At 39.9% G+C, this 273273-nt stretch overlaps 4 protein-coding genes across 8 annotated transcripts; 2 read left to right on the top strand and 2 right to left on the bottom strand.

Annotated features, from left to right (window-relative positions):
* The first annotated feature begins 42268 nt into the window (after positions 1–42268).
* LOC148846351 (Polynucleotidyl transferase, ribonuclease H-like superfamily protein) lies at positions 42269–57721 on the top strand. Its single transcript, XM_088956268.1, has 2 exons — positions 42269–42758; positions 56345–57721. The coding sequence occupies exon 2, from the start codon at positions 56645–56647 to the stop codon at positions 57434–57436; it is 792 nt and encodes a 263-aa protein (XP_088812394.1). The 5' UTR covers positions 42269–42758; positions 56345–56644; the 3' UTR covers positions 57437–57721.
* Positions 57722–71879: 14158 nt separating this feature from the next.
* On the bottom strand, positions 71880–184616 carry LOC148846352 (protein ROOT HAIR DEFECTIVE 3 homolog 2-like). 2 transcript variants are annotated; one of them, XM_088953512.1, is made up of 22 exons: positions 184103–184616; positions 169017–169083; positions 168807–168909; positions 163031–163101; positions 162882–162945; positions 162716–162781; positions 162562–162609; positions 162409–162471; positions 154879–154935; positions 144399–144557; positions 144254–144322; positions 144078–144169; positions 139801–139879; positions 113878–114043; positions 95207–95331; positions 94812–95074; positions 94635–94731; positions 94339–94509; positions 94149–94253; positions 73480–73574; positions 73280–73376; positions 71880–72409 (listed from the first exon to the last, which is right to left on the bottom strand). In XM_088953512.1, exons 1-22 carry the CDS (start codon positions 184248–184250, stop codon positions 72116–72118), a joined length of 2499 nt encoding a protein of 832 aa, XP_088809638.1. In that variant the 5' UTR covers positions 184251–184616; the 3' UTR covers positions 71880–72115. The 2 variants fall into 2 exon arrangements, with proteins under 2 accessions (XP_088809638.1, XP_088809639.1); XM_088953513.1 differs by lacking the exon at positions 154879–154935 and having other exon boundaries at positions 184103–184559.
* An 18953-nt stretch (positions 184617–203569) lies between these two features.
* Positions 203570–216840, bottom strand: LOC148846353 (uncharacterized). Of its 4 annotated transcripts, XR_016101947.1 has the most exons (7): positions 216630–216840; positions 216423–216492; positions 212182–216202; positions 206665–208060; positions 205752–205808; positions 204917–204964; positions 203570–203848 (listed from the first exon to the last, which is right to left on the bottom strand). XR_016101947.1 is itself a non-coding variant. In XM_088953516.1 (6 exons), the coding sequence occupies exons 3-5, from the start codon at positions 216166–216168 to the stop codon at positions 205780–205782; spliced, it is 5412 nt and encodes a 1803-aa protein (XP_088809642.1). In that variant the 5' UTR covers positions 216169–216202; positions 216423–216492; positions 216630–216840; the 3' UTR covers positions 204884–204916; positions 205752–205779. The 4 variants fall into 4 exon arrangements, 3 of the variants coding, with proteins under 3 accessions (XP_088809642.1, XP_088809640.1, XP_088809641.1); XM_088953516.1 differs by lacking the exons at positions 203570–203848; positions 204917–204964 and adding an exon at positions 204884–204916; XM_088953514.1 differs by lacking the exons at positions 203570–203848; positions 204917–204964; positions 205752–205808 and having other exon boundaries at positions 206297–208060; positions 216630–216838.
* A 51453-nt stretch (positions 216841–268293) lies between these two features.
* Positions 268294–272246, top strand: LOC148846354 (phytoene synthase 2, chloroplastic-like). Its single transcript, XM_088956176.1, has 6 exons — positions 268294–268836; positions 269649–269699; positions 270816–270988; positions 271109–271344; positions 271514–271706; positions 271804–272246. The coding sequence occupies exons 1-6, from the start codon at positions 268482–268484 to the stop codon at positions 271981–271983; spliced, it is 1188 nt and encodes a 395-aa protein (XP_088812302.1). The 5' UTR covers positions 268294–268481; the 3' UTR covers positions 271984–272246.
* The last annotated feature ends 1027 nt before the right edge of the window (positions 272247–273273 follow it).

Genomic DNA, 273273 nt, shown 5'->3' on the forward strand with positions numbered 1-273273 from the left:
GGAGATTAACATGCATATGGAGAACATATTTGAAGGTTAGTACACAGATTGTATCGTTCAATCATTGAGCTATAAATTCATCACATTATCAAGGTATATGGATACATCAAGACTTTATCGCAAACAGAACTGTGAAGGAAACTTTATCGCAAGTTGCAAACTATTGATATGTGTACTCAGGATCTCATCACATTTATTCATAAGTAAAGTACAATTGTATAAGAAAGCATAGACATTGAGGCAGTTTTCTTGATACATTTACCTCTGCAGTTTTGAAATTACATAAATAAGGTTCTACTCAAAGTAAGTTTCAACTAGGAACCATTGATTGTTTCATCTTGTTCCTCTTTATTTACACTCTTTAATACATAATAGCTAGATGCATGAGCCTCTTTTATCACATACAACCCTTCCCATGTTGGGGCGAATTTTCCCGCAGACTTGCCTTGTTTGATGTTTATCGCCGTTTTGAGTACCTTGTCTCCTTCTTTAAAGTTCCTCGGTCTCAATAGTCTATTGAAATTTGTGGCTAGGACTTGTTTGTATTTGGTCTATCTTTGCACGGCCCTATCTCTGACATCATCTACATCTTCTAGCTTATCCGTGAGTAAGTGGTCCATATCTTCAGGTCTAACCTTCTTCCCCATTACAAAGGCTACTCAGGCAGACACAACCCATATTTTTGCTGGTAGTACTACTTCTTGGCCATGTACTAATGAGTAAGGTGTCACCTATGTGCTCTTCTTGATAGTGGTGCGATAAGCCCAGAGAGTTTCTAACAGCTTTTCTGTCCAATCCTGTTGATTGTCAGCCACTATTTTACTCAAGAACCTTAGTAGGGTCTTGTTTGTGGCTTCTGTTTGTCCATTTCCTTGTGGGGAATATGTTGTCAACATCCCTAGTTTTGCACCGTATTGCCCTAGAAGGTCACAGACTTCCTGATTTTTTATGGAAAGGCCACTGTTTGTCAGAATCCACACAAGGACTCCGAATCTGTGAACCATGTTCTGCCTGAGAAAGTTGGTTATGTTTTCTATACAAATTCTTCGCAAGGGTATGGCCTCTGCCCATTTGGTGAAGTAATTTATGGTTCACAGATTCGGAGTATGGAAGGACCAGGGTATGGTAATTGGGTGAAGGCTATTGGCGGCTTTGTGGATCCTCTCAGCATGGATTTGGCACTTGTAGCATTTGCGCACATGTTTTTGAGTATCCTCCATCATGGTTGGCCAATAGAAGCCTAAGTGCTGGATACTGTTGTAAAGTGCTAATTGTCCCTGGTGAGCAGCAGGTTCAAAGCTATGGGTTTCCTCTAGTATTTCTTCCATCTCAATGCTAGCTAGGCACCGCAAAGGATTCCCCGTGTATGACTTCCTGTATGGTATCCCTTCTTGGAGGTAAAACCGCCTAGCCGTAGATAGTAGCTTTCTTCTCAATGTTGGGTCAATGGGCAGCATACGATCTTCTATATAGTTTATATACTCCTCCAGTCTTCCTCACAAGCTACAAGGCACTCTCTTCTGTCCACCTGCAGGATGCACTTATCGCATTCACGCTGCACTTTGGCAGAGTTTGAATTCATCGCAGGCCAGTAGTATCTTAGCCTTTGCAATTTCCTGTATAGGGTGCTTGCAATATCCCCACAATGGGCTTTATGCATTTCATTTAGGACCACTTCAGCCTTGTCTTTTCCTAGGCATCTTGTTCTCACCTCGTCTGACTGTCTATGGTATAGTACCCCATTCACCAGTTGGAATTTTGCAAGCGACTTGATGTCTTATGTCCCTATGGTCTAACTATTTAATTTCTGTATTATCTCATGCCTCCAATCGTCCATTGATATTTATCCTCCCTTTCTACCCAATCTTTCAATGTGATGGCCGATTGCTTGTTGACTAATTGGATGGTGATCACTATTGGTTCTTTGTTGGACTGTATTTTAGATCCTAATGTGGCTAGTGTGTCGGCAAACTTGTTTTGTGCTCTATTTTGATGCTTGAAGTCTACCTCTAGGTTGCAAACTAGCCTCTGAATCAAAGTTCTGTATGGTAGAATAGTTAATTCCTTCACTGTCGTACTCCCACTAAGTTGGCCAATCACCATTTTTGAGTCACCAATCACTATGATTTTCTTTGCACCGGACTCTATTGCTTTAATCAAGCCTAGGACTATGGCTTCATACTCTGCTATTTTGTGGGAGCAAGGGAACTATAGCTTGAAAGAATAGGCGGATGTCTATCTGTCGGGCGATGTTAGGGTGACCCTGGTACCAACTAAGGTACTGGTGATACTTTCGTCGAAAGTTAGGACCCACTTATTACTTTTGACCATAGCAATCATTGGAATGTCACCAGGTATTTCTTCTAAGATGGGAAAATCACCACTTGAGGGAAAGTTAGCCAACAGGTCTGCTGCCACTTGGCAGGTATACTCTATCATATACTCACTAAGCTACATCATCTACTTGATGAGTTTTCCGGAGATGGGAGGTCTATCCATGAAGAACTTAATTGGGTCATTCCATGTGATGAAGCTGACTTTTTGTCCTAGGATGTAGTCTCCAAATTTCTATGTGGAAAAGATCAACGCTAAACATTGCTACTCCATATGAGAATAGTTCTTCTCAACTGGCTTAAGGGTCCTACTGGCATAATATATGGGAAATTCTACTCCATCCTCCTGGGCTAATAGGCATCCTATGACCTCTGATCCAATTACGATGCATATTTTGAATTCATGTCCTTCCTTGGGCGGTAACATGGTTGGGGCCCTAGCAAGTGCTGCTTTTAATTCCTCAAAGGTTTGTTGGTGCTCCTTGGTCCACTTGAACTCTATAGACTTCTTGACTAACATCATTAAAGGCAGCGCTGCATGTGCAAGGCCGGGGGTGAATCTCCTAAAATATGAGATTTTCCTAAAAAGGTTTTCAGTTGTGACTCATTAGCCGGAGGTGGGAGATCTAAGACAACTTTGACCTTGCTCTTATCCGGGTGTATACCTGTTTGGTCCACTCTGTAGCTTAGAAACTTGCCTGACTGCGAAATGCATACTTCAATGGATTAAGTCTTAGCTTGAAAGCCCTGCACTGGGTGAATACCTTCTTCAGAACCTTGGGGGTGGTCACCCTTCTTCTTTCACTTGACCACTATGTCATCCACATTACATTCAATTTCCTTGTGTATCATGTCATGGAAGATATTGTTCATCGCTCTCTAGTATGTGGCTCTGGCATTCTTCAAGCCAAAGGGCATCATCTTGTAGTAGAAGTTCCATATTGTTGTCCTAAAGGCTGTGTGATGTTCATCTATGGGATCCATGAAGATCTGGTTATATCCATTGTAGGCATCTAAGAAGGAGAAAAGCTCATTTCCTACGGTTGAGTTTATCAGAACCTCCATATTAGGCAAAGGGAACTCGTCCTTGGGGCAAGCCTTGTTTAGGTTTCTAAAGTCAACACAACACCTGCAACAAGGTGAGGTTAGTTTATGGGTGGAATACTAATGCTAAATGACTAAGCTAGAAACACTAACTGAGTTACCCATTCTTCTTCTTTATTGGTACTATGTTGGCCAGCCATTGGGGGTATGTTATAGGTTTGACGAATCCCACTTTCAAGAGTCGCTCTACTTCCTCTTTGATCTTCAGGGTTACTTCAAGTTTGAAAATCCTTTGTGGTTGCTTCACTAATATGAACTTAGGATCTATATAGAGTGAGTGTCTGACAAGATCTAGGTCTAGTCCCGGCATCTGGTCATATGACCAGGCGAAAACATCCTGGAATTCTGTGAAAATACACAGATTAGACTATTTTACAAGTATTAACGTTTTGCGAAAAGGAGAGGTCCTTACCTTTTAGTAGTGTGATAAGTTGTTCTTTGTCCTCTAGTCTGAACATAGGATCTATGAAGAGTGAGTGTCTGACAAGATCTAGGTCTAGTCCCGACATCTGGTTGTATGACTAGGCGAAAACATCATGGAATTCTGTGAAAATACATAGATTAGACTATTTTACAAGTATTAACGTTTTGCAATAATGAGAGTTCCTTACTCTTCAGTAGTGTGATAAGCTATTCTTTGTCCTCAAATCCTAATTTGGTTGATATGTATAGTGGACTCTTTTCTATTCCATCAGCCACTAGGCTGATTTCTTCTAAGGGTTCCTCTATCACATCGATGGAATCCGTCATGCACTTGGGAGGTGCTCTAACTTCATCGCAGTACTCTAAGACATCCTCCCTCAACTCCTATCATCATTTGTGTTATTTTATATTTGGATTTTGGGTTTTCTATTTGGTATAATTGTGATTCAATTCAATGTCATACCTTTGTTTCAAGCTCAAGATGTAGTTTATTATTGGGTGGCATTACTGCGGTGACATCAGTTTACAAAAATGATTTGACAAAATAATGTTGGTTGAAACATTACTTAGAGTTCTTTGTTAGAGGATTATGATCATTTTTTTAGCAGAAAAGAGACAGTATGTATGTGTATTTGTGAAGGGTTACATAAATATGTTTGGAAGGGAATTGTAGTTTCATCACGCACTTTCTTGAAGAACAAATTTGGTAAACAATCTTTAAGACAAAACAGTCAGGAATTGAAAACCTAATAAAGAAACTCATACCTCAGGGATGGCCTTTTTGTTTGTGAGTGGTTCGTCAACATCACAATCCAAGAAAATGGTGTAATACTCTTTTCCATCGGTCCTAGTCACCCATATGCTTTTGCTTCTCTTCTTTTGCTCGATAGTCTTCGTAGGCTTGCTCTTTGTGAGGTTTGGCAGCTTTGTCCCTTCAACCTTGTCTATTCTTGTTTCCCCTTCGTCCACCTACTTTATGTAGTAGATAGCATCCTATAGGTGTGTCTCTGACTTATCAAAGGAGGCCCTAGTGGCTAGGATCTTGATTGAGCATCCCCTATGTTTTGCTTTGATGCACTGGTGGTATGTTAAAGGGACGAGGGCCAGATCATGTATTAGGAGACATCCTATGAGGGCATGCTAAGAGGTCCTCCCCTAGATCACCCAGAACTCCTGGGAGATGGAAAATGGCTCAATCGTGACTTGCAACTCAATGGACCCCTCTGTGATAGATGCGTTCCCATTGAAATTTGTTACCTCCAATGGTAGTCCTTTGATATCTTCCTTCTACACTCTCATCAACTTCAATGTGTGAATGGAAATGAGGTTGACTGAGCTTCCTAGATCAACCATTGACCTTCTCATTTCGAAACCGCCTATCCATGCTAAGATATACAATGGTCTATTATGATGGGGGTCAACAGCTAACATGTCATCTGTTGTGAATTCTACACTACTGCGGTCGTGAGTGTAAGGTTGTAGCGGGTTCCTGAAGACTTTTGCTAGTGCTCTGATGGCCAGCTTTTGTGTTGTCGTGTTTGTCCCTTTCTTTCTGAAGAACTGTTGTAATTCTTGACTTTGTTCAAGCTTTTCTATCAGTGCATTGGACTGGTACTGGCTGGATGCACCTACCACATTGACACTACCTCCCTAGATATGGGCTGGGAAGGGGTCAGTTTCCACACACACGGGGTCCCTCTTGATGAATTCATCAAGTTTCACCTTTGTATGAACAACCTTCTCAGGGTGAAATAGTCCATCAGGTCATGATGCAGTGATTGGTGAAGTTGCACCACCTCCTGTCGTGTCTATCCTTCTTAGGGTCTACCCCTGCTGGTGGTGAGGGCAGGTTGATAACTCTGCCTTCGACTAATTGTTCATAATCGTGATTACCTCCTCCCTTGTGTTGGGGAAAGGGGGAGGGACTGGTAGGTCACTTCTTTTTTCTAGGGTGTTGTTGTGATGGTATGGTCCTTGTCTAGTCCTTACATTGTTTTTGGGCTTCCTATCAACTGCGTATGCCTCATTCCTACTATATGGGGAGGTGTCCTTGACTATGTGTGCCGTCCTTTTTGCACACCTCCACAGTTGGCTGAATGTCTCTAACTCCACATTCTTGATGCCAATCCTGTAGGTGGGGCGCATGCCTTGTACGGACTGTTTGACGAAACTCTTCTCTGTAGCATGCTCGTCAAAGACGGAGTGCGTTAGCTTCTGGAATCTCATGACATAGGCTAAGAGATCCTCTAGGGTGAACCACTTCGATTAAAATTTCTTGGGCAGTTCACCCCATGAATCAATGCTTCCGGCGATGAGGCTGACAAACCATGTATATGTCGGGCTGGTTAGAGACTTTGAGAATTTATGAATTTTAAGGTCCCCATCTAGGGCGATGGAACCAAAGGTGTCCTTGAACTTGCTGATGTGCTCTTGTGGGCTGCCCCTCTAGCCATCGTACTACGACCATTATTATGGAGGGGTGTACCCAACAGGGTAAGGCTTATACAGGATCGATCGGAATATGGATTCTATAGGACGACCAAATCTTGAGCTCGGCTACGACTTTCCACCACTAGTCCCTGAACGTATTCCCTTAGCTTGTTCCGGCTGAGCAGGGTTTCTGTCATTGGATTGGTGCGGGGGAAGGCTTGAGATTGGTTGATAGGTTGGTGGCCTGTCTAGGTTTGCATTGGCTCGGCCCTTTTAGACTGCTCTGGGATGGCGGGGATTGGGTTGGAAGTGTGGCAACTGGGATTAGGGACGCCAACAAGAGTGGTGGCGGGGGGGAATGGGGATTGTTCGGCTTGGGCCGAATGTTGGAGAAGGATTTAGAGAGCGCTCTTCATATCTTCTTGCATCTGCTCGATCTTTCAGAACTGAGTCTCAAAATGGGCCTTGAATGTGTACACCTTGTTTGAGAGGATTTTGATGTCAACTTGAATGCGTACACTTTGCTTATGGATGTAATGTTGATCCTTTGTGTGGCCATTCCATGTGATCGAAGATGAACCAGAGATTTTATTGTAGGTAGGGTAAGGCTATATTGGGGAATGGTCACTTTGAAAGACCAAGAAAGACCGAGGGTTGGAGCCAGATAAGATCTCAAGATAGGGTGCTCGGTTTGAGTGGTAGAATTGGGAGTCAAAGGCAAATGATGCTTGGTTGCTGAATGACTTTCAATATGAGGAGGATCTCTATTTATGGGGGAGATCCCGAGATCCTAAAAGGTAAGAGATAAAGATGCCCATCTCTTGTTAGGAAAGGGGATATTGTGTTTGTTGTCAATCATTAAGTGTGCCACTAGGGTTTTCCCACATGTCTTGTGGGAATCTTCTTGAGGATTGACTTTCCTTTCACTCAGAAGCCCTCATTACTCACGTGTGCTACCATCTCTTGTGTGCCTTGATTGACGTGTCGCTAGCGGCGTCACTGCCTGGCAGGCAACATCTTGTCAGCCCTACGTGGTGCCTTGCCCCTCTTTTCCCTTGGACATTACTCGCATCAGTGGTGTCGCGATGATTGAGGGTTTATCACAGGTCTTGACATGTGCAGGTTTCGCCACGGATTTGGCCCAGGTTTGCCTTGGCTTGGGCTACAAGTGGGCTCGTCAAGAGTGTGCAGTGAAATGCGGATTTATCGTCATTTTGCGATGCATGTTGTGGGTTCATCGCAGGCCTGTGGTGCATCACAGAAGGGAAGTTGACTGTGGGATGTTCGCATGCATCCATGTGGTATCAATACTGTGTTTAATGTTCTCTGAAGGTCTAGATGAACACTATATACCTACAATATGAAAATGAAACTTGCTCACTAGGACATGTAAGGGAGTGGAGTTAAAAATGAGAAACAACTTCTATGAAAAAGGGATTATGCATGATTTTGCATTTTTCTTGATCGAGAGTGTTGATGTATTTTTGTTGGGTGGTGCTAATTTGGTTGGATCATGATCTTCTGTTTGACTGGTAGTTTTTTCATCCTGCAAAAAATGTAAAGACTCCAAACTTGGGCATAAATCAGTAATAGGTCCTTGGCTGAACCGCTTCATACTTGAACAAAGAGAATCTTGCTTGATGTTTTGATGTAGCTGAAAGATGTGTTGCCCTAGATTTGGGCCTATGCCAGAGATGGGTTGAAGATTAGCCAAGCCCTTTGATTTGGCCAAGGATAAATGCGGGCTTAAGTCTAGTCCATGGTGTCTCAACTAAAATAGGTAATTGTGAGAAATTGTGTGGCCCTAAACTTGGGCCTTGATCAAAGATTAACTTGGGTGTCATCCATGGTGGATCAAGGGTTTTGAGAGGCATACCTTGTTGATGATCCAAGAGTTCTACCTTGATTCCGTGTTATTGGCATGATTTGAGTCGGTCCATCATAGGAAAAGCTTGATTTGCTTAATTTCATGCAGAAGATCTGGGGTCATTTCTTCTTCATCTGATTCATAAATGACCTCGAGATTGGGCTAATCCTAGTCTTGGCTAGCCCGTTTTATATCCTGATGGGTGTTGTGCTACATCTGTAGACTCGAGTTGATAGTAACCCCTAAGTTGAACCGAATAAGACCATAGTTAACTTGCTTTTGATGTTACTTGCCTTTTGGTTCTATGCCAATGATGGGGTTCAAATCAACCCAGTTTATGTCTTGTATGACAATCCTTGTGCCATGCCAGACTTCCAATTCAATGATGGGGTTGGGCTCTAGATTTATTTGTTGAGGTTCTTGTTTTACTTGACCTGTGTCATACCAATCTTCTGTGCCTGTATTTGAGATGGGCTCTAGGTCATCTTGCTTAGGCTCTAACTTTTCTTGTCATACACCATGCCAGTCTTCTGGTTTAGTGATGGGGTCTTGATCGACTCGGTTTGAGTCTTGCTCTAGTTGCCTTGTACCATGCCATATGTCTATGTCTTGCTTCATACCATGCCAATCTTCTATGTCAAATTTAGAGGTGGCTGGTTGAGGTTCTAGGGCAGAAGTTTATGCCCAGTCTAGATCTATATTAGGATTTTCTTGCCCCTATTTTGTGGGAATCACTTGAATTGAAATAGAACCAAGTTTTATGTCTAGTTGATTGGTTTGCACATTATACTCTTCTTTTTGAACTGGTTTATTGTTGTGTATTTGCTTTATGGGCTTGATGAACTAAGTTGCATCTAAAGGATGATCTTCTTCAATCTTCTGATGCATTATAGTGATAATGTGCATTACTATTTTAATGAGACTTGGTCCTTCTCACTAGGCCTCTTAAGGACTTGGGCTGCTTGTGCCCTCCACCTAGATATGAAGTCTGTGAATGATTCTTCTTATCCTTTTTTACCAATTTTACTTTATGCCTTGACAATAGGATGTCTATGTTATACGAATAGTGATTTACAAATGTGTCAACTAGACTTAGCCAAGTCTTCACTAAGCTAGGGTCAATGTTCATTAACCAAGTTGCATCAAGTCTAGTTAGGCTCCTTAAGAACGATTAAGCTAGAAGCTCATCAGTGAAGCCCATGGGCCTTTGTATTTGCTTATACATTCTAATGTGGGCCTTTGGGCACCCAGCCCCATCGTATTTGTTTATGTCGGGTCACTTAAACCCTGGAGGTAGCCTATGTCCAATAGTCAAGTCCAAGTCGTTGCCTTGCAACTTGCTAAACCTTTGCTCTATGTGGTTTAATTGTTGGTCCAACCTTGGGTCATTTGGGGTCACAAGTAAGAATGTTGCCCTTGACATAAAATTTTGGGCTGGTGGATGTGTTGGAGCAAAGGACTAGGGCGTTTGGGTTTGGATTGGTTGGGCTATTGTTGCCCCTTTAATAGGGACCTTAGCTTGTTTGATTTGAGCTTGGATTGATTGGACTAGCATTGGTATGGGTTGGATTAGGCAAGAATACCCTTGGAGGGGTTGCATTTGAATTGTGGCCCATGATACTTGGGCCTTCCCTAGATGGCCTTGAATGGGCTGAACTGGCATATATTGGGCTTGTGAAGGTTGAAATTGATTGTATTGCCCCTAGTTGGGCTAAGCTGGCATGGTTAAGGTCCATAAAGTTTGGACTTGGGTGTGTTGCCCTTGGTTTGGCTAAAGTGAGGTCCATGGTGTGTAAGCCTGTGTGTTTTGCCCCTAGTTAGGCTGAATTGGCATGGATGAGGTGTGTAATGATTGAGTCTAATTGTATTGCCCTTGGTTGGGCTGGACTGGTATAGATTTGGCCCATGATGGTTGAGACCTTGATTTGGCTGAATTAGCATAGATGAGGCCCATGAAGGTTGGACTTGAGTGATTTTCCCTTAGTTGGGCTGAATTGACAAGCATGGGGACCATGAAGTTTGGGCTTAGTTGTATTTCCCCTGGTTTGCCTAGATTGTCATAGATGTGGCCCATGATGGTTGGGCCTAAATGCTATTGGCCCTGGTTAGGCTAGGCTTGGTCATTGGGTCGGAGATATCTGACTTGACTCTTGAACATATTTATTTGATTTTGGAATTGGTGCATTTGGTTCTAGTACATTTGTTCGATAACCCTTATGTATTGGGAGAAGTCCATACTTGGGTTAGGTTGACCTTGGGTTGTAGCCATGGGCTTTGGTTGTGTAGGCTTTTATTTAAAAGAAAAGGAAGATTTGTACCTGAGTGGGCCCATAACTCCTATTCGCTTTCCAAAGCAAAGACAAAAATAAGAATACAAATGCAAACAAAAAGGACAGATCCAAGACACGAATACAAATGCAGTGAAAAGACGAATTTAAAAAGGTATCAATGCATTAAAATGCCTAGTTGGGACTCCTAAGGTTAATTGCTTGGGATCAACATGTAAGGCTTGGCTTTGTTTCTATAGGCTTCTAAGGGGTGTAAGGGAGCCTTAGTTGAATTAGGCTGCCCATATACCTCAGGTCAAGTCTTCGGTACATTGTTGAAGCCTCACCTCGTCTATCCAAAGTCACCAACCTTATTCATGTGGTGGTTGGATATACCAGAGGTAAGAAAGAAGGGCTCTCCCCTTTGTAGGGCGGTTATCCATATGCAATCATACTAGGGACCGCCTATAGTCGAGTCAAAAGGACAAAATGCAATGCAACATGAGTAATGATGAGGGACATTTTGGTCAACCCACACACTTGCAGGCACGTGGACGCTGTCAACAACACAATGCCCAACTCAGCAACGTAGCTCGCTAGTTCAGAATGTGGCAGTCTATGACAGGTGCGCGGCCGAGCTGAGGCAAGCTTAGCCCACCGGCAACAACAGCTCACCCCAAAACTGTTCCACGTGTTGTGCTCGCTCGAACACTATTACCGCAACTACAGGAACTCACCAAACCATGTGCCATAAGATCCACGGGCAATCTGTAACTGTCGCACGAATGTAGCAACTAACAGATGATTACATTTTGATTCATTAAGGGCATCAATTCAGGGGTATTTTTGGCTTTAGAATAGTCAAGATGTGCCCTTTTCCTAGTTAAATGCAATGTTGTGGCCTCTAAGGGTCTTTCTGCAAATTCTGGAGAAAACTGAGAAGTTTTCATGGTTGAAATGTAGATTTTGGGAAGTTGGTGTGAAGTCCAGCTGAGAGAGGGGGTGTTTTTGTGAAAATCTAAAAGCAGGAGGGCGCCTCCTAGCTACTAAACCTAGTTTGGCGCCCCTCCTATTGTATTAGCATACTCCCTACACCTTAGCAAACCCTAGGGCGCCTTTTAACCCATTCTTTTCACTCTTAACAAACCCTAGCCGCCCCTAACTGCTAAATCCTCACCTTCCATCCCTTCTAATCTCCACCATCCATTCTAGGGCACTCTCTTTTTAGCATTCTAACCCTAGGGAGCCACCTAACTTCTAATATTCATCATTTAACCTTTAGCCATTAAATCTCAGCCCTACATAATATTGAGTGCCCTCTCTTTCTCTTTTCAGCCTTAGGATCACTTTAGAACAATCCTAACCCTCTATTCTAAACCCTAGGGCACCCATATTTCTGCAAAAACCTAACTTCCGCCCCCTCTTTCTCTCTAATTCTAGTTATATCCACCATTCTCTATAAATAGGACCCTAGGGGCCCTAGAGAAGGAGTTAGTCAATTCATCCAGTTCACAAGACTAAAGTTTCTTGAGGAGTTTAAGGGTTGTAGAAGGGGAGGACGCCTAGTTCTTGTCAGGAGGGGTTCTTGCAAGCTGTTCAACCAATCTACAACTACCGCCACTAGATTTGATCAACCATTCTTTTTTTTTCTCTATTTTCTCTTTTGTTATTTTTATTTTTGCAATCTTTTAGATTTAATTCTTGTTCGTCTCTCTGTTTTGTAGATTTGAATTCATCCGGTTCAAAGCTAAGGTGTCTCGAGGGGTTCGAGGGTTGTAGAAAGGACAGACACCCGGTTCTTGTCAGGAGGGGTTTCTGCAAGCTGTCTGGCCGGTCTGCAGCTACCGCCACCGGATCTGGATTCTAGATCATTTTTTTTATTTATTTCTTTTACTTCCTTTGTTGATTCCCTTACTTTATTAAATTATGATTTTTATTTATTGTCTTGTTTAAATTCAAAACATTTAATTTCAGTAATAATAGATTTTATTTTCGTATTTTCTGCCATTCCCGATTGCATTCATTTGCCTAGATCTAAGTATATATTAATTTTTCACTTGCTTCCCTATGAATACGACCTGTTCTTAGCCATTTACTACGTTAGTAGTTGTTTGAGAAATGGTAAAAATTATAAATGTTTAAACTGGTGTTCCGGAGTGTTAAACGACACGCTTCCGGGCACACCCCCAAACTACGGAAATAGCTTTGCGAAAGACTCAAAGATGTTGCCTAATGGCACCTAAACATCAGATAGCTATACAAAGAACCCAAGATCACTCTGAAAGTTATGCGCACTGAAGCTCTTGAATTCTCTCAAAGATTCTCACTAAATCTCCTTACTGACTTAAGCATCAGAGTATTCTCCTGGATAAAACTTACCCAGGCACTATGACCCTTGTTTCTTCACAACATCTCTCAGCTCAGATGTAAAGTTCACAGCTTGACAATACAATTCGACATCACTAGGTTGGAACCCAATTCGAGCCACATCCCTAAGATATGAGGGAATGAGCGGATTTGTGCCACATCAATTGGTGCCATTTGTGGGAAATGCATAAAAAAGCTAGTGTTCCCTTTCATTCATCTTTTTACATTTCTCATTTTTCTCGAAGAAATCTTGCAATGGCATCTTCTGGCAACCCTTTAGACAACAATATCAATGGCCAAGTACCATCAATCATGACAGACCAAATCGACGTTCCTTTACTGCCCACTAGTGCATAGAAAAACATGAATATACCACTCCACCTCTAGTTGTGGATCCCATAGAACCTCCCATAGTGGTCGACATACTATAATTTTACGACTTGGTATGATGTGTGCACGACATGACTAAACATATGCAAACATGGGAAAATAGGTTCATCTTCATTTGTCAGGCTACAACAATTTTAGCAATAGTAGCGGTTCCGACAACAATAGGAATGGTTTCAACAGCAGTTTCAGCAGCAACAACAATTACAACAATAGTAGCAGTTTTAGCAGCAACCACAGCAGTAGCATCAACTTCGACAACAGTTCCAACAACAGTGTCTTATGGCGTCAGATCAACTACTTTCCCACAATAGGCAGCAGGAATTACAAGGCAGTCAGCTTCGCAATAGCCAACGACTCCCTCCACAAAATGATAACTTGAATCGAGAGAACGCACCTCACCCACAGATATGTAGTCGAGTCCAGGTTCTAGACCAGGAAGACGCAACAACCCAAAACAACAGGTACCAGCAGAAAGTCAAGCCGGAGTCCCTACCGAGACCAATGCAGCTAGCTCCATTGAATGCACCAAGAGGAAGAAACGTACACACAACACAGGGAGAAAAATACTAGTCGTCCACACGAACAATGGGGCCTAACCTGGAGAAAGCAACATGGCTACCAGTAGGATGGTTTCCCTTTCAGAACAACCTGGTTTAACCTGCGAAACCCCACTCGCACCAGAAATCCTCAAAGCACCTCACCCAAAAAACTTTTGAAAGCCTATTTTGGAGTCCTACTGTGGAAATACAGACCTAATAGAGCATGCAAACAACTTTTAGGCTCTTATGCTCCTTCATGGGGCAAATGACACAAGCATGTGCATTGCATTCCCCACCACACTGAGGAGGAAGCATAGCTTTGGTATTTGGGGTTAGCCCTAGGATCTATAAAAAATTGGGACCAGTTTGCCAGGCTCTTTATTAACCAATTTGCCACCAGCAAGCGACGCACTAAATCGGTGACCTATTTGTTCAACATCGTCTAGAGATCGAACAAGTCACTCAGGGACTATATTCAAAGGTTTAACATGGAACGACTTCAAATACCAAACTTGGACCCAATTGTATAGCTCATAGTGGCCAAAAATGTGTAAAGGATAAGAATATGAAATGGGAAATCGAGCTACATCCGCCAACCTCCATGGAAGACTTCCTTCAAGTAGGTCACTAGGAAAGAGGAAGCGAATAGACGCAGAGGCACGCATGAGCAGGACTAGGTGAAGAAGCAGTAGGGACGGAGTCTGAAGCAGTAGGAAAGAGGAAGCGAACAGACATAGAGGCATGCATGAGCAGGACTAGGAAAAGAAGTAGGTCACCCAAAAAGAGTAGATCCCCAAGGAGAAGGTGCAGCAACTAACCATGTCGCAAGAGTAGGTCACCGGCTAGAAGAACAAATCGATGATCAGCAACACCGATAGTATATACTAGGGTATTTACCCCACTGAATACCAGGAGAAAGGAGATCCTCATGCAAATTCAGTCTAATGACTATGTAAAATGGCTCCCAAGATAAGGAGGGATCCTAGCATTCAGAATGCAATCAAATATTGCATTTCCACAAAGATTTTTGGCACGACACTAAGCACTACTAGAACTTAAAGAACAAGATCGAAGACCTCATCAAGTGAGGTTACCTGAGACGCTTCATCAAGGATGAACAGCAGCCTAACACGGGAATCAGCAAGGAGGCACCTCAGAATAATAGGCAACAGGGGCAAACTACCCAGAATCAACAAACACAAGAAAGGCAAGTCCAAGGAACCATAAATGTAAACACTGGAGGTTTGATAATAGCAGGTTGCACCACATCAGCTAGCAAGAACGCGATGCAAGAACTGAAGCAAGAGGACAACTAGCTGAGCAAGCATCCTTGGAAAGAGGAAGTAATTTATTTTATGGAAGACGATATGTGCGGGGTTTAGTACCCCCATGATGATGCCCTAGCGGTAAAATTACTCATCAACGATTTCAAGGTAAAAAGGATCTTGGTAGATTTGGGAAGCTCAGTAGATGTTCTATTTGTAGAAGCATTTAATTAGATGTTCAACTGCAAAGTAGTTCGCCTGATTGGCAAGGTCAGGTTGCCAGTTGAGGCAGGCTCGCCACACCACTTGATGCATTTCGAGCATGATTTCCTAGTAATGGCTGCATCCTCACCTTGCAACGCAATTTTAGGGTGACCAATTGTATAGGCAATATGGGTTATGGTTTTAACCTATCACTTGACATTAAAATTCCTGACAGACACAGGGGTAGGAGTGTTACGAGGCGACCAACTGGAGTCCCAAAAATTTTATATGGCTTCGTTGAAGTTCAAAGGCAATATGACATTCGACATAGACTTAGAGCCACCACCAAAGAATACAGAGGAAAGTGATTGCCCAATCGAGGAAACAATTGCAATACAGGTCTCTGAAGTCAAGCCTAAGAAATCACTCCAAATAGGAGCTCACCTAAAGGAACCTTTGCAATCTAAACTGGTAAGCTTTTTATTAAATAATTTAGATGTTTTTGCCCGGTCAACTATTGAAATGCTTGGTATAGACCCTAGTTTGATAACTCATAAGTTTAATGTGGACCCTATAGTCAGACCAGTCTGACAGAGGAAGAGAAACCTTGCCCCGGAAAGGTGGAACATAGTGAACGAGGAGGTGGAGAAGCTATTAGCAACAGACTTCATAGAGGAAGTCTAATACCTGAGTTGGGTAGCAAACCCGGTCCTAGTAAAGAAAGCAAACGACAAATGGTGGATATGCATAGATTTTATAGACCTGAATCGAGCCTACCCAAAAGATAGCTTCCCCGTACCCAATATAGATCGCCTAGTGGATGTGACCTCAGGATATGAACTACTTAATTTTATGGATGCCTATTCAAGATACAATCAAATTCTAATGGACCCAAGAAACCGCAAGAAGACTGCCTTCACCACCAATACAGGCTTGTATTGCTACAAGGACATGCCGTTTGGTTTAAAAAATGCCAGGGTGACCTATAAATGCTTAGCAAACTTTGTTTTTTCTTAATTGATTGGCAAGAAAGTCGAATGTTATGTCAACGACATGGTTGTATAAACGCTTTTTTCAAAAGATCTATTTTCTTATTTAAATATTGTGTTAGATGTTTTGTGAAAACATAACTTAAAATTAAACCTGAACAAGTGCACTTTTGGGGTAACCTCTGGTAAGTTCTTGGGTTACATTGTCAGCCAACGCGGGATAAAGGCCAACCCTGAGAAGATCCAAGCTATCCTAGACATGAGACCACCTAGGTCAGTTAAAGAAACCTAGAGACTAACAGGACGAATAGCAGCCTTGAACTGGTTTATGTCTAAATTGGCTGGGAAGTGCCATCCCTTTTTCAAGGCCATAAAAGAAGAACCAAGCCTTTGAGTGGACCGAAGAGTGTCAGCTTGCTTTTGACGGCTGAAGCAATACCTCAGCTCACCACCCCTGTTGACCAAGCCAGAGGTGGGAGGGAGGTAGACAAAGTACAATGACCTGTGTATTATGTCAGCAAGGTTCTCCACACTATTGAAACAAAGTACCCCAACATAGAGAAGCTCACCTTCGCATTAGTTCTAGCTGCTCGAAAGTTAAGGCCCTATTTCCAAGCCTACACCATAGTGGTGCAAACTGACCAACCTCTGAAACAAGTCCTCCTAAAGCTAGAGGTCTCAGGAAGACTCACCAAATAGTCAATTGAGCTCAGTGGATATGATATCCAGTTCGAACCGCGTAGAAATAAAAGCGTAGGTCCTGGCATATTTCCTTGCCAAGTGTACCTTCATCTCACCATCGCCTAGACAGATAGAGCTGGAAGCGAGATCTTGATCCAGCGTGGTGCCCCCTCCTCTCGCGAGATAGCGAGTTGGGATACAAAGCCTTATTTACTTCACGTAGACAGCTCATCCAACCAGGGCGGGAGCGGAGCTGGGTTAATGTTATATGGACCCTACGAGACAAAGCTAGAATATGCGCTTCGGTTTCAATTCCGAGCATCGAATAACGACACTGAATACGAGGCCCTACTAGTAGGCTTAGCAGTAGCAAAAGAAGTGGGAGCTAGGCACATAGTTATATGTAGTGATTCACAGCTTGTTGTGAATCAGGTAAACATTGACTACTAAGCACGGGAACCCTCCATGGAAGCATACCTCACCAAAGTAAGAGAGCTCCTCCCCGGTTTTGACTCTTGGTATCCCCAATGAATTCCAAGATCGGAGAAAATAGAGGTTGATGCCCTTTCTAAACTTGCGAGCATGATTGACTTGACAAAACAGACTATCTACATAGAAGAACTACCTCACCCTTCGATAGAAATGGTGGGTAAAGAGATCACCAGCATCATAGACGCACAATCTGGTTGGATCGACCCGATATACAACTACCTAAGACACAGAACGTTATCGACAGAAAGGAATGCAGCTCGATGAATAGAGTGATAGACAGGCCGCTACGTGATAGTTGGCAAGTTTCTCTACAGGAGTTCCTTCACATTACCCTACCTGCGATGCCTAAGGCAAGCTGAAGGAAGTTAAGTTTTGCACGAGATCCATGAAGGCCTTTGCGGAGGACACCTGGGGGGCAAGGCCCTCACCTAGAAATCCCTATGACAAGAATACTACTAGCCCACCATGAAAGCAGACACAACCAGTTGGTCTAGCGATGCGACAAATGTCAATGACACACGAACATCCCACACCAACGCATTGCTGACCTAAAATACTTGACGAACCCATGGCCATTTTTATAGTGGGGCATAGATTTGTTGGGACCCTTTCCACCAGATAAAGGACAGAAGAAGTTTTTGGTAGTAGTCGTGAATTACTTCACCAAATGGGTGGAAGATGAACCTTTAGTAACAATAACAACTCGCAACATCCAGAACTTTTTCTGGCAGAACATAGTATGCAGATTTGGCCTACAAAGAGTACTAGTCTTCGACAATGGAAAGCAATTTGAAGACATTAAGTTTCAGGATTAGTGTGGCCAAATGGGAATTAGGCAAAAATTCACGTCGGTAGAACACCCCCAAGCAAATGGACAAGATGAAGTTACCAATAGAGCAATCCTACGAGTACTCAAGGCTCGGCTGTCTCGAGCCAAAGGTTTGTGGGTGGACGAGCTACCCAGCGTGCTATGGGCATATAGGATCACTGTCAAGATAGTGATTGGTGAAACACTATTCAACCTAACTTATGGAACCGAGGCTATGATACCAACAGAGATAGAGATTCCAACCTTGCGATCTGGGGTATATGTTGAAGACTCAAATGAGGAAGAGCTGCGATCTAACCTCAACCTAATAGAAGAAACTAGAGACCTCACCTATATTCAGACTGCAGCATACCAGCAACGTCTAGCATAGTACTACAACGCTAATGTTAGAAAACATAACTTCAGAGTTGGCAACCTAGTACTCAGGAAAATTATGATGCTCGAGCCCGAAGTAGGGAAGCTCGATCCGAACTGGAAAGGTCCCTATATAGTCTCTAAGATTTTTGGTGGGAATGCATACAAACTTGAGACACTTGAAGGCAAAATGGTCCCATGGGCATGGAACGTAGACAACCTGTGCTGGTATTATGTCTAAAAGAGGGATTCGAGTAGTTCACCAGCACCAGTTAGCAGCTCGCCTGCAGTAAGCATAAGGTAATAGATAAACCCAAAGCCACACAACGCAGCTAAGTTACGTTGAATAGATAAGCATAAAACATTGAAGGAAACAAACTTTTTATTGTTGGCAAAGGAAAAAGGGGACCCAGAACCCCCTACAAGAGGTAGGCCAAGTGGCCGCCTTAAAAAAATATGGTTCAACAAGTTCAGACAATACGTGGCATGCAGGCCCCAAGATCTTACAGGAGCGTAAAACACCCAGAATAGTTGAGACAATCACCAACACTATCACAAATTCCTCATCAGAGCTAAGAAGTAGGATACTCATCACCGTCAGCATCATCCTGAGCCTCCTCGCCATCTTCTCCTTTAAACCCCTCTTCATCGTCGTCCTCTTCCTCTTCCGGGGTCAGTGGTTCCTTGTCCACCTGTGTGAGCTCGGGCGGGACCTTCCATGAAGTAATGGAGCTGACATCGAGGTCGAGAAATAGAGACTTGAGGTAGCGGCGACACAACTTGAAACCCCTCTTCATCAAAGAGATACCGTCCAACGCCCACTACTTCTTATACGCGGGAGGCTCCAAGTAAGAGGCAACCGCCACATCCCTAACTTGCTCAGCCCTTAGGAACACCTTCTGGGAACACTTTGACCTCGCCTTGATCAGCTCACACTATAAGCGTTGATGCTCCACGCGTATCCCCTTCGAGTCCAAATTGAGTTTCTACACCTTGGCATTAAGCAAATCGATGTTAGTCTACAAACTAGCTCGCTCCTTCTGACTAGAGTAAGCATGATCCAGCAAGGCCTGGCCATAAGAGTTTGCCTACAAAAAGAAAAGCAAAAGTAAGAGAACTTGAAGAGAGAAAGGCAAAAAAACACCACAAAGAAAAAGCAATAAACTTGTATGATGCACTGGGTTATCTGGGCCCCAGCTTCCGCAAGATCCATCTCGCTGATTCGCTGCATATCCGCCAGAAGAAGAATGCCTCTACCGATTTAAAGTGCCACCCGAGTGTCACTCGATTGATCAATCACTTTTATATCAAGAATACAGGGGATAAAAGGAGGGACATCAAAGAGATAAGGGCCCGCCTCCTGTGTGGGTTGGTGACCAAAAGAGTCTTGCTCTATGAGCATCAGGTCCCCCTCTCCCTCTAGGTCGACAATGGGAGGAGTCTCAGAAGAAGAGAATCCACCCCTTGACAGCCTGCATTCAGCTCAGTGCTTCTTGTGGGAAGACCTCTGCTCTGCATCAGCAGACACCATGGAAGCCAAGTTCACCATACCTGCAGGAAACAAAGAATATCAGTTGTCGAGCTAATCAAAGGGAGACATAAATAGACAAGTAGCCTGAACTAAATGTGCAATAAGTGGCCAGACATTCGACCCACCTATCCAGCTCAGGTCCACCCACCCGAGCATCGAGTTGTCTAAAATATCCTCAATCCTAACACGTTCTTGGACGAGCCATTGAATAGCATCCCGCAGCTTGTCATCCTTGCACTCAACAACCTTTTGGGGACAGCTGTACCAGGCAGTATCACAGTCCTAGCCACGAGCCTTCTTAAGGAAGAAGAATCGCTGCCACCAATTCCTAACCTTGTTCAGGAAATTAAAAATTTTTCTTCCATTGTGGAAGAGAAGATAGAAACAGAAGGGACCTAAAACCCGCTTCATTTGCACCAAAGCCGAGAAAGCCTCGATGCTCAGAGGAAAGCTGCAATGATGGAACAAGTTGATCAACCCAATCAACGTCCTAACACCATTAGGGGTGAGCTGGCCCAAAGACACCCGATAATGCCTTAGGACTGTAACAATGAAAGGATGAAGGGGAAAGTGGAGACCAGCCACCAAGGACTCCTCATAGACACATAGCCCTTTGCGGCCATGCTCCCAAGGATAGTTACCAAGACTAGGCATGACCCACTGATACTCATCTGGGACCTCATACCTATGACACAACTCTACTATTTCTTCCCCTAACAATTGGGTCCCCCTGAATGAAACCGTTGTGGCCTCAACTTCTTCCTGCTTGCCTACTAAAGCCCCATCAAGAAAGGTCTCGAAAGATTCCTTGCCGGAGTAGCTAGATTCCTCCTCTAACCCACTGCAATGAACTCTATTCTCGGCAGAACTTTGAGACATGTTGAGAGAATGGAGGAAGTACTCACAAGGAAACGCTAAAAGGGACTCAAAATGATAGTCATCGAACTCAGCAAAGGAAGAAAGTACAGCTCGCCTTAGTAGTTTAGTGACAAAACCCCGAAAGCCTCGCCATACACCTTTCTCTAGAAAAGTCCAAAGAACAGTGACAGAGTGGGGACCTTGAGGGCCCCCATATCTAAAGCTCGCTGAGACAAAAATCAACAGCTTCAATTTGAAACCGATTTGACAAGAGCACGCCTCTTACTATTAAACGACGCTTGCACCTAACAGGCTATTGATAGTTGAAGACCTATGCGTGCGCCGGACATAACAGCATACTAGTCTCGGAAATTCAAAAAAGGGGGCACGCAATTTTGAAATTTGAAAATCTCACTACCTCATGCCAACAAATTGCACCAACCGCGCTAGAGCATTCTAAAAAGGAGGGGGCAATGTTGAACCAAATGAGCGATAATGCAAACCAGGCTGGCTGAAAGGGTGAACTAAACCTGTGATAAAAAAGAGTCAACCCAAAACTCAGGACTACAACAATGAAAGGATGAAGGGGAAAGCGGAGACCGGCCACCAAGGACTCCTCATAGACACAGCCCCTCGCGGCCATGCTCCCAAGGATAGTTACCAAGACCAGGTGCAATCCATCGATACTCATCTAGGACCTCATACCTATGACACAACTTTACTATTTCTTCCCGCTTGCCTACTAAAGCCCCATCAAAAAAGGTCTCGAAAGACTCCTCACCGGAGTAGATAGAATCCTCCTCTGACCCACTACAATGAACTATGTTCTCGACAGAACTTTGAGACATGTTGAGAGAATGGAGGAAGTACTCACCAGGAAACACGAAGATGAACTCGAAACGATAGTCACCGAACTTAGCAAAGGAAGAAAATACATCTCGCCTACGGAGAATAGAGCTTGCCTCAGCAGTTCAGCAACAAAACCCCAAAAGTCTCGCCATACACCTTTCTCCAGAAAAGTCCAAACAACAGTGACAGATTGGGGACTGAGGGCCCCCATATTTAAAGCTCATAGAGAGAAAAGTTAACCGCTTAGAATTGAAACCGATTTGACAAGAGCACGCCTCCTACGATCAAACGACACCTGCACTTGATGAGTTGTTGATAGTTGAAGACCTATGCGGGCGCTGAACCTATTGGCGTGCTAGTCTCAGAAATTCAAAAAGGGGGGCACACGATTTCAAATTTTGAAAATCTCACCGCCTCATGCCATCAAATTGCACCAATTGTGTCGGAACATTCTAAAAAAGGGGGGGGGCAATGCTGAATCGATAACGATAGCAAACCAGGTTGGCCAAAAGGGCGAATTAAACCTGTGATCAAAGTGAGTCAACCCAAAATGCCTCTAAAATTTCTACTCTCTTCGCCTATTAAGTAGTGTTTTGAGAGCGGGGGGCAATTGATGAGGGGAATTTTGGTCAATCCACACACTTGCAAACACATGGACGCTATCAGCAACATAGTGTCCAACTTAGCAAAGAAGCTTGTCAAATCGGCACATGGCAGTCTGCGACAGGTGTGCAGCCAAGCTAAGGCAAGCTCGGCCCATCGACAATAACTGCTCGCCCCGAAACTGTCCTGCACGCTGCGCCCGCTCGAACACCATTACCACGACTATAGGAACAACTCGCCGAACCATGCGGCACAAGACCCACAGGCAACTTGTAGTGACCATGCGAATATAGCAACTAACAGTCCAACACCCCCCCAAATTGGGGAAACAGATCTGCAAAAGACTCAAAGACGTTGCCTAATGGCACCTGAACATCAGATAGCTATAAAAATAACCCAAGATCACACTAAAAGGTATACACATTGAAGCTCTTGAATTCTCTTAAAGGTTCTCACTAAATCTCCTTACTGACTTAACCGTCGGAGTATTCTCCTGCGTAAAACCTACCTAGGCACTCTGACCCTTGTTTCTTCACAGCATCTCTCAACTTGGACATACAGTTCACAACTCGGCAATACAACTCGACATCGCCTGGTTGGAACCTAGTTCGAGCCACATCACTGAGACACAAGGGAGTGAACGGATTTGTGCCTCATCAAGTAATGTGTGCAAAATATGTTTAAGCCCAAAATTAATTAAATATCCTTAGAACTCATTTTTTGACTTTGGTCCTAGAAATTCCCCGATGGAGTTGCCATCTGTGGCTACCCGACCAAAATGGGGGACGGAAAGGTATGGAGTGGAGTCGCCACCTAAATTTTTGGGAAATGGAAATTAAGGAAAACTCGAGATTTTGCAAGAAAAAAAAAATCTTTTCTTGGTGACTCGTTTCCCGATAGGGATGAGATTCTTAGGGTTTAGGGACCAAGGTATAGTGTGGGAAGGTGTTAGGAACCCCACACACACCCAATTAAATTAGCCTCTACTTTACCAAAATTCCAAGGAACATTTAATAAAGTTTTTGGGCTTAGAAAGCAAATATACACCCAATTAAATTAGCCTCTACTTTACCAAAATTCCAAGGAACATTTAATAAAGTTTTTGGGCTTAGAAAGCAAATATCACACTATTTGATTAACAAGAAATAAACTATGTAAGCAATTACTATAAAAATTGATGAGTGAAAGATCGAAGAAATAGACTAAGAACTAGAAACTAAAGGAGCTCCGAGTGATAAGATTATGTACATGTGAAATAAGATGCAATGACATGAGTGGTAGCTTAAAGATGTATGCTGAAATGGTAAGAAAAGGGGCTGATTAATAATTACTAAAACATGTAAAAAAGGCTAAATGAGAATACTCCTAGGTACAAAACAGATTGGGTTATTTAAAGCTATACTGTACTAATGAAGGATAACTAATTAGAATCGATGGAACTATCTAAATATGCAAAGCTAGGAAATGCTAACACAATTCAGTGCTAATGAAATTTAAAATTAGTTGTAATCTACTTAAGACACTTGACTACACAAACACTGGGCTGACTTTAATTCTCTAAATAAAAAAAGACAATATCTATTCTTGTACACTTCCAAAAAATTCTAACGATTAAATTCTAATGGTTGCAATGCCAGTTATTAGACATGGAGTACTAATATGATTGATGTTAAATTCTAGTGGTTGCAATGTAAGGTATTAGGCCTAAAAGTGAAAACAATGAACTAAAATTCCAAAAAAAAAAAAACTAAAAAAATGCATGTAAGTGCTTGTTGGATTGAACAAAGAGCATTCTAAGGGTGAGACTTTCATCTTTACTTGATTACTTTGAAATAAATAAAAGTTTTCTAAGGCAATGGAAATATCAGACCTATACGAATAGAGAACGACATACCTTAATAGTTGGCTTTACAAAGTAGAAGTCACCTCTTCCATTTTATCATTATGTTGAGTAGCTTCTCTCAATGACTCCAACCTTGATAGCTGCCCTTGCTATGTCTTCCATCAGGTATTTGAAACCTTGAGAGGCTCCTTGGTTTCAAGATGATTTCAAGGTCATTAGGGAGGTCAAAGACATTGGAAATGTAGCCTAAGATATGAGAAAACCTTGCTGGATGACTATGATTTTTGTTGCACTGTTGTTGGCTTCAAGCATGCTTCGGACTGTTTTTCTTGAATGTATGCACGACTTCAAGGGGAATTCATGGTTCCAAACATGTACGGGGGACTCTAGAGATGTTGAAGATTGAGTGAGGAAGGTCTTGGGATGTGAAGAGGGGGTATTCTCTAGGCTAATGGGGTAAAATTCTCTCTCTAAGCTAGATTGTGTGTCTTTGTGTATGAGAAAGGGAAATATTTATAGATTTTTGAGAGGGGAATGAAGAGATGAGATAGAGAGACAAGGGAGATCAATGGATGAAGTTTAAAGGGTTTTTGGAGGGAGATTGATTGAGAGAATGGGCTGCCAAGACAGCTTTGGGAGAGGTCTTCTCCATCAATTAAGATTATGAGTGGAAGATTTCACCAATTTACCTAAATTGGACATTCTAAGTTTAGATGATTGGCTTGATTGATTGGAGGCTCCTAACTAGTCAAATCTTGGATTTTAAGATGGTTCTAGAGGCTGGGAGAAATGTTTGGTCGTGGGATGCCCTAGATTCAAAGTTGTAGTGAAGAGGATTTCAAACAGACGGATCAAGTTTAGCTTTAGATCTCAAGATGGAGGGGTTATCGGTGTCAAAATTGGACGATCGGAATCGATTCCGGCTTCAGGTGTTAAGATAAAGGGGTAAATGGTGTTGTGTTTGGGTGATCTTGGTGTCATTGAATTTGGATTTTTGGGCTCGATGTACCTATGGTATTGGATCCTTGAGGCTCCAACTTTCGTAAAATTCCAATAATGCTCCCAGGTTAGTTAAGAGGTTGGTTGAACCATGCTTGAAGCTTAAAGTGATGCAAAAAGACTAAGGGGCATAAAAATGGGGTGTCTACATACTTAACATGGTATGGTTAGCCACAATTCCATGTTTTTGTAGGGAGAAGGCAAAAGTTCTTGAATTTTGACTTACTTTGTTGTATCCTCCATAATATTCATTGCTTCTATTAGATCATATGCTTCTGATATTCTTATTAAGTTGACTTTCCATTTTTTCCTTAAAGATCTTAAATACATCCAATGCCTCTGAGTTCTCATGAATTAGATATACATAAACATATTTAGATGAACCTTCTACAAAGGTAATGAATTATTTGTGTCTTCCCATAGTGGAAACAGAGAATGACCCAAAAATATCTCTGCCTATTGTTTCTAGTAACTTTACACATCATGGAACCTTTCTTAGTGATTTTCGTAAATTTTCCTTTATGTAATCCACCATACCCATATCAAAATCAGAATAATCTAGTGAGTTGAAAACTTTATATTTTGTGAGACGTTCCATTCTATTTTAGGAATGTGGCTTTATCTTTTATACTACAAAATGGATGAATTTTTATTCACTCGACTTCTTTTATTTTTTTGATAATTCCCCATTAGTACCTTATACTTTGGGCCTAGTGCCACTTTGGTCCCCAAACTTTAAAACGTGACAATTCAGTACCCAAACTTTCAAAATGTGTCAATTTAGTACCTATCGTTAACCATCCAATCATTGATAAAAAATGAACAGTCCCATATCCTTGCCTCTTCTATTCAAGAAAGTTGGGAACACCAGAATGCCCACTAAGACGCCCCAACTTTCTTGAATAGAACAGGCAAGGATTTGGGATTGTTCATGTTTTGTCAATGTTTGGATGGTTGATGATGTGTTGCTCATTGTGACACTAGCAAGTGCACTAGCCGTTCAAGTAATAAAGTAGAGAGTGATGTATCGTTCCCACGAGGATTTATGAAACAATTACCAATACTAAATTGAGCACTTCTTATCTGATCAACAAATAAATCAAAATTCTAATGAAAGCTAAGAAATCCTAAATTAAAATCTATCTAAATCATTGGTCCAATTGCCTTCAAATCAGGTTAAAAGAGTAAGCAGTAAATGTCAATCTCAGAATTCAGCAATCTATCAATTTGGATCATTCGAATGAATCATGATTGAGCCTTGGTTTGGTGAAACCCCAAGGTCATGAACAGCCTCTCTCAAATGCATGTTCATCCTATGCATGAGTGACGGTTCTTCTATCTCTAGCAAGAATCTAATCCCCATGCATGCATTTCTTCAAACACTTCTAAGGCATCAATTCAAATCTGAATTGATCACCAACTGAATTGTGCAAGTTATCTCTAACTTTGCACTCAATTCAGTTCTTGAATAGTAGATCTGAATTCCTAGAGTCTCTCTCAAGCACTCTAGGAATTCCAAGCTGTAGATTAATTCACCCAATCTGAAAATTTCAGATCTGAATTTCTTTCAAGCAATTCAGATCTTGCAATCTTAGATCTGAGAATTCAGATCTGAGTTTTGAAGGTTAGTTGGCCGAATTAATCTACAATCACACCCTTATTCAAGAAATTTCAAGTACAATGCATGACCATTTGAATGAATCAAAAAGAATTAGATTGTTGAACTGAAATTTTACAAGCTGAAATACATCAAGGAAGAATGGAAACAAGGAGAAAGAAGAAAGAACATATAACTAAGAAACTGAATTCAAATCAAAAGAGAATGAAACTACAAATGATTTATTACAAAAGATCTTTGAATCACAAACCCTCAATTCGAACTCACCTTCTTCTTCTAGCTTGCTTGTCTTGAACTTCCTTCAGCCCTTCTTCTTTTTCTTCCTTGCGCCTAGCCTTCTTCTCTTCTCTTCTCTCAAGGTGGCCGAACCTCTAAGAGTGGGAGAGCCTTCCTCTCAAGCAATTGAACAACTTTCTCCCCTCCTAGAGGCCTCCTTATATAGTTTTTCAAGGGAGCTCTTGCCCCTTCTTGAAGCCTCTAGAATGGGGTGTATTACACCCCTCATGAACCCTCTAGAGTGCTCCCTCCTTCTCTTCAAGAAACTCCTAGAAATTGCCGCCCCTAGCTCCCTTTGGGCTGCTATTTGGGCTACAACTTAGCTTGCTTTTGAGCTCATGTGGGCTACACTCTAGGCTGTTATTTGGGCTAAAAATGGGCTGGGCCAAAATTTCCTTCTTGCTAGGCTTCTTCCCTTGGATTTTCCAAAGAGTTTCACTTGCTCTTCTTGCGCCGAATGAAATTCTCTTGCTCTCATGGCTGGGCCGGGCTGAACTTGATAAATTTTGGGTTTTCTTTTCTTGCTTTTGCCTTCTTTTTGTTGATTTAGCTCCCCCTGAAATCTTTCTTGCAATCAAGCTAAAATAGGGCAAAATTTAATTAAACCATCATAAAATTTCATGCAAAAACCTCATAAAATATAGATAAATTGTAGGTTCATCAGTTGATAAAGAGAATTAAATGATACTTGAAGGGAATTTGTGTCATTTCATGTTTTGTCAACATTTTGAAAGTTTAGGTACTGAATCGTCGTGTTTTAAATTTTGGGGACCAAGTGGCACTAGGCCCAAAGTATAGGGTACTAATCGGGAATTTTCCCTTTATTTTTTTAGTGAATGAGCCTACCATTTAGATTAGACCAAGTCGGATTGGATCGGGTTGGGTCAAATGAACTACCATTTTAAGTTAAATGGATTGGGTTGGGTCAAGTTTGATATCCATATGGATCAGACCCTCATGGAGCATCCTTCAAGGTTATCGATACGCTACTGCATATCGACATTATCGTATTAGTACTTAGAAACACATGAAACACTTTGTTTTTAGTTTTTTTTTTCAAATCTTGGTTTTTGGAAGGCTAAAAATAGGTTTTTTAATTAAAAAAAGGTGGGATTCCTGAAACGCCTATTACATAACTGGTGTTTTGGAAAGATACGATACGATACACCCGATACGGGGTGCATCGTATCGATACTTTGAACCTTGGTGTCCTTTGCCTGTTTTGGGTGCTATAGTGTTTGCTCAATAGAGTGAACAAAATAGCTTCAAGACCCTACCAAGGACCATTCTATGACATCCAAACAGTTCCCTAGTTGCTAGCAGTTACCTAGAGATCAAATTTTGGCAAGAAACCGTTGGGAAATGGATGGAGTACAACCAACAGAACAGGTCTGAAATTCTTATGTATTTAATGCCTAAATAGTGGAAAAAAATGGATGTTTCAAACCATATCAGATCGTAGGGACACTCTAATACGAATTAATAGCCCAAAACAAGGCTTTTGGGACTAAATAGAAGCATGGGATCATCCTAAACACCAAATTGGTTTGAAACATTAGGTTGAAATATATAAGCAATTAACCTTGAGCTATTGTAAAAAAACGCTATGTCCATGGCTTCCTTCAAATGCCTCTAAGCTTCAAAATTTCCTCTACAATCTCGTTTGCATCTTCTCATCCCTACTGTACCGCAAAACTGAATTGGAAGTCATTATCTCTAGTCACAGTTGCTCTCACCCAATGGATCAATGGTGTGTGTTTAGTCCACTAGTAAGTGTGCATGTGCTTTACACATGATGATTTTTTATGATGATAGTAAATAATATGTTTCCAAAATTTTCTATAATTTTATATATTTTATGTTTATAAAAATAATTCTTATTTGACATAATTATTTTTGTTTAATATAATTAAGATACCTAAATGTTTCTACAAATTTTCATTATAGTTTTTACACTCTAGTGTGTTGTCATATTTTTCAATTTTTATTATTATTTAATTATAACATATAGGGTTGACACATTTGAACCAAAAGGTTGAATTGTTGATTTGCCACTAAATTGGAAAACAACTCCATTTTTGGGTTGATTTTAAATTTGTATTTTATTTCTTTCAACAACACAAATAATTATGCTTTATTGTACTTATTTTCTTTAACACAATTAATTTATATAGGATTCAGTGAAGAATGAGAGTGCAAGGTGTCGACCAACTAGTTGTTAAGATCTCCTGCTAGTCATAGCAAAGACTTGGGATCGATCCTGTCTGCACTTGGGTTGGGGGATGGGCTACCCCCTTTGTATAGCCCATTAAAAGATATCAAAAGTAAAAAAAAAAAAAATAGAATGGGAGTTAATACCTTGAATATAAAACTTAAGGAAAAGGAATTGAATGAGGAGAAATGTAGTAGTTCAAATTACATTTTGTTCCCTCACAATTAGAAAATGGACCAAATTCAAAAATAGGGGTATTCTAGTAAATAATGGGATTCAATGAATTTTAAATGGGCATTAATGCCTTAAATATAAAACTTAATGAGAGGGATTTGAATGAGGAGTAAGTGGTTGTTTAAATTACATTTATGTCCTTATAATTAGAGAGGGACCAAAATTTTAAAAAATTGGTGTATTTTAGTTAAACAAAAGTTCCACACCATTAGACTTGGCAAAAAGTTGACCCAACCCAAGAAACAGGGTTAGGGTCTCATATCTAACTACCTTAATTTGAGAATGACCATGCCTAATTAGGACTATTTATGTATTGTTAGAAGTTTTCATTCTTTAATCTTTACTAGCTAGTCTTTACTATTTATTGTTTACTCTTTGAATTTTTGAGTTTTCAAGTTTCTTTTTTTAATTTTATGTTTGGAATTTTAAGGTTAATTCCTTTAATTTTGGCATTTCATGTATTTTTCTTTATTTTTAAAATTCTAGTAATTTTTAGGATTGACCCAAACCAACCCATGGTTCAACCCTAACCCGAACACTTAGGGTTAGGGTCTAGCATTTGCTGACCAACCTAAAATTCAACCTGGCCCAAAGTCAACCCGAAATGTCTTGACCCAACCTGACCCTAACCACTTAACCAAGGATTAATGTATTGGTGTCAAGTATCATATTGGATAATTTGGATACTGATACGGATACAGATATACTTTGGAAACACATGGATACAGACGAAAGATTTGGATATGCTAGGGAAACACATACAAATTCTTTAAATATATTAATGACAACAAATTTAAAATCAAATAACCACAAATAATGTATAAATATCTAGGAAATGTATATTTTAATAGTAGTATATATGAAAAGTATATTACAATTGAATTAATATGTCAAGATGCATAAATATCATACAATTTTATAGATATTGCATCAATCAAGAGTCTAAGAACATATAATATGCACATATTGTATTTTAATAAGTATATCAATTATTTTTTATTTTACTGTTTGTTACTTTTTTACATTAACAAAAAAGTTAACCAAATATTAAATTCTCAAATTTAGATTAAAATATCAATTAATAATTTATAAAAATATATACTTTCAATTTAAAATATATCAAATGTGTTAAAATTTCTAATATATATATAGCAATTAAAAATAAAAAATGATATTATATATATGTTGCATTTTTTTAATTGCTAATATAATTATTGCATTTTTAGTATTTTTGTTTCTATATTTTTTTTCTAGAATTAAAAACCATTTTTTGTATAAATTTTAATTGGTAGAGTTTATAGATTCTATTTAATATAATATTCCCAAATATTTGTAAATATTTAATATGTTGTTATTTAATGTGAGGTAATTTAGAATAATAACTAATAATTGATATATATATATATATATATATATATATATTATTTTTAAGTACTAAAATGATTATTCTATTATTAATATTTTTATTTGCATAAATTTCTTGAGATCAAAATAATTTTTTTATTTTAATGTGAATTTGATAGGTTATTTATTTGTTTATTCTATTAGTTTATATAATGACTATTTTGAATATTATTCTTTCAATTTTTAGTAGGAATTGTTAAACATAAATATTTGTTATTTAATTAGATTACACTTAGTATGTATATACAATATTTAATAAAAGTTATTTTATTTCATTAATTAACACAAGAATTAAGTTGAATTAGTGGTTTAGGGGTTGATTTAAAATACAAGCATGTGGCGTGGTGGGAGACTTAGGTTTGAATCTCCCCTTTGTAAAATCTATTTTTAACAAAAGGCACGGTTGCACGGCATATTAGTTCATATCACATTGTATTGGATAGATACACATCGATACGGACCAATACGATATGCCCCGTAATGGGTGTATCTTATCGATATTTAAATCCTTGCACTTAATCCAATTACAAGGTCTACACACCGCTATTCATACCTTTAATAGTAGTATAGATTCATAGAGCTTAAACTGCCTAGAGAGGGGTCATCTTTCATGGTTAAGGATTTGAAAAATCAAAAGTTCTATTGACCTTTGTTTTTCATTACCATTGGAAGAAAAGCATCAACTTCAACTGCCTCATGCATTCATTCTCTCAAAGGGAGTCTTAGCTTGGTTTAGGACTTATTTGCCACATTAGAAACTAGTCCTATTCACCAATTGGGTCTCACAATTCAGTTGAAGCCTTCTTAATGAGCTCTAAATGGATCATGCTCTAAAAATTTTTTCATATGTTCTTTCTATTATTACAAAATTTTGGGTAAAATACAAAAGCCTCCCCTAAAGTTTCTAACAATCATAAAAACCTCCCCTATAGTTTCATTTTAACAAATACTTATCCACACATAGACCCCGTATATATGTCCACCAATGTTGTGTGGGGCTCATCTTGAAAAATGTATATGGACCCCACATACATGTCTAGACATGGATCTCACATGCATGTTCACCAATGGTATGTCAGGCCCACCTTGGAAAATGTACATGGGTCTCACATACATGTCCACCAATGGTATGTGGGGCCTACCTTAGGAAATATATGTGGGTCCTACGTGTTAAATGAAAGGTTTATTGGCCCACACACAAGACATTCATATACATAACACTTATTTTCATCATATTAGCAAACAATCTTCTAGCTTTTATGGTCTTTCCTGATATCTATCAAAAATATTTCAACCAAACAGTCTTTGGTCTTCCAAGATCTATTCGCAAAAGCTCACCCTGTCTTTTAACTATCAGATCTTGTAACAAATCTTCTAAAAAAGACTTGCCAAAGAGGCACATAGTTTCATTGTACCTACATAACAACACCAAATAGACTGATTGCAATGCTGATTTTGTGCCCATTAGGAGGGCTTTCACACACCTTCTCCTAGCTTTGCATGGTGGGCCCATATAGAAAACTTAGAACTTTAGAAGCTTTGTTTGGTTAGAAAACCCATAATCCTAAATGTTCTTTCCTTCAACCAATAATAAATCTTTTTGGTAAAGCTGGTTTGTATAGATTTTTTAGAGTGGGTTAGTGAAAGCAACTCAATTAAAGTTGCTAAACCAACTTCATTAGAAAGTCATTTTATTGGCCGAATGAAAGCAGTTTCCTTTAGCCATGAAATCGTCTTTCCTGTAAAGTCATTTCTTCTTTTCGAGTTTCCAACAGATGATTTTGAACCATCATTGGCCCAGATGGTCAATCCATTCAGCCCAAAATATCCCAATCAACTAGTTCAATTTCACCCCTGATTGAAATTTTGTGAAAAACCATTGACTTGGTCAGCAACCCACTAATCTAGGAAATTGAACCATCAATTCGTTTGACCAAAAAATGATTTTTGGTTATTTTTATTTAATTATTTTTGTTTTTTAAAATTGTAATGGATCATACATTCAGATTAGATGGTTGAACTGCTGATTTGGAAACCGATGGATAAATTGGTTTTGATTCCGACCCAATTTTTAAAACATTAGTTTTTATGGCTTCTTCAAAGTGGATTAGTGAAAACAATTCCAATGAAAGCTACTAAACTTGAAACTTCACTGGAAAGTCATTTATTTTCCCAATGAAAGCGTTTTCAGGCTTTCCAGTTTTTTCACTAAACTTATAAGTTTTCCTTGTGGGGCCACTTTAAACTGGGGCTGCATTTGGATGCGATGTAAATCAAGAATCGATGTAAAAATTACATCGGTTGGGTTTTGTAGGCATTTGGAAAGAGGGTGTAATTATTATCAACGTAAAACTCCACTCCAAATAAATAACAAGTCATTTTTGCCATGACGTATGATGTTAACATGTATGCACTAGAAACTTAGAACAGAACCTGACCACCAGGCCATCATTGACTCATTGCTACTATAATTTGAAGGTCGAGGAGTCTCTCTCTGTCTCTCTTTCTCTCTCTGTTGTCGTTGCTAAAGTTTGAAGGTGGAGTCTCTCTTTCCCTCCCACTAGGGGTGATCATGGGCCAGGTCGGGCTTTGCACTTATGATAAGGGCTATAGCTTAGGCTCGGGCTCAGCCCGGCCTGGGGTTCTGGGCCTATAGCATAAGCCCTAGCCCAGGTCTACACGGGCCCGAGCCGGATCCGGCCTGATTTCAGGCTAATGTCTTTCATATATAAAGCATTACATAGCTATAATATTTCACAAGGCTAAGGTTTCTTGAGGAGTTCAAGGGTTGTAAAAGGGAAGGACGCCCATTTCTTGTCAGGAGGGGTTCCCGCAAGCAGTCCAACCAATTTGCAGCTACCGCCACTGGATATGATTATCCATCATTTTATTTTCTTTATTTTCTTTCATAGTATTTTTATTTTAGCAATCTTTTAGATTTAATTTCTGTTTGTTTGTGTGCTTTGTAGATCCGAAATCGTCTGGTTCAAGGCTAAGGTGTCTCAAAGGGTTTGAGGGCTGAAGAAGGAAAAGATGCCCAAATCTTGTCAGGAGGGGTTCTTGCAAGCTATCCAGCCAATCTACAACTACCGCCACTAGATCCGAATTTTGGAATCACTTTTATTTATTTCTTTTGTTGACTTCAATATTTTTTATTTCTGAATTTTGATTATTGTCTTATTTAATTCCAAACCTTTAATTTCAGCATTAATAAATTTATTTTCTTATTTTCTGCAATCCCCAGTTCCATTTTCTTCTTTTTATTTGTTCGAAACAAGAAAATAATAAAGTTTCCCTCGCTTCCTGTGGGTTCAACCCCTTCCTCACCACATACTACATTGTTTAAGGTTACGTGAGGATTGAAAAATTTTATAAATCTCTAAACTGATGTCTCGAAGTGGTTAACGACACACTTCCGGACACACCAGGGCATAGCCCTTGGGTAGCTTTGTTAGACAGTCTTGTATGCCCTTAGCTTCAATCAAAATTGATGTACTTTATGAGTTTATTGTAAATGAATAAAAGTGCATATTTGATTCATGTTCCCTTAAACTGGACACTTATTGAGACTCGTGTTAGTTTAGAATGTTCACAGCCAGTGGGTCGGTCTGGGGAGACCTATCCTGACAAGGCTGACACTGTGGTGCCACCAAGTCGGTTGGGGTGGCTTGTCTCAGCTACCGGGGTGAGACCCTAGGCACATACAGTGTGGGATTAATTGAATCTTTGAACTGGACCAAATTTCCAGTATTGCCCTGGACCTTGGAGATTGATGGGCAAAACTGGAAAGTTACACCCGACCCCTAGACTCGATTATGATACTGCACTAGGTGTCGGATCGGGCTGTCTTTGATGTACCAATCAGTGAGATCCTTAGCGGGGGTCAAAACCTGGGTATGTTGGGACAATCCGAGAATTCATCTGAGTGGGTGATCATAGTGGCAGGATCAGCCCCTTTGTCGGACAAAGGTAATGATTGGGGATGCACTCTCATTGTTGGAAACCAAGACTGCCGGCAGCCGATTTCAACCGTTGAGATTTGTTTTGCAAAGTATATTTTATATGAGATATAAAAGTATATACATTATGGTTTCTAAAATGTTCGCAAAGAGGTTTTAATTCCCGGGATCCATATAAGTGGAGAGTGCAATACTGTTCCTTGCAGCCGAGGGAAAGGTCCTCTCTTGTCGGGCAGTGTATGATCATTAAGGGCTAAGAGGTTAAGTGTAAGACCATTGAGGATAATACATGATGGGCTAATCTTGCATCTGCCCACAGTCCCTGGGTGTTACAAGGTGGCTTGGCCCATGGACCACTTAGGGTAAGTGTTGGGCCCATAGAGCCCATTCGATGGGTTTTCAAGGGGTTCACTGTCTTTAACAGTGTATTCGACCAGGCCTTGTAACAAAGACTGGGCCAAACCCATGTGGCTGATGTGTAGATCAATGCTTGGGTCCCACGCCATACAAGGAAGCCCAACTGGGTAGCAGTTAGGAAGGTTAAGTGAGCACATAAGCTTGATGGGCCTAAAGCCCATTTTGAGCTGGACTATTTATTTAGTTAATTAAAGGGGCGAACTCTGAGATGGATTAGCAGATAGGATAGGGTCTTAATCCTATCCACTCAGAGAGTTCAAATCTGAATGTGATTCAGTTCTAGAATCCTCCTAATGGGATTAGGATAAAGCTGATCTAATCTACAGATAAGATAAAGGTTTATCCTTATCACTAGAAGAGAAGGCTGATCCAAATATGATTTGGATAAGCACCTCCTAATGGGATTAGGAGCTGATCTTTTAAGTTAACAAAAACAAGGAGGGGGCGGCAGCCTTGTGAGAGAGAAAAAGAAAAAACACATTAGATCCTCTTTAGTGCTGAAATCAAGAAGAGAGAATTCTGCACCCTGCGAATACTCTCTTGCCGCCTCCCTGTTCTTGACGCCCTGTTTGCCAGTTCGATCTCCAGTTGTGGGAGAAGTCAAGATTGGATCTTGACATCAGTTCTTTGAGAAAGGATTGAGAAGGAAGCTGTGCTCACGTACCATTCTACTGATTCTTGTGAAGGATAGAGTTCTTGGGGAAGAACACTGCTGATTCTGCTCCATCCTGCACTACGCCATCTTCAGTGGGAGCAGTCTTTGGATCATTCCTTGGGCGTGAACACCTTCGTTGGGGGATATTAATTCTCCGTATCATGTATAATTTTCTCCTATTCCTTTTGGTTCAGAGTTCAATTCTCCTTTTTGTAGTAGCTTTATGGTTAGAAGCCCACGTACGTCAATGTCCATCTAGTAGACCCCTATATCATTAACAGAATAAGTCATTATTTGAGCAAATGCATTTCAACAAAATCATACAAGCATTAAGTTCAATAAATTCATACAAGCAAACCTGTTACTCCCTCACCCCTCTCTCCCCTCTCTATCTCTCTCCCTCTTCCACCTATGTATTTGATCAGGTTTCTGATTAGATCAGATTTCCCCTCCCCCCTCTCTCTCCCTTCCCCCATCAGATACAAAGGTGGGAGAGGGAGAGAGATAGAGAGATTGGAGAGAGAGAGAGAGAGAAAGAGGAGGAGGAGAGAAAGAGAGGAGAGGGAGGGAAAAGGAGAGAGAAGAGAAAGAGGGAGGGGGAGGGAAAATCTAGTTTGATTATATTTCTAATCAGTTGATAAGATTTTCCCTCCCCCCTCACTATACTCTATCTCTCCTCTCTCCTATCTCTCTTACTCTCCCTCTCCCTATATCTGACCAAATACAGAGGTGGGAGAGAGAGAGAAAGGGGAGGGGGAGGGGAAATCTGGTATGAACATTTCCCCTCCCCCTCTCTCTTCCCCTCCCTTTACTCTCTCTCCTCTCACTCTCCCTCTTCTATATTTGATCAGATACAGAGGGGGAGATAGAGAGGAGAGAGGAGAGAGAGGGAGGGGAGGGGAAATTTGGTCTAATCAGATTTTCCCTTCCCCTCTCTCTCTTCTCCCTCCCTTTACTCTATCTCTCCTCTCTCTCCCTCTCCCTCGTATTTAATCAGATACAGAAGTAGGAGAGAGGGGAGAGATAGAGAGGAGAGAGAGGGGAGAGGAGAGAGGGAGGGGGAGGGAAAATCAGGCTGCCCCTCTACTCTATCTCTCATCTCTCCTTTCCCCTCTCTTGTCTCTCCTCTCTCTCTCTCTCTCCCTCTCTCCCTCTTCTTATATCTAATCAGATATAGAGGTGGGAGAGAGGGGAGAGGAGAGAGAGAGGGAGGGGAGGGGAAATCTGGTTATCTCCCCCTTTCTCTCTTCCTCCTCTCTCTACTCTTTCTACTCTCTCTCTCCCTCTCCTCTCCCTATATCTGATTAGATACAGAGGTGAGAGGGGGGAGATAGAGAGGAGAGAAGAGAGAGAGAGAGGGGGGGAGGGGAAATCTGGTCTAATCAGATTTCTTATTAGTTGATTAGATTTCCCCTCCCCTCCCTCTCTCTCTCCTCTCTCCTATCTCCTCTTTCCCAGCTCTGTATCTCATCAGATACGGGGAGAGGCAGAGGGAGAGAGAGAGAGAGAGGAGAGATAGAGTAGAGGGAGGGGAAGACCAGATTTCCTCTCTCCCCACCCTCTCCTCTCCTCTCTCTCTCTCCCCCTTCCTCTACTCTATCTCTACTCTCTCCTTCCCCTTTCCCTTTCCTTGTATCTTATCAGATACAAAGGTGGGAGATAGAGAGGAGAGAGGGGAGAGTATCTGATCAGACCAGATTTCCCCTCCCCCTCCCTCTCTCTCCTCTTTATCTGATCAGATACAGAGGTGGGAGATAGAGAGGAGAGAGAAATAGAGGGAGGGGGAGGGAGAGAGGGGAAGGGAGGGAGGGGAAATCTAATCACACCAAGGTTAGTTAATGTCTATCTCCAAACTCTTGACTTAGAATTGGCATACAATTGTAATGAGAGTAAAGTAGAAACCATACAACCTGAGAATAAAAATCAACAACTATATTTGGCACTTAGGGTCATGGTAGTTGTAGATAACTAATCTGGTGAGGAATTTCAACACTTGATGTAGCACTATGAGATGATGGTCCACCCCTTTGGTTTGATGACCCACCTCTACATGTCGATGATCTACTCCTCGTATTGGTGGTTCTGCCTCGAGGTTGTCTTTGTGCCCTCAATGATGATGATGTTTATGATGGGCCTATATTTGATGTCTGACACCCACCCATTGCAGTACCACCTCTTATAACATCATCAACCCTATTCTCAGAATTTACCTGATGTCGGCCCCTGCAACCTCTGATGTTATGTCCTGTCTGCCCACATCTAGAACATGTCATAAACTTGCCCCTCTGTGTCACATTATGTCCACTTATCAACTCATTGGGCCCCTTCTTCCTTAATTTCCTTGGCCTTCTTGGTTGTGGCATGATGAGGGTGGAGTGACAGGTACTCGTTGATGTACAATGGGCCACTGAGACTCATTTGGGATCCGAACAATTGTTTTGCTATAGGCCTGTATACATCTTTTAGTGGTGTAAATGGGATCAATGTAATTGTATACACACTCCTTCTGCATCTTTATGCAAGAAATTGCATGTGCACATTGTATCCATGTGAGTGCCCACCACCAACATGAACAAGTTCTCCTCTCAAGATTTACAACTGCTCTCCTATCAAAATAGGTCATCTCAAATGTGGACATCCCAGCATATACATGAAAATAGTTCCAGGCATGTTCTTCAAACCACTATATCTTCTTTCTAACATTAGGGTAAACAAGTCCATTGTCATTTGTGAGTTGTTGATGTCTTGTCTAGACTAAAGTCATCAACTACCTCCTGATAGTTTCTACCAGTGTAATAATAGGCTTGTCATGAGCATCTAATATCCATTTGTTGAATGACTTCGAGAAGTTATTACAAATGTCACCACTACAGGCTCTTGGTCCAAAGGTTGACCTGGACCATAATGCCGGGGACACCCTTCTCAACCAATCATGAGCATCTTTGTTCAATTCTTTCATTTTATCCATGTACCAGTCAAACTCAGCAGATGTGTATGCATTAGCACCCCCTATAAGCAATCCCTTAGATCCTTTCCCTTGAAAAGAAGTTTAAAGTTGGCATACATACGCCTCACACAAAAGCGATGCTCAGTATTCAGCAACAACCTCTCAAAAGTTTCCACAGGTTCTTGCAACATAACACATAAACCCAAGTAAGAATGTTAATATATATGTATATATGCACATATAAAATGTAAAATAATAAATGTACTAGTATAACACCTTCTGCCTATCAGAAATAAAGATCCAACCATACTCCTCTAGTCCTCCAATTGCATCAAACAACAAAGTCAAAAACTAAGTCCATGACTCCCTACCCTCATATTCAACTACAGCATATGCAATTGGGATTATGCAGCTATCCCATCTAAATCAATGGCCGAGAGGATATGGTCGAAGTTAGGTGGCTTCATGTGGCAACCATCAAGCCCTATTAATGGGCGACAATCCTCAAAAAATTCAACTTTCATTGCATTGAAACAAATAAATATCCTCTCAAATTGTCTAGAGACCCCCTCCTTGAAACCAACCTTCACAATGCTACCTGGATTTGAATTCGAAAAGACATGATAGTAATCGGCCAAAAACTTGTACTATTCACTATGTATGCCCTCAATTTGGAAAATTGCCTTTCTCTTGGCTTTGTAATCCAGCCGCTTACTAATATCAACTCTAAAATCCGTTAGAGTCTCATTGCGTAAAGCAAGGGCTTTCCAGCCAGGATCATCAATAAACTTGTTCTTATATTTATTGGCTAGCCATGTCAATGACATTTTGTCATTCCTTTGTGCTCATGCACATCCACACTTGTCACTGAAAGATTTGACTTAGAAAGACTCCTGGTCTTGCATCCAAGATGCATTAATCCTCCAGCCACACTTTTGCTTGCAAACTGTTGTGACCTTCTCTTTATTATTCTTCACATAATCAAATTGTATGCCATGTATGATGGCAAAGTTAACTAGTGCTTCCTTAAATGTAGTTGGGTTGGCAAATCTCATCCCCACCAACAAATTGGGTGAATCCAACTGCCTCTCTAGTATAAATGACTCATATTGTGCACCTCTCTCATCATTCGAAGCATGTGGAATAAGCAATTCTTTCGATTGATGATAATCATTTAACAACTCTGGCCCAAGAACATTCGTTTCTTTAATAAAATGAGGATGTGGTTCGTTAATCTGATCATTTTGTGCTTCATTAAGACCACTAATAGTGGAATGGCCATCATGATAATTGTTGTATCCTCCATCACCACCAATATCTACTCCATCCAATGGGATGTTAATGTCATCATACTCATCTATCCTAGGCCTTGAAGAGCTGGCCTCATTACCCTCCTGAATGTTGTGTGCACCTCATTACCCTCATGACTATTGTGTGCTTCATGTATAACATAATGGTTTATATGAGCCACGGCTCCATGTGCTGCACACATGGACAACACATCTTTGTCGTTGTTAACCATGACCAGTCCATTATCAATGTCATATCCTATCTTTCTGTAACATACTTGATAATGACCGGTGTATCCCAAGTCCTTCAACATGCCAACTATCTCAATGTATGAAAGTAAATCACCATCAAGTTGTTACATACAGTAACATCACCCCCACAGTAGATTTGTGGTGGTAAATCAACGAATGTGCCACCGTGGTGGATGAAAATAGTATACATCTACAAATAAATATAATAAATGATATAATACACTATAAAATCCAATATAACATCCATGGTTAGACCATGGTTTTGAACCATTGGTTTAAACCACAGGTCTGAACCATTGTCTCAACCACAGTTCTGCCCAATGTTTCTGAACCATATAACTGAACCATGGTCTACACCATCGGTTTGAACCACAGGTCAGGGCTTGGGTGTCTCACTTGTCAAGGATTGGACAGCTAAGAACAAGTCAACAAAGTGGGGAGCCACTTTACATGTGTAGTAAGTACATTTACTTTTTGTCTATGAAGACAAATGCATGTCTAGCAGACAAGGTGGGGAACCACCATTAACAATGACCGATCATAAAAGGAAAGGGAAACATTCCCCGTGCGTAGCATTAAACCCTACTAAACATATGCCATTCATCCATCTCGGATGTATCAAACCATGTCTATAAGCCTTAAACCCTACTTCAACACATATGCCATTCATAGATCTTGGTCATATCTAGCCATGTGTCCACAACTAAGGGAATGAAAAACCCTAAAAAATCTTGCATTAAAATCAAGACGAAGTTGATGTAATATAAAATGATAGAAAACAATAGCAAAAAAACCATACCCTGGTTGTCTCTTTCAACGTTGACAACAAGAGTCGTCTTCTTCGGCAACAACTAAGTTAAAAAAAGGGGATGCAATTTCTTCCAATGACAACAACAAGAGTTGTCTTCTCTGGCAACGTCACTAGTTTATTCGATTTCAACTTTTCTGGCATCGCATTTGAGCGTCGATTTCAACTTTTCCAGTGACGCATTTGCTTGACATCACCTGCGCGAGGAGCTGGTTTTCAAAATCTCAGGTAACTGCAAGTGTGAACAATGTTCCCACTTGTAGAGAAAGGATTATAGTTGGGGTTGTTTTTGTCATTTCAAAAATGAATCCATGCATTACTTGAAATAATTGGTGGGTAATTATGTCTTGTTGTTTTTTGACTGATGGTGAGTTAACGTCGGTACTAAATCGTCGCAAAATGAAAGTTTGGATACTAGATTGTCCTGTTTTAAAGTTTGGGTACTAAATTGCCACTCGACCTAAAGTACAGGGTACCTATTGGAAAATTTCTCTAAATTGTATGGAAGAATGGCAAAAAAAAAAGAAAATAGAAAAAATTTAATGAAATATTTTGGTAATTTACAACCTTAGTCATCTAACTTAATGGATGAGGGGTCCTTGTCTAAGGGCGAAAGTTAAGGGAGTCTTTGTTGAAAAAGAAGTATTGGGGATTTTGTCACTGACCCCATTGTAATTACCCTTCTTTGCCCACGGAGCGGTGAAATTACTTTCTTTCGAGTGATTCATCAATAGGCCATAGGAAGTTGCTTCTTGGAATGCCGTCGTCTAGCTGGCAAGGCTTTCTTTTTTATGGGGCTACCCTCTAGAACCGGATTCCGTTCCTTGAAACAAACCAGACTGGCAAACGTCCCATCAGATGAATAAGAAAGTGGTCCAACGAATCCAGCTGAGCACAGATCTACTCTTCGAATAGCAAGCAACAATGGAATAGCGGCTAAACCCGATCCGTTCAAAACGGGTACGATATTCAAAGTATGAGAAATAGCGAAGCAGTGAAATTGTATAGATGGAGGGTATTCCGGGCTATAAAAAGCGTGAAACTCTCTGTTTTGGCACAAACACAAAAGAAATATCTTCCGCTTTAGTTGATGGAAATCTAGAATAAAACACGCTGTTTTCGAGCATCTAATGTCTCTTTCTTCCCAACTTTTCTTTTCATCAAACCTTGGCATAGAAGGAAGAGGCAGTAGCCGAGCCTCTGTGGCTCGAAGGGTACGCACCTCTCTCTCCTCTCTCATTCGCCTCTCTACCGCTCCTGCTCCACCGGCGAACTTAATAGCCAAACCAGCACCATTTGACTGTGCAGCCTTGTTAGTACCGGGGGAGAAGTTCAATCTTTGTTAAGAAGACCAACTTGCATTTTCCATGGTTATGTTCACTAAAACCCGGTTTAGCGGATGAGATTAGGTGCTTTGATTCCGAAGGAGGTATTGGTCTCATCAAGTTCGACTGCAACCCAATAATCTCTGTAAGTCCTCTCATTTCATTTTTTTGTACTTCTCTAGATATCTCTACTTTGATTTGGTCATGGCACTGGTTTGTAGTTTGGCTTACAACTTCTGTTTGTACTCCGGTGCTCTTTCCATTAGCAATTAAAGTTTCTAATTTTACTCTAGTGGTCCATTTGTTGTCTTTTTGAAGAACTGTAGCACAATAATTGGATTTGCTTATTTTTAAGTTTCCCATGCTACTTTATTTTAGGATTATGGGAGTGGGTTTGCTTTAGATTTTCTCCTTTCTTACTTATTCATATGCTTTTTCTAATTATTTGGGAATATGAAATTTCTGAATTTTTGGTTACTATGAGAAAGTATGGACTAAAATCTTTGGAATTTTTTTTTTTTTTTTTTTCCTTTGGAGCTTTGTTCCCACTAGTTTCTCTTTGTATTCGAACTCCACTCTGTTATTTCTAACGCGGCCTTTAGACATCCAGTAAACTTTTCTATTGATTTTTTTTTTCATTTTTAATACTTATTTAATTAATCCTTTATCCATCTGGATTTCTTACAACATGGTTCGTTCTACAAGCTAAATTGCAATCATCATAATAGGGAGGAAGAATATAAGAGATATTCTTCTTTTTGTTCTTAACTGATAAAATATTGGCATAATATAAATGGAGTTTATGCTAGATTTAGGACTTAGTAAACATAACTTTAGAGATAAGGAAAATTTGAAAAGAAAAATCCTGCACTATCATTCGTGGCATTATAAAATTAAAATCAAGCCTTTTTGGTACTTTTCCCTTTTTTTTTTTGTTTTTGACATTACCAATAATTATTAGTTTAACGATTACTTAAATGCTCCCTAATGGAATCTTTGTTATTGCAGTTTTTAAAAGAAATTGAACTAGAGAACATAGATAAGCTGATTGTGTACATAATTCCTATATGAACTGAAATTATAGAAACATAAGCACTAATACTGCCTAAAGAAAGACCACCATGTTTCAGAGTTTTCAGCCACTTCATGAGGGCGACCCCCTTATACCCCTGGACAAGGGAGGGATAGATGGCTAGGAAATGTTCTTCTTACAGGGTCTCCTTAAGGACAGAATAATGAATTTTATTAGAAAAGCCACTGGAAACTATTTTCTGTTACAATACAAACCTTATATTGGATTACTATACTGGAGTTATCTTTCTAATGGGTTTTCAAACAGGAAAACATAAAATAAAAAGAGTAACCTAAGTTGAGCTTAGGAATATCTAAAGATTTTAGTTTTGAAACTTACAATGACCATTTTAATGCCACAAAATAGCCATCGGGCAATGCTGATCCTCCAAAAAAAGGGGGTCAATGCATAGGCACAATATTCCCAAGGCGTGCCTTAACTTAAACAATCCATATATTTTCTATAAAGCTGCTTGTACCATCAACCGGTAGGCCGTTGGAAACCATCTTACCTCAATAAGGTAGAAAAGATTGCTAAATGGTAACTGATCATTTTGTAAGGATGACCAAGAAGGGGCATTTCTTTCCTCTATTACCATTAAGACATTTTTTTCCTCCACTTGTTTTTTGATCTTTTTTAACATTTATCATCATGGCCATGATGTTTTATGATGCTACCCTTTCCAAACCATTTTCCCTTGAATGAAAGAAATATTATTAGCCTTTGAAGTTTTCCAAATATGATTTTCTTAGAATAATGAGTCATTAAGTCTTTCCTCTTCATTTTGTGTCTGTGTGGGGTTGTAGGGCTGCAACTTATGCAGGATGGGCTGAACTTAGGACCAATACTAAGGTTGAGCTTGGGCTTGGGCCCTAAAATTGAGTCTAGTATTTTCCATTTTTTTTCTTGTTTTTTTTTTCTAAATTTTGTGTCATGGGGGAAATCTCATCATTTTGCATTTTTGATGTGGCTCTAATCATTTTAAATTGTTAAGTAGATTATTTATAGTTTTTTTTTTTCAAAGTTTCCAAGTCTTCAAGTCAATAGGTTGAAGTGAAAGAGTGTATACATCTGCTGTATAAATTGCATGATGTAGAAATGTAAGTAGAGAGGTTTGGAGCAAGATGGTAGAAGGAGAGTAGGAGTGGTTATTCCATTGTAAAGTCTTTTTACAAAGCATTGGCAAGAAATCGGGTTGAAAGATCGGATGTTAAATGTGTTTGGGGGAATCGAGTCCCTCCCAGGGTTGAGGCTTTTACATGGTCTGTTTCTTTGGATTGTATAATTTGTATCTTTACTCAAGATCATATCAGAAGTAGGGGTCTTCAACTAGTGGGGATTGTTCAAAATTGATATGTTGTCCCCAAGGTTGCCGAAAGAGATAGTTGGTCTATGGCCTGTTCTAAGTGGAAGTAGAAAGGCAAAGATAGCATGGAGTATGTTCCTTTTTTTGAAGAGTAATAATAAAAGTTTTATTAATAGTAAAAAAGATTACAAAAAGGAGGTGACAAGATGGCACCTTGACAAAACACAGCAACTACAACAGCAAGTGCCATATTAATGACTTACAATTCTGGATTTCAAGTACATTCCAAAAATTTGCCCCCCAAATCAGTCCTACTAGTCATTTCAAACTCAATAAGCACCAGAACCCAATAAATGCGTTTTGTAGGATCATTCACTGACTTGCATTGTACAACATTTTTAGGATATTTCAGCTTGCCATCATAGTTTTCAAGGCGTCTAGGCAATTCTGGGCAACACTGGGGTGCCTAGTTGCCTAGTCGCCTAGGCGATAAAAATTTTATAATATGAAAAACTGACATTTGGCTAGTTTCCTAGTTTTATATACAATTCAGCATGTATGTATAGCAATTCTCTTTATTAAGAATATTAACTTTCCTCTAAAAATGTGGCAAATCATCACATCTAAAAGATAAAAATCTTTTACATATATTAATTTCATTATTTTCAAAAATAATACTTCTATAATAAGTATTTAATAGAGCAAATTCATATTAATTAGCAGCTAAAGAAGGTTATTAACTTTATATGATAAATATTCAAGATGGAAAGTAAAATAGAAAATAAACAAGGATGGAGTTTCTGTTTTATTTAGTTAGAGAGAGAATAGAAAAAAAGAACTTTATCATTCTATTGTTTCTTTCCCCTTTCTTTTCTTTTCTTTTCTTTCTTTCTTTTTCTCTTCTCAAAACCCTTTGTTCTTTTAAATTTCAATAGTAAAACATTAAAACAAAATATAAGTGATATATATATCATATAATAAAATGTATTAACACGTACATTAATAAGATACATCAATATAAATGATATTATAAAAGGTGCCTGCCTTGTCATTTTTTGTTGCCTAGGTGGGCGCTTAATCGCCTACAAGAGTGCCTAGTCGCCTAGGCGACACCTTGACAACTATGCTTGCTGTCTAGAGTCTGGATGTTAGAGATTAAGAGCTGAAAACGTACATCAAGAATTGCGTTTTGTAGTTGTAGGGGCATTTCTTTAATTTTTCAGAAGAACTATCTTTTATTGAGCCATTAGTAGTTTTCCAATTGCACTAGGACTTGGTGATGATTAAAAGAATTGCACTAGGACTTGGTTTTCCAATCTTCAATAAATTTTGTTTTCTTACTTGGATTAGGGGACATGCTTCTAGAAATATGTTTTAATGATCAGTGACTACAGTTGTAGGGTGTTTGATGGTTGTTTGTGTCTGTCCTTTTCTCTCAGGTGATAACATGTCACCTTCCTTTGTATTCTTTCTTTTTTTGAATTAATTTTCTTTTTATTATAAAAAAATGACCGGTGACGATAGTGATGTGTTGTTGGAAAGTGTAAAATCCCTATTCGATTCTAGGTTAAAGTAGAGAAGAAGAAGAAGAGAAGAAGAAGAGGGAGGAGAAGGGTTCGGTCAGATTAGGAGAAAATCAGTTCACCTCTAGCCGACCCACTTGTATTTATCTCCAATGACATAGTTACAAGAAAGACCATATTGTCCCTCATAAGTAATGGGACACAACTTAAATAAAATAGACCTTTAACTCTCAAATAGATAAACCCAAATGACCAAAATACCCCTGATTTGTGCATTCTAACACTCCCCCTCAAGCTGGAGAGTATATGTCATATAGTCTGAGCTTGTCACAAATATAATCTACTCTGCCTCGAGACAATCCCTTTGTAAAGAATGCCCACTGATTTCCTGAGCTCACATGAGATGTGGTTATCACTCCACTTATCACTTTCTCTCTCACAAAGTGACAATCGACCTCAATATGCTTGGTTCTCTCATGGAAAACTGGGTTGGAAGATATGTAAACAGCAGCTTGGTTATCACATTAGTCTCATGGGTTTGTCAACCGAGAATCCCATCTCTTGTAGCAAGTTCTTCAACCATACTAGTTCGAGCCATAGCTTTGTACTCAGCTTCTGCACTACTCCTTGCCACCACTGTTTGTTTCTTGCTCTTCCAAGTTACAAGATTGCCACCAAGGAAGGTATAATACCCTGTAGTTGATCTCCTGTCTGATATAGAACTAGCCCAATCAGCATCTATATACTCTACTATTTCAAGAGTCCCTCCACCAAATTGGGTACGTATTTCGGCATAAAATTTTTGAAAAATAGAAAATAATCACTGCGATCTTTTATAAGATAAATCCATGTCATCCTTGAAAATTCATCAACAAAAATTACAAAATACTTATAACCATTGTATGACATCACTTTGATCGGACCCCAGACATCAGAATGAACTAAAGAAAAAGGACTCGAGACACGACTATCAACTCTTGGACTAAAAGAGACTCTATGATGTTTCCCAAGCTGACATGACTCACAATCCAAAGATGAAAGATGACTCAAGGAAGGAACCAACAACTTTAGAGCCTTGAGAGAAAGATGACCAAGTCTGCAGTGCCATTGTAGAGGAGTAAGAGACGACTGAAAAGCTACTGGAGGGCCACCACCATCAAGGTAATATAATCCACCTGCCTCATGCCCTCCACCAATCTTCATCCTTGTCTTGAGATCCTGAAACACACAAGAAGAGGGATAAAAGGTTATGGAACAATTAAGTGACTTGGTTAATCTACTAACAGACATAAGGTTAAAGGGGAACTTGGGAACATATAAAACAGATGATAAAGACAAGGAGGAGAGATCAACATCACCAACACCACAGATGGAAGATGTAGAACCATTAGCAAGAGTAACTGTTTGAGATGTGGAGGACCGAGAAAATGAAGAAAATACATTAGGAGTTCCAGACATATGGTCCGAGGCTCCGGAGTCAATGATCTAGTGTGAAGGCTTGGAAGCCAAGCAAGCCATATCTAAATGGGCAAAGGTAGCTGTGTTCTACTGAAATGTTTGAAGGAACTGCTCATATACCGCACGGGGTACACTCACCATCACCTTCCCAGAAGCACCAGTAGATGTGGAGGGAATCGGGTTAGTTTGCTGACTTTCAGTAATTGAACCACTACCCTTAGTCACAGCATGGTTAGCCCAAGTGTTGGGTGGACCATGTAAATCATAGCAGAAATTAACCGTGTGCCCCTCTAATCCACAGTGTGTACACTTCCTAGGGGCATTACTTCTTCCTTTACCACAACCTCCCCCTGAGTACCGACCTCCACTCCGGCCACCAGCACGGTTATGGGACCACCACGGTTACCTGGAAGTCCACGACCGCCACCACCACCTCTATTTCCACGGCCTCCCCCTCTAGTCACCACAAAACCAGATTTGTTTGAGAGAGAAGAATGCTCTATAGACTCAATAGATGTCCTCCTAAGACGGGCAAAAACTTCTTCAAGTGAGGGAAGAGCAGACCCCCCCAGTATTTGTGCTCGGACAGGCTCATATTCAGCCTTCAAACCCATCAGAAACCTTGTCACATCAAGTTGCTCATGCTGTTGTTGTTGAATCTGAACATCCTGTGTCAGAGGATGATACACATTGAGCTCATTTCGGATATTCCTCAGACTTGCATAGTATTCCTCCAAGCTTTGACTGCCTTGCTTCAGATTAAAGTACTCTTGGTACAACTGATACACCCTAGTTGTATTGTCTTGTCCGGAGTACAGTTTCTTAGCATGATCCCAGATTTCTTTAGCTGTATCTAGGAACATAAAGTTCACACTAATTTTTGGTTCCATGCTATTCCACAGCCATGTAATTATTTGTACATCTTCCTGTTCCCAGTCACTAAACCCCGGAGAATCAGAGGAGGGTTTCTCCTCTCTCACATGTTTTACTTTTTTCTTGGCCTTTAAAAACACCTCCACAGATTTTGCCCACGGCACATAATTTTCACCATTCAACTTAATAGATGTCATTTGAACATTTAGGTAATCTAGAGAAATCATGACGCCTGTTTTATTGTCATTCCCATCTCCAATCAATGCCATCTTAACTACTTCACCTTCAAATATTCAGCACAACCTCACGCACTTCCACAAAACTTATCTTACTTTCAGCACCACCAATTTCTTCAAATACACATTGCACATCAAATACAAAAGCTGAAATCACTCAGTCATTAAATCAAACACCTGTACTGCACACTACAGAACCATTCACACACCAAATACAAGGGCTGAAGTCACTCAGCCATTAAACCAAACACAGAAATCAGTATAAGCACCACCACACGACACAAGGTTTCACTTTCAACTATTCAGAATCATCCACACACCATTCAACACAGTACAACCACCACCACACCACTGCTGTCGTGAATTTCAGCAGTCGAAACACTCTACTTTCAGCACACATATGAGGTAAAAACAGAGAACAAGGCTGATATGCATACTAATCACTTCAAACCTCCACAAAAAAATATTTTGAACCAAAGCACAGCATTTATAGTCCACTATTTGGGCAAAAAATAGAACTGCTCATACCTGTCCACAAACAGCCCTCTTCGTATCACAGAATAGAGGGCATCTAGTACACAACCTCAACGACCACCACCCCAGTAATTGGAGGCATACTCACCTCCAAAACCACAAAACGACCACTCCTTTTTGGCCTCTTGTCGAGCTTCCACTCAGGCTAGAAGAAAATCGAAGAAAGCTGAAATGGTTGGCAGCGAACCCAGGAAGAAGACAAATAGTGAGGAAAGAAGAAAAAAAAAGGGAAAAGAGAACTAGGTTTTATTGCTCTGATACCATGTAAAATCCCTATTCGATTATAGGTTAAAGTAGAGAAGAAGAAGAAGAGAAGAAGAAGAAGGAGGAGAAGAAAGGTTCGGTCAGATTAGGAAAAAATCAGTCCACCTCTAGCCGACCCACTTGTATTTATCTCCAATAACATAGTTACAAGAAAGACCATATTGTCCCTCATAAGTGATGGGACACAACTTAAACTTAAATAAAATAGACCTTTCACTCTCAAATAGATAAACCCAAATGACCAAAATACCCCTGATTTGTGTATTCTAACAGAAAGAAAAACACTGGTGACAGCAGTGATGGCATAGATGGATTTCATTAGTGGGGGCACTGTTTGGAGAGGGAGTGAATTCTTGTTAGGAAGATTTATTGGTAGGGATGGTGGCCATGGAATGGCATAAGAGAATCTAGTTGTAAAGTGAGGTGGAGAAATAGGGTTTGTTGGCTGAGGTTGATCTATGGTAGGAATCCTGTGGGGAGTTTGAAACAGGAAGAAGCAAGGTCATTGAGCTTGTGATGAGTGTGACAAGGGGCAGAGACTTATGTGGACAAAGCCAAAAAACTAGAGTATGTGTTACTGGACCAACATAGTCCATTCTAATAAATGAATCAACTCATGGGTGGTTTCAATCAGACTTTCTTGATTTTGTTTCCTTAAAGGTTGTAAATGGTTTGAACATAAAATTTTGGGAAGATGATTGGGTGGAGATTGGAAAATTCTGTGATCTATGCCTGTCAAAATTACAATCTATTGAGGTGCAAGTGGATAGGAGGGATTTAAGCTGGTGGAATGAATTCAATAATGTAACTTCTCTGTTAGATCTTTCTACAAGGCTCTATTAAGGAATCAAGTGAAGAGATTGCAGGTGAAAGGAGTTTGGGTAAATTCTATTCCACCTTGGGTGGCATTTGCTTGGCTTGTAGCTTTGGACAGTGTTCTGATGTTGGATTGCATTCAAAGTATCCAGTTGGTTGCAAGATGTTACCTATGTGAAGTTGCTGTAGAGAATGTATTACACCTATGCTTTGCTTGTCACTTTTCTAAATTAATTTGGGGATTTTTTGTTTTTGACTCTTCAAAACTAAGTATGGTGGAACCAAGGACTTTGACAGACATTTTTGCTCGTTAGCCTATAATGAGAGGAAATATCAAGTCAAAGAGAGTGGCTAACGAGATGCAGTGACGGCAGAGTTGTATAGCCTTCTTCAGGGCCTTAAAGTTGCTTAGCAGTTTGGGTTTCTTAACTTGGAAGTGGAAGGGAATTCTCAAGTGGTTATCTCATGGACAAGGAATAGTACCCAAATCCCATGGATTTACAGGCATACAGTCTGAAATTGAATTCCTAGCAAGAGGGATGAATGCCACATTTAGATGGGTTAGAAGAGCAGCAAATGTGATGGTAGACAGATTGGCTAAACAAGGGACTACAAGACAACAATTTTTTTGGGCATAAATCTAAAGTTTCTTGTGGTGTTGAACTTTCCACCTTGATGTAATTCTTTCTTTTTGATGCTTAATAAAATTTATCTTCATTGATCAAAAAAAAAAAAAAGACCTTGGGAATTCAATGGGTGAGGAGGACAGCCAATGCTTTTTCTGATACTCTAGCTAAGAAAGGGGTTACTAGGCACAATTGTATTGGGCTATGTTGTAATTGTTTTTGCTTTTTTGTTGTTGAGAGGTCGCACTCGCACCTCGTGCCTCTCTATGGGAAGCCTGTATTGGTAATACCTATACTGTCATCATTTTACTTCTTCTCTTTATTTAATAAAGACAAGGCTCAAGGGAGAGATCAAATTGCTCATTTATGTGGGAAAAAGGATAACGGACTTGGTGCTTATTCTCCCAGAATTTGAAGGAGTTTCAAAGGAAGATCTTGGTACTCATTTATGGTCTCTTTTTGAGTTGGAGTCAAGTAGCTAGTTTTTCTGTGTTTTCTTTTTTGGTTGTATTTTCTTTTTTGACTTGTATGCAAGATGATTTTGTGGTGATTCCTCATAACCTGTGCTGATATACTCTTTTATTAATAAAATTCTCTTTCATATTTATTGCTCGAAAAATGAGTGGTTTCATAGCTCTAGAGGTATTAGGCAGGCAGATCTATCTTCTCTCCTTTTTATCTGTGTCAGAGAGGGTACTAATTGTGTCCTGATATCTCAGATTTTATATAAACCATTAGTTATGGTTTTTTTACATTTAACTGACTTATTTACAATCATATAAAACTTGTAATTATTGCTAGTAATATATTGTTTTCAGGATTTATTTGAATTTCCTAGCATTTTTATGTGTATCTTGATTTTTCATCCGCATCCATGCGTATCCAAAGCATATCCCTATACGTCTCTTAAAATTGTCTTTCTGATACATCTCGCATTTCTGATACTTGGCTCAATTGTAATTTTGCTGTCTTTGAGGCAGAAATTCATGCCTCTTTGTGGGAAACTTTATGCTGCATCTTTTTTTTTGATCAGCAAGAAAATTAAGAATTGTATTAAAATATGAATCTGGTTAATACAACAAAAGGGTGTATCCATCCATAAGGACCCATTCCAACCCCAACAAAGTTACAAAAATTATAATAGTGCCCAAAACAATTGTTGCTTATATACTTCTTGTTTTGCTAGAGTATTGGCCATCCTATTTGCTGTCCTAGTCCAATTGAAAGTAATGTTCAGCTCCTATGTGATGCTCTCTTTTTCCCTAAACTCATGTCTATAGATCCATGGCACAAGCTACTTATTCCTGGCCCAAGAAATGATTAGCTTTGAGTCTCCCTATACTTCAAAGTGCTGAAATGTTAATTGCTAGTAGCAATTCTTAATTCTTGCAGTAGTGCTATAGTAGAAAGCTTGCTGAATTAAAAAAATATGAAATAAACGGAATTTCTTGAAGAAAGAAGGAAGAGAGAAGGAGAAGAGAAGAAGAGAAGTTGAAAAGAAAGGAGAGCAATAATCTGGCTGCCCCCTTCACTTATTATTTATATTAAAAATAATAGAGAGTACAAAGACAACTATGCCCTTATAGGGCGGAAAGACATAAAACAGCATATATAAGACACAAAAACATAATAAAATTTGGACTCACATAACTATTGTGGTCCCCACCTCCTATCTAACAACTAACATAAAAATCTACTCATAAAAACATAATAAAATTGATTAATCTTCAACACTCCCCCTCAAGTTGGGAGTAAATGTCACACATTCCCAACTTGCGTAGATCATGTTCAAGCTTGTTCTTTGCCACCCCTTTAGTGAAAACATTAGCCAGCTGCAACTCTGAAGAGACATAAGGCAAACAAACTTCTCTAGTTGTTATCCTTTCTCTTATAAAGTGTCTATCAACTTCAATGTGTTTTGTCCTATCATGTTGAATTGGATTATGGGCAATATTAATTACAGCTTGATTGTCACAGTATAACATCATAGGTTTCTCTGCTTTCACCCTAATCTCACTCAAAAGAGATCTAACCCAAAGAAGTTCTGAGACACCATGAGCCATGGATCTATACTCAACCTCTGCACTTGACCTCGCCACAACTGCTTGCTTCTTACTCTTCCAAGAGATCAAGTTTCCACCTACAAATGTACACACTCCTAATGTTGACCTCCTGTCATCTAAGCATCTTGCCCAGTCTGCATCTGTATAGGACTCTAGCTTCAGATTCTCATGATTTGAGAAAAGAATGCCTCTGCCAGGGTGCTTTTTCAGGTATACAAGTATCCTCTCAATAGCTTCCTATTGCTGAACCCGAGGTGCATGTATGTACTGACACACAACACTGACAACATAATAAATATCTGGTCGTGTCATACACAAAAACAGCAGTCGGCCCACCATTCTTTGATATCACCCTACATCCTTTACCAACTCACCATCCACACCATTAACTCTGTGATTTAGATCAATAGGAGTGTCTGCTAGTTTGGTCCCCAGCTTCCTAGTCTCCCGCAATAGGTCAAGTACATACTTCCTCTGTGAAATAAAGACCCCATGCTTGGACCTTGCAACTTCAATCCCCATGAAGTATTTGACCTCTCCAAGATCTTTGATCTCAAATTCTTGTTGCAATGAATTTTTGAGATCATCAATCTCCTCCAAATTATTTCCTATCACCACTATATCATCTACATACACAATCAGAATTGACACTAGAGCATCTCTCCTCTTCACAAAGAGAGTATGATCAGACTGTGTCTGTGTGTATCCAAAACGGATGAGTGCCCCTCTGAACTTGTCAAACCAAGCCTTTGGTGACTGTTTCAGTCCATACAGAGATTTTCTGAGTCTGCACACCTTTCCCTTACCAACATTTTCATAAAAACCTGCTGGAATGTCCATATATACCTCCTCCTATAAATCACCATTGAGGAAGGTATTTTTGACATCAAGCTGGAACAAAAGCCATGAATAGGTGGCTGTTAGAGATAAAAGGATACGGATTGGACTCATCTTAGCTATTGGTGCAAAGGTTTCCAGATAATCAACAACGTAGGTCTGAGTATACCCTTTTGCTACCAACCTTGCCTTGTACCTCTCTATCTTGCCATCAGTCCTATACTTCACTGTGAATACCCATCTACATCCGGTTGTCTCCTTGTCTAGGGCAGTGATTTAAAAGGCGCGCCTAGGCGCTCAGGCGAGGTGCATTTTAGGGTAGGCGCCTCGCCCAGGTCCTAGGCGTAGCCTATTCAAAAGGCGCATGCGTAGTTCACCTAGGCGTGCGCCTGGTGCGCCTTAGCCCATGCATGTGCCTTTTGAAAATTTGCCGCTTTTTCCCTTTTTTTTGAGTCTAGCCGTTGGGTTGGGGGCATGTTTTATAATTTTTTGATTTTTTTGATTTTTTTTTTGCATTTTTTTCGATTTTTTTGCATTTTTCTAAAATTGTGCGCCTTGCCTCAAAAAGGCGCGTGCCTTGCCTTGCGCCTTGCGCCTCAGGCGCAAAATGGCCCTTGCGCCTTGCGCTTTTAAAACACTGGGTTACCTTGACTGCTCCCATCAAAATTCAGCTTGATGTATTCTTTGGGAGGTGGTACCCAAATCGAGGATGCCATCTTTTTAGAGGAGCATTTCCACCTCACCCCAGTTCCTCCATATATCATCAAAAGAGAATTGTAAAAAGATACCCAGTGTTTTAATCCAGTATGCCACTCTAGTCTTCACATATTCCTTCACTGCTTCCCTGCTTCTCTCCTTATCTAGAAAGATCTTGCATTCATTTCTTCCCAAATAGTCCAAATCAATGCAGCCCTTGTACATCTCCACAATTCTTCTCCTTCTCTTAGGCCAAACAAACATGGTCAGATCAAATAACCCATTCACCTTTGTTGGCAAGTTCCACCTGCATCCATACAAAGAGAGAAACCAATTCCAAATGCCTGCCACAAAGGACAGGAGATTAATAGGTAGTAACAACTCTCACTAGGAGAAAAACCAATTACATCTTTTTGCATTGCCACACTATCCATGCCATTTTGCCTTTTTTTTCCTCAAAGTTCTAAACATAAGCTGGTCTTTTTCTGATTGTTAAGGAGTTCTTAGAAGCTTGGTGAATAAAGGGTTTGAATCGGTAAGGTAAGCTTGCATGGGCAATGATCTAGATGGTGTGGACAGAGAGAAATTAGATGTATCTTTGAGAATAAAGGGTGCAGGAAGAAGCTCTGGTGAAGGGTGCTTTGGGTTGATGGGGGTGTTGATCTCTGTGAAAAGTGTTTCTAGGCAGACCCCGGTTCATATTTTCCTAGTTGAGCAGAACTGATTTGGAGGGCCTTGATTGTATATTCCGTGCTTGTATAGAAGACCCTAAAAAACACTATAATACCTAACGTTGCTAGTGTTACTGGTCAAAAAGAAAAGAAGACACTACAGTCTTGGTGCAAGGAACAGAAAATTATTGCAACTTGCTTCCCCACCCCAAAAATATATACACAGAAAAGATACCCAGAAAAAATGGTCAGATTGGGTTTCATCTGAATTTATTTCATTGCCTGATGTATTTTTTGATAGTAAATAAAGATATATGAAAAGAAAATAGAAGAGAGAATTTATAAAATAATAGAAGAGAAAGAAAAGATACAATCTCAGGTGATATGGCATCACTGATATGAACTCAAATAAATGATACCCCACATCACAATAACATGTTACCAATACAACACACTGCAAAACTCTCAACTCTAACCATAAAACCTTACCAAGAAGAACTCAGGAGTCAGGACAAAAACCATTAGTAAACCACCGTCCTTCCAAATCTAAGTCAAAAACATCCCAGAAAACCAAACACACTCTTTGATTAATTACAATCACCTAATGTGTGGGCAACCATCATCCCTTTTATTTATTTGAATCTATCTAATGGTAGGACTCTCACTGTTACAGCACTGTTCATGTCTAATTAGGATACAATACAATGTTCATGTGTAGTTGCCTTATCTAGAAGCTCACCCACCATCTTCCTGCAGGTACTGGCTCTTAATTATTAAGCTCATCAAGTGGTTTCTATTTGTGTATTGGGAACCAACTACCAATTTGTTCTGGCAGGGTTGATGTGTGCCTCTAAGTGAGCTCTGTATCCTAAAACTTTTTCTTGGGTTCCCCAAATGGGCTTTATGCTGGTCTTTGTTTTCTCTCTCTTTCTCCTAGTTTTATAGATAAAGGAAGCACAAGGTCGATTCATTGGGAAGTGAAATCAGAGGGAGTTCAACTGTATTAGAGTTGAAGCCAAAGGATCCAAAAGTGAAGAGGGAAGGGGTTCACATCTTATGTCCACTGTCATAGACAAGTTGTGTAAAATAATGAACAGTCTATTAAATGCCTTTTCTGTGCTTGCATTGGATGTTGAAGATGATAAAGAGGAGACGGACCTTGCTCCTGCTGCTAAAGGTGGAGAAAGTGCTTCAAGAATAGACAAGGGTAAGAACACAAGAACCAGTTCAGGAGATGTGAAACAAGTAAACAATAGTAATCAGGATCAGCAAGGACCAGGGGCTTCAGAAGAGTACAAGATGCCGCTTGTGTGGATTGACTTGGAAATGACTGGTTTAAATGTACAAGTAGATAGAATCCTGGAGATTGCTTGTGTGATCACGGATGGAAAATTGACTAAATCTGTGGAGGGTCCTGATTTGGTTATCCATCAGAGTAAGGAGTGTTTGGAGAATATGGGAGAATGGTGTCAACATCATCATGCAGCAAGTGGGTTGACAGAGAAAGTTCTTCAGAGTACACTCAGTGAGCGAGAAGCTGAAATGCAGGTTATAAAATTTGTGAAACAACATGTTGGCACATATACACCTCTTCTAGCTGGAAATTCAGTTTATGTGGATCTTATGTTTTTGAAGAAGTATATGCCAGAGTTGGCTAGTATATTCTCTCATGTACTTGTTGATGTTAGCAGTATAAAAGCTTTATGCATCCGCTGGTACCCAAGGGATAATAAAAAAGCTCCTTCCAAGGAAAACAAGCATAGAGCCATGGATGATATCAAAGAAAGCATTAAGGAGCTCAAATATTACAAGGAGAACATATTTAAAGTGTCCAAGTCTAAGAAGTGAGGCAAACATTATAGTGCAGATCATGGATAAGAGGATGGAGATGATTCTGGTTTCAAGCAATTGCCTCCCATCATCCTTGTCTACTTGCCAATGGTAGATCCTTTCTTATCTTCAAATGATTGGCTTTGAGAAGTCTACTTTTTTTTTAGCTGCAGCCTGTTAATGTTAGGTTCTTTAACCGCATGTCAGTATTAAGATACAATATTGGCTTGTCTTATATATACTGTCACACTCAAGGTCTTTGGTTGAACCCAAAATCCAATATCATCTTTTATCTTTGATGCATGCTTGTATTTATCACATTTTCATTGTGCATAAGAAATGGCTGAACATGTGGTACCGTAACACATTCTAATATCACTGTTAATTTTTTCTGTCCGAGTCGCCTGAGTTTTGTATTACCTAAATCCCTTCGGGTGTCGTGTTTATGTAGCAAATCCTAATTCTAGTTCAACGGTACAAAAGATTTGTTTGTGCATCAAATCTTGTGGGCTGACATGCGGTTCCAGCTAATTTGGGGCAGACTCCCACCGGATAAACCTTTTCGTCAAAAAACTTTGCCTTCTGAGCAATAGTGTGAGCCCTTAAAGTCCAAAACGAGGTTTGTACAAAAACTTTACAGAATTAAAACTACTAAGCTTTGATCAAGTAATGCAAAAAGGTCCAGAGATGGAGGATGCAAGTCTATTACAGCCTTCAACAACAGCATCTGACAACATAATTAAGTCGCGCCAATTTCTAGATCGAGCAAAAAGAAGAGCTGCTTCCAGTATAGCTCCAAATTCTGCCAGTTGGGTAATATCCCATTTTTAGTGTCAGCCCCAGTAGTTCGTTAAACTTTGTTTGGTTAGGTCCAAACGTTAATTGTATAGTTCTTTAAGGAATTGCAATGGGCGTATGCCCAGGATCCAGCCCAATTAGTGCTCTTTCAAGTTCAATAGTGTTGGTATTTTTAAAAGAGGAAAACGCTAACAAAAAAGAAGCAACAAAGGGTTCTATAAAGCAGATGGGCTGTCCCAACAAACAAAAGTATCAGCAGAAGTTTTAGCTAACCGAGCTAAATAGTGTGCAGCCCTATATTAAGAGTCTTAGGAATAAAATTAAATTTAACACATAAGAAGTGATGAGGGCGGATTTGGCCCTCCAATAACATTATGATACTTGGCACCTCGTGACAATTAGGTGCGGCCTCATGACAACTAGACATCTCGCCACTAGGCAGCTCGACACCTGGTAAGCCCGGCACCTCACAGGCAGCTCGGCACCTGGTCAGCCCAGCACCTCACAGGCAGCTCGACACCTAGTCAGCTCGACACCTCACAGGCAGCTCAGCACCTCATAGGCAGCTCGGCACCTCACAGGCAGTTTGACACCTGGTCAGCCCAGCACCTCACAGGCAGTTCGACACCTGGTCAGCCCGGTACCTCACAGGCAGCTCGGCACCTCACAGGTAGCTCGGCACCTCACAGGTAGCTCATCACCTGGTCAGCCCAGCACCTCAAAGGCAGCTTGACACCTGGTCAGCTCGGCACCTGGTCAGCCTGGCACCTCACAGGTAGCTCGACACCTGGTCAGCTCGGCACCTCACAGGCAGCTCAGCTCCTGGTCAGCCCAGCACCTCACAGGCAACTCGGCACCTCACAGGCAATTCGGCACCTGGTCAGCCCAACACTTTATAGGCAGCTCGCCACCACGCAGCACTTACAGGCAGCTCACCACCAGGCAGCTCACCACCATGCTGCACTTACAAGCAGCTCGCCACTAGGTAGCTCGCCATCATGTAGCCTGGCAACTTAGACAACTCAGCACTGCACAAGCAGCTTGCCACTAGGTAGCTCGCCACCAAGCAACTCGCCACCAGGCAGCTCGCCACCAGGCAGCTCACCACTAGGCAGCTCGCCACTAGGCAGCTCGCCACCAGGCAGCTCGCCAATTACGGGTAGCTCGCTTCCTAGTCGTACTGACCACCGCAAAACAACCCCGAGGAGCTCACCACCGTACCCCGCATTTTACGGGATTGTGACTTGGAACGGCTGTATTAGTTCACCCATTCCCCGATTTAGGTGAAACTGGGCAACCTTACCAGTTGGTGGCTTTATCAACACCTAACATGAAAGCAGGTCCCATCACAGCGGGAATCCAGGAACTGCTCCACCAAACCCATGAAGACTCTAGTATATAAAGGCCTCACCCCAGGGGCGAGAGGATGAGGTGGTAACCCTTGCTCTCTAGCTCTCTAATTCTCTAATATCATTCTCAGCTCACAACTAAGTGCTAACTTAGCCATCGGAGTGTCCCCGTCGGGTAAGCCACCCCGAGATCTCTGACTCCTCTCTTGCAGGCTACCCCAATTCTCGTCGTTGCTGGCAGCCAAATCGTCTCTAGCAGGGAGCAGCTAGATTATGCCACATCAATTGGCGCCGTCTGTGGGAACACGCTACAAAAAGCTAAATTCTCATCCTACAAAAAGCTAAGTTCTCCCAGAAAGCTAAGTCCTCACTTTTTAGAAATTGAAGCTCTCGCGTTGCGAGGTGGATGCAGCACAATCATAGCTTTAAGGCGCCCATCCGGCAGCCTGGCACGGATTGGCGACCTGGCAGCCCGGCACATGTGCCGACCTGTTGGCCCAGCCTGGGCACGAATTGACGAACTGAGAAAAGACTTCCTCATCACTTAAGATCCAATCACCTCTTCGGAATGGGTGGGCTAGTCCTAGTCGCCTCTTCGGCATGGGCACCTAGTCTCAATTGCCTCTTCGGCATGGGCAAGTTAAGATCCAGTTGCCTCTTCGGCATGGGCGAGCAAGTCCTAGTCGCCTCCTTAGCATGGACACTTAAGACCCAGTTGCCTCTTCGGCATGGGCGAGCTAGTCCCAATTGCCTCCTTGGCATGGACAAAATCAACGAAAGTGGACTATAATTTTCCCCAAGAGCCTAAGGGCTACAATACCGAACTGCCAGAGACCTCAGCACCTTACGGGCAGCTCGCTTCCAAGCAGCTCTCAGAGCCTAAGAAACTGAATCAGTGCTTACGAGCTTATCAAATTATGGGCCAAAAGGAGAAATCTACTCCCTTTGCCGAGTTTCTTTCAGCTTGGGAGTGGGGGGCAAATGATGAGGGTGGATTTGGCCCTCCAATAACATTATGCTACATTGCACCTCATCACAAATAGGTGGGGCCTCATGACAACTAGACAACTAGCCACTTACGGGCAGCTCACCACAGGTAGCTCGTCACAGACAACTCGCCACTAGGCAGCTCGACAACTGGTTAGCCCGGCACCTCATAGGCAGCTTGGCACCTAGTCAGCCAAGCACATCATAGGCAGCTCGACACCTGGTTAGCCTGGCACCTCATAGGCAGTTGGACACCTAGTTAGCCCAGCACCTCACAGGCAGCTCGGCACCTGGTCAGCTCGACACTTTACAGGCAGCTCGCCACCATGCAACACTTACATGCAGCTCGCCATCATGTAGCTTGGCAACTTAGACAACTTGACACTGCACAGGCAGCTCACCACCAAGTAGCTCGCCACTAGGCAGCTCACCACTAGGCAGCTCGCCACAGGCAGCTCGCCGCTTACGGGTAGCTCGTTTCCTAGTCAGACCGACCACCGCATGACAACCCCGAGGAGCTCACCACTGTACCCCGCATTTTATGGGATTGTGACTTGTAACGGCTATATTAGCTCTCCCACTCCCCAATTTAGGTGGAACTGGGCAACATTACCGGTTGGTGGCTTTATCCCCACCTAACACGAAAACAGGTCCCATCACAGCGAGAATCCAGGAATTGCTCCACCAAACCCACGAGGACTCTAGTATATAAAGGCCTCACCCAATTGCTGCCCAATTGGGCTTCTTTGTATGGCGTGGGACCCAAACATTGATCTACACATCAGCCACATGGGTTCAACCCAGCCTTTGTTACAAGGCCTAGCCGAATACACTGTTATAGACAGTGCACCCCCTGAGCCCATCACATGAGCTCCTAATGGGCCCAACACTTACACTAAGTGGTCCCTGGGCCAAGCCACCTTATAAAAGCCCAGGGACTGTGGGCAGATGCAAGATTAGCCCATCGGGTATTACCCTTGTGAGTCTTAGAAATCACCCACCGGGTTTTCCTCCACAACAAATTCAACCATGTCCTAAGAACCCTCAGCTTGAATATGCTAAAGCTGTTACAACCTTAAGGAGTGGGAGGATGTTAGAGGACCCGTGAGAGAAAAAGAAAGTTAATGAAGAAGAAAAGGAGCAGGAAGACCCTAAGTTGGGGGGAGAAGAAGAGGGAAAGGAAACTTCAGAAGAAGAACCTTTAGTGAACCAACTTGTAGTTCCCTTTCCAATTGCACTCACAGTCGGGCTAGTGCAAAAGAAGAAAGAGACTCGCAACAAGGAGAGCAGGGGAGTCCATATTAACTTCCCTCTCCTCGCGATCCAACACATCCTGGCCTATGCCAAGTTCTTAAAGAGATGTGTATTCAAATGATGGAGCCACAATCGGCCCCACAAAAAATGATGCTTTCGGCAAACTACACCTAGCTCTAGCTGTCCATCAGGAGCCAACTACACCACTTCCTTTGCACATACAGGTGGTTCATATGCAACTACAAGTCTTGCATCCAAGCCTTAGCAACCTCTCACTCTCTTTAGTATTCTAACCCTAGGGTGCCACCCACTCCCTTTAATCTGCACCTTTCAGCCCTAGGTGCCCAAATCTCCACCATTCAATCCTAGGAGCTTAAATCCCATCCCTCCATACTTATAGGCACCCTCTCTTTTTCACTCTAACCGTAGGATTCCTCTTGTTTAATCCTAACCCTCCATTCCTAAACCCTAAGGGCACCCATTTTTTGCATAAACCCACTAGCCACCCCTCTCTTTCTCTCTAATCTCAGTTTTGTCCACCCTTCTCTATAAAAAGGACCCCAAGGGCCCTAGAGAAAGGGTTGGTTAGCCCTGTTCACAAGGCCAAGGCTTCTTGAGGGGTTCAAGGGGTTACAGGAAGGAGGACACCTAGTTTTTGTCAGGAGGGGTTCTTGCAAGCAATTTGTCCAACCTGCAACTGTTGCCACTAGAGTTGATCCACCATTTTTATTTTGTTCTATTTTTCTTTCTTTTTGTTATTCAGTTTTTCTAGCAATTTAATTTCTGCAATTTTTTATTTTGGTTTGATTTAATTTCTGTTTTTCTTTGTCTTTTGCATATATGAATTCGTCCAGTTCAAGGCTAAGGTGTCTCAAGGGGTTCGAGGGCTGAAAGGAGGAGGAACGACTTGTAGTTTGTCTTCCTGGAAAGCTACTGCCACTGGATCCGAATTTCAGCATATTTTTATTTATTTTCTTTTTAATTTCAGTTTTATTTAATTTCTAAATTTAATTTCTTGTCTTTTTCAATTCTGAATATTTTATTTTAGCTTTAATAAATTAAATTTTCTTATTTTCTACAAAATCCCAAATTTGTTTTCTTTTTCTTATTTGTTTGAAACAAAATAATAATTTTTAACCTTGCTTTCCTAAGGATTCGACCCCTTCCTCACCACCAAACTACATTCTTTATCTAGTTTTGAGGATTGGAAAAATATAAATTATTAAACTGGTGTCTCGAGTGTTTGACGACGCATCCCAGGTGTACCACGTTTTTGACGCCGTTCCCGGAGAAGCAACAGATTGAAAATTTTTATTTCTTTGTTTTGGATCTGTTTACATTATTTTTTTATTTCATTAGTTTTCTGATCATTGGAAATAAAACTCTCATAATTCTTCTTTGTTTTCATAGGACATAGCAACCGAAGGTGGGGTGTCGGAACACTACCAAATTGTGCACAAAAAAAAAAGAAAATATTGGGTAGTGATTTAGGTGTGGTCATCCCAACTTATTTCTGATTTTTCTCTTTATTTTCAAATTTATCTTGGTAGATTAGTGTTTTTGAATCTTTGGTTATTTATTTTTATTTTTATTTCTTAATAGATTCGGCTATATTTTTTTATTTTGTTTCTCCTTTAGATCTAGTTAGTTATCTGTTTATTTCTGTATTCGCATGAGTTTTTTTTTTTTTTGTTCATTTCAAAATTAATTATTCTTGTATTTTTTTTTCATGTCTTTAATTTTTCTTGCTTGGTGCAATTTTAGTTTTAAGAATAGTGATTTCTGTTATTTTTATTTTTGATTTCAGCAGGTGCGATTTCATATTTAGGATTAATAGATGTGTTTTTTCGTTAATCCATTTAAGGGCAATCTAATTTAAATAAGATAAGGTGGGAATTTCATCACCCTTCCTTGGCCCAAAAACCACCACCCTTTCATGTGTGGTTCACCCTAAACCTTAATTTAAAATTTGGATAGCAAGATCCTTTATGAGGATCTATACATTTGGTTCAAAAGTGTGATGAATTTTAGGGAAGCTTGTAATTACTTTCCATAACCGGTGGTTGGTGTTTAAGGAAAGATGTTAACCGACTAAGCCTAAGTGGATTTTGTGGTTACTTAATTACGTCCTTGTGAGAGCAAGGGGAGCCTCCCACATTCCCACCTCTTACTTGGCTAACCAAAGGAAGTGGTGTAATTCTAAGTGAACTTAAAAGGATTCACATTGGTTGAACTACTAGTTTAGGAAACTTTAGTTTAACCCCTAGGTCATGTGTTTTACCTGTTTGTGCTTAATCAAAAATAAAATAAAATAAAATAAGATGAATTCAATGGCCGGAGTTTGTGGAATGAGAAACTGCTTCCAACCTAAGCCACTGATAGATTGGTGCCATGTGTCTCAACAATTGGATAAGATTAATGGGATGGCCCAAAGACTTGATCAAGTCCTTGCATTTCGTCAACAAATTGGCCCATACCCAACCTTGTCATCCTACCCAACATGTTCCATCTGTGCAAGCCCGACCCACCATGTTGATGATTGTCCAACGGTGGCCCAGTTTCCGCCGTTTATCCAAGAACAAGTTCAAGCAACCTAGAGTTTCTCGAGGCCTAATAATGACCCATTATCAAATACTTACAACCCTAGGTGGAGAAATCACCCTTAACTTTTCTTGGAAGGCACATCAACCTAACACACAGTCCAGCAATACCATCTATCTCTAACTCCATGGCCTAGCATTTTTAGAGGCTACAAGTACAAAGCCAATTCCAGTAGAGTTACCCTAGGAACCAGCCAATCCGACCTTATCAGGTTTACCCAGAACCTTCTTAGACCAGTATAGTTGATGACAAATTCATGCAACTTCAACAGTTGATTTTAACTCATTAGCTGTTCAACGCTAGATTAGAGAGCCAAGTAGGACAGCTAGCTGAAGCCAATGTGAGGAGAGAAGTAGGACAACTATCGAGTCAAACCGATTGCGAATCCTAGAAATCAGGCACCGGATTTTTCTCCACAGCAAGTTCAACCACCTCCAAAAAACCCTCAGTTTGAAAATGCCAAAGCTATTATGACCTTAAGGAGTGGGAGGATTTTAAAGGACCCGTATGAGAAAAAGAAATTTGAAAGCATCAATGAAGAAGAAAAGGAGTAAGAAGACCATAATTTTGGAGCGGAGAAAAAGGAAAGGAAAATTTAGAAGAACCTATAGTGAAACGACCTATAGTTCCCTTTCCAACCGCACTCACAGTCGGGCCATTGTGAAAGATGAAAGAGACTCGCAAAGAGGAGATCAAGGAGTTATTCAATCAAGTCCATATTAGCATCCCTCTCCTTGGCGCGATCCAACATGTCGCGACCTACGCCAAGTTTTTGAAAGAATTGTGTACTCAAAAGAGGGAGCCACGATCGGCCCCACAAAAAGTGATGCTCTCAGCAGATGTTAGTGTGGTTCTCCTAAACCAACTCCCCCAAAAAATGAAAGACCTAGTGCTCCTCTAATAAGTTGTGTCATCTTTGGAATCATTTTTAATCAGCCCCTATTGGACCTTGGGGCCAATGTAAATCTGTTCTCCTCTATTATTTATGAAAGGTTCAGAATCGGCAAGTTAAAACCTACCCCGGCAATTCTGCAACTCGTTAATCGGTTAGTCAAGACTCCTCGAGGTGTTATTGAAGACGTCATTGTCAGAGTAGAGGATTGTTACTTCCTATTGGATTTTATCATTCTAGACATGACCCCAACCGAGGAATTGAACCGTAACCCAATAATCTTAGGACGTCCATTTTTAGCAACTGGCAATGCAAACATCAACTATAAATTGGGAGAAATGGACATTTCATTTGGGGAGTAGAAAGTTCGATTAAATGTATTTAGTGCCACTAAGTATCCAAACCTAGGGGAAGATGAGTTCAAGGTAGATGTAGTGGACGACCTTATAGATGCCTTGTCTATCCTTTGGTTAGCCCAATCTGAGCTCTGTCTGTGTTTAGAAGAAAGTTAGTTTGGAAGTGTAGATATGAGAAGTGAGTGAATGCGTCTAGTTGAAGGCGTTAAACTTAGCATTGGTTGGGAGGCAATCCAACGGAGTTTTATTTTAGTTGTCTTATCAGAGTTTATCTTTTTTTTTTAATAAGTTTCAGAATTCAGTTGGCAAATCCTGAACCCTTGTTGAATCCTTACCTCTTGATTGTTCCCTTTGGCCCAAGTCCCTTTTGCATCATTCTAGTCATGCCATTGGGGGCAATGGCATTTAAGTTGAGGGGTAAGGAAAGAGAGAAAATTTTGAAAAATTGAGAAAAAAATTTAAATAAAAAAATTTGAGAAACTAAGCCTTTAAATATGTAGAATTAAAATTTTACTGAAATTTTTAATTTTTTTTCCATTAAAAGAGATTCCCAAATAGAAAAAGTTGAGGAAACCGATAAAAGAATATTGAATTTTGTAGAGATCGGTAGCAAGTGACAGGAGTTAAATTGGTCTTGTTTGAATGTTGTCGAAATTATTTAGAAGTTGAAAATACTTCCAAGTTTTCCCCTGTAAAGATAAGAAGAGAAATATTGAGAAATTAGAAGAAAAATTCTTCAGGTTAATAGAGATAGTGGACTATCCCGAACAGTGCTGAATTTTACACATAGCAAAAAAAAAAAAAAAAAAAAAAAAGAGAAAGAGAATAAAAGGTCAATGGACACCCTAGACTTAGTAACTAGGTCTCTTCACTTGAGTTAAGTGTCGAGATTCACGTCAAACGGGAAAGGGAATGCCAAAGACACTTACCTAACACTTAGTAACAGGGTCTCTTCACCTAAGTCAAGTGTCGAGATTCGCGTCAAATGGTAGAAGGTAGCAATAAAAATGTGTGTGCATATCAAGTTCAGAGGTAGAAATCCACTGGCAGAAATGATAAGAAGAATACTCGTTTGGTTTTAAAAATCAATCCTAGCTTATCGAGATAGTCTATAAATGGAAGGGTGTATAAGATTTTAAAGCCAAGTTTATGTAATGTTCAAAGCAGGACGGTTTTACCCCTTAAACCCAATACTGATTTATACAAAGTTTGAGAATTTTGGAATCATGATACTTGGCTAGTTTTGTCAGGGATGATCTTGCAATGGGAATGATCTCTTTAGTCAGTGTAATTTTAAGGCTACATTGCTAAGGGACTAGCAATGGTTAAGTTGGGGGGTGTGATGACTTTGTATTTTGACCTCTAAGGGCATCATTTTACGGGTCTTTTAGACCTTAGATTGACTAATTTGTACCACTTTCCAATTAAACTCAATGTTGTGACCTCTAAGGGTCCTTGTGTAAATTCTAGGTAAAAATTGGGAAATTTATAGAATTTTCCGCAGATTTTGGGAAGATTGTGAGAATTCTAACTGAGAGAAGGGATGTTTCTATGAAAAATTGAGCACAGGAGGGCGCCTCCTATCTGCTAAACCCAAAAAGGCACCCCTCCTACTATATTAGCATACTCCCATTTCCTTAACAAACCATAGGGCGCCTCTCCACTCATTCTTTTCACCACTAACAAACCCTAGCCGCTCCTAACTACTAAATCTTCACCTTCCACTCCTCCCTAACATCTAATCTCAACCATCAAAGTCTTAGCAACCACTCATACCCATAGATCTTCACCTTGCATTCTAACACTAGGGTGCCACCCACTCCTTTTAATCTCCACCTTTCAGCCCTAGGCACCCAAATCTCCACCATTCAATCCTAGGAGCTTAAATCCCAACCCTCCATAGGCATCCTCTCCTTTTCACTATAGCCATAGGATCGCTCTAGTTTAATCCTAACCCTCCATTCCTAAACCCTAGCGGCGCCCATTTTCTGCATAAATCCACTAGCCGCCCTTCTCTTTCTCTCTAGCCCTAGTTTTGTTCACCCTTCTCTATAAAAAGGACCCCAAGGACCCTAGAGAAGGGGTTGGTTAGCCATGTTCACAAGGCCAAGGCTTCTTAAGGGGTTCAAGGGTTACAAGAATGAGGACACCCAGTTCTTGTCAAGAGGGGCTCCTGCAAGCAGTTTGTCCAACCTTCAATTGTCGTCACTAGAGCTGATCCACTATTTTTATTTTTTTTATTTTTTTTTCTTTTTGTTATTCAGTTTTTCTAGTAATTTAATTTTTGCAATTTTCGATTTTGGTTTGATTTAATTTCTATTTTTCTTTGTCTTTTGTAGATCTGAATTCACCCAATTCAAGGCTATGGTGTCTCAAGGGGTTCGAGGGTTGAACGGAGGAGGAACGGCTTGCAGTTTGTCTTTTAGTAAAGCTACTGCCACTGGATCCGAATTTCAACATATTTTTATTTATTTTCTTATTAATTTTATTTTTATTTAATTTTTGAATTTTATTTCTTGTCTTTTTTCAATTCTAAGTATTTAATTTCAGCTTTAATAAATTTTATTTTCTTATTTTCTGCATATCCCAATTTAGTTTTCTTTTTCTTATTTGTCAGTAACAAAATAATAATTTTTAACCTTGCTTCCTTGAGGATTGACCCCTTCCTCACCACTAAACTACATTCTTTATTTAGTTTTGAGGATTGTAAAAATATAAATTATTAAACTGGTGTCCCAGGTTTGATGACGCATCTTGGGCGCACCAGCTATCAAGTGCCATCACTATTTCAACGACATGCCTTTTGAGTGCTAACAAGTGTACAGTGTCTTGGGTGGTGCTATACATGTATTTTGTATTGGGAGAATGCCAATGGCATAATTATAATTACTAGTACGAATGTTCAATACTTTGATGTATCCTTCTATCACTCCCCCAAAAGCTTAATTTACTCTTTGAGGGGAGGTAGGTAGTTGAGTGTTGCCAATACCATGTAAAGCTTAAGCACGAGGTCCCCTCAATACAAACTAGTGTACTTGCACTTGCCATCATTTAATACAATATAAAATGCCTCTTGACTAATTTGTATGCCATCTTATTGCCTTTTCTTGTATTGTTGCTTGTCTCATAGGCTTACTCAACGCACATCGAGTACTGCACAAGGCCTCATCAACATTCTTCATGACATTTGGTATTAGATCCAAGAACTCCTATACATATTGGACCCTGTCAACCAACCCTTATTGCACACACAATGAAGAGCCACCATGACATCACCGACGAGATCTCACATGGGTTGTCCCAAGCCCACAACCCAATGGGGCACCAATCGATGAACCCTCCAAAACACAAGCCCCAAAGGGCCACAAAACTAAAACTAGAAAGCGTGACAAATCACTTGGCCAACTAGCAAGCATGGACATGTGTATCCTATATTATGAGGTGAGTAGGTGAGACCTAAGGCTAGGTCAAGGAACTCCACCTCAACATGGAGACCATTGAGATTGCAGTGGTGGAGCTATAAGGACGATTCAATGGCGCCTTCAAAGAGATCCATTCCACCTTACAATGCTCGGATGCGGGGCCTTCCTAATACAACCTTTAGGGCATGATGGACCGATTCCAAGTGCAACTGGATGAGATGAGGGACAAGCTAACACTCGTAAAAAGGGCAATGGCCAACTTCACTGCCTCATCTACTATGACTCCTACTCGAGGGCCCATGATGCTCAGGAACTTAACAACTTATTGTGGCAACTTGAACAATATTTCTCCACTACTAGCATCCATGATAATGAAATTCAGGTATGTACGACAACAATGTAATTAAATGATATTGCAATGCTATGGTAGCGTAGGTGTTGTTAGGACATGGAATGCAACACACGTACCCTCAACACCTAGGCCGATTTCAAGTGAGAGATCAAGCAATAATTCTACCTTGAGAATGTAGAATACCTTGCATGAAGGAAAATGAAGAACTTAAATCACTAGGACTCGTTTCATGACTATATATATAGTTGGCTGGGAGAGTCTTTGAGACTTCTCAGTTTGACACTTCTTTCTCCTCTCTTCATCTTTCTCTCATTCTCTCTTTCTCTCTTCTCTATCGCTGAAATTGGTTCGACTGATCTATTTTCACAGTTGAAGTGACAAATTTGAAACAATGAGAGAAACTTGTGTTAATTTACTTCTCAACCTTGAAGTCTCTATGGCATGAAACTGATCACTTGGAGACAATTGAATGGGAAAGTCAGATGGATGTAGAAACATATAACAAATTGGTTAAAAAAATTGGGTTTTTGGATTTCTTTTAGGGCTGAATTCTGAATATGGTATAGTGAGACAACAACTTCTTACTAGGGAGAGTGTTTCCTTGTCTCAAGCATATTCTTTAGTGCATAGTGTGGAAAGAAGAAGGAAAGTTATGCTGCAAAACTCCCAAATTGAAATATCTTTAGTAGCTATGAAATCAAATCATTATGGTGACAAGGAGTGAGAGAGGTAAGGAAAGAAGAAGAAAGGGAGGTCATTTGTGACTATTGCAAGAAGCCTAGACACACTAAAGATACCTGTTGGAAATTTCATCCTCAGTTGACACCTTCAAGAATTAAGAATAAGAAGGGAAATGCAAATATTTCCACTGCTATATATGTTTCACCCTCTATTGGAGCAATATCTACCTCCTTGGATGCCTTGGCTACTATCAGGTCAGTCTTGACATAGTTGGAGAATGAAGTTGGCATTACTAGATCATCCTAGTCTACCTCGGGCCCTTCTACCTCTACTTCAACTTTTGCTCACTTAGGTGCAAGAGCTATTACTTATCATGCCTCAAGTCCAAGTAACACTGATCTTGTTTGGATAGTAGATTCGGGTGCCTCTGACCATATGACCAGTTTAGCCTCACCATTTTCTTTTTATCATTTGTCCTCTAGTAGAGATAAGGTCTCTATTGTTGATGGCACTCTTATTCCCATTTTTGGAAAGGGTGACATTAGAGTATCTGCTACACTTTCCTTATTATCAATTTTACGTGTGACCAAACTTAGTACTAACCCATTTTCTGTTAGTAGCATTATTGAAAATCAGAATTGTTTAGTGACCTTTTTCCTTGATCATTGTATTTTTTAATATCTGTTGACAAAGTAGGTGATTGGGACTGGCCATGAGGTGAATGTGATCTACTTGCTTGAGCATCCACCTAGAAGAAATAAAGGAATTGGAAAGTTTTTTGTTTATCAATTTATTAATAAAATTTTTTAATATATCTATTAATAAAATTATGTATATTGTATCATACTTATTTTTTAATATGACAAATATATAATAATAGAAGTGTCTATTTTTTTTTCAAATTTTTATATATATTTTATCTTTTTTGAATTTATAAATTTGTATTATTTATTTATGACATCATGAAATTATCCATTTGACCCAAATGGTTGAAGTACCCAACTAGATGGAAAACATGATTTCTTTTCTAGCTTTATTTTAAAAATATAAAATTTTATTCTATTAATAATTACTGTGTATGGATTTATTAGTGGAATTTAATCATGATAAACAAAACTATTTTTTATATTTTTAAATTTGTATTGTTTATTTATAATATCATGAAATTATCCATTTGACCCAAATGGTTGAACTACTTACCCACCACCTACATGAAAAATGTGATTTTATTTATATGTTTAATTTAAAAATATAAAATTTTATTCTATTAATACTTATTGTGTATGAATTTATTAGTGAAATTTAATGATGATAAACAAAAGTATAAATGTTGGATTCAATGAAAGAGAATGTGATTTATTTAATGACTTAAATTTTCCGGATTACCTTCCCACGAAAATTTTATCCCGGTGAATTGGGAATGTCTACTCACAACCTGTTATCCCCGTGAATTGGGAACATCTCCCCCTATATAATACTGTGTAGGAAGATGAAATGTTCTCCATGTGTGACTGCGATGTTAAGTGGGTAGACGTGGACAGAGTTTGTGTGAGCAAGAGATCCGGACTCACATATTTGTACTCTTGGAAGTTGGATCCAACCTCTTGGCAATCCCTAGTTGAACCACACGTTATTCTGGTGAAGTTAGTATGCTCATGAGTCATGATATAAACTGTTGTTTTCTGGAGTGCATGTTCTCGAGCATACAAGCCCATGAATGATGCAATGTCTCAGCACTCTTTGTTAAGAGCCTAAGAGGTAAACTAACATTAAAACAAAGCCTCTTTTCTTATATAATTAACATAACTGTATGCAAATTCGTAAGGAAATATATACCACCTAAGACATACATGCAAAGGCATGCAGTCTCCCAAAAAAGAATCCCTTTCAGATTTCACATTAAAGGTTTACATTCCGATCCTATTTCACGGACTTCTAAAATGGAGCGTTTACCATCTCCCTCCCTTGGCTGCAGTCTGCAGATCTAGCTTTTTCATAGCATTGATCATGAATTTGTTGCTTCCTCAGTGTTACCAACTCGCCTGTGTGTCATTTGTGAACTTGAGTATTCAAAACCACTCTCAGTTGATGAGACATTAGATGATACAGATGAGTCAGGTACTGTTTCTGTCAAAAGAGTTTGAGTCTGTGTTTGATTCCGGAAACTCTGAGAAACCGGAGCTGGGTATTGTCTGGGTGGTTCAGGGGTTGGACCCCCTTGGCCTGCTTCAGCTAGTGCTCTCAGAAGGTTCATAACAGTAGGGAAAAACCTTGATGAAATAGAAAGTAGACCTGGTAGCTGCAAGTACAACAAAATGGTGTTGAGAACCCAATCTGTCTGCTTGTGGGAAAAAACGGCAAAAAGAATAATAAATTTTAACTTCAAGAACACAACAATCTTGCGGTTTCAATGGAAAAAAGAAGGTTTACTCTAAAAAAATACTCCAGTGCCACAATGACTAACTAATATGAAAAAAAAAAAAACATTTGTAGTGAAATAGGTATTAAATCTTTTCCTTCACTTTGCTTTACATGTATTTCCAATGTTGCCTTCTAATTGATGCCAGAAAATAGGAGAACATCTCCTCCATCCCATAATTGTTTATCAGTTTATTGCATAAATCAATTCAATTTGATTTAAATATTTATGCTTTTATATACTTAAAATTCATATTGTATTTATTAGTTAAATTGGTTTGGTTCACTAAATGGTTATAGGTTCAAGTTTCAAATAAGTTATTTTCAATTCATTTTGTTCATGTTATACAATTTCTAGGTTATTTTTTAGTTTTTGAATTTAATTTATTAATGCTATTCAATATTTGATTGTTATCTGAATTTGTTACAAATAAGATACAAAATCCAATGGATAAAATTCAATTTGTACGAATCAAATTTGGATCTACCTATATACAATTTGATCCTATACATTTGTAGCCCCATAAACATTATGAGACTCGGAAAAACAACAAAGAGAATGGTTATTGTGGGACAGAGCTAATAAATTCAAATTTACACTGGTTCTTCGTGGAACAGCTAAAAGCATTATTAAGCATCAGCATGCAGTATGTGATTGTCAAAGAGAGTCCAAGTGATTGGTCCAACAAAGCAAGAGTTTCCATGTTGAAATTAGTATAAATTAAAATAAAAATGCTTTTTCTATACTTACAGCACCATTGCGGAATTCCCCTGCAATGTCAAGTTGTACCCAGAGAGCCTTGGCCAGTAAGCCAATGACAAAGAATGCCATGAGGTAAAAGGGATTCCTGTTTAATCAGCAGAAGAGCGAATCATGAAAGAAAGTTAAAAAATAGAATTGTCTTGTGTTAGATTGAAAATAAAAGACGACTATTTGGTTATGGTAATTACTTCAAAATCATTATGAATTCATTAAAACCAAGAATCAGTAGTGCAACAATTGCCCATGGAGGAGGTAACCACTTATTACTTTCCTTGAGAGCTTCCTGAAGAAAAGAAATGTTTATGCATATTAGGTGGCCAAATAAAAGTATTCAAGGTAATGCATGGAGATATTTACTCAATTTAAATTCTTTTACAGGTTTTCCAACAAGAGAGAAGAATAAAAATGACATAATGCATACAACATTACAAAACCATTTCTATAGACATAAAGATCATAGGGCAGAAAAAATGTGTAATGAGATTTTACTTGTGTTCTGTTTTGATTATTAAAAAATGGGAAGTAAATCAGCATTAAAAAGACAATAAAGAATTCCATGCAGATATTTAACTGTATTCAATGTTTTAGATGATAGATCTATTCTGCAAATGCTTTATGCTATAAAAAGAACTGCTTCTCTGAGAAATTGAGGTGAACTGCAGAACTACTTACATTTTTTTCTTTAAGCAATAGAAAATAGGGTTCAATTGAAGTAGAAAGAAAACATAAGGAAATATATACACAGGAACTGAAAGAGGTGGTGATCTACAGCAGAAACCTGACCACAGCCAACTGGAAAATAAAACAGGGAAAAAGTACTACAGGGGTTTCCTTACACCAAGAACACCCCAAAGTAAAGATTCCTTTGGAACCCCATTCCTTACTACAAGAGGTTTTAGAGAGATGTTATCTGTGGCAGGTCCAATGAAATATGCAGAACAATACATTCATGATTTCTTATCACTCGTCCAATCCCAGAAGCTCCAAGTTTTTCATTTTTTTTTGATAATAAAATATGAAAGAAATTTATTAGTAACTCAATTATATTTAATATCTCCCATTACTTGATTATAAACTTATGTATATATATTAAGTATAGGAAAATCTATGATGCTAGGAAGACATGATATTAGTAGACTTGTTCATAGGTTGGGCTCGGGCTTGGTTTTTCCCACTTTGTCTCCATATCCCTTGACTCCTAGGATCTTCGGGTGTGTATGCTTTGTTCAAAATCTTGGTCTTGGTCTAGACAAGTTGTATGCACGCTCCATTAAGTGTATCTTTCTTGGCTACTCTAGGACTCAGAAAGGGTATAAATGCTACAATCACATTACTCGGAAGTCATTTATCTGTCCTGATGTTACATTCTTTGAGACTATGTTGTACTTCTCAGGTCTTGATATTTCTTTCTCCCAAAGAGGTTCCTCTTCCTCTTCCAGTTGATAATCCTATTCCTGTTGTTCCCATTGTGATTTGAGTCTCCACCTCCTCCAATGAAGGATCATATTGAAAGGCCACCAATCAGTTAAGTGTATACTCACCAACAAAGACCAACACCTCCTCCAGCTTCTACTCTGTCTACAGATCTAGTTTCTTCCACACCCAAGTTGCTTTCTGACCTTGTCCTTCCACACCCAAGTCTCCACCTCCATGTATACTTCCACTCTGCACCCCATATCCAATTATGTTTCTATTCCTCACCTTTCTGTTTCCCATTGCCAATCTTCTTTTTCTACACCTAAGGATGTCTAGGAGGCTCTTACCTCACCAAGGTGGTGTAAAGCTATGGAAGAGGAACTCTTTGCCCTTAATCACAATCATATGTGGTAACTCACCAATCTTCCCCTAGGTAAACATGTTGTTGGTTGTAAATGGGTGTATACTGCTAAATATCTACCAAATGGGAGAGTGAAACAACTGAAAGCCCATTTAGTTGCCAAAGGATATCCTCAACTTTATGGTATAGATTATGTGGAAACCTTTTCCAATGTTGCTAAGATTGTTTTAGTACACATATTGATTTCCTTAGCAATCATGAATGATTGGCCTTTGTTTCAGCTCGATATTAAAAATGCCTTCCTCCGTGGTGATCTTCTAGAGGAAGTATACATGGAGCAACCACCAGGGTTTGTTGCTCACGGGGAGGATGGTAAGGTGTGTAAACTCAAGAAGGAAACCTATGGGCTCAAACAATCTCCCCATGCTTGGTTTGGAAAATTTAGTGAAGTAGTGAACGAGTTCGAGATAAGACAATGTCAAGTTGACATTCAGTGTTTAGCTATGACTTTGAAACTGGGAAGATCTTGCTAGTGGTTAAAGTGGACAAAGTCATCATTGGCAGTGATAGACTTGGGATTGATAGACTGAAGATTCTACAAGATCACTTTCAGACAAAAGATCTTGAGAAGTAAAGTATTTCTTGGGTATAGAAGTCGCTAGGTCGAAGTTAAGTATTTCGGGATGAGACAATGTCAAGTTGACATTTAGTGTTTAGCTATGGTTTTGAAGCCGGGAAGATCTTTCTAGTAGTTTACGTGGACGAAGCATCATTGGCAGTGATAGACTTGGGATTGGTAGACTCAAAGTTCTACAAGATCACTTTCAGATAAAAGATTTTGGGAAGTTAAGTATTTCTTGGGTATAAAAGTCGCTAGATTGAAGCAAGGCATAAAACTATGTTAGAGGAAATATGTTCTTGACCTATTGGAAGAAATATGACTATTAGGTGCTAAGCTAGCTGAAACTCCCATGGAACCAAATGTGAAGTTGGGTAGTGATATAGGTGAATTATTTGATGATCCTGGAAGGTATAGAAGGCTATGGGAAAACTGAATTACTTAATTGTTACTAGACCAAATATCTCATTTGCTATTAGTGTGGTAAGCCAATTTATGCAAAGCACTCCAGTTCTTCACTGGGATGTAGTTCTTAGAATTGTGAGGTATTTGAAGTGGGCTCCAGGTCGTGGGTTACTATACAATCCGGGAGGTAGTCTCGAAATAATTCGCCATACAGATGTAGATTGGGCAGGCTCAGTATCTGATAGGAGATCCACTACATGCTATTGCACCTTTCTTGGAGGAAATCTAGTGACATGGAAGAGAAAGAAGCAAACTGTTGTAGCAATGAGTAGCGCAGAAGTAGAATGCAAGGCCGTGGCACACACTACATGTGAACTAGTTTGGTTGAAAGATCTTTTGCAGGAAGTCAGGTTCTCAATAAGCAAACCCATGAAGCTATACTATGACGACCAAGCTGCAATTCACATCTCATCCAATCCAGTTTTTCAAAGAGGACTAAGCAGCACATAGAGGAAGATTGCCATTTTGTAAGGGAAAAAGTCATTAATGGTGTCATAAGTACAGAGCATGTGAGAATAGGTAATCAGTGGGTAGACCTGTTCACAAAAGGGTTGAGTTCGGGAAGAGTGAGCTATATATGTAATAAGCTGGGACTATATGATATACATTCTCCAGCTTAAGGGGGAGTGTTAGAGTTGACTAGGAAGGGTATTTCAGTGTTTTCATCATCTGCTTAAGTATTATGTTAGTTACATGTCCCATACTAAAGTAGGGGCATATTTGTTTTTGTACCTTGTTTTATATATATATACTAGGAGAGTCTTTGAGACTTCTCAGTTCGACACTTCTTTCTCCTCTCTTCTTCTTTCTCTTTTCTCTATCTCTGAAATTGGTTTGACTTGTCTATTTTCACAGTTGAAGCGACAAATCTGAAACAAGGAGAGAAACTTGTTTCGATTTACTTCTCAACCTTGAAGTCTCTATGGCATGAAATTGATCACTTGGAGACAATTGAATGGGAAAGTTAGAAGGATGCAGAAACATATAACAAATTAGTGGGAAAAAATAGGATTTTTGGATATATTTTAGGGATGAATTCTGAATATGATATAGTGAGACAACTCCCAAATCGAAACATCTTTAGCAGCAATGAATTTGAAGCATTATTGTGACAAGGAGAGAGAGAGAGGTAAGGAAAGAAGAAAAAAGGGAGATCATTTGTGACTATTGCAAGAAGCCTAGACACACTAAAGAGACCTGTTGGAAACTTCATCCTCAATTGGCACCTTCAAGAATTAAGAATAAGAAGGGAAATGCAAACGTTTCCACTGCTACAGATGTTTCACCCTTTACTGGTGCAAGATCTACCTCCTTGGATGCCTTGGCTGCTTTCAGGTCAGTCTTGACATAGTTGGAGAATGAAGTTGGCATTACTGGATCATCCCAGTCTACCTCGGGCCCTTCTACCTCTACTTCAACTTTTGTTCACTCAGGTACAAGAGCTACTGCTTATCATGCCTTAAGTCCAAGTAACACTGATCTTATTTGGATAGTAGATTCGGGTGCCTCTGACCATATGATCAGTTTAGGCTCACCGTTTTTTTCTTATCATTTGTCCTCTAGTATAGATAAGGTCTCTATAACACTGATCTTATTTGGATAGTAGATTCGGGTGCCTCTGACCATATGATCAGTTTAGCCTCACCGTTTTTTTCTTATCATTTGTCCTCTAGTATAGATAAGGTCTCTATTGTTGATGGCTCTCTTGCTTCCATTTTTGGAAAGGGTGACATTAGAGTATCTGCTGCACTTTCCTTATTATCAGCTTTGCATGTGACCAAACTTAGTAGTAACCCACTTTTTGTTAGTAGCATTACTGAAAATCAGAATTGTTCAGTGACCTTTTTTCTTTATCATTGTGTTTTCTAGGATCTGGTGACAAAGTAGGTGATTAGGATTGGCCATGAGGTGAATGGGATCTACTTGCTTGAGCATCCACCTGGAAGAAATAAAGGAGTTGGAAAGTCTTTTGTTTCTCACTTTGAGTTAGATTATGCTCTAGCATAACCGGTTAGGTCATTTGTCTTTTGGTTCTTTAAGGAGTCTTTTTCCTACTTTGTTTGAATCAGTCCAAGTGTCCAACTTAAAGTGTGAAAGTTGTGAGTTGGTAAAACATTGTAGATCAATCTATACTTTGAGTAATAAAAGAAGCATTGCTCCTTTCGAAATTGTGCACATTAATGTTTGGAGACTGTGCTGAATGTTGTATTGAAAGTAGAAGTAAAGAAGAAAACCACTGGCATGCTGGAAAATGTCGAATTGTACTGCTCAGTCGACCAGCAATGATTTATATTTGAATGAAGTACAATGGTACAAGAATTTACTGGAATGCCCCTGATTAGTGATGGGACACCCAGTTAACTTAAAAACATTAAACAGGCTTAGGCCCATTAACCCAAGCCCAGTTACAGGATAATTTAACTTATGTATGGGCTAATAAAACTCTTATCAACCGAAAACTCATACAAAGAGACTTCATTCTAACATTCTAACACTCCCCCTCAAGCTAAGCATGGATATCAACCATGTTTAACTTGCCATGTAGGTCTCTGAACTTTGTTGCTGTCAGTCCTTTAGTCAATACATTTGCAATTTGCATCTCAGATGGTGTATAGGATACACAGAGTTCTCCTGAAACAATTCTCTCTCTGACAAAGTGTCGGTCAATTTCATTATGTTTTGTCCGGTCATGCTGCACGGGATTGTTGGCAATGTTGATAGCTGCTTTATTATCACAATACAGCCTAAGAGGGCCCTTAGCCTTAATACCAAGCTCGTTAAGAAGAGTTCTGAACCAATAAGAGTTTAGCAACCCCGTGTGCCATAACCCGGTATTCTGCTTCTGCACTTGATCTAGCCACCACATTCTGCTTGTTACTGCGCCATGTGACCAGGTTCCCTCCTAAGAATGTACAGTAACCTGAGGTTGATTTCCTGTCTCCAATAGAACCAGCCCAATTTGCATCAGTGTAGGCTTCAATTTCAAGTTTGTTGCTTTTCCTGAATAGGATTCCTTTCCCTAGGCAAATCTTTAAGTACCTTAGAATTCTTTCCACTGCTATCATATGAGGGGTCTTTGGCGAGTGCATGAATTGACTGACAACATGCACTGCATAGGCAATGTCTGGCCGAGTAAGGGATAAGTATATCAGCTTTTCTATCAATTTTTTGTATCTCTCTTTATCATAGTATTCCTCACCCATTGATTCTTGTAGTCCATGGTTTGGTTCTATCGGGGTGTCTGCTGGCCTGCATCCTATCATGCCTGTTTCCTATAGGAGATCTAACACATATTTCCGCTGACATATGTAGATTCCTTCTCTTGATCTAGCAACTTCAATCCCAAGAAAATATCTCAGATTTCCCAGGTCTTTGATCTCAAATTCTGAAGCTAAGAACTCTTTCAGCCTCTTCATCTCTTCCAAGTCATTTCCGGTGATCACCAAGCCATCCACATAAACAATGAGTGTTGTAAGTTTGTCATCCTGTCTCATTGTAAACAATGTGTGGTCTGCACTACTTTGAGTGTACCCCACTTTCTTCATAGCCATACAAAGTCTCTCGAACCATGCCCGGGGAGACTGCTTCAAACCATATAATGCTTTCCTTAGTTTACATACCTTCTTTCCAACATCATAGCCTGGTGGGGGTTCCATGAATACCTCTTCACGAAGATCACCATTTAGGAAGGCATTCTTCACATCAAGCTGATGAAGTTCCCAAGATAAATTTGCTACTAGTGATAGTAGGACCCGGATGGTGTTGAGCTTTGCTACTGGGGCAAAGGTTTCTTTGTAGTCAATTCCTTCCTTTTGTGTAAATCCCTTTGCCATAAGTCCAGCCTTATACCTTTCGATTGACCCATCTTCCCTGTGCTTTACTGTGAATACCCACTTGCACCCAACAATGCCTTTACCCTCTGGCAAGTCAACCAATTCCCATGTTCTTGCTTTCACTAGGGCTTTCATCTCTTCATTCATGGCTTCTTTCCACCTTGGATCAGATGCTGCCTCTGAGTACCTGGAAGGGACACGAACAGAGGAAAGAGCAGACACAAAGGAGTGATAGGCAGGAGATAAGTGTGAGTAAGAAACAAAATCAGCTATGGGATGCCAGGTAGTACAAGAACGAGCAGGCTTACAATTAGCAATAGGAAGATCCAAATCTGAAGTGTGAGGGTCAGAATTACCTTGGATTGTAGAGACGGATTGATCTAAGTTCAATTGGTTGTAATAATGAGATTGAGGGCCCTACTTTCTTCTGTTGTATGTAAGTATCTCTTTCTCTTGCTTGCTGGAGCCTTCAAGAGCATTTGCTGTATCAAGAAATGTAACTGGCACAGTGGGAGCCTCACTAGATTGACCCGAAATGTCACAGTTAGGAATAGTGGAAGGTGATGAAAGGGGAGCAAAAAAGAAAGGAGGATGAGAATCCTCTTCCACCCCATTTGTCTCCCCCTGAAGAGGATTCTGAGAATACTAGAAATAGGGTTGAGACTAAAAAAAAACTACATCTCTAGTGACATATTTTCTCCTGGAGACAGGATCATAACACTTGTACCCCTTTTGTGTAGGAGAGTAACCCAGAAATATTCCCTTTGTAGCCTTGGGATCCAGCTTAGTTTTTTTTGGATCCTTCACATGTATGAAGCATGTACAACCAAAAACTCGTGGGGGGAGAGGAAATTCTGGAAGAGCGGGACACAAAACAGAGAAAGGGGTCTTCATACCCAATACCTTAGATGGCATCCGATTTATCAGGTATGATGCAGTGAGTATAGCTTGAGACCAATATTGCTTGGGCACTTTGCGTTGGAAGAGTAGAGCTCGAGCTGTCTCCAAGAGGTGCCTGTTCTTGTGCTTAGCAACCCCATTTTTCTGAGGGGTGTTAGCGCAAGAAGATTGGTGTAACATGCCTACATCTTCCATGAATGAGTTCAAAGATCTTTCAAAGTATTCAACCGCATTGTTTGACCGGAATTGCTTGATCTCCTTGTCAAATTGTGTTTCAATCATCTTGCAAAAGGCCATAGTTATCTGTGGCACTTCATCTTGTTCTTTTAACAAATAAATCCATGTACACTAAGAATAATGATCAATAAAATTGATAAAGTAACGGAAGCCATCAATGGAGACAATGGGTGAAGGACCCCAAACATCAAAATGCACTAAATCAAAAGGAGCACGAATTTCATTACTAGAAGTTGGATACACACTTCTACATTGTTTTGACATCTGACACACATCACAAATTAGACTCTGACTTGGAATTCCCTTAAACAATTCGGGTAACAAGATTGCTAAAGAAGAAAAGGACACATGACCTAGCCTAGCATGCCACAAGTGCAGCCTAGCTACTGACTCCACACTTTCTGGACTAGTAGTAGCAGAAGCTTGTAAGGCTGAGTTGATGTCTGCATCAAAATAGTAGAGGCCCCCATACTCACGACCACTCTCAATCGTTCTCCTCGTCAATCTATCCTGAAAGACACAATGAGAAGGAAAAAAGGTTATACTGCAGTTCAAACCTTTTGTAAGTTTTGAAACAGACAAAAGATTTGATGTAAGAGTAGGAACATGTAGGACAGATTTAAGAGAGAGGCCCTTGCTTAGGTCAACCACCCCCTTTCCAGAGATGGTGGAGAGAGACCCATCAGCCACTCTCAACTTATCCTGTCCAGACAACAAATGGTATGAAGAGAATAAGGAGGACATATGTGTCATATGGTCAGTTGCTCCGGAATCAATCACCCACGAGGAGGAATCAATGGAATTAGTTGCACTGAAAGCAGAGATTGTACCTGATTTGGCAAGAGAGGTGGAAGCTAAAGGGTTATTCTTCAGACAGGCTAATGCCCGACTGACAATCTCTACCTCACTAGCCAAGAAGCTCAAGGTGCTTGGTCCAGAGGAGTCGGTGACCTGCCCTGTGATGGAAGAGGACACTATTGGAGTATTCTGTGACTTGTCACTGCTGTTGTTGGTGGCAAGATTCCCACTTGCTGTATGCCCCCTATGTTGTCTTTTGTCCTTTTTCAAAGCAGCTGGCTTCAGATGAGGATACATGACCCAACATTTTTCCTTTGTGTTTCTCACTACCACAATGAGTACAATTGAGGGACTTCTTGTCTGGAAGTCTATTTCTCTTAGTGGAGACCAGGGCTGAATGTTCTCCAGATAGTTCTGTTGACTGTGTCTGGGAGTCAACTTGCATATTCTTTCTCCTTCTTCATTCCTCACTAGGTAGTAGGCATGGTGAATCTCGGGTAATTCATCTCTCCCTTGAATCTGTGACCTTATACCTTCATATACTGGGTCTAGTCTAGCTAGAAACTTGAAGGCCCTGCTCTCCTCAATCTGTTTGTCATGCCTTTCCTTATCCCTGGCATTTTCCTAGTCCAAAATCAAGTGATGGTCAAGCTCTTCCCAGAGGCCTTCCAGTGTTGCAAAGTATGTTGCTATGGACATATCTCCTTGCCTTAGGGCTGCAATGTCCTTTTTCAGCCTGTAGATTCTAGCATTGTTCTTTTTCTAGCCGTATGTCTTCTCTACTTTCTCTCAAATCTTAGCAGCTGTAGGGAAATGATGAACAGTTCTGGCCACCCGAGGAGTCATGGAGGCTAGCAACCAAGACATGACTGTGGCATTTTCCTTGTGCCACACGGTGTATTCAGGACTGCCAACATCTGGTTCTTTCTTGTCTCCATCCAAATAGCCTTTGAGGTCACGAGAGGTAATGAACAGCCTTGCTGAGACGGACCACTCTCTAAAGTTATATTCATCCAACAATACGTTAGTGATTTGCAAACTGTGCAGATTAGGGTTTTCCAGGTTGGGTGACCTTGCGACAGGTCTGATATCCCTGGAGGAAACTTCTCCGGATAGTGAAGACATGCTGACTTCAGTCTTAACTGGTCAAAGAGTTCAGTGCTGGGCAATCTAGAGCTGACAGCCCCCTAGGTTACTTCATTTAAGCTGAAGAAGCTCGGGTACAAAAGTCGTGAGGGGTTTCAGACTGATAACCAACCTGAACTTGGAGCTGTTTACCACTTTGCTGTGCTGGTTCTGCTGGGGCTTCGAAGCTGCTGTTGTAGGGAAGCTCTCCCCCTTTCGGCTAGGACTAGGACTGCAGAAATCAGTCCTCAACTAGGTTTGTCCTATACAAACCTCACTTAGTAGCCAAATACCTACTATCTTACAACCCTGTTTTTTTTCAGCAACCCAGAGAAGAAGAAGAAATGAGAAAAGAGCAGCAAAAGAAGAGAGAGTAGAAGCTTGTGTGCTGGCTGAAACCCTAGGTTCGAATCAGCTCTGATACCATGTGTGCTGAATGCTGTATTGAAAGTAGAGAAGTGAAGAAGAAAACCACTGGTATGCTAGAAAATGTCGAACTGTATTGCTCAATCGACCAGCAATGATTTATATTTGAATGAAGTACAATGGTACAAGAATTTACTGGAATGCCCCTGATTAGTGATCAGTCACCCAATTAACTTAAAAACATTAAACAGGCTTAGGCCCATTAACCCAGGCCCAATTACAGGATAATTTAACTTAAGTATAGGCTAATAAGACTCTTATCAGCCAAACACTCATACAAAGAGACTTCATTCTAACATTCTAACAGGGACCATATCATATCACTGCTATGGGAGGATACAAGTATTCTTGTTATTTGTTGGTGATTATTCTCGTTTCCCTTGGGTTTATCTTATGCGTTCCCGTGATGAGGTCCCCATTTTAACATGTGCCTTTCACCAAATGGTTTTCAATCAATTTGGGGTTAGAATCAAAGCTTTTAGATCTAATAATGCTAAGGAGTACTTCACTAAACCATTGAACTCATACTTCCTTGAATATGAGGCTATTCACTAGAGCACCTGTCCTCATACCCCTCAACAGAATAGGGTAGCTAAGAAAAAGAACAGACACATCTTTGAGGTTGCAAGAAGCATTATGCTAAATTCAAATATCTCTATACATTTTTTGGGGGGGGGATGCAATTCACACGGCTGTGTATCTTATTAACCGAGTTCCTTCTTGTGTCCTAGGTATGAAAGCTCTTTTCACCTTATTGTACCATGAGAAAGACTTGTTTACTGTAGAGAAGATGGGCCGAATGAGTCATAGGCTGTTACTATATGTTATCTTTATGTTCTTCTCTGTAATTGGCCTTATTCTGGGCCCATACTCTTTTATGTTCCTCTTTTTGTAATTTCTTGTCCAACTAAGGACCTCTCTTGTAATTACTAAAATATTAACTTAATAAAAGTGTATTAGAGAGTTAGAGGGAGGTTATGTTCGAATCTCTCATCCTCTAACTCTTCTTGCCGCAGCTCTCTCTTCTTCTCTAATCTTCTCTTGCTAGTTTTCTTTGTTTCAAACACAGTCCCTACTTCTAGGACTGTTTTTCAACTTGGTATCAGAGCAGGCCACTTCTTGGCGTGTCCCTCATGTGGTTCTAGTCCAGCCAACTACATGAGGAGGTTCTAGGGCTGAGAGTTTACAGTCATCCGCTTGATTCTTGGAGGTCATTGGAGGGTTCCCAAGCTTCTACACACTTGGAGAAGGGTTCGGTGACTAGGAAGAATTAGAGAACAAGTTGCTTTACCTGATTTAAAATCAGAGAAAAGGGTTTTTGAAGTTTCCTAGAGGACAAGTGTTCGGCCTGGTTTATTGTACAAACCAGAGACTCTCTTACTGTAAGTCTTTGCTCAGTTGTTTCTGGGTTAATTTTTCACTGTTCTGGACTGTTAAAAGGGCCGAAGTTTCCTTGGAAACAGTGCTGCTATTCGGCTATCCTCTGGTCTGACTTAATCCAGAGATTTCTGGGTTGGTTTTAACTCTTTTCTGGACTGTCAAGTAGCCGAAATACCCCTGGAATCACTGTTGCTGAGACTGCTTCATTCGGCCACTGTTGTTGGACTGCTCCTACCCAGAAATTTCTGGGTTGTTTTGGAGGTCCTATTCGGCTGATTATTGGGTTGGGAAGTTGCTGAGACTGTTAAAACTAAGTGGTACTAGTCTCATCTTCATTCCAGCCCTTTCTTGAAGGCTGAAACAGTAAACAGTGCCCTATACTTTGAAGGCTGAAACAGTAAACAGTGAGCTGTTAAGTATTGCACACTGAGTGTTCGACAGAAGGTCTCTCAAAGACTGTAATTTTTTTTTTCCTCTTTGGGACATCGGCTGTTAGAATCTGAAATATCTTGTGTTTGGAGGTTGCTGGGTGTCTTTTGGAGGCTGAAACAGAAAAGAAAAGAACTATCACCGAACGTTGCATGATGGGTTTCTCAAACTTTGAAAACAAGAATATTGCTGAATATGGGCAGATTTTGGGAACCCCAACCAATTCTATGCTAGCTGTAACTACAGTCAAGCTTGATGGGACCAATTACTTAGCTTGGTCACAATCAGTGAAAATCCATATTTGTAGCAAAGGAAAATGGGGTTTTATTTCTGGGAGCAAGAAAGCTCCTCCAGAGGATGATCCATCTTATGAGAGATGGGTACAAGAAAACTACACTGTGATTGAGTGGCTTGTGAACTCAATGCAGCCACATATCAGTCAACCTTATCTGTGGATGAATTTGGCTAAAGAGATCTGGGATAGTGTTGCAGAGACTTATTCCCAGAATTTGAATGTTGCTAGAGCTTACAAACTGAGAAGTGATGTGAAAAATCTAAGACAGGGGGAGAAGTCACTTGCAGCATACTTCTCAATCTTAAAATCTATATGCCAAGAGATTGATTTGATAGAGGCTATGACTTGGGATACCCCTAAGGATGCTGAAACATACAGGAAATTGGTTGAACGGAATAGGGTGTTTGAGTTCTTGACAGGGCTAAATTCTGAATATGACATTACAAAGCAAAACATCTTGTCCAAGGAAGATGTTTCATTGTCACAAGCATATACTCTGGTCAGCAGTGAAGAAAGTAGAAGGCAAGTGCAGGTTCAAGGAGTTGGTATTAATGATCATTTTGCAAATATGGGAATTAAACCCAAAGGGGTTACAGAAGCTTACAATGGCTCAGGAAGGAAAGAAGTGGTGTGTGAATATTGTAAGAAGCCGAAACATTCAAAGGACAAGTGCTGGAAGTTGCATCCCAATCTTGTACCTATCAGATTCCAGAAGAAGAATGATAGTAGAAAGACAGGAAATGCACATGCAGCCACAGGCATAGATACAGAGGTTGAATCTACCAATGCACAGTTGGCAGCCATGAAAGCTGAATATGAGAAGTTTGGAAAGATGATCAGTCAGCTTGAAGGTGCATCTTCATCATCCGTCCCTTCTGGAAGTTCAACCACCATTGCATTTGCTCACTTAGGTATAAGGGCTTCCGCTAACCATGCATCCACCTCAGGTAAACACAAAACCCCTTGGATCATAGACTTAGGTGCTTTTGATCACATGACCAACCTTTCCACTTTATTTGTTTCATATGATTTACTTCCTGGCCGTGACAAAATCACCTTAGCTGATGGTTCTCTTGCCCGTATTTCCGGCAAGGGAACTGTCAAGGCTACAAACTCCTTACTCTTATCTTCCACTCTTCATGTGCCTAAATTAAATACCAATTTGTTATCTGTAAGTAGCCTTACCAAATCATTGAATTGTTGTGTAACATTCTTCCCTTCTCACTGTGTGTTTCAGGACCTGAAGTCTCAGAAAGTGATTGGGAGTGGCCATGAAGCGAATGGAATATACTTGCTCGACACCCCTGGCCAATGCTTTGATCATCCCAAGAATGTTGCTTTTGGTTCTACTTTTTCAGAGTCTGTTAGTCAAATTATGTTGAGTCATTGTCGGTTGGGTCATTTACCTTTTTCTGCTTTAAGCCATTTGTTTCCAAAACTGTTTAAGTCGGTGTGTCCAGTCTCAATTGTGAGTTTTGTCAGTTGTCAAAGCATTGTAGAAAAAATTACCCTGTGAGCAATAAAAGATCCTCTTTTCTTTTTCATATTGTGCACTCTGATGTGTGGGGGCCATACCATTTATCCTCTATGGGGGGTTACAGATATTTTATCTTGTTCATTGATGACTTCACTAGATTCACCTGGATATACTTAATGAAATCCCGGGATGAAGTTCCAAGACTTGTGAGGCAATTTCATGAGCTTGTTCTAACTCAATTTGATACCAGAATTAAGGTTTTCAGATCTGACAATGCAAAAGAGTACTTTGAGAAGAGTTTATCCTTGTATCTTTCAGACATGGGGGTTATTCATCAAAGCTCCTGTGTTAGAACCCCTGAACAAAATGGAGTTGCTGAGAGGAAAAATAGGCATATTGTTGAAGTTGCAAGGAGTCTTTTGTTTGCCTCACATGTTCCCACAAGATTTTGGGGTGATGTTGTACTTACTGCTACCTATCTCATAAACCGTATGCCATCCAGGGTTCTAGGGTTTAAATCCCCCTTCAGTCTTCTTCATCCAGACAAGGATCTCTTCCCAATTCCTCTTCGTATGTTTGGATGTACCTGCTATGTTCACATTCCAAGTGTGCAAAGACACAAGTTTGAACCGAAAGCCCACAAATGTATCTTCCTTGGTTACTCCCCCACACAAAAGGGTTATTGCTGTTTTGATCCAAAGACTGGCACCCGACATGTTTCTATGGATGTTACCTTTAATGAACTTTCTCCTTTTTATAGTCCTCTCAGGATGGACTTTGTCCACAGGGGGAGTCTGTCTCAAGTTTTTGCTCTTCCTCTTCCTGTCCCAGTTGAGTTTCTTGACAAACCTGTATCCTCACCAAATGAGTCAAAGGAGGATCAATCACTTCATACCTCTTGTCCCAGGGACCCTATTTCTTTACCCCCTCGCCCTATCCATAATCCCAAAGTGTATCAAAGGCAGAGATCCAGGAATGAGCAAATGGCTTCCTTTACAACAGATGAAGCTCATACATTCCCAATCACAGATGAGATAATAGGTTCAACTCCTTTGGAATTATCTTTTCCAGACCTTGATGTCCCCATTGCTGTTAGGAAAGGGAAGCGGAAATGTACTACACTGCATTTTCAAACACCTTTCTTATGACCTGCTTTCTCCTTCATACTTTGCCTATCTCTCTTCTGTTGCTTCTAACCCCATTCCTAGGTCTGTCTCAGAAGCTCTTGGGATTCCAGAATGGAGAGATGCCATGGAAACCGAAATGGATGCTCTACATGCAAATGGTACTTGGGAGGTGGTGGATTTGCCTGAAGGGAAGGATCCGGTTGGGTGCAAGTCGGTTTTCACCATTAAATACAGGGCTGATGGAACTATTGAGAGGTACAAGGCTAGGCTTGTTGCAAAAGGGTATACACAGACATATGGGATTGACTACCTGGAGACTTTTGCCCCTGTTGCCAAGATGACATATGTGAGGGTTCTTTTATCTCTAGCAGCTCACTTTGATTGGCCTCTCTATCAGTTGGATGTAAAGAATGCATTCCTGAATGGTCACTTACATGAGGAAGTCTACATGTGCCTTCCCCCAGGGATGTATGGGAAAGATATGCAAGGAAAGGTATGCAGATTGAAGAAATCTCTTTATGGTCTCAAACAATCTCCTAGAACTTGGTTTGAGAGATTTAGAGCTGCACTTGTTAAATTCGGCTATGTTCAGACACAGTCGGATCATACTCTGTTTGTGAAGAAAAGTAGATCTTTGGCAGTGTATCTCATTGTGTATGTTGATGACATTATAGTGACTGGTGATGATGCCTCAGGCATTCTGGCTCTTAAGTCTTTCCTCCGTATAGAATTTGAGATTAAGGATCTAGGGGAGTTGAGATACTTCCTTGGCATAGAAGTTGTCAGATCCAAGGATGGGATCCTTATTTCCCAAAGGAAATATGTTCTTGATTTATTGTCTGAAACTGGAAAACTGGGTGCAAGACCAGCTTGAACTCCCATTGATATGAGTCACAAACTTTCAGCTACAGATGGAACTCTGTTGGAAGATAAAGGGGTTTTTCAGAGACTTCTTGGGAAGCTTTTGTACCTGTGCATGACTAGACCAGATATTGCGTATGCTGTCAGTTGCATTAGCCAATTGATGCATGCTCCTATAGATACTCATATGGTAGCAGCAGAACGGATTTTGTGCTATCTGAAAGGCTCTCCAGGGAAAGGAATCCTATTTACCAAGCATGACCACTTGAAACTTGAAGCCTATACTGATGCTGATTGGGCTGGAAATATGGATGACAGAAGATCTACTTCAGGATATTGCAGTCTGGTGGCTGGTAATGTTGTCTCTTGGAGAAGTAAGAAACAATCTGTTGTGGCTAGATCTTCTGCAGAAGCAGAGTATAGGGCCATGGCACATGGGTCTCGGAATTGTTGTGGCTAAGGTCCTTAATGGAAGAACTTGGGATTGATCATGACAGACCCATGATGTTGTACTGTGATAATCAGGCTGCCATCAACATTGCTCACAACCCGATACAACATGATCGAACCAAACATATTGAAGTTGATAGACATTTTATCCGAGAAAGAGTCTCCTCCGGAGAAGTGTGCCTTCCATTTGTTACCTCTGAATGACAATTGGTAGACTTTCTCACCAAAGGCATCTCCAAGGCAAGACTTCATCATGACACTGGCAAGCTGAGCATGAATGACATCTATGCTCAGCTTGAGGGGGAGTGTAGAGAAGATGGGCCGAATGGCCCATAGGCTGTTATTGTATGTTATCTTTATGTTCTTCTCTGTAATGGGCCTTATTCTGGGCCCATACTCTTTTATGTTCCTCTTTTTGTAATTTCTTGTCCAACTAAGGACCTCTCTTGTAATTACTAAAAGATTAACTTAATAAAAGTGTATTAGAAAGTTAGAGGGAGGTTATGTTCGAATCTCTCATCCTCTAACACTTCTTGCCGCAGCTCTCTCTTCTCTAATCTTCTCTTGCTAGTTTTCTTTGTTTCAAACACAATCCCTACTTCTAAGACTGTTTTTCAACTTTTACTATTTTTCTTAAGGTCTTTGGGTGCACATGTTTTGTTCAGATTTTGGGGCCTAATCATTTTAAATTTGATCATAAAGCTTCCACATGCATTTTTCTCCGTAATGCACAAAATCAAAAGGGATATTGCTGTTATGACCCAATTTCTTGCTCTTGATTTGTGTCTATGGACGTTACCTTTTTTGGGGATGTTCCTTATTATCCAGGAGTTTCATCTCAGGGGGAGAGAGAATTGAGGGGATGTGTCTGTTCTTGAAGTTCCCCTTCTTACCCCTGTTCTTGAAAAGGAATTGTGTCAGGAGGATCATTGTCAGAAATGTAAGGAGTTGAAGGTTTTTCATAGGAGGTGGAGACAAGTTGATTTTGGTGCTAATGATCAGCTTAGGCTAGTTCCAGTTTCCTCTGCGGCACCTGATCTAGATACTACAACTTCACCTTCCACTCCTAAGACTACCATCATGGAGCCATTGCCTTCTACTAATGATCTTGACCTTCCCATTGCAGTCCGTAAAGGGAAACAGAGATGTACCACATCCACTACTCATTGCATATCTCAATTTCTCTCATACAACCACCTTTCCCCATCCTATAAAACCTATTTGGCATCAATTTCTGCTATATCCATCCCTAAAACTGTGTAGGAAGCTCTCATTGTGCCTGAGTTAAAGGATGCAATGAAGAAGGAGATGAATACACTCACTAAAAATGAGACATGGTAGTTGGTGGATCAACCTGAAGGAAAGAAACTAGTTGGGTGCAGATGGGTTTTCATTGTGAAGCATAATATAGATGGATCAATTGAAAGATATAAGGCTCATCTTGTTGCAAAGGGTTACACACATACCTATGGCATTGATTACTCTGACACTTTTGCACCAGTTGCTAAGATGAATACTATCTATGTTCTGTTATCTTTGGCTGCAAATGTTCTTGGCCCATGTTCCAAATGGATGTCAAGAACGCTTTCCTCAATGGTGATTTGTAGGAAGTGTATATAGAGTTGCCTCCTAGTTTTTGTAAATACAAATGCATGCAAGAAGGTTTGCAAATTCAAGAAGTCATTGTATGGTTTAAAGCAATCTCCAAGGGCTTGGTTTGATAGGTTTAGATTGGCTTTGGAAAATTTGGGTATATGCAGGCTCACTTAAACCACACACTTTTCATCAAGAGGGGTGGTCCGTCCTTGACACTCCTTGCTATATATGTAGATGATATTGTGGTAACAAGCAATGATGTTGATGAGATTAATTCCCTTAAACAATTACTTCACAAAAGAGTTTGAGGTGAAAGATTTGGGCCATCTCCAATACTTTCTAGGAATTGAGGTGGATAGATCTAAACATGGTATTTTCATTTCTCAGAGGAAATATGTCCTTGACCTCTTGGAGGAAACAAGAAAATTGGGAGTTAAACCTATAGATACTCCCATTGAATTGAATCTGTAGAGAAGATGGGCCGAATGGCCCATAGGCTATTTATCCTTTCTTACTGTTTATGTTCCTTTCTGTAATGGGCCTTATTCTGGGCCCATCCTTTTTATGTTATGTTCTTTGTAATTTCTTGCCCAACTAAGGGTCTCCTTGTAATTATTCAAATTTAACTTAATAAAATAATGTTAGGGTGTTAAGAGAGAGAGTATGGTTCGAAACTCTCATACTCTAAACCCTTATTGTCACCATCTCTTTCTTCACCTTCTACTCCATAGAAGAAGTATTTTCTGTTGTTTTTCGATTTCTTTTGATTTCTGCATCTATTCTAACAGTCCCACACTCTCAAGGACTGCTTTTCTTCTTGGTATCAGAGCAGACCTGAACTTGGCTTGGGCTCTCATGTGGGTGTAGTCCAGCCGATTACATGAGAGTGTTCTAGGGATGGAAGCTTCAGCTTGTGTCACCTGATTCTTGGAGGTCATTGGAGGGTGCCCAAGACTCAAATCTCTTGGAGAGTGGTTCGGTGACCAGGAAGAATCAGAGAAAAAGAACAGTTCAGTTTCTGATTTGGAGCTTAAGTCAGAGATTGTAAGTTGTGCTCAGTTATTTCTGGATTATTTTTCTGTTTTTGGACTATTGAAGTGTCCAAAGTTTCTTTGAAAACTGTACAACTATTCGGTTGTTTTTAATCTGGTTTAACCAAGAGATTTCTGGGTTGTTTTCATTCATTTTCTGGATTGTCAAATTGCCGAAACATCTTTGGATTCAGTGCTGCGAGTTCTTGCTTCTGGGTATTGCAGCTTGGTGGCTGGTAAGTTGTTTCTTGGAGAAGCAAGAAACAATCGGTTGTTGCTCGATCTTCAGTAGAAGCAGAATACAGGGCCATGGCACATGGAGTTTCTGAACTATTGTGGATAAAATCATTGAGGGAGGAACTAGGGGTTGAGCATGACAAGCCAATGATGTTGTACTGTGATAATCAGGCGACATCAACATTGCTCACAACCTAGTGCAACATGATAGAACTAAGCATATTGAAGTCGATAGACACTTTATTCGAGAAAGGGTCTCTTCGGGTGAAGTATGTCTTCCTTTCATCACATCTGAAGGACAGTTAGCAGATTTTCTCACCACGGGCATTCCCAAGGCAAAACTTCAGCATGATACTGGCAAGCTTGGCATGATTGACATTTATGCTCAGCTTGAGGGGGAGTGTAGAGAAGATGGGCCGAATGGCCCATAGGCTGTTTATCCTTTCTTACTGTTTATGTTCCTTTCTGTAATGGGCCTTATTCTGGGCCCATCCTTTCTATGTTATGTTCTTTGTAATTTCTTGCCCAACTAAGGGTCTCCTTGTAATTATTCAAATTTAACTTAATAAAATAGTGTTAGGGTGTTAGAGAGAGAGTAAGGTTTGAAACTCTCATACTCTAAACCCTTATTGCCACCTCTCCTTCACCTTCTACTCCATAGAAGAAGTATTTTCTGCTGTTTTTCGACTTCTTTTGATTTATGCATCTATTCTAACAGTCCCACACTCTCAAGGACTGTTTTTCTTCTGAATCATAAGATCAGTGCAGAAGTTGAACCTCTTGATGACAAGACCATGTATCAACGGCTAGTTGGGAAACTTTTGTATCTTTGTCTAACTCGGTCTGACATTTCTTATTCTATCAGTGTTGTTAGTCAGTACATGCATTCTCCAAGAGCCACTCATTTGTTGGTTGTTGAGAAGATCCTAGCATACTTCAAGAGATGTCCAGGTCGTGGAATATGCCTCAGGGAAGGGAAAGAAAAAGGAAAAAAAAGGAAAGGAAAAGAAAGGGAGGGGAAAGAAAAATAAAGAGAAAAGGAAAGAAAAGAAGATCCTAGCATACCTCAAGAGATGTCCAGGGGATAAGCCTCTTGCACCTGAGGCATACGCCTCAGAGGTGTCAGTGCCCCTAGCATACACCTTAGGGCGTTTTGGGAGCGCCTCGCTTGGAGGCGCGCCTCTAGGTGTAAGCCTCCCATGCCTTTTAAAACACTGGTGACAATCAAGCTGCTACTAATGCTGCCCATAACCCAATACAGCATGACAGGACGAAACACATTAAGGCGGATCGACACTTTATTAGGGAGAGAGTTGCCTCTCAAGAAGTGTGCTTTCCATACATTGCCTCTGATATGCAGCTTGCTGATCACTTTACCAAGGCAATTACTAAAGTCAGGATGGAGATAAATTTATGCAAGTTGGGAATTCTCAATATCTATTCCCAACTTGAGGGGGCGTGTAGAGATGTTGACCAGCACACTTAGTTGTTTCCCCATCTTTATTTAACATTGTTTCAAGCTACTGTTTTGTGTTTTTTCTCTCTGTCACAGTCAACAGGGGTATTTTTGTCACTGTACCATTTTTTGTTAAGTCATATAAAAGCCAATGAGGGGGGCGGCAGAACTCATTTGACTCTGCACTCTCTTTCTTTCATTTCTTCTTTTCTTCTTCTTCTCTTGAACAGTTTTTGAACTAAACCTACGACTGCTACAGATGTATTCCAAGTTGATTAAAAAATGCAAATATAAAGAAAAGAAAAATTTTGGAGAACATATATTAAGAAATAGCTTACCTGTGCAGAGATGGCTTGAGTAACAGTATACTCAGTCTCTACTGTGAACTGTCTCCACAAGGACTTACATTGTACTGGAGTAATCAGTGTTCTATTTGGAGGAACCTGATCCACATGTACATTAATTATGAGCAAAATATGACACAAATTAAGTTTAACCATTGAAAGACACTAACTGAGTAACTGATACCTCTTCCCATGTGCTTGAAGCAAGTGGATCCACAGAAGTTCCCATGCTCCTATCATTGGATACAGGAAAACCAACAGTTGAATCCTTAAGACAAGAAAAAATAACATTTTCAATCTTATCTGGTTTGTCCTCCAAGCGAATGGCTGCCATAACAGATAAAAGCTTCAGCGCCTGCAACATGATGAAAGAATCTTAGTGCAATGTTTCTCAAGAAAAAAAGAGAATTCAGATATTAGATACTAGGTGAAATCCTTTCAAACATATTTTTGGTACAATATCCTTGAAATGCAAATTACCGAAGCACGGGCTTCTTTTGTAATTGCCCGAATATCTTCTTTTCCAGTCCAAACTCTTGGCATTGAATCCTTATCATGGCTGAAGATTGTTAAGAACCTGAAGATAATATGAAGGTGATTAGAAAGGAAGGATAATTAAACTTATGAAGTACTAAATGAAAGAACCCAAATGGCAACCTATCCTTCATGCGAATCAAGACTTTTCCAGCTTCTTCTTTTGCTTTTTTCTCCACGATACTTCTTGCAAAGTCACGCAGATTCTGTACCAGTTTATCAAATTCTGCTTGATCGAACTCAAAACCAGTAAGGACCGTTGAAAATTCTGATATAGCAGCTTCAGTCTCACGTCCAAGAAGTCTTCTTATCAGTGTCCAAGTGTCCTTTCCGGCAGCTTCAAATAAGGATTCAACAGGTTCAGTAAGTGTTTCAGTGAGTTGCTTCTGCATGTCAAATGTATTTCCAATTAGTGTCACTAGCTGACAGAAAGCTCCTCATATTTGTACAAAAGAGACCAAACAAATTATAATATTACAGTGGAGCATTATTGAACAACAATGTTATAAATACATTACCTCATACTTAGTTATCATTTCCAACAGCTTTGCATTACGAATAGATTCTACGTGTGCTTCAATGTCTCGACCAAACTTTTCCCTGACTTTTGAAACATCCCAATTTGCCTGCTGAATAGCAGCATCTGCAAAAATAAGAAAACAACTACCTGATTAGAGAGCGGAGAACCCATTCAGGAGTGAAAAATCAAATTCCAGTGAATGGACAGGTAGAACGTGCCAGTTTGAAATGGCCTTGTAATGCATATTTAAAGATCTATACAGGCATTATCTGAGAAGATGTAACACAGGTGCTGACAGAAATTCAAGTAATATGCTTTCTAGTTCTTAATTCTGAAGAGCCCTGTCACAACTATATTCATCAGCTGGTGGATGAATCCTGTTCTGTCATTCCACTCTACTCAGTACCACATCCTCAGAAAAAACACATAAATGCTACCATTTTTATAGTAAAAACAAAATTAATTAAAAGAAAAGGCATATATACTATTATTATGATTGCACAAATAAGACTACAATCTATCAGTCGGGTTGGAAATATTTATAAACTAACAGAAAAGTTACTTACCTCTAAAATGAAAAAAAAAGGTTAAGGGGAGCTATCTTCAACTTCAAGACAGATTCTAGATGCTGCTCACAGAAAAAAAGCTTATTGACTATCAAACTCAGAACAGGCCGGGCAGTTTAACGACCCATGATATGAAAAAGCCTCGTTCCATATCTATTGGATATAGTTTAATTGTGAGGAATTTTGAGAGAGCGACACTACTGTATCAAGACATACCATCCCAACTTCATCTTAATTAGTGAAACTTACAGACCTTTTAGAAGTTTAAGAAGTCAACAACAGGAGAAACCCTTTCTCCACTCTTCTTTGTGTTACCAAACTAACCTCCAAGTCCAATTCAGGTGCTTCATGAAGGCTTTGATGTGGGATATGGTCCAATAAATATCTTCATTTCTGTTAGATAGTGACATTTTTTTTATGGGCTTCAATTAAGGCAAGAATAAATGACACATATTAAGTGTATACTCTACATAAGCACACAGTTGGAGCTATGTAGAGATTAAAAATCAATATAAGCAATTTTTTTTTGCAAGGTTGACTAATTGAATGCTTTATGATGGGCTTTTTGGAAGACTGCATATCCTTGCATGAAACGTGAATTTACGTTGATTTGAAACGCTTGTAAATATGAGATGAGATGAAATATCTAAATGAATAGTAGCATGCTTTCATTAAAGGAAAACAAAATATATATATATATATATATATATATATATATATATATATATATATAACAGGTATGCAATTTGAAACTAGATGAAAAGAAGCAATAAACAGCACACAAAAAGAACCAACCCTGCCCTTACTAAACTACATAAATGCTGCAATATAAAAAGACCCCTATATCCAACCAAAATAAAGAAAAGGAAAAAATCATTTCCTCTTTTTTTCACTAGGCTGTAGGGCTGCAAATAAGTTGGATCAGATCTGATTTGAATCCGAATTTGATCTGGTGAGTGCTGGATTCAGATTACCTCCCTTGATCCTAACAAATTGGATCGAATCGGAAAAGTCGATCTATTTAGTTAATGGATTGAATTCAAATATACCCCAATCTGGTTCACCATTACCTGATCAGATCCGTTTGTTATGAAATATTATATATTATTATATTATTTATATTATTTATATAATATATTATCTATATGTATGATCAAGTATTTTTATTACAATTCAAATGGAATTGGATTCAAATCAGATGACTGTATTTGGATTTGGATTCAAATCATAATCTTGAAAATCCAATGGGTTCTTATTGGATTTGGATCAGTTGGATTTCTTATCAAATCAGATCGGATATACCCTTTACTGAATCTAATCTGATTCATTTGCATGCCTACTAGGCTGGTATGCTAGGAAGGAGAGGAGTGAAAGGATCTTTGAGCAGAAGAGGTCAACTGGAAGTAGGGGTGTCAATTGGGTCAGATTTGGTCCAGTCCGATGTGGTCCAATACGAACCCATTACAAATGGACCAGGTCCAATCCAAACCAATGAATACTTAGGACCATTTTGGACCAGTCCAATTCAATGTCTGGGCCATCCAATATGTTCAAATTGGTTTTAGTTTAAATTTGTTCCAATCCAAACCTAGTCTATTGACACCTGTATTCTTATTTTCTATTAATGGACTGAATATCGGTTAAGCCTTACCCAATCCAATATAAATCCACTACGAACGGACCAGGTCCAAACCGAAAAAATAAATACTTTGGATCATTAAGTCTGGACTGATCCAATTGAATATGTCTTATTGGTCCGTCCAATCCATCAAACTGATTTTGATTTGGACAATGTCCAACCCAAACTTGTCCATTGACACCCTAAATGGGAGTACTCTTCTTATTATTCAGGTTGAAATAACAAGGATTTCAAAGGTTTGGTAAGTAACATTCACGCCAGCATTGAAGTGAAACGCTTCTCTTCCTTTCCCTTCCCTTCCCTTCTCTTTTCTTTTTCTTATCTTTGTCTTTCTTTCTTCCTTTCCTTTCTCTTACCTTTTTTCCCTTTCTTTCTCTTTCTTTCTCTTTTCTTTCTCTTTTCTTTTCTTCTTTTCTTTTTCATGAGATGTGCATGAGGGTTTGATTTGTCTAGTATGGTTTGTTCATGTTTAAAGTTTTAGTCATTGAATAAGTAGTTTAAGAGTTATTAAGTCTTCTTTGAAATAAAATAGGAATATGGCAATTCTTTTTTCAGTCCTACTAGGATTCTTATGAGCCTACTACTGTCTGTAAATATGTATGGACGTTTTACCAAGGATAAATGAAGTTTATTTAATTTTTTGGAGCTAATGCTATTTATAGTTAGTGATTCCCATACCCTAGAGTGATTTACCACATGAGTGATTTTGGGTATTCTCTCTCCGTTTCCTTTCTTATTCCTTCAAGAAACCCTTACAATTATCAGCAGTCACAAATTTCTAATCAAAGGTTGATCATTCAACATTCTCATAGGACTGGAATTGAGCTGGTCCTACATCACAATCTTCCTTAGAGTTTGTCTATAGACCCAAGCACTTAAATTGTTACAGTTCATCCAAGAGATGACTAGCTTTGAGTTCCCCACTATTGCCAGAAGCAATTCGAAGAAGACAAAGACAGTTGAATGGTGTTTTAAGTGTTGTACACGCCCAAAGAATAACTTATATATTAATGAGGTACCAAAATGAGAAAGGAGAACTGTGCCCTTCTCTTACAAAGAAAAAAACAGATGTATTGTACAAGTATGATACACTATATAAGGTACATAAAATAACAATGGTCCCAAGGGGAATTAGTACTAGGATTCTCTACACCCAAGTAGAAATAGGATTTCCCTATTCAGGGTGTATAAGTATGCACTATGTTTGCTAACCCCTTAATTATATTCCCTAGAGGAAATACCCTTTGATTTTGATTTTACGTGAAAGATGTTGTGAAACTTATTTTGGTTTGCTGTTAGTATGCTGTCAGCCTAGTAAACCTAGGAGCTGTCAGCTAGTTCCTTTTTTATTTTTTGTTATTTGTTCATTATTATGATTTGCCACCAAGGGCATTCTTGTAATTACTGGCCTTATTATGTTAAGAGAATATAAATAAGAAGCTGGTAGCCGGGCAGCCCTTAAGTCTTTGGTTCTCAATCGAACCTCTCTTCTCTCTCTCTCTCTCTCTCTTCTTCTCTTCTCAATCGAACACATGGTACAGAGCAATAATTCTGGGGCTCGAAATATTTTTTTCACATCTGAATCTCAGTCCTCCTTTTTTCCTCTCTTTCTCTTGATCTCTTGGACGTGGAAGACCAAAAACTCTAATCAGATTGATCAAAGTTCTTGCGGCTGCTGTTCTTTGGGTTCCTCCATGGTCGTAACATCAAGGAAACCTTAATAGAAGGGGGGCAATGCTGGAATGACCCTCCTCTCTTAGTTCGCTGCTGTGGAAAGCATTGTCTGGATTTTCCGATGCTGTGAAAAATTTTTCTGGGTTCTTTATCTTGATCTTTTGCACCTTCGTACAAGTGCTGGACAGGGGTATGTGCCCCCTTTTTTCTCTGGTCTATGCTGTGAAGAGCTGTGAATGCCATGGTTTTGAGGTTTACATCTCCATGCTGGACGGGGGTATGTGTTTCCTTTTTTTATCATGTGCTGTTGTTGAACTGTTGGTAGGCCTTGTTAATGACTCCTTGTGGCCGAACTATTGCTGTTAATGGACTGTTTTCAGTAGCCTGTTGGTAGACTAGTTGTTGGACTGATTACTGGGCTATTCTAAGGGCCGACCTATTTCTGGACTGTTTCAGCAGTACTTTTCTCTCTTTCCGGAAAATTCTTGGGAGTTCAGCATTCTGTTTGCGTGGGATCTTCTGGTATATTGTGACCCTTTTCTTTTTCTTCTCAATGGAAAATTATGATTCAGCATCTTCTGGAGTTTCTGGAGTTACACCAACTCGTAGTACAGCTGGTATGGGGGGTGAAAACATGATGTTTCCCATGCCAATTACCCCTTTAAATGGCCTGAGCTACCTGGAGTGAGCTAAAAGTGTGAAACTTTATATAACAACAAGGGGAAAAGTTGGTTACATAAATGGCAGAGTGAAAGAACCCAAGTGTGAGACAACTGAACATGATAGGTGAGACCAAGAAAACAGTATGGTGATGTCTTGGCTCTTTGCAGCCATGGAACCCAAGGTGAAGAGGAATTTTATGTGGGCAGACACCGTTAGTGAGATTTGGGAACAGGCCAAAACCACCTATTCTGATCAAAGGCATTATGCCAAAATTTACCAGTTGCAAGCTGAATCCTCAACCTATAAACAGGGAAATTGTAGTTTGTCTGCCTATTATTCGGCCCTTATTTCCGTATGGAAAGAATTTGATCGCTATCAGGCTATAGAGTGGAAACATGATGATGATGCTAAGGCCTATAAGAAGTTGGTTTCTTAGTAGCGGGTGTTTGCTTTCTTGTTGGGACTGAACCCTACTTATGAACCCTTGAGAGTTCAGATCTTAGGAAGAAAAGAGTTGCCTTCGGTTCAAGAGGTATATGCCCTTGTTCAATCTGAAGAAAGTAGGCGGAGTGTGATGGTTACAACTCAGGGGGAGCAACAGGTAGCTTTGGCTGCAATGGGTAATAACAATATGGGGAAGAAAAGTGACTCCAAGAAGGCTGATGATAAAGACAAGTTGTTTTGTACCCATTGTCGGTGCTCACGACATACATGTGACACGTGTTGGGAAATTCACGGGAAGCCCAAGTGGGCAGTGAAGAACCAAGAACAGGGTAAAGTGCAAGATCAGAAGAAGCCGAATACAACACATAATGTAGCACATGTGGCAACCCAAGATACTCAAGTTGCTGGTACTACCCGGGACCACTTTACTAGTTTTGACCCCAAGGAAGGTATCATGAATTCCTTCAGAGATCACTTGGAGTCATATGATAGGGCTTTGCGACAGATGGATAGTTCAGTTACTGGTACTCCTACTTCATTTGCATTTACATCAAGTAATGTGGCTTTTGCATTCCATGTCACCACTACTATTGATTCCCCTTAGATCATTGACTCAGGGGCCTCTAACCACATGACCGGTAAACCAAATTTATTTCAGACTTATAGCCTTTTGTCAGGAAGGGATAAAGTGAGGCTTGCAAATGGATCATTCTCCTCCATTGCAGGCCAAGGATCAATATCCCTTCCCCATGGCCTTAACCTAAATAGTGTATTGCATGTTCCCCAACTTCCTATGAATTTGCTTTCAATCAGTAGCATCACAAACTCTTTAAACTATAGTTTGACCTTTTTTCCTGGTTCATGTGTTTTTCAGGATCTAACATATGGGAGGACGATTGGTAGAGGAAGCCTAGTGGATGGTCTCTATATTCTCGACGACAAAGCTGGTCTCTCGGTGTCGTCCTCGGAGTCATATAGTCAGTCAAATAAGAGTCAATTTTTTTTTTTGACATAGTCAGTTGGGTCGTGTTTCTTTTGAAATAGTGAAGTCTTTGTTTCCATTTTTATTTAAGTCATGTTTAGTGTCCGATTTCCAGTGTCAAACATGTCAGTTGAGCAAACAATGTAGAATAACCTTTCATTCAATTAATAAAAGATGCAGCTTTCCTTTTCATGTTGTGTATTTTGATGTATGGGGCCTACTACCATAATCTCTGAGGGCAGGTAAAAGTACTTTATCACCATGACCGATGATTTTTCTCGCTATGCATGGGTATTCTCGATGCATAGCAGAGATGAAGTTCCAAAGATCGTGCAAGACTTCCAACGGATGGTGTTTACACAGTTCCATGTGAAATACAAATCTTTCAATTAGATAATGCCAAGGAATACTTCCATGGTGAGCATAATGAGTTCTTTGCCTCCAATGGATCTATTCATAGGAGCTCATGCGCAAGAACATCACAACAAAAAGGTTTTGCCAAAAGAAAAAACAGACACCTTCTTGAGGTAGCTCGAGGGGTGATGTTACACATGAATGTTCCAAAAAAGTTTTGGATGGATGCTATACTTGCAGTCGCTTATGTCATCAATTGCATGCCCTCCAAAGTGCTGAACTACATGGCCCCTCATCAGTTGTTGTTCCCTCAGTCCCCTCTATTTTCCATTCCCATGAGAGTCTTTGGTTGTCGTGCTTTTGTCTATGATTTGTCTCCATTTCGATGAAAGTTAGACCCTCGGTCCATTCCTTGTATCTTTCTGGGGTATCCCTCCTCTCAAAAGAGGTATCGGTGCTTTGATCCCATTAGTCATAAATTTTGTCTCTGTGGATGTGTCCTTCTTTGAGTCTGAACCGTTCTTCCTTGCTTCTCCTAAGCGGGAGAGTAGTGTGGAAGAGAAGAAGCAGGTTCAAGTCTGCCAAATCTCTCTTCCTTCTGTTCCGGACCTGGCCCCCTTTCGTGTTCTTCCAACGTACACGCCGTAGGGATCAACAATGTGACAGAGATGTGGAACTACCAAACATTGAACATCCGACACCGTCAAACTCCCAGGAGGTAAGTCCAAACCCTGCTATACCTATTAACACCCTTGCTCCTACTGTGGATGACATTGACATTCCTATTGCTCAAAGAAAGGGAGTCAGGTCATGCACTACCAAACAAACCATCACCTAGTATGTCTCCTATGATCACATTTCCCCCTCATATCGAGCCTTCCTATCTGCAATTGATTGCATCCTTGTGCCCAAAAATGTTGTAGAAGCCTTAAAATACCCTGAATGGATAGATGCTATGAAGGAGGAGATTAATGCCCTCCATAAAAATCAAACTTGGGAATTAGTGGATCTTCCAAGGGGGAAAGACCCAGTGGGGTGTAAGTGGGTGTTTACAGTTAAGCACAAGGTGGATGGGACAGTTGAACGGTATAAAGCAAGATTAGTAGACAAAGGGTACACTCAAGTGTACGGAGTTGACTATGATGAGACATTTGCTCTAGTAGCTAAGATGAACTCAATTCGAGTTCTTCTATCATTAGCTACTAATCTTGATTGGGAATGGCATCAACTAGACATTAAGAATGCCTTTTTAAATGGTGGCCTAGAGGAGGAGGTGTACATGGTTCAACCCCCGAGATTTTGTGCCAAGGGAAGTTGGAATAAGGTGTTTAAGCCAAGAAAGTCTCTCTATGGTTTGAAACAATCTCCTAGGGCTTGGTTCAGTACATTTCATATGGTAGTTCAGCATTTAGGGTTCAAGCAATGTCAGTTCGATCACACACTCTTTGTGGAAAGATGTCAAGAACAGGTTGCTGTTTTGATAGTGTATGTGGATGATATCATCATCACAGGTAAACTCCATTCATCTCACAGCCAATCCTAATCACCTTCTTCGTATCTGTTGAGCAGGAGACCAAGAAGAAGAAGAAAAGGAGAAAAGAAGAAGAAAGAAGAAGAGGAAGAAGAATAAGAGGCAACTGAGTTAAGGCCTCAACAAAACTTAGCTTCAGTCGAGTGAAGCTATCTATTTATACTGTTCTGGCCGTACATAACAAAATGTATACAGAATTACGAAAATACCCCTGTGGGTACTAAGCCTGTGTATAGTACATATAATACACCTGTTAACACTCCCCCTCAAGTTGGGGCATAGATATCAGTCATGCCCAACTTGTCACAGAGACCTTGATGTCTGGAATAGTTTAACCCTTTTGTTAATAAGTCTGCAAGTTGGTCTTCAGAGCTGATGTATGGAGTGCATACTTCTCGCCTGTGATGATTTTCTCTCTGATAAAATGCTTGTCAACTTCAATGTGCTTTGTTCTATCATGTAGTACCGGGTTGGCAGCAATATTGATAGCTGCCTTGTTGTCACAGAGTAGAGTCATGGGTTTACCAACTGGAAAACCCAACTCTCCCAATAGATTCTTTATCCACATACCTTCGGCTACTCCGTGTGCCATTGCACGGTACTCAGCTTCAGCACTGGATCTAGCTACCACAGTTTGCTTCTTACTCCTCCAAGTAACCAGGTTCCCTCCTACAAAGGTGCAATAACCACTAGTAGACCTTCTGTCACTTTGAGATCTAGCCCAATCTGCATCTGTGTAAATTTCAACCCTCAAGTGTCCATGTTTCTGGAATAATAAACCAGCACCCGGGAACTTCTTAAGATACCGTAGTACTCTCTCTACTGCTTCAAGGTGGGTGGACCTAGGTGCATGCATGAACTGACTGAGGACACCAACAACATATGCTATGTCTAGACGAGTCATAGAGAGGTACAACAATCTCCCTACAAGCCTCTGAAATTGCTTCACATCCTTAAGTGGTTCACCTTGACTGTCACTTAACTTATGGTTGGGATCAATGGGAAAGTCGGCTGGTTTGACCCCAATCTTTCCAGTGTCCTTAAGCAAATCTAGGACATATTCCTTTGAGAGATGAAGATACCCCTTTTTGATCGGGCAACCTCAATCCCAAGGAAGTATTTGGCGGGACGGGACCTAGATCTTTCACCTCGAACTGAGTGGCAAGGAAGCCCTTCAAACTTTGAATTTCATCCTTCCAGTCACCAGTAACAATTATGTCATCCACGTATACTATTAGGGCAACCATTTTACCTTCTACTCTCTTTACAAACAGTGTGTGATCTGACTGACATTGCTTGTATCCCCTCTTCTGGATTGCAGTATGAAATCTGCTGAACCAAGCCCTTGGTGATTGCTTTAGCCCATATAAAGACTTCTTCAACTTGCACACCTTTTGTTCACTTCCTTGAGCCAAAAAACCGGGGGGTTGAACCATATAAACTTCCTCTTCAAGGTCACCATTCAAGAAGGCATTCTTGATGTCAAGCTGATATAGATCCCAATTCAGATTGGCAGCAAGAGAGAAGATGACTCTAATAGAGTTCATTTTGGCAACAGATGCAAAGGTTTCTGCATAATCAACCCCATATACTTGAGTGAAACCCTTTGCCATTAAACGAGCTTTATACCTCTCCACGGTTCCATCAGCCCCATGCTTAACAGTGAACACCCATTTACATCCAACTGGATCCTTTCCCTTAGGGAGATCAACAAGTTCCCATGTGCCATTCTTATGAAGAGCATCAATTTCTTCCTTCATGGCCTTCATCCATTCTGGTACTGAGAGAGCTTCTGCCACATTCTTGGGAATAGGGATACTATCAATGGAGGTAAGAAAAGCACGAAATGAAGGTGAGATGTTCTCATAGGAAACAAAGTTGGAAATGGGGTGTTTGGTGGTGCACGACCTAACACCTTTCTTGTGGGCAATGGGAAGGTCAAGATCATTAGCAACAGGGAGGTTGGGAGTCAAGTTACTTGAGTGAGTATGATCTTCCCCCAAGGAACCTGATGGCATTTGAGGTACTTCTGAATTCTCCTCAGCTTTTGAACCCGATTGGCCTTTACGACGACGAGAAAAAACACGAAAAGGTGGAGGATCAGAAGGAGGAAGGGGTGAAGGAGAAGGAGTAGGAAGAGGAGGAAGTTGAACCAGTTTCTCCTCATACCTACACTCCCCCTGAGGAGAAACAGGAAAGAAGGGCTCATCCTCAAAGAAGGTAACATCCATGGAGACATAGAATTTCCGTGAAATAGGATCAAAGCAACGATACCCTTTCTGAGAGAATGAGTAGCCAAGAAATATACATGGGATAGCACGAGAGTCCAATCTTCCCCGGGTGGGGGAAAGGTTTTGGACAAAACACCGACAACCAAAAACACGGGGAGGAATAGAAAGAAGAGGGGCCTTAGGAAAGAGAAGCTGATGTGGAGCTTTGTACTCTAACCAACGAGAGGGCATTCGGTTAATGAGGTATGTAGAACAAAGGACGGCCTCAAGCGAAAAACGTTTGGGAACATTCATGTGGAGTAGTAAACCCCGTGCCACTTCAAGAAGGTGACGGTTATTCCGTTCAGCCACACCATTTTGTTGTGGTGTGCGGGCACAAGAGCTCCGGTGAAGAGAGCCATGTGAAGCAAAGAACTCCGTGAGGTCACTATGAAAAAACTCTTTTGCATTGTCCGATTGAAATATTTGAATTTCGGTCTGAAATTGGGTGAAGACCATCCGCTGAAAATCTTGGACAATTTTTGGTACTTCCTCACGGGTTTGCATTGGATATACCCAAGTGTATCTGGAATATCGTCAATGAAGGTAATAAAGTACTTGTAGCCTCTCAGAAGGTAAAGTAACAGGGCCCCACACATCCGAATGCACAATGTGAAAAGGAAACTCAGATTTACTATTTCTTTGAGGAAATTGAGTTCTACAATGCTTGCTTAATTGACACGTTTGACAAGAAAAATTGGAAATAGACACGGGCTTACACACTTCTAGGAAAACAACTTTCAACGACTCAAAAGACAAGTGACCCAAACGACAATGCCATAAATACATTTCTCTTTTTGAACTGACTCATAGACTCTGTAACAAGAAGGCCAGCCGTATTCTCCAACATATAGAGTCCATCAACCATACGACCTCTACCAATCGTCCTCCCCGAGGCCAAATCCTGAATCACACAATAGGAAGGGAAAAAAGTCACGAAATAGTTTAAGGAATTTGTAACACTCTGACTGAAAACAAATTCATAGGAAATTTTGGAACATGAAGAACATTAGAAAGAGTAAGGCCAAGGGGAAGAGAGAGAGTTCCTTGACCAGCTATGGGAGAGTATGATCCATCAGCTAGTCTCATTTTATCTCTTCCGGAAAGAGGGTAATAAGTTTGGAAGAAAGAGGACATACCAGTCATGTGTTTTGACACTCCAGAATCAATGATTCATGAAGAGTCAAGGTCGTGAGAAGCAACATGGAAAGCTGTGGCAGGATTACCTGAAGTGGATGCAAAAGAGGTGGTAGGAGGATCATCCATCTGGCGAATTGTTCTACCATAAAGCTCCAAATGGTCAAGGAAGGAGTTGACAATATCCTCTCTTGGGTCGGATCCAGAGTAGTTATGTTGGTCATGAGGTGGTTGAGTCACAGTGGAGGTGGAGGGCTGATTCTCCCGAGTAACCATATTGGCCATGTGGTGTTTCTTGGTACCTTGCTGCCCGGGTCTTCTAATACCATCTAAACCTTGCTTCTTAGGTAAATCCTGAGCCCACTTCGGTTTCCCATGGTGATCCCAACAAGTATCTTTGGTGTGCCGAGGCTTCTGACAATTAGTGCACCACAATTTTTCCTTATCTTCTGCTTTCTTCTAGAGATCTCCTCTCTTGAAGGAAGGTCCACCACTAGTAGAGAGACCCCCCTTTGCTGCCAACACAATTGCATTCCCTCCGGTGCTGTTCATCAAATTCCTTCTACTCTCTTCAGACTGGACAAGAGCATAGACCTCCTGAATTGAAGGAAGATCCTTTGAACTTAGAATTTGTACTCTGATGGGTTCATAGATAGGATTGAGACCATGTAAAAAGGCAAACACCCTTTGCTGTGAGACAAGTTTCTTATACAATCTTGCATCTTCCTCACACTTCCACTCAATGCTCTGGTAATGGTCCAGCTCCTTCCAAATAGTTGTCAGATCAGAGTAATAAACTGATAAACTCCTCTCCCCCTATTTACAAGTAGATGAAGCTGCTTGTAGTTGATAAATTTTGGCATAGTGTCGAAGTTCAGAATATGTGAACTTTGCCTGATCCCGTATCTCATTTGCAGTTTCAGCCCACATGAAGTTCGTCCTTATTTGCGGTTGCATGGAGATCAAAAGCCATGACATAACCATACTATTCTCATGATCCCATTTATCATGTTCTGCATTTTCAGAAGGTGGTTCTTTGATTCTTCCATTTATGTAGCCTACTTTTCCCCTTGCAGCTATGTATAGTTTGATCCCCCTTGACCACTCTAGATAGTTTAACCCGTCAAGAGGAACAACAGCTATAGGGAAGGATAGATCACTGTTCCCACTCATTCCATTCAGCATTGTGGAGATTTCGGATGTAGCTGAATCTTCACTACTCATGATTCTTCAGTTTAGAAATACACAAAACCAAAGCACAGTCTTACAGAGCTGCAACAGTCCACAACAGGACACTTGCTGATTTTCGGCCCCACAGAGAACCAAGCACAAACACTGCAACTGCAGTACTAGGGTTTATCACCTACACTGTGTAGGAGTCCACAAAACACTATACGAACTGCACATGCAGTGTAACTAGGTCTGAAAGACCTACAGTTCACAACCTTGATACAGCTTCTCAGCCAAAAAAGTCACAGTAGGAGCAGCAATACGAGTGGTGATTCACCACACCTAATCGGCTAATATCCACTTTCCAGGGCAGCCGAACAGTCACTCAAGTTCTAGGGTTCATAAACAACCCCTTAGAGTGCAGACTAGGGCAACATACAATCGGAGGAAGGGGAACAGTCCCTACTCAGATTTTGGAACATTAACAGTCGTGCAAGAAGCCATTAACAGGAAGAGGAAAAAAAATCTCAATACCAGCAATAGGTAGCACAGTCATCAGTCATGAACTTGAATTTCCCTTCAGGTCAGAGCCGTCCTTCGAACATCTGGGATGGATTTCTATAGTCCTCTTAGCTGAAGCAACCCAGTTACCAGCAAAAAAACATGTAGCCGATCCTTTTTTCTATGCTAGGAAATTGAACAGTCAACATACTTGTAGCAGAGCCCTACTCGACAGTGGAGACTAACCGCAACACTAGGAAAGCTTCCTCTTCCTTGTCTTCGAGCATCAGTACTATAACTCCTTCGCAGTAGAGGAGAGAGACCTCAGCTAGTTTTCTAGGCATGGACGAACCTGCTCCGATACCATGTTGAGCAGGAGACCAAGAAGAAGAAGAAAAGAAGAAGGAGAAAAGAAGAAGAAAGAAGGAGAAGAGGAAGAAGAATAAGAGGCAACTGAGTTAAGGCCTCAACAAAACTTAGCTTCAGTCGAGTGAAGCTATCTATTTATACTGTTCTAGCCGTACATAACAAAATGTATACAGAATTACGAATACCCCTACAGGTACTAAGCCTGTGTACAGTACATATAATACACCCGTTAACAGTATCTAGATCCTGAAAAACACACCGATCAGGATAAAAGGTTACTGAACAGTTTTGATTTTTAGTAATACTACTAACTAAAAGCAAGTTAGCACTATGCTTGGGAACATGGAAAAGTGAGGATAGGGTGACGGCATCAAACAATCTGATGTCTCCCTTGCCAGAAATTGGCACAAGGGAACCATCAACAATAGGAACTCTGTCTCTCCTAGAGGATAAATGATAGGTGGTAAACAAAGTAGATAAGCTAGTCATATGGTCTGAAGCACTTGAATCTATTACCCAGAAAGGTCTAGTGTTACCTGGAACAGAAGCATGACATGTGGTAGCTCTTCTACCTGTATGAGCAAGGGCTGAAGTAGGATGAGCAGGTGTGGTAGCTAAAGACTGAGATGTAGATCTAGAAATACCAGCTTCGTTCTCTAGCTGTGTCAGTGCAGCCTGGACAGCTGCTAAAGCATCCAAGGATGTGGTCCTTGTGCTGGAAGAAGATGCACTGTCAGTAGTAGTTGCTACATTAGCACTCCCCTTCTTGTTTCTAAGTTTAGCTGGCATTAGGTGAGGATGCAACTTCCAACAGGTGTCCTTACTGTGTGTGGGCTTCTTGCAATGATCACAAAAAATATCTCTTTTGTCTTCCTTCTAAATTTCCCTTTCCCTAGTGAGAAGTTGCTGCCTTATAATATCAAATTCTGAGTTTAGACCGGCTAAGAACTCAAAAACTCTATTTGTTTCAATCAGTTTTCCATATGTTGCTGCATCCCTCTAGCTTTCCCATTCAATAGTTTCCAAGTGATCAATTTCATGCCAAAGGGATTTCAGAGTTGCAAAATACATTGAAATTGGCTTCTCCCCTTGCTTGAGGTTATTCACTTCACACTTCAGCTCATAAGCCCTAGCAACATTGAGTGGTGGGGAATAAGTCTCCTTCATATTTTCCCAAATCTCCTTGGCTGTTTTTTACCCAGAGAGTTTCGGCTGATATGGGGCTGCATAGAATTACATAGCCAAGTCATTACTAAGTAATTCTCTTGAACCCATTTTGGATGTGATTTATCTTCCTCTGCTGGCTCTTTGTATCCCCAGTCACAACCTAATTTACCTCTTCCTCCAATAGTCATCATTGCTGATTGGGCCAACTCCAAGTAATTGGTTCCATCAAATCTAACAATGGTAATCTGAAAAGAGTTTTCAGTCATGTTACCAGTCCCAAGAAGTCCTTCCCCTTGTGTTTTTAACTCACTTCCAAACTTCTCCATTCCAAGAGAGCACTAATAAGCTAAAAAATCCAAGAAGACGACCTAAAAAGGATATATATCTTTTTTCTGCAACACTAAAATTAGAGAAGACAACCCAGAATTTAATCTTAGCAAATAGATCCCTTCCAAGAGAGCAAACACAGTAAAAAAAGTCAACTCCCTAGTAGACAAACCTGGACTATAATCAGTCCAATAATCACAATCAGGTTTTTTAGCCGCACCCTCCAAAAGAAAGGTTCAAGGCAGATCTTTTCCAGCCGCACCCTCCAAGAAAAGCTCTCAGGCCAAAAACAGTTCATAGGGTAAAGAATAAACCCTAGAAAACTCAGTTTTTTTTCTCACAAGAAAAGATCTTAGTCCAAAAATAGTTCATAGGGTTAAAAATAAACCCTAGAAAATTTAGTTTTTTTTTTCAGCCGCACCTTCTAGATAAATCTAACTTATCTCTTACTGCTGCTGGCCTCAATAACTCTGATTCTTGATAAAACTCTGATTGCCACCTTCAATCTTGATTCCTTCAACCTTCTCTGATTCTTCCTGATTACCAAAGGACACTCTCCAATCTTCGGACAGCTGCTAAAGATCTCAGGTAACCTCCAAGAATCAGGCCAAAAAAAGCTACTTTCTAATCTTCCAGCCCTAGGTAATTTTCATGTGGTCGGCTGGGTTAGACTCACATGAGAAGCCCTAGATCGTGCTCTGATACCAACTTGAACAAAAACAAAAAGAATGCTGCAGTGGTTGATGTAATTTAAGAAAAGAAACACAGGTTTGATAGATAAGAAAGAGAGAAAAAAGAAGAGAGAAAGAAAGAAGGGGTTTGGTTGTGTAAATTACTGCCGCCCCATTAGTTGCTATTTATAAACACTAATCTCCTTACAAGGGTAGGAGTTACTCTAATACCCCTACTTAGACTAAAACACAAATTAAAAGAGATAAACAAAAAAGGCCTAGCCGGCCCAATTATAAAAGAAAATAAAAACATAATAAGACAAATAAGTGTGGGGTTGGAACCACAAATACTATTAACTTTCTCTACAGATAGGATCCACCGAACAAACAATGGTTCCCAAGTACTAGTCTCTTTTTTTCTCTGTTTTATCACATTCTTTTGTGGTGGATAGAATCCGCTATATATATATATATATATATATATATATATATATATATAAATTGAAATAAGATTTTGATTTCTAACAGAACTCTAGAGAGAGAGAAAGAAGAAAGATAAGGATTGAAAGTAGATAAAATTTAAAGGGATAGAAGACAAGAGAAAAAAGTAAGATATGTACCTGAGTATCCTTAACCACTTCAATTAGCAGAACTACAAGTTCCCTCCTCTATTTTCTCTCCTCCTTTTTTTTCTCTCTCTTTTATCTCCTTCTCTTCTCTCTTTTCTCTATCTGCCGCCCCTTTTTCCTCTCCTCTCTTCCTTATATAGAGGAGGCAGTTATGGGTAGGAAGGTTAGAGCAACCTCCCCACTCTCCATACGTGGGGTGGTTGCTTAACTCCCACCATAACCGGAATAATTTAAAATTTAAGTTTATGTGAAGTGGGCAGCTGTCAAATCTGGTCCCTAAAGCCTTATAAATAAATAAATATATATATATATATATATTTACATCATATATATTATATATTTTTAATCCTAAACACGGTGGTACAAGCATCAGCTTGTCAACTAAAAATTGGTGTCAAGCATGAGTTATAGCCTTGGTGAAGAAATCAACCAGCTGAAGTCCAGAAGAGATATATGGAAGAGTAATATTGCCCACAAGGTACTAATCCTTGATAAAGTGGCAATCAACCTTGACGTGTTTGGTGCGTTTATGAAATATTAGTAGATAAGAGGCTACCTTGAATGCATTGACATTGTTTGCACATATTGAAGAATGCATGGACATTCTTCTTCCTTGTTTTCGACTTAATCTCTTCAATTTTTCTTGCAAGTAATATCCACGGCATTATCATGTAGTTTCCCTGAACCCATTGAGCATGTTGAGGATTTGAGGAATCAAGTTCAGCTACCTCCCCTATAATACAATGTTCCTCTTCTAGCAATGCCAGTTCTCATCGATTGGCTCATTCAAAGTGATTGGAACCATCCCGCTTAACTATAATGATAATCCTAGTGTTTTGGGCTTCCTAGTGCCTCCAACAAAGTCCCAAACTCCAATGATTATTTTAACCACTTCCAATAGCTTCTTCCATTTCAAGCACATAAAAAACATTTCCATAGATGGAGGATTACACAAAACACAATCTCCTACTCAGGGTTGCAGGAACATTATACTTCTCAGCATTATCTAACCTTGGCACAATTGGGGCAAAGGCAAAACAAGGATTAATCTTTCTAGGGACTCCAGAACCTTTCCAAATAGAGATTGATCTCTTCTAAGATGAAAAAGAGACTAAGGAAACACCAAACGCCAGTCCTAATAGTTCCTAAATGACCTTAACTCACATCAGGTATGATATCTCCGACATTTTTCTGATTTTTGGACTGCACACTAGGAACACCTTCTAGGCAGCAGTTCGATTTTCTCCAAAAATCTCTAGAAGGCAGCAGACATGAAAGAAAGATGATTAGAACCTCAAACTAGGGGTGCAACTTGGGTGGACTCGGGTTGGTCTTCAGTCAAATTTTTAATGGGCCTAGCCCCAAGGCCTGAGACTGAAGCAGTGTAAAATGCTAACTTGGGCCATCCCGAGTTGCACCTCTACCTCAAACACCCATGTACTCTGTTGATCCATGGGATGGGAGAAATACCAACTTGTGATTTCAGCAACAAATAAATAAATAAATAAATCAACTGGAAAAGGAGAGTGAAAGAGAGGAATGAGGCAACGATAGGAAGAAGAGAAGAATAGAAGAAGAGAGGAAGCACTCAATCATGGATCCTAATGTGAGAACCCACTAACTTTTATATTAAGGCCAATAGTTGATAAGATACAAAGAAAATTCTGCTCTTTATAAGTTGTATAGGATAGATATAAACAAAAATAAAAGAAAGAATCAGGGCCATGACCCAAGCAAAACAAGCTACATCCCAACAGAATAAAAAAGCCTAACAAGAAATAGAAGATAATGATATCAATTTCCCAACATCTATGACAGGGTGGACTTGTCTGTCTTGGAAGAGATACTATTGGATGTAGTTTTGTGATAGATGGAAAAGGTGGTGGGTGCAGACAGACATGTATTACTGAGTAACATTTGATATGAAATATGTTAATAGTCTTGCAATATTAACTTTCGTTTATGTCAAGGTAGGAAATAAAAAAGAAATGTCATAAATATGTGTCTTCAAGAACCCATGGAGTGTCGAACTCTGACATGTGTTCAACACAGATATGTTGATTCTATGAGGGAGTTCATGCAACACTGCTCTCACCTTGGTGCAATATAACCTACAGATTACTGATCTCATCCCTACTACCACATGGATCACAAATGCATAATCAAGTCCATGACAATATTAGAGTAAAATGTTCCATACAACATTGTTCTGTTCCTCTTGGCAACAAGCAAAGATGGAAATTTTGATAAGTACCATCAATGTTTCTTTCGAAAACTACCTCTAAAACATCCTGCAATGCTTATGATATACACAATAGTGCTCAACAAATTCTTGCAAGAACTATAGCTTTTAAGCCAGATTTTCTGAGTAAGATTTTCCTATAAACCTCGTAATAAAATTCACAAGAGATGAAACATAAAAACTAACATTAATATTTTGGAATAAATTTACCACCAATCTAAATAACCAGAATGAATTCAGGAAACATGTATGGCTTTACAAAATACCATGTCCACTAAAAATGAGCAAAGGAATTTAAGTAAAGAAAAGGGGAAAAAGATAGTTCATACATACCTTCACAACCATGATCAAAGTCAAGTAAGGAAGACTGAGTACAGGTACGAACAGATGTGGCAAATCCTTCTCCTCTATTTATTAATCCTTCCAATCTGTTCTTGAAATTATCAAGGGACAGAGAACGCAGATGTCCTAGCATTGTTTGGTAAGCAGGATTCATTAACTGTGATATTATAAGAGAAATCTCATTAGATAAAGTTCCAACATACACAGGAAATAAAAGAAACATAATGAATAAACAAAGCTTCAGTTTTAGGGAATTAATCTGAAGAGTCAGAAGGAAACAATTTTGGTATTATAACTTCAACAGTACATTTGTACCTTCTCAGATATAAAATATATACAACCAATGCCTTTCTATTAATAATGTTTATCATCAGAAAAGTCCAGAGTCTTCAAGAAGCCTTAGTCTGGAATAAGTCCAATTTAACAATAATTAAACATTTACTTATGAGAAAAAGCACTTGACACAATCAAGCTATGCTAAATAGAGGAAGTTTGGTACAACTTGCTTCTATCAACACCACTCCTATCCAAACTTTCAGCCAATGAAATGGCCATTAGGGATGCTCACAAAAAACTGAAAAACTGAACTGAAAAATCTGGTTAATTGAACCGATCAGTTAGGTATTTTTAAAAAACTGAAGGTACTGGTTTGGTTTTGGTTAATCAATATGAAAAACTGGCGGTTAACCGAACTGATGGTATATATATGCATTATATATAAATATCTATATATTTATAATATTATATTATAGATTTGTTGTATTTATATTATATATTTATATATTTATTTATAATATATTTATAAATATAAAAAACCAAAAACCAAAGAAGTGAACAGGTCAACAGGTTAACCGATTGATAGGGTTCGATTTCAAACATGTGCCAATGGTTCAGTTAACCAAACCATGATCACCCCTAGACAACATTGCAATCCATCTGAGCAAGGTGTTTTCTATGGACACCAAGGCTGTAGGCTGTAGCCTAGTAAATCAGTAATGTGATGACAACAGAGACCAAGGATATGCCAAGCATCCACTTGACAATCACCTAAGAATCACCCTCAACTTCAAGTTTTTCAGATCTTAAATGGAATAGGAGCCTGAGGCCAATGAGAGATCTAGGTCTCTGCTCAAGAACAGTTTCCATTCCCTATAGGGCCCAAATATACCTTCAGCCTTGATCTTGAAATGCTCCATCAATCCCAAAAAGCCGTAGGTCCTCAAGTGAGCAATGATCAAATTAAAGCTTAATATGATTAAGCCTAAAAGATCCTTGAGAATGTAGGTGTAGTTTAGGTATCACAATAATTTCATAAACAGGGGGTAATTTTGCAATTTTCTCAGTTATAAAAAAGCTATATAAAGAGGCCTATCTAAATGGGAGCGATGCCCAGTATCACATCTGCTCCGCTGAATTGTTGTTAGTTCGTGAGAAAGTGAAGAGACAAGAACAAAGTCAATAGTCCAGATCTGTTAGGGTTGACCACTCTAATCGAACCAACCCAAAAAGAGAGTATTTATATTAAAGAAATATGAATGGACAAGTTTGTCCTTACAAAAGAATTAAAGAAGCTGTACACTAATGTACATGCCTACTAAAGTACAAGAAAGATACAATTACATAACTACCCTCCATCTTCTCTACACTTCCCCTCAAATTGATGTTGGGGGATAAGCATCAGTTTGTCCATAAGAAAATTATGTCAGGCTTTGGTGAAGAGGTCTGTAGGCTGTAGGCCCAAGGAGATATGTGGGAGAGAGATGCCCGTAAGGAGAAGATCATGAATGAAGTGGAAATCCACCTCAATATGTTTAGTGTGCTCATGAAATACTGGGTTGGATGCAATCTTGATCGCACTCATGTTGTCTGCAAATAGGGGGATGGCAAATGAGTGATCAATGTCCAAGTCATGAAGTAGAGCCTTGAACCAGACTATTTCACTGCACACTGAGGGCACTGCTCTATACTATGCTTCTGTAGATGACTTGGAAACGGTTTGTTATTTCTTGCATTTCCAAGAAATCAAAGGATCACTAAGAAATATACACCAGCCAGTGGTGGAACAACGAGTATCAGGACAAGTTGCCCAATCTGGCATCTACATAAGCTCAAAGCTGGGTGGATGATGAAGATGAGAAAAACAAGCCATGAGATAGAGTAGTGCCCTTAACATAATGGATGGTTCAAAGAACTGTAGAGTAGTAGGGTTGATGTGGAGAATATACAAATTGACTCACAAACTGGATTGCATAGGAAATGTCCGATCTAGTCATAGTTAGGTAGATAAGATTACCTACAAGCTGCTGATATAAAGTAGCATCAGGGAGAAGATCACCCTCATCCTTGCTTAGCTTAAGGTTAAGCTCCAGAGGTGTATCCATTTGTTTAGAATCAGCCAAGCGAGCAAGTGTCACCAAATTAGAGGCATATTCTTGTTGATTGACAAAATAATCTTGAGGACATCGTTGTATTCAAGCCCAAGAAAGAAAGGTGACAGGCCCAAGATCCTTCATTTTGAAGGAGTTGCTGAGAAGGAGCTTTAAATTGTTAATACCATTCACATCATCTCCGGTGATAAGTTATCATCAACATATACCAAGAGAAAAGTCAACCCCTATGCTCGCTTGAGAATGAAAAGAGAGTAATCTGAAGCAATTTGATGAAAAGCCAACCTCCAATACCATTGTATGGAAGCAGTTAAACCAAGCTCGTGGAGCTTGTTTAAAACCATATAAAGATTTCTTTAGTTTACACACCATAAGGGGATCGTCATAATAGCTGGGAGGTGGTTTCATGTAAACTATTTCTTATAAATGCCCATGGAGAAAGGCATTCTTGACATCCATCTAATGAACTGTCCATTGTCTAAGAGCTGTAATGGCCGAGAGTAAATGGACTATTGTCATTTTAGTCAATGGAGCAAAGGTCTCATCATAGTCAATTCCCTATTCTTGCTTGTATCCTTGAGCAACCAACTGGGCCTTATATCTGTCGAGAGTGTCGTTTGATTTAAGTTTAACTATGTAAATTGATCGGCTACCAATGATGGAGGCATCTAGGGGAGGAGTGACAAGCTCCTAAGTATCATTTTCTAATAAAGCCTGAACCTCTGAGTCTATAGCATCTCTCCAATGCTTAACTGCTATAGCCTGGTTACAAGACTTAGGAAAATCTGTGGACGACAGAACAATTGAGAAGGAGCTATGGCTAGAAAAGAAGCCATAGTGGTCCGGTGGACGAGAAACATGAGATGACCAACGCAAAGGAACAAATGAAGGCAAATCAATAGGATAGGAATAGGAACTTAAAATAGTGATGGATGGAGAGGAATGACCAGTCACTAGTGCTGGAGGTGGAGGCATAGGCAATGGGTGAGCTAGATGCTTCCTAAAATAAACCTGAGGTGGCAGAGATGTGGGAGGAGGATCACCTACAGAGCCAAAATATTGCAAAACAAAAAAGGATGGTGCAGACAATTTACTAATATGTTCAAAGAATGAAAGGTTCTCAAGAAAAATGGCATTACAAGAAATGCGCAGTCTTCAGATTTTGGGATCACAATAGAAAAATCCTCTGTGTTCCATACTATATCCCATGAAGGTGCACATAGCTGATTGAATTGTTAGCTTAGTGCATTTATGAGGAAATGGACAAAACAGACAACCAAAGACACAAAACATGGACAGATTAGGTGGATGATGAAACAAGGATTGATGGGGAGAAGGATTTTCAAGGATAGTAGTAGGAAGAATGTTGATGAGATGAACAACAATGCAGGTTGCCTCCACCTAGAAGGTAATGGGTACATGGGGAGTCTTGTAACAAGGATCTCACCATACTAGCAATGTGATGATTCTTGCACTCAGATACCCCATTCTGTTGAGGTGTACCTAGGCAAGATCTCTGGGACTGAATACCATGTTGTTTGAGGTAGGTATGAAACTCACCATTCTCATCATCAAAGTACTCTTCCCCTAAATCTGACCTCAAAATGTTTACAATGCTTTTAAATTGGGTCATAATCATAGCATGAAAGTTCTTAAAAAAGGGAAAGACCCCTTTGATTTCTTTTGAATGAAGTAAACCCATGTATACCGAATACAATCATCAATAAACAATACAAAATATTTATAACCCAAACGTGAAATAACTGGAGACGCCCACACATCACCGTGAATAAGGTAAAAAGGTGTACAAGCATGTTCGGTAGAAGATGGAAAAGGCAAAACATGGCTTTTACTATAACAACAAGTTAAACAAGATTTCTCAAGGGTTTTGCAGATTTCTGGTTTACCCAGTTTTTTTTATCGCCCTCCTCTCTAGGATTTTGCAGATTTCTCAAAAACCACTGGGAGATTAAGGGAAAGGTTGAAAAAGCGTAGTCGTTTTTCTCTGTAGGAGGCCTTCATGCCTCTGGTTTGTGGTGCAGTGGCTGTTTGTGGTGATTGGTAGGAAGCTCTCTATTCGATGGTATGAAGAGAGCAGGTTCGGGTGAACAGTGTTCAGCTGAGTACAAGTTGGTTCCGCAAAGTGCAGTGTAAGTGTTTGGTTTAATGGCTGAGTGATTTCAGCCCTTGTATTTTGTGTGTGAATGGTTCTGCAGTGTGCAGTATAGGTGTTTGATTTAATGACTAAGCGATTTCAACTCTTGTATTTGGGGTGTGAGTGGTTCTGCAGTGTGCAGTACAGGTGTTTGATTTAATGACTGAGTGATTTCAGCTTTTGTATTTGATGTGTAATGTGTATTTGAAGAAGTTGGTGGTGTTGAAAGTGAGATAAGTTTTGTGAAAGTGTGTGAGGTTGTGCTGAATATTTGAAGGTGAATACTCTACATATAGCAGTAATTTCTTTGTGAGGTAAGGTGAATTAGTTAAGATGGCATCGATTGGAGATGGGAATGACAATAAAACAGGTGTTATGATTTCTCCAGATTACCTAAATGTTTAAATGACATTTATTAAGTTGAATGGTGAGAATTATGTGCCATGGGCAAAATCTGTGTAGGTGTTTTCAAAAGCCAAGAAAAAAGTAAAATATGTGAGAGAGGATAAACCCTCCTCTGATTCTCTAGGGTTTAGTGACTAGGAACAGGAAGATGCACAAATAATGACATGGCTGTGGAATAGCATGGAACCAAAAATTAGCATGAACTTTATGTTCCTAGATACAACTAAAGAAATATGGGATCATACTAACAAACTGTATTCTGGGAAAGACAATCCAATTAGGGTGTACCAGTTGTACCAAGAGTACTTTAATCTGAAGCAAGGTAGTCAAAACTTGGAGGAATACTAGGCAAGTCTGAGGAATATCCGAAATGAGCTCAATGTGTATCATCCTCTAACACAGGATGTATAGATTCAACAACAACAACGTGAGCAACTTGATGTGACAAGGTCCTTGGAAGTGTTTGTTTTTTTCAAAACTTGGTGCTTGGTTTAGACAAGTTAGATGCATGAGCTACTAAGTGTATCTTCCTTGGCTACTCAAGGACTCAGAAAGGGTATAAGTACTATAACCCTAACATCCATAAGTCATTTGTGTGCTCCAATGTCACCTTCTTCGAATCGGTTCCTTTTTTTCTCGAATACTACGGTTTCTTCTCCTTCCCCCGTAGTTCCTCTTCCCGTCCCTGTTGCAGATCTCCTTCCCGTGGTTCCCATTCTAATTGTAGATTCACCTCCCATGCCAATTACTACTAAGAGGCCACCAATCAGACAAGTGTATACTCACAGAAGAGCACCGGCCCTTTCTCCATTTCAGCCCTTGTCGATAGATCCTGTAATTGCTTCTTCTCCCTTGGACCTTGATCTTCATATTGCCCTATGGAAAAGTAAACACACTTGTACTTCTCATCCTATTTCACACTATGTTTCAGCTACTCACCTTTTTGCTTCTCATCGCAACTTTATATCATTGCTATCATCTGTTTCCATTCCCAAGACTGTCCAGGAAGCCCTTACCTCCCCAGGGTGGCGGCAAGCCATGAAAGAGGAACTATCTGCTCTACAACACAATCACATGTGGGAACTCACTGCTCTTCCTCCTAGTAAGCATGTTGTTGGGTGTAAGTGGGTCTACACAATGAAGTATCTTCCAGATGGCAGTGTGGAGCGATTGAAGGCCAGGTTAGTGGCCAAGGGCTATTATCAACTGTATGGCGTAGAGTATATGGAGACATTTTCTCCTGTGGAAAAAATTGGTTCAGTTCGGGTGTTGATTTCATTAGCTGCTATGTATGATTGGCCCCTTGTGCAACTTGACATCAAAAATGCTTTCTTACATGGTGATCTCATGGAGGAAGTGCATATGGAGCAACCGCCAGGGTTTGTTGCTCAGGGGGAGGATGATAATGTTTGTAGACTCAAAAAGGCAATTTATGGACTGAAACAATCTCCACACGCATGGTTTGGCAGGTTCAATGAAGTAGTGAAAGACTTTGGGATGAAACAGTGTAATGTAGACCATTTTGTGTTCAGCCATGACTCAAAAGATGGGAAAATCTTGCTAGTGGTGTATGTGGATGATATTGTCATAACTGGGAGTGACAGTAATGGGATTGACAGGTTGAAGAAATTCCTACAGGACCACTTCAATACGAAGGATTTGGGTAAGCTGAAGTACTTCCTAGGAATAGAAGTTGCAAGGTCAAGGCATGGAATTAACTGATGTCAAAGAAAATATGTTCTTGACCTACTTGAAGAAACAGGACTGTTAGGTGCTAAACCAGCAGAGACTCCTATAGAACTTAATGTCAAGTTGAGTGTTTATGCAACATCCTCGGATTCCACATTGGGAAGCAGTGTTGATAGCAGTCTTGTTGGGACATGGAATACAAACATAATAAATAAAGCTAACATTCCAACACTCCCCCTCATGTTGGGACATGGATGTCAATCATGCCCAACTTGTCACACAAATTATTATGCTACACGTGTTGAAGGCCCTTGGTGAAGACGTCTACAAGTTGTTCCTCTGAACTAACATAAGGAGTGCACACTTTTCCGCTCACAAGTTTTTCTTTAATAAAATGCTTGTCCACTTCAATATGTTTTGTTCTATCATGGAGGACTAGGTTAGCAACAATGTTGATAGCAGTCTTGTTGTCATAGTAGAGTGACATAGGTTTGTTAACTGCAAAACCCAACTCTCTTAACAAATTTTTTATCCACATCATTTCAGCAACTCCATGAGACATGGCTCTGTATTCTACCTCAACACTGGATCAAGCCACCACACTTTGCTTCTTACTTCTCCAGGTGACTAGGTTTCCTTCCACAAAGGAACAATGCCCGCTGGTAGATTTTCTGTCATCGATTGCCCCTGCCCAATCAGCATCTATATACACCTCCACTTTCAAATGCCCATGTTTTTGGAAAAGCAAACCAGCTCCTAGGAAATTCTTGAGGTATCTAAGGATTCTTTCTGCAACTTCAAAGTGAGTTGTCTTAAGATTATGCATGAACTAAATAAGAACACCCATTGCATAGGCAATATCAGATCTGGTCATAGACAAATATAAGAATCCCCCTACAAGTCTCTAGAACTCCCCCTAACTGTCTCCTAGCTGATGGTTGGGTTCAATGGGTGAATCAATTGGTTTCACTGCCAACTTGCCTGTATCCTCCAATAGATCTAGTACATATTTTCTTTGGGAAATAAAGATGCCCCTTTTTAAGCGAGCAACTTCAATTCCAAGAAAATAACGTAAGGGGCCCAGATCGTTCACCTCAAATTGAGTGGCTAGGAATTTCTTCAGCTTTTGTATTTCAGTCCTCCAGTCACCTATGATTACTATGTCATCAACATAGACAATTAAAGCTACAATTTTCCCTTCACCTTTTTTCACAAATAAAGTATGATCTGACTAGCATTGTTTGAATCCCATCTTTTGCAGTGCTAAATGAAATCTACTAAACCAGGCCCGAGGTGATAGCTTCAACCCATATAAAGACTTTTTTAACTTGCACACCTTCTGCTCACTACCTTTGGCACAAAAACCTAGAGGTTGAGTAATGTAGACCTCTTCCTCTAGGTCACCATTCAAGAATGCATTCTTGATATCCAACTGATGAAGTTCCTAATCAAGGTTAGCTGACAGTGAGAGGAGGATTTTGATTGAATTCAACTTAGCTATTAGAGCAAAGGTCTCTGCATAGTCTACTCCATACACTTGTGTAAACCCTTCGGCCACCAATCTAGCTTTGTATCTTTCTACTGAATCATCAACTCTATGCTTTACTATGAATACCCACTTGCAACCCACTGGTTCCTTCCCTCCAGGAAGATCCACTAACTCCTAGGTGCCATTTTTGTGTAAGACATTAATTTCTTCTTTCATTGCATCTGCCCATTTAGGTTTTGATAAAGCTTTTGCCACATTCTTAGGAACAGAGACACTGTCAATAGAGGAAAGGAATGCACTAAAATATGATCATAGGACACAAAGTGAGAGATAGGATGATTAGTAGTAAAGACATAACACCCTTTCTCTTAGCAATAGGAACAACAAGATCAATAACAACAGGAGGATCAATGTTAAGAGATTCAGGCATATCAATGCGAACAAGTATACCTGGCTGATGAGGAGCATCTACCTCAGTGTTTTAAAAGCGTAAGGCGCAAGGGCCATTTTGCGCTTGAGGTGAGTAGAAGTTCAGGACTGTTATCAGTCTTGAACCCCAATGGATTTCAGGTTCGAAAATAAGAAGGTGAAGAGAAAAAGGAGGAAGAGGGAAGAGTAGTAGAACACAAGAGTTGAAAAGGAGGAGCAGAAGCTTCATGTTCTACTGCCGCCACTTTAATTAATATTTATAGGTTATGCTCATTACATGGAAAGGACAGATCTGCCCTTAGTCTTTACATAACAAATAGAGCAAAAATAAGACTGAAATAAATAACAAATAAAACAACTAAATGACCAATAGCTAACCCTAGGCAGACTAGAACACCTTCTACCCTACGAACACAGTGGGACCGTAGCTGTGGGGCCCACATCAGTGTTCTCTACACTCCCCCTCAAGTTGGGAATAAATGTTTATCATTCCAAACTTGGATAGATCTACCTCTAGCTTCTTCCGTGGTACAGCTTTGGTGAGGATATCTGCCAGCTGCATGTTGGATGTGATGTATGGGAGACACTTCTTGTGATGAGACCCTCTCTCGTACAAAGTGTCGATCAACTTCAATATGTTTAGTCTTGTCATGCTGCACTGTGTTGTGTGCTATACTAATAACCGCTTGATTATCACAATACAGCATCAGGGGCTTCTCATACTCAATACCCAACTCCTCAAGTAGTGATCTCAGCCAAAAAATTTCAGCCACTCCGTTAGCCATTGACCTGTACTCAGCTTCAGCACTAGATCTGGAGACAACACTCTGTTTCTTACTCCTCCAAAAGACTAGGTTACCTCCCACAAGAGGACAATATCCAGAGGTAGACCTCTTGTTATCAACACTCCCAGCCCAATCGGCATCCGTATAGACTTCCACCTTCATGTGGCCATTGTTCTTGAATAGTATACCTCTACCCGGGCATCTCTTTAAGTATGCTAGTATTCTTTCTACTGCTAGAAGGTGCGTGGTTCTAGGAGAATGCATGTACTAACTGACAACACTAACTGCATAATTGATATCTGGCCGAGTGAGGCATAGATATAGGAGCTTTCCCACTAACCGTTGGAACATAACTTTGTCTTCAAGCAGCTCCCCACTCTCTGCACTAATCCTGTGGTTTTGTTCAATGGGTGTATCTGCAGGTTTGACACCCAGAACCTCAATACCCAAAAAAATATCGTAGTGTACCCAGATCTTTCACCTCAAACTCTTGATGAAGGAGCTGTTTGAGGGACTCAATCTCATGGCTGCCATTTCCTGTCACCACAATATCATCAACATATACTGCAAGTAGTGTCAGTGAGGACTTCACCCTCTTGATGAACAGTGTATGATCTGAGTGGGCCTGTACATAACCGAACTTCCCAAGGGCTAGTCTGAATCTGTCGAACCAAGCTCTAGGTGACTGCTTCAAACCATACAATGCCTTATTGAGCCGACAGACCTTCTTTCCTGCCTCTGTGTCATAGAACCCAGGAGGCAACTGCATGTAAACCTCTTCCTGCAAGTCTCCATTCAGGAAGGCATTTTTAACATCCATTTGGTACAAAGGCCAAGTGTAGTTTGCTGCAAGAGATAATAGAACCCGAATGGTGGTCATCTTGGCTACCGGGGCAAATGTCTCCAAGTAATCTATACCATAAGTCTGAATGAATCCTTTTGCAACTAGCCGAGCTTTGTATCTCTCAATGGAACCATCCGCATTGAGCTTCACAGTAAATACCCATCTGCATCCAACTGGTTTCTTTCCTTTGGGCAAGTCAACTAGCTCCCAGGTATTATTTTTCAACAGGGCATCCATTTCAACTTGCATTGCACCTCTCCACTCCGAGACTGATAGGGCTTCTTGCACTGTTCTTGGAATAGGGACATTAGCAACGGAAGTGAGATAGGACCTGTAGGAGGGAGATAGGCGATCATAGGACAAAAACTGGGAGATGCAGTGGGCTGTAGATGTGGTGCAATGCTGTTTTCCTTTACGGATGGCAATAGGAAGGTCAAGGTCATCTGCAGGGGGTGAGAGAGCAACAATGGACGGAGTCTCTGTGGGCCCTGGGACTGTAATATCTGGACTTGGAGCCGTAGAAGAGGTTGGAGCTGGCCAGGACTGCTGATGACCGGGATCAACCTGCCTGCATCGCCTGTGATAGACTCTCAACTCCCGATCCCCTTGACCACCTTCGCTACTGCAGCCCTCATCACCCACTAGAATAGGTAAGGGAACAGCCCCAAAAGTATTAACCCTGCCCTCACTGCACTCCCCTGAAGAAAATGACCCAAATCTCCATGCTCACTACTAATATTAACCCTGCCCTCACTACACTCCCCCTGAAGAAAAGGACCCAAAACTCCACGCTCACTACTCTCCCCCTGAGGAGAGACCCGAGAATAGTAGGGTGTCTCCTCAAAGAAAGTGAAATCCATTGATACAAACTTCTTCCCTGAGATAGGATCATAGCAACAATAACCCTTTTGAGTTTGTGCATAACCAAGAAAGATGCATTTGGAGGCCTTGGGTTCGAACTTGGAGTCATGGGGACCGAGAAGCTGAAAAAAACAGGTACAACCAAATGTTTTGAGGGGAACAGTGAACAACTCCTCATCTGGGTATAGACGGGAAAAAGGAGATGACATATCAAGAACCCGGGAAGGAACCCGATTAATAAGATATACTGCCGTGAGGAAGCGAATAGGGACATTGGAGGTAAACATAATGCTTCTAGCCACCTCCAAGATGTGCCTATTCTTCCTTTCTGCAACCCCATTCTGTTGAGGTGTATGAGGGCAAGTGCTCTGGTGAATAACCCCATGAGCAAGAAGGTAAGAAGCCAATGGCTAAGCAAAGTATTCCTTTGCATTATCAGATCTAAGAACTTTGATCTTGGCATCAAACTGGGTTAGGATCATTTGGTGAAAGTTTTGGGTCAGGGTGGGAAACTCATCTCGTGAACGCATAAGATAAACCCAAGAAAATCAGGTATGGTCATCAACAAATAATAAAAAATATCTGTACCCACCCATGGAAGGAATGTGATATGGCCCCCAAACATCCGTATGCACAAGATCAAAAAGACGGTTGCTCCTTTTATTACTCAACGAATAAGAGTGTCTACAATGTTTAGCAAACTCACAGCTCTCACATTGCAACTGGGACAACTCAACAGACTCAAACAAATTAGGAAACAAACTCCTTAAGGACCGAAAAGACAAATGACCCAATCGGTTATGCCAAAAAATAACCGAACTCACACTCTAGAAAACAAGTGACTTCTTATCCCTTGACTCTTTTTGACGAGAACTCTCCCCGAGCAGATAGATCTCATTCGTCTCACGGCCAGTCCCAATCACCTTCTTCGTCTTCAAGTCCTGAAAAACACACCGGTTAGGGAAGAAGGTTATTGAGCAGTTCATGTGTTTGGTAGTATCAAGCTTAGGGACATGTAAGACAGAAGACAAGGAGATGGTATCCAATAGCTTGATGTCACCCTTGCAAAAAATGGGGACAAGAGAGCCATCAGCAATAGATACTTTATCCCTACCAGAAGATAAATGATAAGTGGTAAACAATGAAGGCAAGCTAGTCATATGGTCGGATGCACCTGAATCTATTACCCAACAGGGTTCAGTGGTACCTGGAGCTGAGGCATGGCAGGCTGAGGCTCGAGTACCTGAATTTGCGGAAGCATATGTGGCGGGGGCTAATGGTGACTGCGGTGGCTGAGCTGAGTTCCCAACTTCCCCTTCCAACTGTATAAGAGCAGCCCGAAATGCGGCTAAGGTCTCTAAGAATGTACCTCTTGTGCCAGACGAGGGTGCTGAATTAGTATGCACTGCCACATGAACGTTACCCTTCTTGCTTCTTAGCTTTGCCGGGACCAAATAAGGGTGTAGCTTCCAACATGTTTCTTTTGTATGTTTGGGTTTCTTACAATGCCCACATACCACATAACTGCTGTTCCTAATACTGCCTTCTGCCTGATTCTTAAGCTCCATTTCGGTCAAGAACCAGAAGTCTCAAAAATGGGATTACTACAGTCAAAACTAACACTTGGACTATCAACCACAATCACAAAATCAGTATAGAACCAATCTGTACTCACAGTAGATGTACATGAAACAGGTAGAAACTGATCTGAAATCAGTAACCACACACAACAGCCACAGTCCGAACTGTTTTCACCCCCTTAGAAGAGTTCAAAACCCCAAAAGAAAACTGAAAAACAGTTTGAAGAACAATCTGATATGCTGGAGCCGAATTGGGGTTTTAATCAGTCCTAAAAGCAAATTCTCAGCCGTAACTCCAGGCAGTACCATACGGATAAGGCTTGTAGTAGGGTTAATATGAAACCCTAAAACTGATCAATGCTGAGGAGAGAACTATTAGGGTTTGCTGCAGTATTAGATCACAAGGTTCAGTCTAGTACTAGGGTTTGCCGCAGGATTAAGACAAAACCCTAGAGTGGTTCGGCCACCCTTGCTAGATAGGTCCAACCTATCTTCTCTGATAGTACTTCTCTCAGAAAATAAAAAACTTTCAATAGGATGTTGTTCGCTGCCTTCCAATGTTACCCGAACCCTAGCCTTCGCTGATTCTTCCTGATCACCAACTCGCTGCAACTGTGGCAATTCTTCAAACAGTTGCTAATCCTCTGGAAATCTCCAAGAACCAGTCAAAGAACTCTACTTTCTCAGCTTCCAGCCTTAGATGGTTCTCATGTGGTCGGCTGGACTAGACTCACATGAGAAACCCTAGCTCTGATACCAAGTAGAAGTTCAGGACTGTTATCAGTCTTGAACCCTAATGGATTTCAGGTTCGAAAATAAGAAGAAAGGTAAAGAGAAAAAGGAGGAAGAGGGAAGAGAAGTAGAACACAAGAGTTGAAAAGGAGGAGCAGAAGCTTCATGTTCTGCCGCCGCCACTTTAATTAATATTTATAGGTTATGCTCATTACATGGAAAGGACAGATCTGCCCTTAGTCTTTACATAACAAATAGAGCAAAAATAAGACCGAAATAAATAACAACTGAAACAACTAAATGACCAATAGCTAACCCTAGGCAGACTAGAACACCTTCTGCCCTACGAACACAGTGGGACCGTAGCTGTGGGGCCCATATCAGTGTTCTCTACAAGGTGCAAGGCGAGGCATTCGCCTTTTTGAGGCAAGGTGCGCAATTTAAAAAAATGCAAAAATTTCAAAAGAAATTCAAAAAATTCAAAAAAAAACCAAAAAATTATAAAACATAATATTAATAAAAATATTAACTTAAGTTTTAAAATAAACGTTTCAAAAAACCTATTATCTAAAATTAAAATACATAAATTTAATATGTAAAGCATATTCAAATGAGAATTTAAAAATGAAATCAAACATATAAAACATTTTCAAGCATATAAAACCCACAATCTCTTTTTTTTCTCAATTGCATCAAATAGCTAATGTGATATATTACATTCCTAATTCTATGAGCTGCCTTTGTGCCACACCCCTCGAGGCAAGCCCAAACAAGTCCATGTTAGGGTCTTAAATTCTTAGATTTCACACAAAATAGTAATTTTATAGTTTAAATTGCTTTTAAGAAGATATTTTATTAAGATGAATGAATGGACAACATTACCAAATAAGGCGCACCAGGCGTGCACCTTTTGAATGGGCTGCATCCAGGACCTGGGTGAGGCGTCTACCCTAAAATGCGACTCGCCTGAGCGCTTAAGTTCGCCTTTTAAATCACTGATCTACCTCTGGACAGTCTGATGATATTAGTTGCATAGTTTCAGGTTCCACGGCTCTTGAACTTTGCTGGCTCTTATGGCAGCAAAAAAAGAGCCAAAATGGAGAAGGGTCGGGAAAATATGGAGTGAAGGATGACCCTGTTAGTAAACCCTAGCAAATTCTAGGTTGAAGTAGAGAAGAAGAAAGAAAAGAGAAAGAAGAAGAAGAAGAAGAAGAAAGAAAGGTTCGGTCAGACTAGAAGAGAGTCACTCTCTCTCCCCTAGCTGACCCACTTGTATTTATTCAAAAACATAGAGTTACAGGAAAGACCATTTTGTCCCTCATAGAAGATGGGACACATAACTTAAACTCAGATACAATAGACCTTTCACTCCCCAGTAGATAATCCAAAATGACCAAAATACCCCTGACTCGAGCATTCTAACACTCCCCCTCAAGCTGGAGAGTATATATCATATAGTCCCAGCTTGTTAAAAATGTAATCTATTCTTCCCCGAGACAATCCCTTTGTGAGAAGATTTGCCCACTGATTTCCTGAGCTCACATGAGATGTGGTTATCACCCCACTTCTTACTTTATCTCTTACAAAGTGACAATCAACATCAATATGCTTAGTTCTCTCATGAAAGATGGGATTGGAAGATGTTGTCAGTTGTTTATGTTTATGTATTCAGGTTTAGTACCATAAGGGTACTGATGTAAGTTCTTCAGCCATACTAGCTCACATGTGGTATGGGCCATAGCCCTGTACTCTGCTTCTGCACTACTTCTTGCCACCATTGTTTGTTTCTTGCTCTTCCAAGTTACAAGATTGCCACCGAGGAAGGTACAATACCCTGTAGTTGATCTCCTATCTGATATAGAACCAGCCCAGTTAGCATCTGTGTACCCTACTATCTCAAGAGTTCCTCCACTTTGGTATAACAAACCACGACCTGGAGCACCTTTTAGGTACCTAACAATTCTCAGAACAGCTTCCCAGTGAGGAACCTGAGGATGTTGCATAAAATGGCACACCACACTCACAGCAAATGATATATCTGGTCGGGTAATGGTCAAATAGTTCAAGTTGCCCACCAACCTTATGAATCTTTTACGATCATCAAACTCTTCACCCGCATCAACACTCAGCTTGGCATTGAGTTCCATAGGAGTCTCTGTTGGTTTAGCACCTAACAACCCTGTTTCTTCAAGTAGATCAAGAACATATTTTCTCTGAAATAGGTTGATCCCATGTTTTGACCTCACAACCACTATTCCCAGGAAATATTTCAGCTTCCCCAGATCTTTCGTATTGAAGTGATCTTGTAAGAATTTCTTCAACCTGTTGATTCCATTGCTATCACTCCCAGTCATGACAATATCATCCACGTACACGACTAGCAAGATTTTCCCATCCTTTGAGTTATAGCTGAACACAGAATGATCAACCTGACATTGTTTCATCCCAAAGGCTTTCATCACTTCATTGAACCTACCAAACCAAGCACGTGGAGATTGTTTCAATCCATAAATTGCCTTTTTGAGCCTACACACCTTGCCAGACTCCCCCTGAGCAACAAACCCTGGTGGTTGCTCCATATACACCTCCTCAACTAGATAACCATGCAGGAAGGCATTTTTTATATAAAGTTGTACAAGAGGCCAATCATACATAGTAGCTAATGAAATCAGCACCCAAACTGAACCAATCTTAGCCATAGGAGAAAATGTCTCCATATAGTCCACACCATACATCTGAGAATAACCCTTGGCCACCAACCTCGCTTTCAATCGCTCCACACTGCCATCAAGAAGATACTTCACTGTGTAAACCCATTTACACCCAACTGTGTGCTTACCGGAAAGGAGAGCGGTGAGTTCCGATGTGCGATTATGTTGTAGAGTAGAGAGTTCTTCTACCATGGCTTGCTGCCACCCTGGGGAGGCAAGAGCTTCTTGGACAGCCTTGGGAACGGGAACAGATGAGAGTAATGATATAAATTTGCAATGAGAAGCAGAAAGGGGAGCAGTAGAAACACAGTGTGAAATGGGGTGAGAAGTACAAGTACGTTTACCTTTTCGTAGAGCAATAGGAAGATTACGATCTGAAGGAGAAGGAGCAGTAGCAGGATCTGTCGACAGGGGCTGAAGTGGAGGGGGGCCCGATGCACATCTGCGGGTATACACTTGAGTGATTGGTGGCTTCTTAGTAGTAACAAGCATAGGATGTGCATCTGCAGTACTAGAAGGATGTCCACAACAGGTACAGGAAGGGGAACCACAGAGGGAGAGGAAGAGACCCCAACATCTGAGAAGAACGAAACTAACTCAAAGAAGGTGACATCAGAGCACACAAACGATTTATAGGATTTTGGGTTATAACACTTATACCCTTTCTGAGTCCTTGAGTAGCCAAGAAAGATACACTTAGTAGCTCGAGCATCTAGCTTGTCTAACCCAGGCCCCAAGTGTTGAACAAAACAAACACAACCAAAGATTCTTGGGGTAAGAGGAAATGGAGATAAAGTGGGAAACAACACGGAGAAAGGGGATTGACTTCCAAGGATTGATATGGGCATCCGATTGATCAGAAAACAGGATGTGAAAACAGCACCACTCCAAAAATGTTTTGGGGCATTCATATTAATCATCAAGGATCGAGCAGTTTCAAGAAGATGTCGAATTTTTCGTTCAGCTACACCATTCTGTTGTGGGGTGTAGGCACAAGAAGTTTGATGAATGATCCCATGATGTTCTAGGTATTGCTGAAATGGTGAGGAGTTGTATTCTTTGGCATTATCGGAGCAAAGAATTTTAATATGAACACCAAATTGAGTGCGTATTTCAGCATAAAATTTTTGAAAAATAGGGAACAACTCACTACGATCTTTCATAAGATAAATCCATGTCATCCTTGAAAAGTCATCAACAAAGATTACAAAATACTTATACCCATTCTATGACACCACTTTAATTGGACCCCATACATCGGAATGAACTAAAGAGAAAGGACTTGCGACACGACTATCAACTCTTGGACTAAATGAAACTCTATGATGTTTACCCAATTGACATGACTCACAATCTAATGATGAAAGATGACTCAAGGAAGGAACCAGTAACTTCAAGGCCTTGAGAAAAGGATGACCAAGTCTACAGTGCCATTGAAGAGGAGTAAGAGATGACTGAAAAGCTACTGGAGGACCACCACCATCAAGGTAATATAATCCACCTGCTTCATGCCCTCCACCAATCTTCTTCCCCGTCTTAAGATCCTGAAATACACAAGAAAAATGGTAGAAGGTTACAGAACAATTAAGAGACTTGGTTAATCTGCTGAAAGACATAAGGTTAAAAGGAAACTTAGGAACATATAAAACAGATGATAAAGGCAAGGAGGAGAGATTAACATCACCAACACCACAGATAGGAGATGTAGAACCATTAGCAAGTGTAACTGTTTGAGGTGTGGAGGAGTGGGAAAGGGAAGAAAATACATCATGAGTCCCAGACATATGGTCCGAGGCCCTGGAGTCAATGATCCAGTGTGAGTCTTTGGAAGCTAAGTAAGCCATACCTGAATGGGCAAGTGTAGCGGTGTTCTCCTGAGATGTTTGAATGAACTGCTCATATACTTCACGTGGTACACTCACCATTTCCTTCTCAGAAGCACAAGTAGATGTGGAGAGGATTGGGTCAGTTTGCTGACTTTCAGTAATTGTGTCACTACCCTTAGTCCTAGCATGGTTAGCCCAAGTGTTGGGTGCACCACGCAAATCATAGCAGAAATTAATTGTGTGCCCCTCTAAACCACAATGTGTACACTTTCTCTGAGTATTACTCCTTCCTCTTCCCAGACCTCCCCCTGAGTCTCGGCCTCCAATCCGACCACAAGCCCTGCTAAACATGTGACCACCACAGTTGCTTAGGAGTCTACTCCTGACACCACCACTTCTATTTCCACGACCACCCCCTTTAGTCACTACCAAACCAGATCTAACAGAGAGAAGAATGCTCTCCCGACTCAATAGGTGTCCTCTTAAGACGAGCAAAGACTTCTTCAACTGAGAGAAGAGCAGATCCTCCCAATATTTGTGCTCTAACAGGCTCATACTCAGCCTTCAACCCCACAAGAAACCTTGTCACATTAAGCTACTCACGTTGTTGTTGTTGGATCTGAACATCTGATGTTAGAGGATGATACACATTAAGCTCATTACGAATGTTCCTCAAACTTGCATAGTACTCTTCTAAGCTTTTACTCCCTTGCTTCAAATTGAAATACTCTTGGTACAACTGATACACCCTAGTTGTATTGTCTTGTCCAGAGTATAACTTCTTAGCATGATCCTAGATTTCCTTAGCTATATCTAGGAACATGAAGTTCACACTAATCTTTGGTTCCATGCTGTTCCAGAGCATGTCATTATCTGTTTATCTACTTGTTCCCAGTCACTGAACCCATGGGAATCAGAGGGAGGTTTCTCCTCTCTTACATGTTTTACCTTCCTCTTGGCCTTCAAGAACACCTCCATAGATTTTGCCCATGGTACATAATTCTCACCCTTCAACTTGATGGATGTCATTTGAACACTTAGATAGTCTAGAGAAAGCACAACACCTGTTTTGTTATCATCCCCATTTTCAAATGAAGCCATCTTAATTATTTAACCTTCAAATATACAACACAACCTCACACTCTTTCACAAGACTTATCTCACTTATAACACCACCAATTCCAGCTTCTTTAAATACACATTACACACCACACACTAAGGCTGAAATCACTTAGTCCTCACATCAAACACTTGGGCTGCACACTACAGAACTAATTACACACAAGGTATAGGAGATCAGTTTTAAATATTTTGAAACATAGATACACCAATCACCACGACACAACCACCACCAATCTACTGCTGTTGTGAACTTCAGCAGTCGACAACTCTTCTTTCAACATACATACGAAGTAAAATGCAAAGGAACACAACTAAGATGCATATCAGTCACACTGAGCACCACCACAACCAACTTTTGAAACAAAAGGAAACATTCACAGTTCCTTACTTGGGCAAACAACAGTAGTGTTCATACCTGTCCACATTCAGCCCTCTTCGATACTGAATAGAGGGTTTAGTATACCACTCCAACGACCACCACAGCAACAACCGGAGGCATCTTCACCTCCAGGCCCACAAAACGACAGCTCCTTTTCAGCCCCTTATCAAACCTCTACTCAGGTCAGTCGAAAAGGAAGAAGATGACTGTGAAAGTTGGCGGCGAACCCAGAAAGAGAACAGCAGCAAGAAAGAGATGAGGATACGACCTCACAGCTCTGATACCATGTTAGTAAACTCTAGCAGATTCTAGGTTGAAGTAGAGAAGAAGAAAGAAAAGAGAAAGAAGAAGAAGAAGAAAAAGAAGAAGAAGAAGAAGAAGAAGAAAGAAAGGTTTGGCCAGACTAGAAGAGAGTCAAAATCTCTCTCCCCTAGCTGACCCACTTGTATTTATTCAAAAACATAGAGTTACAGGAAGGACCATTTTGTCCCTCATAGAAGATGGGACACATAAACTCAGATACAATAGACCTTTCACTCTCAAGCAGATAATCCAGAATGACCAAAATACCCCTGACTCGAGCATTCTAACAGACCCAAATGGAAATTCCATCGATGAGGATTAAGGGATGAGTGAAGTGCTCTCGAAGGATCATTGACATCCAAGTAGCACAACCCTCCAACTTCACAACTTCCACCAATCACGTTCCCCGTTGTAAGATCTTAAAAAACACAATAGGAAGGAAAGAAAGGAACCGACAAATTAATGATTTAGTGAAATTACTTAAAGATAAGAGACTACAGGGAAACTTTGGAATGTAACAAATGAAGACTAATATCTGAATCAAGGGAAACATTACGAGTATCATTAATGGGAGGAGAAGTGCCATCAGTTAAGGTAACTCTTCGTATAGTGGAGGGTGGAGAGGACTCAAAAAGATCTGAAGATCTAGTCATATGATCTGAAGCTTTAGAATTAAATACCATGGTGGATGGTTAGAAATTTAGAATTGGAAACTAAACAATTTGCACCTGAGTTAGCAAGGGTGACAGTGTACTTAGAAGGCAAGGAAGAAACTTGATGGACCTCTCATATTCATCACAAGTGATGGAGGCCAATTCGTTACTGTTACCAACTCCTATTGCAGGCAACTCATCAGTAAGATCATTAATACTAATGTCATCCTCAGCTACAACATGATTATCCTAGGATGATGGTGGACCATGCAAGTCATAACAGAAAACAACTGCATATCACTTATGACGGTATGACCACAATGCGTTAACTTTCTGATAGTACCATGACCATCACTATTTCTTCCACCACCGTTTCCTTCCGTACTTCCACCACGGCCACCTCTAATCTTGTGGCTAGCACCTCTAACACCTCTACCACTACCACCTCTGGTTGCTATTAAGGCAGACTTCTCTAAAATGATAGGATGATCATTTTGGGGTTGACATGTCCTATGGATATGAGAAAGCACCTCAGAAAGGGAAAGATCACTACTTATCAAAATCTGATCTATTACAGGCTCAAATTTAGACCTCAATCCTAACACGAATCTGGTAACATCTAAATGTTCCCTTTGAGCTTGTTGTACCTTCAAATCAGGGAGAGAGGTTGTTAAACATTCAACTCATTCCATAGACTTTTTAAAGTAGCATAATACTCCACTACACTCTTATCACACTGTGCTAGCATAATACTCCACTACACTCTTATGGGCCTGGGTGTAGGATCTCGTCACGGGTCGGTCCACGGGGAGACCCTCTTGCTTCCCCTTGCGCCTTCCCTTGCGTGCAGACCCTATTGTGGCAACCGAATGGGTGATTTGTCCAAGAGACCACCTGAACTCTTCTCACTCTTCTCTTAACTGGAAAACTGAATGCTTAATAGGGTAAATACAGTGCTATATCAAGAAGCTATGTTATGGACCCGGGTGTAGGATCTCGTCACAGGTCGGTCCACGGGGAGAACCTCTTGCTTCCCCTTGCGCCTTCCCTTGCGCGCAGACCCTATTGTGGCAACCAAATGGGTGATTTGTCCAAGAGACCACCTGAACTCTCCTCACTCTTCTCTTAACTGGAAAACTGAATGCTTTATTCCCAAATCACAGCTCCTTAAATAGGAGATTACAAGAGGATACTCCTTATTCCATTCGACTAAGCTAGGACAGTCCAACTTTAAATCAAACTCCTACTTCTAACAGACTTCTAACAGAACTTAGCTCCTATCTCTAATAGATAAGTAAGAACAGAACTGGTATAAGTAAACTATTGGCGAGCTGGCAAGATAAACTATTGGTGAGCAGATGAGCTGATGTGGCAAGATAAGCTGCTGTGTGGGCCCCCCTCGGTATGTCCTTCCCACGAATGCATCCATAACATCACACCCCTCCTAGGCAACAAGCCTGTCCTCAAGCTCGAGATCTGGATAAGCGTTGTGAAGATCAGACCAGGGAATCCAAGTGGCCTAAGTTGATGGTAGATCGTCCCACTCCACTAGCACTTCTAAGGTCCCCCGATTGACGTGGGACCGGACAAGAGCCCGAGATTGGAGAATGGGTCTGTCGTCCCTGTAAATGGCTTGAGTAAGGAAACATGGAAGGTATCATGGAGTCTGCTGTGGTCTGGTAGCTCGAGTTGATATGCAACCTTCCCGATCCGCCGTAAAATCTTGAAGGGCCCGTAGAATTTGGGGGCCAGTTTAGGGAAAGCTCTGCGCCTGAGGGAGTGCTGTCAATAGGGTTGGAGCTTCAGCCATACGAACTGTCCGGGTTCAAAGGTTACTTCCCTGTGGTGCTAATCGTAGGCGTTCTTCATGCGTACCTGAGCCTGCTATAAGTGTAGGGAGACTTCGGCGAGGAGGGCATCGCGGTCCTACAAGCCTCGATCCACTTCTTCCAACCATGTTGAACCTGGTTCGTAAGACAATAGACGAGGAGGGTCCCGACCATAAACAACCCAGAAGGGAGTCATGCCAAGAGAGGAGTGATAAGATGTGTTGTAACAGTATTCGGCCCACGGAAGGTACTCCACCCAACGCCGTGGCTGGTCTCCCACAAAACAATGGAGATACATCTCTATTGTTCGGTTTACCACCTCTGTTTTGCCGTCAATCTGCGGATGGTAGGCGGAGGAGAAGGCTAGGGTTGTTCCCTGTAGTCGAAATAGCTCCTTCCAGAAGGCGCTAGTAAAAACCGGGTCCCTATCACTGACGATGGATTCGGATAGCCCATGCAATCAGAAAATATGGGTGAAGAAGGCGTGGGCAACTGACACTGCGCTATATGGGTGAGATAAGGGAAGGAAATGAGCATACTTGGAAAAACGGTCCACCACCACGAATAAGACCGTTTTCCCACCAACCTTGGGTAGGCCCTTAATGAAATCCATGGAAATATCGGCCCAGATCTGAGTTGGGAGTTAAAGTGGTTGGAGAAGGCCTATTGGGTGCAAGTTTTCCCACTTTTGTTGTTGGCACATAGAGCAACTCTGAATGAAGTCCCGCACTGAAGCCCTCATGCCCTGCTAGTGGAAATTGGCGTGGATGCGGTGCAATGTTTTCTGGACACCTTCATGCATGGAGTTGTGTATGCTGGAGATGACGAAGGGGATTAAGGGACAGTCGGCCGGAAGATATACCCGTCCCTTGTAGAGTTCTAACCCGTTGTGCATGGACCAGTTTGGGTTGGTCGTGCTGGACTGTATATTCTGGACCAAATCATTCCACTCTGGTGATTGTGGCAGTGTGTTCCGGATGTCTTCTAGCAGGGTGGATCAAGGCTGGGAGATCACATGAAGGAGCATATTGTCTTCTTCTGCTCGGCGAGACAAGGCATCTGCTGCACGGTTCAAGGTTCCCTCCTTGTAGTCTACCCGAAAATCGAAACCCAGCAGCTTGCTAATCCAATGCCAGGAGATCGCATGGACAAGGCTCTGATACCAGAATGTTATGGGCCCGGGCGTAGGATCTCGTCACGGGTCGGTCCACGGGGAGAACCTCTAGCTTCCCCTTGCGCCTTCCCTTGCATGTAGACCCTATTGTGGCAACCGAATGGGTGATGTGTCCAAGAGACCACCCGAACTCTCCTCACTCTTCTCTTAACTAGAAAACTAAATGCTTTATTCCCAAATCACAGCTCCTTAAATAGGAGATTACAAGAGGAGACTCCTTATTCCATTCGACTAAGCTAGGACAGTCCAACTTTAAATCAAACTCCTACTTCTAACAGACTTCTAACAGAACTTAGCTCCTATCTCTAATAGATAAGTAAGAACAGAACTGGAATAAGTAAATTATTGGCGAGCTGGCAAGATAAACTATTGGTGAGCAGATGAGCTGACGTGGCAAGATAAGCTGTTGTGTGGGCCCCCCTCACTGCTGCTGCCGGCGGCGGTATGTCCTTCCCACGAATGCATCCATAACAGGCTAAAATGCCCCTTGAGGGCATACATTTCAATAATTTCCTTAGTACCGCATTCATCACCTTCCCCTTCCTAGAACTACCCAATGATCTTACTATTCAACTCATTATCTTCATCTCTTCTCTCTTATACTCTTTTTCTTCCTCACTTCTCCTTATTTTCCTAGTCACCACCCACATCCACCTTCATCCTTTCTACTTCATTCATCTTTCTCTTCCTCTTCTTTCCCTTCCCTACTATCCTATCATAACCTTTAACCTTTTTTGACACTCTACCTTAATTCCGATCTTTTCTACAAAATGGTTCAAATTGTCTTCATCTCTCCTCTCCCCATCCTTTCTTCCTAATTCTGCTTCGTTTTCCCTTCATTACTCTCCATCTGCACTCCATGATTCCTTCCTTTTTCCCCTCTATTTGTCTGTCCTGGGTTTTCTTATGTACCTTATTACTTGAGGTTTTCTTTCTTTCACCCATCTTCTCCTCTCTCCTGAGGTTGCCTCTCTTTGGTATTCTCTTCCTCCTCTACATTGGCGTACTGCACCACTACCCTACTTCTTTCACCTTCTACTTCCTTGTTATGTAATTCTTTACTTTCCCCCAAATCAACTATTGAAATGTATCTTTTTTCCATTTCTACCCCACTTTTTGTTTCATTATTTTCAATCTCCATAACCTTTGATAATACTTTGATGATTGCATTTTCTCAACTATTCCCCCCACTTTTATTCATTTTAATATGTGTCTTCAATCCTCATATTCTCAAATAGGTTACTCAACTACCTCCATACCTCCTCTCTATTATTTCTGTACTCATGATTCATATTTACTTCTTCCCCATTTCTCCATCCACTATTGCCTCTACGCTCATCTACCAAATGACAAGAAGCTGAGCCTTTCTTTTTTTGTGAAAGACACTAAAATAGGGTCAGTATCCAAAAGAAAATTTGCATAAGCCATACCTTGGTTTGAGGCCAGGAAAGGAGCTGAAGTAGAACTAAGACTAACAACCTCCATATGAACCTTAGGGAACTTAACGTTTTCTAGTTTCTGGGGCAATTGTGCAAAGGATATCCTTCTTAGGCTCAATACTGTTCTGCGAATGGTTTCCCTTCTGTCTATCCATAGCTAGTTTTCCTTGCTTAGCATCAATTCTGATTCTTCAACAATGGTACGTAAAGTCTGCATCTGTTCTTGATTTAAAAGTGAATCCTTCTCATCTAGGGTTGAGTTTTGATGATTTTCCAGCTATTTGTAACATTGATTGAGGTTCTGTAATTGTTCAAACAGGGAATGGCTCATCAAATTAACACTTTCTATCCTTCTTCCTGAAAAGTCCTTTCCATATTGAGTGACTCATTGGTCTCCTCTCTCCTGCAATCAACATCGATGCTTCCTATGGAACTCTCATCCAAATCACTATCTTCATCCGTGGATGAGCAGGTATTATTATTATTGTTGTTATAACAATAGTGTTAGAGTGTTAGAATGTTAGAACTAAGTCTCTTTGTATGAGTGTTCGGCTGATACGAGTCTTATTAGCCCATACTTAAGTTATCCTGTAACTGGGCCTGAGTTAATGAGCCTAAGCCTGTTTAATGTTTTTAAGTTAACTGGGTGTCCCATCACTAATCAGGGGCATTCCAGTAAATTCTTGTATCATTGTACTACATTCAAATATAAATAATAGCTGGTCGACTGGGCAGTTCAGTTCGACATTTTCCAGCATACCAGTGGTTTTCTTCTTCACTTCTCTACTTCGAATACAGCATTCAGCTCACAAATAGCAATAACCACTACTAATAATAATATCAGTAATATGTTGATTTTCAATATTTTGATATGAATTTTATACTTACGTGATGAAGGTTATTAGTAATTATTAGTGAAAGATGATTGCCGGTTGCTATGAACCTAGGCAACTGCCCCGGGATTTAGGTTTTCTATTTTAAAAAATCCATAGCCTTGGAGATGCCTATGTTCAAGTAGAAAGCATATAGAAAGTTTCCAACTAAACAAATAAGTGTCATTAACCAACAGGATAAGGATGTAAAGAACAATAATTTCAATCATAAAAGAGTGAACAGACTCACATGTAATGCCTTCGACTCCAACTCTTTTCGTTTTGCATTTCTAACACCTTCGTCAAAGAAAATTGCTTCCGTGTCATACCTGTAGAGAAGGATAGAAAATATTAGCAAGAAAGTAACTTCCAAATCAAACAAATTAAGGAATATTATCTGAATTCAAAGAAAACTAAATCTAAGGAACTTCTGAACTTATATACAAGTAGTTGTTTATATGTACATGATCACTTGAGAAACAATGGAAAACTTGTTCAAAATCAAATTAACACAAATTTTAGGGCCTAATAATAGCACAAATTTTGGCCATCCAAATAACACTGTTCGGGATGTAAACCAAGAATAATAAAATGAAGAAAAAAGCAGGCTTGCAGGCCAAAATGAAAAAGGGTTAAGTAGTCAAAAATAAGTAGAATAGAAAAGGTAGGAAGGTGGGAAGAGAGATTGTCAAAAGTGGTGTGTACTGTTCACATCCACAAATCTTTAAATTTATCTTATTGAAAATTTACAAATATGTCTGTACTTGGGCGCTCCAATACAAAAATATGTAAAAGACAATAATACCCATTCAAATAAAAATTTACAATACTCCCCCTCAAGCGGAGCATAGATTTCTATCATGCTCAGCTTGCCCAAATTACTGTCAAATTTTGACTTTGGAACTCCCCTAGTAAGACGATAAGAAATTTGGTCTTTTGATCTCACAAAAGGTAAGCATATTTCTCCACTATCTATCTATTCTTTGATAAAGTGACTGTCCGCTTCAATGTGTTTTAAGGGTCATGTTGGACAGCATTATGGACAATGTTTATAGATGCTTGGTTGTTACAATAGAGTCTCATAAGTATGAAGTATGAATAGACATCTTTGTTAATAAGGTTTTTAACCATAACAATTTAGATACTCCATGGCCCATTGCTCGATATTTTCCTTTTCACTAGAATGAGCAACAATTTATTGTTTTTTTCTTCTCCAAGATACCACATTGCCCCCTACTAGAGCACAATAGTCAAATGTAGATATCCTATCAACAATAGATCCTACCTAGTTTGCATCTGTGTAAGTTCAGATGCCCATGATTGGAGTATACCATTCCCTTACCAAGACATCCCTTTTGATAGGCAAGAATCTTGTTGATTGCTTGCAATGTGAGAAGACCAATTTCCCAACTTGGACTGAAAGACAGGATATAATTGGCCTAGTTCATCCCTTTTGATTGGAGTATAGCATTCCCTTATGAAGACATAGTCACATAGGATATAATTGGCTTAGCCTAGTCAAGCACAAGTAAAGAAAGAAATCAACCAATCTCTGATGAATCCCTCTGTCTAGAAGAAAATCTCCATCTATAGCACTTAGCTTATGATTGAGGTCAATTGGGGTCTTTGGCTCTCTGCTGGCTTGTACCCCAATTTCCCAACTTCTTGGAGAAAGTCAAGAACATATTTTCTCCATGAAATAAAAATTCCTTTCTTTGATCTTGCAAATTCAATTCAAAGGAAGTATTTAAGATAACCTAGGTCCTTAATCTCAAACTGAAAAGCAAGAAAGGACTTCAATTGGATAATTCATGAAGGGTCATTCAAAATGACAAAATCTCGTCAACATACATTATCAACATAATCACTCAGTTATCAGCCGTCCTTCTGAGTGTGATCATCCTGAGATTGAGAAAATCCAATTTTTAACACTGCCTTTTTGAATCTATCAAATCAAGCTCTAGGTGATTTTTTACTATTAGGAAAGCTCACTCTTGGAGGTAAGTGCATGTATAATTCTTGTTGGAGGTAGGTCCCTATTAAGGAAAGCATTCTTCACATTCATCTAATATCGAGGCCAACAACAGTGGGCAGCAAAGGACATAATCAACTAGATAAAATTCATTTTAGCCACAAGAGAAAATGTCTCATGGTAACGAATGAATGCCATAGGTCTGAGTATACCCTTTGGCCACCAAATGAGCCTTGTATCTCTTTATTGAATCAATCGGCCTTGTGTTTAATAGTGTACACCCACTCGCATCCAACTAGAACCTTATCCTTAGGAAGAGGAACAATTTCCAGAGTCTGGTTCTTTATGAGGGCTTCCATCTTCTAGTTTGTAGCCTCCTTCTATTGAGGTGTACTGCACTGATTCTGCAACATTAAGACAAATGGAAATGGAAGAAATAACATAAATATAGGCACAATAGGATGGCCAGAGAGCACCATAAGATACAATAGTTAGTAATGGGATAGTTGGTGCATCTCCTTTTTCCCTTCTAGATAGTAGAGGGGAAATCAAGGTCAGAATTTAAGGGATTAGGTTTTGTAACAGAGGTACCTACAAGCTTAGAATGAACAAGGATTGCAAGTTCGATATTAGTCCACCGGGTAATCAAATTGTTGAATGTTCAACTTTAGGAGTCACCCTTTTACTTGTCCTAATGAAGAATTGCTACTAAGACCAGGGCCAATTGGAGGAGGAAAAGGATGTGAAGGAATATTACAAATAGGAGAAGAAGATGGACTAGGAGTTACAGGTATAAGAAAAGGAAGACAAGGGAATCTGATCTTCATTGACACATTCCTTTGAAGAGGACGAATGACTGAAAGAAAGAAGAGAACTTAAGAAAGGTGACATCTTTAGATACATTTCTCCTTCTAGAATGAGGATTAAAGCATTTGAATCCCTTCTAGATAGGGGAATAAACCAAGAAAGAAACACTTTATAGACTTACGATCAAACTTATGCCTTGAAGGACTCATATCATGAACAAAATAAATACAACCAAAGACCCCAAGAGTTAAATTAAAAATCGGTTCATCAGGGAAAAAGAGCTGATGAGGGGACTGAAGACTAAGAGTTCTAGATTGAAGCCTATTAATGAGATAAACAATTGTTTCAATAGTATATCCCTAGAAACGAGTGGGAACATGCATCTAGAACAATAACCCTCTAGAAGCTTCTATGACATGTCTGTTCTTCCTCTTAGAAGCTTTAATGAATTACTCCTTTCTTTTCAAGAAAAAACTTTAGATGCTTTTTAAAGTACTATTTCACATTATTCCATCTTATGTAAGCAGTAGTATATGGGCCCCAAACATAGTATGTATCAAGTAAAAAGCAATATTAATTCTTCTATTATTGGCAAAAGATGTGGTTCTACATTACTTTGAAAAGTGACGGACTTCATATTGAGGACTCAAATTTGAAACTGAATAAAAAAAGTTAGGAAACAAAAGTTTTATTGATCCAAAAGAAAAATGGCCGAGGTGAAAGTTCCACATTTTCAAAAGACTTAATTTCGCATTTTGACAGGACTCAATTTGTCACAAAAACCCCTCTTCAGTAGGAATGAAGGTCATCCTCCTCGTGCTCAATGCCCACCTTCAAAAACAGATGGCGGGTGCTGTTCTCAGTTGATCAGAATTCTGATGTAGCTTCAGCAGGAAAAACAAAAAGAAATAACAAAAGAAGAAGAGAGAAGGAAACTAAATTAAGGACCTACTATCCTGGAAAGTCTAAAAAGCCTTTGGGTGGATTTTTTACTTGACATAGGAAACTAAATTAGATATTTAATTTTTACTGAAAACCATGATTTTGTTTTGTGTCCAGTTGTATCAGAAATAAACGCACAAGAATGAAATTAAACCTCCAAAATGTAAAAACCCTCATTATTTGCACATTTAACCAGAGAACTAAAGCTCCAAAATCCATATCTTCCATGAATGTCAACAGATAGAAATAAGACCATTATATAGGTCAAGGAAGACCTATTGAAAAAGAGAGAGGAGGTCGCCCAGCATGGGGACAATCCCTTGGTTACATCAAACACACGAATGGGCCCACCAACGCATGGATGTGGATCCTTCTGAATTAATTAAGTATTTAGAGGAGAGGCTGGCTTTTCTTAGTCATATTAGGGTATATCTAAGTTAACAAAGGAACCAGAAGGATTGCCTCTCCAAGTTCACATAAGAAAATGAATGGTAATATGCGGTTTAGAAGAGTGAAGGTTTTAATGAGGCAGACAGGTTGGTAGATGAAGGGATGGCTACAAAGAAGGATGGTGGGTCAAGAAGGTCCAGCTTGCTGAGGTATGCCAAATGAACAAACTTATCATGTTGATCAGGTATGCCAAAATAGTTGGAAGTAGGATTGAATTGATTGGAGTTGAGACTTATATACATTTTCTTTTTCTCTTAACAATTTTTATTAGCTATCAAAAGAAACTGAGAAGCATAGAACTGATGTGAAAGTAGAAGTAATTGAATTTATGTGACCCAGAACAGAAATTCTCTTACTCTGATAGATATTTTTCTAAAATTGAACTGAGCTTTTTCCCAAAGCCTGGCACTGGCCCAGCCTGAACAGCTGCTTCTAGCTCTATCCATCCCTAAAGAACATCAGCACAAGTGCCTCAGAAAAAATTTTCCAGAGCTCAAGTAGCAGGAAAAGAGTGCATAGATGCTTTCACTACCTCATCTAAAGTCAAATGGCTGAGACTTTCACTGGCAATCTCTTCACATCGAACTGTTGCAACCATTACCTAAAACACAGAATAACATGGTATAATTATGTATAAAAAACATAGAAATTCCCATGTACCAAGTACAAATAAATACCTTATGTGCAGGAAGATCAAGGTCCTTGTTCTCCTTTATAATTTTCCATATTTGCTGTGCACTGAAAGCAAACCCTGAAGCAGGGACAACACCACGTCTGTCCCCAGCAAGCCCTCCTGGAGCAATAGAATGGAAAAAGCGCTGCCGTAACTGTGCAACCTGCATGATAAAGCATCTAAGAATAACATTGCTTTTAATTTCTAATAACATATCTTTATATGTGCTTTTATAAATACTAATGTTGTATCAATGATTATAGATAATTTAAGCCTTGAGTAAAACAGAATGGTGGAACAATGTTGCAAGATACTTTGTTAAAATAACAAAGAACAATAGAATGGAGTGTAGCAGAACAAGAACTCAAAATTTTCATGGATACAGATTAGGCAACCAAGTGTTTCTGGTATTGGAGAAGTAGATAAAAATGATAAGGGAAAATTACATTCTACTTAGTTTATTGGGGTCCATTGGTTTTGGCTTAAATTTTCAAAATGTCATGTGAGTCGAGTTCCTACATCTTTGATCGAAGGTGAAGCTACAGTGGGTCACAGGACAGCGACAGTGACAGAGAACATATGAAAATCTGAAGATGATTGATGTAATCCGAGGTATGAAAGATTCCACATGGAGGAAAATGAAGAAGGCAATGATGGATGGGCTGAATGAAGTTTACTGGATAAGGACTCAGAGGTCGAGTCCTCCAATAATATTGGTAAGGAGGGTGGTTGGGATGAGGAGATGGATGACGATCTTAATATTGATAGGCTCTTCACTGAAGAGAATACGTCAACAAAGTATTTCCATTCTTCAAATCCAGTTACAGAGGCTAGTAATCATGACAAGGCCGAAGTGCAGAAGGATGTTGGGGTGAGGAATCCATGTCTAAATGAAAGAGAATCAGAACCAAACAACCTAACTGGGCAGGAAGTTCATACTGTAGTAGAGGAGGATATCAGAGGCCAAACGGGAAAGCTCCAATTAAGGGAAGGCAACAGAGTAATGGAAGCAGTCGGAATGTTGGTTCAAGTATCGGTGTGCTTCCCAATAACACCAAAGGGGAGGAGGTATGAGTCCCAGCCTTAAGAACTGGACAAGTTAGATGTTCCGTCTAAAACACTGTCTCCAGCCATCCCTCCTACTGGTCCAGGACCTCCGGGTGTGACTGTCATTTCGATTTTGGGTACTGATAGTTGTCCTGTTGTGGTTTATGCTTTTCTAGGTCCTACATTTCCCACGAATCTGCAAGCCATGAATGTAATAGGTAGTGATAACAGTGAAAAAAGGGAAAGGAAGGAAAAGGAAGGGAGAACAGATGAAGGTATTGAAGGTATAAGAAGTGGGTGGTCAATTGAGAACCATTCTGAAAATTTACTGAAAATGGATAGTGCGAAGGAAAACTTATATGAAGCCAGAAAGGATGGGAGTGATGGAAATGGTATGGTGGCAATTAATGGTATTATTAGTGGGGGGGTGAGGGGGGCAAAGAAGACAGGGGATGCAAGATTGATGAGCCAGTGTCTGAACTTGTTGAGAAACTGGGGTGTAAGATTAAGAATCCTAATGACAGTTTTCTTGAGTAAGAATAAGATTAATGGGAAAGAGAGGAAAAGAATGAAGTGCTCAGATTAAAAATGGATGTTGAAGGGGACAAGGATCTCAGTGGGAGAAAAGGTAGAGAGAGAGAGAGAGAGCGTGCAAATAGGAAGGATCCTGTGAAGGGGGAAAGTAATTTGTTGAATGGAGATGAAAATTATAAGTTGGAACATTAGATGTTTGGGAAAACTGAGTAAAAGAGCTACTATTAAGGAAATACTAAGGAAAAGCTGGATATTGTGTTGCTTCAAGAATCTAAATTGACGAGATTTGATAGGAAGTGGTCCAGAAGTATTTGGAGGGGAATTAGCTGGGCTTTTGCTCCATCTTGGAGATCTTCAGGTGGCATTGTTACCCTATGGAATGGGGACTGTGATAGGAGTGGAAGAATTGGTGGGTAAGTTTATAGTCTCCATTAAGTTTCGATAAGTAAATGATGGGCTTGAATGGGTTCTAACAAATATTTATGGCCCAAATGGATATATAGAGAGAAATGAACTGTGAGAGGAACTGGGTGATATTAGAGGGCTTTGGGATGGACCTTGGTTCTTGGGGATGATTTTATTGTCATCAGATTTGCTGAAGTGACAATGTTATAAGACAGACAAGCAACACAAGTATGAGGAAGTTCAATCAATTTATTAATGACTTCGAGCTAAAGGAATTTCCATCTTCATACTATAAGTTCTCTCGGTCAATCTCCGAACTAAACCACATTGGGGAGGTTTTGTCTCAAGAGCCTTGCCTAGGGTGATTTCAGACCATTGACCTATTTCCATTGCCAAGGAAACGCTTAGTGATAGAGGTTCTACCCCTTTTACATTTGAGAACATGTAGCTCTATTATGCAGTTTTATGTGTTAGCCACCCTATAAGGGCATATTAGTCATTGTACTTATTTTTTTATTTAAAGTATAAATACCGATGGGAGAGGCATTAGAACCTCTAGAAGGAGAAAACGACCACTCCTTTTCAGCCTTTTTGACAAACTCCAAAAACCCTAAGAGAAATCAGCAAAAACCTCAACTAGGGCACACAGAGATGTACAGATCCGAACCAATCTAATAAAGCTCTGATACCATGATAAAGTTCAGATCTGTAAACCTGTCGCCTTCAGATTAATCAGAGAAGAAAAAGAAAAAGAAGGAAGAAAAGACAAGAGAGGAAAGAAAGAAGAGTGAGGAGAGAAAACCTGGTTCGAACTGAAGAGAAAAATCTGTTCTCTACATTCGGCCGGGGTGTATTAGCCTTTCTAATTTACATACAAATGACTCTTATGCCCCTACTTAAGTATGGGACACATCATCTAACTCAAAGACATATCACCATACTGATAAAAATTAAATGACCACTCTACCCTTATTTAGTCAACACTAACATCAGGGAACAAGTTTGTCAATATGGATGTTACCTTTTATGAGTCTACATTCTTTTTCTTTGGTGGCTCTCCTTAAGGGGAGTTCTTTGGGGAGGAGAGCTCACAGTCTAATCCTCTTCTTGTTCCTTCATCTGGTCCATTAGCTCCATCAGTTCCACCTGTTGCTCCACCATCAGCTCCTATCCCACTACCTGATCCACTATAGCCTGCCTCACAGTTCTTTTAGTGTCATCACAAAAGGTTTGACTCCACACATTCCAACGGAAGAACTTGATCCAAGGTTTGACAAATACAGTTCCAGGTATTTCTCTTGAGCCTATTATTGCCTTTGATGTCTGATCCCATTGATGATGTTTCCTTACCTAACACTCATGTTACAGCTGATCTTGATCTTCCCATTGCACTCCACAAGGGAAAGTTTTCAAGTTGGGGATCTTGTTTTTCTCTGCCTTCAGCCTTAGAGGCAATAAACAGTGGTAAAACGGGCTTGGCATAAATTGACACCATGATAGTTTGGCCCTATTTGCATCCTTGGCAGAGCGGAACAGTGGCCTACAAACTAGAGCTCTCTTCATCCTCAAAATTGAATCATGTCTTAGTGCTCAAGAAGTTTGTTCTGATGGACATGATGTGCAGTTCCACCCTTCTAGACTTCATAGAGGACAAAAGTTGCAAGTACTGATCCATAAAATCATTGACCTGCACTAGTTTTGTGGTCCAATTTGCTGCTGGAGGATGTGAGGACAGTTGATCTGCAGGCAAGGGGCTATTGTTAAGGCCACAGTCGCAGCCCAGGCCCATCCTCCAAGACATTTTGGTTCCTGCACTTCAGAAAGTCCTACAACCAGAGACCATGATGTCAAGTGGCATATGGCAAGCCAGAAGTTAGTTACACTTGCTGGGAGGGTGTGATTCACCTTGATGTAAGCCTATATAAGGCAAGGATGCTTTAACATAGGGTGAAGTATGTTTCCAATTTCTTCCCTCTCATTTCTTCTTTTATATCTTTCTATTTCTTGGAGGTTTGGCACCCTTGACTGTTTAGAGTAGAGATGAACATGGGACTACCTTAGCAATACAAAAGGGTTTGAGGGTGAGCAGATCATTAAACTAATATAGTGATGAAAGGTCACTCAAAGGTGGCAATGAACGGGTTAAGGAGCAACTGTCAAGGTATTTGGCAATATAGATACATTATGAGAAAATTAGAAGCTTGACATGAGAACTGGATACCACACATTCTCCAAGGTTCAAAAATCTGCAAACAATTTGGTTGATGGATTGGTCAAAGAGAGGATGGACAGGACTTGTTTTGGGCTCAATTGTGATGTAAATAGAAAATATGGTTTAGGTGGTTGTGTACCAGTCTAAACTTGGGGAATGCCTGGTGTCCATATATATAATCTGTTTCTTTTTCTAAAATTGATAAATTGTGAAAGGTTACCAATCCCAGAAAAAAATGATCTCATTACTGTTACTTCTCCATAAAAAGGATGGTGGAACAAAATTCTTGATTACCAAATTCTCTAGATTAGGGAGAAGGCTTAAATGATGATGACAATGACAATTACATCAGTTATAACTTCTGTTATCACTTAATTATGTTAACCAGTGTTATCAAAGTGCTGACTAATTGGTTGAGGGTTGGACTGATTACATTAGAAACAAGTCAGTAGATACTCATGATGTTGTTGCATAGGAAGACTAAGTGGGTCATTCTGGATTATTTGCTTGAGAGTGAAAGGTCTATTGTATCTGAGTTTAAGTTATGTGTCCCATCTTCTATGAGGGACAAAATGGTCTTTCTTGTAACTCTATGTTTTTGAATAAATACAAGTGGGTCAGCTAGGGGAGTGTAATTTTGACTCTCTTCTAGTCTGGCCGAACCTTTCTCTCTTCTTCTTCTTCTTCTTCTTTTTTTCTCATTTCTTTCTTCTTCTCTACTTCAACCTAGAATCTGCTAGGGTTTACTAACATGGTATCAAAGCTGTAAGGTCGTATCCTCATTTCTTTCTTGCTGCTGTTCTCTTTCTGGGTTCGCCGCCAACTTTCAGTCATCTTCTTCTTTTTCGACTGACCTGAGTGGAGGTTCGATAAGGGGCTGAAAAGGAGCTGTCGTTTTGTGGGCCTGGAGGTGAGAATGCCTCCAGTCGTTGCTGTGGTGGTCGTTAGAGTGGTATACTAAACCCTCTATTCAGTATCAAAGAGGGCTGAATGTGGACAGGTATGAAAACTACTGTTGTTTGTACAAGGGACTGTGAATGTTTCTTTTTGTTTCAAAAGTTGGTTGTGGTGGTGCTCAGTGTGACTGATATGCACCTCAGTCGTGTTCCTATGCATTTTTCCTCGTATGTATGTTGAAAGAAGAGGTGTCGACTGCTGAACTTCACAACAGCAGTAGATTGGTGGTGGTTGTGTCGTGGTGATTGGTGTATCTATGTTTCAAAATATTTAAAAGTGATCTCCTATACCTTGTGTGTAATCAGTTCTGCAGTGTGTAGCCCAAGTGTCTGATGTGAGGATTGAGTGATTTCAGTCATAGTGTGTTGATGGTGAATGGTTCTGCAGTGTGCAGCCCAGGTGTTTGATGTGAAGACTGAGTGATTTCAACCATAGTGTGTGGTGTGTAATGTGTATTTAAAGAAGCTGGAATTGGTGGTGTTATAAGTGAGATAAGTCTTGTGAAAGAGTGTGAGGTTGTTTTGTATATTTGAAGGTGAAATAATTAAGATGGCTTCATTTGAAAATGGGAATGATAACAAAACAGGTGGCATGCTTTCTCCAGACTATCTAAGTGTTCAAATAACATCCATCAAGTTGAATGGTGAGAATTATGTACCATGGGCAAAATATGTGGAGGTGTTCTTGAAGGCCAAGAGGAACGTAAAACATGTAAGAGAGGAGAAACCTCCCTCCGATTCCCCTGGGTTCAGTGACTGGAAAGAAATAGATGCACAGATAATAACATGGCTCTGGAACAGCATGGAACCAAAGATTAGTGTGAACTTCATGTTCCTAGATACAACTAAGGAAATCTGGGATCATGCTAAGAAGTTGGACTCTGGACAAGACAATACAACTAGGGTGTATCAGTTGTACCAAGAGTATTTCAATTTGAAGCAAGGGAGTCAAAGCTTAGAAGAGTACTATGCAAGTTTGAGGAACATTCGTAATGAGCCCAATGTGTATCATCCTCTAACATTAGATGTTCAGATCCAACAACAGCAACGTGAGCAGCTTGATGTGAAAAAGTTTCATGTGGGGTTGAAGGCTGAGTATGAGCCTGTCAGAGCACAAATATTGGGAGGATCTGCTCTTCCCTCAATTGAAGAAGTTTTTGCTCGTCTTAAGAGGACATCCATTGAGTCGGTAGAACATTCTTCTCTCTCTGACAGATATGGTTTAGTAGTGACTAAAGGGGGTGGTCGTGGAAATAGAAGTGGTGGTGTCAGGAGTGGACTCCCAAGCAACCGTGGTGGTCACATGCTTAGCAGGGCTAGTGGTCGGACTGGAGGCCGATACTCAGGGGGAGGTCGGGGAAGAGGAAGGAGTAATACTTAGAGAAAGTGTACACATTGTGGTTTAGAGGGGCACACAGTTAATTTCTGCTATGATTTGCGTGGTGCACCCAACACTTGGGCTAACCATGCTATAAATAAGGATAGTGACACAATTACTGAAAGTCAGCAAATTGACCCAATCCCCTCTACATCTACTTGTGCTTCTGAGAAGGAAATGGTGAGTGTACCATGTGCAGTATATGAGCAATTCATTCAAACATCTCAGCAAAACACCGCTACACTTTCCCATTCAGGTTGGCTTGCTTAGCTTCCAAAGACACACTGGATCACGGACTCCGAGGCCTCGGACCATATGTCTAGGAATCATGATGTATTTTCTTCCCTTTCCCACTCCTCCACACCTCAAACAGTTACACTTGCTAACGGTTCTACATCTCCTATCTGTGGTGTTGGTGATGTTAATCTCTCCTCCTTGCCTTTATCATCTATTTTATATGTTCCTAAGTTTCCTTTTAACCTTGTCTGTCAGCAGATTAACCAAGTCTCTTAATTGTTCTGTAACCTTCTACCCTTCTACCCTTCTTCTTGTGTGTTTCAGGATCTCAAGACAGGGAGGAAGATTGGTGGAGGGCATGAAGCAGGTGGATTATATTACCTTGATGGTGGTGGTCCTCCAGTAGCTTTTCAGTCATCTCTTACTCCTCTTCAATGGCACTACAGACTTGGTCATCCTTCTCTCAAGGCCTTAAAGTTACTGGTTCCTTCCTTGAGTCATCTTTCATCATTAGATTGTGAGTCATGTCAATTGGGTAAACATCATAGAGTCTCATTTAGTCCAAGAGTTGATAGTCGTGTCTCAAGTCCTTTTTCTTTAGTTCACTCCGATGTATGGGGTCCAATTAAAATGGTGTCATACAATAGGTATAAGTATTTTGTAATCTTTGTTAATGACTTTTCAAGGATGATATGGATTTATCTTATGAAAGATCGTAGTGAGTTGTTCCCTATTTTTCAAAAATTTTATACTAAAATACGCACTCAATTTGGTCTTCATATTAAAATTCTTCACTCCGATAATACCAAAGAATACAACTCCTCACCATTTCAGCAATACCTAAGAACATCATAGTATCATTCATCAAACTTCTTGTGCCTACACCCCACAACAGAACGGTGTAGCTGAACGAAAAAATCGACATCTTCTTGAAACTGCTCGATCCTTGATGATTAATATGAATGTCCCAAAACATTTTTGGAGTGATGCTGTTCTTACATCCTATTTTCTGATCAATCGGATGCCCATGTCAATCCTTGGAAGTCAATCCCCTTTCTTCGTGCTGTTTCCCACTTTATCTCCGTTTCCTCTTACCCCAAGAATCTTTGGTTGTGTTTGTTTTGTTCAACACTTGGGGCCTGGGTTAGACAAGCTAGATGCTCGAGCTACTAGGTGTATCTTTCTTGGCTAATCAAGGACTCAGAAAGGGTATAAGTGTTATTACCCAAAATCCCATAAATCGTTTGTGTGCTCCGATGTCACCTTCTTTGAGTCAGTTTCGTTCTTCTCAGATGCTGGGGTCTCTTCCTCTCCCTCTGTGGTTCCCCTTCCTGTACCTGTTGTGGACATCCTTCCAGTAGCTCTTGTTTCTACTGCAGATGCACATCCTATGCCCGTTACTACTGTCGATAGATCTTGCTACTGCTCCTCCTTCAGATCCAGATCTTCCTATTGCTCTGCGAAAAGGTAAACGTACTTGTACTTCTCAACCCATTTCACACTGTGTTTCTACTGCTCCCCTTTCAACTTCTCATTGCAAATTTATATCATTACTCTCATCAGTTCCGATTCCCAAGACTGTCCAAGAAGCTCTTGCCTCCCCAGGGTGGCGGCAAGCCATGGAAGAAGAACTCTCTGCTCTACAACATAATCGCACATCGGAACTCACCGCTCTCCTTTCCGGTAAGCACACAGTTGGGTGTAAATGGGTCTACACAGTGAAGTATCTTCCTGATGGCAGTGTGGAGCGATTGAAAGCGAGGTTGGTGGCCAAGGGTTATTCTCAGATGTATGGTGTGGACTATATGGAGACATTTTCTCCTGTGGCTAAGATTGGTTCAGTTCGGGTGCTGATTTCATTAGCTGCTATGTATGATTGGCCTCTTGTACAACTTTATATAAAAAATTCCTTCCTGCATGGTAATCTAGTTGAGGAGGTGTATATGGAGTAGCCACCAGGGTTTGTTGCTCAGGGGGAGTCTGGCAAGGTGTATAGGCTCAAAAAGGCAATTTATGGACTGAAACAATCTCCACGTGCTTGGTTTGGCAGGTTCAATGAAGTGCTGAAAGCCTTTGGGATGAAACAATGTCAGTTTGATCATTCTGTGTTCAGCTATAACTCAAAGGATGGGAAAATTTTGCTAGTCTTGTACGTGGATGATATTGTCATAACTGGGAGTGATAGCAATGGAATCAACAGGTTGAAGAAATTCTTACAGAATCACTTCAATACGAAAGATCTGGGGAAACTGAAATAATTCCTGGGAATAGAGGTTGCGAGGTCAAAACACTGGATCAACCTATGCCAGAGAAAATATGTTCTTGATCTACTTGAAGAAACAGGGTTGTTAGGTGCTAAACCAGCAAAGACTCCTATGGAACTCAATGCCAAGCTGAGTGTTGATGCGGGTGAAGAGTTTGATGATCTTGGAAGATACAGAAGGTTGGTGGGAAAATTGAACTACATGACCATTACCCGACCAGATATATCATTTGTTGTGAGCATGGTGAGCCAGTTTATACAACATCCCCGGGTTCCTCACTGGGAAGCTGTTCTGAGAATTGTTAGATACCTAAAAGGTGCTCCAGATCGTGGTTTGTTATACCAAAGTGGAGGAACTCTTGAGATAGTAGGGTACACAGATGCTGACTGGGTTGGTTCTATATCAGGCAGGAGATCAACTACAGGGTATTGTACCTTCCTCCGTGGCAATCTTGTAACTTGGAAGAGTAAGAAACAAACAGTAGTGGCAAGAAGTAGTGCAGAAGTAGAGTACAGGGCTATGGCCCATACCACATGTGAGCTAGTATGGCTGAAGAACTTGCTTCAAGAGATGGGATTCTCAATTGACAAACCCATGAAACTATACTGTGATAACCAAGTTGCTGTACACATCTCTTCCAATCTTGTCTTTCATGAGAGAACTAAGCATATTGAGGTTGATTGTCACTTGGTAAGAGAGAAAGTGATAAGTGGGGTGATAACCACATCTCATGTGAGCTCAGGAAATCAGTGGGCAGATCTCTTCACAAAGGGATTGTCTTGGGGAAGAATAGATTACATTTGTAACAAGCTGGGACTACATGATATATACTCTCCAGCTTGAGGGGGAGTGTTAGAATCTCGAGTCATGGGTATTTTGGTCATTCTAGATTATCTGCTTGAGAGTGAAAGGTCTGTTGTGTCTGAGTTTAAGTTATGTGTCCCATCTTCTATGAGGGACAAAATGGTCTTTCCTATAACTCTGTTTTTTAATAAATACAAGTGGGTCAGCTAGGGGAGTGTAATTTTGACTCTCTTCTAATCTGGCCGAACCTTTCTTCTTCTTCTTCTTCTTCTTCTTCTTCTTCTTCTTCTTCTTCTTTTCTCTTTTCTTTCTTCTTCTCTACTTCAACCTAGAATCTGCTAGGGTTTACTAACAGTTGATAAGAAACAAGTCAACATAGTCAACAACATAATTAATTTTTATTTGATTTTGTATAGGACATATCATTTTTGGGTTTAGTTATCAAATCAACTAGACATGCCTAAAAACTAGTCAGTGCCTCACTGGATTAATAACATTGATATTAATGTATACAAAGACCATATATGCATAAAAGTTGAGTTACGTGAGCAAAATTATCATCTACAATGCAAATTCATACACAAAAGGCACAAATGGTAAAATAAGTTGCAAAGTATGTAAATCAATCATTGTATTTAAAGAGCTACCTGCTCTTTGAATAGCTCTTCCTTCTCTTCAAAACTAGCTAAAGCTGTCACTTCCACCTGTAAGTCAAGATTTAAACATGAGAACCGAACAATTTCCAATTTGACTATGATACCAGAAAGCTTATAACCAAATCAACCGGCATCATAAAAGTAGTAAACAACCCGGGGTTTTGATTAGTCAAAGCTCTTCCGGTATCATGCCTTTCCAGCATCATAGATTTACCCTACCAAGATATAAATATGTATCAAGCATATTCTTCATTGTCTCTCGCCCAAAATGACTACATCAAACATGATTATTTGGTGGTTTGGAACCCATGTTTTTGTTGGTTGTACTTGGGTATGGAGATGATAGGCCCCCAATTAATTTTACATACACCAGGAAGGGGAAAGGTCAGCTGGCAGCCAAGGGGGGAAATAATTGAACATGGGGGAATTTATGGCTGGAGGGAATAAGGAGAGTTTTTATGGCATTAGTTGAAAAACAGCCCACTTGATGTATGGAACTGTTTGAGATTAGATGCAAACCAGAAAATGAACAAACAAGAGAGGAAGAGAAGAGAGAGTTGGCGGCAATGAGTGTTAGAGAGTAAGAGGTTCGAACATAACCTCTCTCTAACACTCTAAACATCTTATTAATAAGTTAATCTTTGACAAATTACAGAGAGGCCCTTGAGTGAGCAGGAAAATACAAAAAAACAGAATATTACAGAGTATGGGCCCAGAATAAGGCCCAGGCCCACAACAGAGAGAGAAACATAACATAACATGAAATGACAGTCTATGGGCCATTCGGCCCATCTTCTCTACACTCCCCCTCAAGCTGAGCATAGATGTTAATCATGCCCAGCTTTCCAGTGTCATGTTGAAGCCTTGCCTTGGAAATGCCCTTGGTGAGAAAATCTGCCAATTGTCCTTCAGAAGTAATGAATGGAAGACACACTTCACCGGAGGAGACTCTTTCACGAATAAAGTGTCTATCAACCTCAATATGTTTGGTTCTATCATGTTGTACCGGGTTGTGAGCAATGTTGATGGCAGCCTGATTATCACAGTACAACATCATGGGTTTGTCATGATCTACCCCAAGTTCTTCCATTAAGGACCTTAGCCACAACAATTCCGAGACTCCATGTGCCATGGCTCTATATTCTGCTTCTGCGGAGGATCGAGCCACAACTGTTTGTTTCTTACTCCTCCAAGAGACAACATTACCAGCCACCAGACTGCAGTACCCTGAAGTAGATCTTCTATCATCAATATTTCCAGCCCAATCAGCATCAGTATAGGCTTCAAGTTTCAGATGACCATGTTTGGCAAATAGAATTCCTTTTCCTGGAGAGCCTTTCAGATAGCACAAAATCCGTTCTGTTATTGCCATATGGGTATCTCTAGGAGCATGCATGAACTGGCTAATGCAACTGACAGCATACGCAATATCTGGCCTAGTCATGCACAGGTACAAAAGCTTCCCAAGAAGTCTCTGAAAGACCCCTTTGTCTTCCAACAAAGTTCCATCCGAAGCTGAAAGTTTGTGACTCATATCAATAGGATTTGCAGCTGGTCTTGCACCCAATTTTCCAGTTTCAGACAACAAATCAAGGACATATTTCCTCTGGGAAATAAGAATCCCATCCCTGGATCTGGCAACTTCTATGCCAAGGAAATATCTCAACTCCCCCAGATCCTTAATCTCAAATTCTGTATGGAGGAAAGACTTAAGGCCCAGAATGCCTGAGGCATCATCACCAGTCACTATAATGTCATCAACATACACAATGAGATACACTGCTAGAGACCCACTTTTCTTCACAAAAAGAGTATGATCTGACTGTGTCTGAACATAGCCGAATTTAACAAGTGCAGCTCTAAATCTCTCAAACCAGGCTCTAGGAGATTGTTTGAGGCCATAAAGAGATTTCTTCAGTTTACATACCTTTCCTTGCATATCTTTCCCATACATTCCTGGAGGAAGACACATGTAGACCTCCTCATGTAAGTCACCATTCAGAAATGCATTCTTTACATCTAACTGATAGAGAGGCCAATCAAAGTGAGCTGCCAGAAATAAAAGAACCCTCACAGATGTCATCTTAGCAATAGGGGCAAAAGCCTCCAGATAGTCAATCCCATATGTCTGTGTGTAGCCCTTTGCAACAAGTCTGGCCTTGTACCTCTCAATAGTCCCATCTGCCCTGTATTTAATGGTAAAAACCCACTTGCATCCAACTGGATCCTTCCCTTCAGGCAAATCCACCACCTCCCAAGTACCATTTTCATGTAGAGCATCCATTTCAGCCTGCATGGCATCTCTCCATTCTGGAATCCCAAGAGCTTCTGATACAAACCTAGGAATGGGGTTAGAAGCAACTAAAGAGAGGTAGGCACAATATGAAGGAGAAAGTAGGTCATAAGAAAGGTGTTTGGAAATGCAGTGTGCAGTGCACTTCCGCTTTCCTTTCCTAACTGCAATGGGGACATCAAGATCTGGGAAGGGGGATTCCAAGGGAGCTGAAGCAATACCTGTTTTCTCATCTGTGATTGGGAGGGTATGAGCCTCATCTGTTGTAAGGGAAACCACTTGCTCATTCCTGGATCTCTGCCTTTGATACACTTTGGGATTATGGGTAGGACGAGGAGGTAAAGAAATAGGAGCACTAGGACAAGAGGAATGAAGTGGCTGATCCTCCTTTGATTCATTTTGTGAGGATACAGATTTGTCAAGAGACTGAACTGGGACAGGAAGGGGAAGAGCAAAAACTTGTGACAGACTCTCCCCCTGTTGACAATGTCCTTCCTGAGAGAACCATAAAAAGGAGAAAGTTCATCAAAGGTAACATCCATAGAGACATGTCTGGTGCCAGCCTTTGGATCAAAACAACAATAACCCTTTTGTGTGGGGGAGTAACCAAGGAAGATGCATTTGTGGGCTTTTGGTTCAAACTTGTGTCTCTGCACACTTGGAATGTGAACATAACAGGTACAACCAAACACACGAAGAGGAATTGGGAAGAGATCCTTATCTGGATGAAGAATACTGAAAGGGGATTTAAACCCTAAAACCCTGGATGGCATACGGTTTATGAGATAGGTAGCAGTAAGTACAGCATCACCCCAAAATCTTGTGGGAACATGTGAGGCAAATAAAAGGCTCCTTGCAACTTCAACAATATGTCTATTTTTCCTCTCAACAACTCCATTTTGTTCAGGGGTTCTAACACAGGAGCTTTGGTGAATAACCCCCATGTCAGTGAGATACAAGGATAAGCTCTTCTCAAAATACTCTTTTGCATTGTCAGATCTGAAAACCTTAATTCTGGTACCAAATTGAGTTAAAACAAGCTCATGAAATTGCCTCACAAGTCTCGGGACTTCGTCTCGGGATTTCATTAAGTATATCCAAGTGAATCTAGAAAAGTCATCAATAAACAGGATAAAGTATTTGTAGCCCCCCATAGAGGATAAGTGGTAAGGCCCCCACACATCAGAGTGTACAATATGAAAAAGAAAAGAGGATCTTTTATTGCTCACAGGGTAATTTTTTCTACAATGCTTTGACAACTGACATGACTCACAATTGAGACTGGACACACTGACTCCCTTAAACAGTTTGGGAAGCAAATGACTTAAAGCAGAAAAAGGTAAATGACCCAACCGACAATGACTCAACATAATTTGACTGACAGACTCTGAAGAAGTAGAACCAAAAGCAACATTCTTGGGATGATCAAAGCATTGGCCAGGGGTGTCGAGCAAGTATATTCCATTCGCTTCATGGCCACTCCCAATCACCTTCCGAGACTTCAGGTCCTGAAACACACAGTGAGAAGGGAAAAATGTTACACAACAATTCAATGACTTGGTCAAGCTACTTACAGATAACAAATTGGTATTTAACTTAGGTACATGAAGAGTGGAAGATAAGAGTAAAGAGTCTGTAGGCTTGACAGTTCCCTTGCCAGAAATAGGGGCAAGAGAACCATCAGCTAAGGTGATTTTGTCACAACCAGGAAGCAAATCATATGACACAAACAAAGTGGAAAGGTTGGTCATGTGATCAGAAGCACCTGAGTCAATGATCCAAGGGGTCTTGGGATTACCTGAGGTAGATGCATGGTTAGCAGAAGCCCTTATACCTGAGTGAGCAAATGCAGTGGTGGCTGGACTTCCAAAAGGGTTGGATGATGAAGTTACACCTTCAAGCTGGCTGATCATCTTTCCAAACTTCTCATATTCAGCTTTCATGGCTGCCAATTGTGCACTTGCAGACTCAAACTCTGTATCTGTACTTGTGGCCGTATGTGCACTTCCTGTCTTTCTACTGCCATTCTTCTTCTGGAATCGGATAGGGACAAGACTAGGATGCAATTTCCAGCAGTCCTTAGTGTGTTTCGGCTTCTTGCAATATTCACACACCACCTCCTCCTTTCCTGTGCCACTGGGAGCTCCTATAACCCCTTTGGGTTTGATTCCCATGTTTGCAAAATAATCATTGATACTGACCCCTTGAACCTGCACTTGCCTCCTACTTTCTTCACTGCTGACCAAAGTATATGCTTGAGACAATGAAACATCTTCCTTGGACAAGATATTTTGCTTTGTAATGTCATATTCAGAATTCAGCCCTGTCAAGAACTCAAAGACCCTATTCCTTTCCACCAATTTCCTATATGTTTCAGCATCCTTAGGAGTATCCCATGTCACGGCCTCTATCAAATCAATCTCTTGCCATATAGATTTTAGGGTTGAGAAGTATGCTGCAAGTGACTTCTCCCCCTGCCTTAGATTCTTCACATCACTTCTCAGTTTATAAGCTCTGGCAAGATTCAACTTCTGGGAGTAAGTTTCTGCAACACTATCCCAGATTTCTTTAGCCGAGTTCATCCACAGATAATGCTGACTAATCTGTGGCTGCATTGAGTTCACAAGCCACCCAATCACTGTGTAGTTTTCTTGTACCCATCTCTCATAAGATGGATCATCCTCTGGAGGAGCTTTCTTGCTCCCAGAAATAAAACCCCATTTTCCTTTGCTACAAATGTGGATTTTCACTGATTGTGACCAAGCCAAGTAGTTGGTCCCATCAAGCTTAACTGTAGTTACAGCCAGCATAGAATCAGTTGGGGTTCCCAAAATCTGTCCATATTCAGCAGCATTCTTGTTTTCAAGGCTTGGAAATCCATCATGTAAAGGCTCCAATTAGGATTTTAATAGATTTCTCAAGGTACTGGGGTCTTGATGAGTTTAGTTTGAGCTGAATAGGCAACAACAACTAGCTCACAGAATCAGTTCAGACTTGATAACTGTGACAGTCCAGTTCGGTGGTAGTTTTTTCTTTACTGTTTCACCCTTTAAAGGACACCCAACAAACCTCCAATCACAAGGTATTTCAGGTTCTCAACAGCCGTTGTCCCAAAGAGAAGAAAACAGGGCCACAGTCCTTAAGAGACCTTTTGTCGAACACTCAGTGTGCAGTAGTTAACAGCCTACTGTTAACTAGATGAAATCACTTCAAGGTGTTCAGTATAGGTCCAAGAAGAGGCTGGGATGAAGATGAGACTAGTGCCACTTAGTTTTAGATCAATTTCAGCAGCTCGGCAGTCCAATAATTAGCCGAATAGCACTTCCAAAACAACCCAGAAAAACAGTCCAGCAACAGTGGGCCGAATGTATGTGAGCTTTGAATGCTTTAATAGTCCTCCCAAACAACAAAAATAACTCAACAAAGGACTGAGAAAAGACTTACAGCAAGAGAGTCTCTGGTTTGAACTATAAACCAGGCCGAACACTTGTTCTCTGAGATAACTTCGAAAGTCCTTTTCTCTGATTTCAAATCAGGCCAAACAACTTGCTCTCTGATTCTTCCTGGTCACCGAACCCTTCTCCAAGTGTATAGAAACTTGGGCACCCTCCAATGACCTCCAAGAACTAGGCGGATGACTGTAAACTTTCAGCCCTAGAACCTCCTCATGTAGTTGGCTGAACTAGAACCACATGAGGGACACGCCAAGCAATGGCCCGCTCTGATACCAAGTTGAAAAACAGCCCACTTGATGTATGGAACTGTTTGAGATTAGATGCAAACCAGAAAATGAACAAACAAGAGAGGAAGAGAAGAGAGAGCTGGCGGCAATGAGTGTTAGAGAGTAAGAGGTTCGAACATAACCTCTCTCTAACACTCTAAACATCTTATTAATAAGTTAATCTTTGACAAATTACCGAGAGGCCCTTGAGTGAGCAGGAAAATACAAAAAAACAGAATATTACAGAGTATGGGCCCAGAATAAGGCCCAGGCCCACAACAGAGAGAGAAACATAACATAACATGAAATGACAGTCTATGGGCCATTCGGCCCATCTTCTCTACAGCATTTATAGCTTGTCAGTTGAGAATAGGAAGAATATAGGGCATTTAACATTTATAGCTTGTTAGTGGGAATAAGAAGAGTGGGGCATTTATATTTTGGCCAGATGAGCATTTATTATGGAAGGCAGTTTTGCTATAAGATGTGTACAAGAAGGGGCTTTGGGAGGGGGGAGAAGAGAGACTTTTGCTGAGTACAAAACTCTGAGAGTGCTTGGGAGAGCCGGCGGTCTCTCGAAGAACCAACCTACTGTAAGTGATCCTCTTTTCCTCTGAATGAATATCAGTTCCCTGCTGAAGTACTAGTGGTTTGGATTCTGCTGTGAGTCTGTGAACTGCGTGTCACATTTCTGGGACATCAGGAGATTAATGAATGACTTCTCCAAAAGCTTGGCAATATTCCTATTCCTATTTTTCTGGAAGAAAGGGGTGAATTAGCTTAAACAGAAAATATTCATTCAGATCCTTGGCAATTAAGACATGTCATAAGGGAAGTGAGAAGTCTAGCTAGGGGACTCAATGCATCCTTGGATCCCTAGGCAAGGGTTGAGCAGAAATCAGTTGTATTTGGGACTTGTCAACCTAGAAAGCAGGATTTCTTGAGTGTAAAACAGGAAGGATTAGGTGGCAATGCTGTCCTAAATACTTCCTCTTTGTAATTATATTCATTCTTTTATGCATATTTAATAAAATTAAACAGTTAAGAACCACAAAAAACGAAAGAAATATCTTTTCTGTGTTCTTGCTAGAAGAATAATTGACATAAAAAATGACTGCATTTGGAATAGATTTCCATTCTATTATTAAGACCATTTTAATATTAAGAAATTCATGTGGTTTATTTTCCATGACAAGGTCCATATGGTTAATCAAATAAATTTTATAGTACTGAAAGCTGGAACAAATGTTTAAGTTCAAAGCAGTCAGAAAAATTATTTCTTTTTGCCAACAGACTTCAATCCCTGTTAAGTTTTTTCCTCTCTCTTTTATACTCTCATTAATCTTATCCCTCCTTAGTCTGAGGTGTTATCCTATCTTGGCCTTTGATGCTGGTGGCTTTATGTGCTCCACATACCATTGAATAAATAATTTGATTACTCATCATAAGAATAAACACACATCCACAAAAAAGGACTTTCACAATACAGATTCTACTAATGACTCACATTAAAAAATTCACTGAGAGGAGTATCCTTGTGAGATTGGGGCTTAGAGACATTATCCCATATCTGCATACATGATTAGCACAACAACGTGAAATAAGTTATAAAAGTTGCAGATAAACAAATATTAACATAAGGAAATATTACAAAAACCACCTTCTGAATATCTTCTCTTAGGACTGGCTCTAAATTCTCAAGTGGAGTCTACAGGATAAAAATGAACAGGTTAAACATTGAAATGGAGACCATAATCTTCATTTCATACTTAAAATACAAGATGGAAGAGAGGCTACTCTATTGGGTTACAGACCCTTGTTTTATCACGAATAATGAACAGCAGTGTTGTTTTGCGAGGACTAAATAAGCGCATCATGACCTATAATACAAGAAAAGGAATAAAAAGAAAGCAAGATTGTTATAGATAACCAGCGCATAATGGACCATTGATCCATAACAGAGAAACAATATATGAGCACCTGAAAAACTGTTTTAAGAAGTGGTTTATTGGCAGCCTGCTCCCGACCAATATCATGACACCACCTAGAAGAGTATAACTTATGTAAACCGACTGAAAAACCAGTTCAGAAGAACAAATAGAAAAAACATGTGGGGGATGTGAACTTACATGTTTATCAGTACAATATCTGAAATTGCCAAAGCAAATAAGGAACTCTGTTTTTCAAAGGCAGTATCATCCTGAAATTGAAAAGAATAATATATTGTTCACTCAAAAGTTTGCAAAAGCATATAAATCCTTTTAAATGATTGGGTTATCAAGAAAAACATTTTAAATGAATTAGGTAACTAGAACAAATAAAAAGCAAAACATAATTTCAAAAGAAACAACTAGAATCATCCTCCATTCAAGATGGGCATGTATTTGATAGGAAAAAACAATTATGTTGGTATATATATTTACAAAATATAAGAAAGTACTGTCAGAAGCAGCAAGAGAGAGAGAGAGAGAGGGAAAGGAGAGGGAGGGAGGGTCACCTATACAGGTTTCTCTAGAATGAATGACATAAACCAGAAAAAGAATATTTATATTAAGTGAATGAACAGGCCATTCTGTCCTCTCATAAAAGAATTAAGCACAAATATTATACAGATGATCTATACAAAGTATGATACAATGGTGTTTCCAAGTTACAAATAAAAGTAAAAAACAGTAGTTTCCCTCATCTCTAGTATATTCTTGGCACTCCCCCTCAAACTAATGCCAAGGAACAAGCATCAGTTTTTTTAGGAGAAAAGTATGTCTGGATCTTGTCATAGCTTTGGTGAACAAGTCTGCTACCAAAATTCCTGAAGACACATGAGGAAGTGTAATATGACCCATACGAAATAAATCTCTTATAAAGTGGTAATCCACATCAATATGATTTGTGCACTCATGGCAAACTAGATTGGAAGCAATCTTGACAGCCCTGAGATTGTTAGCAAAGACAAGTACTTGACATCATATTTATATGTTTTGGACTTTGATGTAGAAAGACTCTTATGTCCCTAATTAAGTATGGGACACATAACTTAAACTAAGATAGAAGAACAATGCAACTTCTAATAACAGAGTAGAAAGCCTAAAATATTCTCTTGGCTGCTGACTCTAACACTCCCCCTCAAGCTGGTCAGTATATATCATATAATCCTAACTTGTTACATATGTAATCCACTCTTTCTCGATTCAATCCTTTTGTAAACAAACCACTCTTTCTATTAGAGACTGAGCCAACCAATCAGCATCTATGTAACCTTCTATCTCAAGACCACCTCCAGTCTTGTATAACAAACCATGACCTGGGGTTCCCTTCAAATATTGCACAAACTTTAAAACTACACCCCAGTGTGGGATATGAGGATTCTCCACAAATCGGCTTACCACGCTAACCACAAATATATACTTGGCTGAGTAATAGTCAGGTACATTTACTTACCCACTAACCTTTTGCACCTCCCAGGATCTTCAAACTCTTCACCTACATCAATACCTAATTTGACATTTGGTTCCATGGGTGTTTCAACTAGTTTGGCACCCAACAGTCCTATCTCCTCTAGCAACTCAAGAACATTCTTTCTTTGGCACAAGTTAATACCATGCTTCGACCTTGCAATTTCTAATCCCAAGAAATACTTTAGCTTACCAAGATCTTTTGTTTGAAAATGATCATGTAAAAAAGCCTTCAGTTTGTCAATCCCATACTATCACTACCAGTTATGACAATATCATCAATATAAACCACCAACAAAATCTTCCTAGCTTCAGACTCATAGTTGAATATTGAGTGGTCAACTTGACACTACTTCATACCAAAGTCTTTTACTACTTCACCGAACCTACAAAACCAAGCACATTGAGATTGCCTTCTTACACACCTTACCATCCCCCGTGGAGCAACAAACCCTAGTGGTTGCTCCATATACACCTCCTCAAGAAGATCACCATGTAAGAAGGTGTTTTTTATGTCAAGCCAAAATAGGGACCAATTATACATTGTTGCTAAAGAAGATCACCATGTAAGAAGGTGTTTTTTTGTATAGTCAACTGTAAACAACTATGAGTAACCTTTAGAAACCAATCGGGCCTTCAACCTTTCTATTCTGCCATCTGGTAAGTACTTCACAATGTACACCCACTTACATCCTACAACATGCCCATGTCTATCCTTGGAAGTCAGTTACCTTTCTCAATCGTGTTTCCTACTCTTATCTCCATTCCTTCTTACTCCCAGAGTTTTTAGTTGTGTCTATTTTGTTGATAATTTAGGACTTGGACTAGATAAGTTAGACACACGTGCTACAAAATGCATCTTTCTTGGCTATTCCAGAACCCAAAAAAGGTATAAATGTTACAACCCTAGCTCCCATCGTTCTTTGAATCTTTCCCATTCCTTACCAATTATGATGTTCCTCCTCCTCCTCCTATGCTTCCTCTTCCGGTTCCAATTGAGGACCCCATTCCTCCTCCTCCTCCACCAATCATGCAAGTGTATACTCATAGAATGGCACTAGCTCCTCCAATTCACTCCTCATCAACAGAATTAGTAGTTGTGACCCCTCCTTTTGATCTTGATCTTCCCATTGCATTGTGAAAAGATAAACGTAGTTGTACTTCTCATCCTATTTCCCATTATGTTTTTATTGCTTACCTTTCCACTTCCCATCAACAGTTTATATCTCTATTATCTTTTGTTTCCATTCCTAAGAATGTCCAAGAAGCCATTACCTCTCCAGGGTGGCGCCAAGCAATGGAAAACGAATTGTCTACACTGACACACAATCACACGTGAGAGCTTACCACTATCCCTCCTAGTAAACATATTGTAGGATGTAAGTGGGTGTATACAATGAAATATCTCCTAGACGGTAGTGTGGAACAATTGAAGGCTTGGTTAGTAAAAAGGCTACTCTCAGTTGCATGGTGTTGATCACACAGAAACTTTTTCTCCCATGGCTAAGATTGGTTTAGATAGGATGTTGATCTCTCTAGCAGCAATGTATGATTGGCCCCTCTTTCAGCTTGACATTAAAAATGCCTTCTTACATGGTGATATCCTTGAGGAGGTATATATGGAGAAACCACCAGGGTTTGTTGCTTAGGGGGAGGATAGTAAGGTTTGCAGACTTAAGAAGGCAATCTTTGGGTTGAAACAGTCTCCACATGTGGTTTGGAAAATTTAGTGTAGTAAGGGAGTTTAGCATGAAACAGTGTCAGGTAGACCATTCTATGTTCTGCTATGAATCAAAGGCTAGAAAGATTGTTAGTGGTGTATGTAGATGACATTGTCATTAACTAGTAGTTATAAAAATGGGATTGATAGGTTGAAGACTTTTTTGCATGATCACTTTCAAACAAAAGACACGGGTAATCTGAAATATTTTTTTGAAATAGAAGTTGCAAGATCAAGGCATGGTATTAACTTGTGCCAAAGAAAGTATGTCCTTGATTTGCTCGAAGAAACAGGGTTGTTAGGTGCTACAACGGCTGAAACACCTATGGAATCAAATGTCAAGTTGAGTGCTAATGCAAGTGAAAAGTTTGAAGATCCTAGGAGGTACAGGAGATTGGTGGGTAAGTTGAACTACCTGACTATTACTCGGCTAGATTTATCATGAGAGAACAAAACATATTGAAGTTGATTACCACTTTGTAAGAGAAAAGGTGATCAGTGGAGTGATAAGTACAACAATTGTAAGATCAGGAAACCAATGGACAGATTTGTTTACAAAAGGGTTGAGTCAGGGGAGAATGTATTACATATGTAACAGGCTAGGATTATATGATATATACTCTCCAACTTGAGGGGGAGTGTTAGAGTCGACGGTATAAGGGTAGTTTAGTCATTTTTCACTTAATTAAAGGTGAGTTGTCTATTTTGTCTTTGTTTAAGTTGTGTGTTCCATACTTGATGAGAGACAAAGTTGTCTTTTGCGTTCTAATGCATATAGACCATAAATAAAAGGTGGGTCGGCTAAGAGTGTGAGATTCTACTCTCTGGCCAAATCCTTTCTTTCTCTTCTTCTTCTTCTTCTCTTTTTATTTCTTACTTCAAACCTAGCACTGAACTAGTGTAATCAAACCATTAACAACCACACAAAGCATATTGAGGTTGACAGACACTTCATCAGAGAGAGAGAATAGCCAATGGAGAAACATGTCTCTTTTGTTAAATCATAAGATCAACTTGTTGATTGCTTCACCTAGGTAAGCTAGGCATCATAGAAATCTATGCTCAGCTTGTGGGTGAGTGTTGAGAATATGTATTGTGGGCAAGGTTATTTCAGTTATTCTATATTATTTGTATTTGAGCACCCATTCAAGGGCTTTTATGTAAACTTTATCTTTATATAAAAGGTTTCTGTGGGGTGTGAATAGTAACTCACCCTTTCTCTTAAAACCCTCTTCTTCTTCTTCTCTTCTGCTCTCCCTTCTTCCTCCCTCACTTTTACATCTTACAACTAAATAAAACAAGATACAATGGCCACAATACCTGCTGCCTAAAGAATAAAGAAAACAACAATAATAATAGGAAAACAGCAATTAAATAACATGGGGCCACTATAAATTAAGTCTAATCTACTGTATATTGGCAAAAGAGATTTAAGAGAGAATGAATTTGACTTATTGACCAGTCTCTTGAAAATCCTTGATAAATAGTGGTTGGACCCTTCCATTTCACTTGCGCTTCCTTTTTCTCTTCTTTGCGCTATTCTCCTTTCTACCAGTTCTCATTCCAAGGAAACTTGGTAGAAACCTATCCCCCCTAAAGTTAGCGCTTTTTGTTAGGAGGTATTCAATGGGAAGTTCAATACAGTTACCAAGACAAATGAATTTTGACATGTTGATCTTGTGGCTGGTCCAAACCATCTACCAGTGGATCCCCCATTTGGTGGATGGTTTGGATCAGCCACAAGATCCCTCCACATAGCAAAAACAGGTGGAGTTTGCAAGGAAGTTCCCTATTTACCTCTCTTCCTTTTTTCAATTGAAAATTCATACTTTAGATCAGAAAACTTACTAAACAAGACTCAAGAAACCGTGGTACTCTTGGCACTTCAGATTTGTTTGAAAGGAGAGAAAGACTGTAGCAGATGGTCTTGAAATTCTGGACTAGGGATTTTTTTCGTATAGCGTCAACTACACTCTGACATAGTTGTTGTTTTGGGGAGAGCTGATCATCCATATTTTGTGCATCAGTGTTTATTCCCTCATGTACTCTCTGGTTTTCAATATATTATACCTACATGTTGCCTTCTCCCATAAAAATATCAAGCAACCATACTTCTGATAAAAACAAGCCACATCAGCCTACCTCATCTTCAATTGAGGGAGGCCCTTGGAGAACCTCAAATTTCTACTACAGAAGGTCAACGTTTTGGCTACTCTCTTGAACTGCTTGCTCAGGTTGACCATAAGGTGAGGAAACGCTTGACCAGACTCCCGCACTAAAGTTGTTGTAGGAAGAATTTACTTCCCAGGGAAGCACCAGAATGAGAGGTACTTCATTAGGGCCTAGACCATTAGTTTATTTAAGAGATGTCAGCTATTGCTGTTTTGTATTGACATCATACTATTTCTGCTTTGTCCTCAGTAAACGACACTTTTGCAGCAGGGATTTTAGAACAAATAACACTCTTTTGATCATCATTGATCCTACCTCATGTACCACAAACATGCAGTGAACAAGATCTACATTATGAAGTTTCTCTTTAACAGTTACTGTTTTTATGGAATTTGAATGAAATGGTGTCAATAATAGATACTTGGTTTATTGTTTTCATTTCCAGGATGAAGCATATAAACAGCATTTTACCTGTCAGAAGATACAGCAGAAATAGAGCTGACATCATATTTAAGGTAAAACTAAACAACCACCACTTCGACAAGTAATGAGATACATCACCTCCCCTCTTTCTCTACCATCAGTACCCTCCAAATCCATGGCAATAGTGCAAGGTTCAATACCGATACACTTTGCCATCCATATGCCCTTAGTAGTCTGACTCCTGCAAGAAAATGACATTATATTGCATGTCTCATGTTTCCAGTCAATGGCTATTGAAATCAAGAAGTAGATTTACATTTTCAAACACTGAAAAAGTACAAGTCCTACCTTCCCTTGAAAGCGTCCATCTCCCTGAAATTGGTATGGAAAAGATGGTTCATTAGAGTGCTTTTACCTGATCAAGAGAACAGGTGAAAAAGAAGCATCAAGACAAAAATGACAAAAAACAATGATACCCTGCTTATAAAGAAACAATGTTCCTAATGTTTGACAGGGATCAGAGCTGCAGTTTTAAGGACAGGTTGAACAAGAAAATACCATAGGGAAAACCATGGTGGCTCCCACATGAAACCAGTGGAAACCACTAATACCATCATCCCAGACCTACACTGCATTTTCTTGAACAGAAAGTTTCTATTTTTCTATGATTTATGTTAATTTTCAGATTGTTTGAGGTAGTTGGGCCATTGAAACTGGATACTTTTGTATTTGACATGGTTCATAATGTCCATATGATCAGAAACAGAAAAAGAAGAGAATATATATGATTGCATGGGTCCTAGATTTGATCAAAGTAGGAAATTCTTTAATCTCAATTTAATAAGATTAGGACTGTTCAGTAGGGATAAATGTCCCATGCTTTATATGTGTATTGACCAGCTTTGAAGTTAGTAAAATCCAAGTTCTTTTCTCCCATTGTCTCCTATGAATCTGCTTGGGGAGACATCATTGTGGCAGGGGGTTGATGCATTCAAGCCAATGCTATATAGCTATTCATCAGTGATGATTCCAGCAGGCTGTCTACTCTATTTTCTCTTTTCTACCTTCTATTGTATCATCTTTGGTTTAGAATTTCCAGCTGTTGTCTTTTTATATCTTCGAGAGTAAAAGAGTTCACTTCAAATCCTAACTAACCATCAGCAATTAGCCAACAACTAGTAGGGCCCTTTCTTCCTTCCATAAAATTCATCAAACAGAACTTTCTACAACCCTAGTTTACCCATTTTAACAACTGATTTAGGGAAGCACAATGCACCTTGATATTGCAAAGTTCATACCTTAAACCTCACATAGTATAATCAACCTAGCCTAACCAGTATCAACTAACGTCAGCCCCAAACTGACCCAATCAGCCTAAGGAAAAGCCAAACTACCACCAATGAAAAATGACTCAGTTTTAATCACTTCAGGTGCTACACCAATGATAGAGCTTCTGGAGACATGCCACAGTGTGCACATCAACATGTGATCATTGACATGTCTACTTGGTGTAACCTGATCACTGGTGGATGCATTAATATTTGGCTGTTATTTAATGTTCAAAAAAGTCTTAATAGTGGTGGAACCAAGAAAAATAAATGTCTTAGTAACAGTGGCAGACTTTTTACATGGATAATAGGTTTTAGTCCCTGTTTGGTATCACTCAAAATAAGCACTTATTAAAATTAGTACTTAAAATAAGTGGTGGGACCCCACAATAAGTAGAAAATAAGTACTTATCCATAAAAAAGCCCAGAATAAGTACTTAGTTTGAAAATAAATGCTTAAAAAAAAGCAGCCCTAGGCCAGGTTATTTTAATTGCATATAGAATGAGTGCTTCTTTTTTGGTGGGACAAAACTGTCCCCCAAAAAAATTTGAAATACCCACATTACCCCCTCTATACTGTCTTCTCCATTCCTGCGAACCAAAGGTGGCAGTGGTGAACCCAGGCGGAGGCTACGAGCAACCAGGGAGAATTTCACAGTTCTTGTAAGTGAAATCCCTCACTTCTTTAATTTCTCACCGTTTTGGGGATGAAACTCTGGTGTGGTGGGTTCTAACCCATTTTTCTGCCATTTTCTCCTAGACTTGAGTTTGGGAAAGAGGCAAATACAGTTACTCAGTTAGCTAGCGGTGGTTCTTCGGTGGTGAGTTCTACACTATTTTTTTCTTATTTTTTCCTTTTTGTTTATATATATATATATATATATATATATATATATATATATATATATAATTGACTATGCTATTCCCAGCAATGATTTTGGACAAAAATGTTAAAATTCAGTTGTTGTTATTTTTATTACTTTTATGATTATTATTATTACAAGAAATCAGTTTTTCAGTTATTTATTGTACTTTCTTATATAAAATGAATTATTTAATAGTGCAACATGTGTGACACATGGGCCCATGTGTGTTGGGAGGGTTAGAATTGTCATTTTCATCGAAATGGTTCAATATAATACTCATAAAATAACATATGTATGTTAATTTAGGGTTATAATTGTCATTTCTGCAAAATAAGTACTTATTGACTAAGTGGCTCACCAAACACTGTATCCAAATAAGTACTTAAAATAAGTGTAAGTGGTTTGGGAAAGGTCCTCCCAAAAACTAATAAGTACTTATTTCCCAAACTACTTATTTGCCAAGCATACCCTTAGTCTTGGAATATTGTATAGTTTTTCTCCTTCCCTTTTTTTCATTTTATTAGATAGGTAATAAATAATGCATTCATTGATACCAAGAAAAAAATATAAAGGTAGTACAATCATCAAGATCCAAGTAAGTGGTGCCTGATCCTATTTAGCAGGGAAACCCAAAAATATAGTAACATGCTAATACACCAAAGGTATAAAGAACAGCTAAGTAGGGAAGCTGGGCCCTCAATACATCTCAGATCGTCCAACACCACCCCATTCCAGTGTATTAACCAGTGTTCACTGATATCTTAACCTAATGGAATGAGTTCACTGTAAATATAAGATCTAAAGCCTCTCTAATGTGATGACTGAATGTCCACAGTCCATCCACCACATCTGTAAACCAGCCTACAATCACCTGTCAGTCTCCCACTCATAGTTGTTAAAATCTTACAATTTACATTACAATAAGATTCACAATTCAAATCATGAATGCAAGGGGTTCCAATTCAAAAATTATGACTGAATCCTTTTCTAATAAAAAGAAATCCTACTGTTCCTTTTTGAATACAACTTGCCTGATTCATGTAATTCAAATTAATTCAATTAGAACCTAGTTCTTTACCTTGTCTAATGCAGTTACTAAGATGTAGCTACTGTTAAGGTGTAACAAACAAAGTTGATGAGTAGCCCTACTGTACAGTCCACCAAGCACTCCCTAAACTACTTGTTCATGGAAGAGGGGGTTGAGTTCTAGCAGTATCAAAACCACTAGGATCTGAAGAATCTGATAGAAACCAGAGCTGATATCCTCTGGTTCTTGTGCAAGAAAACAGAGAAGAGAAGAGCAGGAAAATAACTAAACTATCTTTATTCCTTCCAAAAAAAAAAAAATCTGCCTTACAATCTTTTCTAGCTATCCTAGATAGACCTTACATATTTTGACTTGGAAAACAACTACAAAATCAATATTAGGAGGACTCATAAATTGCTGAAAAAAAAACTCTAATGATAAGAACCCTACACTGACAAATAAATCCAATAAGAAGAAACCTATACTGACAAATAAGTCTTATAACAAGAATCCTAAATTGGCACCCAAAAGGGATTGTTCAAAAATAAAAAAAACAAAGATATCATGGGACCCACTTGGTTTAACTAACAGGGATGCCTTAGGGATGGTCCTGTTGTTTAAAGAACAGACTTGTGGCCTATTTGGGGTCTGATGGAGGTGGATGGGCTGCAACTGGTTATTTTGGGTGTCACAGGTTGATGCTCTGCATCAGTCACCCCCTCTTGAAAAGAACTCGTTCTTGAGTTCAATGAACCATGCTTGCCATAATAGGGTGAAAGATAATGTGCATTAAAAGTGTTGCTATTTTTCAATCAGTTCATGTTAGAGGCCAGCTACACTTTGTAAGTATTATCATTAATCTAAGCAATAATCTTGCAAGGTCCAATCTTCTTTAGACTTATCTTATGATACTCGCCACTTGGGTATCTTTCATTTGGAAGATACACCCACACTTCACCACCAGCTTCATAGACAAGCTAGTGACAATGTCAATCAACTTGTGCCTCGTATTTTGAAAAATAGCTTCAATATTGGCACAAACCTGCTTTTGAATGCTCATCAATTCTTTTGTCTTCTTATCTTTTTCCAACAACTGGAATAAGAACAATATCAAGTGGTTGTAGAGGATTTCAACAATGTAGCACTTGGAAGGGAGAAAATCCAATTGTTCTATTTGTAGAACTATTAAATTCAAACTCTATCATAGGCAACACCAGATCCCAGTTTCTTGTAGATATTTCCCAATGTTATCACCTCTGTTAGAATTAGCCGGGTGAGGGGTAGATTAGTCTTTTCAGTCAGTTTAAGTTATGTGCTTATGTGGCAGTTCTAATTAGACTTCCTGTCCCATACTTAAGTGGGGGCAGTTTAGTCATTGTACTTAATTAAAACCCCTAATCCATATTATATTCGACTGGTAAGGTTTAGGCTACCAAGTTTGACTGATTTCTTCTTCTTCTTCTTGTTGTGCTCTTTCTCCTTCAGTCTCTTCTGGTTCGAACTGTTGAAGCTACTGAACAAACATGCATTCAGAGCAGGACATTGCTCTCTAAGTCTGCTCCTCTCTGATCTGACTCTTCTTTTTTTTTTCTGGACTGAAAATGGAGAACACAGACTCGACCTAGGTCTGAGAACACTTCGGTCCTTCTTCCTCTGCTCAGAACTTGATTGTTTTTCAAGAAAAAAACTTCAGAATTAAGTGGATGGTCGACTGAAGCTTTCCATTGAGGTTGGTTATTTTTTTTTCTGTGCTGTTGGTATTTCTAGGTTGAAAACCTTCAAAATCTGCTCGGACTGATAAGAATCTAAAGAACTAGGTTGTTTGTAGCCTTGGTTATTGGCAAAAAGTCCAAGGACAGGCTGTGTTTACAGTGACCGAATGGTGTAAGGGTATGTTTGACCCTTTTGTGTGGATCTGTAGATTCAAATCTGTAAGGTTTTGAAACCTTTGTTGGTCACGAGTGACATGAATCGACTGACAGAGTACTGCAGTGGTAGTAGTTGATGGTTTCTGAAAAGGTCAGATAGACCTGTAACATGTGTGACAGCTATTATCATCTGGTGGTGCTTGTGATGTTCACCCTCTATTGAGCAGTTTCAAGAGGGCTCGTATGTGGTTAGTTGAGTTCCTGAGTTACTGTCATTGTGATTTATGATTCTGTGTAATCAATAATGGTGTGAACAAGAACAAAAGTCTGTGTTTTTGTACTTAAAGGAGTGGCTGAATTGTCTACATCAATTTTCGGCCTTGTTGTTGTCTGAATGCTAGTTTACCTTTTGTTCTTTAATCTGAAATGGTACCCGAACCTGTCTGAAACATCAAGCTCTTAACTGGATGGTAGTTTACATAGTGGTGATTGATTGTGACTGGTTGTGAACCTATTATCTGTGTTTGGAGACTGCTGTAGTGTCTGGAACATCTAACTCCTGACAGCATTACTCAGTTGGTGACTGGGGATTCAGCATCAAAAGTAGCACTGGGAGGGCATCATGGCAGAAACTGGAGATGGTTGTAGTAATCAGAAACCTAGTGTGGTGATTCCCTCTAAATATCTGGGTGTGCAGATGACTTTAATTAAACTTAATGGTGAGAATTATGTGCCATGGGCCAAGTCAGTGGAAGTTTTTCTCAAGGCAAAGAGGAAAGTGAAGCATATGAAGTTTCTGATGACTGGGAACAAGAAGATGCCCAAATCATGACATGGTTATGGCATAGTATGAAACCCAAAATAAGTGCCAACTTTATATTCTTAGATACAGCTAAAGACATAAGGGGACATGCTAAGAACCTTTATTCTAGGTAGGATAATACTACGAGAGTATATCAGTTCTATCAGGAGTGTTAGAATGTTAGAGTCAGGGGTATTTTGGTCATTCTAGTGTATCTTCTTGAATGTGAAAGGTCTATTGTATCTGAGTTTAAGTTATGTGTCCCATCTTATATGAGGGACAAAATTGTCTTTCTTGTAACTCAAGTTTTATGAATAAAAGTCAAGTGGGTCGGCTAGGAGAGTAATTAAGAACATTCTCTCTTCTAGTCTGGCTGAACACTCTTCTCCTCTCCTTCTTCTTCTTTCTCTTTTCTTTCTTCTTTCTTCTTCCCTACTTTGACCTAGAATCAACTAGGGTTTATTCACATGGTATCAGAGCATTAAGGTCTCGTGTTTTCTTGCTACTGTCTTCTTCTTGGGTTCGCCGCCAGCTTCACAGTAGGTTTCATCATCCTACAACTGACCTGATTGAAGACTCGATGAAGGACTGAAAAAGAGTTGCCGTTTTGAGGGCCTGGAGGTGAGAATGCCTCTGGCCGATGCTGTGGTGGTCGTTGAAGTGGTATACTAGACCATCTATTCAGTGTACGAAGAGGGCTGGACGTATACAGGTATGGACATTGCTGTCGTGTGTTCAAAAATGGACTGTGAATGCTAATTTTTTGTGCTTCAAAAGTTAGTTGTTGTGGTGTTGGGTGAAACTGATACACATATCAGTCATATTCTTTTGTTTTCTTGCTCGCATGTGTGCTGAAAGAAGAGTAGTAGATTGCTGAGGTCCACGACAGTAGTGGTGTGGTGTTGGTTGTGTTGTGGTGGCTGACATATCTATGATTCTAAATGCTTAAAAGTGAACCCCTAGACCTTGTGTGTAATCAGTTCTGCAGAATGAAAAACAAGTGTTCGATGAAATGACTGAGTAATTTCAGCAGTGGTGTGTTGATGGTAAATGGTTCTGCAGTGTGCAGTCCAAGTGTTTGATGTGTTGACTGAATGATTTCAGCTTTAGAGTGTAGTGTGTAATGTGCAGTTGAAGAAAGTGGGGTTGGTGGTATCATAAGTGAGATAAGTCTTGTGACGAGTGTGAGATTGTGGTGTATATTCAAAGGTGAAATAATTGAGATGGCTTCAACTGTAGTTGGGAATGACAACAAAACCGACATCATGCTTTCTTCAGATTATCTAAGTGTTCAAATGGCTTCCATCAAGTTGAATGGTGAGAACTATGTACCATGGGAAAAATCTGTGGAGGTGTTCTTGAAGGCCAAGAGGAAAGTAAAACATTTGAGGGAGGAAAAACCTTCATCTGATTCTCCTGGGTTCAATGATTGGGAACAAGATGATGCACAAATAATGACATGGCTTTGGAACAGCATGGAACCAAAGATTAGTGTGAACTTCATGTTCCTAGATATAGCCAAAGAGATCTGGGATCATGCTAAAAGTTGTACTCTGGATAAGACAACACAACTAGGGTATATCAATTATACCAAGAGTACATCAATTTGAAACAAGGAAGTCAAAGCTTAGAAGAGTATTATGCAGGTTTGAGGAACATCCGCAATGAGCTAAATGTGTATCACCCTCTAACATCAGATGTCCAGATCCAACAACAGCAATGTGAACAGCTTGATGTGACTAGGTTTCTTGTGGGCTTGAAGGTTGAGTATAAGCCTATCAGAGCACAGATATTGGGGGGATCAGCTCTCCCCTCACTTGAAGAAGTTTTTGCCCATCTTAAGAGCACATCCATTGAGCTGGTGAAACATTCTTCCTTCTCTGATAGATCTGGTTTGGTAGTGACTAAAGGGAGTGGTCATGGAAGTAGAAGTGGTGGTGGCAGCAGTGTCCCTCCAAGCAACCGTGGTGGACACATGTTTACCTGGGCTAGTGGTCGGACTGGAGGCCGAGAGTCAGGGGGAGGCCGTGGAAAAGGAAGGGGTAATGCTCAGAGAAAATGTACACATTGTGGCTTAGAGGGGCACATAGTTAATTTCTGCTATGATTTGCGTGGTCCACCCAACACTTGGGCTAACCATGTTACATCTAAGAGTAGTAGCACAATTACTGAAAGCCAGCAAACTGCACCAACCCCCTCCACACCCACTTGTGCTTCTGGGTAGAAAATGGTGAGTGTACCACGGGCAATATATGAGCATTTCCTTCAAATATCTCAGCAGAACACAGCTACACTTGCCCATTCAGGCATGACTTATTTAGCTTCCAAAGCCTTACCTTGGATCATTGATTCTAGAGCCTCGGACCATATGTCTGGGACTCTTGATGTATTTTCTTCCCTTTCTCGCTCCTCCACATCTCAGACAGTTACACTTGCTAATGGTTCTACATCTCCTATTTGTGGTGTTGGTGATGTTGATCTCTCCTCATTGTCTTTAGCATCTGTTTTATATGTTCCTAAGTTCTCTTTTAACCATATGTCTGTTAGTAGATTAACCATGTCCCTTGATTGTTCTGTAACCTTCTATCCTTCTTCTTGTGTGTTTCAGGATCTCAAGATGGGGAAGAAGATTGGTGGAGGGAATAAAGCAGGTGGTTTGTATTACCTGATGGTGGTGGCCCCCCAGTGGCTTTTCAGTCGTCTCTTACTCCTCTCCAATGGCACTGCAGACTTGGTCATCCCTCTCTCAAGGCTTTGAAGCTGCTAATTCCTTCCTTGAGTCATCTTTCATTATTAGATTGTGAATCATGTCAGTTGGGAAAACATCATCGAGTCTCATTTAGTCCAAGAATTGATAGTCGTGTCTCAAGTCCTTTTGCTTTAGTTCATTCTAATGTATGGGGTCCAGTTAAAGTGGTGTCATACAATGGGTTTAAGTATTTTGTAATCTTTGTTGATGACTTTTCAAAGATGACATGGATGTATCTTATGAAAGACCGTAGTGAATTGTTCTCCCTATTTTTCAGAAATTTCATGCTGAAATACGCACTCAATTTGGTGTTCATATGAAAATACTTCGCTCCGAAAATGCCAAAAAATACATCTCACCATTTCAGCAATACCTAGAACATCATGGAATAATTCATCAAACTTCTTGTGCCTACACCCCGCAACAAAACAGTGTAGCTAAACAGAAAAATAGACATCTTCTTGAAACTGCTCGGTCCTTGATGATCAATACGCATGTCCCAAAGCATTTTTGGAGTGATGCAGTTCTTACATCCTGTTTTCTAATAAATCGGATGCCCATGTCAATCCTTGGAAGTCAATCCCCTTTCTCCGTGTTGTTTCCCACTTTGTCTCCCTTTCCTCTCACCCCAAGAGTCTTTGGCCATGTTTGTTTTGTTCAACACTTTGGAACTGGAGTAGACAAGCTAGATGCTCGAGCTACAAAGTGTATTTTTCTTGGCTATTCAATGACTCAGAAATGGTACAAGTGTTATAACCCAAAGTTTCATAAATCGGATGTGTGCCCTGATGTCACCTTCTTTGAATCAGTTCCTTTTTTCTCAGATGTCGGGGTCTCTTCTTCTCCCTCTGTGGTTCCTCTTCCTGTTCCGGTTGTGGACCCCCTTCCCATAGCTCCCATTCCTACTGCAAATGCACATCATATGCATGTTACTACAGAGAGGCCGCCAATTACTCAAGTGTATACCCGCAGAAGTGCTTCGGCCCCTCCTCCACTTCAGCACCTGTCGACAGATCCTGTTACTATTCCTTCTTCCTCAGATCTTGATCTTTGCTTTGCAAAAAGGTAAACGTACTTGTACTTCTCATTCCATTTCCGACTATGTTTCTACTACTCACCTTTATGCTTCTCATTGCAAGTTTATATCATTATTCTCATTGGTTCCCATTCCCAAGACTGTACGGGAAGCCCTTACCTCCCCAAGGTGGCGGCAAGCCCTGGAAGAAGAACTCTCTGCTCTACAACATAATCACACGTAGGAACTCACCACCCTTCCTCCCGGTAAGCACATTGTTGGGTGTAAATGGATCTATACAGTGAAGCATCTTCCTGATGGCAGTGTGGAACGACTGAAGGCACGGTTAGTGGCCAAGGGCTATTCTCAGTTATATGGTGTGGACTATATGGAGACATTCTCTCCTGTGGCTAAAATTGGTTCAGTTCGGGTGTTGATCTCATTAGCTGCTATGTATGATTGGCCTCTCGTACAACTTGACATCAAAAATGCCTTCCTACATGGTGATCTTGTTGAGGTGTATATGGAGCAACCACCAGGGTTTATCGCTCAGGGGGAGGTTGTTAAGGTGTGCAGGCTCAAAAAGGCAATCTATGGACTGAAATAGTCTCCACGTGCATGGTTTGGCAGGTTCAGTGAAGTGGTGAAGGCCTTTAGGATGAAACAGTGTCAGGTTGATCACTCTGTGTTCAGCTATAACTCAAAAGATGGGAAAATCTTGCTAGTCGTGTATGTGGATGATATTGTCATAACTGGAAGTGACAACAATGGAATTGACAGGCTAAAAAAATTCTTACAGGACCACTTCAATACGAAAGATTTGGGGAAGCTAAAGTATTTCCTAGGAATAGAAGTTGCGAGGTCAAAACAGGGGATCAACCTATGTCAAAGAAAATATGTCCTTGATCTACTTGAAGAAACAGGGTTGTTAGGTGCTAAACCAACAGAGACTCCTATGGAACTCAATTCCAAGTTAAGTGTGGATACAGGTGAAGAGTTTGATGATCCTGAAAGATACAGAAGGTTGGTGGGAAAGTTGAACTACCTGACCGTTACCCGACCAAATATATCATTTGCTATGAGTGTGGTGAGTCAGTTTATGCAACATCCTTGGGTTCCTCACTGGGAACCCTTGAGATAGTAGGGTACACAGATGCTGATTGGGCTAGCTCTATATCATAAAGGAGGTCAACCACAGGGTATTGTTATACCAAAAGGGAGGAACTCTTGAGATAGTAGGGTACACAGATGTTGATTGGGCTGGCTCTATATCAGACAGGAGGTCAACCACAGGGTATTGTACCTTCTTGGGTGGCAATCTTGTAACTTGGAAGAGCAAGAAGCAAACAGTGGTGGCAAGAAGTGGTGCGGAAGCAGAGTACAGGGCTATGGCCCATACCACATGTGAACTAGTATGGCTGAAGAACTTACTACAGGAGATGGGTTTCTCAATTGACAAACCCATGAAACTATACTGTGATAACCAAGCTGTTGTTCTCATCTCATCCAATCCTGTCTTCCATGAAAGAACTAAACATATTGAGGTGGATTGTCACTTTGTGAGAGAGAAAGTGATAAGTGAGGCAATAACTACATCTCATGTGAGCATAGGAAATCAGTGGGCAGATCTTTTCACAAAAGGGTTGTCTCGGGGAAGAATAGATTACATTTGTAACAAGCTGAGACTATATGATATATACTCTCCAGCTTGAGGGGGAGTGTTAGAATGTTCGAGTCAGGGGTATTTTCGTCATTCTGGTGTATCTTCTTGAATGTGAAAGGTCTATTGTATATGAGTTTAAGTTATGTGTCCCATCTTATATGAGGGACAAAATTGTCTTTCTTGTAACTCAAGTTTTATGAATAAAAGTCAAGTGGGTCGGCTAGGAGAGTAATTAAGAACATTCTTTCTTCTAGTCTGGCTGAACACTCTTCTCCTCTCCTTCTTCTTCTTTCTCTTTTCTTTCTTCTTTCTTCTTCTCTACTTTGACCTAGAATCAACTAGGGTTTATTCACAAGGAGTATTTTGATCTGTAGCAAGGGAATAAAACCCTAGAAGAGTACTATGCAAGTATGAAAAACCACATAAATTAACTAAATGTCTATCATCCCCCAACTCTGGATGTTAAGGTTCAGCAACAACAGAGGGAGCAACTGGATGTCACTAGGTTCTTGGTGGGGCTGAAATCAGAGTACGAACCAGTTAGAGCCCAAATATTGGGAGGCTCTACTCTTCCTACACTTGAGGAGGTATTTGCAAGGTTTTGTAGGATCTCTTTGGGTTCTACAAAGAGTACCACACCATCTAACAGATCAGGATTTGTGGCAGCCAGAGGAGGTGGATGTGGTACTAGAGGGGGAGAACATGGATCTCGAGGAGGTCGTGGTGGTTCTATATTTGGCCATGGTGGTGGTCGTGACTCAGGGGGAGGCCATGGTAAAGGAAAATGTAACTCTACTAGGAAGTGTACGCATTGTGGCAGGGAAGGACATTCGGTGAATTTTCGTTATGATCTCCATGGCCCACCTTCTACATGGGCTAATCATGCAGTAGCTGGTGGGGTTGATGTCAGTGATAACCAATAACCAAATCTCACACCTTCCACATTTACATCTGTTTCTGGGAAGGAGATGATGAGTGTACCACACGATGAATATGAGAGGTTCCTTCAGGCTACTTCACAACATACTACAGCCACCCTTGCTCACTAGGTATAGCTTGTCTGGCATCCAAACCCTCTCCCTGGATTATTGACTCTGGAGCCTCTAATCACATGACCGAGACTCCAAGTGTGTTCTCTTCCCTCTCTGAAACTTCCACATCTCAAACTATTTCCCTTGCCAACGGTTCTTCTTCTCCATCTGTGGTATTGGTAATGTTGAAACGACTTCTCTTTCATTATCATTTGTTCTATATGTACCTAAATTCTCATTCAATCTTATGTTAGTTAGTAAATTAACTAAGACCCTTAATTGCTCTATTACATTTTTCTCTTCATTTTGTGTTTTTCATGATCTCAAGACTGGGAAGAAGATTGGTAGAGGGCATGAAGCCAGTGGATTGTATTATCTTGACAGTGGTGAATCATCAGTTGCATTTCAGACTTCCCTCACTCCTCTATAATGGCATTGTCGGCTGGGAAATCCATCCCTTAAGGCACTCAAGAAATTGGTTTCGTCTTTAAATCATTTGTCGTCTTTACAGTGTAAGTCGTGTCAATATGGGAAACACCAATCAGGTTTCATTCAGTCCTAGAGTTGATAGTCATATGTTGAGTCCTTTTGCTTTAGTTCATTCAGATGATTAGGGTCCGATTAAAATAGAGTCTTATAATGGTTATAAGTGTTATCACTTTTATTAATGATTGTTCAAGGATGACATGGACTTTTTAATGAAAGAAATGAGTGAATTATTTTCCATTTTTCAAAAATGCCATGCTGAAATACATACGCAATTTGGTGTTCCAATCAAAGTTCTTCGTTCAGATAATGGTTGTGAATACTTCCTCACTTCTTTTCAACAGTATTTAGAACAACATGGCATCATTCATCAAACTTCATGTGCATCCACCCCTCAGCAAAATGGGGTGGTTGAACGAAAGAACCGTCATCTCCTTAAAATTACTCGATCTATTCTTCATCATATGAGTGTTCCTAAACGATTTTGGAGTGACGTTGTGCTTACTGCTTGTTTCCTTATTAATTGTATTCTTTCTTGGCTACTCTTGGACCCAGAAAGGGTATAAGTGTTACAATCCCATTACTCGGAAGTTCTATGTCTGTCCTGATGTCACTTTTTTTGAGTCCGTTCCATTCTTTTCGGGACCTGAAGTATCGTTATCTCCACATTTGCTTCCTCTCCCTCTTCCAGTCCGTGATCCGGTTCTGGTTGTTCCAGTTGGGGCTGAACTTTCACCATTCCCGTGCAGATTCCTACTGAACGACCACCAATCTAGCACGTGTACTCATCGATAGACACCAGCACCTCCTTCGGCTTCTACCTTGTCTACAGATCCTATTGTTTCTCCTATCCCAGAATCTTCCAGCTTGATCTTCCCATTGCTTTGCGAAAAGGTAAACATAGTTGTACCCTACATCCCATTTCTAATTTTGTTTCAGACTCTCACATTTCCGCTTCACATTGCTAGTTTGTTTCTCTATTGTCATTTATCTCTTTACCTAAAGAGGTCCAGGAGGACCTTACTTCACCTGGGTGGCATCAAGCAATGGAGGAAGAACTCTCCGCTCTTCAGTATACTCACACATGAGAACTCACTACTCTTCCTCCAGGTAAGCATGTTGTGGATTGTAAATGGGTGTATACTGTTAAATACTTTCCAGATGGCAGTGTGAAGCGTTTGAAGGCCCAACTTGTTGCTAAAGGTTATTCTTAGTTGTATGGGGTGGACTATATGGAGACCTTCTCTCCAGTGGCAAAGATTGGCTCAGTCCTTGTCTTAATTTCCCTAGCAATTATGTATGATTGGCCATTGTTTCAACTTGACATTAAAAATGACTTCCTTCATGGTGACCTCATGGAGGAGGTATATATGGAGCAACCACCTAGATTTGTTGCTTAGGGGGAGGATGGTAAAGTGTGTAGACTAAAAAAGGCAACTTATGGGTTGAAACAATCTCCCCGTGCTTGGTTTGGGAAATTTAGTGAAGTGGTGAAGAATTTTGGTATGAAACAATGTCTACCCATGGTAGCTAAAATAAGGATATTGTTTGGCTTGGAATTTCCATATTTTATATTACCAGGCTTTCTTTTCATGGTTAATCATGGAAAGCAAGTTGTAGATTTTGCATATATTTTGCCAGTAATAACGACCAAAAGAGTTTTGCTAAGATAACGACGACCCCTACTACATGAGATAACCCGTAACGGGGAACAAGATATAAGCATTCCCAGACTCCATACATGAATGTTTAGCTTTTTTTTATCAATAACTGTAAATTCAATTAAAATATTAAAAGAAAGTTACAATGTGAACAGAGGGCAGATGGAGATAAAGCATCTTATCTCCAAGCCAAAAACATTGAAACCGAGCCCAAAACATTTGAATCCTCCCAACCCCGCTTCTTTAGCCAAAGAATCAGTCATGCTGTTAGTCGTCCTTTGCACCCATTGAATTTTAATGTCCATGCCTGTGGTTATCCAATAAGACATTTGAAGCCTCCGATAAAACGTGAATGTTTAGCTTTTACCATGTCCCTTTCACAAGGGGAGATGATTTTAAAATATGGAAGAAGTTGCCTATTCAGGTAAGGAAATAATTTGAATTTAAGCATATCCATCCCCCCCCCCTCTCCCCCTCAAACCCGTCCTGAGAAAGCAAAATAACATATAAGGCTTCTTGAACTGTTACTGATTTAAATTATTAAATGCAGTATGTGCAAAACATAATAATCGCATTACCAATAAAAATGCTGATAATGGCCGGATAAATTTCCCCCCATAAATTCAAAGAAATGCTTTAACTACAATAGTAAACTTCACCACCTTAGCATTGTCACTACTAATTTCCAACTCATATCTTAAAAATTCCATCTTAAAGCATATAAATGCGAGGAAAGTAAAATAAAATCCAGCTAACTTTAATAGCCTTCGTTTCTACTGGGACCCTAAATGATTATTATAATTGAAATGTTCCAAAGAGAGCAAAACTTACGTAGACAAATTACAAATTAAAGTTGTTGCGAATCACCATGACCTCAATTGATCAGACTCTATCAAGCCCGTTAAACAGAAATTGAAATTTCCTATTAGAAAACATACCGCTGCTCTGCGGGCCCATGATCGCCACCACCGCATAGGAGAGTCCGCATTCGACGAGCTTTACAGTTTTGCTGAAATTTTCGAGGCCAGTGGCATTGAATTCGCCATCGCCGTCGATTAGTTGCGTAGAACAACAATCATCTCCCATTTTTAATTCAGATAAGATGACAAAATAAGCCTATAAATCATTCAAGAACATAGAAAATTAAGGGATCTGCTTCAGATTTATCTGCATTAAGCCAGTATGGATTCTAGACAGAGCTTTCTCGTTTCTCCTACGATCTTTCTTCCTTCTCAGAGAGAGAGAAAGAGAGGGAGGGAGGAGAACCTAAGCTACGTTAAAGAGAGAGAGAACTGTCTCAGCGAACGTTCGGTTTTTAAGAGAAAATCATTTCTTCGTTCGTCGCAGTGTAATCGTTCGTTACGCGGCGTATAATACACGTATCGCTTTTGCATCATTAAAAAAATGACTGTTTTTCCTACTTTTGACATAGAAAGCAATCGTATCGGAACTTTTTTCCGTCAACGTAGCAAACGGTTTATAATTAATCAGGCGGAGGATTTGTAGGGTAGAATTGTAGGTTATACCGTTATATTGGAATCTTTTATCTCAGTTAGAATCCTGCTTACATATTCTCTATACATAGTATTAATTTCCGAGTTCTAAAGGTTCTAATCAAACGGTAGTAAGGCGAGGAGCTACGTTGTCATCTTAAGAAGACGTCATCGTAAAACTCCGGGGTCTTGAATCTTCTTACTTGTAAGCTAAGCAAGAGATGGAATTTGAGAGTTCATCCTCTCCTGACTTTTCGCGCATCACACCGACCCCACAGAACGAATCAGCCGTACACGTGTAACGCCTCGTACTTGTAAATTTTTAACGGGAAGATGTTATAGGAGGTTGAAACGTGCTGTAAAGTCGGTGTGAGACGCGTTCTGTTATGAAGAAGGATGAAATTTGATTCTGATTTTTTTTTTATTAAATAGTTCAAACCTTCTTCTAAGTTTTTAACGTTGCTGAAAGCCTGAAACCATGTAATAATTATTGATGAATGTTTATACAAATTAAAAAAACAAAAGAGAATAATTTAAAGTTGCAATTTTATCTTAAAGCCATTGATATGAAGAGCAAATTTGAAAAATAAAACACTATCAGAAAAGAAATTGGAATGGTGCAATTCATATGAAAGGAAAGTTTGAAAAATAAATATTTTGGTCAAAAGTAGTTACATGGGTATTTTGGAGATTTTCATACCTCTTTTTAGAAGATTCTAATAAAGGGGGTCTACTTGAAACTATGTCAAGAAGATTAGGGAGGTCAGTGCAATTACCAAACTTTTGGAGATATTTCAAGTTTCAACAACAACCACAAACTTCGAGAAAGGCTTAAGCAAATTTCCCTTTTCTATTGAAGACAAAAATAAGAGTTTGTTTGGTAAGAGTGTATGCAGCAGGATCTCTTGCAGAAAAATATCTATGCACATTTTGCAGCCATGGACATTCAAATGAACGTTAGGCCCAGTTTGGAAGGAGTACAAATACAAATATATAGAGTGCAAAATTATGTATAGGCTTAATTTGGAAGGAGTACAAATACAAATATGTAGAGTGAAAAACCTTATATGTTGTATTGTTTTGTATGTATTTACGTTGTACAAATTTGTATTTGTACTCCTTCCAAATTGAGCCTTTAGGAACACTTTTAGGGATGCAAACCGATCAATCAGATTCAAATTAGGGAATATTCAAATCCAATCCATTAAACTATAGATCTGATCCGATCCAATATGAAGATTTGATATGATCTTATATTCGAATTTGAATTCAATAAGGGCATCAAATATCCAAATGTGATCCAATCCAATTTAATTTAAAAAATAAATTATTAAAATGATAAGAAAATATAACTGTTTAAATAAAGAAAAAACAATAAGGTTTTTCAACTGTTTTCATCATATATATACATGTTTTTTATAAAAATAAATAATATAAAAAATTACAAAAAATGCAATATAAATATCATATTTATCGGATGGGATGGGGGTAATCCTAATCAATTCGGTTTTTTAATTGAATCCTATTATCCGATCCAATCCGAAAATCCAAAATGGGGATATCCAAATCCGACAAAATAGGATCACATTAGATCAAATCATATCATGATCTGAGCTATTTGCACCCCTAAACACTTCCATAAGAATATATTATACATACAATATTTCTAATGTATGGCTAGATGCCAATGAACATGAGGACATCCCATCACCTATTTGTAACTGGATTATGAGCATGGATCTCCTATAAGTAAAACCTGTGCACACAGTTAAAGAATGGCTATTGAATATCGGGAACATCTCCACATGAATTTAACATACATGTGGGAGATATTCCTGATGTAAGGTTAGATGATGTGTGTGAAACGTTTTTGCTTGCCAAACATCCGGGCTCTACAAAAAGGGATAGAAGTATTAAATTAGGAGAGGGCCCGACCCAAAGCATGTAAAGTAGGAGTGAAACATGGGTGCTTCCAACCTAGTCCAACATGAGATTTTGCAATTATTGAGCCTAAGTATTTGGGCTGTGGCTTGGGCCTAGGCAAAAAAAAAGGTATATATATTCACGAGTCCAACTACATGCATTTTTTAATATTTGTTGTATGCTAAATCGAAATTTCAATCAATCACATTAAAAAAGCCGCAAGACCTATTTCCTTCTCATTGATTCATGTTTCACAAGGTGTACTTTCACATCTATGAAGTGTATTTATCATTAAAGACTTTAACAATGTTATACATAAAATTGTCAACTGTTGTTTTTATCATTGGTTCTTTTTTTTCTTCATTTTGCTTTACAATGCAATTTATGCACCATACATTTTGCCTATTTATAATCAACTTTACTCTAAACTTGGGCCATAAAGTCCAACCGAAAATGATTATATAAAAATACATACATAAATTCATTCAAACCCAACCAACTTGTCCAAACTCATCTTGACTCAACTCAAGCTTAAGCCCAAACCTAGCCAAAGTTGTGTTAGGTTAAAACTATGGTTGGGCCTAGGATTGATAGCCTTGGGCTTAACCTTGGGTTGGGTCAGTCACAAACCAGAATTTACACCTTTAGGGTAGGCCTAGGTTGATCTTCAAACTGACCCAAGGCGTTCAAGTTGCACCCCTAATGTAAAGCTATTACAATGGGTTGGGCTAATGGGTTGAGATTTTAAGGCTATACCATAGGATGATCTTATTCTTAGGTTGGGTTGAGGCCTTAAATACTTAATCCAACCTAAGTTCGACCTGAATATGTTGCATTTTCTCTTACTCTTCACACAAAATGCCCAAAATCCAACTAACCTAGTCATGCCCAAATAGGCCCAAGACCATGTAAATGTATTAACTTTTTATTGGAATGTAGAATAATGCCAATATGATGTTATTTATTTATTTATTTTTCTAGAGGGGAAGAGTAAAATACATAGACCTACCCTATACTTTGGGGGTAGTTACGCTTAGGCAAAAGTTTAAAATACCATTTCGTATCAGACCATATCGGCCAATACGTATCGTATCGTGGCCTTCCCAATACACCCCTACAGGGAATATTTTGGGTTAGACCGTGGTTCAGAGAGTAGACAGGCCTTAAAACAACCCCTCTGAACCAGATTAAAAATAAATAAAAAATAAAAACACAAAAAAACACCGATATAGGCCGATACACCTTACCAGCATATCGAACTGTAATGATATATACTTTGAACCTTGCACTTAGGTCCTTGAACTTTCATTTGTGACAAAAAGCTACCATGTACTTTTAGGTTCTAATACTTGTTCTTGTCGTCAACATTTCTTCCATTTTGAACTTTTATAAGACCATTTTGTCCTCTCATCTATTGCATCTCTAAAATCCAAGTTTTAAACTTCTCCTATATCCTTTTTTCTCTTTTTTATTTGTTTAAGAGAAGCAAAATTAGTGGTAGAACATTCACCATTGTTGGTTCAAATTAAGAGGGGTGCTCTCTATATGCTAGAATCAACAACGGTGGAGACTCTACCTCTTTCAACTACATTCATCTCTCTTTTAAACAAAATAGGATGCAGAAGTTGGGGACACATCCTTCTATGTCATTTTTATTTTCCATTTATATATACAATATATATATATATATATATATATATATATATATATATATATATATATGATATACTTGTTGTTTTCCATATAACATAATATAGATTCTTTCTGTAGCAGGAGCAGAACTTCAAAAGTGGTAAAGGGATTTATCATTTTGATATATGAAATTAGGCAGATGGATGGATTGGAATTTGGAAATACATTCCAAGCATGTATCTAACACAGGTAGGTTGGGGTATTTTAAGGGACAGGTGTAAACTTTTTTTAAGTATTGATTGGACTTGCTTACAAAATTTTCTAATTATTCATTGACGTGCTTACAATGTTTTGCCTACCGGTTAGTTTTTTTAGGTATCATATCTTTCGGTATTATAGTTAGATTATTGAAATGTAATCGACAGATTATGTATGAGGTTGTCTTTGAAATGTAATTGACAGACTATAAATGTGTTGTCACATCACATTATATATGGAATTGATCATTGACCTTAAAAGGTCCAAAATTTACATTTCAAGTGGAAAAAAATATTTTTACGGTGATAGTCATTCCACTTTGTGGCCAAAAAAATAGAGAAAATATCTCTCTAACATCAATACAAAATTAATATTTTAAAAATTGATTGATTTTTTCTCTAACTTAATATAAATATATATATATATATGTATGTATGATACTTTGAAAATACACAACTTGAATTATGGATCCTCTGGCCATTAATTCGCTTTTCAAATAGTTTTTCTTTTTGAAGACAGGCTAAAATCATGTTGTCGTAAAAGTAGTTTACTACATTTTATGAAAAAAATCAGTTCAAAGAATGCAGCCTTCACCAATCATTCGAGTGGATTTAAAGTTTTTGAGGAATTTGGGGTTTTGTCATTTTTAGTTCCAGTTATGAGTTTACATGAGTATATTCAATCTTTATGCTCCTTTCAAGCTACTCACATCATGTTTACCCATGGAGCCTTTATGGCCTCATCAAGGGAGGCTACTATTGGATTGGATATGTTATTTTATCAAAGAATCTAACAATTATATTTGCAAAAGGAAGAAGAATTCTCGTCATTTCTCCAGACCAGTCTGAATGGTGGGTGATGGAGGGAGATTTTATCCGATCTCCTAACCAGGGGATACGTGGTTATGACTCGACGTAAAACATAAAAGCACTTCTACAAAAGTACTTTTACACGAAATCACTTTTATGAAAGTACTTTTACAAAAGATTTATGAAAGCATAAAGGCACTTTTATAAAAGTACTTTTATGAAAGAACTTTTACAGAAGTACTTTTATATAAAAGCACTTTTATAAATGTACTTTTATGAAAGCATAATACGGAAGTATGAAAGCACTTTTATGGTAGTACTTTTATAGAAGTACTTTTGTGTAAGCACTTACAAAAGCACTTTTACAAAAGTACTTTTGTGAATGTACTTTTACGAAATAACTTTTGTAAAAATTATGCATTTTTTTGTATCTTCTACAAATTTTCTTCTATTTTCTACTATTTTTTGTAAATTTTGTTGTTTTTTGCATTTTTGCAAATTTCTGGTATTTTTCTACATTTTCTGATTTTTTTTTATTTTCTGCATTTTCTGCAATTTTTTTTGTGCTTTTCTGCTTAATTTTCGCATTTTCTGGTGTTTTTCATGCATTTCCTGCCTTTTAGTAGTATTTTTTGCATATTTTCTGATTTTTTTGCAAAAGTTCTGAATTTTCTGCAGATTTTGGTTTTTTTATGCATTTTTTGCGATTTTATTTACTATTTTCTATATTTTTTTACAATTTTTGCACTTTTGAATATATAGGTTGACTTAACTCGGTTTTGTCACGTGGTAGTCTTGAGAGAGACTATTTTCTCAAAAATTATTATTTTAGGTATATGGGTTGACCCGACCCATTTTTGTATTTATAGGTGAAGGTAGGTGGATTAATATGGATGAGGGTGATTAAGAGTCATTATAGATGGGCCAAGTGGGTCAGGGTGGACTAGGGATAGGATGGGTTATGAGCTTTAACAAGGATTGATGATGGGTCATGGTGGGTTGGTATTCAACCCTTACCCAACCAACCCATTTTCCACCACTGTCTTACAAATGCACATTTATACATATTCATATACACATTAGAGGGTTGCAAGTCGAGTGCTACCAGAACTAAGAAAATGAAAATTACATAATTTTGGGTGGATACTGTTATGATTGCAGCTTATCTTATCAATCGGATGCCATCTCGTCTCTTGGAATACAAGTCCCCTCATCAACTTATCTTCCCCATTTCTCCATTGTTTCCTATCCCTATGTGTCTTTGGGTGTAAATGTTTCGTCCATGATTTGTCTCCTACCCGCGGAAAGCTAGATCCCAAAGCCATTGTTTGTGTTTTCCTTGGCTACCCCCTTTCCCAAAAGGGTTATCGTTGCTTTTACCCTATTTCCAAAAAGTACTTTGTATCCATGGATGTTTCTTTCTTCCTTGCTTCTCCCTAGGGGGAGAGTCCAAGTGAGGAGAAACAGAGATAGATAGACAGGATTTGTTACCTTCTCCTCCTGACCCTCCTCCATTCTGGGTCTTTCGTAGACAGCGATATAAAACTCAAGGCTAGGGTCAACAAAGTTCAATAGACATAGAGCATCCTGAAGCTGTGCAACCTATGCCATCAGACTCTCAGGGGTTGAATCCATCACTACATCCAGGTACTATTGTTCCAGTTGATGTCCCTGAACCTATTGATATTGATACTTCTAATTGTGATATGGACCTTCCTATTGCTAAGAGGAAGGGTGTTCAATCTGTTAGATAGCTATGCCCTTAACTCCTGACATTTATTGTAAATGAATAAAGTATATAATTGATTCATGTCATTGTGGTGTGTTTCTGTGTAATACCCTTAAACTGGACAATTATGAGATTCATGTTAGTTTAGAATCTTTATAACCATTGGATAGATCTGGGATATTTATCCTGCCAAAGCTAACACTGATGTACTGCCAAGTTGGTTGGGGTGGCTTGTCTCAGTTGCCAGGGTGAGACCTGAGGTACATGCAATGTGAGTTTTCTTGGAGCCTTGAATCGGACCGAAATTCCAATATTGCCTTGGACCTTGGAGATAGATGGATAAAACTAGAATGTTACACCTAACCCCTAGACTCGATTATGGTACTACACCAGGTATTGGATTAGGCTATCTTTGATATGCCAATTAGTGAGATCCTTAGAGGGGGTCAAAACCTAGGTATGGAGAACTTGAGAATGGAATAACAAATTCCTCACATATGGAAAACTTGAGAACGGTCTCTATGTTCTCCATCCTTCTCTGGAAACAAACCTTACCGAAACTACGTCGGAAATAATCCCCAAGAAGATGACTCATGATACAGTTAATCCTACATGCATGTGGCATTGCCGACTTGGCCACATTAATCTAGATCGTATCACAAGGTCGGTAAAGGATGGTCATTTATATTTTCTAACTGTAGAAGATCTTCCAACCTGTGAACTTTGCCTTCAGGGTAAGATGACAAAACGACCATTTACTGGTAAGCCTGAAAGATCTACAGGCATACTTGACCTTATACATACTGATGTATGTGGTCCCCTCAATGTTAGGACTCGTAACCAGCATGCTTATTTTATAACCTTTATCGATGATTATTCACGGTATAGTTACGTGTATCTAATGAGACACAAGTCTGAATCGTTTGAAAAGTTCAAAGAGTTCAGGCAAGAGGTCGAGAAACTGTTGGGGAGACACATTAAGGCCCTTCGATCAGATCGAGGAGGAGAATATCTCTCCAACGAATTCAGGGACTACTTAAAAGAAAATGAGATAGTATCACAACTAGCTCCTCCTACTACACCACAGTTAAACGGTGTATCAGAAAGGAGGAACCAAACTTTATTGGATATGGTCCGATCACTTCTCGTACACTCGGAACTATTCACATCCTTTTGGGGTTACACATTAGAGACTGCGATATACGTGCTGAACCGGATTCCAACCAAATCCATTCCGAAGACTCCCTATGAGCTTTGGACCGGTAAGAAACCAAGTGTGAGACACTTGAAAATTTGGGATTGTTTGACACATGTTAAAAGAACTAGTGCTAACAAATTGGAATCCAAGACCAACCGTTGCCTATTTATAGGCTACCCCAAAGGCTCTATGGGTTACTTATTCTATGATCCAAAAGAGCAAAATGTGTTTTGCAATCGAAATGCCCACTTCTTAGAAGAAGATTACATCCTGAATAATCATCATCAGGAAGTTATTCTTGATGAGGAGAGCCCAGGGGTAGTAAGAGATATCCCACCAATTCTAGAAAATAACCAACCTAGAAGATCTACCTGGGTTTCAAGACCTCCAGTTCGTTACGGCTATGACCAAGAAAGTTACCTGGTGGAAGCCACGACCAATGAGGAGGATCCCATGACTTATTCGAAAGCTATGTTGGATATAGATTACTTGAAGTGGATAGATGCCATGAAAAGCTGAGATGGACTCAATGGAGACCAATGGAGTCTAAACTCTAGTAGATCCACCCCCTGGGGTAAAGGCAATTGGTTGCAAATGGATCTATAAGAGGAAGAATGACCCCAATGGTAAAGTTGAGACCTACAAGCTCGTCTTGTGGCGAAAGGGTACACTCAGAAAGAGGGAATCGATTATGAGGAAACATTTTCGCCTGTGGCCATGCTTAAATCTATTAAGATCCTGCTAGTTGTAGCAGCTTACCATGACTACGAGATTTGGCAAATGGATGTCAAAACCGCGTTCCTAAATGGAGATCTTACTGAAAATATCTATATGCAACAACCACAAGGTTTTATAGTTGCAGGTCAGGAACACATGGTATGTAAACTCAACCGATCTATATATGGACTTAAGCAAAATTCTAGGAGTTGGAACATCCGGTTTGACTCTACCATCAAACAGTTTGACTTTGAGCAAAATCCGGATGAGCCCTGTATTTACAGGAAGACCAGTGGGGATAAGGTTACGTTCTTTGTTCTAAATGTAGATGACATTCTATTCATTGGGATATAGGAATGTTAACTACGGTGAAGGCTTTCACAGCAATTCTCCATGAAAGATCTTGGAGAAGCCTCCTACATACTAGGTCTTCGACTCTATAGAGACAGATCAAAAAGGATAAAATGATTATCCTAGTCTGCTTACATTAACAAAATAGTCAAGAAATACAATATGGAGAACTCTAAGAAATGAAATGTTCCTTTTAGGCATGGAGTCACTCTCTCCAAGGGTATGTCTCCCAAGACTCCCGAAGAGATTAAGGGCATGAAAGAGGTTTTCTATGCCTCAATCGTAGGGAGCATCATGTATGCTATGTTGTGCACTCGTTCTGACATTTCTCAAGCAGTGAGTGTGGTAAGCAGATACCAATCTAACACTGGGTAGGAGCATTGGACCGCTATGAAAAACATACTAAAATACCTTTGAAGGACAAAATAGTTTTGTCTGGTTTTTTATGGTAATTCACTACAAATCCAGGGGTATACTGATGCCGATTTCCAATAAAATCCAGATGATAAAAAAGTCTACATCTGGTTATATCTTCATGATAGGATCATGTGCTATTAGCTGGAAAAGCAGCAAACAGGGGTCCACTGCAGATTCCACAACCGAGGCTGAATACATTGCCGCAAGTGAAGCTGCCAAGGAAGCCGTTTGGATGAAGAAATTCATTCAGGAATTCGGAGTAGTTCCATCCAGCATATCACCCATTCCATTGTTGTGTGACAACACTGGAGCCATTGCTCAGGCTAAGGAGCCACGAACCCACTCGAAGTTGAAGCACATCAAGAGGAAGTATCATGTACTGCGGGAGATACTTGGAAGAGGGGATGTCCTGATTCAGAAGGTAGCATCGGCGGAAAATGTATCATACCCATTAACTAAGCCATTGACACAGAAAGTATTTGAGAAATACATGGAAAGTATGGGACTCTGACTTGTACCCAATTGGACCTAAGTGCAAGTGGGAGCTATTAGACAGTTATGCCCTTAGTTCCAATCAGATTGATATACCTTTTGACATTTATTGTAAATGAATAAAGTACATAATTGATTCATGTCATTGTGGTGTGTTTCTGTGTAATACCCTTAAACTAGACACTTATGAGACTTGTGTTAGTTTAAAATCTTCATAGCCATTGGATAGATCTGGAGAGATTTATCCTACCAAGGCTGACACTGATGTACCGCCAAGTTGGTTGGGGTGGCTTGTCTCAGTTGCTAGGGTGAGACCTGAGGTATATGCAGTGTGGGTTTTCTTGAAGCCCTGAACTGGACCGAAATTCCAATATTGCCCTGGACCTTGGAGATAGATAGGCAAAATTGGAATGTTACACCTGACCCCTAGACTCGATTATGGTACTGCACCAGGTGTTGGGTTGGGCTATCTTTGTTATGCTAATCAGTGAGATCCTTAGAGGGGATCAAAACCTGGGTATGTTGGGACAGTCCGACAATTCATTTGAGTGGGTGATCATAGTGACAAGATCAGCCCCTTTGTCGGACAAAGTGAATGATCGGGGATGCACTCTCTTTGATGGAAACCTAAAACTTCAACGGTTGAAATCAATTATTGACAGTTTTAGGTTTCCATCAAAGAGAGTGCATCCCCGATCATTCACTTTGTCCGACATACCCAGGTCCATGTGAGTAAGGGAGAGGTCCATGGTTTCAAAATGTTTGCAAAAAATTTTAATTCCCGAGATCCATGTGAGTAAAGAGTGCATCACTGTTCCTTGCAGTTAAGGGAGAGGTCCTCTCTTGTCGGGCAGTGTTTGATCATTATGGCTGAAAGATTAAATGTAAGACCAATGAGGGTAAACCTGATGGGCTAATCTTGCATTTGCCCACAATCCTTGGGTTTTCATAAGGTGATTGAACCCAATGACCATTTAGTATAAATGTTGGGCCCATTAAGAGCCCATGGTGATGGACTTAAGGGTTCATTTCTCGTACAGTGAATTCGGCTAGGCCTTGTAACAAAGGCTGGGTTGAACCCATGTGGCTGATGTGTAGGTCAATGTTTGGATCCCACGCCATACAAAAAGAGCCAACAGGGCAACAGATTAGGAGGTTAAGTGAGCACATAAACTTAATGGGCCTAAAGCCCAATTCGAATTGGGTTAAATAGATTAATTAAATAGGGGTAAATCTGGGTTTGGGTCAGCAAATAAGGATAAAAGGATATGTCTTATCCACTTAAAGAGTCCAGATCCAAAAAATCATTTGTATCAGGAAACTCCTAATTTGATTAGGATTAAGTTGATCTTAAACTGCAGATAAGATAAGGGATTATCCTTATCACTTAAAGAGTTCAAATCCAAATAATGATTTGGATCAAGAAACTCCTAATCAACTTAGGAGGTTGTCTCTTTAAGGCTATAAATAAGAGAGCAGGGCGGACTTGCAAAATATACCAGACAAGACACAACAGATTGCAGAGTTCGTCCCTACTCTTGTCGCCCCAACTCAGTTCGATCTCCACTTGTGGGAGTGATCAAGAATTGTTCTTGATATTGCTTCTTAGTAGAAGAAGCAATCTGAAGTCATGTTCACCAGCCCTCTACTCCATTCTTGTTGAAGAATTCGGTTCTTGCTGAAGAGCCGTCCTGCTGATTCTGCTTCACCACACATTGTGTCATCTTTAGTGGAAGTGGGTTTTGATTATCTCCTTGGGTGTGAACACCTTCATTGGGAGTTACTGTTACTTTGTATCAGGTATATCCCTTTCTCCCTTTTGATTTCAGATTTGGTCCGGTTTGGTTCAAGATTGATCATTGAAAATGCAATTTTCTAAAATAGGGAATGCGATTCCCAAATGAAAGAGATATATTTTTGAAATTTCGCCCAACCTTCTTGCAGGGTTCGGCCATCCATATGATGGATCTCTCATCCCTTCAAGATCATGGACCATATACCACCCAATGGCTCACTCCTTATCCTATGAGAATGTTTCACCCTCTTTCCATGCTTTCCTTTCTGCTATTGACAATGTTTCCATTCCCAAAAGTGTTGTAGAAGCTTTACTTATTCCTGAGTGGACAGATGCAATGAGGGAGGAGATCAATGCCCTTCACAAAAATGGCACGTGGAAGTTGGTAAATCTTCCTTAGGGAAAGTGGCTTGTGGGGTGCAAATGGGTATTCTCTATGAAACATAAGGCAGATGGCCCAGTGGAAAGGTACAAGGTCCGGCTAGTTGCAGAAGGTTTTTCACAAGTATATGGAGTTGATTATGTGGAAATCTTTGCACCTGTAGCAAAAATAAATTCTATTAGAGTCCTTCTTTCTTTAGTTTCAAATCTAGATTGAGAGCTTCATCAACTAGACATTAAAAATGCCTTTTTGAATGGTGACTTAGAAAAAGAAGTGCACATGACCCAACCTCCAGGTTTTTGTGCTAAAGGATATGAGTAGAAAGTTTACAAACTGAAGAAATCTCTATATGGCTTAGAACAGTCTCTAAGGGCCTGGTTCAGTAGGTTCTACAAGGCAATCCAACAAATGGGCTTTAAGTAGTGCCAGTCTGATCACACACCCTTTGTGAAGAGAGAACAAGGAAGAATGACAACTTTAATTGTGTATATCGATATTATCACTGGTGACTGGGACTCCGAGATATAGAGATTGAATAGATTCTTGTCTACTCAATTTGAAGTGAAGCTATGAAGGATTTGAAGCCTTTACATTATTTCTTTGGAATTGAAGTTGCCCGCTCAAATCATGGTATCTTCATCTCACAGAAGAAATATATTCTAGATCTCTTGAAAGATACGGGGAAGCTTGGAGCAAAACTTGCTGACACTCTTATAGATGTTAACCACAGACTTGGGGATTGCAGTGATGAGCACATAACAGACACAAAGCAATATCAAAGATTGGTTGGTAGACTTCTCTACCTATCTATGACAAGACCTGACATTGCGTATGCAATGGGAGTCCTTAGTCAGTTTATGCATGCTCCTAGGACCACACACTTAGAGGTAGCATACAGAGTTCTTAGATATTTAAAAAATTTCCCTGGGACTGGACTCCTATTTGAAAAACATTGATATATGAAAGTTGAGGTTTACACTGATACAGATTGGGCTAGTTTTGTGGATGACAGAAAATCCACTAGTGGCTATTGTTCTTTTGTTTGGGAAAATCTTGTTACTTGGAGGAATAAAAAACAAAGTGTGGTGGCCAAATCGAGTGCAGAATCTGAATACAGGGCCATGTCTCATGGTTTGGCAGAACTCTTATGGATAAAGAACCTCTTGGGTGAATTGGGCTTTCCTTTCAGTGACCGTACGTCACTCTACTGTGACAATAAGGCAGCCATCAACATTATAGCCAATCCTATTCTCCATGATAGAACTAAATATATAGAGGTTGATAAACACTTCATTAGGGAAAAATTGGAAAAAGGAGAAATTTGCACTCCCCACATCAACTTTGAGGAACAACTTGCATACATTCTTACCAAATGATTACACTCCATGCGACACTATAATCTTTGTGACAAGTTGGGGATGATTGATATCTACACCCCAACTTGAGGGTGAGTGATGTAATCTTAGTTATGTGCCTTAAAGGCACTTATGTCTTTTTAGTTATTTTCATCTCTTATGTGGTTGCCCTATAATTTAAAATAAAATGTCTGGCACCGCCAGAACAGCTGATTCAATCTCCATCTTCTCTTCTCTTCCTTCTCTTCTCCTCTCTTCTTGTCATCTTCTCTTCTCTTCTTCACTCTTGAATGAAATCAAACTTGAAGGGGAATTGGCAGAACCTGGGGTTGAAATAGTTTTTATAGCTCATGCTGGTAAGAAATCATCTTGCAAAGACTTTTCCAAGACCCAATGCTATGGACGTAAAGGTTTTGGTCATATTGCCCTTTCACTGTAAACGAAGAATAGTACAATGGTAAATAGTACTATGTCCTCAAGGAGAGGCATGAGATGCAACCTCTCCAAGCTATTTAAGTACAACTTTCCAATATACTATAAAAAGTTACAATTAGCTTATCTGCTTACCCATTTTACTTCAACTCTTATATTAATAGTTAACCACTTTACTTTTTTTATGAGGTCTTTGTAGTCCCAAATGGTAGCATTTGGGTTTAGAAGCCACCTTGTTACCACCCAAGAATCCCCTTCAACTAGAAGATGCTCCACCCTAAGCTGGTTAGAAATCTGAATTCCTTGTACTGCAGCTAGTATTTCTACCCTTGTAGAGTTCCCCACTCCCACCGGTCCTGAGAATAAGGAGATGATGTTGCTGTTCTTATTCCTCAAGACACCCCCTATACCTGATGGCCTAGGGTTACCTTGGCTGCTTCCATCAAAATTTAACTTGATGACACCTTCTAGAGGCAGATCCCATTCTAACAAACTTTTATTCTTCTTTGTAGAAGTATTAGCTTTTACTAACTAATTCCTCCATATGTCATTAAAAGAGAAATCAACAAATATATCCAAGGTTTCCAGCCAATGTATTACTCTTGTTAGGATATAGTCATTCACTTCATCTAAGCTTCTTTCCTTCTCTAAGAAGACTCTTGCATTCATTTCCTCCCAGAGAGTCCATAAGGTGGCTGCCCTGACACATTTCCACATGAACTTCCCTCTTCTAGTGTGCCATACAAAAAAAGATGGGTTAAATAACAAACTCAAATCAGATGGTAGAGACCACCTACCTCCAAATAAACTAAGGCTCCAACTCCATAAGGTTGTAGTAAAGGAACATGAGATCAGCAAATGGAAACAATCCTCATTCTGGACCTTACACAAAGAACACCAATTTGGGGAGAGACAAAGAAAGGGCCTCCTTTTCTGTATGTTTTCCAAAGTATTAATTTTCCCATAGTAGACTTCCCAGCAAAATACAACAATATTTGGAGGAATAGGTCACGTCCAAACTTCTTTGAAGGGGAACCCTTGGGAATTGTGGTTGGAACTGAGGGATTTTAGAAAAGAAGAACAAGTAAATGTACCTTTTGGAAGAAGAGTCTAAATTCTTTGATTAGAAGATGTAGGGTCCAAACAAACTGACTCAAGTAATTGAAGTAGCTCAGTGACACAAATCGACTCACCACCCCTTAATCCCCTACGAAATCCAAAATCTTAGTTTAAAGACATGGGAAATAATGGGTTTGGGAGAAAAGTTGCAATTGGATCATTTTTGTGAAGGGAGAGAGAATAAAGCGAAGGGAATCAATCTTTGAGGGGTTGAGTGCCCACCCAAACTTCCTCCCAGAACCGAATAGCATCACTAGAGTCATACTTGATAAACCTGAGGAAGCAAGGGAGAATACCATGTATAGCCTTCCAAGGTGTTGTAAGGGTAGCTCGACAAGATATCCCAGCATCCCAACCATTTACTGAGCAGCCATGAATGCTTGACACCACCTCATGCCATAATCTCTCTCTCTCTCTCTCTCTCTCTCTCTCTCTCTCTCTCTCGGGGCCATCTCCATAACCACCTCCCTAGGAGGGATACATTCATCAACACTATGTTCCTTATCCCTAGACCCCCTTCTTCCTTAGGTTTATTAACTATCTCCCATCTAACCAAATGATCCTTTTTCACCTCTCCTGGTTGCCACAAAAAGCCCTTCATTACCTTCTCCAATTTCTTAGCCTCCCTTGGAGGAATCCTGAGCACTAAAAGGAAGTAGGTTGGAATGTTGGTAAGTGTGGCCCTAATCATACGGCACGGTTACATCATTCTGGATTGTCCTGTTCATCCTATCAAGGGTGTTCGCAGGAAGACTCAACCCCGTGCTTATCAAGCAACAAAGGAGAAGGCAATTGACACTTTGTCCACTAAGGGGGATTTATCAGATAAAGGTGACAATACAATTCCTGTGGGTGAGCAGAGGATTTGGCAATTGGTACCATCCGCTATCTCTTCTACTTTCTCTACTATTGACTTGTCTGGTAAGTTCTCTGGTTATTGTTCTTCCCCCTTACATGTTTGGATTATTGATTTTGGTGCCACAAACCACGTGATAGGAGCCTACCCCAATCAACCAAGTCATCTCACTAAAACTCATGGTAAACACATTGCTATTGTCAATGGTGAAAAAAATTAAGTATCATGGGTAATAGTTTCCTATCCCTAAAACTTTCACCTACCATGTTACTCTCTCTTCCTATAACATTCTTTCATTTCTTTGTTCCTAATTTGACTACCAATCTCATTTCTATTGGCCAACTAATTGATGAAGGAAATATTCTTACATTTTCTTATGATGGTTGCTTGATTTAGGATCAACACACAATAGTTTTCAAGGCACCAAGACGAGGCTAGGCAACAAGGGGGTGCCATGTCACCTAATTGCCTAGGCGATGGATATTTTTAAATAAAAATCACATATCCTAGGGTAACTCCCTAGGTTCCATAACCAACTTTCCTTAATAACTATCCATAATTGTCATAAGAAAATTATAAACTTTATGTTTAAGTCTAGAAAATCAACATACTTATGGATATTTTTAAATAAAAATCACATATCCTAGGGTAACTCCCTAGGTTCCATAACCAACTTTCCTTAATAAATATCCATAATTGTCATAAGAAAATTATAAACTTTATGTTTAAGTCTAGAAAATCAACATACTTATGAGAAGAAAAAGAAGAAAAGAAAGAAATTTCAAAAAATATAGGGGTTGAACCTCTATTTTTGTTATAAGAAAAGAAGCAAAGAAAAGAAGAAGAAGATGTGGAAGAAGAAATCTCTATATGGGCGCCTTGTCGCCTAGGCGTTGCCTTGACAATTATGTGACACACTGGGAGGATGAAAGGGAAGGGGCATGGGCTAGGCTATCTGTTTGTGTTGGGGTTCGAGAATCTCAAATAGGAGCATCTTTAGCCTATCTTAGTTCTTCTACAGCTAATGCTTTTTTGAGTCAAAGAAATAATGTTTGGGATTTGTGGCATAAACAATTGGGTCATCCATGTTTTGACAAATTGAAGTTTTTGTTTGATTTTGGTTTAATTATGAACAAAATTCCTCCTTTTCATATTTTTGATGCTTCATGTATTGTTTGTTGTTTAAGTAAAAGCTGTACTTTACTTTTCTCTCACAAATCTGAGCATGCCACACCACCATTTGAGATTATATATGGTGATGTTTGGTATGCTTCTATTATCTCAAGATTAGGATACAAATGCTTTGTATTGTTCATTGATGATTGTACCAAAATTAAATGGATTACTTTCTGTGACACAATTAGAAGTTTTTGCAATGTTTAAGCTATTTCAAGGCAAAAATCAGCATTCTTCGCTCAAACATAGGGGGAGAATATATAGATGGAGATTTTCAGGCCTATTTGAGGAGCTATGAAATTCAATCTCAACATAGTTGCCCAGATACTCCTCACCAAAATGGTGCAAAGAACACAAGAATGGACATGTTCGTGTTGTAAGGACACTTCTATAGGAATCCCATGCTCCAGCTTCATTTTGGGTAGAAGCAGCCCATACAGTTGTGTATTTTATCAACTACCTTTTTCTTCTATTCTTGCTAATATCTCACCCTTTGAAAAACTTTTTGGTTGTTCTCTTGATTTATCTAACATCCATGTCTTTGGTTATGTATGTTTTGTACATCTTCCTTCTCATGAACTTTCTAAACTAACTGCCCAGTCTGCCATATGTGCCTTTGTGGGATATGTAGTTCTAACCACAAAGGGTTCTTGTGTTAGAATTTCATGAAATGTTGTGTTTCTTGAACATATATCATTTTTTGCTGGAATTGCTCAATTGTTTGCACCCTTTGTCTCTGTTCTGAAGAATTTTGTTCCAGATGATGTTCCTCCCTCATTTACTGTGAAAGTAACTCTTGTCTTCACTTGTAAGTGGTTATGTGCTCCAAAACCTATACTTGCCCCCCCTCCATCCATTTCAGACAGTGTTTTAAAAGTGAAAGGCGAAAGAGCCATTTTGTGCCCGAGGCGCAAGGCGCAAGGTGAGGCGCACACCTTTTGGAGGCAAGACGCACAATTAAAAAAAAGCTAAAAATCAAAAAATAAAAAAAATGCCAAAAAAATAAAAAAAAACTATAAAACATAATATCAATAAAAATATAAACTTAAATTTTAAAATAAATGTTTTAAAAAACCTATTATCTAAAATTAAAATACATAAACATAATATGTAAAGCAAATTCAAATGAGAATTTAAAAATGAAATCAAACATACAAAACATTTTCAAGCATATAAAACCCACAATCTCTTTTTTCTCAATTAAATCAAGTAGCTAATGTGGCATATTACATTTCTAATTCTATGAGCGGCCTTTGTGCCATGCCCCTCGAAGCAAGCCCAAACAAGTCCATGTTTGGGTCTTAAATTCTGAGTTTTCACACAAAAAATAATGATATTATAATTTTAATTGCTTTTAAGAAGATATTTTATTAGGATGAATGAATGGACAACTTTACCAAATAGGGGGTTCTTGAAGCTTCCATGAGCAAGCAAACGGGAGTCCGGGGGCGGAGCCCTTGGCCCAGCTGCTACACTCAAAAGGAAAAAACGTCAAATTTTCAAAAGGCGCATGCCTGGGCTAAGGCACAAGGTGCACCAGGCGCACGCCTAGGCACACTAGGTGTGTGCCTTTTGAATGGGCTGTGCCTAGGACCTGGGCAAGGTGCCTACCCTAAAATGTGCCTCGCCTATGCGCCTAGGCACACCTTTTAAATCACTGATTCCAGAGCATCATTCTTCAAATCCTCCTATAAGTAGTACTTTTCCCTTAGATACTACTCCTTCCAATGCTAATTCTTCCATTCCTCTTCGTCGTTCTATTCATATTTTCTCGGCCTCCTTACCGCTATGGTTTTTATTCAAACCATAGTTCCTTCTCTATTATTTTGTCCTCAACAAATACTCCTCGTTCTTACCAGCAAGAGATTAGGAGCATGGTTCAAAGTATCGATACACCTTTGTGTATCGGTACTTAGATACAAGCGGAAATGGTCTTTTTTCAGTTTTTTTTTTCAAAATTTAGTTTTTAGGAAGATATTTTAACATATTTTTTATTAAAAAAGAGTGGGGTCACAAAATACCTGTAAACAAGTGTTTCGGACCCCAAAAGATTCAACACGATATGCCCGATATGGGGTGTATCGTATAGATACTTTGAACCTTGATTAGGAGTTCACATTGGAGAGAAGCCATGGATGTTGAGATCAAGGTACTACATGAAAATGTACTTGGGAGCTTGTCACTAGTCAAGATAATCACTGAGACAGCTTTGTAATTTGAATTCTGAATATCGATGAGGCCCCAAAGTTTGCCTCTAACCACCATAAAATAATCAAAAAATAACATTCCATTAGGAAAATGTGTTGCATTGCCAGGAAATGTTGTCTGCACACTATCCATTTTTCTTCATATACATCCATTGTACATAATATTATCATTTTCCAATATATATGTTTGCATTGAAACCTTTCAAAACTTTCATGTTGCTCTGTAACTGCAAGCTGCAAGCTATAGCCTCAAAAGTAGAATGGATGAAAAGATTATTTGCAGACTCCTGACAGCTAGGCCTAACAGGTATTGATTTCATATCCAGGATTCTAGCAGGACCACCTTCAAATAAAAAATCGAAGTCCCCTCAATGATTGTGGTAAGATGATCATGGCAAAAAATATCTTTTTGCATGCTATTTTTTGGAGCATCTCAGAAGAAAGATGTGCTAGAGTATTCTACAATTGAGCAAGATCATCAGAGGTGAGCTAGACAGAATTGTTAATATTCAAATAGAATGTTTCAGCTGATCCAGTTGAGAAAATTAGGGCATTCATGAAAAAAGAGCACAACCACATTTGGCGAGGACAGAGACAGGAACGATTGTCCAAGTTGTCTGGAGGTGTAGCTGTGTTCAAGGTTGTAGGGGCTAGAATGTCAAAGGCCAAACAATTAACTCATTGAAGAAAGACGTGGAGTCCAGAAGAAACTAGGAAAACAGAATCTTTCCTATATATACCCATGATAATGCCGTAACCTTTAATAGAGCTCCCTTAAAGATCAACAGATATTTTAAAACTGAAATAAAAAAGATAGACCATCAAATACCAAACCATCTATATCAACATACCTAGCTACTTATCTGGTCACACATATGCTTAGACTAAGTTTATAGTAAAAAAGAGGACTTCTTTCCTAAAGAGAATAATCCCCAAAGAGAGAGATCTCAATTACATAGAACAACAATTGAGAGATGCCCTCTTCTAATAACAACAATGACAAGAAAAGTTGAATTTGCAAACTAGAAACAAAGGAACACCACGCCAAATGTAGGCACAGAAGAAAAAAAGAGAATCTTCCAGGATTTGAATTTCACAAGAGTCCAGGGAAATTTTGGGATTTTCTCACTGTGGGGCTGTTGGGATTTTCACACCATCTAGTTTAAATTTATTCAGCACATCCACCCAGAATTTCTAATTTGTCTTAGTCATGATATTTTTATAAATATTTGGTAACTTAATGGAACATCTAGTGGATTTTTCTTAAATAATGTCTGTCTGCCCAATTTATGTAGGAGTGTAACTTATTAAAGATATTTTTCACCAGTATAGGCTATTAAAGATATATGGAGCATGCAGTAAACAAGCAGAAGATAATTGGCCTCACAGAATTTCTGCAGAATTTAAGTACCTGCAAAGCATACAAGATATCCTGAACGGTTCCTGTTAAACCTCTAATCTGAGAAATTACAGAAAGAAAAAGTTAAATCAGATTAGAATTGAAAGATAGTAATGAAGAAATATAAGCCCTGTAACATAAAACCTTTTGATGCCAAGAGGAGGTGAGTCTGATCTAAGTGGTTACAAAGCCAAACTGGTCATTGATTCAATGGAGACGGCTTTGTTGATGATTGTAGCTTGAGAAGGAAGTGGCAATAGCAGTTGTAGTGATACTTCTTCTAATTCAATAGAGTTTCCATCAGTAATGGCAGATGGCTATAGATTGAGTGCAAAACAAGGGTGGAGCAGTTTGGAGGACTTATATTCAAGCAAACAGAAAAGGTGAATGTCGAGGTTTTTCATTCCACTTCAATTTGAATCAACAAATAGAGAATGACTGATTAGGGTTTATGGTATGGGAGGAGAAGAATAAAATGGAGAGAGAATGAACTAGAAAACTAGCAAGAGGCAAGAAACTCACCATTGCAAGTAGAAACTCATCAGTACATCCCTGGTTCTCAAACAAGCAAGAATGGATTTGTGGTTAGGGCTCGAGAGAGGCTTTTGTTTGTATATTTGTATTTTTTTTAATTAGGAAGGAGCCCTTTTCACAATCTGTAGTGGAGGCAAGCAACGGGTGCCCATAAAGGGTGCCTATCTGAACTGTAAAGTGAGCCTTTTCCACAACCCATAGAGAAGCATGTAACAAGCACCCGTAGAGGGTTGTCCTCTAAAATACTTATGGAGGCACTATTTTTGGATTGCCTCAAACTATTGTTGCTAAAAATAATATTTCTAGTACTAACCTGAGAATGGCACATTCTTGTTTTGCTCTCAATTACACTTCAAGTTCTCAGAGTTGACTGCAAAGAGAAATATTGAGCACATTACACTTAACAACAAATTCATCTTTATGTAGTGAACACAAAATAGGAATGCAGATCATCCTGATTAGCATGCTTTCCCATTTAAACAACACAACCTAGTTCCTCCTGCCAACATTTGGATTTGCACTGTAGTGCATCAAAAGAGAGAATCTGCCAATGGACCTTGCCAAGAGTCCAGACTAACCCTTGTCTTGACATTTTCTGGAAAACCATAAATAGGGAATCAGGATCTGCTGTGAACAAGTGTATGAAACAGGCTATGTAACCAATTAAAAGTGAACACGCCAGTTTTCCTACACGTAGGACAGATGCCTTACATGCACAAAACACTGGCATGTTCATTCTTGATTGGCTACATACCTGTTTCACATGTCAGTGTTTACAGCAGATCCTGTGTAATAAAAATGGAAGATGAAGAAAAAGCAAGAAATAAAATTGTGAATAATAGTATGGACATGCTCAAATAATTCAAAATTTCAATCACAATTATCCACAACAGATATAATATACAACATGCATAGATAAAACAAGCTTTCTCCAAGGAAGCCAACTACAAACTCTCAACAGATGGGACAAAATGCCAAAAGTTCCACTCTTCACTACTCTAATGAGATCAAACAAAATATCTAAAAGACCTAAAAGGAACACAATTACCATAAGCCAAATAACTGAAGGTCAAAATAGCACCAAAACCCATTAGTTCCACATCATGGGAAGAATAACAAGGAAAACATAAAATCCAAACCATTCTGTTTTATATCATCTCATTAAGAATCACTTGTGTTGGAGCCTGAGCTTGATTCATAAGATCTTTCTTTGTTATAATTTTCACCTGACTCATTCAAGCTTGAGCTGTCTACTTTTTCCTTAACTCCATGATTTGATCCTTCAGCACTTAAGTTGGTTTCTTCTGATTCAGCAAATCTCAGATCAACCACTCCAGTTGATTCCAGTTCCTGAGCCTCAACTTTAGCTGACCCATCTTCAACTTCTGAATAATTCAGGTTCTCCATATTATACACCAATGGTACCTTCAGAGTTGAATGGATATCTTCCAATGATCTAGCTTCAACAATTTGCATGTCTGAACCAATCTCATTAGGATGTTGAAATTCCACCACATGTGGCTTGTTGTCATTTGGTTCAGGGAGGACAGGTATTTCAAAATCTGCTCCTTCCTCATGGAGCTGCTTAAAGGCCAATTTAATATCTTCAAAAGATCTTGCCTCAAGAACAGGTAGTTCAAAATTAGTCATAGTTGCATTGAATTCTCCATCTGATTTCCCTGATTCAATAGATCCAGCTGCAGATTCCTTTAGTAACTTATCATGGAGTGCTTCAGTATATCTAACTTCATTTTCCTCTTTTACTGGCTTATCATTGAGAGACACAGTAACAGTTGTTTGCTGAACTTCATGGAGTTGCTTAAAGGTAGAATCATAATCTTCAACTGATCCTGCTTCTTCAACTGGCAGCTGTGAACTATTATTAATCGGTATTAGATCCTGGTTTATGAGCTTTAACTCATCAAAACCAACTTCACTTTCCTCTGGCAACTGCTCATATTTGAGTGGTTCAAGAACAATACTCTCTTCAACATCTTCTCCTTCAGGTTGCTTAATTACAGAATCAATATCATCCATGGAACTTTCTTCAAGAACTTGCACCTCTGAAGTACTATTTACATCAAAATGTCTATGGCTCTTTTCAGGAACTCCATGGCTATCACCAGATTTTGTTGATTGGTCTGCACCAGATCTGCATTTGACCAAAGTTACAGAATCTTCAAGATTGCCTTCAGAAACCTGCATTGTAGAAATGCTCTCATGGACCTCCAGATTGGATTGCTCTTCAATCTTGTTTCTGGTTGATTCAAATTCTTTGAAACTGAAGTCACCAACTTTGTCCAATTCCAGCAGCAACTCTTCATCGATCTCTTTTATTTCATCTGCATTTTCACTGAATTCTTTGGTGGCATGTGGATAAACTGCTTCACCTGCATCATCCAAGTGCTCAAACTGACTATTGTTCTTGTCAATTTCATCTAGCCCATCCATCAAATCTTCAGTAGACTTGTTCTCAGAAACCCCGGATGTAACAAAGACAGGAAGAGGAATTAAGGGAGAAAGATTTGATAAATCCTTGTTATCAGGATCTTGTGCTACTAGCTCCCTTGCATTAATAGTATTGGCTTCACCAAGTGAATTCAACACAGGAGTAGATGGCCCCTGCTTAACGTTAGAGAAACTGTTGTTAATCATTCATCTTATATTTTCCTCTACAGACAAGATATGCATGAGGCAGATGGTTATCATATACTCCATTTCCTCATCAACATTGGCCATCAAAAATACATAACCTTGAATATCTAACCATCCAATAAAGAATACACATTTTCTTATCATAGTCTGAACTACTCAAATTTAAGAAGACACTTTGGGTGGGATAAAGGCTTGGAGAATCCTAATTGTTTATTTAAGGGCAGGAATACTTTATGAAACATACAAAGGGGTTCTAACAAATTATATAGTTTATTTAACACCAACAGTATGATGCATGAACCAGAGAAAAAAAGAATGTGATGCATAAAAATAAAAATAAAATAAAGCCTATATACATTATACTTCCTCTGTTTCTTTACCATTTTTGACAAAACACAAAAATCAAGGAGTCAATCATGCAACAAAAGTCCACTTATAATTGATTTGCAAATTTACCCTTCACCAGAAAATGTGGATGTACCGTTCTAAAAATTTGGAAACATAAGGAGAAAATCTCTCCTAGAATTGCCTATCAGAAAAAAATCTCTCCTAGAATTCTGTTGAGACAATTTGATTTAGAATTTCCATTAAAGACCAAAGAAGACAAACAGTAGGACTTTTGACAAAGGGAAAAAAAAAAGAAGAGTGTCAGTAATTTGAATAAAAACAAAGACGAAGCATCTCTAAATGGTGCAAATTTAGAAATTAATTAGCCAAAAAAGAGAACAATTTAGTTTTAAATCAAATCACTGTCTCTCTCTCTCACTTCTTTTTTCTTATTGGCAAACCAAATTTGTCTCTTTAAAAATAAATACTCCAATGACTCAATAGTCAAGATGGTCACATGGTACCCCTCCAAATAGGAGGCATGGGATCAAACCTGCCGAACCACAGGCTCTCTGTGGTATGGCCAGTAGGCCACATTTGCACCCTGCTCTGCTCCACCCTCAATTACCCTGTAATGTCTAGTATGGACTACTTAGTACCAAAAATTAAAAAATGCTCCTAATTTCTGGTTTTCATTCTTATAATTTTTCCTTTTCTCTTGAGATTTTGAGACGTTGAGTTCTTTGATCTTTCTAATTTCCTTTGGGACTTCTATTTTTGAATAAGAAGCATCAAGCATCTTTTATTTGGAGTGAAGCCTTTTTTATTCAATATTGTCTATGCAGATTGAATTAAAAAATGACAGAGGTATTTTTTTAGTTAAAAGGTTTTCTTTCTAAGCCTTGAAAATGGATTGAAAGAAGACATCTTTGGGTTTGATTTAGTAATTGTATTCCATTTTCTTTTGGAGTAGAAAATGTCCTCTTTCAAGTTTTGAATTTGTAATGTTATAAAGGGAAATTCAGGAAAGTAACAGAATTCCTTTCCATGCTTTTCAAAAAGTGACAAAAAGTGGGATGATTTAAATGTTGAAAAGTGACAGACAAAATGGAGAGAGGGATTACAAAATTGTTAGTAGATCTATGTGATTCATTTTATTACAAAGTTCTAAAGAGAAATTAAACAATAGCATGATTTCCAGATACACAATATAGAAAAGCAAGAAATCATGCAAGCTGCAGCTTAGGTGGCAGATGAAAAGATGCTCCACAATGTGGCAACTAACAAGCACCATTTCAAAATCATTTCTACAAGACTTTTTACTTTATATTTCCAAACATCAAAGTTTGGCCTTAGGATTTAGGAAAAAAGCCTAATAGAAAGGGCATGATGCAGGATTCAAATGTGGAAATTTAAGAACTTTTTTTTTTTTTTTTGTAGTTTTGTATTTCTAGACAGTAGGGCATTTTGGTTATTTTATATGTTGTATGTGGGGTCTGGCCTAGTAGTTTGATTTGTCCAGTCATAGTTTAGTCATGTTTAACATTTCAACGTCATTGGTTAGAGCTATTAGTTTTCTTAAAATGGTTTTTCTATCATTGAATAGTAAGATTTATTAAATCATAGCCAAAGAAAGTACAATTTAGGGAGAGGTATGAGATGCTACCTCCCCTTTAAGGAGGGGGGATGGAGGATTCCATCTATCCTTTAGTTGAAAACACATGACAAAGGGCAAAGAAAATTACAGAGAAGCCCAATACAAAGTAACCCGAGTAGCCCCTTTTTTTAGCAAGATAATCAGCCAAGGCATTTGCTGATCTACCCACCCACTGAAACCTAACTGTCATATTCCTCGTGAGCCATTTAACCTTTTTTAAAACATCCTTAAAGCCCCAAGTGTCAGTACCCAGGTCAGCCAACCATCCTACAACCACCTTGGAATCTCCTTCAATTATTATGTTCTGCACTCCAAGTTAATATGCAACCTGTATCCCCTGTAGCACAACTAGGAGTTCAGCCCTCAGAGTCCCCTATTCCCACTGGTCCTGAAAAAAGAGAAAGAATGTTGCTGTCTTCGTTTCTCAATACACCACCAATGCCAGACAGTCCTGGATTGCCCTGACTACTCCCATCAAAATTCAGCTTAACAAAACCCTCCATAGGCGGAGTCCAAGCTGCTTGAATTCTGGACTTCTTAGAAGAAAAAGGCAACTGCAGACCAATTCCTCCTTATATAATCAAAGGAGTAATTTTCAAAGAGTTTTAAGGATTTCAGCCACAAAATAGCCCTTGTCAAAATACACTCCTTGACCTCAAGAGTGATCCTTTCCTTCTCCTGAAATATTCTGGCATTCCTTTCTTCCCAAATAGTCCCTAGGAGAGCTGCCCTTGTATATTTTAACATAATTCTCCCCCTTTTCATGGGCTACACAAAGGTAGAAGGAGAAAACAAAAAATTTACCTCAATTGGCAAGTTCCATCTGCACCTAAACGGATCAAATACCCAATTCCAAAGAGCTGCAGCAAAAGAACAGGAAATTAATAAATGATAACAGTCCTCATTCTGCGCTGGTTGGGATGTTCATGGCTGTTCTTTCTCTGGTTGGGATGCTGGGGTATCTCATCGGGCTACCCAAACAACACTGTGGAAAGCAATACATGGCGTCCTCCCCAATTTCCTTCAATTTGTAAGGTATGACACTTGCTCCGGAAATTTGCTTCATTTTTGGGAAGACACTTGGGTGGGTAATCAACCTCTAAAAGACCTATTTCCTTCTCTGTATGCCCTTTCCCTTTATAAAAATGAGGTTATCTCTGTCTTTCTTCCCCTCCCCCCCCCCCCCCCCCCCAGTTTTACCTTTATCCTTCAACTTGGACTTTGGTTTTTGTAGGGGCTTAAGGGAGGAAGAGCTTGCTTGTGTTACTTATCTTCTATCCATTCTAGAGAGTGTTTGCTTGGACCCCTCTTCTCTTGATAAAAGGGTGTGAACTCCTATCCCAAATGCCATGTGTGGATGTGTGGTGAGTGATTCCCATGCCGCAGAGTGCTTCTAGGCAACCCTCTATTTTCTCTTTAATCTTTCAAGAAGACATAACAACCATCAGTTCTTTATAAGAAAATGTTCCTTCAACATTCTCAGAGAATTGGAACTGAACTAGGTGAGGTTTCCCTTAATTTTCAACAAAACCTTAATTTTTTCCACCCTAGCTATTGTTTGTCTTTTCCTGTCAAACCATTTCCAAGTCCTCCCATAATTTGGATGCCTCCCCCATATATCCTTACATCCTTTCATCCTTCTAGACATCATCCTAAAATTCCAACTAAAACCCTAGATTCCCTAGTTTTTGAGTTTTTTCCCAAACCTAACTTTTTTTGTGCTTTTGTGCCAAATGTACTCCAAAGCTAACTATACTTGGTCACTCTCTAAAGCTATCCATTATGATCATTCCTATGAAATTTCACTAAAAATTTTCTATTCTGGACCTATCTTTGAATTTCAAAGTTTTTATCATCTTAGCGTAAATCTACAATATTGCAAGTCCTTGGAGAATATATAAGTTGATTATAAAACCACTGGAAACTTGTGGAGAAAAATAAAAGACAGAAGCCTGATTTAATGGCAAATATAATTAAGCTTAATATTGGGTAATGGCCCTTTATGTTTGAAAAGTTCCATATTTTTGAGAGAAATGGTAAGTGATTCCATTAAATATCAAAGAGAATAGATGAGAATATGTACAAGAGGATTAGTAGTATTTACCTGAGTTTCTTCATGATCTCCAACAGAATATGGCACAGGTTTCAATTTTTCAATCAAAGGCAGTACTTCCTCCAATTCATGTGAAGCTGAATTTTCAACAGCTGAAAAACTGGAATCAACAGTGTCCATCTTCTGATTGGAATCATACTGATGGGTGCCAACATGGGTCTCTGGATCAAGACTCGATGAAGAGGAATGATCTTGTTCAAAGTGAGGATTTAATTCCTCCTGCACTGGATCATCCACTATCAACTCCGAATTATCTGATGAAGTTGAGACAACGGAGACTTTCTCAACCACCAACTCTGGCACAACAGGTACATTGGGGGTATCAGAGTTCTGGTTAGCTCCAGAAAATCCGACTTCTATAACCCCATGCTCACTGAGCTCCGTAACTTTTCTAGTTTCCAATTCATGTTCATCTACTGCACAGAGATCCAGTGAGGTTGCCTGTAATCCAATTGCAGGAGCCATTTCCTCTCTTATACTTCCATTGTGAAATTCTTGTTCCCCATCTGCTCTTTCAATTGACATATGAGTTGAACCAACTTCAGATATCTCTGCTTGCTTGTCAGAAGATATGGAAGAGAAGGATACCGGGACCCCCTTATCCACACAAATGCAGCCTTCAATAGATGTAATGTTAGAGAGGTTCTTCTCAATTTCTCCTGAACTAGAATCATAAACGGGCTCCTTGGTTTGATTTTCATGGAAACCCTCTGCAGCCTGGGTCCTAAAATAGATTTTTTCTTCAGTAAGTGATGACTGCATGGAACCACCAGGACTCTGAGTTTGATCACTAATTGTCGATTTTAGATTTCCTGATTCTTCATCAGTGTTCACAAGGAATTTCTTTGCATCCATTTCTGACAATGATGAGAAGCTTGCTCCACTGTCATCTTCAACTATTTCTGGTTCAACATGAATTTCAATTTTATCAGGTATCATAGGAGAAGTTATGCTTTCTGTCACAGGCAAGATTGGTGTTTCATGACAATTCTCCTCATCTGCCACCTTCACCTCATTGTTACTAACATGAACATCTCTCTCCTCTTCTTCAATTTTATCAGGTGTCATAGGTGAAGTTACACTTTCTGTCACAAGCAAGATTGGTTCTGTTTCATGACAATTCTCCTCATCTGCCACCTTCACCTCATTGTTAATAACATGAACATCTCTCTCCTCTTCTTCAAATTTATCAGGTGTCATAGGTGAAGTTATGCTTTCTGTCACAGGCAAGATTGGCTCTGTTTCATGACAATTCTCCTCATCTGCCACCTTCACCTCATTGTTACTAATATGAACATCTCTCTTCTCTTCTTCAATTTTATCAGGTGTCATTGAAGAAGTTATGCTTTCTGTCACAGGCAAGATTGGCTCTGTTGCATGACCATTCTCCTCATCTGCCATCTTCATCTCATCATTACTAAGATGAACATCTCTCTCCTCTTCTTCAATTTTATCAGGTGTCATAGGTGAATTGATGCTTTCTGTCACAGGCAAGATTGGTTCTGTTTCATGACAATTCTCCTCATCTGCCACCTTCACCTCATTGTTATTAATATGAACATCTCTCTTCTCTTCTTCAATTTTATCAGGTGTCATTGGAGAAGTTAGGCTTCCTGTCACAGGCAAGATTGGTTCTGTTTCATGACCATTCTCCTCATCTGCCACCTTCACCTCATCATTACTAAGATGAACATCTCTCTCCTCTTCTTCAATTTTATCAGGTGCCATAGGTGAAGTTTTGCTTTCTGTCACGGGCAAGATTGGTTCTGTTTCATGACAATTCTCCTCATCTGCCACCTTCACCTCGTTGTTACTAATATGAACATCTCTCTTCTCTTCTTCAATTTTATCAGGTGTCATAGGAGAAGTCCTGCTTCCTGTCACAGGGAAGATTGGTTCTGTTTCGTGACCATTCTCCTCATCAGCCACCTTCACCTCAAAGTTACTAACATGAACATCTCTCTTCTCTTCTTCAATTTTATCAGGAATCATAGGAGAAGTTATGCTTTCTGTCACAGGCAAGATTGGTTCTGTTTCATGACAATTCTCCTCATCTGCCACCTTCACCTCATTGTTACTAACATGAACATCTCTCTCCTCTTCTTCATTTTTATCAGGTGTCGTAGGAGAAGTTATGCTTTCTATCACAGGCAAGATTGGTTCTGTTTCATTACTAATATGAACATCTCTCTTCTCTTCTTGTTCAATCTCCACAGAGCCAACTTCTCCAAATGTGTGGCTTTCACATTCAACATGATCAGACATATGATCAACATGGAAGATTTGTTCTGTTTCTTGGGATGAGTCTTGTTCAATACTCCTTTGATCTTCATGATCCTCTTCTGAATAAAGAGACTCAGTTTCTAGGGCAGAACTAAGCTTAGAATCACCCTTATCTCTTGATTGTCTTTGAAATATTGGATACTCTTCGTCCTCAAAAGCCATTTGCTCAGTTACAAAATATGGCTTCATCTTAATATCACGCTTCTTTTTCTTGTGTTCCACACAAGCTCCTAAACTGAAGCTCTCATGCCTTCGGAAGAATGTATCATTCTGGTTAATAGCCATGAACTCTTTCTGAAAAGCATCATCTCCAATGAGATTGGGCTTCTCTTCAAGTGAGTCATAGGGAAGATCAAAAGGGTTACGCCTTGGAAGCAATACAGAAGGAGCAGATCCAGGAATGGCTGGTAACCCCATGCTCTCATTAGAATCATAGGGAAGATCAAAAGGGTTGTTCCTTGTTGTCAAAATTGGTGCAACATAAAATGGAGGGTCATTACTATCCAAATCTATCAAATTTTTCTCAGCCTCCATTCTCAAGGCTTTCCTTGCACTCCGCTTGGCAATGAGGTTCTCCAACCGTTGGTTTCTTTCCAACTCAGAAGTTCCAAGATCTATGAGATTTTTTTGGTCATCCTCCGTCCACATGACTACAGATTTAGCAGAAATCTCTTGCTCCCCCTGTACTTCTTCATCGTCTTCATCTTCTTCTTCCTCCTGGTTTTCAGTTTCCTCTTCTAACTCAGCACTACCATCGTCAGATCCATGAGAGTGTTCTGAGGCAGCATCAGAGTCCTGCACTTTCTGAGAAGCTTCTAATTCTAAGAGTGGATGGAGCTCATCAAGCATTGGAATGATGTCAGCCATTGAAGCATCAGGAGAGGAACTCTCTGCATGATCAGACTCAGAATCAGAATCAGCATGCTCTTCTTCCAGCTTCCAAGAGAAATTTTGAGAAGTATCAGCATGATCTTCCAACTGTATATCAGGCAATTTACCTGCCTGTTGTTCAATTTCCTCTTTAAGACTTTCAGCATCTTTTTGATTTTCAGAAAATTGATCTTCAACATCTTCACAAGCTCTGGATACACTCTCCTCCTGGAATTCTCTCTTTTCTACAACTTTCGAACTACAGAATTCTCTCTCCTTTTCTTCTACCACTTGCTTCCCACCAAGAGTCCCTTTTGGTTCTTCCCCAGGCACAACGGTACTACCCATCAAACCTTCACCATGTGTTGAACTTGAAGAGGAAAGCACCTCTTTCTCAACCTTATAGTCCCTTCCTTCGCCCACTGGAGATGCCTCTTCAACTGCCTTCTCGTCACCTTTATCTTTCTTCTCCACGCGAGCCTCTACTGAAAAGATTTCATCTTTCTTAACAACAACGTCATTTTTGAAAACACCAGTTTTCAGAGATGCGATTCCATGGGTTGTCTTCTCCTCTCTCTCAACTTCAGGGATATGTGGATTCCCAAAACTCAACAGAGTTCCAAGAAGAACAGCGGTGCATATAAGAACAGGAGAAGAAGACACCAAAAAGCCAAACAGAAAAGGAAAACATCTGTACAGAAAAAGGAAGAAAAACCCCACACCCCAAAAAACTGGATGTTCACGCATTGATCGATGACAGGTTCTGATTGAAAAGATAAGACCTTTCCTAACATAAATTCCAATCTCCTTTGTATCAATAGCCATTTCTCTCTATCGCACTCTAACTTCTATCCCTGACCTGCACCAAAAGAAGACGATCAATGCTGACAATCCAACACCTCAGACAACTCATCAGATTCAAATCTTACAAAAAACAAAAACCAGCTGATCAATAAACAAGAAGATCCAACACTAAAAACCCAAAAGTTCTTCTCTTCTCTCTTTGCTTTTCTAATTACAATTGCATGAATATCACATAAAAGGAAAATCAGTCCAACGAAATATTCAAAACAACCTACCTCCAGAAACCAAAAAATAAAGGGTCAGGACTTAAACAGAAAAAATCCAAAAAGATGATCAATTCCAACCCTGAAACAGCAAAGAAACACAAACATGAACGAACAAACAAACAAACGAGAAAAATAAACGCATACCCGATAAAGCTCTAAACGTTAAACGAAACCCAACAAGATTATGGATGAAAACGTCAAGGAAGATTAACTTACTTGAGAATTAGAGATCAAACCGAAGAGATTAAGCAACGAGAAACTATGAACAAGAAAACACAGAGCAAGTTCTCTGCTTTTGCCTTGCTTTCTTTCCTCTCTGCTGTGCTAAGCTGTCGTAATGGTTTTCATCGTTGGAAGGACGGCAGAAAAGAAGAGAAAAGAAAAGGATGTTTTAATTCTTTTTCATTTTTTTAATCCAAAATCTCTTTCATTCTTTACTGATGTAGATCATTAGATACTCTTGTCCAGGACGATCCTGCCCTCCTTCATGATGACTCGTGTTGTGGAGGGGCACGTGCTTCGCACTTCCATAAGGTTGATCCGCTGAAAGATCCATGAGAGTTCGTGTTTCTCAAGATCCTCTTAAAGAATGTTGGATTCAGATAAAAAATATCGGATGTCATGTGTAACACGGTTAACTCACTATCTCTACAACCCTTTTTCTTAAAAATTCAGAAATTTCACCTGGCTTTGAATGGAGAAATCACTTTCGGTTTTTAGTGGTTTTGCTTTTTCCTCCCATCTTGTGATTGGAAAAATTTTTCAAATTGGGCTAATAATCATATTGAATGAATATGGGTTGTTTTTATGTGCCGTCCATTCTTAGCTGGAAGACAAATGTTATGTGAGAATGAATCTTTTGCTTGCTTTTAACTGCTTTTTGAAAGTTGTAATAGGGTCCCTGATGTGTGTGTGTGTGTGATTGAAGATATAAATAATAAACTTCATTGTTGATGCCTCTGTTTTCTGATTGTGGATTATTTGATCTTTGGGTAGAAAGATCAAGGTTTTAACTGGTGTAATCAATCACTGCATTCATGACCCCATTAAAATGGGTTTGGATAGGGTATACTATTGGGGTTCGGCTGAATCCTGAATGGATTAATTAATTTTCAAATGCTGTTCTGGACCACCTAGTGACGGTTGCTAGTGATCATTCTCCTTTGTTCATCAATTTCTGAAATTTGAAGCAACCTGCTGGTTCGAAGACTTTTGGTTTTCAATAATAAAGTTCAAAAGAGAATGGGAACAAGCCTTGGGGTCCTTTGCACAAAAAAAGTGCTTCTGTTAAACATGCTATTCGGCCGACCATCAATGTCCTTGAGAAACAACTACCTAGCTACCATCCAATAGGAGCTCTTTCTTCTACCACTAGCTAATATGATCACAAAGTAAAGATTGAGATTGGTGCTGCAGAAATGGTTAGACAAGAGGAGAGTTGTTGGTAGCAAAGGGCAAGAATGAACCAGAGATGAAATGGAGATAGAAACAGTACTCGATGTTTTCATGTTATGGCCTCTAATGGAATGAGAAGAAATTAGATCTATTCATCCCAAACTAGAAAGGGAAGACAGCAGTTGGACTTCTAATCGTGGTGAAATCTCTTCTTTACTCACTCAGTATTATGATAGTTTGTTTACTTCTTCTAGCCCAAATCTAAAGAATTTCACTGGGTTGCCTACTATGATTACTATAGAAGAGAAAAATGTTTGGCTTTGTAGGATGTTAGATAGGCTGGATGGTGTATAAACTCTAGTTTACGAGAAATGTTGAGGCACTATTGGTGCTGAGTTGGCGGATCAATTTCATTGTTATTGGATTTGGAGGTTCCCTTCAAATATTGTTGATATCAATCAAGGTGATATTGTGGAGGAAGAAAAAAGACTTAGTCATATATACAAGTTCATCACCTAAAACGTCTACGGGTATAAATGGTAGAAAAAAGATGCTTGAATAGTTGCAAACTCTTCCATCCAATAGAAGGTCGTTGTTAGGACATCGTATCCAACAGTCATTCTTGAAGTTTGGAATCATACTAATTTTCTACCATTTATACCCGTCGAGGTGATTTATTGCCATTTATGGCAGAGTGGGAGAGTTCGCTACGTACTCTCAAAGGACTACGGTATTTTGGTGTTTTCTTTTTTGACACGTGTCCCATAAGGGCACTAGTTACTGTCCTCCCTTTGTTGTCCTATTTCCTGGACTATTATGCCCTTGGTTTTGTCTTCATTACATGCTCTCCAGCGTCCGAATGTGTTGTCTAACATGATTTTAAGACGTTTTGATGGTTTTCATTCACCTTATATATATATATATATATATATATATATATATATATATATATATTATAAGCAAAGATCCATTGAAAACAGCAAAAAAATAAGGATACAAAATAATACCCATATGAGTTGTTCGTCGGAGGGAGAGGTCTAGGGATCAAAATGTGAGTTATATTTACATTGGCCCTTTTAGTTATGTCATGTGCAGGGCTCACATCGTTCCTATTTATAGACATCAATTTTAATTCCACAAAAAAGGAAAAAAGGAAAGCAGATACTTGATGTGCTCGAGCAATGCCTGTTCATTCCATCTTATGTATCCTATGGTTCCTTTGAGCTTTAGCAAAATTTACTTTGCTTCTAATAGGATGGTAGCTTGACTGATACCCAATAGAATAAATCTTCTCAGGCCTCTGATGATTGTCCAGAGCCCAGTTTCTGAGGCGTTAAAGGCCTTGCACCATTGTCCTTCTGCGATGCAAACATTGTGTGTGTAATACAATAAATACAAACCTGTAGAGGCTGAGCTAGTATTTGGGTTCCAAGATCCATCAATTATAACTAATGAATGGGAGTTTAGGGATAGCTGATGAGTGGGAAGAGAGGTGTGGTCATTTTGGTGGTGAGTCTCAATCCATTTCGAAGCTTCTATATCTGGGACATATTTGTTCGCTTTTCTCGTGACTTCAAGGGGGTTTGGAGACTTTCCCTTCCTATAATCCCACAGTGCTCTCAGAATGGCTAGCAGTCTAGCCATGGAAAAACTTTGGAGGTCCTTTTTCCCAAAATTCCTTTCTAGCCACCAGGTTAGGAAGTCTGGCAATCGTGATGCAATGAAGTTATTTGGATTGAAGCCAATTTGAGCCAATAGCCACACTACTCTCGCTAAAGAACATTCCAAGAAGAGATGCGCCTAAGTTTCTAGTGCATTTCCATAGAAAACACACAAGAAATGTCCCCTGAGTGCCGCAGGAACCAGGCTGACTATTTCGTTTTGACCCCATTCAACAAGACTTTCCATCCAAAGAGTTGACATCGGAGAGGAGCTTTTGTGACCCGCAATCTAGACCACTTGATTTGTTCTCTAGAAAGGCCTACAAGTTCATTTCTCGAGAGGCTCCTGTAGGCCGAGCAAACTGAATAGATGCCATCCTTTGAATTCTTCCACAACAGTTTATCCCCTTGGTGTTGAAGGTTCAAGGGTATGCTTAATACAACATCGGCTAAGGAGTCTTCAAAAACTTGGTGTAAGAGTTGGGAGTTCCAATCTCCAAGAGTTGTGATGAAATCTTTAACCATCCAACGTCTGTCAGTGTAGGTCTATCGGGTTTGTGGTTTATTGGTAGGGACCCAGGGGATCCAGGGATCCGTTAGGGAGTTTACTTTTGTTCCATCTCCTATTTTCCAACAGAGGTGAGGGATTAAGAGGTCCCTAACACTTAGGATGTTTCCAACCACCTATGCCATCTTCGGAGTCCTCGTCCGATCCATGTTCATTGTGACGGATTCTGCAAGAGTCGGGCTTAGCTTTGCTTAGGCTGAAGACTGGGAGATTGAAGGGTCTCTCTGGGCAGATCTCGGCTCTCAACTATTCACCGGGGTTATCAATGGTTCTATCTTCTAGTAGTTGTCTGTAATCGGCAGTGTTGGAGATGAACCATTTGTAGTTTGTCCAAACATGGCCGACTAGGCCACAATTAACACAGACGCGGGGGAGTTGCTCATAACAAAAGTGAAGCCAGATCGGTTTGCCCTAATAAAATATGAACCATTCTGAACAGAGGGGTTTTCGAAGATCAATGGTAATTTTTTTCCTGACAAACAAACCCCAGATTAAATGGCCTGTTTGTATTTTCTCTTGGTTTGGAACGATGGTTCCTATTGCTTGTGCGAGAGAGCAGACCCTGCTATCTTCTACTGTTCCTCTGGGTATCATGTGAATTTGCAGCCAAATCCTATGACTCCATACCTTCTCAACAATGCCGGTACATGAATCACTCCACTCTTAAAAGTAGTATCCAACTGGAGCGATAGAACCATGGACCCTTCTCTAGTGCAGTTCTTCTGTCATTCTAGTCAGAAAACAGGAACTCAAGACTCCCCCCTTCAATAGAACGAACTGTAATAGGAGCTGTAACTTTCCATTGAATGCTAACACGGTTAGCCAGAATGTCTTTTGTTACTTGTTGGCGTGGGAAAATGTGCCTCTTTAATGTAAGAGCTATAACATTGATAGATTCCTCGATAGGTTCAAAGGTTCAAAGGAGGGAGTTTGAACTTCTCTACTTACATTTACTGCATGTGAGAAAAGCGATTCAAAGTTGTCTGTTGCATGCATGGAGTCGGTGGCGGATATTATTTCTTTGCCTTTGGAAGCCATGCTGGTATAGGGAATATTCGGTTATCACGAGAGAGAATGAGAGGGAGTAACTTCCCGATGGGAGCCCTATGGGGACCACGTGGGGTAGGTTGGTACGGGAGCAAGAATCTATCAATAGGGGAAGGTGGAAGAATCTGCGATAGAACAGTATCAAGGGTTACGTAATTGAAATATTTGAGGATTTACAAAGGAGGGGAAGTGTCAAAGGAGTTATAGAGGTTACATGAGGCCACGGGAGGGGAGGTACCGGAGTTATGTTAACAGTGGATGGACAGACATGCAAAGTGGTGAATGAACTAGTTAGGAGTTACCAGGCATGTAGATATGAAGGTTGGTATTCATGCGATCCTAAGTGCACTATTATCGGCCCTGGCTGAGAGGTTGTGACATGCAGAAGTGGAGGTGATCTGGTCTAGGGGTTAGAGATAATTTGACATGCAGTTCTGGGAGTTGTGAGAGGTAGACATTAGGTAGGAGAGGTTTACGAATGGAGGGAAGTGAATCGACGGTAGGTTGGGATCTATGATTGGAGGATATTGTAAGTGGAAATACAAACCGGTGTTGGGTTGATATCAGAAGAAAGGAAGGTAAACCAAAGCAAAGGGAATCAGTCACTTAGATATCAGACGCTGAGGTTGCATTTTCTCTTCTTTGGATTTTTGAAGAGGGATTAGATCAGTGAAAATAGAGCATAATATGAATTTAAAAAGAAAAGAGAGAATAGAAGAATGAAAATTGTAACCTTAAGGCTCAGTTTGGAAGGAGTACAAATACAAATTCTTAGAGCGCAAAACCTTGTAATTTGTATTATTTTGTATGTATTTGCAAAGTACATATTTGTATTTGTACTCCTTCCAAACTGAGCCTTAGGTTTAGTTAATAGATCTAGTTTCTTAGTTTGGTAAATAGAACATATTTAAAAAGGGAAATAGGCTTTAAAAATTATAATAATAAAAAAAAATGAAAAATAAATAAAAAGATAAAAGTAAAAAATATAAAATATAAATATAAAAGATGTAAAGAAAGTAGAAAATAAAAAAAAATTAAAATTAACAATTTCATAAAATAAATACACATATAGGGTTCCATAAACATAAAATAATAATAATAATAATAATAATAAATAAATAAATAAAATGAATAAAATATTTAAAAATACAAAAGCATAAACACAATATATATAATAAATAAAATAATAAAAATTGATGTGGTAGATTCCTTTGCATTTTAGCTTGTTCTAGTGTTTTATCTGTTTATTTGTGCTTGTTTAAGATACCATGTGGGTCCCACCTATTGGACTCAGGAGAGGGGTGCCTAATCCCTTTCCTCTCCCATCCTAATCTTACCTGAACTAGTTAGCCGGTGCCCTGAGATTTGAAGTCACTAATGAACAAAAAGTGCTTTTCGATGCAAATCTCAGATGTCCCATCACCTCCAATTTCTTAACTGATGGGTGGTGACTCCATTTCTAGCCCAAGTGGTAAGTGAGCCGGTTTTTCCGGCACTTACACGCCCAAGTGGCAAGTGAGTCGGTTCAAAAGATTTAAACTTAAAAAAATTAAGTTTAAATTAAAAAATTATAATGGTATTATTAAAAAATAAATTTAAAATTTAAATTTATGATATAAACTATTTTAGCCTAAGAAATACTACAATTTTCCTATTTTTTTATTAAAAAATATATTTAAAATATAAAATATTAATATATATCTATGGTCAGTTTACAATTGGCTAGACCTATCAAAGATACATGTAAACTCATGATTCGATTCGATAATCTTAGATTTGGATGAGGTAAATGCCATATCAGATTGGATTTGGATGGTAGAAGTAGAATTCGATTAAAAATCAGATCAAACTCGGATTCACCCCCATCCAATTCGATAAAAACCCAAGTCTAATATATTTATAAATATAAATATGTTCTATATTATATACTTTTATATATTAATGGAATAGATAAAATTTCTTAGGGGTAAATGAGGAAATTTGTTCCTCAAACCCCCAGTCAACCAACCCTAAAATCCTAAACCCTCACTCGACACTTCAATAGTTGACATTTTCTTTTCACTTCTCCTCTCTTGTCATTGCCTAACTCACCTTGCCATTTGCCAAGTTGTTATCATTATCTACAACAACCAAGTCGTCGTCATCATTCTTTTCTCGCCTAGGTTTTCTTCTTGACCACAGAGATCTCATGTACCTTTTTCTTCTTGACCATTTGTTCTGAATAAATTATAGATTACTTCAAAATTTTTGAAATAAAAAATTAAATTTTTTAGATTACAGAATTGTTTCAAAACTTTTGAGTAAAAATTATTGATTACAGATTTTGTTTTAATGATAGTACATTCAACAATTGTGGCCATTCAACTACTGAAATAGGTAGCTTCAGTCGGAGTTGGATTAAAATCTGAAGTCCAAAAAGTTCGATTGGATTCTAACTCAGATTCCCTACATATAATTTGATGGGATTTTGGATTCGATGTCAGATGCAACCAACAACATGTTGAATTGAGCTTAGATTTAGATGAATCCGATCTGATGATAGGCCTACAAATGGCCAAAGAGAAATTGATCCAACCTATTTGGGTTGGGAAATTGTTGAACCAAAGCCGATTGGAAATACTTGAAATCGGGTTGGTTAATTTCATTAGTTTGATTCGGAATGACATTGGGGCGGGGCGGAGATAAGGAACCTCTCCCCATCCCTGTCCCCACAAAAATCCCTATCCACGTCTCTATTCCCATCCCCACTCCCTGTGATTCTTTATAATGTCAACCATTATGTTTTTGTTTTTTATTTTATTTAAAATAAAAATAAAATAATTAAAATTTACAAACCTATTAGAAAAGATTCAAACATATTCAATCATATTTTTAAAAATATTAACATATAGACATATATGTATGTGTATATATATATAATGTATATAGACATATAGACATATATGTATACATATATAAACGTATGCGTATATTTAAATATATATTAGCAGGGCTGGGAGTGCTCTCCCCGTCCCCGCACTGTTCTCGCTAACTAGGATGAAAATTTCCCCATCTCCATCCTCACAGGGGGAAAATCATCCCATCTCCGCCCCATTCAATGCAAATCCCCAAGGGAATCAGGGAAATGAAGAAAATTTCCATATCTAAGTTAGATAAACAACCCTATCTAAAATTAATTATTGTTATTTTTGTGTTATAAAAAATTATTAAAAGTAGTATATAAAATATAAATAATTATTAATTATTATATAAAACAATTGTAGAATCTGACATGTTTTTATTGTTTATTTGATGTAGCGCGATCTAGCTACACCCAGCCGGAGGGTGATCTGGCTTCCAATCGAGTAGTGAGCTTGATCAATCTGCAAGACGATGGATCAAAGAACTCGAGGTGGCTAACCCCGCGAGGTCACTCCGATGCTTAAGTTAGTATCTACAAGCTGAATGTTTTGAAAATTTGAGAGCTTGACGGGTAGAGAGTAGAATGATCACGCGTACCTAGGCCCTAGAGGGGTTGTTGCTCTTATATAGCTGAGCTCCCGCGGGTTTCATGGAACGGTTCCAGGATCTTCGGTTTGAGAGGATGAGATTCATTCCGCATTAGTTGGGGAGTAACGTATCAATCAATGAAGTTTATCATTCCCGCCCGATCTGGGCAGGGAGAAGATAAGGCATGTTGTTACGCGGCGTGATCCTGTGAGGTTTGGAGTCTACTGGTGAAACTTCTGGAGTAGTTACGTGACAATTTAGGTTGTTAGCCCCGAGTTGATACTCCGGTTCTTTAACTCCAAATTGGATTGAATGCCGTGGTGAGTTTTGGGCCGAGGTGGCTAAGTACCCGAGCTCAAACATTATGAACTAGGCTCGTCAGGCTGAGTTGTCATCCCTTGGTTAGGTCGTGTCCACGTGTCCCCTTCTCGCTAGGTCGAGCCAAATCACCCTTCATCAATTGCCCCCCACTCCCCAAGCCATGAGTCTCAACACATTGCGGGGAGTTCATGACGAGTCCAAGTGGATTTGGCACGAGGTCTATGCGGCTTGACGGGAGAATCATTGGTTAGACCTGTTCGATCGCCCGACTCAACCAGGAATAACCCAAGTCATGTCTAATTTATGCGCGGACATCACGTCGTTTTATAAACTCCACGGACATCAAGACACGCACTAAATCGATTTCAACCTCAGGGGTCGTGCAACCGATTTTCCTAGGAACCGTTGGATCGTGCTGATCTAGACCGTTCATCCCCGGATACACCGGCTATAAATAGGGACCAAGGGGTTCATTTTCTTCGCCACAAGTCCACTAATCTACAATTTGAGGTAGCGCTCAAGTCCTTCAATTCGGTGTCTTTCTGAGGTCGCCTTCCTTTCTTCGGTCTTTCTTTTGATGAGTCACCCTTTGCTCTCTCTTTTTCGATTTTGTGTCTTTTGATCATGTCTAATTTCAGTTTCGATAGCCTCTTAGAAAGGAGTAGTGAATTTGTTGGAGCCGAGGTGGGTACCATGGCTCAGGCCGTAGATCATCATCTTACCGAGGAGGTTACTTTGGGTCAGGATGCTGTCCACGGTCCTCCCGAGGTGGACTCACCTCGGCGGGAGCGAGAGGCCTTTGGTAGCCTGGCTTTCACCTCACATTGAGGTCGATTGCCAAATAACTTTGGCCCGTCAACAATGATGGCGGATAGGCTCCTAACCATAGTAGCCCGATATAGACTTCCCAACGACCTCGTCTATAGTATCCCTTTAGGTAACTTCCCTTGGGAACACAGTCACGACGAGATCGTGATCTTTGAGGAACAGCTCGTGGTTGGTCTTTGTCTTCCACTTCACCCCCTTATAGTCGAGGTCATAAAGTTGTTCAACATCACCATAGACCAGTTGCATCCGAACTCCATCCGCAACATCGTAGGGACTATTTCTCTTTTCCACGACTACAATCTTCCTCTTGACCTTGACATTTTTTCTTCCATCCTTTCTATAAAGAAGAATTCTTCTTATGTTCTACCCGAGCATAGGTGAACTTACTATTTGTCCCCTCGTCTTGGCTCCAAGCTTTTGCATGAGCTCCCGAACAAGGTCCCGGCCTGGAAGAGGCACTATTTCGTCGTCCGCAACACTGAGGGGTGGCCTTTCTTGTCTTGTTGGAGGACTGCCATCTAGGACCCCGGTGTTAGGTTGGACTTGAAGACAAGGGAGGCACTTTGATCTTGGGTGGAGCTCAGCCTAAAGTTCAAAAACATTGTGATAGAGGAGAAGCTCATGCAGGCCAGTCTAAGTCCTGGTAGGTCGTTGTTTGCTGCATTTTCTCTCTACTTTACTTCGGTATGATATCTGACAGCTCGTTTTTTGTTGCCTCTATCATGGACATCCCCACCAATGAACTCTTCGGGAGTATGAAGAAGGGGAAAAAGAAGAGAGCCTCAAAAAGGGATCGCATTGAGTCCCCACCAGCCGCCGTTCCAGATCTTGAGCAGCCATCAACTGCTGATCAGCCTCCAGTGATAGACCTGGTCAAGGAGGCTCAGGCAAGCTCTCCCCTTCCTGTGTGCCCGAGTAGGCTACGCCTTCAGAACCTGCCCTGGTAGCTGCCACTTCTTCAGGCAGTGATGACGCAGCTCGAAGCATTTTGACTCTGAAAATTAGCCTCCTCAAGAGCAAGGGTGCAGTATTTGCTAAGGAGGTTGCTAGCTGGGCCGAACTGCCAATTGCTCAGCTCAGAGACCGAGCGGCTACACACTGCATGGTGGTAAGTTTTCGGACTTGTCTTTTTCAATCTATCTTGTACTTGTCTCTTTACATACTGACACTTGTTTTCTTCTCTTGGCAAGTGAATTCCACCATCCATGCCTTGGCTTATCAGTCCGAGGTGAACTTGAAGCGGGCCCTTGCAGCCAAGGAGTCTTCCCGGAAATCTCACGTCGAACTGAACTTAGCCCGCAATGAAAATAAACAACTAAAGAATGATGCGCGGGCTAAGAAGGAATTGCTCACGTTGCTAATGTCAGAGAGGAAGGAGCTCGAGGAGCATGAGGTGGCCTTAAAGAGGGAGCTCAAGGAGCAAGAGTCACCAATGATGAGGGAGGTGGAGAACCTCGAGTCTCATGTGAAGGAGCGAACTAAGATAAAAATCCAGGCAATGGAGGAGGCCAAGGTTAAGGCTGTCGAGGAGTACAAGTCTTCGACAGAGTACCAGAGAGAGATGGTCGAGCTACCGCAAGGGTTTCAAACTTAGCAGGTGGCTGACCCAACGTGAGTTCCCCCAACTTGACCTTAGTGCCCTAACCACCTCAAGGATCATAGAGGAGATGGTCGTCAAAGCTGCCCAAGATCCATACTCCAAAGCAGAAAGTGACGGCGACCTGCTTGATGATGATGAGGAGATCGGTGCTGGTGAGAGCCGCATGAAAACGGATCTTCCTGCCAAAGCCTCTAACAAGGACGAGGAGCCCCGTAGTGACTAGATGCCTCTTTTCTTGGACCCCCCCCTTCTTTAATACACCAAGCTTGGTGCAATGTAATTTGTTTTTGTACTCAAAACTTCACATTAATGAAATACAAGTATTTTGGAAATCTGTGTAAAAAATTTCATTTTTTCTTCTAAGTCTAAATAACTCCTGAACTGGTGAACTAAACCAAATAGGAATAGATTTTCTCCTAAGTGTCAGTTACCCCGAACTACCGAGCTAACGAGCTGGACTACAAGTAGGGATAACTGGAGTAGATTTTTTCTAAGTGCCGGTTACCCCGAACTGTCGAGTTAACGAGCTGGGCTATGATTAGGGATAACTTTGCATCATTGTACGCCGAGGTTGGAAGACACTGTAAGGTATATACCTGACCTGTCTACACACAGGCTACTCGTTTAGGTGTTGGTTATCCCTTAGCACCGAGCCATCAGGCTTGACTTCAAATGGGATTAACCTGTTGTTATGTGCCAAGGTGGGCTAGACATCGTAGGGTTTGCACCCAAACTATCTATGCCTCAGGTGTGAGAACTGGTCTGCCTATGCCATAAAGGCGACTAGGACTTGTCTGCCTATGCCGAAGAGGCAACTAGGACTTGTCTGCCTATGCCGAAGAGGCAACTAGGACTTATCGTAGTGCCAAGGTCTAAAGTCAGCTCAATATCATGACCCTTAGGCTTCTGGGAGTGACTCGTAGTCCTCTCTCCAGTTCGATGATCCCTTTTGACCAGTTTGGTGGTCACGAATAGTACCTTCTTAGGTTGTTGATATTCCACACTCAGGTACCTATTTCCCTTCCAAAGTCTCGAGCTCATACATGCCTTCCCCGAACACCCGTCTTAATCAATACGAGCCTTCCTAATTCGGTTTGAGCTTACCAACATTGGGCTCAAGTACCATAATCTTCCGAAGAACTAGGTCACCGACACAGAAGTATCATTTTCTAACCCAGGCGTTATAGTACCAAGCTACTCTCTATTGGTAAGCTGCAGTCCAGATGTAAGTCAAGTCTTGTACCTCTTTAACCAGGTCTAGGTTAGTACGGAGCTCTTCATCATTCGTCTTCATGTTATAAGCCTCCAAGCGTAGTGTGGGTACCTCGATTTTCATTGGGATCACCGCTTCTGTGTCGTAAGTGAGGTTGAAAGGGGTTTCTCTTGTGACAATCTTAGTCATAGTTCAGTAGGCCCAAAAGGACACTAGGGAGTTCGTCTACCCACAACCCCTTGGCTTGAGCTAGATGAGCTTTCAGTCCGTGAAGTATTGCTCTATTAGTGACTTCTACTTGCCCATTCACCTGGGGGTGTGCCACCGAGGTGAAATTTTGTTGAATTCCCATTTAGGCACACCAATTTTGAAACTTGATATCCTCAAACTACTTTTCATTATCAGAGATGAGTACCCGAGGTAGCCCGAAGCGGCATACTATGTTCTTCCAAAAGAAATTTTTTATGTTGCGGACTATGATTGTTGCCAAAGGTTCAACTTCCACCCACTTCGTAAAGTAGTCTACTACTATGACCAGAAACCTCCTCTGTCCTATTGCTAGCGGAAATGGGCCAAGGATGTTGATTCCCCACTGCGCGAAGGGCCATGAGTTAGTGAGGTAATTTAGATCGGCAGCAAGTTGATGGTGGATGTTGGCATGCCTCTAACACATGTCACACTTCTTGATGAGCTCGAGTGCATCCGCCTTCATCGTAGGCCAGTAATAGCCTTGCCGCAATGCCTTCTGCGCAAGAGCCCTGTCCCCCAAGTGTCTGCCGCACAAGCCTTCATGGGTGTCGCGGAGTACGTACTCGGCCTCTAAGGGTTGCAAGCAGCGCAAGTAGGGAGCGTAAAGGACCTTCTGTACAGCTGCCCATCTATAAGGACGTACTTAGCTGATTAGCAATCTACCCTTCGGGCCGCATTGCATTCTGCAGGTAGGGTCCCATGAAGCAAGCAACTTATGAGCGGGTCGATCCAGCTCAGTTCCGCTTGTGCTACGAGGGCGACCTCTCCTACCCCCCGAAAATGCTAGGCCGAGGTAAGTCCTCTATATACATGGTCCACATGGTATTACTGCTTGTGTTGTTTAATTGGGACATGACATCGGCCTCAGCATTCTCGGACCTAAGAATCTGTCTAATGAAGTAGAAAACAAAGCCGCACAGGATCTCTCTAACTTTGGCCAAGTAAGCATCCATAGTGGGGTCGCGGGCTTCATAATCACCGATGACTTGAATCACCATGAGTTGTGAATCATTGCATAAGAAGCAAGTAACTTACGAGCGGGCCGATCTAGCTCAGTTCCACTTGTGCTATGGGGGCGATCTCTCCTACCCCCGAGAATGCTAGGCCGAGGTAAGTCCTCTATATACACGATCTACATGGTATTACTGCTTGTGCTGTTTAATTGGGACAAGGCATCGGCCTTAGCGTTCTCGGACCTTAGAATCTGTCTGATGAAGTAGAAAATGAAGTCGCGCAAGATCTCTCTAACTTTGGCCAAATAAGCAGCCATAGTGGGGTCGTGGGCTTCATAATCATCGATGACTTGATTCACCACGAGCTGTGAGTCGCTGGATATGATGAGGTGCTTTGCCTTCATTTCCCTTGCTAGGTTTAATCCGGCGACCAATGCTTCATACTCTACTTCATTGTTTGATGTCATGAACCCGAACCAGAGTGCGTATTCTAGCTTCACCTCACTTGGGTCGTATAAATCAGTCATGCACCATCTCCCTACTGGTTGGATGAGCTATCAACATGGAGAATCCAGGGCTCCTAGTTCCAGGTCGAACCTGCTCGGACTGGGACCGACGCCACACTGTTTGAAGCTTCCGTCGTGTGTTCGAGCACGGCTAGGTCGGAGTTACGGTACTGAATGTGCATTCTGCTGCAAAATCAGCCAAGGCTTGGGCTTTGATTGCTGTCCGATGTTCATAATGGATATCGTACTCGCTTAATTCAATAGACCGCTTCGTCAATCTACCAGATACCTCGGGTTTGAGCAGAATCTGTCTCAGAGGCTTGTTGGTGAGGATGATGATAGTGTGGGCTTAGAAGTATGGGCGAACCTTGCGAGCTGCTATGATTAGCGGATATGCTAATTTCTTGATCTCCGAGTACCTGGCTTCTGCATCCTACAAAACTTTACAAACATAGTAGATGGGTTGTTGGACCCGATCTACTTCTTTGATTAGTACCGATTTGACCACCTCGTCACTCGTGAAGAGGTATAGCTTTAATACATCCCCTTCATCGGTCGAGCTAGAATTGGGGTGGTACCTAGGTATCCTTTTAGCTCGTCGAAGGCGAGCTGACATTTTGCAGTCCATTCGAAATCCTTACTCTTTTTTATGGCTTTAAAGAAGGGTAGGCAGCGATCTGCCAACTTTGACATAAAGCGGCTCAAGGCGGCTATCCAGTCAATCAGCCTCTGAACCTCTTTTATTTTGTGGGGTGGTCTCATATCTAGGATGGCCTTTACTTTTTTTTTGATTGGCTTTGACGCCACGTTGGTTAACTATATAGCGTAGGAATTTACCCGAGGTGACTCTGAAGACACACTTGTTTGGATTTAATCTCATATTGTATTTTCACAAGATTTGAAAAACACTTTGTAAATCACTCAACAAAAAAATTGAAAACTAGGTCTTCACGACCATATCATCAACATAACATTCGATTTTATTGCCGATTAACGGATAAAAAATTTTATTTACAAGGCATTGAAAGGTTGTCCTGTCATTTTTTAGTCTGAAGGGCATGATTTGTAACAATACAACCCGAGCTCAATTATAAAGGCAGTTTTTTCTTCGTCGGTAGGGTCCATCCTAATATGGTTATAACCGGAATAGGTGTCCCAAAAGCTCAGCAACTCATGCCCTGAGGTTGCGTCTACTAGACGATTGATCTTGGGCAGCGGGAAGCAGTCTTTCGGTCAGGCTCTATTTAGGTCGGTGTAATCAGCGTACATGTGCCACTTGCCGTTGGCCTTTTTTACCAGAACTGGGTTAGCTACCCAACTTGGGTTATGGATTTCCTTGATGAAGTCTGCCGCTAGGAGCTTCTCGACCTCTTCATCGACTACCCTCCAGCGTTCCGGGGTGAGGTTGCGCTTCTTCTGTCTAATTGGCCTGACTAAGGGGTCGGCATTCAATTTATGAGTTAGAATTTTGGAGTTTATTCTGGGCATTTCTGCCACTGACCAAGCAAAAATATCTAAGTTTTTTAGTAAGAAACTTACTAGTTGGAAGCGAAGTGGCTCATTAATCGAAGCACCAATCTGGAGAGTCTTGGTTGGGTCATCGGTTGAGACCAAGATGGTGACCGTCTCCTCTGTTGTGGTAGCTCGCTCGTCGGCATGTTCCGCTGGTCGCTCGAGCTCGACATCAGCCGCGAGCTTTGCTTTCCCCTTGAGAGCAGCTACGTAGCACTTGCGAGATTCGAGTTGGTCACCTCGTACAACTCCTACCCTATAGTTCGTTGGGAACTTTATCACTAGATAGTAGGTGGATACTATTGCACGTAGGACATGCGTAATGGGTTCACCTACTATGGTGTTATAGGGAGAGGGAGTCGCGAACACCAGAAACGTGTGCTCAAACCTCATGATATTTGGCCACGTGCTAGCCTCTACGAGTACCGTGACTCGTTTGAGAGGTATGACATCCTCGCCGCTGAAGCCTACCAGCTTTAGATCGCTTTGCTATAGCTGTAGCTTGTCGAAAGTTTCCTTGAATAGTATATTCGTCGAGCTACCTGAGTCCCCTAGGATGTGCTTGACTTCGAAGTCATTAATCCTCATTTTTATCACTAGAGCATCATCATGAGGATATTGGATCCCACGTGCATTGTCCTTTGTGAAGTATATTGGTTCTTCAAGCCGAGGTCACTTTGGCGGGTTTTCCCCTTCATTATCTAGCTCGCGGACTGAGGTCCGTCTGGCTGCTGATGTACACTCCACGATGATGGACCCGCCAGTAATCATGTTGATTACCCTGCAAATTGGTCTTTCCTCGGGCAACTGTCATGGCGGTTGCTCGTTTTGCCTGTTGGTCTCGAGGGCATTCCTTCTCTGGTCCCCCTGTCAGTTTGCTTGCCGATATGCTTGGCCTCTCTTTTCTCGTTGTATGAAATTTTTTAAGTATCCACGGCGGATGAGCTCTTTGATCTTATCGTGGAGGTTTTCACAATTTTTTGTGTTGTGCCTGTGATCTATGTGGAAATGATGGTAGACATTTTGGTTCATTGCTACAGAGTCTCCCCATAATTTGGGAGGCCATTTGACGAAGGAGGAATCCTTAATGGCCATTAGGATTTGTCCTCGCTTAGCGTCCAATGGCGTGTAGTTTGTTCTTTCAACAGGTGGGGTCCTGGAGCACCAACCTGATTTGCGAGTTCGCGAGGGAGATCGGTTTCCGGATTTGTTTCTTCCCTTGCTCAGGGACTTGCTCTTTCTTCTTTTGTGTCTGCCATTACTTGTGTCTTCATTGTCTCTTTTTCTTTTTTCTGTTGGGTTGTTAGTCTTCTGATTAATTTCCTCTTTGGTACCGATGAACTGATCGTCTAGCTTGAGGAATTTAGTGATGTCCTTTGGTTTATTGGCCACCACATGCCGTTTAAATTCCCTGTGGGTTATTCCTTTCTTAGTTGCCGTGAGTCTTACCGTTGGGTCTAGGTCTGGTATCTATAGTCAGGTGTCGTTGAAGCTCTTAATGTAGCTTTTGATCGACTCTCCTTCTCTCTGAACCATGTTGAGAAGGCTTTCCTGTGACTTCGGACACTTCTTGCTAGTGATGAAGTGTAAGGTAAATAAATATACGAACTGCGGCTAGCTTTTGATCGATCCGGGTGTGAGATTCCGATACCAGGTCCAAACTACCCCTTTAAAGGTAGTGGAGAAGGCTACACACATGCAAGACTCATCAGCCCTAGCTAGGTGCATTTGGGACTGGAAAGAGTCCACATGGTCATTACGATCGAAGGACCCACCATACTTGTCTAAGGGAGACATCTTGAAGTCTTTAGGTATCGGGGCCACCAAGAGCTCAGGAAACAGGGGAGACGACTTGGAAATTAGGGGAGGAGCGGCCTTTGTGGCCGCCAAACTCGCTTCTTACTTACCTTTGGCTTGCCCTTCTTGCTGGCTCGACTTTGCTAGCTGGCTATTCGGAGCTGAGGTACGGTGTGCCTTGCGACGTCTTTGTTGTTGCCTCTTTACTGGCTCGGCATTGGTGTTGCTGATTTTGGTGTGCTCTGGTATTGCTCTATTGCGAGGTTCCTTATGGGATTCTCGGGCTAGCTATCATGGACAGAGAGGCCCTGTCTCGAGTTCGCACCTCGAACCCCGAATTGGTTACCTGCTAGCGAACCGTCGCTTTCCTCTATGAATGCCAAGGAAGATTGGTCCTGTAAGGATGAGTATCCCTAGACCTGTTTCCAAGGTTCCCTTGTGAGGCAGGTGGAGTAAGCTGACCGTCTCTTCTCCCACGAGGTGAGACTTGACTCCTGGGATGAATCGGGACTTGGGAGGTCTCGTTGCCTCGGTGGGGAGATCGGCTGATATTTTGGTTAACTTGAGGCCAGTTCTGATTCTGATGGGCCCCTCGGTGGGGAGTTGGGGTTGTCCCCCAGAGACATTCATCTCGCTGCTTTTCCTGGCATGACTGGAAGATGACCTTGACGTAGAAGTATGGCTGATAACTATAAGGAAGAGTGACGACTTTTCGATCGTTTCCCACAGATGACGCCAATTGATGTAGCACGATCTGGCTACTCCCAGCTAGAGGGTGATCTGGCTTCCAATCGAGCAACGAGCTGGATCAATCTGCAAGATGATGGATCAGAGAACCCGGGGTGACTAACCCGGTGAGGTCGCTCCAATGCTTAAGTTATTATCTACGAGCTGAATGCTTTGAGAATTTGAGAGCTTGACGGCTAGAGAGTAGAATGATCACGCATACCTGGGCCCTGGAGGGGTTGTTGCTCTTATATAGTTGAGCTCCCACGGGTTTCATGGAATGGTTCCGAGATCTTCGGTCTAAGGGGATTAGATCCGCTTCCGCTTTAGTCGGGGTGTAATGTATCAGTCAATGAAGCCTATCATTCCCGCCCAATCTGGGCGGGGAGAAGATAAGGCCCGCTGTTACGCAACATGATCCCATGAGGTTAGGAGTCTGCTAGTGAAACTTCTAGAGTCATTACGTGGCGGTTCGGGTTGTTAGGCTTGAGCTGATACTCTGGTTCTTTAGCTCCGAACTAGATTGAATGCCAAGGTGCCCCGATGCCGAGGTGAGTTTTGGGCAGAGGTGGCTGAGTACCCGAGCTCAAACATTGTGAACTAGGCTCATCATGCTGAGCTGTCATCCCTTAGTTAGGTCGTGTCCATGTGTCCCCTTCTCGCTAGGTCGGTCCAAATCATGTATACGTCCCCGCTAGTTTTTTTTTTTTTTTTTTAAAGTCCCCTTCTCCAAATGCTTTGCTTTTTTTTTTTAATTTCCTTTTTTTTTTGAAGTGTTCCTACACCAATAACAACCCCCCAATGGTGGGATTAGATCCCAAGTCTCCACTACAACACATATTGCCAAATGCTTCGTTAATAGAGGCTTTTCGATCGGCGACCTAAAGTATGAAAAAGACTACAAAGATTTTCCAGTCAAAGGTGTGGAATACGAATGGGTTCTTTCTTAATTTCCATTTATTTGCATGCATCATCCATTGGACTCACACCCGTGCATCATTCTTCCTACATTTCGATCATCCAGTCGTTGGTTCTCACCAAAAGGCCCAAAACCCCTATTTGCTGGCTAAGAATGAAAGCAGTTTCCCTATCAGCCAGAGATCCGATCAGATTCAGGCCTACCATGGCAGGAACGATGACCACCGAGAAAGGGAAAGGGGACTTGTAGGTGTTCGGAAGTGAGGGTGAATAGTGCCTTACTTCCAATTCTCGATGAATGAAGAGTTTAGGTTGAATTTAGGGAAAATTCCTAATTAGTACCCTATACTTTGGCTCGAGTGACAATTTGGTCCTCGAATTTTAAAATGCAACAGTTCGGTACCCAAATATTCAAAATGTGACAATCCAGTACCTAAATTTCCAAAATGTGACAATCCAATACCTATCGTTAACCAATCCGTTTATCAGCCGTTAAGTGACATTTAAAAAGTAAAAAATGTCCTTTGAATGCCATTTAATTCTCTTTATCAACCATCCAAACATAGACAAAAAACTGAACAGTCCCAAATCCTAGCCTCTTCTATTCAAAAAAGTTGGTGGTTGTTTAAAAGAATCTAGAATTTTGGACTATTCATTTTATTGTGAATGTTTGGATAGTTGATAAAGAGAATTAGATGGCATTTAGGGCATTTTTTACTTTTCAAATGTCACTTAATAGCTGATTAACAGATTAGTTAACAACAGGTATTGGATTGTTATATTTTGAAAGCTCAAGTACCAGATTGTCACATTTTGAAAGTTTGGGTACTGAATTGTCGCATTTTAAGGTTTGGGGACCAAATTGTCACTCGAGCCAAAGTACAGGGTACTGATCGGAAATTTTCCCTTGAATTTATATGGAAGGTAGGGGTAAATTTGTAATTTTGGAGAATTTAAGGGGCATTTTGTAATTTCAAAAATGTCTAGTCAAATCGGGTCAAAGGGTGGTTAAACCAGCATTCTGGATGGAGGGCTGAGATTTTGGGTAAAAAATGGAAGGCTGAGATGGGTCAGACCATAGTGGGGTTTGTAAGTATGGACCAATGAAATTGGCCAAAATGAAATCTTTTTAGATGAAAGGGTAAATGAGGGTATGTTTGGATCAAATTTGGCAATGTGGGGTTTGTGGACATTCTTGCTTGATTGGTGCAGTCAGATTGGCTCAACTAGGCCTGTATTAAGTGGGTATGGAAAGGGTTTGATTTGACAAATCTAGAGCTTCGAAATGGAATATGTGTGATCAAGGGGCAAACAAGGTCTGTTTTGGATGAAAATTCACAAGGTAGAGGATTGAAACTTTATAAGAAGGTATTTTGATGTATCCGGAGTTTAATGGTGTGGTTTGATTGGTTTGGATGCATCAAGATCAAGAGAATCTGAGTTCCAGGTGTTTAGGCTATTAAGAGGCATAAGAATGGAATCTTTGTTTGATGAAGGGGTAAACGGGGGAACTTTGTATTGATATTTTATGGGCTGGTGTTCTCATGTGTCCTATGTCTGGTAGTTGTGTTGATCTAATGGTTGAGGTGTAAGTGAGGTCGATCGAGGCCATCGGATGGGCATCGAACAGATTTAATGGTGGATCTTAGGGTTTTGGGCTTGAAAGTTAGGTTTTCTAGGTCTTTTTGGTGTTTCGAAGAGGTTGGATGGGTCTGGTCGGGTGTTTGGGGGTAAATTGGAGGTTCAGGTGACGAACCAAGCAAAAATCGGATACTGACAGGCGACAATAAAGCTTGATTGATCTACCCTTTGTAAAATCACAGGTTGATGATGAATGTGGTGGTGAGAACACTAGGAAGAGTTGTCGCGCATGTTTATTTGCATTATTATAGTTTATTCTCATTTAAATCAGTATTCCATGTTTAGAGGTTCCGGTTTATTGTTCAATAGCTTGTTCGTCCACTTCTATTGCATTTAAGAATTTGCTCTTTTTTTTTTTAATTATTGAATCTGATGAAGCTTATTAAGTCATGTTTCTATATGTGAAGTTTGTTGTGTTTTCCTGCTAGCTATTGGCTTGTTTCATTATGTTGCTTCCTTGTTTTTGCTTAACCGAGTAGGATGGTCAGAGTTAGGAAGAGTGCTTCGGTTCAATTTCCTATAATTGTGAGCAGTACGGTTTTAAATAATGGTTTTTGGGTTCGACTGGTTAGCTTAGGAGTTAGGAAATGACAAGAGGTCGGGAAGATTAGAAGGTAAAGAATAGGTTAATGAGTAATTTATTCACAAATAGTGTGCAATGAGAAAATAACTAAAAATAAGATTAAAAAAAAAAAAGAATAAACAGGAGTAGAGAAGATTCTCCCTTCGGCTCACCTTTTTCGCAGTTTAATTTCTTCATGATTAATGTCTTTCAATTAAGTGTTTTGTGTTTTGCTTGTCTTAACCCCATGTGGGCCTTAGTTATTGGAGTTGGAAGAGGAATGCCTAATCTTTTCTTCTTCCATCCGAATCTTATTTGGATTGGTTGGACCGATGCCTTGGATTTTGGAATCACCATTAAAATAAGGCATTTTGAAAATCACTTTGGGAGGCCCCATTAACTCCATCAGCCCAAGTGGCAAGTGAGATGGTTTTCCAACGCTTACAGACTGGCGACTCCACTAGGGAATTCTTGGACCATAGGTGGGGCCCACATGGGGCCCATTTGGCTTGATAGCCTTTTCTTGTATATATGCATGCTTCTATGTTGCTTTTCTTTTATTAAAATAATAACTACTTATTTCTTGCTGATTATTAGATATATAGTTGTTTATTGTTTTATTTCTGTTATTCCATAATTGGTTATGCACACTTTGCACATCATCCTGCATTAGATTAATGGACCAATGTACCCATACGTTGAGCTAAAATCACTCAACTAGCCACCAACCCGAGAATCCCATTTGTCTAATGGGTGGAGGTTTGAAGGTTGGCAACCTTGCTGGAACCATTGAGTCTAGGTGTCAAACTCTCCCCTCATGCATCAATGTCCACGGGTCAGCCTAGTCAGTTAGGGTGTTAGCCACCTCTACTTTGTTTGCTTGCATGCCCCTTGTGGAGCCCACATCAAATAACAATAATAAAATAAAAATATAAAAAATATAAAAAGTCAAAAGTAAATTTAAAAAATCAAGAGTCTCAAAAAATAGAAAACAAAAAATTAAAAAATTAAAAAAATTAAAAAAAAGTGTATAATAATAAAAAGGAAAAATAGGTAAAAACAAAAAAAAAGGAGTAGTGAGGTTTAGTTAAGCACAAATATACATAAAGAAATTTCAAAAAACAAATCAAAATTTTATTTAAATCCAAAAAAGTGAATTAGAAAAGAGAAAAAAAGGTAAAAAGGAAAGAAAAATAAAAAAGAAAAAATAAAAAAAAATCAAAATTATCATTAAAAAATCAAAATCACATAAAGAGTAAAAAATATAATAATAAATCCAAAAAAGATTCAAAGAGAAAATTAAAGGGAAAATTTTAAATAGGAAAAGAGAAAAAGAATAAATATATAAAAATGTAAAGAAAAAAAAACATATTATTATTATTATTATTATTATTATTATTATTATGATTATGATTATTATTATTATTAAGTAGTAATATAGATTTCGACCTTGTCATAAACTGATTCCTGAGATCATGCCCTTCATCTAAATATGATATAATACGTAACAGGTTAACATTTTGCCTTTCTTATTGATTGTTTATCGATTTAACAATGAGATTTCTGGAAAGTCAAAAAGCTGGACTTCATGATAAAAAAAAGAAAAGAAAAAGAAAAAGAAAAACTAGAAGACGTGAGATGCCTCCTTTATATAAAGATTTTGGTCTGCATTCATGACGTAATGGATTCTGATTTAATATAATAATATATATAACTCTGTATAATGACTAAAAAACACCCCTTGATTTGTATTGCATTTTGCATCTCAATAATCTAATAATATATTAGGTAAGTTCAAATATCAAAATTTCAACAGCTGGCATGGGGATTTGGTGTTCTTATATACAACTTTTATATACACGTGTTCATACTGTCATTAGAAGCCTCAACTCAAGTCTAAATTTAGGTTAGGCAGTGATGTAGGCGCATTCGGCTCGTTCAATGGCGAGCCTACACGTGACAATCAGCGTTGCTCAGGGCAAAATCAATCAGGGCACACACAAAGCCGAGCATGGTTGGCTTCGTTGGACTAATCACGACGAGTTCAGGGTTGAACACGGCGGGGCTCGCAGAACCAATCGCGCGGGGTCACCTGGTGGCCTTAGATGGCTGCGCTCCCCGTGTACGGACTCCATCTCGACCGCCCAAGCTCTACCATGACTCGGTGGCCTCAAGTATAAATAGGAGATGCCTCCCCCCAAGGTAAAAGGATCCAAAACTTAAGATTCTTGAGCTCTTCTTGAGTTTCCTCATCTTCTTTTGTGACCTCGTCTAAGCCTCCCATACCTCAGACCTTGATTACCTTGCACCAACATACTATCCTGATCGTCAGAGTCTTCGCCTCGGGTACCAATCTAGGGCCTCTGACGTGCTCTCTTTTCCTACAATATCGATTTACTCGCCCTTAGCTACCTCAGACACCTCGGCCTTGTGCACCCCTCACCTTAGACCTCGGACACCTCGGCTTAGGGGGTAAATTGACAATGTTGTCCTCGACCATTCCGAGCATCAACAATTGGCTCCGTCTGTGGGAAAGTCACAAAGACTTCCCTCTATTTAACTTTGAACTAAAAGAATTAACTCCTAAGCCTCAACCGACATGGTGAGGAACGCCAAGAACACCTAGAACCTGGTCATAGCGGAACAACTCCAAGTGGTCCTCAATCGGCTTGACCAGCTTGCCCAACAGGTTGATGAGGCATACCTCTAGGCAGGAGGCCATCCCCAGGGCGGCAACCCTACTGGGAGCTCGGGCCACCAGGGTGAATGCGAGTCCGTGGACACACTAGCCCTCGATGCCACTGACTCCCATCAGGATGATCCTTTGGAATTTGGTAGCAGTAGATGTGCTAGCCAACCATATAGAACCTCAAGACCCCCCAACTGAAGGAGGGACAAATTGGCATAGTCCCACGACAATTTCCACGACTTCGAATAGCATCACTGTTGCCGAAGAAGAGAGAACTCCTAGGATGAAGCTAGGGGCCTCGACCATCGTAGGCCTCTCTCGAGGGCCGAGGGCCAACACCGCACCTCTCCCTCATAGGTCTCGAACCTCCGAGACCTCCTGAACAACCAATGGGCTAGAAAGAATGAACATGGACCTGCATCTTAATACTTTGGGGTCCGAGCCAACCCCCACCGAGTATGAGAGGACCAGGGCGAAGCCTAGGCACCCCTTGACCAGAAAATCCTCAACTTGTAAGTCCAACTCAGAGCCGTCAAGGACAAGCTCCGTGAAGTTAGAGAGAGCTGAGTTGAAGCCTCGGCCAGTCAAAGCCATCCGTCCAGAAGGATGGATGCCTTCACCTCAGACATCATCTTTGAGCCCCTTCCTTCGCACTTTAAGACACTAACACTAGAGATGTACGACAGGGCCACCGACCCGGATGACCACCTGGAAAGTTTGAAGACGTTCATGCTCCTCTATGGGTATTCTGATGCCTTGACGTGTTGGACTTTCTAGAAGACGTTCAAGGGAGCAGCTCGCTGTTGGTTCTCTAGACTCCCCCCTCGGTCCATTAGTTCCTAGGAACAATTCTCCAACCTCTTCTTGGCACACTTCATCAGCAGCAGACGATGCCTAAAGAGCATCGTCTCGCTAATGACCGTCAAATAGAAGTGTGGAGAGAGCCTACGGTCCTACATTGACCACTTCAAGAAAGAGGAGCTTGAGGTCTGAGACCTTGACTCCATGGTCTTCATGAACACCACCATCAATGACCTCCTACTCGGCTCGGCTCTCAAGTGTTTGGTGGTTAAGGCCCCGTCGAAGTCCAAGGCAAAACTCTTGAAGAAGGCCCAGAAGTACATAGCCACTAAGGATGCCTCGATTGGTGACTGCTAGGAGGGAGAGGTTGACCACCCTCACAAAGGCCTAGAGAAGAAGAGAAGAAATGGAGATAACCGCAACAACAACAAATAGCTACCAGGACCACAAAAAGCCATCGGCCTCAGCCCTGGCTTACAATCAATACATGCTGCTCAACTCAACCTGCATACAGATCCTCATGCAGGTTGGGAAAGAGGAGTATGTGTAGTGGCCCGGGAAGATGAAGAGGAACCCCAAGAGGGGAAACCTAAAAATGTATTGCAAGTACCACCAAGGCACCAACCATAATACCAAGGACTGCTACGAGATGAAAAACGAGATAGAGTCCCTCATCCGCCGTGGCCACTATGTCCCCCTCATAATGAACTTCATGGTGAAGAGGATCTTGGTGGACAGCAGCTCTTTAGCCGACATCCTCTTTATAATGCATTTGAGAAAATGAAGTTGGCGCCCGAGCGCCTTCAGCGAGCCGACATCCCCCTCATTGGCTTCTTTGGTAGTGTGGTTAGGCCAGAGGGAAGAATTACCCTACCCGTCATGGTAGGGACAAAGCCCTCGATAGGTGATGATGATGAATGAGTTCCTGGTCGTAAGGACCGGCTCCCCCTACAACGCCATCATCGGGAGGCTGACCCTCCACACACTAAAAGCAGCCATCTCCTCCTACCACCTCTCCCTCAAGTTCCCTATCGAGCATAGCGTCGGAGTCGTTCATAGGGATCAACAAGCAGCCCGATAGTGTTATGTGGCAACATTGAAGGGAAAGAACAAAGAAACCCTGCCACTCAAGGGCCTCGACCTCAGGGAAGAACAAGCAAGCCGAGGCTAGTCGGCCGAGGACCTCGTCTCGGTCCCCCTTAGAGAGCCTATCCGAACTGGTAAGCTTTCTCAGAACCAATGCCAACGTCTTTTCTTGGTTTGCTACTAACATGCCCAGAATTAACCCTTCAGTCATTACTCACAGGTTGAGCATGGACCCAAGTTCTAGGTTAATTCGAAAAAGAAAGAGGAACTTTGCACCAGAGAGCTGGAAGGCCATAAGAGAGGAAGTTGATAAGCCACTCGACGCCGGTTTCATCCGAGAGGTACACTACCCTAATGGGAAATGACGGATCTGTATTGACTTCACAAACCTCAACGGAGCCTGCCCCAAGGACAGTTTTCCTTTGTCGAGGATAGACCACCTCATCGACGCCACCACAGGGTATGAGCTACTTAGCTTCATGGACGCCTTCTCTGGATATAACCAAATTAAAATGCACATTGAGGACGAGGAGAAGACCTTGTTCATCACCGAACATGGTACCTACTACTACAGAGTCATTCCCTTTGGCCTCAAGAATGTTGGAGCCACCTATCATTGCCTCGTCAATAAGGTTTTCAAGAACCGAATGGGGAGGAACACCGAAGCCTACATAGACGACATGGTAGTGAAGAGTTTGAAGGCTGACCAACAGACCTTGGACCTGGTCGAGACCTTTGACACCTTGCGGAAGTTCAACATGAAACTCAACCCCAGCAAGTGTGCCTTCAGCATCACATCAGGCAAGTTCTAAGGCTTTGTCGTTACTCAGCGAGGAATAGAAGCTAACCCAGAAAAGATCCAAGCTATATTGGACATGGCGCCACCTCGGTCGGTCAATGAGATTTAGAGGTTGACTAGCCGAATGGCTGCCCTTAGCCGCTTCATGTCGAAGTCAGCCGACCGCTACCTTCCTTTCTTCTGAGCCATCAAGAAGCTGAAAGACTTTTAGTTGACCGAAGATTGCCATCTCACCTTTGAAGAATTGAAGTAGTACCTCGCCTTGCCTCCCCTCCTCGCTCAGTCCCTACCAGGAGAAATCTTGTACTTGTACTTGTTAGCCGGGGATGAGGCCATCATCTCGGTACTAATTAGAGAAGACGGAGTGCAAAGACCGATCTACTACGTCAGCAAGGTTCTTTGCGATGCTGAGACCCGATATCCTGAAGTGGAGAAGTTGGCCTTTGCATTGGTGGTCTTAGCCAGGAAGCTCAGGCCATATTTTCAAGCCCACACGATCACGGCTAACCAAATGGGTTATCGAGCTGTCTGAGTTTGACCTCTAGTACCAGTCGAGGCCTGCAATCAAAGCATAGGCCCTAGAAGACTTCGTGCTAGAATGCACCTTTAGCTGACACCTCAGCTCAGCCCTGGAAGAAGAGGGACCCCATCCGACCGGACAGTCTCGACCCACTTGGAAGTTGTTCATTGATGGGTCATCCAACTCCAAGGGAAGTGGAGTCGGCCTCATCCTCCTCACCCCAGACAATACCGAAGTGGAATACGCGTTGAGGTTTGACTTCTCAACATCCAACAATGAAGCCATGTACAAAGCCCTCCTCGTTGGACTTTAACTCGAGAAGGACCTTAGCTCACAACACATTGAGGTCTTTAGTGACTCCTAGCTGGTGGTGAATCAAGTGAACGGCGAGTACGAGGCTAGAGAACAAAGCATGGCCAAGTACCTCATTGTAGTGCAAGAACTAACTCGCCACTTCCAGCACTTCTCCTTATAGCAAGTACCGCGGTCCGAGAACATGAGAGTCGATGCCCTATCCAAGTTGGAAAACACCTTGGGCTCCGCCCATGGCCGCATGGTCCATGTGGAGAAGCTAGCCCGGCCATCCATCGAAGAAGCCCAAGTCCTTCCAGTACAGGTTGGGACATCATGGATGGATCCTATTGTCACTTTCCTTACAACAGAACAACTACTAGATGACAGGAACAATGCCAGACGTGCCTGAAGGCAGGCCAGACAGTACGCCCTGCTTGAAGGGAAGCTATATTGAAGATTATTCACCTTACCCTACCTCCGATGCCTTCGTCAAGTGGAGGGCAAGTACATGCTTCGAGAAATCCACGAAAGCATGTGACAACCACCTCGGAGGTAGAGCCTTGGCCCAAAAGGAACTTAAGCAAGGGTACTTCAGCCCTTAGCAGCCCTTGTCCCTTTGCTAACTGGGGCATGGACCTCCTTGGCCCCTTCCCTCAAACAATAGGAAATAGAAAGTACCTCATCGTTGCCATCGATTACTTTACCAAGTGGGTCGAAGTTGAGCCTCTGGCCACCATCACAGCCTGGGTGATCCAAAGCTTCTTTAGGAAAAACATCATCTATTACTTCGGTCTCCTCCACATGCTAGTCATAGACAATGGGAAGCAATTCGATGACATGGGATTCCGAGAATGGTGTGCCTCCCTCGACATCAAGCAATAATATACCTTGGTAGGCTACCCTCAGACAAACGACCTAGTTGAGGTCACCAACCAAACTATCCTAGAAGGACCGAAGACCAGACTCAACAGAGCCAAAGGCCTATGGGCTGATGAAGTAAACAACGTCCTATAGCCATACCGGATGACACCTCGAATAGCCATAGGAGAAACCCCGTGCAACCTAACATATGGCATTGAGGTCATCATTCCAGTAGAGATCGGCTAGCTAACGCTTCGAATTGAAGCATACAATGAGGCCGAGAACAGTGAAAAGAGAGGCACTACTGAGGAGACCTCATCCTTAGAAAGCTCATGGTGCCCGATTCAGGTGTAGGAAAGCTCGGATCCAAATGGGAGGGTCCCTACAAAATTAAGCAAGTCGTCGACCCCAACACTTTTTGGCTCGAACACCTTGGTGGAAGATCTGTCCCTTGAACATGGAACTCTGAGAATCTCCGAATATACTATCGGTGAATGTAACTCCTATTGGCTGAGTAATGAATGTAACTCCTATTGGCTTAGTCTTTTGATATAAAAGTTGTTAAGTGTCCAGGACCTCTCAGTCGCACGACTGACCGATGCGTATAGCCTCCTCCGAGGCCCCACACTTAGACCGGATTGTGGCTGGGACTCACCGTTCTTCATGAACTGGATGTTTGCCTCGCCTTTGCAGTCGAGGTATGGTCAAACGGGGACCTCGGCTACAATGAATAAACACTAACTCAGGTACCTTGCCAAACTGGAAAGGCACAACATCCTTGGTCAAGTGCGCCTTGGTAAAGTTGGCTGCTCGAAGGACCACCCATAGGGCACCTATATAAAAGCCAGCGAAGTCGGCCGACATCTATCCTTCACTTCGAGCACCTCGGCGGCACCAGGCCACCTCAGCCCTTTGCCCCGAACACCTTGATAGCATCGGGCCACCTCGGCCCTCCACCTAAACATCTCAGCAGCATCGAGCCACTTTGGCCCTTCGTCCCAAACACCTAGCGGCTGTCGGCCATCTTGGCTCCATAATACTTAGTGTGATAAGCCAGAAGGAATGCAACCACGGCCACCTTGGCGATTCACCTCAGCCTCGCCTAGTCAATCCTCAAAGGATCTAAGCCAGGAAAGCTGTTGACAGCCCCCCCCCCCCCTCGATGGGGAAAGGGGCCCATGACAGCTCAGCCTCGGCCAACACCCTTCAACTTTCTAAAGCAAGCAACTAAGTAATGAGCCACTTCGGATAGTAACTTTTGCAACTTGTGACCTATCGAAAGAGGGGGCATAGACCCCTCGGTAAAAAAAAAGAGAGAAGATGAAGAGATAAACAAAGGCACAAGGTATGCAAAAAGTATTTCATTAAGTGTTCAATGTTCACCAATTACAAAAAGTCTCGACCTTAATGAGGAGGCCAAGCCACCTTTACAAAAATATGCACAAACAAGAGTAGCACATTAGGAACCCAAGTAGCTTGGCCGGAAGGGCAACAGAGTCCTCAATGGAAGCAACATGAATAGGGACCTCAATATCAGCATCGGCTTCATAAGGAAGGGAGTTAGGGAACACCCTCATCTTGTCCACCAGGAAATCCGGAAACATCTTCACTAGTGCCCTCTTTGTGTCCTCGATGCCCTCCAAGTAGGCCTCGGTAGTGTAGTGAACTAGGCACTTTTGATACTCTGGAGTATGCTTCCAGACGAGGATGACATTTTGACAATTGGCCTTGGCTTCCATTGCCCTCGCCTCCGCTGCCCGGGCCTTAGCCTCCGTAGCCCGCTTGTGGGCCTTCAACACAACCCTGTCAAGGCGAGCTCGCTCCAGATCTATCTTCTTCATGCGCTCTTGAAGCTTGACGACACGAGTAAGCTTCGTCGTTAAATCATTCTTCAGCATCTATTTGAATTGCTCTTCCTACCCCAAAGACTTGAGGGCTTCATCTCGATTGCTCTCCACCGAGGCAACCCACACCACGAACTGCTCATTCTTCTCCTCGGCCCAACCCACATGGTCGAGGAGAAGGCCGACCCGATCTCCCAGGCCAACATAATGTTGGCAAACTTGCAATAAACACTTCCATCAATAAAATGAAAGCAAACTAAAAAGAAAAAAACGAGCTAAGAGTTAGCAAAAGCTTACCTCAGTCAGGAAGTCAAGCCCCTGATCCCGAACGACGAGGAGACTAGTCTGCATCATACCAAGATGTTCCCCCTAGGGGATCATCCCCTTCACCAAAGCCCAATTGACCCCCTCGGCAATGATGGAGTCACCCTCACGAACATTCCATTTGGTCCGGAACACCCGTGCAAGGCACTACCCTTCCTTGACTGCCGCTTGGATGGAGGCCTCCTTGGAGCGATGGGAGTGTACTTACTTCGATTGCCGCCCTCGGTGGGGTGATCATTGTGTGCCAGTTTCTTCACTGGGGGTGCATTCGGTGCCTTGGCCGGTCTCTTCCTATCGGTTCCTTCGGCCGACCTCCATCTACCGGCCTCTTCCTTCGATCGCCCCCTCGACTAGTGGGGACCTGTGGCTGAGACGTCCTCTCGATAGGCCTCCTCGGCGTCTATCCTCTTGATGGACCCTCGATTGGGGTCTTCTTCCTCCCTAGAGCACTCTCTAGAAGCATTCGCTTCACATCTAGTGATATCTCTGCAAGAAGAAACAAAGAATTAGTACCTCCAAGTAAAGTGAAAATTGACGTGTCAAAGAGCCAACAACAGGACTTCTCCTACCGAGGGGAGTAGAGCTGAGACCAGCAAAAACCAAAGGAAGCTCGGCCTCCACTAGGGGCTTGGCCTAGAGCGTCCCCAGTACGAGAAGATGGGTTAGTGCGGCGCCTTCAATGTCCCGAAGTAAAGGACTTGACTTCTCAGCAGCCAAGTACATCTCCTCCACCCTGACTTAAATGACCAACCCTAAGGATAGGAGACGAAGAAAAACTTGCTCTTCCAATTGTGGACAGACAAAGGATTATCTATGGGTCGGTCTCTCCGAGGTTGGAAATAATATATACCATCCTCGGTAGCATGCGCCCTTGCAACAAGTAGGACTTTGAACATCTTCGACGTCAGGTCCATGTCCTGAAGCCGAGCCACCACCAACAAGGTGATGATGGTCCTAAGGGTATTCCCATACCACTTTAGTAGCTCAGAGGTCAATGGATGGAGGGGAAACCTGATGCTGAACTCCAAGAAGTGTTTGTAGACACAGATCTCCCCCTTCTCTGGCATCCACGACCGATCACTAGTGTCAGGGACTCTCAACTTGTAAGACCGAGGGATATAGTACCTCCTACCCAGAGACTTCACCTAGTCATAGTCTATGATATTGTCATGCTCCGAGCGTGGTAGATGCTCTATGTACACCCCTCGGGCTGGGCTTGGGAACCGGTTCCCCCTCTACCACCAGGGGGGACCCCTCAGCCTCCCTAGGTGCCACGGATGCGGCGCTCTCACAAGGAGAGTCTTCACCCCCTCAGCTTCACTCGACGCCTCCAGATGCAACCCTCTCCCTCAAAACCTCGACCTCTCAATACTGGGTTGGGATCTTGACAACCGATGAGCCTCGGCTAGAGCTGACAAACAACGGGGCTCGGTATGATCTCACCCTCGAGGGATCCGAGAGTACATAGCATTTTGGGCCAGAGTCAGAGTAAGACATGGCGAGGTGTTAACCTAAGGTGAGGACAAAGGCAAGAAACTCTAGAAGATGGCAAGCAAGCCGAGGTCTCTGGGAGGCAAGGGTCTCTTGAAAGCAAGGGTACTCGAAAGCAAATGGTGAAGAAATGTGTGACTAAGGACCCTATTTAATGAAAAATGGACCGCCTTTATGGCCCCCTCCGTTGGCCGACATGCGTCACTCGCCTCAGGAAGGCGAAGCGATGCTGAGCGAACCAAACAGCCCGCTCGCCATGTCTCACTGGTCCAACCTACCAAGCTGGTCTAGCCAACGCAGGTTCTAGCTCGCCCGGGTCCTATCTCCCCGACTATCATGGTACCGTAACCTGTCACGAGCACGACCCTAACATTTGCTCGAGGGCCTGTACCACGTACGACCCAGGTCTGACACTGAGACCCGTCTCCTCCATGATTCACGAGCCAAGTAGGACAAGCTCCACCAGTACACGGCCAAGCCACCTGCTCGGGCACCCAAGTGCCCTTTTGAAGTCACCCATAGCCGAAGCCAAGGCATCCACGGACTCACTCCGGTGCCAGCACAGGGTAGAGGCAAGGCCTCCTCCTCGTCCTCCTACAACGATAGTCTTGGAGCCAAGGCCGAAGCCCCCAACAGAAGGAACCTCTGTGGCACCTCTTGAGAAGGGAGCCAAGCCAAGACGACGCCACCGTAGGACACCTCGTCAGGAGACCCAATGACGCCTCCTAGCATTACCAATGCACTCCCTTCGGCTGAAGATGAGGCCCCCAGTCTAGACCTCCACGACGGCCACGGGAGTGGAGAGGCAAAGGATGTAGGGCACACACAGAGCCAAGCTCGACGGGCCTCGCGGGACCAATCATGATGAGCTTAGGGCTGAGCATGATGGGGCTCGCAGAACCAATCGAGCGGGGTCACCTGGTGGCCTTAGATGGCCATGCTCCTTGGGTACAGAGACCATCTTGACTGCCCGAGCTCTGCTACCATGACTCGGCAGCCTCAAGTATAAATAGGAGGTGCCTCCCGCCAAGGTAAAGGATCTTGAACTTAAAGACTCTCGAGCTCTCCTTGAGATTCATTTTCTTTTATGACCTCATCTGAGCCTCTTGTACCTCAGACCTCGGTCACCCCACACCAACGTAGTAATTTGACCGTCAGAGTCTCTGCCTCAAGTACCAACCCGGGGCTTCTAACGTGCTCTCTCTCCCTACAAGATCGATCCACTCGCCCTTGACCACCTCAGACACCTCGGACCTCGAACACCTCAGCCCCAGGCACCTTTCACCTTGGACCTTAGACACCTCGGATTAATGGGTAAATTGACGGTATTGTCCTCGGCCATTCCAATCATTGATAATTAATAATCAAAACTGAAAATCTATCGTAGGAGAAGAAGCCACATTGATATTGGTGCACTTTTTGCTATCTTCAGCCTTGCTAAGAACTTTCCACTTCCACCCGTAGGCCGTAGTATATCAGAGAACCATAATCCAGCAATGGATGATGAGTTGCTCCCAAGTCCCACCTAACAGATCAGAGAGCCTAAACTGTAAACCTCCCTTTATCAAGATGTTTCTTTAAGCATCTGGTTGCGTTGTTTGTTAAGGCCATGCATTTCAATGTTCTCTTTCTTGTTTCTACGTACCTTGATATAGATTATAGATAGATAGATGAGATACATTTTTTTTTTGTTTTAATTATAATTAGGGGTGTCAATCGGCCGGTTTTGAGTTGGATCCAATCCGATCCAAACTTTATCAAATTAAATTTGGATGTACTGTCCATTATAATTATTGGATTGGGCCAATCCAAAATAAATTAGTCCATATTCTTATTAGTCTGAATTGGACCTAAACAAAATTTCCAATAATGTGATCATGAGGTCAAACACTTGTTCAATTTGAAACTGATTAAAATTGAAGTCAGCATAAAATCACTTTTATGAAAGTACTTTTACGAAATCACTTTTATGAAAATACTTTACAAAAGCACTTTTATAAAAGTAATTTTATGAAAAGTACTTTTATGAAAGCACTTTTACGAAAATACTTTTATAGAAGCAGTTTTAGAAAAGCACTTTATGAAAGAACTTTTACAGAAGTACTTTTATAAAATCACGTTTATGAAAGCACTTCTATGAAAGTACTTTTATTAAAGCACTTTTATGAAATTACTTTTACAAAAGCACTTCTATGAAAGTACTATTACAAAAGCATTGTTACAAAAATACTTTTACAAAAGCACTTTTATAAAAGCACTTCTACGAAAGTACTTTTATAAAGTACTTTTACGAAAACACATATAAAATACTTTCATAGAAGTGTTTTTGCATTGGATTGGATTGGATCCAATCTAATCCATTTACATTTTAAAGAATTGGATTGGATTTGATTTACATTAGATTTGGGTTAAATTGAGTCTAGTCCATTTGTAAGTGGACTCACATTGGACTGGATTGAGTTGGATCAAATCAAGTCCAATTGACACCTCTGGTCATGCCTAGTGTAAGCTAAAAAAGAAACCAAACGTGGACAATTTTCAGGCCAAAACCGTGCGTCACGTTGGAAGAATATATAGGCCCTTTGTTGTAACATTCAGTGGCTAATATCAATCGGAAGAAGCTCAAAGAACATAGTTGAGTGGTGGAGCCTTGGGCTGCTACCTGCTAGAGCTGATGTAGATTGTAAGTAAAACATGTGGCCCGCTTTTTGACATTGATACCACCATTCAAATTCAATAAATGCAGCAATATATGTGACGTCCGAAAGAGAAAATCTTATTGACTATCACGTTTATGATTCCAGTTGATTGGTTAAAATTTTTCAGATATCATAGTCGAACCTATGTGAAAAATATAGTACCGCTGGACATGTCTGACAAAGAAAACAAGGAAGAAGAAGGATTCATGAGAAAAAGCCATGGATACAAAGATTTGAGAGAAGTGTGTGAATCAAGTAGAAAGATACCCAGATGATTTAGAGTTAATAAAGATGGAGAAAAATACAAGTGGAAGAAGACAGAAGCAGTCGCGTTGTAGAGAGGATATTCTTTCTCTATGCTTCCTTAAGAACAAGGTTAGATGAGACAGTCATTGAAAAGAAAGAAAAAGAGAATGATATTGATTTGATGAATTGTGGTCGAGAATGAAAACTAGAAATGCATGCAAATGCAATGTTGATAGCTTACCTCATCGTACACAGCATGGACAGCATGGGCAGTGCAATCAAATTTGGCTGTTGTTTGTTGGTTTCTCTAACTCTTCTTCCTTGTTGTTTTGCTTATTTCTTCTGCCAAAGGAAAATTAAAGGATGGTTCATTGGTTGATTGGACCGGTCCGAATATAAATGGTTTGTACACAGTAGACCGGATTTGGACAAAACTGACTGGTCCACTAGTCCAAAGCCATGAAATATGCCAATCAAAGTGTAAGTGGTTTGGTCAAGTTTAATGTAAAATTACTTTTGTGAAACTACTTTTATAAAAACACTCTAAAGTACTTTGAAGTATTTTTTATGAAATTACTTTTATAAAAGAATTTTTATCAAAGTATTTTTATAAAATCACTTTTATGGAATCATTTTTATGAAAGCACCTTTACGAAATTATTGTTATAAAAGCATTTTTTATGGAAGTGCTATCATAAAAGTAATTTCACAAACTTATGAAACTATTTTTATGGAAGCACTTATATGAAAGGGCTTTCACAAAAGCACTTTTATAAAATGTAATTTTATGAAAAATACTTTTACGAAATCACTTTTATAAAAATACTTTTAGGAAAAAAACTTTTACGAAAGTACTTTTATGAAAGCACTTTTATAAAAGTACTTTTATGAAAATACTTTTTATCAAAGTACTTTTATTCATTCACTTTGGATTGGATTGGACCCTATCTGGTCCATTTACATTTTAAACGGACTGGATTGGATTGCAGCAGGCGTTGTAGTTTTTTTATATATTTCCTAGATTTATCATATTATTTTGGTGTTTGATTCAATTTGGATTGGATTGGATCTAATTTGGTCCATTTGCATTTTATTTGGATTGGGTTGGACCCAATTTGATCCATTTGCATTTTATTTGGATTGGATTGGATTGGATTTGGACTGGATTTGGTCCATCCATTTGCCAATGGACTAATATTGGATTGAATCGGATTGGACCAAATCCAGTCCAATTGACAACCCTATCCATCACTCTGCAAATTATCTGTATTTTAAAATTCAAGATTACTGTTCTAATCGAAAAAGCTGGCTAGGTGACGGGTTTGGTAGTGTCCACTAGATGGTTCATCTATTGACCTAGTTAAAATCAGTGTTTAAGAAATAAGACTAGATTGGCTAACCTGACTAGTTGAATCATGACCAGGGGCCCTGGTCGGCTCGGTTACACCCCAATAACTATATTTGCTAAAAATCTAATAAAAACTAATTATTTGGCCAATTTAACTAGAAAATCAGTGAATCAGTCTTAGTCTCATGTAGCCGCATAGTCATTAAATAATTGAAATTCTAAAATATGTTTGATAAGCCTTGAATTTATGGCATCTTATTTTGATATCTTGCCTAATTATCACCAATTCACCTCTTCACTTGTGTTAATTAATGATTCTTTATTGTATGTATTATTTTATTTCACTTATTTAAAAGAAAATTTAAATTAAGAGACATGAATTATTGTGTTAGTCATTTGTCTTAAAAGTTAATAAAATTGCCATCCATCCACCATATTTAAATATTTTCTTAAAAATTTTAAGATATATTATATATAGTATTTATATGATCCATAATACACACATATATGTCATGTCATCACGGTTCAACCTCCATTTCGACCCCGATTGAACCTCTGACCCATAAACCTTTCCCTTCCTCGAATTTATGCTTAACCCGGTTCTTAGAACATTAGTTAAAACCATAAAAAACTTCGACATGATAAATTATATTGTTTGAGTCACCAATTCAATATACCCCATACAAAAAATTGAATTTCGGTGCCTAGCAAAGATGAAAACCCAACTTTGGGTGCGTATCATATCAATATGCCTCATACCCAAAGTTGAATTTTGGTGCCTATCGAAAGCTGGAAACCTAACTTTGGATGTGTATCATATGAATATACCCCATGCACAAAATTGAATTTCGATGCCTACCAAGGATGGAAACCCGACTTTGGGTGCGTATTATATCAATATGCCCTATACTCAAAGTTGAATTTTGGTGCCAACCGAAAACTGAAAACCTAACTTTGGATGTACCCCATACACAAAATTGAATTTCGGTGCCTACCAAATATGGAAACCCGATTTTGGGTGCTTATCATATCAATATGCCCCATACCCAAAGTTGAATTTTGGTGCCTACCGGAAGATCGGAATCTAACTTTGGATGCGTATCATATCAATATATCCAACACAAAATTGAATTTCGGTGCCTACCAAAGATGGAAACCCAACTTTGGGTGCGTAATTTTGGATGCGCTATCATATCTATATACTCCATACACAAAATTGAATTTTGGTGCCTACCAAAGATGAAAACCCAACTTTGGGTGCGTATCATATCAATGTGCCCCATACACAAAGTTGAATTTTGGTGCCTACCAAAAGCTGGAAACCTAACTTTGGATGCGTATCATATCAATATACCATACACAAAATTGAATTTTGGTGCCTACCAAAGATGGAAACCTGACTTTGTGTGCGTATCATATCAATATACCATACACAAAATTGAATTTTGGTGCCTACCAAAGATGAAAACCCAACTTTGGGTGCGTATCATATCAATGTGCCCCATACACAAAGTTGAATTTTGGTGCCTACCGAAAGCTGGAAACCTAACTTTGGATGCGTATCATATCAATATACCATACACAAAATTGAATTTTGGTGCCTACCAAAGATGGAAACCTGACTTTGTGTGCGTATCATATCAATATACCATACACAAAATTGAATTTTGGTGCCTACCAAAGATGGAAACCTGACTTTGTGTGCGTATCATATCAATATGCCCCATACCCAAAGTTGGGTTTTAGTGCATATTGAAAACAAGATCAAAATATCAATATCAATATGCCCCATACCCAAAGTTGAATTTTGGTGCCTACCAAAAGCTGGAAACTCAACTTTGGATGCATATCATATACCATACGCAAAATTTTCAATTAGTGCTTACCGAAAGCTGGAAGCCCAACTTTGGGTATGTATCATATCAATATGCCCCATACCCAAAGTTGGGTTTTGGCACGTATTGAAACGAATATCAAAATATCAATATATCTCAAAATGTTTTGATTATCAACATGTTTTCAGAGAAATAAATCAGGCTGCTGATTGACTGGTTTGGGAGGCTCAGTCTTCTTATTCTTCTCTATATTTTCACATCTCATCTCATTCCTCTTCTTTTCTTCTTATTTATTTTGTTGACTTTTGGGGACGTATTATCCCCCGTTGTGTATAGTATATTTTTATTTATTTTCAAAAAAGAAATTCAATTTTAGGTATAGGGCATATTGAATTTTGGTGCCTAAAGTTGGAAACCCAATTTTGGATGCCTATCATATCAATATGCCCCATACCCAAAGTTGGGTTTTGGTGCCTATTGAAACCAAGACCATGATATCAATACGCCCCATATCTAAAGTCGAATTTTAGTGTCTAGTGAAAGCTGGAAACCCAACTCTAGGTGTATCTCATATCATGCCCCATGCCCAAAGTTGTATTTTGGTGTGTATTGAAACCAATATCAAAATATCAACATACCCCATATCTAAATTTGGGTGCATATCACTAATATAAATAGGGGTGGCAATTTTTCACCCAATTCATTGACTCCACCCCATATCTAATCCATCAAACCCGCCTATTTACTTGGTGGGTTGTGTGATCAACCCATCATCCAACTTGCCCATTTAAATAGGTTGGGTTGGATTGGGTTGTAGATACCATTAGGTTAACCATAGGATTAATTCCTTACCATTTTTTTGCTTTTCTTCATTTGAATTAAATAATTTATAATTAATGCATTAATTTTTTATTAATTATTGACCAAATTTAGTTTTATCTTGAATCAACACACTTTACCCAACATAAATCCAAATCAATTTGACTCGAGATCAGTCCAGTTCAACATGGTCTGACCCAATCCAGCATATACCGATCTAGGCCGACTCAAATCCGAAATGATTTTGTGCAGGATAGTTCGGTGCTCGTGTGCTTTGCCCGGTTTGGACCGTCTAGCCGACCAATATCCACACAACGTGACCCGAATCCAGACTGGCCCGATTTATTTACATTGACCCGCTTTGGGCTAGTCGGTTTGGTTTCAAACCTGTGCACAAATCTGATATGATCCGGTCAAAGTCAATCCACCATTAACTGAACCGGTTCAGTCCGATCCGACCTGTCTGATCCATTTTTAAACAGTTCAACCACCCTTGATGTGATTAGCTCGAAGATATTCCAAATAGATAGTTCAAGTTGGTCTGACTAGTTTGAACCTAATGGTTCGGTCAAACCCGAAATCTGAACATAGTCAAATGGCTTTGCCGCTTGTGTAAAAATAACATGCATGTAATGTGATTTGAACCTTCACCACTTGTGTAAATAGTAACTACAATTACTAGTAAGCTATGACCAACTTGTTAAGAAAGAGTTAGTTTGATTTTTAAGTCCATAACTATAAGAATAATGGGTTTGGGCAGATTAAATTAATTTAAAACGGGTTTGGATTGAACCCAATCTATTTAATTTTATATAATTAGGTCATTAATGGATTTGCGGGTTAAATAGGCTGGGTTGAGCTTCAACCCAATCCAACCCGTCCAATGCTAAATATAAACATTTTTTTATTTTTTACTTCATTATTTTACAAGCATTAAAGGACATCATCCCAAAGTTTTAAAACTTTTTAAAGCTTATTTATATCGGTGTGTCCATGCATATGTAGACGTGTACATGGTTTATTTTTGTAGGACACTTGTACTGTTGTGGGCCATGTCGTGGCATGCGGGCCCGGTGGGCTGTGCTTGCATGGCCAGAAGGGAAGCCTGTAATAGCCTGTGGGACGAGCCCAAGCTGGCCCGTGCCATGTCGGGCTGGGCCGTGGTGACATGATATAAAATTTGGAAAAAAAAGCTAAAATAAATTAAGAAGATAAACAAGAAATTGAAAAATAATCTTAAAATTTTATTTTATATGAATTTGATGTATACAATTGTTTATATATAAAATAATAAAATATAATTAAAAAATATAATAAAATAGTATAATATAAAAAAATATATATATATATGTGCATATATCAATATATTATTAAAAATAATTATTACATATATGTATATTTAAATATAATTAAATATATATTAATATATATGGGTCATGCCAATACAGCCCACTTTGTCGTATTGTATCTATACCATCCCATGAGCCTCAAAACCCAAACTCGACATGACACAGGGATTTAGGCCGGGCCTAACATGGCCTTGTTTGATACAGTGACCAGGCTGGGCTTGGCACAGCCCAAATCATGCTAGGGCATGTTGATCCACTTTGCAGCTTTATTTGGATACATCCCAATAATTTAATCTTTTTATATAAAACAGGTATCGCACACCAAGATTATGTTTGGTTTGAAGGAAAACGCATGAAAAGGAAGAAAAATGTAAGAAAACTATTACAAATCTTATATAGATTTTCCTGCCTTTCTTTCCCTATCTTTTCCTTTAAACCAAACATAACCTTATTGCATGTTTAGTGTACTCACCAAGTGTTCCAAACTAACAGATCCCAACTTCAACCTTAGGATTCCATCCATGATAAAGATAGAGTAGGTCAAGATTAAACAAAGCTAACATTGCAATCCGAATATTTATTATTACAAGTTAAAAAAAATTTAGGTTTGTTGCCTTTCCACCTGGAATAAATTTTGGGATTAGTAAAAAAAAGAAAAAAAGTTTAAACAAGCCAGAACCCTATATTATACCTAAATTTTAAAAAACAAATAGTTAAAAGTATGATTGTTTTCACCTTTTTCATGACTTTTTTATGTAAAAGATATCTAACTTGACTAATGAAATAATACTTTTTTTTTTCCCTGGGCATTACTTTTTGAATACTTGGTGAATTGAATACAAGACTCATATATAATAGAAGGGTGGCCGGTGATTTTCTTAATTTTTAATATTTCGAGAGTTCAAGAGATATTTGACTAAAATAACTAGGCACAAAGGTTGTACAAAGGTTTTTAAAATTGAATCAGACAACTAATTGTCTAGGGTTTGGTTTTTGGGTCGAACGGTTTGACCATTTAAATCGAACATACAGCCCCTTTTAATAAAAGAAATACAAAATTAAAAATAAAAAACAAAAAACAAAAAAACCGTTAAACGATTCAAATAATTTGAATGATTCTACCACCCGGGCCAACGATTTACTGACCAAATCAACAGTTTTTAGCTAAATAGATGATTATAAAATAAAACGAACTGACTTTCAGTTTGTCGACTCCAACTTTCCGGTTTGGTCTGATTTTGAAAACCATGCTAGGCACCTAACCACTAGGTGTAAGATGCTTTACTTTACAAAAAGTATAAACTAAATCATGTTTTAAATTCAAAGGATATATAAGATTTATGAAATTTAGCCATTAATTGATGTAATAGCAAAACTTTCGGGCGACAAACGTGACGACACAGGTTGGAATCTAAGGGCGGCTACTTTATACAGAAAAAATATAAAAAATTAGGACCATATCTAATTTATATCCCTCCCAAGCCTTAGATAATTGGGATTAATATTGGGTAATGATCTTTTTTATATAAGTCTTATGTAAATCAATATTATTAATAAGAAAAAAGAAAATTATTGAAAAATCCTTTAGATATATATTAATGAATTCATCATTTAATATGCCTTGCTATTTCCTATCCCTGAGTGAAGCATAAAAGTCCTCAATAGGCACTTGAGTAAATTATCGCCTTAGACTGCATTTGGAAACAATGCAAATGGAGTGTAAATTCTGGTTCAGAGTAAATTTGCACTCTGGTTCACTTTTACCTGTGTTGGGCAACATTGCATTTTTGCATTGATAAACAACAGACCAATGCATATTTACATTGATAATAAGATGTAAAAGTACATCAATAAAAAAGAAGTAAATTTGCATTCAAGTGAGTTTTTGATTAAAAAATAGCATATGCTTTATTGAAATTCATGTTTGCATTCATTACAACTAAAAGTCTGATTGGAATCCTTCATTTCATACACATATGAACCCTCCTCTCTTTGTATAAAAGTCCTTCTAATGGAGAAGAGGGCATTCTTGTGATTCCTCATTCTTTCGCATCCATTCTTTCTCCCCAAATCCTCATCCCCTTTTAAACTTCAAAAGATAGATGCAACACCACCACCTCCTTAAATATCTTTGCCATTGATGTCAGCATCAAATAAGAAAATGATTCAAAAGAAGACAATAAAATAAACCATTTGATTATTCAAGTAAGGAGTTAGGTACATGCAAGTAAAGATAGGAGCAACACCACCACCTCTTTAGGGGGCATTCTTTTTTTGGATTTTGAGACGAGGGAAAGTTGGTCAATGGGATTTTGATTCCCATTGACAAAGAAACCCATATTGATCATTTTTCAGATTTATGTGGGGATCAGTGAAAATTTATTTTTTGGGGTATTACTTATCCAAGTAAGTGATAACCATCTCCTAGGTGGATAAATTAACTTTCCCATCTAAGGGAAAGTTGACAATACTTGGATGAGACAAAAATGCTCATTTTAATAATAAAGTTTTTATGGTTAAGATTGTCATTGCCTTATTCACATGGGAAATAAAAGAACATGGGTAAATGCAGTTACCCGAGTAAATCTTTTCTGGGAAACAATTACCCAAGTAAGTGCATTTATTCGGGTAAGTGACTTATAGGAAAGCAAATGGGGCATTAGTTGATTTGGAGCTGGAGGAAATACAGTTATATGTACTTATCTCTCTGCAGCCCTGCAACAGGTAAAATTTGAGTTTAAACATTAATTATTTTCTATTTGGATGAAACTGTTTTTGAGTTAAAGTAAAGATATATGTTTCTACTAGAACCATAACTAAGTGTCTAGTAGATGAGTTCAGATCTGCTGACCACATTCATCCAGCCATACATTGGGAACATCTCCTTATACCATATATATAGCCTAGAAGATCCGGACTCCTAGCAGATTCCAATTTGTTTTGAGTTAAAATAGTAATAAAATATGATTTATGCTTTTCCAAGTGTTGCCTACCAGATTCCAATCTGAATATTTTTATCCATAAATCTCTATATGGCAAGCCAAACAAGCCTAAACCCTACGCTATCTTAGAATTAAAGAAAAAGAAAAGTTAAACAATAAACTGTACCGTAGAACACTAATTAATATTCACTATTGATATCAATTTTCCAAGTTGGCACCTACCCTAACTGTGCCGTGGAACTAAGACTTATTAGCATGGACTGAACAATAAAAACCCCTTTTTATGGCAAATGTGTCGATCTTCATAATTTAGGAGATAATAATTGTTTAATTTTTGAATACTCGGTGAGTTGAATATAAGACTTATAATGGAACGGTAGTCTGTGACCTCTTAATTTTTAACAATTCTTGAGCTCAAGAGATCCTAGACGCACATGAAGCCCCAAAGGTATTTTAATTTACAAAAATATAAAATAAATCGCATTTTAAATTCAGAGGATATAAAATTTATGAAAACTTTTAATAGTTTTTATCAATTAATTAATTAAGGACCCTTATGAGGGAAGAATTTATAGTTTAAACCATTGGATCGGTATTAGTTAGTTGCAACAAGATATGGTAAGTGCTTGGCATCGATGCCATTCCTCAGAGCCGTTTCTTAACAAAATGGTGTGTGAGGTTATCAGTGCACATTGCTGCCACTTAGGAGACCTTCTTTTTAGGGGTGTCAATGGTATTCGAAAATTCGATTTTGAATTCGAGATTCAACATAATTGAATCGAATTCAAATAATTCGATTATCTAATCGATCAAATTCAAATATCCTATTTATATCAAATAGTTAATTGGATTCGAATTCGAATATGATCTGATTCGATAAATATCTGAATTCAACCGATTATTTAATTCTTATATATAATGTATAAAATATTTAAATGTTTTATATAATTTATATATATAATAATTAAATTATATAAATAACTTATATATTTATATACTTTATATAAATAAAATATTTATTAATTATCTAAAATAATTAGGGTAAAATATAAAAACCTCCCCTATAGTTTTACTTTAGCAAAAGCCTCCCTTAAACTTTTAAAGATCTCAACAGAAACCTTCCTTCCGCCACTGATTCAGACGGAAAACCAATAAAATTATGAAATTGCTCCTAATTAATTGTCAAGGAGTCAATAAAATATTTCAAAATGTCAAAACTGCCCCTGCTTTCCCTTCCTATCGCAATAGAAGGGAACAACGTGAAATCCTTCCCCCGATCGCCCCTCACTGCTTCCCCTGCTTCCCCCTTACTGCCCCTTCTTCTTCTTCTTCTCCGTCCTCATTGTCCCCACTCTCTTCTATTGAGTCAATTGAGTCAGAGCAATTGATGCACCTGTATTAACAGAAAATGATGAATAATTCAGGAGAAGAAAGAACTCAGAAGGAATGATTTATATACCCAAAATTGCCAATTGTGTTTCTAATAGAATGTATTGAAATTGAGATGATTGACTGCAAAAAACTACTATTTGCACAATTTCTTATGAAAACCAAGAGCAAGACAACCAATTTTGACTCAAAATTGGTAAAGGGTAAACTCGATAAACCCAGAAAGCAATAACAAGATTAACTTGAAAGTTGAAACTCACAAGAGATGTAGAAAGGAAAGTAGAAAAAACATGTAGACAAATGGAGAGAAAAGATAATTCCAACCAGAACTAGAATCTAATTTAAGAAATTTAAGAAATTAGGGAAACGACAAATGGGATAACTGAAATCAAATCATACGTTGATCCATTCAACAAGGAGAGAGATTGAGATAAGGGACAAGCTCCCTCTACAACTGATCAAGCGGTTCTCGGAGGTCCGATCTGTGTCGCTCAAGGGGAAACCTCATTTTGCTGAGTTCAATCTGGTACCGGAGGGGTGGGGTGGGTATGTGTACCCCTGGATCTCGTCCATGGCCGAAGCTTACCCATGGTTAGAGGAGTTGAGGTTGAAGCGCATGGTGGTGATTGATGAAGTGTTGGAACTGATCTCGTGTTTGTTTAAGAATTTTAGTGTTTTGGTCCTCTCGTCTTGTAAGGGTTTCACTATTGATAGACTCACTGCCATTGCTGCCAATTGCAAGTTCTTTTTCGTTCACTACTCAGTTCTATTGCTATGTTGGGTGGCAGCTTCGAGGAGGTCACCGTTGACGGTTGTTGAAACTCTATTCGCTACTACCATGAAGTAGATGAACAGTTCCTTTTGGTAGCTTTGACTCAATTGACTTGATGGAAGAAAGTGGAGATGGTGGGGACGGAAAAGAAGAAGAAGAAGGAGAAGAAGAAGAAGAAGAAGAAGAAGAAATCAATGAGAAAAACCAGTGAGAGGAGATGGGGGGAAGTATTTCATGACGTTGGAAGGGTAAGCAAGGGCAAGTCTGACATTGTAAAATATTTTATTGACTCTATAATTAATTAAGGGCAATTTCATAATTTTATTGGTTTTCCGTTTGAATGAGTGATGGAAGGGAGGATTTTGTCGAGATCTTTAAAAATATAGGGGAGGTTTTTGTTAAAGTAAAACTATAGGGGAGGTTTTTATGATTGTCAAAAATTCGAATTGAATCAAATATTTAACGTAGAAGTACGGAAACACCCGATGCAGAATTCTGAAATCCAGCCCCCCTACTACTAGCCCTCTCCCCCTATAAATCACATCATGCCAATGAATTTGACATCAATTCACGGTCAGGATGCATTCCCCTTGTACTATGTGGCTATAAAATTCTGATCTGGGCTGATTAGTCAATCTCCTAATATTTAATCGGAGAATTCTTCAAGATTACTTCCTTGGAGAGTTCTTCATGAAGGGTGGTGAGTTCCTCTTCGGTCAAGTCCTTGGTGACCTTGTTTTCTAGGTTGATCTCCTAGAGTATCTGGCAAGCTCGAGTTCGGCCGATGCCGTAGATATGATGCAGAGAGCACTCGATCCTCTTGTCTTGGATTTCAATGCCCTCAACAAATAAACAAACCCTAAAGAAGACGAAGAGAAAATGGAGAGGGCCATTGATACTTTTGGAGATGTTTGAGTACGAAACCAGAGAGTGCTAGAGAGTGAAGAAAGGTCCCCTCCTTTATGAAGCAGCGAAGAAGAAGATGCAAGCGGTTTCGCCATGGCAACACCTTGAGCCATTTCTTCTTCCAATCTCCCTCTCTGTCTCGTTCTCTGCCATGGCCAGACCTTGACTAATTTCTTCTCCCAATCTCCCTCTATGTCTCCTTCTCCTCTGCGCCTACTGCTGCCATGAAGATGTGATTGGTGCACCATATCAATTCAAAAGTCTGCCACATTAGAGTCACTTCATGTTACCATTGGCAGCTATGAAAACAACAAAACGATGCATTTAACATTTTTTTAGACCACGCCTTTCCGATTTCTAAAGCATGGCTATGAAAACAGAACCAAATAACCAATCATTTTCTAGAGCACCCTTTTTTCTTACGTGGCACCGATGTTGCACTGTTTTCAGGGAAAATGACATCAATGCCAAACACCACGCATGCAGATGGGCAGTCCTCTTAAAACCGCCAGTTACAGGTTGAAAAAATAAAAATAAAAAAGGGGGGGCGCTGCAGCATGTCCCCCAAAATCTGAAAAGAAACAATTGATAGAAAGAGGTAAAGGAAGAGTAGAAATGCCCACAGCCATGCCTATGAAACCATCTTTGGTGAAAACACATGAGAGTACTGAATGTCAGGATATCACAACTGTATCAAATATAGACACTCTTCAATAATAGATTTCATTTTTAAAGGAGGTCCAATTTTTCCCTAAGACAGTCAACAACAAACTTGGAATCTCTCTCAATGATTAAAGACTTATCCCTGAACTTGAATGTAAGGTTGTGAGCTTCACAGGCAGCCCAAGCTTATTCTGCCACGTTAATGGATGTTATCCCAAGATTGATGGCCTTTACATCCTGAATCGAACCAAGGTGATCATCACGAATAATGCAAGCCACTGAACAATTGCCAAGCGAGTCACGCAACGCACCGAAGTTAATCTTGATAAGCCCATTCCTAGGCTTTTGTATTTATTTATTTATTTATTATTTTGGTTTCATATAATCATATCAACATTTTTTATTGAATACTCTTATAATAAAGTTTGAGTTTAATGAATTATGTGTTATTTGGTTATAAACGAATTAATCAAAATAGAGCATAAAAGGCAGGACGAGAAGCTCAGCAATGGTTTCTATGATTGAAATCATAGAGGACGAGAAGCTCAGCAATGGTTTCTTCTTCTTCTTTTTCTTCTTCTAGGATTGAAATCACGGATAAGCTCAGCAATGGTTTTTGTGGCAGCATAACAGCCATGGAGGAAAAGTGAATCAAAACATATGTGATGATATTGTTACAAGATACAGTTCTATGTATTTCTTTGGCCCTGTTTGGTTCGCGGGAATAGGGGTCTGGAATCGGTATCGAAATGGGCTGTTCCGATTCCAACTGCTTGTTTGGGCGTTGGAAGAGAAAGATTTTTATATTTCTTTCTTTCTTTATTTATTTTTTGTAATATTCTTTGCATTCTACTAACTAGATGAAATAAAAAGATATTTCATTGGATAGGGAGCAGGTCATTGAGTAAGTTAGAGGATTTGGTGTTAAAAAAATATATATTCTTCGTAAATAAAATTTCCCTATACAGGTGGTCAGTCCCACCGGCAAAGGTGCAAAATAAATATCATAGTTTTCAAAACTGGACTGAACTAGAAAAACCAGGAACTGGTCAGGGGCCAGTTCTGTTTTTTCCCCAAAACTGGATTTTTGCAAAAAATCATTGATTTAAACCGCTAACCCAGGTGGTTGAACCGTTTGACCTAGGAACCGGACCCCTGACCAGTTTGTTTTCCAGGTCAGTTTTAAAAACCTTGATAAATATTGTTTTTGAATGAAGCTGACCTATGCTGGCGGTCATTATCGCCACCATTGGGGAGTTTTGTAATACAATGTACCTCTGGTGGTCTAGTTCACTGGCTTAGTCCACCTTACATGGTCTGTCTCGTCAATTTTGACCGCCATGTTTGATATGTAAGTCAGTGATTCCGATATGAAGTTATGAACGGCCATCTTTTGTTACACTCTAAACCAGCATTTCAGTCCTGAGTTCGGCTTTTGTCAGGGCATCGTTCGAGTAACCCTTGCAGATTTCACATCTTTGCCCCACAAGAATCCGCCTCACAATGCCCCACAGCACATCCCCGCCATATATTGGGAACATCTCCCGATGATAGTACCAGTCTTGATGATGTCAACATTGAGAGACGTTCCTAATACATGGCAGGAATGTGTTGTGGGGCATTGTGGGGTGGATCCTTGTGCGGTGGAGATGTGATCTCACCCTTGCAACCTTGCATTGGGAATATCTTCCGTAAAATAAATCATATAAGTATGGAGATATTCTCAACGTAAGGCCTGTAAAGGGTGTTGGAACGGGCTTTTCCCTAACCAAAGCTGGACTCATCACTCCTGAACTAGGCTGACATTGTCTAAGCCACTAGTGGCTGCAATCTACAAGGTCTAGGGCAGGGATTTTAAATGCAAAGCTGGCCATTTTGTGATTGCGAATTTTCTCGTAGTGGTTGTGGGCCTTACGGCTAAGTCCGTATCTGTTCCTCATAAAGCATGCCTCACACCGACCTCACAAAATGTCTTGGTCATACATCGGGAACATCTCCTGCACTTGTATTTAGTATTCATAAGAAGATGTTTTCAATATAGGGTGGGATTTGGCTATGAGGTCGATGTGAGGCGTGCTCTGTGAGGAGCAGATCTCCATTCCTTATGGCATTATTCGATTAGGATCTTCTTCTCATGGAGTGCTCCTCACACCAACCTCACAACTACATATATTCCATCGTGTATGAAGAACATCTCCCATGAATAATAACATACAAGTATAGGAGATGTTTCCAATGCACAACTGAAACATGGTGTGAGGTCAGTGTGAGGAGTACTCTATGAAGAGCAGATCCGGCTATCAATTTTTGAGTTGACGGTTTGACCCCACTTCCAACTTAAAAAATAAAAAATAATTAAAATAAAAATGGATCAGATGGATCGATGGTTTGACCACCCAAGTCAACAGGTTATTAACAATGGGAAAATTCTTGATTAGTACCCTGTACTTTGGGCCTAGTGCCACTTTGGTCCCCAAACTTTAAAATGCGACAATTCAATACTCGAACTTTCAAAACGTGACAATCTAGTACCTGTCGTTAACTAGCTGTTAACTAGCCGTTAAATGGCATTTGAAAAGACACAAATGCCCTTCGAGTGTTATCTATTTTTTTTTTATCAACCATCCAGATATTGACAAAAAATTAACAGTCCCAAATCCTTGCCTCTTCTATTCAAGAAAGTTAGGATCACTAGAATGTCCACACAAACGTGACCCCAACTTTCTTGAATGGAATAGGCAAGGATTTGGAACTGTTAATTTTTTTGTCAATGTTTAGATGGTTGATAAAGAAAGTTAAATGACACTTGAAGGGCATTTGTGTCTTTTTTAAATGTCACTTAACGGTAGATTACCATATGATTAACAACAGGTACTGAACTATCATGTTTTAAAAGTTCGGATACTGAATTATCGCATTTTAAAGTTCGAGGACCAAAGTGACACTAGGCCCAAAGTACGGGATACTAATTGAGAATTTTCCCTTCAATGGTTTTTGGCCAAATTAAGGATGAAACATAACCAATTGCCAGGACCACTCCCAGCCGAACGGTTCAATTGTCTGGATCAACAATGGTTCAAAAACACTTCCAAAAACAAATCAAAATTATGGTTTGAAAATAAATTGTTTCTAAAAGAAATCACAAAAAACATGTTCTTGAATTTCTTGTTTCAAAAACATGTTTTCATATGGTTATCTAATATCATGTTCTAAAAACAAAATTTAAACAAAAACATTCATGTTGTAAAATGCCCTTTAATTGTAAAATAATGATGTTTTGCTAGTGTTAAAGCACCTGTTGTGCATGTGTGCAATAAGAATTAACCAAGGCAAATATCCGCTTTATGTAGTATTAGGGCTGTTCATAAGATAGATCAAGCCGTCCAAAATGACCAGCCTAACCCAATTGGACTCGAGTTGGGTAGTTATCAACTATTATTGGTTGGCCTTAGTTCATGCATTATGCTAATTCGAGAGGTTGGGTCAATGTAAATCAACCAAAACCAACCTGACCCGACCATAGATATATATATACATTGATATTTTATATTTTAAATTTAAAATTTTAATATGAAAAAGTGGGAAATTCCAATGTTTCTTAGTTTAAAATATTTTATATTTTAAAATTTAAACTTTTAAATTTATTTTTTAATAATTCCATTGCAATTATTAAGTAACTTTATTGTTTTAATTTTTTATCTAATCAAACCACGTTTTGTAGTTTAACAAATTTACAATCTTATTAAACAATACCCAAATATATTCAATCATGTTTAACCATATTTTTAAAAATCCATACTATATTTTATAGCTATATAGGCCATGTCAACAGCCCTCTCCTTGGTCCATTACCCCAATCTTAGATTCTCTTTAACTCTCTCTCCTTCCTCCCTTACCCCTTTCCAACCCTTCCATGTAGCCATGTGGCAGTCATCTCCTCTTCACTAGAGTCCCACTCCAACTTCCTCTCTCATGTTTCTAATCACTTAGCCAACCCCCCAACACCTCTTAATATATCTTACCCGCCCAATCTAGCCATGGCACCACTATTCCCTATTTTCTCCTGAATTATCTCTTATTATTTCTAATTCTTACTTCTCTCCTAAATTTTCTCTAATTCAAGAAATACTTTCTCTCCTAAATTATCTCTAAATCCTATTTATCCTCTCCCCCACTTTTCATCTATATCTATATAAAGAAAGTTTGAATTAAAAATTTTAATAATTATTTAAATATCATAACAAAATTATGTATTAACTTTCAAATATTTATTAAAAACAAAAAATAATTATAATAGATTTAATAATGTTCAAATTATTAATAATTTTATATTTTTATGAAATTCATAATGAAATTATGTAATAACAATATAAATTATAATTTTACGAATTAAAATTTTTAGTAAACAAAGTAATTTGAATTTTATTTAAATGATAAATATTTAAATAACAAAATATTAAAAATAGCTAAATAATTATATAACAAAATATTTAATATTATGTAATGACTTTCAAATAAATAAAATTTAAATAATGAAACAATTTAAATATTCTATTGTATTAATTTGTAATTATTATATTTATTATATTTTGTTAGGTTGAGAAATTGTTGAACCAAAACGACCAAAAATACTACAAAATAGACCAACTCGAGTCGAGTTGGGTCATGTTGGTTGGTTGGTTTGATCAACTTTATCGATTTGATGAACAACCTACCTGAAATTAATTATTATTATTTTTGTATTACATAAAAGTTATTAAAAATATTATATAAAAATAAATAATTATTAATTATTTTAAAAATTAAAATATAAAACAATTGTATATTTTTATGTGTATCTATTATTTAACTTTTGCTTAAGAAAACCACTCCACAAGTCTGCACTTATATTAGTATTAATATATATAGATACATCCATAGATACATACGTATATTAGTGAGGATATCCAAGGTGTCCGCCAGGTGAAAATTTCTCCATCCCCATCCCCGCCCCCATTAAGTGCATGTATCGGCGGCCCCCATTTAGGGCATGTCTCGACGGGGATGGGGAAATGGGGAAATTGCAATCCCTATTTCTCGTATATTTTCTACCAAAACCAAACACGAGTCGCTGTATGACGCAAAAAACGAATAGCAACCAACGGTTTGGTAGGCTTGAATTTGTCCACGTGGACGTCAACCAACGGCTAAAATCCATTCAAAACCCACGGTGGTACTGAAGCTTCAAAAGATGAGTGAACCACTCTCATGCAAACGAGACTATAAAATAATGAGAGAAAGCATCCATAAACCCACATTACACTAAAAAAATAAAGATAGACTTCATCTCAGTTCATTTGTTCTCTGTTCGTTGGTAATAGACGAAAGAAAAACTAATCAAGAAGGAGAAATTTGTAACTGTTTCGATGTCTGGTGCTGTTCTTTGGGTGGTGTCCCCAAAAGAAAATATAACCTCTGTGGTTAGATTTTTTGGCAGAAATGGTGGTGGGAGGAGGAATATGTTTGGGTCTTGCTTGAATTTCTCATCTGGGTTGTCGGTTTCCTCGAGTGCGGTTGCGAACCCTGCAAGATCTTCGGAGGAGATGGTCTATGAAGTTGTGCTTAAGCAGGCGTCTCTGGTTAGGGAACAGACGATGAGGAGGAAAGCTCTTGATTTAAGATCCCCTAAAGATGATATTCTGATGGATGAGAATCTGTTGAATCAGGCTTACGAGAGGTGTGGTGAGGTCTGCGCAGAGTATGCTAAGACATTTTACTTGGGTACTTGTTCTTTTAGCACCTTCTTCTTTTATGCGCCTATTTCTCTATTTCTTTGTCTTACTCCAAGTTCTGAAACTTGATTGCTGTTACTGATATTGAGTTTGGGTGGATTAACTGAACTAGTAAATACTAGAATATTCTTCGTTTACTGGAATGTTTCTTTTGTCTTAGCTTTTGAAGAATTTGGATTTCCTTCCTTTTGTCTCTTGACTTTATTTTAAGCTATATATTTTTTAGATAGAAAAGGTTTTTTCTTGTGCAATTGCTTCTTTTTGAAAATAGAGATTTAGGGTTTTAATAATGAGAAATTTGATTTTTGAATATTGGATTTGGATCTGAAGCTGGGTATTCCAATTAGATTAACTCAAATCCTACTTTTCCTATTCTGCTTTCTTGTTTTCCTTTTTTCTTCTTTGTGCAACTGGGGGAGCTAAGTCATGGAAATCATTTCAAGTTATCAGACTTGTACCCCTGGATAACTTCTCAAGCAAAAAACTATTCTTTATTTGAACTCTTTCATGTTTGTTTGTTCTATTCTTCTCTTTATTCTTCTCATTGATGTAAAGCTCAAAGAAATAGACCCAGAAAGTTATTTTGGAATGGAAAAGTCAAGGCATATTGGGTATTCCTGAATCACCAATGGGTGTCTGTGTGGTTTATTTGAAAGGAAAATTTGATTCAGCTACCTTTCCATTTTTCACAACTCAGATAACATGGTCAACAACATTGCTGTATTCTCTAAAATATAGTTTATTGATATTTTATTTGCATAAGTGCTATTTAAACTTGAACTCTTCTTCACTATATTTCAGGAACATTGCTCATGACTCCGGAAAGGCAAAAAGCTATCTGGGCAATCTATGGTATGCTCAGATACTCATTCAATTTGTAAAGGTGTTTATTTGTTTACTCATTCTCTTTTTGTTAATTGGTATTGTTAGCCTTTTAGCCTTTAAATATTTAGCTAAAATATTAAAGCAATGTTGGGACCATTATTAAATTTTACTGAAGCTTTGGTTAACATTATTTGTTTTGTAAGTCACAGTTCGTGCATTTATCAGAACAAGTGAGCAACTTTTGGGCATGAATCTCAATTTTGGCTGTATTTATTAATTGACTACAAGCCCTATTCCAGTGGCTAGATTCTGCACAACACGAACCTGATGCCAGATACTATGGGGGTGTTCTTCAATACAAATTGTTTTTCTTGTTTTGAGTTCCAAAAACAAATTGAAACCATCTGGTTTGAAAACAAATTGTTTCTTAAAATGAAAACATGGATAGCATGTTCTTGGTTATAAATGTGTTTTTTGTTTCTAAAACTGAAACCAAAAACATGTTCTTGATTTCCTAGTTTGAAAAGCATGTTTTCTTTTAAATCAGACAATATATCTCATCATCTTTCATAAATCTCATAATATCTGTACTCCAACTTGTTCTTGGTTATGAATTGTTTTTTGTTTACTGAAACAAAACCAACTTGTTTTTGCTTCTCAAAACAAAAATCGAGTTCAAAAACATGTTTGTTTTATCCTTTTTTGCTGATGTAGCGATTCCCAAAACAAATGAAAACAAAAATACTCATGTTGTAGAACACCCCCTTAGTTATTATGTACAAAATTCAGGTTCTAAAAGGACAGTTTTGAGAAGCATGTTTCCTCAAATATGAGCACTAAATTCTTTGAATTGCAGCAATCTCAAGGTTCTATACCCCCAAGATTGCAATCAGAATAAATATTCCCATTGTTGATCATCTCATTGGAATTACTTTACGCTATGCTACTGAATGTGTTGTCCCTATTTCATGCTTGTGAGATCTAGATCCTTTATAACACTAGTACTTTAAATGGTTGTTAATTGAAGTTTTTCTCCTATTGGCATTGGTGATATTGTTGTATAACCAGATTTTCCATCTTGAGCATAGCTATTGGTTGAAGGTTAAAGATTACAATTCTGACATTGTTAGTTGTATTTGCCAGTATGGTGCCGACGGACAGATGAGCTAGTAGATGGGCCTAATGCTTCCCACATTACACCCAAGGCTCTTGACAGATGGGAGCAAAGGTTAATTGACCTCTTCGATGACCGTCCTTATGACATGTATGATGCTGCTTTGTCTGATACCGTCTCAAAATACCCTGTTGATATTCAGGTAACTCCAAATTCGCAAGTCCAACAAGTGCAGTTTGGCAACATAACTGTGTACATTCATCTGTCTGTAGTATATATAACTAGTTTAAATTGATTCCAGTAGTTTCTTCTCTTTCAATAGCCCTTTAAGGACATGATTGAAGGGATGCGGATGGACTTGAAGAAATCAAGATACAAGAACTTTGACGAGCTCTATCTCTACTGCTACTATGTTGCTGGAACAGTGGGGCTAATGAGTGTTCCAGTAATGGGGATTGCTCCAGAATCAAAGGTCTCCACAGAGAGTGTTTACAACTCTTCTTTAGCCCTTGGGATTGCTAATCAGCTAACAAACATACTCCGGGATGTTGGAGAAGAGTAAGTTTCTTCTTATCTGAAAACAAAGCAAATCATTGTTGGATGAAGGCTTTAGTATCTCCAGATCTAAAAGTTTAATAAATTCAACAACGTTCAAACATGTGCACTTGTCTGTTTGCTCATCTTTACAAATCTTCACAAGTTTTTCCTTTGGTTTTTGGTGTATCAGTGCTAGGAGGGGAAGAATATACCTTCCTCAGGATGAGCTGGCACGCGCTGGTCTTTCGGAGGATGATATATTCCGTGGGCAAGTGACCGACAAATGGCGGAATTTCATGAAGAGTCAGATCAAGCGAGCTAGGATGTTCTTTGATGAGGCTGAGAAGGGTGTTGCAGAGCTGAGTTCAGCTAGTAGATGGCCGGTATGAAGTAAAACTTCTCTTACTAATGATTAGAGAAACAAACTGAAATTCCCATCAAACCTTGTTGATGTTTGTGCTTCAAATTTTGAAATTTTAGGTCTGGGCATCCTTATTGATCTACAGGCAGATCTTGGATTCAATTGAAGCCAATGACTACAACAACTTCACAAAGCGAGCTTATGTTGGTAAAGCAAAGAAACTAGTCTCATTGCCAGTTGCTTATGGTAGAGCATTACTGAAACCTTCTTCTAAATCAGCAAGGTTGGTGAGGAGATGAAATTCAGTTGTTTGCCACAAAAGGCCGGAAAGCAATTCTTTTTTATTCCTTTCAAGGAAAGGGCACACCATTGTACATCAAGCCTGTTCTGTATACTAGCAGCTCATTTCTTTGAAGAAATTGGAAATCTGTTCTGCTTCCAAATTCCAACTGGAAGATTGTATTCGGTATAGGAAGACGCTTAGCATACAAATAACTTTTTCTTGCGTGGGACCCACCTGGTCTGTGTTGCAGGACCCACTTGAATGAAATGGTATTCCAGATGGGTGGTGTGTGATGTGCATTTGTATGGTAAAGTCGGTAGATGACCAATCTTCCACCATAAATTTGGGATATTGCATGTGAAACCAATCTGTACTGACTGACCCAAGGGACACACAATTAGACCGACAAAATGTTCTAGATTTGTGTATGAAGCAGTACTTGGGTGAGTGGGTCCTATACCAAGAAAAAAAGTGTGCCGCTGGCATTCTTGAGAAAAAAATATGGTGTACTTCTCTCATGGCGACGATTCATTGGTTGGGGTGACTCATGGCATGGGTGAGTTAAGGCCACGTCGCAGAAGGCTTTCTTTTTCTTGTGTGTGTGTTTGAAAAAAGCCATTAGGCAACTTTGTTGCAACAAATTTCTTTACAGTACAGGTAACTGGTATTTTTGGAATCGAACCGGTATCACCGGTTTCTGGAAAACCAGTAACAGAAATTGAATCGAAATCGATAGGTTAATCGGTTGACCGGTTCAGTTCGTCGATTATATATATTATATTATAAATATATTTATATATAATGCATATTTATTAATTTATAATATATAGAAAATATAAAATATATATAGTATATAGAATTATATATATACTAGTCGGTTTAGTTAATCTGATTTTTTGTTCGATTTAGGTTAATTTTTCAGTTCGATTTGTGTTTTGGTTTTTCTTGCTCACCCCTATTGGACATAAGTTACCCCTTAATCACTGAATTTCTTGAAGATAAATGTGTACTTTGACAAAACACCATAATTAAGATATTTAATATTATAATTTTTTAGAATTTTCATTGGACATAAATTATCCCTTAACCATTGAATTTCTTGGGAACAAAAACAAAATGTGTACTTTGACAAAACACAAGACATTTAATATTGTAATTTTTTGAAAATTTTATTAGATATAAATTACATAGTAATCACTAAATTTCTTGGGTACAAATGTTTACCTTGACAAAACACCATAATTAAGACATTTAGTATTGTAATTGTCACCATTGAACCATAGAAGCCATTTATGTGGATAGATGC

The sequence above is a fragment of the Nelumbo lutea genome, chromosome 7 (genome assembly GCF_056320005.1).
Source record: "Nelumbo lutea isolate HS-2025 chromosome 7, American lotus-T2T, whole genome shotgun sequence".
NCBI classification, from domain to species: Eukaryota; Viridiplantae; Streptophyta; class Magnoliopsida; order Proteales; family Nelumbonaceae; genus Nelumbo; species Nelumbo lutea.

Bases quoted from the DNA above. Each gene is read 5' to 3' on its own strand.
- LOC148846351 (XM_088956268.1), top strand. From the start codon at position 56,645: ATGTCCACTGTCATAGACAAGTTGTGTAAAATAATGAACAGTCTATTA.
- LOC148846352 (XM_088953512.1), bottom strand. From the start codon at position 184,250: ATGGGAGATGATTGTTGTTCTACGCAACTAATCGACGGCGATGGCGAA. The intron at 162,610-162,715 runs GTCTGTAACCCA...TTTATCCTGTAG, and splicing joins TTATTCGTGATAAAACAAGG to ACTCCACTTGAGAATTTAGA. The intron at 72,410-73,279 runs GTAAGTATAGAA...TTGTACTTGCAG, and splicing joins GGGAATTCCGCAATGGTGCT to CTACCAGGTCTACTTTCTAT.
- LOC148846353 (XM_088953515.1), bottom strand. From the start codon at position 216,168: ATGGCTATTGATACAAAGGAGATTGGAATTTATGTTAGGAAAGGTCTT. The intron at 208,061-212,181 runs GTAAATACTACT...AACGTTAAGCAG, and splicing joins GAGATCATGAAGAAACTCAG to GGGCCATCTACTCCTGTGTT.
- LOC148846354 (XM_088956176.1), top strand. From the start codon at position 268,482: ATGTCTGGTGCTGTTCTTTGGGTGGTGTCCCCAAAAGAAAATATAACC. The intron at 269,700-270,815 runs GTATGCTCAGAT...TGTATTTGCCAG, and splicing joins AGCTATCTGGGCAATCTATG to TATGGTGCCGACGGACAGAT. The intron at 270,989-271,108 runs GTAACTCCAAAT...CTCTTTCAATAG, and splicing joins AATACCCTGTTGATATTCAG to CCCTTTAAGGACATGATTGA.